At 46.0% G+C, this 243,793-nt stretch overlaps 6 protein-coding genes and 1 long non-coding RNA gene across 13 annotated transcripts; 3 read left to right on the forward strand and 4 right to left on the reverse strand.

The window, feature by feature from the left end:
- Positions 1-73,851: 73,851 nt before the first annotated feature.
- LOC310764708 (immunoglobulin kappa light chain-like) lies at positions 73,852-184,546 on the forward strand. 2 transcript variants are annotated; one of them, XM_083619132.1, is made up of 5 exons: positions 73,852-74,851; positions 171,006-171,184; positions 173,256-173,612; positions 174,531-174,854; positions 181,344-184,546. In XM_083619132.1, the coding sequence occupies exons 2-5, from the start codon at positions 171,112-171,114 to the stop codon at positions 181,463-181,465; spliced, it is 876 nt and encodes a 291-aa protein (XP_083475258.1). In that variant the 5' UTR covers positions 73,852-74,851; positions 171,006-171,111; the 3' UTR covers positions 181,466-184,546. The 2 variants fall into 2 exon arrangements, with proteins under 2 accessions (XP_083475258.1, XP_083475259.1); XM_083619133.1 differs by lacking the exon at positions 73,852-74,851 and having other exon boundaries at positions 170,844-171,184; positions 173,310-173,612.
- LOC310765722 lies at positions 101,820-102,837 on the reverse strand. The gene is made up of 2 exons (XR_014549763.1): positions 102,427-102,837; positions 101,820-102,383 (listed from the first exon to the last, which is right to left on the reverse strand). It is a non-coding gene; the product is annotated as an uncharacterized lncRNA (long non-coding RNA).
- On the reverse strand, positions 108,444-133,516 carry LOC310764737 (signal-regulatory protein beta-1-like). The gene is made up of 6 exons (XM_083619189.1): positions 133,286-133,516; positions 123,905-124,249; positions 123,194-123,298; positions 121,179-121,200; positions 117,758-117,800; positions 108,444-114,369 (listed from the first exon to the last, which is right to left on the reverse strand). Exons 1-6 carry the CDS (start codon positions 133,356-133,358, stop codon positions 114,253-114,255), a joined length of 705 nt encoding a protein of 234 aa, XP_083475315.1. The 5' UTR covers positions 133,359-133,516; the 3' UTR covers positions 108,444-114,252.
- Positions 134,860-143,876, forward strand: LOC310764766 (signal-regulatory protein beta-1-like). The gene is made up of 3 exons (XM_083619245.1): positions 134,860-135,047; positions 139,053-139,394; positions 142,853-143,876. Exons 1-3 carry the CDS (start codon positions 134,933-134,935, stop codon positions 142,951-142,953), a joined length of 558 nt encoding a protein of 185 aa, XP_083475371.1. The 5' UTR covers positions 134,860-134,932; the 3' UTR covers positions 142,954-143,876.
- On the forward strand, positions 149,197-159,903 carry LOC310764634 (signal-regulatory protein beta-1-like). Its single transcript, XM_083618970.1, has 5 exons — positions 149,197-149,505; positions 153,252-153,590; positions 154,978-155,292; positions 157,231-157,575; positions 159,040-159,903. The coding sequence occupies exons 1-5, from the start codon at positions 149,433-149,435 to the stop codon at positions 159,183-159,185; spliced, it is 1,218 nt and encodes a 405-aa protein (XP_083475096.1). The 5' UTR covers positions 149,197-149,432; the 3' UTR covers positions 159,186-159,903.
- On the reverse strand, positions 183,860-192,890 carry LOC310764559 (tigger transposable element-derived protein 1-like). Of its 5 annotated transcripts, none has more exons than XM_083618777.1 (5): positions 192,756-192,890; positions 190,053-190,163; positions 188,447-188,696; positions 188,247-188,345; positions 183,860-187,214 (listed from the first exon to the last, which is right to left on the reverse strand). In XM_083618777.1, exon 5 carries the CDS (start codon positions 186,359-186,361, stop codon positions 184,736-184,738), a length of 1,626 nt encoding a protein of 541 aa, XP_083474903.1. In that variant the 5' UTR covers positions 186,362-187,214; positions 188,247-188,345; positions 188,447-188,696; positions 190,053-190,163; positions 192,756-192,890; the 3' UTR covers positions 183,860-184,735. The 5 variants fall into 5 exon arrangements, with proteins under 5 accessions (XP_083474903.1, XP_083474902.1, XP_083474904.1 ...); XM_083618776.1 differs by having other exon boundaries at positions 188,236-188,345; XM_083618778.1 differs by having other exon boundaries at positions 192,719-192,877.
- Positions 192,891-195,705: 2,815 nt separating this feature from the next.
- On the reverse strand, positions 195,706-243,326 carry CSNK2A1 (casein kinase 2 alpha 1). Of its 2 annotated transcripts, XM_083618994.1 has the most exons (14): positions 243,188-243,300; positions 234,452-234,493; positions 216,664-216,874; positions 215,954-216,065; positions 212,105-212,206; positions 210,359-210,409; positions 209,082-209,141; positions 206,897-206,980; positions 205,496-205,606; positions 203,819-203,920; positions 201,778-201,878; positions 201,142-201,290; positions 199,744-199,830; positions 195,706-198,723 (listed from the first exon to the last, which is right to left on the reverse strand). In XM_083618994.1, exons 3-14 carry the CDS (start codon positions 216,762-216,764, stop codon positions 198,608-198,610), a joined length of 1,176 nt encoding a protein of 391 aa, XP_083475120.1. In that variant the 5' UTR covers positions 216,765-216,874; positions 234,452-234,493; positions 243,188-243,300; the 3' UTR covers positions 195,706-198,607. The 2 variants fall into 2 exon arrangements, with proteins under 2 accessions (XP_083475120.1, XP_083475119.1); XM_083618993.1 differs by lacking the exon at positions 234,452-234,493 and having other exon boundaries at positions 243,188-243,326.
- Positions 243,327-243,793: the final 467 nt, after the last annotated feature.

Below are 243,793 nucleotides of genomic sequence, written 5' to 3' on the forward strand. Positions count from 1 at the left end.
CCTCAGATTAAGAACTTTGCTTCAGGATGAGAACAGAAATTGTGCAGCAATGGCGCGGTGGCAGCAGGAGGCCCCATTAGCTAAAGTGGTACCTCAGGTTAAGAACAGTTTCAGGTTAAGAATGGACCTCCAGAACGAATTAAGTTCTTAACCCGAGGTACCACTGTATTAAGAAAAGCCTGCCTTTCAGGAATCATATTGTGAAGTGAAATGTGAGTAAACTTTTTGTTACTTTGCTCAGAAAGGCTCTTGTGTCCTTATTCTTTTAAGAGGGATCAAAGGAGACACCAGGAAATAATCTTAATTAAGAGATTCAAATGAATCTGCAAACTAGCTTCCAGCTATATTGAGGGGCATTTGCTCTGCTACGTCACTCGCTAGCGTGAGTGAAGGAAGGATAACACTTATTCAATATATCCTTCCCTACTATCCTTAACATTCCCACGCTACCTGGAGAATTTGGGGATTGAACATGAGATTTTCTGCATTTACAGCAGATGCTCCACCACTGAGCGATGGTTTGTCCCCAGATTCCACTGTTTCCTGAGCAAATGGGAGCTGTCTTCCTGTTTTGACCATATGGTAATCATGTATCTTGCCAGAAAATATTCTGCCCCGAGTCGGGGGCGCCTATGTGTCGCTTTTATAGACCTAAAGGCTGCCTTCGACAGTATCCCAAGAAATTGCCTATGGAAGAAATTAGAGAGATGGGGAATAGATAGAAGACTGTTATGGCTTATAACCCAATTACACCATGGGTCGTCGGCTAGAGTGAGACTCACACCGGCGGGAAACCTATCCAACGAGGTCCCAATAAATAGAGGTGTGCGCCAAGGCTGCATTTTGGCCCCACTCCTCTTCAACCTGTTTATTAGTGATATGAAGCTCTTTCTGAACGAGTCTCAAGCCAACATTCATGCCCCCCGCCTAGCTGATTTTCGCTGTCCTTTGCTCCTATATGCCGACGATGCAGCGATCCTTTCCTACTCTAGAGTTGGTTTATGCAGAGCTCTAAAGATTTTTGCGGCTTATTGCAAACTTAACCATCTGACAATTAACCATGGGAAATCTAAAGTCCTGGTCTTTACCAGGTCTCGGAAAACTTACAGCTGGAAGTTAGATGGAGTCCAATTAGAACAGGTTTTCAAATTTAAATACCTGGGAGTCTTTTTTCATTACAATCTAAGCTGGAAGCCACAGATACAGTATTTACTAAACAAAGGGAAAACAATACTTTATACTCTACTCCAATTTCTTGCGGCCGACGGAGCCTCTGACATCCCTTCTGCATTGAAGGTATACCACGCAAAAGTGGTTTCCACCCTCTGTTATGCTGCCCCGCTCTGGGCCCCAGGGTCCAATTTAACATCACTGGGGACATTGCAGAATCAGTTTCTCCGTCGCCTCCTGAAACTCCCCATGTGTGTGAGCAACGCAGCCATACGTCTGGAGTTAAGGATTGCATCATTGGAGACTGTCATCTGGAAGCGAGTCTTTGGCTATTGGCTGTCCAGCTGGCACAGGCTTCCCGACCATTACCTTTTTCAGTGCCTCTGGCGGGACGTCTTTGTCAATCCGTGGGTAGGAAAAATCCATGCCAAACTTCTGAGCATTGGAATTTCCCCAGCGGACTCCTTAAAGATGAACTTACGCTCAGCCAAAAGCCTTATTGAGCAAAGATTAGCGGACATTGAAAATCAACACAACCTCGCCAGGGGTGGTGGTGTCTGCTCCCCCAGGTATCACGGAATAACCCCACCACTTGGCCTTCCATCATACATGTCATCTCTTTCATCAGTACCACACCGACGTGCATTTATTCGTGCAAGGTTCAATGTCTTTCCATCGAACCTGCTGAACCACAGATTTTCCAAGGGTTTGGTGTCTCCGCTATGCGTGTGTGACGGGGAAACTGTTGAATCTCTTTCACATATAATGTTCAACTGTCCCCTACATAGAATAGCCAGGGCTAAATTCCTGGGTCCTGCTTTACTGCGCTTGGTTGGCAGGCCTGTTGAGTCACACGCCGCACTGCTTTTGCAGGATACAGATCCTTCTGTAACTCTGCAGGTGGCGAGATTTCTGAATGCGGTTATCTCACACTCAAAAACCACCAAAAAACAACAACAACATCAAAACTAATCGGACTGTCATGATGAGAGTGCATGTCGGAGTTCGTCTTCAGTTTTCCTTTTCTGTGATCCATCCCTTGGAGCTCTCCTGGCCCCAAGCTGTCACTTGGCTCTGCTCAATGACCCACCCTTGCATCGTGGTGTTCACCTTCTGTTGTCGGATATATCTGTTTTTATGTCCCTGTGTTTTTATGTTTGTACATATTTTATGGGCTAATAGCCGTAAATAAATTGTTGTTGTTGTTGTCTTCCTGTTCCCGGAGTACATGATGCTTCCTGGTGGGCAGGAAGGCAGCAGCTGGGAATTGTCCTTTCCTGGCTTTCCCCTGATTTCATATTAAGAACAGTGCGCAGTTTCAGGTGCTGCAACCAGACCATTCACCTGTCAGGAGGAACTGATACACAAGGTGCAAAATTCCAGGTAGTGGGTCTAATTAAATCAGTACATTTTTTAAAAAAAAGGGTGGAAGGGTCACACTCTGGGCTGTCACCAAAGGCCTTGACTTCATAGGGGATTGGTAAAAATAAAGGAAGGCGATGGGGCTTAAGGAAGGTGAACTGAAGCCATTGTCCTCTGATGGCTCTTTTTAAAATAATTGTATGGAACAGGCAGCCAAAGAGAAAAGGTAAGAGTCATACTGTTCGGCAGGTATTTTTGGACTTGAAAAGCCCATCGCCCACGGAGGATGATATTTCCATCTAAGAAATAATACCGCTCAATACGCGCTTGATCTTTATTTATTTTTTAATCACTACAAGCGTGGCTAATGAAACCGGGATTCCAATCAGATCCTGGAAGAAAGAGGGTCAGCAGGTGAAGAGGGAACAAGATCTGCTTTAATTAGAAAGCGTACCTGCTTGCTATATGGTGCGGAATGGCTTAATAATATGTGGGACAGGTCAGCCCACCTCCTCACGCAGGCCAGCACAAATTGCGACCCGCGAAGCTGAGCGCAGACACGGTGGATATTGCATCCCTCGCCCCAAGTTCTGTCATGGTAACGCGGCAGAGTTAGGGGATGGATGGACCGGTCTGTTTCCGCTCTGCATCAGCTTTGCATATGCTAAACCACAGGAACTTTCCTTTGCGGCTTTGGCAAATTTTATTTTATTTTTTTAAAAAGAAGACCAGGTGCAATCAATCAATCAATGCATTTTGGTTAAAGACACGGAGTGCACATTCGTCCCCTAAAATACACATCTTTGTATGCATTTTCTGTGTGTTTACCAAACGGCATTGCATAACCTGGAGATCATAGAATCGTAGAGCTGTAGAGTTGCAAGGGTCCCCCAGGGTCATCTAGTCCAACCCCCTGTGTGATGGCCTGGGATTCGGACTCAGAGGCTGAACCTGAAGAATCCCAGCCTGCACAGGAGTCCCCGCCTCCAGAACCAGCTGAGCCGGGGCTGGGGCATGAGCCTGAAGGGTCCTCACCTGTGCTGGGTCCTCAGGTGCAGGCACCAGCTGAGTCTGCTCTGGCCCCTGAGGTGATGGAGGACCCATTGCCTGCAGGTGCTCCACTCTCAGCCCTGTCAGGGGAAGCTGAGGTTGCCTATGGGTCTGGTAGCCCTTCAGCCTCTCCTGAGCTGCAGAGGCTCAGGGCAGAGAGGCGGAGGGAACTAAGTTCCCGCAGGAGGAGTGCTCGCCTCCAGGCCCGGAGAGGCGAGTCACCTGTGGACCAGGGCCGCCCTATGCCTCGAGGCAGATAAAAGCCGGCCAGCCCCTTGAAAACAAATGGACTACAAAAAATCTCTCAAGAAAATAAGTTAATGTTGAACTATAAAATAACAGAACAGGAGGTGGAAGGTGCCATCCAGAATATGCAGTTGGGCAAATCTCCAGGGCTGGATGGTTTAACCTCAAAATATTATAGATCTTTGAAAGATTGGATAATTCAACCACTAAAGGAGGTCTGCAATGAAATTTTGGAGGGGAAAAAAGCGCCAGAGTCGTGGAAGGAAGCTTATATTACACTTATACCGAAAAATGAGTCTGAAAAGACACAAATTAAGAACTACCGCCCCATATCCCTGCTTAATGTGGATTATAAAATTTTTGCAGATATTTTGGCTAAAAGGCTAAAAAAAGTATTAGTGGAGGAGATACATAAAGACCAAGCTGGCTTTCTCCCAGGTAGACACTTGTCTGGCAATACGAGGAATATAATTAACATTTTGGAGAAGTTGCAAGTGAACATTAATACTAAAGCAGTTTTAATCTTTGTAGATGCGGAGAAAGCCTTTGATAATATTTCTTGGAGTTTTATGAAGAAAAATCTTCAGGGGATGGGGGTTGGTCAAGGGTTTGAAAATGGTATAAGTGCAATTTATTCAGAACAAAAGGCTAAACTAATAGTTAATAACGTGGTGACAGAGGAATTTAAGATAGAGAAAGGGACACGACAAGGCTGCCCAATTTCCCCATTGCTTTTTATTTCGGTCCTGGAGGTTTTGCTAAATATGATCAGAAGGGACCGTTTGATTAAAGGTATACAGGTCGGAGCTAAACAGTACAAATTGAAAGCTTTTGCAGATGACTTAGTACTGACGTTACAGGAGCCAGAATCTAGTACTAAAAGAGTATTAGAACTGATTCAAGAATTTGGTCATGTGGCAGGATTTAAGTTGAACAAGTTAAAAACTAAAGTTCTTGAGAAAAACTTAACACCGATTGAGAAAGAGAAGTTTCAGAAGGAGACAGGTTTAACATTGGTTAAGAAAGTAAAATACCTGGGGGTTAATATGACCGCTAAGAACTTAAACCTATTTAAAGACAATTATGAGAAATGTTGGTCAGAAGTGAAAAAGGATCTAGAAATATGGTCAAATTTGAAGCTTTCCTTGTTAGGTCGAATTGCTGTTATAAAGATGAATGTATTGCCAAGAATGTTATTTTTGTTTCAATCATTGCAAATTTTGGACAAAATGGACTGTTTCAAGAAGTGGCAGAGAGACATTTCTAGATTTGTTTGGCAGGGCAAGAAGCCCAGAATAAAATTTAAAATACTAACTGATGTAAAGGAAAGAGGTGGATTTGCCCTGCCAGACCTTAAAATGAATCAGCAGCATTCTGCTGGTTGAAAGAATGGCTGCTTCTTGAGAACACAGACATTTTGGATTTAGAAGGTTTTAATAATGTTTTTGGGTGGCATGCATATTTGTGGTATGACAAGGTTAAAGCACACAAAGCATTTAAAAATCATATTGTCAGGAAAGCATTGTTTAATGTCTGGATAAGATATAAGGACTTACTTGAAAATAAAACCCCAAGGTGGTTGTCACCGATGGAAGCAAAGGCTCAGAAAAAGCTCAATATGGAGGCCAAATGGCCGAAATATTGGGAAATTTTGGAACAAGAAGGAGACAAATTGAAATTGCAGTTTTGAGAAATTAAAAGATAAAGTGCGAGACTGGCTTCACTATTATCAAATAAGGGAGGCTTACAATTTGGACAAAAAAATTGGCTTCCAGATGGAAAAATCAAAATTGGAAACAGAACTGTTAGATCCCAAAACAAAGATACTTTCAAGAATGTATAACTTGCTGTTGAAATGGAATACTCAGGATGAAACGGTTAAATCTGCTATGATTAAATGGGCACAAGATGTTGGACATAACATTATGTTTGCTGACTGGGAACAGTTGTGGACCACAGGTATGAAATTTACGGCATGTAATGCCTTAAGAGAGAATATTATGAAAATGATATACAGGTGGTACATGACACCAGTCAAGCTTGCAAAAATCTATCATTTGCCCGATAATAAATGTTGGAAATGCAAAGAAAATGAAGATACATTCTTTCACCTTTGGTGGACGTGCCCAAGGATAAAGGCTTTCTGGGAGATGATATATAATGAGATGAAAAAGGTATTTAAATATACCTTCTTGAAGAAACCAGAGGCCTTTCTCCTGGGCATGGTCGGCCAATTGGTGTCAAAGAAGGATAGAACTTTCTTTATGTATGCTACAACGGCAGCAAGAATACTCATTGCAAGGTACTGGAAGACACAAGATTTACCCACCCTGGAAGACTGGCAGATGAAAGTGATGTACTATATGGAACTGGCGGAAATGACTGGCAGAATCCGAGACCAGGGAGAAGAGTCAGTGGAAGAAGATTGGAAGAAATTTAAAGACTATTTACAGAAACATTGTAAAATTAATGAATGTTAAAATGATGTTGGATTGAAATCAAGCGGCCTTAGCAACAAGGTTAATAAGAATATGTAAAAATGGATTGATAACGGATGAAAATATAAAGTTATAATATGTTGAGATATAGAGTTAAGATAAAAGAAAGAGGGTAAGGATTTGCTGAATTAACCATGTGAACGGGAATACAAAAAAGGGAGGTGTGAGGAGGTCAGGGAAATAAGCAAACGAAATCTAAGATATGAAAAAATTGATTTGTTTTTAATTATTTTTTTATCTACTTTTTCTGTATTTTTTATCTTTTTTTCTATGTATTTTTGTATTTTTAATCTTTTTTTCTATGTATTTTTTTGTATTTTTTTCTTTTTTCTGCTTTCTTTTTATTTTGTAATTTTCTTCTTTTTGTAAAACTTCAATAAATATCTTTTTTTAAAAAAAAAAAAAAAAGCCGCCCAGCCCCAGTCCCAGGTTGTGGGAGCAACATTGTTGGTAGCCTGTTCCTGCCTGCACCCTGTCCTGCTCTTCTGCCAGAGTTCCTGACCAAACCCAACTCCCTGCCTTGGACCCAGCTACAGCTTTGATGGACAGCCTCCATACCGCACCCTCGACCTCGGACTGGACTTGGACCTCGCCTCTCGGTTAGCCCCCAGGACCAGCACACCCTGCAAATGCAGGAATCGAGATGAACAACCCAATCCAATTGATAGCTGCATGTTGACCTGCATACAAATTCTGGGCCAGGGAATTTGTAATCTTGGTAATCTGTAATCCTCTGCACACATTACAGGTTGTCAAAATCCTCCCACAACTGTGGTGCCCAGGAAGATCTTCACAAGCTGGAAGATGTGCAAAGGAGGGCAGCTAAGATGATCAAGGGTCTGGAAGCCAAGCCTTATGAGGAACAGTTGAGGGAGCTGGGTATGTTTAGCCTGAGGAAGAGGAGACTGAGAGGTGAAAGGCTACTCTGAGTAAATATATGAATTATTTGAAAAGCAGTTGTAATGAACAGATTACGTTAGTCGGGTTGCAAGAAGTTCTGTAAGGAGGACTATTTGAAATAAATCAAGAAAGACTATGAGGAGAATGATTAGTTAAGGATAATTAAGAGTAATAGAGAAATTAAGAAATACAGAATAAGTGATAAAGAACGGAAAATCATCAGAGGTTGTTGATGGAGGTCTAAAATATTGTATAAGATAAGAAATTATGTCAAATGATTGTTGGAAATGATATGTTAAAAAAACTATTAATATATATGACAGCAGTCACGAAATTAAAAGACACCTGCTTCTTGGGAGAAAAGCAATGACAAACCTAGACAGCATCTTAAAAAGCAGCGACATCACCTTGCCAACAAAGGTCCGTATGGTTAAAGCTATGGTTTTTCCAGTAGTGATGTATGGAAGTGAGAGCTGGACCATAAAGAAGGCTGATCACCGAAGAATGGATGCTTTTGAATTCTGGTGCTGGAGGAGACTCTTGAGAGTCCCATGGACTGCAAGAAGTTCAAACCTCTCCATTCTGAAGGAAATCAGCCCTGAGTGCTCACTGGAAGGACAGATCTGGAAGCTGAGACTCCAAGACTTTGGCCACCTCATGAGAAGAGAAGACTCCCTGGAAAAGACCCTGATGTTGTGAAAGATGGAGGGCGCAAGGAGAAGGGGACGACAGAGGACGAGATGGTGGGACAGTGTTCTCGAAGCTACCAGCATGAGTTTGACCAAACTGCGGGAGGCAGTGGAAGACAGGAGTGCCTGGCGTGCTCTTAAATTTCTGAAGGAATGTTGCATGAAAGATGAAGCAGGCTTGTTTTCTCCTGCTCTGGAGGGCAGGACCAGAACCAATGGATTCAAATGACAAGAAATGATATTTTGATTAAACATTAGGAAGAACTTTCTAAAGATAAGAGCTGTTCGACGGAGGATTGGACTCCGTAGGAAGATAATGGACTCTCCTTCACTGGAGGTTTTCAAGCAGAGGTTGAATGAACATTTGTCAGGGATGCTTTGGTTGGGATTCTTGCATCACAGCGGGTTGGACTAGATGACCCTCGGAGTTCCCTTCCATTTCTGCAATTCGATGAATTAGGCCAGCACAATTTAAGCTGAGGATGGAACAAATTTCCCCTCTGTCCCTAACCAGAGCCAAAACACTTCATTCGGAAAGAAAGCACACCTGTCACCTTCTGCGCCACAGACTCCTCTTGTTAAGCAGCGGGAGGTTTACTGGGTTGACTGGCAGATTAGACAGATTAAAACTCATTTCAACACGAATCCTCCAGCGGAGGACTCTTGAATCAGGTCTTGCAAAGAATCCTGCCTTCATGCCGCTGGGTACACACGTAACATCACTGACAATTCGCTTTTGTTCTTGCCTGGGAGCTCTGACATTTCAACGCTTCCCTCGTCACTGCGAGAGAGTCACTTCTTGGGCTGCAATCTCAGCAGTGACTAATAAATGGGGTTAACTACTCACGTTCTGCAAGAGTGACTCACTTTAAGCCAGCGATGATTTCTTTTCCTAATCCTCCGGGCTACTCAGAGTTCCCATGTAGCTAACTGGGCAGATATCATCTCTGCGCATGGCTAGCGTCCGCAGCTTAAAGAGGCCACAGAATTGTTGCACCGTTGAGATTCCTGGAGGTGATGCCCATCGCCTTTGGGTCTTCATCTTGCAAGTGTATTATTTTCGCCGGCGGCTCCACCACATTCCTACAGACTCTTTTCAAAAGAAGCCCGTGCATGTACAGTCATACCTCGGGTTACAGACGGTTCAGGTTGCGTTTCTTCGGGTTACAGATGTGCCGAAACCCGGAAGTACCGGAACGGGTTACTTTCCGGTTTCGGCGGTCGCACATGCACAGAAGCGCCGAATCGCAACCTGTGCATGCACAGACGCAGCGCTGCGGGTTGCGAACGTGCCTCCCCCACGGATCACGTTCGCAACCCAAGCGTCCACTGTATCTGTGCAGCAAGCAGGGATGAAGGAGAAGCAGTGTGGTGTAGTGGTTAGAGTGCTGAACTAGGACTTGGGAGACAAGGGCTCAAATCCCCACTTGGCCATGAAGCTCCCTGAGTGACCTTGGGGGCCAGTCACTGCCTCTCTGCCTAGCCTAGCCACAAAGACCATCCATGGGCAATAAATCATGGCATATGCCCCCTATGCTCAGCAGACGGTAAAAAGGTAAAGGGATCCCTAATCATTAGGTCTAGTCATGGCCGACTCTGGGGCTGCGGCGCTCATCTCGCTTTACAGGCTGAGGGAGCTGGCATACAGCTTCTGGGTCATGTGGCCAGCATGACTAAGCTGCTTCCGGCGAACCAGAGCAGCACACAGAAATGCCATTTATCTTCCCGCCGGAGTGGTACCTATTTATCCACTTGCACTTTGACGTGCTTTCGAACTGCTAGGTTGGCAGGAATAGGGACCGAGCAGTGGGAGCTCACCCCGTTGCGGGGATTCGAACTGGCGACCTTCTGATCGGCAAGTCCTAGACTCTGTGGTTTAACCCACTGTGCCACCCGCGCCAACCGCAGACGGTACCACACTTCTAAAAGATAAAGAAGCTATTGCACTGCGCTGGAAAGAACATTACCAACATCTCCTTAACCGCAACTCCCCTGTGGCTGCTGAGATCCCCTCACAAATTCCGCAAAACCAAGTTAGAGATGAGCTTGCAGTATCTCCAAATCTGGGAGAGTTGTGTACAGCTATTAACCAAATGAAAAACAACAAAGCCAGTGGACCTAATGGGATACCTGCCAAAGTCTTCAAAGTGGGTGGAACTGAACTTACACAACAATTTCACAAGCTCATCGAAAAAATCTGGGAGAAAGAAGAGATCCCAGCAGACTTTAGGGATGCCAAAATTATCAATCTCTTTAAAAACCAGAGACATTTCTGTTAAGTATTGTTGGCAGGGACTTCCCAAAGGCCTTTAGAAAGGTATTTTTTATGCAACGGCTGCAGCCCAGACTTTGGTGGCAAAGGGGAGGAAGGAAGAAGAAGCCCCGACAAGAACGGACTGGCATAATAAACTGCAAGAATTTGCTGAAATGGCGCAGTTGACAAATAGCCTGAGAGGCAATTCAAAACAAAAATTTATGGGAAAATGGGATAGATATAAGATATATGTTCAAAAATATAGTAAAGGTTCAGTATCTATGCTCGCATTCGATTGACATTGGAGAGAAATTGAGTTGAGAAACAAGATTAAGGGTACGCATTGATATAGGAATGTATTAGATAAAATGACAGATACTGAAGCTGAGGCTCCAATACTTTGGCCTCCTCATGAGAAGAGAAGACACCCTGGAAAAGACCTTGATGCTGGGAAAGATGGAGGGCACAAGGAGAAGGGGACGACAGAGGACGAGATGGTTGGACAGTGTTCTCGAAGCTACCAGCATGAGTTTGACCAAACTGTGGGAGGCAGTGGAAGACAGGAGTGCCTGGCGTGCTCTGGTCCAGGGGGTCACGAAGAGTCGGACACGACTAAACGACTAAACAACAACAACAACAACAACAACAACAACAACAACAAAGAAATATACAATAATAAGAGTACATTCATTTGTAAAAAAAGAAAAAAAGAATATACAATGAGATTGATAGGAAGTCCATAGCGTTGGTGCAAATATTATTTTGAAATGGCTTTATGTCTTTGTTTTTTCTTTATGTACATAAATTGGGTATAAAAACTTTGTATATATGTTGGAAGTTATATTATAATATGCCCTGTAATGTAATATGATAATGTATACATATGTGACATAAGAACGTTAATAATAATAATAATTTTTTAAAAAGAAGTTCAGATCCAACCAGAAAAATAAATAAAATAAAATAAAAAGGTGCCAGAACTGATTGTGGAAACTATCTACGAGTGATTGCCAAAGAGAGAGAAGAGCCTAGCCTACCTCACAGGGTTCCTGTGAGGATTTAAATTAGGTGCATGAGAAAAATGTATGTCACTTTGATCTCCTTGGGTGGTGGGAAAGGTGAGATAAATGCAATGAAAGAATGAGAATGAGCTCATCAGTCCTCTCCTCGCTTGTGATTCTCACTAATTCAGAGGAACAATGTAGAAGCAGAATGTAGCCATCATGCCTAGAGGCCACTGACAAGGCAGGGAACAATGATTTACCCAATCCCCAAAGCTAGGGACTGTCCCTGATAAATAGCAGCAATTAGAACAATGTCTGGTGCGTATGCAGCCATACAACCTGTGACCCAGAAAGCGAAATGCACATCATCCCTTCAGCCACGTACGGAGACCTGCCAGGTGTTCAATAATCCCTCGCTCCCACTGCTGTTCCGGCTGTTTCAGGCAGGCAGTGGAAAAAGAAGATTAATCAAAGGCCTTGCTGAACCAGCAGACGTGTCAGAGACTGGCAGGACACTGACAAGTGTGTATCGGGGGAAGCAGGGCTGGAGTCAGAATCGGGAGGGGGGGCTGGCGATTTGTGGGGAGATGTATTGGCCGGGAGGCAAGGGTCAGAGGCAGGGGGGTGGAGCACAGGGTAGGTTGGGAGAAGAGGATGAAGAGGCAGGTCAGGCAAGTGAAAGGCTCCGTGCTTCCCCACCCTCTCCTGCACTGTCTCCCAGAACCAGGAGGGGGCTGAAAAGGGATGAGCAGAGGAAGTTTGCACAAAGGCACAGTCTCCGCTTGCATGTGCACAGTTCGTTGGGGGGAAAGTACATAACCTGGTGAAGAGGGAGTGGACCCCTGTTGCTGCAGCAGCTCCAACAGAGCACAGACCTGGGAATAGCTGCATGCATAGAAATATAGAGCTGTAGGAGTGACTACAGTCATACCTCGGGATAAATACACTTCAAGTATTATCGGGTTGCACTCCACAGCGACCTGGAAGTAATGGAGTGGGTTACTTCCAGGTTTCACCGCTCACACATGCGCAGACGGTCCAAATGACATCACGCGCATGCGTGGAAGTGGCGAAACGCGACCCGCGCACACGCAGACGTTTCTTACGTTCCATTTGGGATGCGAACGGGGCTCTGGAACGGATCCCATTCACATCCCGAGATACCACTGTATAAGTGTTAACTTTGACGATAAAAAGTTCACTCTCAGCCATTGTTTTCCGTTGGCTGGGAAGTGTCTTTGACAATACAGTGGAACCTAGGTTTTCGAACGTAATCTGTTCTGGAAGTCTGTTTGACTTCCGAAACGTTCGAAAACCGAGGATCAAAGGTTTTTCAGCAAGTTCAATGGGGGAGACTGAGAAACACAACTCAGAAGCCGTTTGACTTCCGAGGCGCGTTCGAAAATGGAAGCATTCACTTCCATGTTTTTGCTTTCGGCTTCCGAAACACTCGGCAGCTGAGACGTTCGAAAACCGAGGTTCCACTGTATGAGGGTTGCCATATCTCAAGACATAAAAATTTGGACACGAAAGGTTGTTGAGCTTTCCTAGGATCGCCGCCACCGAGCCTGAACTGCCCACACCAGAGCCCAAGACTGAACCACACTTTAAAACAAACAAACAAACCCAAAATCCAGGGCATTTGCTTCAAAATGTAAAATTCCCCTCCAGGTGGGCATGTAAAGGTAAAGGACCCCTGACAGTTAAGTCCAGTCGCGAATGACTCTGGGGTTGTGGCACTCATCTCGCTTTACTGGCTGAGGGAGCCGACGTTTGTCCACAGACAGTTTTTCTGGGTCATGTGGCCAGCATGACTAAGCCGCTTCTGGCAAACCAGAGCAGCGCACAGAAATGTCGTTTACCTTCACGCCAGAGTGGTACCTATTTATCTACTTGTACTGCGTGTTTTCGAACTGCTAGGTTGGCAGGAGCAGGGACCGAGCAACGGGAGCTCACCCCGTCGCAGGGATTCGAACCGCCGACCCCACTAAATCCTCCATGGTTGTCTAGGCAACCCTAGACAATATGGGACGAATGGAAAGGGCTGCAGGTGCAGGATGGAGCACCTATTTTGAATGCAGAATGCCCCAATGTCCAATTGCTGGCATTGCCAGGTGGGGCTGGAGTTGAATGCACCTCCATGTGCAACCTTGGAAGGGGGCAGCCAGTCAATGTGGGCTAGGGATGTTGTTGTTGTTGTTGTTGTTGTTGTTTAGTTGTTTAGTTGGGTCCGACTCTGGACCAGAGCACGCCAGGCACTCCTGTCTTCCACTGCCTCCCCCAGTTTGGTCAAACTCATGTTCGTAGCTTCGAGAACACTGTCCCACCATCTCGTCCTCTGTCGTCCCCTTCTGCTTGTGCCCTCCATCTTTCCCAGCATCAGGGTCTTTTCCAGGGAGTCTTCTCTTCTCACGAGGTGGCCAAAGTACTGGAGTCTCAGCTTCAGGATCTGTCCTTCCAGTGAGCACTCAGGGCTGATTTCCTTCAGAATGGAGAGGTTTGATCTTCTTGCAGTCCATGGGACTCTCAAGAGCCTCCTTCAGCACCAGAATTCAAAAGCATCAATTCTTCGGCAATCAGCCTTCTTTATGCTCCAGCTCTCACTAGGGATAGGGATAGGCTAGAGATAGGGAAGCTCAAGTGAGGCCCTCCAGTAATCCCTATGTGGTCATTGGGATTCTCCCCAGATCACACCCCTCACCCGTCTTGCTTTGTACCCTCCTTGAGAGGTTTGCGGTCTGAATGGATGAGGAGGTGTTTGTGTAAAAACTAACCTGCCATACAAAGGTAACATTCGTTGCTCTGTTCCCTCTTGCCTGCTGCTGCCACGCGGCCCCTGAAAGGGAATGCTGCTCTCCGTCTAGGCAAGACTGACCTGGATGGATGGTCTAGCTATAATAATAATTTATCACTTATACCCCACCCATTTCACTGGGTTTCCCCAGCCACTCTGGGCAGCTCCCAACAGAACACTAAAAACCAGAATAAAACTCCAAACATTAAAAACTTCCCTAATCAGGGCTGCCTTCAGATGTCTTCTAAAAGTCGGAGAGTTGTTTATTTCCTTGACATCTGATGGGAGGGCGTTCCACAGGGCGGGTGCCACTACTGATAAGGCCCTCTGCCCGGTTCCCTGTAACCTTACTTCTCACAGTGAGGGAACTGCCAGAAGGCCCTTGGAGCTGGACCTCAGTGTCTGGGCTGAATTATGGAGGTGGAGACGCTCCTTCAGATATACTAGCTCTAAGGCAACTTCCTTTGTGGGCCACTGATCTCCCCATAGTTCAGCGGAAGGGCGGACGCATTGCATGCAGAAGTTCCCAGGTTGCCAACTCCTGGCGACTCCAGTTCAAATCATCTCAGGGCCAGAATAATTGGCCGTCAGCTGCATGAACGCAATGAAGGTGTTTCTGGTTTTGTAAAAAGCAGCCGTGGGGAAGCTCTGCAGTTAGAAAGGAACAGGAAAGTAAATTATTGGACAAATGAGGAGGCACTGTGATGTGAAGAGTCCGGGAAGGTCTCCTGGGCCGGAGTTGTCTGTGGCTTTTTGAAGGAACACAAGTACTGTGAACATTGCCCAGTAGCAAATCGGCAACATGTGTAGCTCATTCCGCTGGTCACAGAGTTCACTTCGGTCTCTAGTGACAGAGATGGATGAAGGGAAGGGAAGAAGGGAAGTAGGGGACTGTGTGAACAGGAGCATACAAAAAAGCAAAGCGGCTGAGGAAAATGAGTTCTAATGGCACAAAGGGTAACTGTTTTCAAGTGGCTTTGGGGAAACTTTAGAAACCCTCTTTTTTATGCACATCACTTCGAACCCTGAGGAGATTTGGCGCAGCGCTTGCAATGGAGCAAAAGAAAACAATCTCATGTCAGCCACAGAGCAAATGAAAATCTCCCACCAGGGGAGCCCCCTGACTCCCAGCTCAAGAAATAATAAAACACGACCGAAATAATCTCTATGTTGTTGCTGCTTTTTTGCTGTTGTTGTTTTTTTTTTAATTTCTCCAAGGGTAAACAGCCAGATTTTGGCCTCCCCGCTTATGTACAAACTACCTTTTTTGGCAATTCTGCTTGGCTACAACATTCCAAAATAAATTTACACATGCATAAATTGCAGCCAAATGTTACATTAGCCGGGGAGGGAAGGAGGGGAGAATGAAAGGCACACCCGCCCCTACCGCATAAACAACTTGCTCTTTTCAATAATTGCTTCTGACAGATCCATTTCTTCCACAAGGTTCAAACATAATTTTGTAATAGTATTGGTAACTATAGCAACGTATACGGGGAGTGGGGCGGGGGAAGTATCCTGCAGCAAAGTGAATTCGCAGTAAACAGCTCTTATTCTGATGAGCACAAAAAAATAGGGAAAAGAAAGGAAAAAGCAGTGGGTCTGTCTGACACAGCAAGGATGTAGAGCCGGCAGTAAAATACTGTCTGTCCTCAGCTGCGTCTGTGATCAGAGCAGCCCATAATAATAACCCTGGGGAAGACACGCTTGCTGGCGCTGAGCAGGTTAGCAAAAAAAATATTAAAAAATAAATTACACCTTTCCCCAGCTCTGCAATTTGTCTCAGATGTCCCACATTCCTGCAAAGGGACAGAATCAACCGCATTCAGGAAATATGAGCATGTTTCTTTATTAAAATCTGAGGCTCATGCTAAGTCCAGTAGTCCATAGAACTGGTCAACAGTAGAAAGCTCCAGGGATAAATGGACAATGGAAAAATGGAATGACCATGTTTTTGAATATATACAATCCGATATATTTGAACAGGTAATGGCGGAAGATACATGGGGGGGGGGAGTCAAAAGATTTTGAATAAATGGATGAGTTATAGGAACTGGATAGCACAGGGGGAAGCCAACCCAAGCATCCAAATTAGAATGAATAATCTGTGCACATGGTTAAAGATCTGAAGAGAGGGCAAGTTTTAGGGCAAGGGGTTAAAGGGGAGGGAGGAAGGGGGGGAATTAGGATAAATGAGTAGGGACAAAAGTATATACTGTTATGTATAACTAATAGGAAGATAAAAAATTTTTTTTTTCCTTCCAGTAGCACCTTAAAGACCAACTAAGTTAGTTCTTGGTATGAGCTTTCGTGTGCATGCACACTTCTTCAGATACACATCAGATACATTTCGTGCATGCACACGAAAGCTCATACCAAGAACTAACTTAGTTGGTCTTTAAGGAGCTACTGGAAGGAAAAAAAATTTTTTGTTTTGACTATGGCAGACCAACACGGCTACCTATCTGTAACTGGAATAATAGGAAGATGACTTTGATGCATGTTATTGTTAGATTTTTATGGACCATAAAGAAGGCTGATCACCGAAGAATGGATGCTTTTGAATTCTGGTGCTGGAGGAGACTCTTGAGAGTCCCATGGACTGCAAGAAGACCAAACCTATCCATTCTGAAGGAAATCAGCCCTGAGTGCTCACTGGAAGGACAGATCCTGAAGCTGAGGCTCCAAGACTTTGGCCACCGCATGAGAAGAGAAGACTCCCTGGAAAAGACCCTGATGCTGGGAAAGATGGAGGGCCCAAGGAGAAGGGGATGACAGAGGACAAGATGGTTGGACAGTGTTCTTGAAGCTACCAGCATGAGTTTGACCAAACTGCGGGAGGCAGTGGAAGACAGGAGTGCCTGGCGTGCTCTGGTCCAGGGGGTCACGAAGAGTCGGACACGACTCAACGACTAAACAACAACAACAACATTGTTAGATTTTCGACTGAAATTTTTTTTTTGTAGTGATTTGACATCCCTGGATGAAAGTGTGATCATAAAGAATGGGAAAAACAAACAAACAAACAAACAAACAAACAAACAAACAAACAAACAGTAGAAAGTTCTCCCACGGAAGGTGGTGGACTTTTTAAGCAGAAATTGGATGGATCTGCCAGCTGTGATTCCTGGGCTAGATGACCTCAAGAGGTGCCTTCCAAATCCACAAATCTGTGACTGGATGCATGTGACTCAGACTCTCAGCCCATCCCCAAACCCTCCTATGCCTGCTACCTAGTTGTTGTTCTGCAACTTTCTGTGCCTCCAGGCAGCCGAACATTTGAAGCGGCCTGAAGCAGCACTCGGTCACTCCAGCTCTGCAAATCTGCTTTAGAAAAGGAACCGGGGTTTCGTTTGGGTTTGGGGGGTTGTTTTCATGTGGTTTTTTTCCCCCAGCTACGAAAGTGACAAGGAGATGGCCCGGGAAGTGAGCAAATGATGAAAATGGGAAGATGCTTTAAAAGCGCCCCACGAGCAAATCAGGAAGAATGCTGATTGCTGTATAAGTGCCCTATAAAAAGATCAGAACGGATGCTCAGTAAAGACCAGATATAATCAGACCTCGGCATAAACTGTGTGCAAGCAAATCAGGATGGATGCTCAATAAATGGGCTGTCTGGGGGAGCCACTTATTTATTTATTTACAAGTCGGCCTTTCGGTAGTAAGCATTCTTTGTCCCCTGGCTAACGTTTGTGTTTTCCTTTCGTTTCGCAGTGCCGGGGCAATGAATCATCATAATCATCGTATTTGTTAATAATCACTTTTCTTACAGAATAACCCAAAGCAACTTACATGAAAGCTAATTTAAGAGCAGCAATAAAAACCTAAAAAGCACAACTATGCAAACAAAAAGGCAGGACTTACAGATCCTGGCCCTGTCAAAAGAGGCCACAAGGCCACCAAGCAAATTAAAGGCTTAAAGTGTTATGTTCTGAAGTTCTTATCCTGGGCCTGCAGGGGGATACTGTAGATAGTTTTCACTCAGGTCCACATATGCAAATAAGGAATTGCCATGTATATGTTCAGTGATTGGATAGTTACAGAAAGTTGTTACTGTTGCCTTGTAGTTGAGTTCTATATAAGCAGGTTGGCTGAACCCTCCAGCCCAGTTCTGTTCTGGCCTGTGAATAAACAAGAGCTGTTTGAAGAATCGCTGTGGCGTCTGATATGTTCACCCACAACTTAACATAAAGCCCAGGTAAAAAGAGAAGCCTGGTGCCTAAAACTGGGTAAGGATGGGGCCAGGCAAGTCTCCCTGGGGATTCCACAAGTAGGGGGTCACCACTGAAAAGTCCCATTCTCATGTGGGAGTCTGAAGTTTTAACAAAAGCTTTTTAATGATTTTGTTCTTTTAGGTCATACACCATAGATATATATACACACAAATTATAAATATGTAAATAAATAAGAATGGAGATGACAAGCTGCAGAGGGCAACCAAGATCAAACTAAGCTTTAGGAGGAATGTTTGAGGCAGCTGGGCATATTTAGCCTGGGAAAGAGGAGATGTGGTTGTTGGTGTTTAGGTGTTTAGTCCTGTCTGACTCTTTGTGACCCAGTGGACCAGAGCACACCAGGCACTCCTGTCTTCTACTGCCTCCCGCCATAGCTGTCAACTTTTCCCTTTTCTTGCGAGGAATCCTTTTCGGAATAAGTGAATTTCCCTTTAAAAAAGGGAAAAGTTGACAGCTATGCTTCCCGTAGTTTGTTCAAACTCATGCTGGTAGCTTCGAGAACACCGTCCCACCATCTCGTCCTCTGTCGTCCCCTTCTCCTTGTGCTCTCCATCTTTCCCAACATCAGGGTCTTTTCCAGCGAGTCTTCTCTTCTCATGAGGTGGCCAAAGTATTGGAGCCTCAACTTCAGGATCTGTCCTTCCAGTGAGCACTCAGGGCTGATTTCCTTCAGAATGGAGAGGTTTGATCTTCTTGATGTCCATGGAGATGTGGTAGCCATCTTCAAATACCTAAAGGGCTGTCACGTGGAAGTCAGTTTGTTTTCTACTGCTTTGGAGGGTAGGACTCAAACCAATGGCTTCAAGTTTCAAGAAAGGAGATTCCAACTAAACATCAGGAGGAACTTTCTGACAGTAAGACCTGTTGTTGTTGTTGTTGTATTTTTACACTGACCTTCATCCAAGGATCACAGGGCGGTTTACAATATAAAAACAGAAAAATTACATTTAGCTCTATTCCTACAATTATTCCTATTGATCATCCCTATTAAACATCAATTTGATATTTTATTGTATTTTCCATATTTTGTTGGGAGCTGCCCAGAGTGCCTGGGGCAACGCAGTGAGATGGATGGAACAACAACAACAACAACAACGACCATACAATTCAATTAATATAGCACTGTCAGTGTGCCAAACGCTTTGCAAAGAGTAACAAACAAAAGGAAGAGACGCTCACCATCTAAAAATTTTCTCAAGGGAGGTAAGAGAGGAAGATGGAAATAAGCAGGGGGAGAGTCTACATTTAGGCCAGTTGTTTATGTAGAGCCCCTCTGGACTGGGTTTTTAAAAAATAATAATAATAATTGGTGGGTGTATTTTGCAACATGCCACTGACACAATAAAAGCACTTTAGTAACAGATTTATACTGGGCCATCCACACATCATTCCAATTTATTAGTTGCTCTGCAAAGCTTCTCCAGTGTTGATGCATTATTGTAATCTTTGGATGGGTACGCTTGCCCTATAATCAGCTGTGGGTTTGGACTAGATGGGAAGGGGCATAGGAGACCTCAGCCCTGGATTTATTTAAAAATAGATTCCTCAGCAGATTCCATGCTCCTTCAAAGTCCCAGCTTTGGAGGCCAATGCCAGGCCTGCTGATTTCAGGCGAGACTGTTTCCACTTGACATCCTGTGACACATTTTGATGGGCAGGTGGGTGGCCCCATCCGCTTGCCAAATGTGGCCTGCGGAGGGTTGGCCACTCTGGCCGCAAAAGGTTCCCCATCTGTAAAGGGAATTGGGGGTTGCTTGTGCGTAAAGGGGGCTGCTGCTCTAGGCAACGTTGTCTGGCTAAACCTTTCCCTGGCTGGACAGCCCTTTCTCCGTGGCTGTGTCAGTCACTGGCAGAATCCGTCAGTGGGTGTTTCCTGAACTTCTTCCAACATAAAAGCTCTTTGACGCCAAGTCTCCGCCTAGCTTCCCTGCGCGGAAGTCTTCTGCGCAGAGTGGGCGTGGCCAGCGGAGGTCCTGGGCTCTCCCCGCTGGTCTCTGTGGAAGAGTCTTGGAGCCATCTCTCCGAAGTCCTTCCCTCCTCCCCTCTCTTCCTGGTGTCACACCCATTTCCTTCCCCAAAGGAAGTGTTCTCTCTCTCCCTGCTGGTCCCTTCTCCTGCATCGTTGGGGAGCCTTACCTCCACTCTTGGCTCCGATGGCAGTTCCCTGACACCATCCACCATCGCTGCTGAACCCTGCCTTGAAGGTACGTTATAATAAATAATAATAATAATAATAATAATAATAATAATAATAATAATAAATAATTTTTAATTTGTACCCTGCTTTTCCTGGTTCAAAAACCGGGCTCAGGGCGGCTAACAACAAATTTAAAACACTTAATTGTAAAAGCAGCATAAAATACAGTATAAAAACATGAAGAGCAATAAAATTCAAAATTCAGAAATCAGTTTAGGGGGAAACGCTGTGGGTTAAACCACAGAGCCTACGACTTGCAGATCAGAAGGTCGGCAGTTTGAATCCCCATGATGGGGTGAGCTTCTGTTGCTTGGTCCCTGCTCCTGCCAACCTAGCAGTTTGAAAGCACGTCAAAGTGCAAGTAGATAAATAGGTACCGCTCCGGTGGGAAGGTAAACGGCATTTCCGTGCGCTGCTCTGTTTCGCCAGAAGCAGCTTAGTCATGCTGGCCACAAGCTGTACACCGGCTCCCTCGGCCAATAAAGTGAGATGAGCGCCGCAACCCCAGAGTCGGCCACGACTGGACCTAATGGTCAGGGGTCCCTTTACCTTTACCTTTAAGCATTTGATAATCCCCAGGGCTAGCTGGCTGAATTGGTCCTATTTGGGCCAGCGAGGAGGCCAGGGGAGAATTAGCTGTGGGGTCTCAGAGTGGGTAATCTTCATAAAAGGGGAAGGGGAAGGGAAGAGAAGGGAAATAAAAGATCAGGCTGAATTCAAATTAAAGGCCAGGTGGAATAGCTCTGTCTTACAGGCCCGACGGAAGGAGGTTAAATCCTGAAGGGCCCTAGTCTGATGGGACAGAGCATTCCACCAGGTTGGAGCCATCACTGAGAAGGCCCTGGCCCTGGTGGAGGATAGTCTGACTTCCTTAGGACCCAGGGCCTCTAAACTATGGTTATTCATGGACCTTAAGGTCCTCTGCGGGGCATACCAGGAGAGGCAGTCCCGTAAATACGAGGGCCCTAAGCCACAGCACAGATTTCCAGAGAAAATTGGGGCTTCTCAGCGGTACGCACCACATGGAAACCTCAGAGCGGAAACCTCCAATCAGTGAGCCACCAGTGCATACGAAGCCTAATGGCTGGAACAGATGGATGTCTTAACGAGCTACCAAGGGAGGTTGTGGGTTTTCCATTTTTGGAAGCCTGACAAAATGAGGTTGCCTCAACATCTGCCAAGGTTGGCTTAGACTGATTTTGCCTTGTTACAGGAGGATGGAGGGGGTGAGAGTGTCAGATGTAGATGGTATCAAGTGGAAGAGTTGTGCTAACAGGGGTACCACAGAGCCTGCAACATTTTCACCTGTGCTGAAATTCCTCAGGTGTGGCCACAGCTGCTTGTAGAGGGGCATAATGCACAGGCTGAAGGGGCATTGTCTGAGCACAGTGGGCAACAAATAGATAACATGCTCTTTCAAGCTGTGGATGAGAAAATGTCAATCACTTCTCCTGCCTGGGCAGTTATCTTTCCATTGATGGCGAAATCCAGCATCGCCTGAGCTCTGCGAGTGCAGCTTTCTCCCGATTGAAGTGCAGAGTGTTTGAGGACTGGGACATTCACAGGGAAACCAAAATGCTTGTTTACAAATTCAGGTAGGTAGCCGTGTTGGTCTGATGCAGCCAAAATAAATAATAATACTAATAAATTGTCCAGTAGCACCTTAGAGACCAACTAAGTTTGTTCTGTGTATGCATGCACTCAAAAACTTGTTGTTTAGTCGTTCAGTCGTGTCCGACTCTTCGTGACCCCATGGACCAGAGCACGCCAGGCACTTCTGTTTTCACACAAAAACTTAGTTGGTCTCTAAGGTGCTACTGGACATTTATTTTTATTTTTAATTTATTTTGCTTGTTTACAAAGCTATTGTACTACCAACCTTACTGTACGGTTGCGAAACATGGACCACTTATAAATGCCTTCTCCAACTCCTTGAAAAATTCCATCAACAGTGTCTCCGAAATAAATTACACATCACTTGGGAAGACAGGTGAACTAATGCAAGTGTACTGGAAGAAACAAGTATCATCATTGTTGAAGCAATGATTTTTCACCATCAACTTCATTGGACTGGTCATGTTGTGCGAATGCCTGGTTATCATCTTCCAAAGCAACTACTCTATTCTGAACTTGAAAATGGAAAGCGTAATGCTGGTGGTCAACAAAAGAGGTTTAAAGCCTCTCTCAAGGCAAATCTTTAAAAAAAGTAGTATAAACACCAACAACTGGGAAACACTGGCCTGTGAGCACTGCAACTGGAGAACAGCCTTTACCAAAGGTGTCATGGGCTTTGAAGACACTCGAACTCAGAATGCAAGGGAGAAACGTGCTAAGAGGAAGGCACGCTTGGCAAATCCACACCTTCATAGAATCATAGAATCATAGAATCATAGAATCATAGAGTTGGAAGAGACCACAAGGGCCATCGAGTCCAACCCCCTGCCAAGCAGGAAACACCATCAGAGCACTCCTGACATATGGTTGTCAAGCCTCTGCTTAAAGACCTCAAAAGAAGGAGACTCCACCACACTCCTTGGCAGCAAATTCCACTGTCGAACAGCTCTTACTGTCAGGAAGTTCTTCCTAATGTTTAGGTGGAATCTTCTTTCTTGTAGTTTGGATCCATTGCTCCGTGTCCGCTTCTCTGGAGCAGCAGAAAACAACCTTTCTCCCTCCTCTATGTGACATCCTTTTATATATTTGAACATGGCTATCATATCACCCCTTAACCTCCTCTTCTCCAGGCTAAACATGCCCAGCTCCCTTAGCCGTTCCTCATAAGGCATCGTTTCCAGGCCTTTGACCATTTTGGTTGCCCTCCTCTGGACACGTTCCAGTTTGTCAGTGTCCTTCTTGAACTGTGGTGCCCAGAACTGGACACAGTACTCCAGGTGAGGTCTGACCAGAGCAGAATACAGTGGCACTATTACTTCCCTTGATCTAGATGCTATACTCCTATTGATGCAGCCCAGAATTGCATTGGCTTTTTTAGCTGCCGCGTCACACTGTTGGCTCATGTCAAGTTTGTGGTCAACCAAGACTCCTAGATCCTTTTCACATGTACTGCTCTCAAGCCAGGTGTCACCCATCTTGTATTTGTGCCTCTCATTTTTTTGCCCAAGTGCAATACTTTACATTTCTCCGTTAAAATTCATCTTGTTTGTTTTGGCCCAGTTCTCTAATCTGTCAAGGTCGTTTTGAAGTGTGATCCTGTCCTCTGGGGTGTTAGCCACCCCTCCCAGTTTGGTGTCATCTGCAAATTTGATCAGGATGCCCTTGAGTCCATCATCCAAGTCGTTGATAAAGATGTTGAATAAGACCTTGATCAACTCCCACCAGGAAACCAATGTCCCCACTGTGGAAGGACGTGTGGGTCCAGAATTGGCCTCCACAGTCACTTACGGACTCATTGTTAAAACTGTGTTTATGGAAGACAATCTTACTCGGCTACAAGTGAGCGCCAAAGAAAAGAAAGAAGAAGGTATAATATGCTCAAGCAGATGGAGGCAGAAGTTGCCTTCTGCCGAATCCACAGGGTCTGGTCTGGTGTTGAGTCCCAAGATCCTAATATGATCACCAAAGAAGAAGAAGATTTCCTCCAAACATAAAGCATTAAAAAGTACACAACTATTTAAGCACAATTGCGCATTCCTACCCACAAAGTATATCCCCAGCAAAAGAGAGCTTATTGTTTGTTTTTCATTGGAAGTGTGGACTGGAAGTGTTTAATTGGGAGAAAAAACACATTGCTAAAAGGGCGTTGACTATAGAAACATTTTTTAAAAGAATAATTTAAAAAAATAGCGTTATAGCGTTATAGTGCTGTGACACCCTTTCGTTTAAGTAGCGTTTTGCGAGGATTTCAATATTCTTTTTTTAAATAAAAAAATATTGTCGCAGCAAAAGTTTTCGCACTAATTAAAAATTGATTAAAACTGGCATCAGGGTTATCAGACAGTTATGGGGGATGTGTGCCAAGCTGAGATCAGTTCACATGCCTGGTATATCAATGCCCACTTCATACGCACAGCTCCTTTGAAGACAGAAGAGGAGTTCAAAGGGCATCAGTGGAAATGGCTCGACTCTTTGGCCCTTCTTAGAAAAGTGGCACATTCCTCAGTAAGATAAGAGAAGGAAGCCACACCAGAAAATATACAAGAGGCTTACAAGTGGGCGATGATGATATGTAGAGCCCACAACCCCAGAAAATGTGGGTGAATGGCACATGCCCCAACTAAACACTTAGGTCTACGGCCGCAGAAGGCGCTGCAACCTTCCAGCAGTTTTATTTCACCCCCAAAACTGGACTCTTCCATCCCCTCCCAAGACAGACGGATGCCAACAACACACACATTCCAAAAGAAAAGAAAAAAATATTGCAAATAAGGGGCTTTTAGTGTTGCCCCAAATTCCAGTTATTCTCTTGGGGGGGGGGATGTAAAAAGTCTTTGAGAAAGAAACCAATCTCTTTCCACCCAGGTTTAATTCTTTCCCTTTGCTTTCAGAATGCCAGCTTTTGTATCAAAATCACATTTCTAAGAGTTTAGGTAACCAAATATAATCATCTTTTCTATTTCCCGCACCGCATGGAATCACAATGCGATTACATTGACTTCCTTTACGATGAAAACTGCAACAGCCGTGCATTTACCATCTTAGAGAATGGTATTTTCAGACTTCCTACCCTAATGGATAACAGTTGCTTTCACAAAACCTCCCCTCAAACAAACCAGAATGGATGCTCATTAAATCACCAATTTTGGGGTGTGCTTTTAAATGGTTTTAAGAAAGCTCATTCCTGTTTTTAATAAAGGTAAAGGTAAAGGGACCCCTGACCATTAGGTCCAGTTGTGACCGACTCTGGGGTTGTGGCGCTCATCTCACTTTATTAGCCGAGGGAGCCGGTGTACAGCTTCCGGGTCATGTGGCCAGCATGACTAAGCCGCTTGTGGCGAACCAGAGCAGCGCACGGAAACGCAGTTTACCTTCCCGCCGGAGTGGTACCTATTTATCTACTTGCACTTTGGTGTGCTTTCAAACTGCTAGGTTGGCAGGAGCAGGGACCGAGCAACGGGAGCTCACCCTGTCGCGGGGATTCGAACCGCTGACCTTCTGATCAGCAAGCCCTAGGCTCTGTGGTTTAACCCACAGCGCCACCCGCGTCCCCTGTTTTTAATAGGGTTACTAAATTATTTGTTGTTGTTTTAAAAAGAAAATATTTATATTTATTTGTGTTTTTAGGTGTATTTCTTTTAATTTACATCTTGGGTCCTGCGCTGGGAGAAAGGTGGAAATAAACAAAATGAAACAAAATAAATAAACGTAATCAGTAGCCAATGCTATCTAAGCACCTGGAAAACAAATCAGGACAATTGCTCAATTAGCTCAATTTTCTAAGGGTCCTTGTTTTGCAGTCCCTTGTTAATCTCAGAGCAGATGAGTTCTTCTTTTAAATCGGGGTGGGGAACATTTAGCCTGCAGAAATCACCAGTCTCTCTAGTCCTCAAAGCTTGTCCTCTTTTATGTCCATCTTTTCTGGGCCTGATAGAATTTCAGGGTTCAACTAGAAACTTCAAGCCTTTTAAAAAGAAAAAATGAAGCGTGCTCCTGATTCTTCCTTTGCAGGCAAAATAATGCCGCATTTCGAATCTGGCCAGTGCCAGAATTAAAGGCAAAGGTAAAGGGACCCCTGACCATTAAGTCCAGTCGCGGACGACTCTGGGGTTGCGGCACTCAGATTTATGTATAAGCTAAACAAGCTATATCTTAGGGCCACACTCTCTTGGGGGACCCTAAAAAATTTTAAAGGGGGAAAAACTGGATGTACATTTCCAAAATATAAGATAAAAAACAGATAAAATAAAACCTACATACAGCAACAGTGTTTTGTGTTGTGTAGGCTCCTATGATGTAAGTCATGGGCCCCGCCTGCTAGCCTGCTCCCTAAAATATCACTGGTTTGCTCATTTCTATATCAATTACTTTGATAGAATACATATTTTGTTATGTGCAAATGGCTTGAGATACCTATGAGGTCCATAAATTACCGTATAGCAACCCAAAAAACAGCGACAATTTGTTGTTGACAAAGGACAGCTGGACATATAAAGGGCCCCATTACCTTCAGTAGCTGAGGGCCTCATCCAACCTAAATCTGGCCCTGAATCTGGCGCTTTCCCCCATCACTCCTCACAGCAAGAGAAAAATGGTGTCCAGTTGACAGGGCACCAAACCACAAGTGTACTTAGAACCGTAGAATCATAGAAGAGACCCCGATCATCATCTAGTCGAACCCCCTGCAATGCAGGAATATGCAGCTGTCCCGTACGGGGATCGAACCTGCAGCCTTGGTCTTCTCAGCACCACTGACAAGGTGACTTTACATGGTCTGCAGTGATTGGAAATGAAGCTACATCACCTGCCCTGAAACTTTCGCAGGTGGAAACAGTATGGTAAGTGACATTGTGTGTAACCGCCCTGACATCATCATGAATGCAAATCATCGTGAATGCACAATAAAACAAACCCACCACCCTGATATTTTTTGATATGGTGGAACTTTTGTGATCGATGTCCCTACCATATAGGCTATAATAAAAACTAGGTTGTGGGATATTGAACGCCAAGAACTAACAGTAGCAGCAGAGAGAACATGTTCCCCTCTTTATTTTCAACTTTCTTGGGCACATGAAACTAACCACAATTACCTTGAGTTTCTGCTTAATCCTCAAGAAAGAAGGGCATTTTCGCTGGCCAGGTTTAATTCAAATCCATCAAACCTCCTTTGGGGAAGGTTCTCAGGCAGGGTAGAAGAAGAAAGAACTTGCCCATGTGAAGACCACCTGGTAGAAACCCTTACACATATGGTTCTTAATTGTAAACTATATGCTAATCTCCGTCAGCAATTTCTAGATCAACTCTGCATCCCAAAATGGAAACCAGAGTTGGAGGTTGTACATTTTCTGTTACTGGGGAATGATCAGGAGCTCATCAAGTTAGTGGCTAAATATCTCTATTTGGTTTTTTGTCGTCGAAATACACTGCAGACGTCTGATCTCCCTGGAGACCAAGAGATGTGACAATAGACTGCTCTGCTCCTTTCTTTTAGCAAATGTTTTGTGCCCCTGGGGAAGTGGTAATTCTGTATTGATTTGTTTTGGATATATGTATATATATATAAAATAAATATTTGGAGGGCCCCAACTTTTGCTTCGGCAGCAATGACATTTGAAGCCCAGTATTCAAAAGATTGTGGGCTGCCCTGCATCTCCCTTGGTCATCTTCCTGGACGGCTTAATATTTTGGAGGTTTTGCTGAGTTGTAAATATTCCCTTTTATCTCTTGTAAAGACAGGGAAGGATTTATTTTATTTGCTTTTAGCCCGGGTGGGTGAGGAGAGCTTGCTGATAGCGGTACTGAAACGGCCACGTTAGGCGTTGGGTTTTCTATATTAGTTTGTGGGTGTTCTGGCTCTTTTTACCTTTGAATTGCTGTGCCCTTTGGCTCGAAGCAATCATGTTCTCCCACAATTCTTATGACTATTGAGAATGCACAGCACAGGCATTTAAAACTGCAGGCTCTGCAAGACGGATAAACCACAAACACAATTTATTGTGCTGCTAAAAACTTTGACCTGTTGGCGAGTCGCAGGAACGGCCTGCTTTCCTTTTTCCCTTCCTCGCTTACATTTTAATCTTCCAGCCCCTGTAAAGTTTGCATGGATGCTCAGAGCTCCAGAGCAACGCCTGCAAGGTTGGTGCCCAGGAGGCATTAAACTCTCCCCCCCCATTGCCTCCCCCCCCCAGTTTGTGCTAAGTACATTTTGTGGTCATTCACAGCCAAACAAAAGCAGAGTTGCTTCATCCGTCTGCATTCAGGAATTGCTTGCAATACCACGCTTGGCTTCCTTTTCCGACTTCTGGGGTTTCTTTTCTCTCTCTCCCGCTACCCCCTTCACTCTTTGCTTGCACTTCTCTAAATATTTTTTTTCCCCTACAGTCTCATCGGAAGGGTAGCTGTGACTGCCTGGGAGAGGATGCCAACTTCACGAGGCGTTCATCCAAGACAGAGCCAAGTTTTAAGGAGGTTCCATATGGAGCCGCTCTAATAGCTGCTGGAACAATCACGCTGTGATGTTCTTGTGTGCACAAAGGGACTTCACATCGTCTCCTCTCCAGAAGCTGGCATTTATTTATTTATTTGTTCCCGAGGGCTGGGGGGTGGGGGAACAGGCGAGGACCAAAGCGGAGCGTTTGCACACACTCACACACACGCAAACACACACCGGAACACAGAGAGCTCCCCTTTCTGTGCAACACGGCAAACGAGCTCGACTGATGGGTGAAACAATGCAAAGCTCTGCCCTTTGGTTTAATTAATGTATTCAGACTGCTGGCATTCCACCAGGCTTACACGGAAAGGGGCCTTGGATCAAGTTAGGCCATTACTGGGCTGACTCATCCAACTGACTCATTCTGTCTGTGCAAGGATTCAACCCTTGCCCAATGGAAACTCTCCCGTTTTCCCACCCCCTCCAGATCTGTTTTAGGGGTTCCCCCAGTACCAGATTACCAAATAGGCAGAGTAGGCAACGGCCCCTTGGGCCCTGCAACAAGAATAGTATTGATTTGATCTTGGAAGAAAATAGCAATTCACCTTATTTAGTTCAATGTTATTCCAGAAGAAGAAGAAGAAGAAGAAGAAGAAGAAGAAGAAGAAGAGGAGGAGTTTGGATTTGATGTCCCGCTTTATCACTACCTGAAGGAGTCTCAAAGCGGCTAACATTCTCCTTTCCCTTCCTCCCCCACAACAAACACTCTGTGAGGTGAGTGGGGCTGAGAGACTTCAGAGAAGTGTGACTAGCCCAAGGTCACCCAGCAGCTGCATGTGGAGGAGCGGAGACGCGAACCCAGTTCACCAGATTACGCTTCTACCACTCTTAACCACTACACCATACTGGCTTTCGAGCTTTGTTGTTGTTTAGTCAATTAGTTGTGTCCGACTCTTTGTGACCCCATGGACCAGAGCATGCCAGGCACTCCTGTCTTCCACTGCCTCCCGCAGTTTGGTCAAATTCATGTTGGTCGCTTCTGTAACACTGTCCAACCATCTCATCCTCCGTTGTCCCGTTCTCCTTGTGCCGTCAATCCTACCCACTAGAGCAGGCATAGGCAAACTCAGCCCTCCAGATGTTTCGAGACTACAACTCCCATCATCCCTGACCACTGGTCCTGTTAGCTAGGAATGATGGGAGTTGTAGTCCCAAAACATCTGCAGGGCTGAGTTTGCCTATGCCCGCACTAGAGCATGGTCATGTGGGGCCCCCCAAGATTTTGACTGCCTAATGGCCTCCACAGTGTTTAATCCAGCACTGGGTACCCCCAACCCTCTAGAGCAGATTTGGTGAGCTTGCATGGTGCATTGGGGGAGGGGAGAAGGCTTCACTGCACAACAGTAAATCCTTGCACTGACGGGACACGTCATTTGGGTACCACCTACTGACTAGCCATGGCTCTGCAGAATTTAAAATAGGGTGCTCCCAGCTCTACTTGCAGTTGCTGCAAACTGAACCTGGGGCACTTTGTCCCTGTATATTTTGTTGTCGTAACCCGCCTTGCATATAGAAAGGCGATATACAAATTAAAAGTGAAATGAAGATATGATATGACTGTCAGGTCTTATAGGCTGCTTTAAAAATTGCTCCATAAGACCTTGTAGCAGATCCACTGGAGATCAATTTTCAGGGGCCTTCTGAGGACCCAACAATCAGCTGATGGCTCCACAAGTCTTTGCAATCTCTCCTTGCATGTTTGATTTTAAGCCATGCAGGCCCAGAGGTCATCCAATGTCATTGGGACATCAAGTGATTGATGGATGCGTCACCCCACCTGCCAAATATGGTCCACGGAGGTGAGGGAGATAATGATCTGGAGCTCTCACCAGATCCTGTTCTCTGACCCAGCTATAGACGGAGGTGGAGAATGGGCAGGGAAGCCTTTCCCAGCCTGATGTGCATGTTTTGGACAATAACTCCCATCCGCGCCAGTCATCAAGACTGAACACTGGTCTGCCCAGTATGTTTGAGAGCTCAAACCATCATTGGGGATCTAAATTATGGTTAGTGCAACCAAACCAGGTTTTGGCATGATGGCAGATTTTTTCTTTGGTACGTTGGGTCCACCCTACTCAGTGTGAAATGACAACTACAGAACTGGATGAAAATAAATTCATTTCCGCTTTCTTCCCACTGAGCTCTTTATCTCAATGTCAACCAGGAGGCAGGACAACGATGCCAGCTTTGTGTTCTGGGCCTCACATTGCCTCAACAAGCAATTTGTCATTTCCGATGAAGATAAGGCCTTCTATTCTCCCCACAGCTGATACGAGCTATGATCCCTCCTCACTGATCAGCATGGGAATATCCGAGTCACAGGTGCCTCAGAGAAATCTACCATCTGAGCAGGACGGATAGGATCAGGCGTGATGCGGAATTTCTCGAGACTCAAGTCCGGAGGTGGGTGCAGCCATCTCCCAAGATTAGCATTAGGAGGAGAAACCAGTCTTGTCTCGAGTTCTCAATCCCCATTAAAGAGAAGAGAAGGGATCCTTGTTTGAACCCCACAGCTTTGTCTACGCTGGCTGCAGGAAATAAAGGGCGACATTAGATGCAAAGTGTGCTGGGCCTGGGGGCTAACCAGAGCCACATGGTCCAGGTCCGGCCCCGAATCCAAGGATTCTGCGAGGAGTCAGTCCAACCGGGCCAAGGCAGAAAACTGGGCTAGGTCAGACATAAGGTCTCAGGCAGGTTCCAGCAATGTTGCTCCCGCAACCTGGGATGGGGTCCGGCAGCTTTTTATCTCTGACAGGGTAACGGCCGGTCCTGATCCCCTAGCGACTCACCTCCTTGTTTCGCGAGCACTCCTCCTGCGAGTACTCAGGTCTCTCCTTCTCTCAGACCTTAGTCTCTGCAGCTTGGGAGATGTCGGTGGGTTACTAGACCCAGAGGCTGCCTCAGCCTCTCCTGACCCAACCGGTAGTGGAGCAGCTGTAAGTGATGGCCCAGCTGAAGGCAACGAGGGAATCCCTGCATCTGGAGCCAGGGCAGGATCAGGCCGCTGACTCGGCCCAGCAGGTGTTTGTTGCAGGGGAACCTGTGCAGACTGGGACTCTTCAGGATCAGGCCCCAGACCTGGTTCAGATGCCGCCTGAGGCAGAGGATCCGGTGCGGACTGAGAGTCCTCCGGCTCCGAGTCCAAGCCCGAGTTCCAGGCCATCACACAAAGGCTACCAAACGCCTTCAGCACTATGTAGAACACCCGGCTCCTCCCTCCTGCAACAGGCAGAAGAATAGTTTGGATTTGACATCCCACTTTATCACTACCCGAAGGAGTCTCAAAGCGGCTAACATTCTCCTTTCCCTTCCTCCCCCACAGCAAACACTCTGTGAGGTGAGTGGGGCTGAGAGACTTCAGAGAAGTGTGACTAGCCCTAGGTCACCCAGCAGCTACACGTGGAGGAGCGGAGACGCGAACCCGCTTCACCAGATTACGGGTCCACCACATTTAACCACTACACCACAAAAACAAACAGAACAAAGTTAAAAAGATGAAAGGAGGAGGAAAAACAAAGAAGGGGGGGGGAACCAGAGGTGTACTTCCACATCTCTGTTGGCCAATTGTATGTATTACAATTATTCAAAATACTTAGCATATACAGTGCAGAATAATTTCTCACGGTAGTTAGTAATCAGCTTTTCTCCCAAGGTGCTAATGGGATGTTCCTTCGTTTCCTTCACAGCTCATCCTGTTCTCACAGTGGCCAACCAGATGCCCGTTATAGGAAACCCATAAGCAGCACACGAGCTCAAGAGCTCTTTCTCTGTCTGTGCTTTTCAGCAATTGGGATTCAGAAGTACAGTGGAACCTCGTGGTACGGACGGGATCTATTCCGGAGGCCCATCCGTAACACAGAACTGACGCAAGCCGAAGTACCGTGTCTGTGCATGGCCCGATTTAGTGCTTCTGAGCATGTGCAAAGCGTGATTTAGTGTGTCTGCATATGTGCAAGCGGTGAAACCCAGAAGTAACCCGTTCCGGTACTTCCGGGTTGCCACGGGATGCAACACGAAAACACATAACCTGAAGCAGATGCAACATGAGGTATGACTGTATTGCTGCCTTCAACCGTGGATGCAGAGTGCAACCATCATGGATAGTGTGATGACCTGGGACTTGGGCTCGGACTCGGAACCAGAGGAGTCTCAGTCCGCACCGGATCCTTTGCCTCAGGCATCATCTGAACCAAGTCTGGGGCCTGATCCTGAAGAGTCCCAGTCTGCACAGGTCCCTGCAACAAACACCCGCTGGGCCAAGTCCGGGGCCTGAGCCTGCCCTGGCTCCAGATGCAGGGATGACCTCGTTGCCTCCAACTGGGCCATCACTTACAGCTGCTCTGCTACCGGTTGGGTCAGAGGAGGCTGAGGTGGCCTCTGGGTCTAGTAACCCAGCGACGTCTCCCGAGCTGCAGGGGCTAAGGTCTGAGAGAAGGAGAGACCTGAGTATTCGCAGGAGGAGTGCTCGCCTTTGGGTGAGACAGGGAGGTGAGTCGCCGGGGGGTCAGGACCGGCCGCTACGCCAACAAAGATAAAAGGCTGTCGGACCCTACCCTAGTTTGTGGGAGTAACATTGCTGTATGCTAGATCCTGCACCTGTCCTTGCCTGGTTTCCTGCCTCATGTCTTGCCTTGGCCCTGTTGGACTGAGTCCTAGCGGAACCTTCGGATTCTGGACCGGTCCTGGACTGTGTTTCATGAGTTACCCCCAGGCCTAGCACAGCTAGCAACCAACAGGAGCCTTCTCCTGTGTGAATTTGCCAAATCCTCTTTTTAAAGCAATTGCTGCCTCCAGTGGCAGTGAGTTCCATAGTTTAACTTACTGCCCCCACCCGTCTTGCCTTCCCTTATTCTTAGCGTGCCGAAAACGGAGCCCCAAATATTTGATCTCTGCAGCAGCCTGGCAGCTTGGCTGGCAACAGGGCTACCTGTTAGTGTTTCTGAAATGTCAGATGAAGGGGGCATGAAAACGGAGGCCCCCCCCCCGCCTGTCTGCTGCAGCCCACGGATTTTGGCTTGGCTCGCTGCCTGCCATGCGATGGGGGGCTCTGGGGGAGGGGGAGGTCCTCCCCTCTTGCGCTTGGCTTTGGAGCAGGCAGAGGCCGAGACGTGACGCCGGAGCCCAGCGTGAGTGACAGCGAGAGCCACCCCCATGCTTTTCTGCGAGGTGGGGGGAGCCTGATGCCGGGCTGAGCCTCAGAGGAGGAGGAGAAGGCAGCCGCTGCTCGCTGTGGAGCTCAGCATGATGCACAGACCTCTACAACCTGCAGAGAGAGGAATGGCTGTGCATCCTACTCAGTGGAGGGCCAGTGGCGTGGATGTGTCAACACCTCCTCACATAGACAGTGCAGTGCTGGAAAATGCATAAATGCTACTACTGCTGCTGCTGATGATACAACGCCAATAATATCATTATCAGTATTTGTCTTGCCTTGCCTCCCGGAGACGCAGCAATAAAACTTCTAGCATGTTTCCAAAAAGCTATGCAGGGTCCGGTATGGTTCCAAACTGGGTGGGGGACTGCTAGTAGCTATTCGTAGCCTTATCCCACGTTGCATTGAAGAGACAGGGGCACACATAGAAACATGCCTTGTGTAGGGACTGGTGGAGCTATTTGCTCAGCGAATTTTCATTTCCCAAGCCAGTAAGCGAACCAAAACATACCCACCCTTTGAAACTCTCCATTCGCCGAATTTTGCAACGCAGTTCAGGAACCCAAGAAATGAAGACCAAACTGCTCATCTTACTGAAATCAATGTCCGAAAATGCACCAGGCAGTCTTTGCCAATCTGGTGCCCTCCAAGGGGTGTTTTGGTTGGGGGGGGTTTGGGGGGGGCTAACAGATTGAGGTTGAATCCCAACAAGACAGAAGTACTGTTTGGGGGGCACAGGAGGTGGGCAGGTATGGAGGACTCCCTGGTCCTGAATGGGGTAACTGTGCCCCTGAAGGACCAGGTGCGCAGCCTGGGAGTCGTTTTGGACTCACAGCTGTCCATGGAGGTGCAGGTCAATTCTGTGTCCAGGGCAGCTGTCTACCAGCTCCATCTGGTACGCAGGCTAAGACCCTACCTGCCCACAGACTGTCTCGCCAGAGTGGTGCATGCTCTGGTTATCTCCTGCTTGGACTACTGCAATGCACTCTACGTGGGGCTACCTTTGAAGGTGGCCCGGAAACTACAATTAATCCAGAATGCGGCAGCTAGACTGGTGACTGGGAGCGGCCGCCGGGACCATACAACACTGGTCTTGAAAGCTCTACATTGGCTCCCAGTACATTTCCAAGCATCATTCAAAGTACTGGTGCTGACCTTTAAAGCCCTAAATGGCCTCGGCCCTGTAACCTGAAGGAGCGTCTCCTCTCCCATTGTTCTGCCCGGACACTGAAGTCCAGCTCCGAGGGCCTTCTGGTGGTTCCCTCACTGCGAGAAGCCAAGTTACAGGGAACCAGGCAGAGGGCCTTCTCAGTGGTGGCACCTGCCCTGTGGAACGCCCTCCCACCAGATGTCCAATAGAACAACAACTACCAGACTTTTAGAAGACATCTGAAGGTAGCCCTCTTTAGGGAGGCTTTAATAGGTTATTGTATTATTGGTGTTCTGTTGGAAGCCGCCCAGAGTGGCTGGTGAAGCCACTCCAGATTTTCGGGGTATAGGTAAATATAAATATAATAATAATAATAATAATAATAATAATAATAATAATAATATAATTATTATTATTTGGACAATGGGCAAGTCCACGCTATACATTTGAAGCACATTCAGCACATATTTAAAGTGCACGGTTCTCCCCAAATTATCCTGGGAGCTGTGGTTTGTGGACAAAAGTGCCGGATCAACCTGAAATTGCCGTTATGTGATTGAATCCCACCTGAAAGCAGTGACAGTCTGGAAACATCCCCTGTCTCACGTCACACGGCAATTCTGTCTCTAAGCTCTGGGGGGATGGCTCCGTTTCAAATGAGGAGGAGGAAAGACCCCAGCTGGCAAATAGCATTTACAGACATTAGATCCCATTGCTCAAAAAAAAAAAAAGATCGTCTCAGTCAATTAGCAAGCCGTCAGCCTAACGAAGGAGGGTCCCCGCCCTCTGTAATTTACAGTGTTGTGGGCTGAGAAGAGGCAACGATGGCCCTGAAGCCGAATGTTGCAAAATTCAGGACAGATTTTTAAAAAGGACTTCTTCACGTAGCATACAGATAAACCACGGAACTCACTCCTGCAGGAAGGCCAGTGACTTGGAAGGCTTTAAAAGAGGATTAAACCTATTGATGGAGGAGAGGGCTATCGATGGCTGCTAGCCATGATGGCTACGCCTCTGCCTAGTGGCATAACGTGGGTTGCCAGCACCCAGGGCCGTGCAGAGGAGTGGGAGGGAGGGAAACAGATGGAGTTTGCATGCACATTCAAGCATCCGTGTCACCCAGGAGATCTCAGGGACAGAAATAATAATAATAATAGTAATAATAATAATAATAATAAATTATTTACGCAGCCTCATTTTAATAGTAGCCCATAGATAAAAACCATAAGGGGAGGGAAACATAAGGGTCAGACTGAGTCCAAACCAAAGGCCAGGCAGAACAGCTCTGTCTTGCAGGCCCTATGGAAAGTTGTCAAGTCCCACCGGGCCCTAGTCTCTTGTGACAGAGCGTTCCACCAAGTCGGGGCCAGTACTGAAAAGGCCCTGGCCCTAATTGAAACCAATCTAACCACCTTGTGACTTGGGACCTCCAAAATGTTGTCATTTGTGGACCTTAAGGTCCTCTGGGGGCATACCAGGAGAGACGGTCCTGTAGATACGTGGGTCCTAGGCCGCATTGGGCTTTAAAGGTCAAAGGTAAAGGTAAAGGGACTCCTGACCGTTAGGTCCAGTTGTGGCCAACTCTGGGGTTGCGGCGTTCATCTCGCTTTAGTGGCTGAGGGAGCCAGCATACAGGTTCCGGGTCATGTGGCCAGCATGACTAAGCTGCTTCTGGTGAACCAGAGCAGCGCACCGAAACGCCATTTACCTTCCCGCCGGAGCGGTACCTATTTATCTACTTGCATTTGACATGCTTTCGAACTGCACCTTAAACCTGACCCTGTACTCCACCGGGAGCCAGTGCAGTTGGTAAAGCCCTGGATGAATGTGATCTCACGGCAAGGACCCCGTAAGGAGCCTCGCCATGGCATTCTGCACTCGCTGGAGTTTCTGGGTCATCTTCAAGGGCAGCCTTGCGTAGAGTGAGTTACAATAATCAAGCCTGGAGGTGGCCGTCGCATGGATCACTGTGGCCAGATCAGGGCGAGAAAGGTAAGGGACCAACTGCTTGATACGGCGGAGATGGAAAAATGCCACCTTTGCTGTGGCTGCAACCTGCGCCTCCATGGAAAAGAAGAGTTGTATGCAGGCTGAGACCCTACCTGCCCTCAGACTGTCTCACCAGAGTGGTGCATGCTCTGGTTATCTCCCGCTTGGACTACTGCAATGCGCTCTATGTGGGACTACCTTTGAAGGTGACTCAGAAACTGCAATTAATCCAGAATGCAGCAGCTAGACTGGTGACTGGGAGCGGCCGCCGAGACCACATAACATCGGTCCTGAGAGATCTGCATTGGCTCCTAGTACATTTCCAAGCACAATTCAAAGTGTTGGTGCTGACCTTTAAAGCCCTAAATGGCCTCAGTCCTGTATACCTGAAGGAGCATCTAAACCCCCATCGTTTAGCCCGGAAACTGAGATCCAGCTCCAAAGATCTTCTGGCGGTTCCCTCATTGCGAGAAGTGAGGTTACAGGGAACCAGGTACAGGGCCTTCTTGGTAGTGGTGCCTGCCCGTTGGAACACCCTCCCAGCAGACGCCAAGGCAATATACAACTATTTTACTTTTAAAAGACAACTGAAGGTGGCCCTGTTCAGGGAAGTTTTTAATGTCTGATGCTGTATTGTTTTTAATATTCAGTTGGAAGCCGCCCAGAGTGGCTGGGGAAACCCAACCAGATGGGCGGGGTATAAATAATAAATTATTATTATTATTATACATGGAGAAACGAGAGGAAGACTATTGAGAGGCTAGAAGTAATAGTATCACTCTATTCTGCTTTGGTCAGACCACACCTGGAGTCCCATGTCCAGTTCTGGGCACCACGATTTAAGAAGGATGCTGACAAGCTGGAACGTGAAGGAAATAAGCAGCTATCCTATCTTTAGAAGACATCTGAAGGCAGCCCTGTTTAGGGAAGTTTTTAATATTTAATGCTGTATTGTTTTTAACACTCGATTGGGAGCCGCCCAGAGTGGCTGGGGAAACTCAGCCAAATGAGCGGGGTATAAATAATAAATTATTAGAATATTATTATTGTTGTCTGGAGAGGTCACTTCCTGGTTTGCATGGAGAAGCCGTTTTCAGTGGAGCCCAGCGACAGACGTGTGCAGCTGTATTGAGGCAGCCCTGGGTGTTGGAATTTTGCACCCCTAACAATTTTGCACCCAGGGCAACCACCCCTGTGTCCCACTATGCCACACTAGCTCTGCCTCCATGGGAACTGCAGGAGGAGAGAGTTCTCTTGCATATTCAGATTTTGCTTGAAGGTTTCCCACCAGCATGTGGTTGGCCGCTGTGAGAACAGGATGCTAGAGGGGCCAGTGGCCTGATCCAGCAGCCAACTCTTCTTAGGTTCTCATGTTCTTAATCCCTTGTGGAAGAGTATCTGGATGGCATGCGGTAAACAAGCAATCACGCGCATTTACTGCGCATTTTAAGAGTGCACGCCAGAAGAGCCCAAGGGACCACACAAAAACTGTCAAAAATATATTGCGTGCATTTACACAAGTAATTCTCTCTTTAACCTGGGACGGTATTTGTCTCCCCGAAGTGTTCTTCTTTTCCAAAGCTATTATAGAATTTTACACCACTAGCTGTGCGAAGCCTCCTTGGGAGAGTTTGTGGAAAATTGGATTATGAAAATATTCATTTTCCCCCTCTCTCGTTGTTCTGGAAGCTCCCTTTGCGATGAAAGCGGAAACTTAATAGGCTTGGCCTGCTGGTTACGAATGCTGTGTGCTATGGGGAGGGTCGAAGCTCAGTGGTAAATCGTCTGCTTCCCAGGCTGAAGGTTCCCAGTTCAATCCGGGTAGCGCTGGAAGAGGTCCCTGCCTGAAATCAGTGTTGACAGGAGTAACCTGGGTGTTAGAATTCCTGCTTCATGATTGCAGTCATGGGATTTTTGTCTATCACATGACGGTGTATGTTTTGACTCCATAGAGTGGGAAGTGATGGAGACAGGATGTTTGTGTTACAGTGTTCCATGAAGTGGGACTATTGTCCTTCGTTCTTTTTCTCTTTGTTGTCTGTTGCTAGAGAGAGAGAGGGAGCCATGTTGCAGTGCTCCGTGTGGGTTTATATGTAAATAAAGTAGATTAGCCAAAATGCTGAGTTGCTGAGGTCTGTTTTGCAAACTGCAAACACTCTGCGGATCCCTAAGTGTGCCGGTGTCGGTTGGCATCGGTCGCTGTGATGTTCGGGCTGAAGAAAGCTTTTGAAGCTCCTGAACGATTGACCAGGAGGCAGGGAACATGCCAGTCGGGCATATGTCTCTGCCAGGGTCCCACTCAAGTTTAGGCTGCACTCCTGACACTGGCTTGGTATCAAGCCATTTCCTAACTTCCTATCACATCTGTATGCAGGATTTGGTGTGTGGCTTCATCATGAAACCCATTTTTTTTAATGGGAAGGCTCAGTGTTGGAGACATAATGTGACATAACAGCAGGCCGCATCTGAGGGACAAGACCCTGCAGAAAAACCCCACATCCCCATAGGCTGGCCTTTGCAATGGCGCGACGGCACTTTCCTCCTGTCACCTGCCCTCACTTAAATATAGTGCACCCGCATCACAGAACATCAATTCCATGAATTTTCTACAAACTGCCCCAGATTATCTTGTGGGGGACTTGTGTGAGGGAAAACTTCATAATTTGGAGTCCCAGGCAAGATTTGATCAAGTAAACAAGAGAGATTTTATTTAGCAAAGGAAGTTTATGACACAAAGTGGGTAAGACATAGGATACTTCAGATGACAGTGGTACCTCTGGTTGCGAACGGGATCCGTTCCGGAGCTCCGTTCGCAACATGAGCAGAACGCAACCCATGTCTGCGGGTCATGATTCACCGCTTCTGCGCTTGCGCATGATGTCATTTTGAGCATCTGCGCATGCGCGAGCAGCGAAACATGGAAGTAACCCTTTCCGGTACTTCTGGGTTGCCGCGAGACACAACCTGAAAATGCTCAACCTGAAGCAAACGTAACAAGAGGTATGACTGTATAATGTTATTTTCACTTCAGTTCTTTCTCAGTTGTTGCACAGCTGTTGCTGCTTAATACTTTGGTTCTTAAACAAGGTGGTATTTTCAACCCTACTCCTGAGGTACTCCAAGCAACAGACCCAAGGGATCTCCACAGCCATCTTAATTGGTTTGGGAGTCTTCTCTTTTTGTAGGAGAATCTCTCCCCTCCTGACTGGAATGAGACCCAAGTAGACTGTATCTTTCCAGCTTCTACTTCTCCTGGCTCAGCCTCCCAGTTAATTCCTGGCCTGTTACTATTACAGGACACCACACACTGTCCTTCACCCTAAGCTCAGAGACTCCTTTCTCTAGCTTGTGATATATTCCTCAGAGTGGATGTTTCCACCCAGAACCAACTCTCTCTCCTCTCACTCCCAACCTCCCAACCTTTATCCCAGGGGTCAGCAAACTTTTTCAGCAGGGGGCCAGTCCACTGTCCCTCATACCTTGTCCCTCAAACTATATTTTGAAAAAAAGAATGAACAAATTCCTATGCCCCACAAATAACCCAGAGATGCATTTTAAATAAAAGCACACATTCTCCTCATGTAAAAACAAGCTGATTCCTCGACCAGCAGCAGGCTGGATTTAGGAGGTGATTGGGCCGGATCCAGCCCCCAGGTCTTAGTTTGCCTACCCGTATCTTAAGGGGAGGGGGCGGTGTTCTCTCAGTCCCTCCACCATCACAGATATGTTTGGTGGAGATGGAGGACAGGGCCTTCTCGGTGGCTGCTCCCAAACTTTGGGACTTATCCCACCCTGAGAAACCAGACTGGCTCCCTCCTTGTCCTTCCAATGGCAGGTGATGACTTTCTTGTTCTAAGTGGCTTGGGGGGGACCAACTGCTTTTAATAAAATGACTGGTGTTATTGCACTTATATGTATGACATGTGTAGAACCATAGAACTGTTGAGTTGGAAAGGACCCCATTACTTAACGCCTCAGTTGGTGGGAGATCAACAACCTTTTTCAGCAGGGGGCCGGTCCACTGTCCCTCAGACCTTGTGGGGGGCCGGACTATTTTTTTGGGGGGGGAATGAATTAATTCCTATGCCCCACAAATAACCCAGAGATGCATTTTAAATAAAAAGGACACATTCTACTCATATAAAAACATGCTGATTCCTGGACCATCCATGGGCCGGATTGAGAAGGGGATTGGGCTGGATCCGGCCCCCGGTCCTTAGTTTGCCCATCCATGCTCCATCCCAACCCACCAACTGTCTCTCCAAATCCTCTCCTTTTCAACTCCCCCTCTCCTGGCCAATCAGAGGCTGCCATTGGTTAACCGTTTGCTGGTGGGGAAAAGGAAAAAGAAAACACTTGTTGACTCAACCTGCCCAGCAAAACAAAGTTTTCCGTCACAGCCTTTGCTTCCAGAACAAAAGACGAGCCCACCTGATCAGGCCAATGGCCCATCTAGTCCAGAATTCTATTCCCATGGTGGATGACCGGATGCCCATTTTGGGAAACCAGCAAGCAGGATTCAAGCACCAGTGGTTTCTAGCAACTGGTATTCAGAAGCAGCCATCATGAGCCCTCTCCGCCATGGATTTGTCTCATCGTCTTTGAAAACCACCTAAGTGGCTACATATAGAGAGCTGCTAACTGAAGTGGAACATAAGGTGAAACTGAAAGATTGTGAGAAGATGAGAGATTTACTAACGGACTGGTTACAGTTTCGTCAATTAAATGATATTTTTAAGGCAGACAAAAAGAAAGGTTTCAGTTACGAGACCTCAAGATTTGAAAAAGATTTATTAGAAAACAAGATAAAATTACTGTTGAAAATGTATAGGTTGCTCTTGGAATGGTATGCAAAAGATGAACAAGTTAAATCTGTAATGATACACTGGGCAAGGGACCTGGGGCATAATATTCAATTTCAGAATGGGAAAGGTTATGGAAAACTGATTTAAAATTCTCGGTTTGTTGTACACTGAAAGAAAACTACATGAAAATGATGCCTCGGAGGTATTTGACTCCCAGTAAGTTCGCAAAAATGTATAAGACAAGTACAAATACCTGCTGGAAGTGTAAAGAGAAAGAAGGCACCTTCCATCACATGTGGTGGTGATGTAAGGTAATGAAAGCTTTCTGGGAAATGATATATAATGAATTGAAAAAAATGTTTAAAATAACTTGTGTGTGTGTGTGTATAAAAAGTTATTTTAATTATTTTTAATTCATATATATATATATATATATATATTATATTATATATATTATAGATGATACATAGATAGATAGATAAACACCCAGAAGCTTTCCTGTTCGGAATTGTAGGTACTGATATTCCAAAGGAGCAGAAAAGACTTTATGTATGTGACAACAGTCGCATGGATGCTGAGTTTAGAGTTTGTAGAAATGGCAAAATTGACGGCAATTATTAGAGGCCACTCAAATCAGAGCACAATCAAAGAGTGGGATGGAGTGAAGGAATAGATGAAAAAATATGGTTCTGGAATTGAAATATTAATAGATAATGCGTAAAACGTGAAGGGGGAAGCAAAAAAAATAACAATAGAATCAATTGAATAATTATTATATTATAACAACACAACAAGATGGAAGAAGTAAAATGTTGAGCTCACACATGGGTGAAGGGGAGCGGGGGGCATGTGGGAATCTATAATATTATTTATAATATAAATTTCCTAACAGTGTTGTATTTACATACAGCAAAGGGAAGCCTAGAGTAATTATGTATATTTTAATTTAGGTAATCTATGTAATAGGCTTATGTTAGAAAACAAATATGGATTTCGAATTTGATGCTTGTAATTTTTTCCTTTTTGGTTTTGAAATAAAATTTATTGGATCTTTGGCTCTACTTAAACCCCCCTCCCCCCAAAAAAACCGTTGCACAGATGCTACTAGCCCAAAGATGGAAAGAAAACAAAATCCCCACAAGAGAGGAATGGCAAATTAAGCTGTTGTAGTACGCTGAAGTGGCAAAACTGACCGCTAAGCTCGGGAACCAAGAAGTCAACAACTTCAAGAAAGAATGGGGGAAATTTATAATTTATTTAGGAGACCACTGTGAGCAGATGAAAACATTGGCAGGATTTTAATATTGCTTGTAATGCAACAAATACAATGGATAACATGGAAAGATATAAAATATGGATTAGGTAATAATATGCAGGTGGAAATGTTGACAGCAGGACCCACAGAGGGGAAGGTAGGAAGTCGAGGGATTCAGAGAAATCTCCATCAGGGCCTCCCTCCTGTGGCAGAGAGTTCCACAGTTGAACTATGTGCTGTGTGAGGAACGTCTTTCTTCTATCTGCCCTGTATCTTCCAACATGGGAAGGGTTAAGCACCCCTTCCTCCCCTCTACTGCTGGTTTTGAAGGAATGGGGAAGGAAAACCCTTTTATGGTTAAGAGTACCGGAGCAGGAACATCTGTGATGTCAACCTGCGTGTACAAGCTGACGTGACTGGATTCCTGGGGAAGGGGGGAGAGGGTGCCTGGAGGATATATATACTGCATGAAATCTCTCATTTTTTGGACTTGCTGTGGACTGACCACGCAAGTGCCTTTCTGCTGCTCCAGAGAGCAGAAATAAAGAACTCTTTCTCTGAACCAACCCTTGGTGTCATTTGACTTCCTTCCTCCCATCCGGGAGCAACGCAGAGCCCACCAATAGGTAAAGTCTAATAAGGCTACAGTTTGACAACAGCCGTGTTCACCGCCCACAGAGGTGCTAAAAACTGTGGCAAGCTGTCTCCATAGTTGGTTTGGGGGTCGCCCCTAGTTCTGGTGCAGGTCAAATAGATGTGCCCCCACTGTAAAGAAAAGGAAGGGACTGTTTACCATATGTGGTGGGAATGTAGAGAAATTAAAAAATTCTGGGAAATGATATACAATGAGTTGAAGAAAATGTTTAAAATGACATTTGTTTAAAAAACCCAGAAGCATTTTTGTTAGGGATTGTTGGACAAGACCTGCCAAGAAAAATAAAGAATTTGTTTATGTATGCAACGACGGCAGCAAGAGTCTTGATAGCACAAGTATGGAAGAATGAGGAAACCCCGACGAAAGAACAGTGGCAAGAAAAAATGATGAACTATGCAGAACTGGCGAAACTGACACATAAATTGCGAGACAAAGACCACGGTGACTTTAAAGAAGAATGGGAACCTTTTACAGTCTATTTAAACAGACAACAAAATGAACTGGACTGCTTGGCAGGTTTTGAATAAACATACACAAATTTATTGGGTTAATATGGTGGATAGATAATATAAGGATGTATATAATTTTATAATATGCAGAGAACAATATGAGATGAGAAATCAGAGAGAGGAGTTAAGGGAAGTCTTGTGGGGGAGGGAGGGTTTGTTGGGGAGGGGGGAAAATGGGAAGGGGGAACAATGAAGATTATTTGTATTGTTGAATTCAGTTGATTATGCTGAATTTGTTAATAAAAAAACAAGCTGCTCTTTCTTGCAGCTTGTAAAACAGTGATTGAATTGCCCCCCAAACCTCAGGCTTTTCTATACATTATTTACACAATGAGTCCCATCTGATTGGCTGATTCTGCTTCCCTCCTGGAGCCTGATTGGTCTTTCCCTGCAGGCCAATCAGTTGTTGCATTCTAGGATCCTACTTGCCTATTGTTCTAGGCTCCAAGGTTAGTACATAACAAGACCCAAATTCAAACCAGAGAAGAATTTGGGTAGCACAGTCATAGAAGCATAGCTGCTGGAAGGACCACTGATGGTCATCTGGCCCAACCCTCAATTAAATGCAAGATCCTCGGTGCAGGATGCAACTGCCACCTCCTGAACAAATGTCCGCCCAGATGTTTGCTTCTCCAGCAAAGGAGAGCTCACCTGTTGAGAGTCTATTCCACCATCAAACGGCTCTTGCAGTAGGGACCTTTCCCCTAGGGTTTAGCCAAAATCTGCTTCCATGACATTTCCGCCCATTGGTTCTAGCCCTGGTTCCCTGGAGCAACAGAAAACATGACATGACAGCCTTGCACATATCTGAATAATTCATATGTGAAATTAACATCTCGAGTCCCTGAAACTCGCTTTTCTGGGCTAGGAAGTCTTCCATGTGGCCTTAATGTATAGATCAATAGATACATAGATAAATATAGATGTGCATGCACAATAGATGCGTCCACACAGTGAAGACTCAAAGGAAGAAGAGTCAGTGGCAATTCGTGATTTTTTTTAAAGGTACCCCCAAAACACACCCACCCACCCAGTGATCTACCAGAGACAGGTCTCTGGTAAACAAAGACCCCTGGCAGATATGCATGCTTCAGCTGTCTCCAAAATGAACACACAGCCTCAGGGGAGTCGTGACTCAGAAGCTCAGTGCCCCAGCGCATTAGGAATCACTCCCATTTCTTCGTGAGCATTTTAATTAATCAGAAACAAACCAGTGCCCTTAGAGCAGGCAGGAAGTCTGTGCGATCATCCCATTGATCTCTTTTATACATTCCATTTGTTAAAATCTTATTTCCCCACCCCCTACCCCCCGTTTTCTCTCTTTCCCTTTTAACTGGCTTGTTGCAAAATTTGATGAAGAAGGATAACTGGGTTTGGGGATTTGGGGTTGTCATAGGAACAGACTTCTCTGACAGTAACTCTCTGGCTCCCAATAGATGTTTCTTGTTTTTGGTTCTACGCTGGTGATTTGAGGGCAAGCAGTAGGGGGCTGGAGAGGGCACCGTGTCCCTCGCACAAATGAAGTATTTTTTTTTTTTTGTCCCTCTCTGCTACAAACATATAAGCCTGGCCCGTGCAATTAAAAGTGCCCATTTTTGGCAGGAAGCAAATGGCAGCTACTCAAGGTCTCTCTCTCCCCCCCCCCTTCTCTTTTACAAGGATGTCCTGATGTTATAAATGTGTGTTTCTGTGGGAAGGAGCCATGCATGGCTGGGTTTCCATTTCAAGGGCTGGGAACTCGGAGCAAGTGCCGACATCAGCAGAACTGTCGAACTAAATATCCCCTTGTAAAACATAATCAGAGAACGGGGAGTTGGGGAAATACTAAACGGCTCGTTCTGGGCTTTCGTTTCAGCTGCAGCGGAGGGAGCAACAGGTTGGGGGGCAGAGGCACAATCTATTTATTTCACAGAAAGTGCCTTCGGGAGGTTGCAGACTGTCTTTCCCTAGAGGTTTTCAAGCAGACGTTGGATGGCCATCTGTCATGGATGCTTTAGTTTGTATTCCTGCATAACAGGGGGTTGGACTAGATGATCCTTGGGGTTCCCTTCCAACTCTACAATTCTATGATTTGTATGAACATTCAGAATCCAGAAGCAAGCACAAAAACATTCTCCCCTCCTGTGGTTTCCAGCAACTGGTATTTAGGAGCCAGGATAGAGCCATCTTGGCTAAAGCCACTCCCACCTTGAGGAGGAGGTGGGGTTGCGGGCTTCACGGCCCCTCCACTTGTGCAGGGGGTGGGAGGCCGGCCCCTGCACGACTGGGTGGTTCCCAGCTGCGTCACCCCCTAGCTGGCCAATCGGGTTGGTCCGGGGGCATGCCCTGCCCCATAAAGGCAGGATGCAGTTGGGGATCTCCCTCTTTTCCACCTTCCAGCTGCTCCGGTTCTCCCACCCTCCCGCCCTTTAAGGTTTTCTTTTCTTTAACCTTGCTATGGACTTCGGTCAGTCGCTGTTGAGGGGCCTGGTAGGAATTTTTCCACTTGGCAACAGCCACTTGGTTTTCACCCAGTAAAGGTAAAGGGACCCCTGACCATTAGGTCCAGTCATGGCCAACTCTGGGGTTGCGGCACTCATCTCGCTTTATTGGCTGGGGGAGCCGGCGTACAGCTTCCGGGTCATGCGGCCAGCATGACTAAGCCGCTTCTGGCGAACCGGAGCAGCGCACGGAAACGCCGTTTACCTTCCCGCCAGAGCAGTACCTATTTATCTACTTGCACTTTGATGTGCTTTCGAACTGCTAGGTTGGCAGGAGCAGGGACCAAGCAACAGGAGCTCACCCCGCCGCGGGGATTCGAACTGCCGACCTTCTGATCGGCAAGTCCTAGGCTCTGTGGTTTGATCCACAGCACCACCTGCGTCCCATGGAAGATAGAGCAAGCTTGTTTTCTCCTGCTCCAGAGGGCAAGACTCAAACCAGTGGATTCAAGTCACAGATTCCAACTAAACATCAGGAAGAACTTTCTGAGTAAGAGCTGTTTGACAGCGGAAGTGTCTCCCTCAGGAGGTAGCAGACTTTCCTTCCTTGGAGGTTTTTCAGCAGAGGTTGGGTTTATCTGCTTTAGCTGAGATTCCTGCATCGCAGGGGGTCAGACTAGATGACCCTAGGGTCCCTTCCAACTCTACAATTCTATCCTTCTATGTTTGCTTGCATAGCTGCCAGATAACTTTTGTCATTGAGTGATGCAGAAAGACTGAAAATAAATGACATAATGGGGTGAGCCAAGGGACAGATTTCCAGCAGGCTGTGCCTCAGCGCACCAGGCAGATTAATTCCCTGGGAAATGCAGCTCTCCCGAGGTTACCATCACAGGGAGCCTTGGGAAAACTGCATTTCCCTGGGGCTACTGGTGCCTGATGTGCTGCATCAGAGCACAGCAGGCACCGAAGGAGAGGTGGAGAGACTTATTCCCCTCCCTCTCACTGCTGCCCAGGCACCTACAACAGATGAGCGAAGTACGCAGAGAGGGAATCAGGGAGGAGATGTGTAGAACTAGGAGGGGAGGCGTGGCAGAGATGGACTCTGAAAGCGATTCACACTGCCTTGGAGACAGGCCAAGCCATTTCCCCATTTGGGAAATTACACAAAACAAATGAAATACCGTGAAAATCCCTGAAACGAGACGTAATCGAGTAGAAGTATTAGCTTATAAAAATAAACTAAATAAAAAAATCAGTAAGTTTAAGGAAAAAATTAGAAAAACCTAGAATTGTACAAAGTCTTAACAGGAAGCCGGCTACAAACCTCATTTCACTGAACTATTCAGTTTCCTCAGAAGGAAATAGAAAAATCATAAACCTTAAATGACCAAAATTCAAAAAAGGGGTTTAAAACTCCCCAAAATTCTGAGTATTATTATCCTAGTTCAACCTTTTTTGTAAACTTAGTATTAGAAACTGTACCTTTCAACTGTTTATTACTGTGCTTTGCTTCACCTAGGTTGAGCTAGGATTATAATACTTCAGAATTTTTGGGAGTTTTAACCCCCTTTTTTGAATTTTGGTCATTTAAGGTTTATGGTTTTTGACCTTTCTGGGTCCACGGCTCCCTTGACCAACTACATCCTTTCTGCGGCACCCCTGTGGGGCTCAGGAGCCCAGTTATGCCCCCCCTTGCCTGCAGAGCTGGCAGCCCCTCACCCTTTATCAAACACTCTCCCTTGTGGAGTGTTCCCTCAGCCTCCTCTCCTTGGGAGTCCTCCGGGCAGTCGCTGCTGCCGCCCCTGGTCTCTGAGCTGCCCCCACCTGCCCCAAAGAGAGATCCTTCCTCCCACTGCCCCACAGGGGCCTGGGACTTGTCTGTCCATTCCCAACAGCAAGGGCTGGCGGACTGGCCGGCTGGGCTCCCTCACCCACTTGCTTGCTTACTCCAAGACTGCCTCAGCTCCTGGCAACCAGCACCCCCTGGTCAGCCCCAGAGGCACCACTCGCCTGTGGAGCTTGTAGCCAGGGCTGCTGCAACAAACAGCTGTGGAAGCCTTTGTGAGGCAGAGATGCGAGGGCATCAGAGGAGGGAGGGAAGGAAAGAGGGACAGAGGCCAGTGTTGCCCGTGGCACCCCGACCATCATTCATGGCACCCCAGACTGTGTTAGAATTCCTGCTCCATGATGGCAGTCATGGGATTGTTGTCTATCACATGACAGTGTATGTTTTGACTCCACAGAGTGGGAAGTGACGAAGACAGGATGTTTGTGTTACTGTGTTCCGTGAAGTGGCACTACTGTCCTTTGGTCTTTTTCTCTTTGCTGTCTGATGCTAGAGAGAGAGGAAGCCATATTGCAGTGCTCCGTGTGTGTTTATATGCAAATAAAGTAGATTAGCCAAAATGCTGAGTTGCTGAGGTCTGTTAAGCATGATGCGCAAATTCTGCGGATCCCTCCGCAGAATTGGTTGGCATCGGTCGCTGTGATGTTCGGGCAGAAGAAAGCTTTTGAAGCTCCCGAACAAAAGACCAGGAGGAAGGGAACATGCAAGTTGGGCATGTGTCTCTGCCAGGGTCCTACTCGAGTGTAGGCTGAACTCCTGACACACGGCACACTGGTTGGAAACCACTGTAGTATACTATCAGGATGTTAAGAGACTTTCACAGGGCAGCATTTTCACTCAACCAGGCTTTTTCTGATGCCTTTGCAGCTTCTGGATCTTGCCAAGAAAACGCAGGAGAAGGAAGAGAAATTCAATTAAGTTCCAATTTCAAAGCAAACCTTCTTAATTTGCAATTTCCGAAACAATACACAGACTGAAGCATGTCCACGAATTTTGCAATGCAGTTCGCCAGTGACATAATGAGCACACACACAAAAAAATGCTTTACCGGGGTAAAGTAAGGATAAAAATGCATATACTAAAATACATTATGTTACGGGGAAAGGTATAGATGAAGATGATGATGTGGAAATGTGGAGAACTGAATTTAAGATTGGAAAAATGAGAAATGGAGAGAGAGACTCAAAATGAGTCACATTGGCCCTTCCTGTGCATTCCCTGCACTCCGTTCCTTGTTTTCCCCAATTCCAAAGCCAGCTTGTTGTTATTTTTGTTTATTGCATTTCTCTCCCACCTTTTCTTCAAGAAGCTGAGTGTGGCGCACATGGTTCTCCATTTTACCCTCACAACAACCTTGTGAGGCAGGGCAGGCTAAGAGACAGTGACTGGCCCAACACCATCCAATTCAACAGATAGGCTTGCCGCCTTCTGTATGTTGTTGTTGTTTAGTGGTTTAGTCGTGTCCGCCTCTTCGTGACCCCCTGGACCAGAGCACGCCAGGCACTCCTGTCTTCCACTGCCTCCCGCAGTTTGGTCAAACTCATGCTGGTAGTTTCGAGAACACTGTCCAACCATCTCGTCCTCCGTCGTCCCCTTCTCCTTGTGCCCTCCATCTTTCCCAAGGTGGCCAAAGTCTTGGAGCCTCAGCTTCAGGATCTGTCCTTCCAGTGAGCACTCAGGGTTGATTTCCTTCAGAATGGATCGGTTTGATCTTCTTGCAGTCCATGGGACTCTCAAGAGTCTCCTCCAGCACCATAATTCAAAAGCATCCATTCTTCGGCGGTCAGTCTTCTTCATGGTCCAGCTCTCACTTCCATACATCACTACTGGGTAAACCATAGCTTTAACTATACGGACCTTTGTTGGCAAGGTGATGTCTCTGCTTTTTAAGATGCTGTCTAGGTTTGTCTGTCTAGGTTTGCCTTCTGTATGCAGTGTGCTTAAAAACAAAACAAAAAATAGTTTGATTCCTTCGTCGGAAATAAACTCACACGGCAGCAAGAGTTTTTGAAAATCAAATTCCTCTGCACGTCCCTTCGAGCAAAGATTTCAGAAGAGCTCATCATGCTCGATATACAGTAATTAAAATTAATTAACTAAAGTAATACATTATCAACTATATTACTGTTAATTCGCTTAACTGCATTTCGATTTGATTCAGATAAGCCTGTTTTTGTGTTGGAGTTGTTGTTGTTTTATTTTATTTTATTTTTTAAAAAATATCTAATTCAGACAGTTGAGGTTTTGTTGCAGTTGCAGATCTGAATATTCATTATGAGCAAATGAATATTCAGACTGGAGCTGAAACTTCAAAAACGGGGCAGGTGAGCTGGAAGATGGGGAGAGCTGCCACAGCACCAGGATCCAAATATAAAATTCAGAATTGATAGACACTTCCTTTCTGGTCACCAGTGCATTTTCACAGGGGAGCCAGTGTGGTTTAGTGGTTAGAGTATCAGACTAGGACCTGGGAGTAAAAGGTAAAGGGACCCCTGACCATTAGGTACAGTCGCGAACGACTCTGGGGTTGCAGCGCTCATCTCTCTTTACTGGCCGAGGGAGCCGGCATACAGCCTCCGGGTCATGTGGCCAGCATGACTAAGCCACTTCTGGTGAACCAGAACAGTGCACGGAAACGCCGTTTACCTTCCCGCCGGAGCGGTACCTATTTATCTACTTGCACTTTGACGGGCTTTTGAACTGCTAGGTTGGCAGGAGCAGGGACTGAGCAACGGGAGCTCACCCCGTCGCAGGGATTCAAACCGCCAACCTTCTAATCGGCAAGCACTAGGCTCTGTGATTTAACCCACAGCGCCACCTGTGTCCCTTTAGGACCTGGGAGACCAGGGTTCAGATACTCGGCCATGAAGCCCACTTGGTGTGACCTTGTGGCAATCACTGCCTCTCTCAGACTAAAGGGGTTTAACCGAGGAGAGGGAAGAACCATGTATGCCCCTTTGAGCTCCTTCGAGAGAAAAAGCAGAACATAAATACAATAAATTAAAAAAAATATTTCTCTCTCTCTCTCCCCCACCCCATCTAAATTCATCAGCATGGCTAATTCCAGGTTTGTGCCTTCTGGTGGCCTCCCTCCTCCATCACTGGGCTCTAGCAGGCTTATTAGACCATGGTGATAATGCTCCATACAGTCCTCCGCAGTCATGCCTAGCCTCCCTTTCAATTTCCCGCTAGGTTGGCCAGGTAGGGAAGTTCTGCGGCGCAGCGGTCCCAGATTGAGACCCCTCTCATCCGAAAACCTCGAGAGCTGCTGCCATTTCATCCCGTGGGAAATCCCTCCTGTGAAAGTGAGCGCCATGCGTATGCCTTTTGCAAAGCGGTACATCAGCCTTCCCCAACATGGCGCCTTCCAGATGTTTTGGATGTCAGTGGTAAGAGCTGCTCTCCAAAAAAAAAAATCTGCAGAGAACAGGTTGGGAAGCAGCACAGTCTGTCTTTTTAGTTCCACCTGAAATCTGCAGCCAACCGATATCCTTTGGGTGACCTTGAATTACAGCATTGCAGGAAAATCTTCTCGTCTGCCTCCTTTCTCCACACCACGCAGGATTGTATATTTTCCAGTTATCTTCCCTGTGCATCCCCCGTGAGATTAAAAGCCTCAGAGGTATTGCCAACAACAATAAGATAGTGGTTTGCATGGCAAAAGGGTTTTCTGCTGGTGTTTGTGCAGCAATGGAGACCCTGAGTTTGAAGGTTATGCAAGAGAGCGAATCACCTTTCTCCATGGACCAGCCCCACACATTTTCATTTGCATAGGGATTTGCATGGAAGGCCCTTGGCTGAGTGGCGCCTGTCAGTCCACTTCTTCCAAAGGATACCTCCACAGACTATCTTGGTTGCGAGTCTCGGAAGACCTGCTGCCTGCTTTGCAGGCCTTTTTCCACCTGGCCTTGGAGGGCGGGGCCCTGACTGACTCCAGCTACAAAAGTTGAGGCTGCTGAACGAAAACTGTTCACTAGGCTCCACTGAAAACAGCTTCTCTATGCACACCAGGAAATAACCTCTCCAAACAACTACTTTCTCCCCCTTATCTCTTCAGCTACGATCTCCTGGGTGACGTGAGTGATATTGGGCAGTTAAATGCACCTGCGTAATACGTCCGTTTCCCTACTTCATATGCCAGTTTCCCAACTTCCCACCAGTCCCCTCCGTGTGGTCCTGGCCACTGGCAACACATGCTACACCACTGGTGAGAAGGAATAAAGTCAGAGCTAAGAGTAGAGAGTTGGTAGCCGGGATGTCAGCTAGAAGTAAAGCAGTAATTATTGGAGTATTACAATATATCCAAAACAATGGGAGAAATTGGAAGGATCTCAAAAGAGAAGATAGACAAGGACTGGAAGGTGTTTAAAGGATACTTGCAAAATTATATTGAAAAATCAGTCCTATTAGAATAAACAAGTTCCGTTATAAATACTGAAATACTAAATGGGATGGATAACAATGTGTAACAGAAAAAGAAGTAGAAAATTGGTTTAAACGTGTGTGAAAGAAAGTAATAGAAGTGGAAAGAAATCACAATTGAGTAGACAGGAAGTCTAACACAAGGGTGGGGTGAGGGGTGAGGGATGGTGGTGGGAAAAGGAAGTATCTGTGGGATTGAGTGTGGGGATGTATGAATATTTTTAAGGATTGTATGAAATGTATGTTTGTATATTTGTAATATGTATGTATTACTGTTGAATTATTTTAATAATAAAATATTTGATTTTTTTTTAAAAGAGAGAGAACAGAATGCTGGACCAGATGGGCCATGGGCTTCATCCTGCAGGGCTCGTCTTATTTTCCAGTTGTTTTGGGGACTCCAACTGCCTCCACCGCTAACTGGCCATGCTAGCAAGGGCTGATGGGACCAACAACCCCCCAACACAATTTTGGAGGGCTATACCTGATTCTCCTGCCCTATTTTAAGGCTATCCCACACACAAACACGTTGGAGTTTTTTGTACATACCCATAAACTCTTCCACTTCTGAGCTACAAGCTAAACCAGAAGAAAGCTGCAAAGACATTCTTTCCCCAACCTCACAATGCCTCTCAAAAGTGTCTCACACCAATTCCAACTGACCTGCAAAAGCACTTGAAAACAGAGACGTTATATGTACCTCTGTTATCCATGAAAATCTTTCAATAAAACCAAGCTAAAAAAGAAAAAGAAGACTCACACTCTTTCTGCTAGTTTTCAAAGGTGAGGCGCGATGTGTTCACTCTTTAGATTTGTATATTCGTAACATGTATGTATTAATGTTGAATTATTTTAATATATATATTTTTTAAAAAAAGTAAAGCAGCAAGCGGTTGTGCTGCCATGCCCCGGTTGAAGCCTCCCATATCTGGGTCCTGCGGCAGCACCCATGAAGCAGTGGGTTCCAGTGAGGTCTTGGGGAGCAGAGGCGTCTTTAGCATATCCGGTGCCGTGGTGTGAAGATCCCTCTGCCACCCAGAGTTTCCCAGAGTTGCCGACCTTTTTTAGGGAGGACAGCGCTGCCGGCAACGCGCCCAGCTTTGCGGGGCTGGAGGAGGCGGGCAGCGGCTGGAGGGCAGCTCCTCCGGCAGGGAAGAGGCAGAGGCTGGACGCGGCGGCTCCCACCTCAGCTGGCTGTTTCGTGCTGCGGTGGCCACGGCAGGTGGAGGCTCCGGGCGCTGTGCTGCCTCGGCGCGGCATGGCGGAGGCGGGTGAGGGTGGCGAGCTGATGCTGGGAGGCGCCACGTCCAGCCTCCGCCTCTTCCCTGGCGCCCTCCAGAACTTGGCGCCCTGGTGCCCTGCGCCACTAGCCTCTATAGGTAAGACGCCACTGTTGGGGAGCTCTCATGAGACCTTGCAGAGCACACGAGAACTTGTGAGATCTCAGTGAGATCTCATGGGATTTCGGTGAGAGCTCGCGATATCTCACCAGAAGCCACTGCCACCCCTTCTCCGCCAAGAAAAAAGCACACGAAGAAGAAAAAGAAGAGGAGGAGGAGGAGGAGGAGGAGGAGTTTGGCTTTGATATCCCGCTTTATCACTACCCGAAGGAGTCTCAAAGCGGCTCACGTTCTCCTTTTCCTTCCTCCCCCACAACAAACACTCTGTGAGGCGAGTGAGGCTGAGAGACTTCAGAGAAGTGTGACTAGCCCTAGGTCACCCAGCAGCTGCATCTGGAGGAGTGGGGAAGCGAACCCGGTTCACCAGATTACGAGTCCACCGCTCTTAACCACTACACCACGCTGGCTACACCACATTTGGCCAATATAAGTTTCAATAGTGGGAGTGGTCCCTACTTGCAAATCAATAGTCAATTGTAACAAAAACTAATCCATTCAAAAGTATGTATTCTGACAAGGATTACAAACTCAAATGGAGATTACAAACTCAAACTCATAAGGATATGTATAACACAATAATTCGTTACAGAATTAGAGATAAGAGTTTATGAGTAGAGATAAGTTCATGTTAGTCCATAGTCAGGTTCAACGTGAAGGTCTTAGTTTCAATCATTAAGCAGAAGTCAGAAGTCAATTATGGATCAGAAACCAGGACAGGGCCCCGTTTTGATGTATTCACCTTCATCAGCTGGAAGTATCAAGCATTACATGAAAATACATTTAAATTCTAAATTATCATAAGTTATAAAACAGTCATACATTATAAAACAGTATTATACAACATTTGGTTCCTTACCTAATTTTAAAGGGGTTGTGTAAGTTTGAAGAATTCGTATAAATATATCATGCAATTTTCTACGTTTCTCAGAGATAACAACTGTTGCTGGCAAACTAGAAAACACCCTCTCCAAAATCTCTATGCGTTTTTGCAAGCCTTCCTCCTAATATGCACATCATTATTTTTTTTGCAAGTGAATCCCCTACACTTGACACATTTTCTTTCATTATTTCCACTAACTGTGCATTTTTGGAGCATGCTTTGCCCAAAATGCGAACAGAATTATTTTTGTTCCTCATCCCTGGAAAGCGGCTGCAGCTGCTGGCCAGTGCAGACAATAATGAACTAGCCTGAGGGGTGGTAATGAGACAGTTTCCTATGCCTCTTTTGTTGAATGATGTGCGCGGTTGGCACACAGCTTGAAGCTGATGGCTTTTGAATCGTTGCTGGGAGGGCAGGTTTACCTTGTTCCAGCCTCACAGACACAGGCAAGAAAGAGGTTTATTATTGGAAGTGTAGTCTCCGATAGGAAAAATTTCCTAGTTAACTGGTTGGAGATCCAAGGTGCTTGTTCCTTGGCTGTCAGCAGGGATAGATGCAAAGGATGTCTGCTTCCCAGAAGGTCCAAAGGAGAAGTGAAGGGGGAGACCGGAAGTGAAAGCTGCACCCTAAGAATATCCGCCTAAGTTCAAAGGAAAGGCCAGCGCAAAGAGCAGTGAAACAGTGCAAGGATCTGAAGATTCCTCTCTCTTTTAGGTAAAGGTAAAGGGACCCCTGACCATTAGGTCCAGTCGTGGCCGACTCTGGGGTTGCGCCGCTCATCTTGCTTTATTGGCCAAGGGAGCCAGCGTACAGCTTCCGGGTACAGCTCTGGGCAGGAAATTGAAGCAATTAAATGCACAAATTGTCATCTCATCTGTCCTCCCAGTTGAACGACGTGGCCCAGGGAGAGAGGGAAAAATAGTGGAAGTGAACAACTGGCTTCGCAAATGGTGTAAACAGGAACGGTTTGGATTCTTAGATCACGGAATGCAGTTTCTTGAAGATGCACTTCTGGCAAGCGATGGGCTGCACCTCACAACAGTTGGGAGGAATGTTTTTGCAAAAAATCTCAGAAACCTCATCAGGAGGGCTTTAAACTGACTAATGTGGGGGAGGGAGACAGTGCTCCTGAAGGTAGGAGTCTATCAATTGATGAAGCTGATCATCCAAATGTCATAGACCGAATGGAGCAAACAGCACGCAGACCTAGTGGTGGGAGGAAAAAATCCTTAAATAAGAGACACGGGGGAATGATTAATGGACTTCAATGTCTGTACACTAATGCGCAAAGTATGGGAAATAAACAAGATGAGCTTGAGCTCTTGGTACAGCAAACTAAATATGACATAATAGGAATCACTGAAACCTGGTGGGATAAGTCCCACGATTGGAATGTAATAATGGAGGGATACAATCTATTTCAGAGAAACAGACCAGACAAGAAAGGAGGAGGAGTGGCTTTATATGTCAGGGATGTGTATACCTGTGAAGAGATCCAAGATTTAGAACCTCAAAGCCAAAGTGAGAGCATTTGGGTCAAAATTAAGGGAGAGAAGAATAACAGTGACCTCATTGTGGGAGTTTACTATAGATCCCCAAACCAAACGGAGGACATAGATGATGCCTTCCTGGAACAGATGGCCAAGCATGCAAAAGGAAGGGAGATAGTAGTAATGGGGGACTTCAATTACCCGGATATTTGTTGGATGTCAAACTCAGCCAAGAGCATAAGGTCAAACAGATTCCTCACTGGCCTTGCAGACAACTTCATTGTCCAGAAAGTGGGAGAAGCAACAAGAGGAACAGCCATTTTAGATCTGGTCCTAACCAATGTTGATGACCTGGTTAGTGGGGTAGAAGTGGAAGGATCATTAGGCGCGATTGATCATGCTCTTCTGAAGTTTACTATACAGCGGAAAGGAGCAGCCAAGCATACTAGGACTCAATTTCTCGACTTTAAGAAAGCCGACTTCATAAAACTTAGGGAAGTGCTTGGTGAGATCCCATGGACAGTAATACTAAAAGGAAAGGGAGTTCATGATGGCTGGGAGTTTGTTAAGAGGGAGATAGTAAAAGCACAACTTCAGGCAATACCAATGAGACGGAAACATGGAAGGTGCCTAAAGAAGCCAGGGTGGCTATCTAAAGAACTTTTAACTGAGTTAAGATTAAAAAAGGATGTGTACAAAAAATGGAAAAGGGGGGAAACCACCAAAGAGGAATTCAAACAAATAGCCAGCACGTGTAGACACAAAGTCAGAAAAGCTAAAGCACAGAATGAACTCAGGCTTGCTAGAGAGGTTAAAAGCAACAAAAAAGGCTTTTATGGGTATGTTCGTAGCAAAAGGAAGAACAAAGAAACAGTGGGGTCACTCAGAGGAGAAGATGGTGAAATGCAAACAGGGGACACAGAAAGGGCTGAACTCCTCAATGCCTTCTTTGCCTCAGTCTTCTCCGATAAAGAAAACAATGCCCGACCTGAAGAATTTGGAGCAAATGATTCAGCAGAGGAAACACAGCCCAGAATAACTAAGGAGATAGTACAAGAATACTTGGCTAGTCTAGATGTATTCAAGTCTCCAGGGCCAGATGAACTGCATCCAAGAGTATTAAAAGAACTGGCAGATGTGATTTCAGAACCACCGGCAGTCATCTTTGAGAATTCCTGGAGAACAGGCGAAGTCCCGGCAGACTGGAGGAGGGCAAATGTTGTCCCTATTTTCAAAAAGGGGAAAAGAGAGGACCCAAATAATTACCGCCCAGTCAGTCTGACATCAATACCAGGGAAGATTCTGGAGCAGATCATTAAGCAAACAGTCTGTGAGCACCTAGAAAGGAATGCTGTGATCACCAATAGTCAGCATGGATTTCTGAAAAATAAGTCATGTCAGACTAACCTGATCTCGTTTTTTGACAGAATTACAAGCCTGGTAGATGAAGGGAACGCAGTGGATGTAGCCTACCTTGATTTCAGCAAGGCATTTGACAAGGTGCCCCATGATATTCTTGTAAAGAAGCTGGTAAAATGCGGTCTTGACTATGCTACCACTCAGTGGATTTGTAACTGGCTGACTGACCGAACCCAAAGGGTGCTCATCAATGGTTCCTCTTCATCCTGGAGAAGAGTGACTAGTGGGGTGCCACAGGGTTCTGTCTTGGGCCCGGTCTTATTCAACATCTTTATCAACGACTTGGATGATGGACTCAAGGGCATCCTGATCAAATTTGCAGATGACACCAAACTGGGAGGGGTGGCTAACACCCCAGAGGACAGGATCACACTTCAAAACGACCTTGACAGATTAGAGAACTGGGCCAAAACAAACAAGATGAATTTTAACAGGGAGAAATGTAAAGTATTGCACTTGGGCAAAAAAAATGAGAGGCACAAATACAAAATGGGTGACACCTGGCTTGAGAGCAGTACATGTGAAAAGGATCTAGGAGTCTTGGTTGACCACAAACTTGACATGAGCCAACAGTGTGACGCGGCAGCTAAAAAAGCCAATGCAATTCTGGGCTGCATCAATAGGAGTATAGCATCTAGATCAAGGGAAGTAATAGTGCCACTGTATTCTGCTCTGGTCAGACCTCACCTGGAGTACTGTGTCCAGTTCTGGGCACCACAGTTCAAGAAGGACACTGACAAACTGGAACGTGTCCAGAGGAGGGCAACCAAAATGGTCAAAGGCCTGGAAACGATGCCTTATGAGGAACGGCTAAGGGAGCTGGGCATGTTTAGCCTGGAGAAGAGGAGGTTAAGGGGTGATATGATAGCCATGTTCAAATATATAAAAGGATGTCACATAGAGGAGGGAGAAAGGTTGTTTTCTGCTGCTCCAGAGAAGCGGACACGGAGCAATGGATCCAAACTACAAGAAAGAAGATTCCACCTAAACATTAGGAAGAACTTCCTGACAGTAAGAGCTGTTCGACAGTGGAATTTGCTGCCAAGGAGTGTGGTGGAGTCTCCTTCTTTGGAGGTCTTTAAGCAGAGGCTTGACAACCATATGTCAGGAGTGCTCTGATGGTGTTTCCTGCTTGGCAGGGGGTTGGACTCGATGGCCCTTGTGGTCTCTTCCAACTCTATGATTCTATGATTCTATGATTCATGTGGCCAGCAGGACTAAACCGCTTCTGGCGAACCAGAGCAGTGCACGGAAACACCATTTGCCTTCCCGCTGGAGCGGTACCTATTTATCTACTTGCACTTTGGCGTGCTTTTGAACTGCTAGGTTGGCAGAAGCAGGGACCGAGCAACGGGAGCTCACCCCATCGCAGGGATTTGAACCGCCGACCTTCTGATCGGCAAGTCCTAGGCTCTGTGGTTTAACCCATAGCGCCACCCTCTCTTTTAACTTCATGCAAGTTCCTCCCAGCAAGGTGAGTTGCATCCCACACTTCCAAAAAACCTGCCTTAGAATCATAGTGGAGTTGAAAGGGGACCCCTATGGTCATCTAGTCCAACCCTCTGAAATGCAGGAATCACAGCTGAAGAATCCCTGACAGATGGCCACCCAATCTCCAATGAAGGAGAGTCCATCACCTTCCAAGGAAATCTATTCCACTGTCATCAGCTCTCTCTTTTTTAAAAAAATGCTTTTTATTGGTGTTTCATTTAATACAAACAAACAAAATACAGTAAAATTCAGCAATCATTTACCCACATTCTTTCCCCTCACTCTGCTGAGCACTGACTTCCTTCCCTCCCTTCAACAGGTTTTCTTATATCAGTTACTTTTCCACAGTTTCTTATTGTATCCAATCCTATCTATATTGTAAGATTTATTTCAGTCCTGCCAGAGTCTTCAAATTTCTACAGTTATTATTTATGTACTCCATAAATTTACTCCAATCTTTTTGGAATTTTGCTTCCTCCTGATTTCAGATTCTTCAGGTCAGTTTTGCTAGTTCCGCATAATCAACTATCTTCATCTGCCACTCCTTTATTGTTGGTAACTCTGGTACTTTCCATTTTTTGGGCTAACAAAGTTCTGACAGCAGTCATTGTATACATAAATAACCTTTGATCTGCTTTTTCTATTTCCTCTCCCATCAAGCCTAGCAAGAAAGCTTCTGGCTTTTTCGGGAAAGTGTATTTAAAAATCTTTTTCAATTTGTTATAAATCTGTTCCCAAAACTGTTTCATTTTCTCACATGTCCACCATGTGTGATAAAAATCTCCATCTTTATCTTTGCATCAGCTCTTACTGACAGAAAGTTCTTCCTAATGTTTAGTCCGAATGCCCTTTCTTGTAATAATTTGAATCCATAGGTTTTCAATGCTTTTGGGTTTTCTTAATTTCTTGAGAAATCGAGTTTCTCATTTTTTTCCCCAGCCTTGAGTCCAGGTCTCCACATTTCCACATCAGTTTGCAAGGTTTTCTAAAGCTCTTGAGACAATTCATCAGCATTCTTGCACACATGTATGCTACTATGCGCATTTTGAGGTGCAAGGTTGCCTGCTATACGCAATTTTCCAAAGCTATTTCCCCTAATATAATGCATTTTGTCTGCCGTTTTCACTATTACATGCCAGGACTCAGTGCTTGGCCGGAGAACTGCTCTGAGAAACTGAAAGAAGTGCGGATTTCAAAAGAGGGCTGTGTTTTGGTTCGCGTTTCGTTTTGGAAAACTCAAATTGGGGGTGTTTGCCTTTAAATGTGAACAGGCTCCAATTCCTCACCCACTTCTGCCTTTAGCGTGGGGACTTATTGTTGGCTATTTCATCGCCCAGCGGGAGTCAGATATAATAATAATAATAATAATAATAATAATAATAATAATAATAATAATAAATTTACAGTGCTACCTCTGGATGCGAACGGGATAACATGTGACTGCATGTCTGCACGTGTGCTGGTCGCATTTTGCCGCTTTCGTGCATGCGCATGACATCATTTTGAGCGTCTGCACATGCGGGAGCGGCGAAACCCGGAAGTAACGCGTTCCGTTACTTCTGGGTCACCGTGGAGCGTAACCTGAAAACGCTCAACCTGAACCATATGTTGTACTATTTTATTGTTGTTAGCTGCCCTGAGCTCGGCTTTGGCTGGGCAGGATATAAATAAATTTATTATTATTATTATTATTATTATTATTATTATTATTATTATTATTTAACCCAAGGTATGACTGTATTTATTCCCCAGCCACTATGGTTTGCTTCCAACTGCATATTAAAAACAATACAGCACCAGACATTAAAAACTTCCCTAAACAGGGCCACCTTCAGTTGTCTTTTAAAAGTAAAATAGTTGTTTATTGCCTTGACATCTGAAGGGAGGGTGTTCCACAGGGCGGGTGCCACCACCGAGAAGGCCCTCTGCCCATTTCCCTGTAACCTCACTTCTCACAGCGAGGAAACACCAGAAGGCCCTCGGCGCTGGACCTCAGTGTCTGGGCTGAATGATGGGGATGGAGACATCCTTCCACCTGACTTCTCTTCCTGGAATCCCAAATTCGCTGTGGACGGCAGAGCACCCACCAGACCGTATCCGATTCCAGAAAATGTTATTTATGCTCTGCAAATACTGCAGGTCGCTCTGCCATTTTTAGTTCTGGGTCATTCCCCCCTCTTGAAGTCAAAGCCAATGACTCTTTGCAAGGACAGAAGGGGTGGAAATCCTGGTGTCCTCTTTCTGTTTTCAAGGCGCAGCCTCAAAGCCCTGCTTGCAAAGGGTTTCCTGGCCCACGTTTGCGCAAAATAAAAAGGAAGGAGTGGGGGAGGCGCATGCTGAGTCTCTTAAGCCCCTAAGCTAAATATGAATGCATGCACATCTACTGCATCCAAATACCAAAAGTTCAGGGAAGAGGCTGACCCTTGTGGCTGGTGCAGCCTCCAGAGCGCTGCCCTTTGTTATGGTTTCCTTTCACGAGAGCCGGGTTTTGGCCTGCGGTGCGGAATAAGTTAGAGGAAGCGCAGAAGCCTTTGTACCTGTCACCCGCTCAGGGAAAGGCAGGGAGAAATGAGAGAAGCAAGCGAGGAGACGAGATGTTCGGCCCCAGAGGCTGCCTTGGCAGGTGAGGAATATCTTAAGGTAGACCTTAAATAGCATCATGATGCACTCCTCGACTCGAGCCGTGGAAGACGAGGAGAGGAAAAACTCTTTGTGCATTTCGGATGCTCTCCTGTGGTTCTTGCTCTGAACTTGCTCACCCTAAGCCTTCCCCGAATCTCCACACCTTTCTATTTCTGAAAACCCCGGTGGCAGAGGTGGGGATGGTAGTTCAGTGTGGATCATCTGCAGAAGAACCTGAGTTCAATCCTTTGCATCCCCAGGCAGGGCTGGGAAGGCCCCCTCTCTGTGACCCTCGAAAACCTCTGTCAGTCAGTGTAGTCAGTACTGAGCTAGACAGACCAATGGTCTAACTCAGTATAAAACAGCTTCCTATTCAGGCCACTGGTCCCCTCACCTCCTGGCAAATAGAAGGAAAGAAATGGAGGCAGTGAGAGATTTTACTTTCTTGGGCTCCATGATCACTGCAGAGGGTGACAGCAGCCACGAAATTAAAAGACCCCTGCTTCTTGGGAGAAAAGCAATGGCAAACCTAGACAGCATCTTAAAAAGCAGAGACATCACCTTGCCAACAAAGGTCTGTATAGTTAAAGCTATGGTTTTCCTACTAGTGATGTATGGAAGTGAGAGCTGGACCATCAAGAAGGCTGATCGCCGAAGAATAGATGCTTTTCAATTCTGGTGCTGGAGGAGACTCTTGAGAGTCCCATGGACTGCAAGAAGATCAAACCTCTCCATTCTGAAGGAAATCAGCCCTGAGTGCTCACTGGAAGGACAGATTGTGAAGCTGAGGCTCCAATACTTTGGCCACCTCATGAGAAGAGAAGACTCCCTGGAAAAGACCCTGATGTTGGGAAAGATGGAGGGCACAAGGAGAAGGGGACGACAGAGGATGAGATGGTGGGACAGTGTTCTTGAAGCTACCAGCATGAGTTTGACCAAACTGCGGGAGGCAGTGGAAGACAGGAGTGCCTGGCGTGCTCTGGTCCATAGAGTCACAAAGAGTCGGACACGACTAAACGACTAAACAACAAATTCAGGCTGAACCAAAAATGCTGAAATGATTTCTGGGTGTCGTCGTCCCCAAAACTCTTCTGCTTTGTCCGTTGTTATAAGAAAAAACTGCTCCTTTATGGGGTATCCAAGAGCCCATATAGAGTCCCTAAGTGGGTTCCCGATCGGTAGGAGGAAATAATAGAGGCCAGTCAGAGTATATTGAGAAGCCAAGCGGCTAGTAAGCCTGATACAGTGGTACCTCCAGCTACAAACGGGATCCGTTCCGGAGGCCCAGCCGTATCCCGAAAACTTCGTCACCAGAGGACCGCTTGATGTCAATAGGCAGGGAGTTCCAACGTTTAAGTGCTCTAAAAGGTCAATTTCTTACAAAGGTGTAATGGGTAGAAAATGCATTCATAAATGCTTATTTAAATTTGTATTTCAATCTTCATGTGGATTTAAAAATCATACTAATTCACAGATTAATGTAAAAAATAGAACATATGAAGACATGGAAAAGTCACACAGACTGGAAACTGTCCCTTCCAAGATTCAGCTCATTATTGTTTCTCTCAGCCCCGGAAGAGTGTGAAACCAAAAAGATTTTGCCATTAACTATACTTTGCCTCCCTGCTTCGACTAGCCCCAGTTCCACCCTCAGGCTCCGCTTAGATGCCAGAGTTTCTGAAATCAAAAGAAACGCAAAACCCACAGCTACAGGCAATTAGGCGAGGCAAGCATAAAATCAGCTGCAAATCGTAGCGCCAAAAATGTCCCTGTGTCAAAGCACTGTTGACCACTAGGAAGGCTGGGGGTTCAATGATTTTTATTTTATTTTTTTAGCAAAGTCTCCAAAGAGTATGACCCTCTTTGGCTCCTCTGGCCAGCTGATCCCTACTGGGCTAAAAGCTGCAGTACACCACCTGGCCTGAATCAGTGCTGGATTTACGTATAACCTAAACAAGCCATAGCTTAGGGCCCCACTCTCTTGGGCGTCCCCCCAAAAAATGAAAGGGGAAAAAAACTGGATGTACATTTCCAAAATACAAGATAAAAAAGAGATAAAATAAAACCTACATACAGCAACAGTGTTTTGTCTTGTGTAGGCTCCTGCGATGTAAGTCATGGGCCCCGCCTGCTAGCCTGCTCCCTAAAATATCACTGGTTTGCTCATTTCTATATATAGGGTGCCTACATTCTACATGGACTAGTTGCACGGCAACATGTGCAAATGGCTTTAGTTACCCATCAGGTCCACAAATTACCATCTAGCATATATTCAACACAAGAAACAGTGACCATTTGTTGTGGACAAAGGACAGCTGGGCATATAAAGGGCCCCATTGCCTTCAGCAGCTTAGGGCCTCATCAAATCTAAATCTGGCCCTGGGTTGGAGGACTGCACTGCAAAATTCAAGGCTGTGCAAAAGGCTGGTTGTGAGAACAGAATTCTGGGTCTGATCCAGCAGAACTCTTCTTAATATTTGTACATTGCCAAAAAGGAAGGCACATACTTGCATACAATTTGGCAGGAGCTAATTTATAGGCATAAAGACAAATTTGGGCATAATCACTTGAATCTAAAGAGAAATGGAGTGCACTCCCCCATGGTGGACAAGGCTGTGACCAGACGACTGTGTCCCTGCTTCCTCTCCTGTCCAGGGACTCCCTGTGGGGGGGCAACTGAATCCTCTGCCCCCTTCTGCTATTCCATCTAAATCAGTGATGCCCAAAGTGGGCAGTACTGCCCCCTGGTGGCAGTGGGATTGCCCAGGGAGCACTAAGCAGGCAGCAGGGGGTGCTGGAGGTGTAAATGACTTTTAGACTTTGAAAAGCGAATCAAGTGCATCAGTTTTGTTGAATGAATTAAACGTGCAACCAATAGTTGTTGTTGTTGTTTAGTCGTTTAGTCGTGTCCGACTCTTCGTGACCCCCTGGACCAGAGCACGCCAGGCACTCCTGTCTTCCACTGCCTCCCGCAAGTTGGTCAGACTCATGCTGGTAGCTTCAAGAACACTGTCCAACCATCTCGTCCTCTGTCGTCCCCTTCTCCTTGTGCCCTCCATCTTTCCCAACATCAGGGTCTTTTCCAGGGAGTCTTCTCTTCTCATGAGGTGGCCAAAGTATTGGAGCCTCAGCTTCACCATCTGTCCTTCCAGTGAGCACTCAGGGCTGATTTCCTTAAGAATGGATAGGTTTGATCTTCTTGCAGTCCATGGGACTCTCAAGAGTCTCCTCCAGCACCAGAATTCAAAAGCATCAATTCTTCGGCGATCAGCCTTCTTCATGGTCCAGCTCTCACTTCCATACATCACTACTGGGAAAACCATGGCTTTAACTATACGGACCTTTGTTGGCAAGGTGATGTCTCTGCTTTTTAAGGTGCTGTCTAGGTTTGCCATTGCTTTTCTCCCAAGAAGCAGGCGTCTTTTAATTTCATGACTGCTGTCACCATCTGCAGTGCTCATGGAGCCCAAGTAAGTAAAATCTCTCACTGCCTCCATTTCTTCCCCTTCTATTTGCCAGGAGGTGATGGGCCAAGTGGCCATGATCTTCATTTTTTTGACAAAGACAACCGGCAACCAATAGTTACTGTTTTGAATTTTATCATGCTGTTGTCTTCCTTAGTGGGTTGTGTAGACCCCTATTCTGAATTTATAGGGTAGGCGATGAGTTTGTGGAACCAAGCAAGGGTGGTGGCTCCCCCAATGTTTGGGAACTGCTGTTTGAAATGATTATTTATTTTTAAGCATCCTCACTTCAAAGAGAACACCCATTCCGCTGTAAAGTAGGACCCATGGTCATCCTAGCCAGAAGTCCCAAATTCAAGACCTTCCTCTGGCGCCATGCATTGTGCTAATGATTTACTTCCTTGCACACTGGAGCCAGAGACCTGTAATCCGGCCAGAAAAGGCTTCAGGCAAGACCTCTGGGTTACTTCAGGAGTGCTGGATGTTCTCCTGTCTCTCGCAGGGAAAGTTCTTGGGAATGTTTTGCTGGCGGGCTTCTGGTGTCCCTGGAGCAGCCACAGCCAGCCACACTCCCGAATCAATCCATCGGCTTTGACCAGGGTCAGGTTTGCCACTATGAAAGAAGAACTTTCAGAAAAGTGAGCCAATGACTAATTCGCTGCTAACAAGACGGAGAGGTCAGCAACTGCTGCACAGAAGTGGTGTAACAGATCTGAGCGAAACACGCTCAGGCAAAGCCAGCTAATTCAAATGCACTCGCAGAAAGTCAGAATGCTTACATCTCCCCACCTGGCCTGCTAAATTGAATGCTTTCCAATATTCTGATTTCAGAGTAGCAGCTAGCATTGGGCTTTGAATGGCACAGGGCTGGCGCGTCCGAAAAAGGAACTGCCCCTTTGGGGCATAAAGAGGGCTGCATACAAGCTAAGGGATGGTTTTCCCGTATGTACTGGGAATGCCCAGAGGTAAAGGAAATCTGGAATAAAATCCTAAAGGTTATTAATGAGCTGTTTAAAGTGAAGTTTCTATAGACTTTGATTTTATGACAATGGGTATACTTGGAAACACGGCTATAGAGAAAGGGGACCAGCTTACTTTCAAAGCTCTGATATTAGCGGGAAAGGCAACGATAGCTTTAGGTTGGAAAGATAGAGAAAAATGGACAGATAGTGAAAAATGGACAGTAGAGGCGTGGAATAGTTATTTGTTTGAATTTATTCAGTCGGACATTGTCGCAGTCACGTCACAGGAAACAACGTGGAAGGTCAAGTCCACCACGATAAGGAACAGATGGAACCCCTATCTTCAATGGATAAAAACTACTGGAACAAAAGACGTTCGGTGGAAACTAAAGTCGCTATACTCAGGACGCAAGGGAGAAACGTGCTAGGAGGAAGGCACGCTTGGCACACACCGTGATCAACTCCTGCCTGGAAACCTATGTCCCCACTGTGGAAGGACGTGTGGGTCCAGAATTGGCCTCCACAGTCACTTATGCACTCACTGCTAAAACCGTGTTCATGGAAAACAATCTTACTCGGCTACGAGTGAGAACCAAAGAAGAAGAAAGAACTACAACTCCCATAATCCCTTCTCACTGGATATGCAGGTTGGGAGCCAAGGGAGCTGTATTCCCACAGCATCTGAAGGTCACCCTGCATCAAGTTGGGATACAGATTCCACCTGCCCAGGCTGGCGCTTCTGTTTGGCAGCCCTGCAAGAATGTACCGTCCATCTGTGTGCCTTTGCAAGGACATAGTGGCAGCAACAATGGCATTTAGTGGACAACTGACCTCTAAGTGACATTTGATGGACAATGGTGTTCTGTTCCTCTTTCTTGGTAGACCAAAGGTGCCGAGATGCTGAGGGCAGCCCCTCTCCTTTCAGCCTCCTTCTCTCCTTGGAGCCAAGCTGTGTCTCACGGTCATGAGCTACAAGCACAGCTGACCCCCCTCCTTGTTTTGTTCCGAGGATGGTGCTTTTTCACGCACGCCACCGTTGCCGAGAGATGAGGATCGCAATAAAGGGAGGTGGGAATGGATGCTCAGCCAGGCACGAGGCAGGAATATCAAAGAGGTGTCAGCCAGCCTGGCTTTGAGATCAGAAAGAGGAGCGGCGGGTGAAAGCATCTCTTGTTCAGAGAGAAGGCCTAGGGGAAGTTTTGCTTCGCCAAATAAAAAAAAATGTTTGGATCCATTCTTTCTGGAGATCTCCTCCAGGCACCCACAAGTCCCCACTGCTGACCATGCAGGTGAGGAAGGCTTGCTCAGGACACCTGGGTCCCAATGTGGTGTAGTGGTTAGACTGCTGGACTGTGCTGGGCCCGGAGTAACCTGTAAAACGCGGTCCAGGACCGGTCCAGAATCCAAAGGTTCCGCTAGGAGTCAGTCCAACAGGGCCAAGGCAAGACACGAGGCAGGAAACCAGGCAAGGACAGGTACAGGATCTCAGGCAGGATCCGGCATACAGCAATGTTGCTCCCGCAAACTGGGGCGGGGTCCGACAGCCTTGTATCTTTGTTGGGGTAGCGGCCGGTCCTGATCCCCTGGTGACTCACCTCCCTGTCTCACCCGAAGGCGAGCACTCCTCCTGTGAGTACTCAGGTCTCTCCTTCTCTCAGACCTTAGTATCTGCAGCTCGGGAGACGTCGGTGGGTTACTAGACCCAGAGGCCGCCTCAGCCTCCCCTGACCCAACCGGTAGCAGAGCAGCTGTAAGTGATGGCCCAGCTGAAGGCAGTGAGGTCATCCCCGCATCTGGAGCCAGGGCAGGCTCAGGCCCCTGACTCGGCCCAGCTGGTGTTTGTTGCAGGGGAACCTGTGCAGACTGGGACTCTTCAGGATCTGGCCCCAGACTTGGTTCAGATGATGCCTGAGGCACAGGATCCGGTGCAGACTGAGACTCCTCTGGTTCCGAGTCCAAGCCCAAGTCCCAGGCCATCACATGGACAAGGAGCTGGGAGACCAGGGTTCAAATCTCCACTTCAGCTGGGTGACCTTGGGTCAGTCACTCCTTCTCAGCCTGAGCTACCTCACAGGGTTGTTGTGAGGATGCAATACCAGAGGGAGATATCTGTAGGCCACGTTGAAAAACCCGGAGGAAAGGTGGGATATATATGTAATGAATGCACTAGAGATTTAAGGAACCATTGTACTCCTTTAAATCGTCATGGCTTCCACCCCCCTTCAGAATTCTGGGAACTGTGGTTTGTTAAGGGACTGAGGGCTCCCAGTACGTTTCTGAGCACAATTCAGAGTGCTGGTGCTGACCTTGAAAGCCCTAAACGGCCTCAGTCCTGTATATCTGAAGGAGCGTCTCCACCCCCATCGTTCTGCCTGGACACTGAGGTCCAGCACTGAGGGCCTTCTGGCAGTTCCCTCACTGCAAGAAGCCAAGTTACAGGGAACCAGGCAGAGGGCCTTCTTGGCAGTGGCGCCCGCCCTGTGGAACGCCCTCCCATCAGATGTCAAAGAGAAAAGCAACTACCAGACTTTTAGAAGACATCTGAAGGCAGCCCTGTTTAGGGACACTTTTAATGTTTAACAGTATTTTAATATTTTGTTGGAAGCCACCCAGGGTGGCTGGGGAGACCCAGCAAGATGGGCAGAGTATAAATAATATATTATTATTATTATTATTATTATTATTATTATTATTATTATTGGAACCCCTTTTCCCCCACGCTGCATTTCAATCCTCAGAGTGGTTTCACAATAGAATCATCGAATTGTAGAGTTGGTCCTCTAGCGCAACCTGTTGTAAGGCAGGAGACACAGATAATAAATCGCTGACAGATGACCATCCAACCTCTGCTTCAAAACCAACAGAGGAGAGTCCACCACCTTCTGAAGGAATCAGGTTCCTCTGTTGAACAGCTCTTCCCATCAGAAAGTTCTTCTCAAATACCTCTTCCCAGGGAACTTCGGAGATGTCTTAGCTCAAGGGAGTATGCTGAATCAGGCCAATGAGATCGTAAAACTAGCTGGCTGTACAAAGGTAAATCTTGCATCCATTGCCCCTCCCACTTTTGCCTTTGGCCACGCCCACTTGTGGCATATGCTCCCCCCCAGATTTTTCCCTTTTGGCTCTACAGTTGACAAGCATCCCTTACCTTGTGGCAAACTGGCATTAAACTTACCTGATTCAAAGGGCACAGTGTGCCAGCTAGTATTTTGACTCTGGAATGTCTACCGTTTGTCATAGTTGGGTTGTCTCCAACCCCAGAATATAACCCACACAGTTTCCTACAAGTGCTGCCTTTCCCTGTTGCAATTAAGGACGGCAGAGAATTTAGTCTGATCCACATTTTCACACCAGCTGACCTATTTTGCAGACCCTGGACTTGCACATGTGTTGGAAGGTAATTATCCTTCGGATTTTGTACTTTCCCGAATTTTGCAGCACAGTCCTCAGCTCGACAAAATGTATAAATGCATCGTATTTCAGCATTCATTGAGAAATGTATTTGTGGAGAAAAATTACCGTATTTTTCGCCCTATAGGACGCACTTTTTCCCCTCCAAAAATGAAGGGGAAATGTGTGTGCGTCCTATGGGGCGAATGCAGGCTTTCGCTGAAGCCTGGAGAGCGAGAGGGGTCAGTGCGCACCGACCCCTCTCGCTCTCCAGGCTTCAGGAAGCTATCCCCCCCAGCCCCACAAGCTCCCAGAGCGATGCCGAAGCTGCACGCAGCTTCGGCATCGCTCTGGCTCCCGTTCTGGGGTCTGGGGTCGGGGGAAGCTCGGGCTTCCCCCGCCCCACCCCGCGCCTGGGGGAGGGGAAATAATTTTTTCCCCTTTATTCCCCCCCCCCCAAATCTAGGTGCGTCCTATGGGCCGGTGCGTCCTATAGGGCGAAAAATACGGTATGTATTTACCTGTGCCTTTTCTGATAAAGGACATATTTAAATACTGTTGCACACCACCCTAATCTCCCCATCTTCCATGTGACAGCCCTTGAGATATGAAAAGATGGCTATCATATCTCCCCCCAGTCTCCTTTTTTCCTAGCCTTCAACCATTCCTCATCAGGCTTTGTTTCCGAACCCTTGATCTTCTTGGTTTTCCTGCTCTGCACATGGTCCAGCTTGTCAACATCCTTCTTCAATTGTGGTGCCCAGAACTGGATGCAGTAGTTCAGGTGTGGTCTGACCAAGACAGAACAGAGTGGTACCCAAGTGGGAAGAGCAGCTCTTGTTCTTGTTGTGGGCTTCTGGATGTGAGAACTAGATGGGCCTTTGGTCTCACCCAGCAGGTCTCTCCTTATGTTCTTACACTAAGTCAATTACAGCAAGCCACAAACGCCTATCTATCCAAGAGGGAAGAGAGCGGAGAATCAATCCCGGCAGCTGAGCTTCTCTCCCCTTGGCATCCTCTCAAATAGATTTCTCATTGCCTGTTTTCTTCACACACAGCCTGCCCGTTTCATCCTGCTTCTCCAGAGGCAGGATTTTCAGCCAACATCTGGACTCTTCCTAAATCACTACAGCAACAGCGTCGCTCGCAAAGGGGGGAAGGCTTCTTTTTTCGCTCTTCAGAAATTTAATATTTATGCAGGGGTCTGCAATGCCGTTAGGCCAAGATGCTCAGCAAATATATAACTGAAATGAAGAAAACCTGTGCTCCAGAGATTTGTCTGGTTAGCTCAAATCAGTTAAGTGAAACTCAGCTCCTGCTATTTTGCTTGGCCCCTTGCTGCCCCAAGGCTCCTTTGACTGCAACGGCGCTGCATTTTTCTGACTCCAGCCAAGCCCCTTTACTTTCTGGATCCCTGCTTTCTACAGCTCGATTCCTTTCCCACCAGCTGGTCCTTAAGCTTCTGCCTCTTGGCACACTGCCTGCTCTGCCCCATCCTTCTGATCATCATCCCTGGGTCTTTTTTGCACTCAGCCAGCCTAGATGCCCCATATGCCTTCTTCTTTCCCTGTATGCATACCATCCAACATTTCTTCGATGAAAATAGGGATGTTCTGTTCAATAATAATAATAATAATATCCTGCCCATCTGACTGGGTTGCCCTAGCCACTCTGGGTTGCTTCCAACATCTATAAAAACATACCATATTTTTCGCTCCATAAGACACACTTTTTTCTTCCTAAAAAGTAAGGGGAAATGTCTCTGCCTCTTATGGAGCGAATGCGTGGTCCCTGGAGCTGAATTGCCCAGGGGCAAAAAGCAGATCATTTTCTCTTTTTTTTGAAAGAGGGAAGTGGGTGTTGAAACAAAGCCACTGATCATTTGCCAGTCGGGGAGAGAGATAAGGGACGCTAGAGATAAAGGAGGCTGCCTGGGAGGGGGGAGATAAAGACTGTGAACTTGCAAAGGGGGAAAACAGGAAGACTAAAGCAATAAGGAGAGAAATTAGAAGAAAAGGAGGAGCAAAAAACTGCTCCAGCTAAGGAAAAACACTAAGGCAAACAAGAGGGAAGGGAGTCTTGAAAGGAAGCAGGCTGCCTGGGAGGTGGGAGGTAAAAGCCCATGGATCCTCAGGATTTTTGCGTTGGGTCACCCCAAATTCACCATCAGATCTCATGTCTGCGGCCACAGCATGAACCACAAAAATCATACATCCACTATTTCATTCAGAATATTTTTTTCCTTGTTTTCCTCCTCTAAAAACTAGGTGTGTCTTATGGTCAGGTGCGTCTTATGGAGTGAAAAATACGATAATAAAACATTTAGCATTCAAAAACTTCTCTAAAAGGGATTGCCTTCCGATGTCTTCTAAGAGTTGTGTAGTTACTTATCTCCTTGGCTTGCAGGGTCGCATAACTCCATACCCTCCATCATTTCTCTGGTGAAAATAGGGATGTCCTAAGGAAAAGTGGGACATTCCAGGATCAAATCAGAAACTGAGGCAGCTTCTATAAACCCGGGACTATCCCTGGAAAACAGGGTCATGATCCATGGGGGCTAATCCAAAGCACAGCTTGCGAACTGCACACTGTTTGAATTCCTTGCCATCTATTCCTTTTGCAGTTTGCACCTCCCTTAGCCCAGGTTGTTCTATGTCGGCATCTGCCTAATCTAGGCCAAAGCATCTCCAGAAAGTGCCAGTTTCTGCTCTTCCAGCTGTTTCCCATCTCTCCAGGTTCGGCTCCCGGATGCCTGGCTTTGAATTATTAACACCCTGGCAGCCAAGCTCTTAAATCTCAGCTTCTCTGGCTCTCCCCCAAGGCAAGCTTTCAGAGTTGGTGTTTTTTCTCAGAGCCAAGAGGTCCCATCGCAACACAAGCAAGTTTTTGTCCAGCACAGTAGTGACTGTTCTGTGTGCTCCTGGCTACTGGGCTCTCATTAATTGGAGAATAGCTTATTTACAGGGTCCATAAACCCAGTTTATTTACAGGGTCTTGAGGCTACGATGTCTTCCTTCTTTGACCAAGGCGCGTTGATTGGCGCTTAATTTAGCAGCGGTGGGGTTTTGCCAGGAAAATGAATAAGGGAACTCCTGAGAATAGTGAAGTCTCTGCAATAGCTGCAAGCAGTTTTCATTTGATCTGCATTCTGAGTTGAAACACGAGTTTTCAGAGCTAAAGATACTTCAGCTGCAAAGCCTCACTATCTATTTTTGGTAAAAATTTCAGTGTCCTGCTGAAACCAGTTGGGTGCCAGATTTCCGCAATCCCTCTCACCTCCATAGTTGTTAATTTATGTGTCAAGCTGTCACTTATTTTAGTTTAAGACGTTTTTGACCCTGCCTGTCTCTTCAGCAGGACCCTTAAGGTGGTAAACAACTCTGCTCAAACAGCGGCAAAATCAGAAGTTTAAAGATCAGCTGACAAACAGTAGCGGCAGCTGGGGTTGAGTATAGCCGAAAAGGCGGGAACAAATGAAAGTGGGAGAATCTCTCAAAGTGGAAGTGGTGCCCTGTGAAAATAATAACTGGACATTGAAAAATAAGCACTGAGGCAGCCAAAGACAGAGAAGACCAAAAGCCTTCTTGGGAATAATTTATCTCAGCTCAACTTCTCCCCCATGATATTTGGATGGTTGGCTCAGTGAGAGACAAAAAAATTTTTGTGTACAAAAAATGGAAAAGGGGGGAAACCACCAAAGAGGAATTCAAACAAATAGCCAGCACGTGTAGACACAAAATGGCTCAAACAAATAGCCAGCACGTGTAGACACAAAGTCAGAAAAGCTAAAGCACAGAATGAACTCAGGCTTGCTAGAGAGGTTAAAAGCAACAAAAAAGGCTTTTACGGGTATGTTCGTAGCAAAAGGAAGAACAAAGAAACAGTGGGGTCACTCAGAGGAGAAGATGGTGAAATGCAAACAGGGGACACAGAAAGGGCTGAACTCCTCAATGCCTTCTGAAGGATTTCTGAAAAATAAGTCATGTCAGACTAACCTGATCTCGTTTTTTGACAGAATTACAAGCCTGGTAGATGAAGGGAACGCAGTGGATGTAGCCTACTTTGATTTCAGCAAGGCATTTGACAAGGTGCCCCATGATATTCTTGTAAAGAAGCTGGTAAAATGCGGTCTTGACTATGCTACCACTCAGTGGATTTGTAACTGGCTGACTGACCGAACCCAAAGGGTGCTCATCAATGGTTCCTCTTCATCCTGGAGAAGAGTGACTAGTGGGGTGCCACAGGGTTCTGTCTTGGGCCCGGTCTTATTCAACATCTTTATCAACGACTTGGATGATGGACTCAAGGGCATCCTGATCAAATTTGCAGATGACACCAAACTGGGAGGGGTGGCTAACACCCCAGAGGACAGGATCACACTTCAAAACGACCTTGACAGATTAGAGAACTGGGCCAAAACAAACAAGATGAATTTTAACAGGGAGAAATGTAAAGTATTGCACTTGGGCAAAAAAAATGAGAGGCACAAATACAAGATGGGTGACACCTGGCTTGAGAGCAGTACATGTGAAAAGGATCTAGGAGTCTTGGTTGACCACAAACTTGACATGAGCCAACAGTGTGACGCGGCAGCTAAAAAAGCCAATGCAATTCTGGGCTGCATCAATAGGAGTATAGCATCTAGATCAAGGGAAGTAATAGTGCCACTGTATTCTGCTCTGGTCAGACCTCACCTGGAGTACTGTGTCCAGTTCTGGGCACCACAGTTCAAGAAGGACACTGACAAACTGGAACGTGTCCAGAGGAGGGCAACCAAAATGGTCAAAGGCCTGGAAACGATGCCTTATGAGGAACGGCTAAGGGAGCTGGGCATGTTTAGCCTGGAGAAGAGGAGGTTAAGGGGTGATATGATAGCCATGTTCAAATATATAAAAGGATGTCACATAGAGGAGGGAGAAAGGTTGTTTTCTGCTGCTCCAGAGAAGCGGACACGGAGCAATGGATCCAAACTACAAGAAAGAAGATTCCACCTAAACATTAGGAAGAACTTCCTGACAGTAAGAGCTGTTCAACAGTGGAATTTGCTGCCAAGGAGTGTGTTGGAGTCTCCTTCTTTGGAGGTCTTTAAGCAGAGGCTTGACAACCATATGTCAGGAGTGCTCTGATGGTGTTTCCTGCTTGGCAGGGGGTTGGACTCGATGGCCCTTGTGGTCTCTTCCAACTCTATGATTCTATGATTCTATGATTCTATGAGACCATAGCTCAGTGAGAGACCATGCGCTTTGCATGGAGTTTGTTCCGTCTCTGGTATTTCCAGATAGGACTAGAAGAGGCACCCAAGCTCAAGGGTGAAAAATGAACAGGATTGTTTTAAAAATTACATGAGTAAACATGCCTCCCCAAATCCAAACCTGGGTGCGCCTAGAGTAAATTTCACAAAAGAAAAGTTAATTGGAGGAGATATCCCATACAAAGAAAAGGTTGAAGGCATACTGGAACACAGCACAAAGAAAAAGAAATACAGTGGTACCTCGAGTTACATACGCTTCAGGTTACAGACTCCGCTAACCCAGAAATAGTGCTTCAGGTTAAGAACTTTGCTTCAGGATGAGAACAGAAATTGTGCAGCGGCAGCAGGAGGCCCCATTAGCTAAAGTGGTGCTTCAGGTTAAGAACAGTTTCAGGTTAAGAACAGACCTTCAGAAAGAATTAAGCTCTTAACCCGAGGTACCACTGTAAAGAGAGAAGATGAAGCTGTTAAGAGGTAGAGGGAAGTTAAGCATTTAGAGAAACAGATGAATATGTATAGAAAGAAAAATAGATTATGTAAAGGAAAAAGACGCCGTAAGATCTGTAAATTTTAAAATTGCAATAAAATTAAAAATAATAATAGAAGAGGCATCTGCTTGAAACTATGGAGAGTAGGAGTTGGTCAGTATAGACCAGGAATGGGGAACTTCTGGCGAGCAGGTCAAATTTGGCCAGGAACGGCTCTCAGTCTGGTCCATGGGGGCATTTCCCTCCAACCAAGCCAACCTGTATGGAGCAGGTGGAGATGCAACTGGACAGGTGGGTGGGCCTGTGACCTAGGGAGCTCACAGCGTCAGCCCTGCCATCATGTAGACGTATGGTTAAAAAAACAACTGTGAAAAGTTTTCAGAAAAGGGCACCCAAAATCATCAAGGGGGCGGAGCAACTCCCATATGAAGAAAGGATGCACCATTTGGGACTTTTTGGTTTAGAGAAAATGCGAGCAAGAGCTGACATATACAAGTGTATAAAATAATGCATGGCATGAAGAAAGCGGATAGAGGAAATTTGCCCCCCACCCTTTCATGACACAAGAACTCGTGGACGTTCAAATAAGTTGAATGTTGGAAGATTCAGGACAGATAAAAGAAAGGATTTCTTCACAGAAGTTAAGCTATGGAATAATAATAATAATAATAATAATAATAATAATAATAATAATAATAATAATTTGTTGTTGTTGTTAACCCTCCCATCTGACTGGGTTTCCCCAGCCACTCAGGGTGGCTTCCAGCAGAATATTAAAATACAATCATTCATCAAGTATTAAAAGCTTCCCTAAACAAGGCTGCCTTCAGATGTCTTCTAAAAGTCAGAGAGTTGTTTATTTCCTTGACATCTGATGGGAGGGCGTTCCACAGGGCGGGTGCTACTACCGAGAAGGCCCTCTGCCTGGTTTCCTGTAACCTCACTTCTCGCAATGAGGGAACCGCCAGAAGACTCTCGGTGCTGGACCTCAGTGTCCGGGCAGAACGATGGGGGTGGAGACGCTCCTTCAGGTGTACTGGACCAAGGCCGTTTAGGGCTTTAAAGGTCAGGACCAACACTTTGAATTGTCCTCGGAAACATACTGGGAGCCGATGTAGGTCTTTCAAGACCAGTGTTATGTGGTCTCAGCAGCTGCTTCCAGTCACCAGCCTAGCCGTTGTATTCTGGATTAATTGTAGTCACCTTCAAAGGTAACCCCACATAGAGCACATTGCAGTAGTCCAAGCAGGAGATAACTGGAGCATGCACCACTCTGGCGAGACAGTCTGCAGGCAGGTAGGGTCTCATCCTGCATACCAGATGGAGCTGGTAGACAGCCGCCCTGGACACAGAATTAACCTGCGCCTCCATGGACAGCTGTGAGTCCAAAATGACTCCCAGGCTGCGCACCTGGTCCTTCAGGGGCACAGTTAACCCATTCAGGACCAGGGAGTCCCCCACACCAGCCCACCCCCTGTCCCCCAAGAACATTACTTCTGTCTTGTCAGGATTCAACCTCAATCCATTAGCTGCCACTGGAATTTTCTCTCCTAGGAGGCCGTGATGGCCACCAACCCAGGCAGCTTTAAAAGAAGATTAGACAAATTTGTGCAGGAGATATTGATGGCTATCAAGTGAGCATTTTCATGATTCATCTCTTTCTGTCTCAGATTTGGGGTCAGGGAGAGAGCAGGCCACAACCTCTCCCTCAAAAACCCAAATGCACCCAGAGGCCTGAAAAGGTTGGTGGCCCCTGCTATAACACCATTAGTCTAGGCACCACATTCCCACAGAAAACAGAAAGTCTTATTTGTCAATGTTGCGGCACAACAGAGCATTATTAGGGGTACCACTGAAATTAAAAATCATCTCACTGCAAATAGTGGGATAATTTTACACATGGCTCCAGACAATTTCTTAAGAGAAGCCAGTGGGCCTTTTTATTTTATTTTATTTTATTTGGAAGAACAGCCCTTCATGAAAGCCTTCCAGATGTGTTGCACTACAATTCTCACAGCAGTCCAAAAAATCCAGACGGCACCAGGTCAGGGGTGGCTGCTCTAGAACACAGCTGTTCCACAGAAAAGCCAGTGTTGCTCCTTTGTTCTAGAACCTCCTTGTTCTAGAGACACAATGGAGACTCCATTTATTCCAGACTCCACCTATGGTCCCACAAGAAAGGTTTCTCCGTGATCAACACCACAGTGACATGTCGAACATAACAGAAAGGCTGGATTCTAGAACATGTGACTTTCTAGAAAATGATCCCAGTTTTTTACAATTATAATCCCATACTGGGGGAAAAAGAAAGCTACCACCCTCTAGTCATTCACTCCAGACTTGTCCCATCAAGTTGTCTATTTATATGGATTTATAACTTTGCCGTTCTCCTGCCTTTGTAGCCACCTGCTCCTTTCTTCGGCGCCGCATCAATAGACTGAATAATTTTTAAACGAAACTCAGGAAATCAACATGCAAATGAGCAATGGCAAGGTTTCCCCTCATCTCTGCAAGAGGAGGCAAGTCCCAGTAACTTGAAGCAGACTCCTCAAGAGCTCAGCTGGTGGGCCCAGAACAAGGTTTCTGGTTCCTTAAGCAACAGCCCCTGTCATTTCACACCTCTTCACATTGGCTGATCCCCCCCCCCATTTATTTGTTAGATTTACATCCTGCCCTTCATCATAAGATGTCAGGGCGGTTCACAGAATGAAATACAGGATAATAACAAGTAAATAAGTAAAACCTTGCCAACAAAGATCCGTATAGTTAAAGCTATGGTTTTCCCAGTAGTAATGTATGGAAGTGAGAGCTGGACCATAAGGAAGGCTGATCGCCGAAGAATTGATGCTTTTGAATTATGGTGTTGGAGGAGACTCTTGAGAGTCCCACGGACTGCAAGAAGATCAAACCTCTCCATTCTGAAGGAAACCAGCCCTGAGTGCTCACTGGAAGGACAGATCCTGAAGCTGAGGCTCCAATCCTTTGGCCACCTCATGAGAAGAGAAGACTCCCTGGAAAAGACCCTGATGTTGGGAAAGATGAAGGGCACAAGGAGAAGGGGACGACAGAGGACGAGATGGTTGGACAGTGTTCTTGAAGCTACCAGCATGAGTTTGACCAAACTGCGGGAGGCAGTGGAAGACAGGAGTGCTTGGCGTGGTTTGGTCCATGGGGTCAAGAAGAGTCGGACACGACTAAACGACTAAACAACAACAAGTAAAACAAAACAGCAAAACAATACCCCCACCTTCCCACAGAGGGAAAGGGTCCTCTTGCCAGGCTAGACGACACAACCTGGCTCCCATACCCTTACTCCAGAGGAGACTGACAGCAGCAAAACGCATATGTTGGGGAGAGCAATGGTGAAAAGTCTTTTCCACAGCCTCCTGGAAGCAGCAATAGCTGGTGCAGGTCTTACTCCGTTTTCTTGCAGGTCAGAAAGTGCAGAGGGCCTCACGGGACTCAAGAGGGTGGTGGCGATGGACGCAAGGTTTTCCCAGAGCAACAGCGTTCCCTGATTTCCCCATGTGGTCTGTGCAACCCACAGGGGCACATGACGACATGGGGGGCATTGCACCCACACCATACCCTCCAACATTTCTCTGATAAAAATAGGGACGTCCCATTCCACGCTGATAATTTTACTATTTATACCCTGCACATCTTACTGGGTTCTCCCCAGCCCCTCTGGGCAGCTTCCAACATATATAAAAACATGATAAATCAATAAACTTTTTATTTTAACCTTCTTTATACAGGATTAGGGGCGCAGGTGGCGCTGTGGGTTAAACCACAGAGCCTAGGACTTGCTGATAAGAAGGTCGGCGGTTCGAATCCCCGCGACGGGGTGAGCTCCCGTTGCTCAGTCCCTGCTCCTGCCAACCTAGCAGTTCGAAAGCATGTCAAAGTGCAAGTAGATAAATAGGTACTGCTCCGGCGAGAAGGTAAACGGCGTTTCCGTGCGCTGCTCTGGTTCGCCAGAAGTGGCTTACTCATGCTGGCCACATGACCCAGAAGCTGTACGCCGGCTCCCTCGGCCAGTAAAGCGAGATGAGCACCGCAACCCCAGAGTCGGCCACAACTGGACCTGATGGTCAGGGGTCCCTTTACCTTTACCTTTACCTTTATACAGGATTGCCTCCGGGTGGCTCGGGGGTCGGATAGCTCCTCCAACATTTCTCCCATGAAAATAGGGACGTCCTAAGGGAAAGCAGGTGGAAGACAGGAGTGCCTGGCGTGCTCTGGTCCATGGGCTCACGAAGAGTTGGACACGACTAAACGACTAAACAACAACAACAACAAAGGGAAAGAGGGACATTCTGGGATCAAATTAGAAACCTTCATGGCTTTTGTATATCAGGAATGCCCCTGGAAAATAGGGACCTTTGGAGGGTCTGCCACACCTTTCCACACTTGTGCAGCCACCTGCAGTGACATTCTGCCCTGCTGCTTCCTGAGACTCTCTCTGATGCCACGGCACTGCCAGGCTCACCACGCCGAAGCCACAAGAAACACACGCCAAGAGAGAAACAGCTCTCCTTGGCCACATGAGCCACATCAAAGCCATCGCCAGGAAAGAAACATCATTCCCACCAGCACCCCCTCTCCCCTCTCTGTGCTCTTACCTTGCAGGGTTACATCCTGGGCGCCTGTTTGTGTTTTCCCCTGTCAGGGCAGACTCCGCTGGTGGCTTAAAGGATTTCCCCACAATAACCTGCAAATCCCTTTCCCAGAGTGACTAATAAGCTACAGAAACAATCGCTGCCTCCGACAGGAACCTGGCATGCCAGTGGCTACACGTGCCTTGCTGGCTCTAACATCAGGCTACATCTATTGTTTTCCTTTGCCCTCTGGGTTTTCACTTTATTTTTATTTTAACCTGGGCCATCTTCCGTCCAGGTTCAACCTCATCAAGAACCTCTGCTGCTGAAAAAACCCCTTCCTCTTTCGGTTATTTGCATAAAAGGACTTCCACCGCCTTCATAAAATCTGCTTTCTCGGTTCTGCTAGCCTTTTGAAAGAAACAATCATCATAATGGCTTTTTGCTGAAAGTGTTGAGAATCAGGAGGACATGAGATCTAATGGTGGTGGGGCAGGGAGAGTTAAGATCTTGATTTCTTTCACAGCTCCCACCACAGATTGAATAGATAGTTCTGGGCAAGTCAGTGAGGCAACTATACACATATATCTTAGCCCCATCTGAAGGAAACTCAAACACCATGTGATCTGGTAGATGAAATGATTGGGAGTGAGCTGTGGTTTCTCACTTCTTCAAATGTTTGTGTGGTAATGTCTGAAGCAGAGGTGGGGGCCGGGGTTTGGCTAGCAACTGTGATTTATTTGCTATCTATTTATTTTTAAATATATATATTCTACCCAGTGAAGTCAGTTCACACATTTGGCAAACAGGTGTGGGGACACTCAGAAGTGCACATGTATGTGTGAACCAGGTCTCAGGTGTGCAGCTTCTGATTGGAAGTACAGTTGTTAACAAAGCTGAATTTGACGGATGAAAGTACATGATGTTTGACATAATTGAGAATCGTGGACTCAGGGACGGAGAATTATAAAGCGTCAAAATTGAGATGTGGAAAATATGGAAGAAGAAGAAGAGTTTGGATTTGATACCCCGCTTTATCACTACCCGAAGGAGTCTCAAAGCGGCTAACATTCTCCTTTTCCCTTCCTCCCTCACAACAAACACTCTGTGAGGTGAGTGGGGCTGAGAGACTTCAGAGAAGTGTGACTGGCCCAAGCAGCTGCATGTGGAGGAGCGGGGAAGCGAACCCGGTTCACCAGATTACGAGTCCACCGCTCTTAACCACTACACCAAGCTGGAAACAACGAGGAGAGGCAGGGCTGAGATGTGGAGATATGCTTCAGAGATCCAGACCGTGGGGAGCTCCGAAAAGTTAATAATTATAATTTGGACTATAATTTGGTCTTTTTTCATTTTAGTTTTTTATTTTAATTGGAGTATTATGATTGGATATATTAATTGGATGCTTTTTATTGGAAAATCAATAAAAATGATTTTTTTAAAAAAAAGGATGTACAGTTGTACCTTGGTTCTCGAACGCCTTGGCACTTGGACATTTTGGCTCCCGAACACCGCAAACCCGGAAGTAAGTGTTCCGGTTTGCAAACTTTTTTTGGAAGCCAAACATCCAACACATCTTCTGCTTGAGTACAGGAAGCCCCTGCAGCCAATAGGAAGCCGTGCCTCGGTTTCTGAACGGTTTCGGGAGTCGAACGTAGAGCCTGAGAATTAATTTCCACCTGATGTTGAAGTGTTCAGTACAGTCATACCTCGGGTTAAATATGCTTCAGGTTGAGCGTTTTCAGGTTACGCTCCGCGGCGACCTGGAAGCAACAGAACGCATTACTTCCGGGTTTCGCCACTCGCACATGCGCAGATGCTCAAAATGATGTCACGCGCATGCGCAGAAGCGGCAAATCATGAGCCGCACACGCGCAGATGCGCATACGCGGGTTGCATTCTACTCAGGATGCAAACGGGGCTCTGAAATGGATCCCGTTCACATCCAGAGGTACCACTGTACAGTGGTACCTCGGGTTAAGTACTTAATTTGTTCCAGAGGTCCGTTCTTAACCTGAAACTGTTCTTAACCTGAAGCACCACTTTAGCTAATGGGGCCTCCTGCTGCCGCTGCACCGCCAGAGCACAATTTCTGTTCTCCTCCTGAAGCAAAGTTCTTAACCTGAGGTACTATTTCTGGGTTAGCGGAGTCTGTAACCTGAAGCGTACGTAACCCGAGGTACCACTGCATTGCACAGAGGCTTGCCAATTCTTTCGCTGACCCTGCAAAAAAAAAGATCACGTTTCTGTTCCGTGTTATCTCTTCGGAAAGTTGCACAGGTTAGGCCGGGTGCGATTCTCCACGTTGCAACAGGCTACGCTGGGTCTTCCTCAGAGCTTGCATCTGCCAGGGTGACATAAAAATGGCAGCGTTAAATCCCCCCGCCCCATTATTCCTTCTTTCTCTCTCCCCCGCCCTCTCCTCAACCCCTCCCATCTCGCTTCCAAGATGCCAGTCTTCCCCCCTTTCTGTTTCCCAAAGAGACTCCCGGGCTCCCCCTGCAGCCTGACTTCCTTGATCTTAAGACCCCTCCGAAGCACCGAGGTGATGTTTTGCTGCTGCTGTTGAATATGGAACATGTCAGCACCGCTCAGCATAAATAAATGCCATCTGCCTCCATTGAGCTGTGCTCCGTAGGCGGCCGAGAAGGAAGATGACCTTCTCCACCCATTGCAGTGCCAAATCTTGGAAAACATCTCTCTCTCTCTCTCTCTCTCTCTCCTTTCTGCGGCTTCCCGGCTGCTCTCCCCCCTGTTTTCTCCCTCTGTTGCCACCCTGCAATCCTTGGTCACGACTGTGCCTCCATTTCAGCGTTTAAGCCCACAGAATTTGATGGGCCAAGCAGCGCCACCGGGTTCATGGCTTTATCGATCACGTGTTGCTTCGGATGACGCTTTTCATCTTGCAGGGAGGCCGGCGAAAGGTCAAGCTCCCTTCCCGCAATGCATTTTTTAAACGCTGTTTGTTCACACATTGAGTTTCTTGAATCACGGCGCTGGAACAACTTGAGGCCTCGGAGCAGAGGAAGAGGGCGAACGGGCAGCTGGGGTTTCACGGGTGCTGAACCCTGTCGCGCATTCATGTCTGCGTTGGAAGAGGCAGGAGGAGACCTGGAGCCCGGGGCAAAGACCTGGGGTGCCTCCTCCCCTTCACAATGCATCTGCGTGGAGACAAAAGCAGGTCATGCCTCTCTAAGAAACTCAAGAAAAATGATGGAGAAGCACAGCGATCAGGTCTCCTTCCTGGCACTTTAAAAAAAAACCCAAAACTTTAAAGCAGGGGTAGGCAACCTAGGGCCCAGGGGCCAGATCTGGCCCTACAGCCTTCTAAATCTAGCCCGCAGACGGTCCAGGAATCAGCCTGTTTTTACATGAGTAGAATATGTCCTTTTATTTAAAATGCATCTCTGGGTTATTTGTGGGGCCCGCCTGGTGTTTTGACACGAGTAGAATGTGTGTTTTTATTTAGAAAGCATCTCTGGGTTATTTGTGGGGCATAGGAATTTGTTCATTCCCCCCCCCCAAAAAAAAATATAGTCCGGCCCATCACATGGTCTGAGGAATGGTGAACCAGCCCACAGCTGGAAAAGGTTGCTGACCCCTACTTTAAGGGATCTCCAAGGGGACTTTTATCAGAGCAGTGATAAATCTCTCCATTTTGGGGTTGTCTCAGTTACTCCAGTTTGGACATAAGAACTTAAGAGCTCTGATGCTGGATCAGACCACTGGATCATCTAGACCAGGGGTCAGCAAACTTTTTCAGCAGGGGGCTGGTCCACTGTCCCTCAGACCTTGTGGGGGGCCAGACTACCGTATTTTTTGCCCTATAGGGCGCACCTAGGTTTTTTTGGAGGAAATAAAGAAAAAAAATTATTTTCCCCCCCCAGGCATGGGGCTGGGGCGGGGGAAGCCCGAGCTTCCCCTGACCCCAGCCCCCAGCCCCCAGAACAGGCTGCTATCCACAAGCCTGGGGAGCCCGGCGGGAACTCCCACCGGTCTCCCCAGGCTTGCGGATATCTGCCCGAAGCCCAGGGCATGCAGCGGAGCGCCCCGGGTTTCAGGCTGCAGGCCGCTGTCCGCAAGCCTTGGGAGCCCGGCAGGAAGTCGCGCCGGGCTCCCAAGGCTTGCGGATAGCTTCCTGAAGCCTGGAGAGCGAGAGGAGTCGGTGCGCACCGACCCCTCTCACTCTCCAGGCTTCAGCGAAAGCCTGCATTCGCCCCATAGGACGCACACACATTTCCCCTTCATTTTTGGAGGGGAAAAAGTGCGTCCTATAGGGCGAAAAATACAGTGTATTTTTTTGGGGGGGGAATGAACGAATTCCTATGCCCCACAAATAACCCCGAGATGCATTTTAAATAAAAGGACACATTCTACTCATGTAAAAACACACTGATTCCTGGACCGTCCGCAGGCCGGATTAAGAAGGCGATTGGGCCGGATCCGGGCCCCGTGCCTTAGCTTGCCTACCCATGATCTAGACCAGCATCTTGGGAAATGCACAAGCAGGATTCCAGCACAAGATCACCCTCGCCTCCTGTAGAGTTTCCAGCAAATGGCATTCAGAAGCAGGGCAGGGCACAGCTATCCTGGCTCCTAACCGTTGACAGTCCTCTCCTCCATTGTGAATCTGTCTCATGCTCTTCTGAAGCCACCCCCCCTTTGAAGGCCATCACTGCCTCTGGTGGGAGCGAATCCCATAATCTGCACATTGCACAAAGAAGCACTTCCTGCTGCTTTTATTTCACAGGGTCCGAGTCAGATGGGGATTCTGGCCTTGATGCAAATTGCGTGTGGTTCCTGGCATACCATTCATTCCCCATTCATTTCATTTTCTGGAAAACCCCTTTTTCAGCTAAAAATGTGGCCACCTGATGTTTTCACCTCATGCAGATTCAGAGCTGTCTCTGTGGTGTCTGCGGCCTTCCACACACAGCAAACACCACCTCCCTTATGCAGATAATCACAAGGGAGGCGGACTTTCCTTTTCCCCCCTTCCAAATAAATTTTATTATTTTCCTTATACATACTTTTATAATGCATTACAATAAATCACATAAATACTTTAGCTCTGCCAAGCTTGCAACTTCCCTCCATCCCTTCAGCAAGTATCCCTTATTTTCTTATATCACATATTCTGTTTATTTAACCTTATATCTGCCATACATTGTAAGAGCTATTTCAATCCTGTCAGTGTTTTTAAAGTTTTACAATTGTCTTTTATATACACCATAAATTTACTCCAGCTTTCTTGAAACCTGTGATCGCCCTGGTCCCGAATTCTTCCCATCAGTTTGGCTACTCTGCATAACTCATCATTTTCATCTGCTACTCCGCAATGGTGGGAACTTCTTGCAATTTCCAATTTTGGGCAAGCATATTTCTTGCTGCGGCTGTGGCCTACATAAAAAAAATCTTTGGTCCGTTTTCTTAATTTCCTTCCCCATCAACCCCAACAAAAAGGCTTCTGGTTTTTTGGCGAAAGTGTATTTAAATATTTTCTTAAGTTCATTGTAAATTAATTCCCACAACAACCCTGTGAGGTAGGTTAGGCTGAGAGGCAGTGACTGGCCCAGGGACACCCAGTGAGCTGTTAGAATTCCTGCTCCATGATTGCAGTCATGGGATTGTTGTCTTTCACATGACAGTGTATATTTTGACTCCACAGAGTGGGAAGTGACAGAGACAGGATGTTTGTGTTACTGTGTTCCGTGAAGTGGGACTATTGTCCTTTGTTCTTTTTCTCTTTGCTGTCTGATGCTAGAGAGAGATGGGAGCCATGTTGCAGTGCTCCATGTGTGTTTATATGTAAATAAAAGTAGATTAGCCAAAATGCTGAGTTGTTGAGGTCTGTTACGCAAACTGCGAACACTCTGCTGATCCCTAAGTATGCCGATGTCTGTTGGCATTGGTCGCTGTGATGTTCGGGCAGAAGAAAGCTTGGTCCAGTATACCTGAAGGAGCGTCTCCACCCCCATCATTGTGCCCTGACTCTGAGGTCTAGCGCTGAGGGCCTTCTGGCGGTTCCCTCACTGTGAGAAGCCAAGTTACAGGGAACCAGGCAGAGGGCCTTCTCGGTAGTGGCACCCGCCCTGTAGAACGCCCTCCCACCAGATGTCAAAGAAAAGAACAACTACCAGACTTTTAGAAGACATCTGAAGGCAGCCCTGTTTAGGGAAGCTTTTAATGTTTAAGAGACTACTGTATTTTAATACTTTGTTGGAAGCCGCCTAGAGTAGCTGGGGAAACCCAGCCAGATGGGCGGGGTATAAATAAGAAATTATTATTATTATTATTATTATTATTATTATTATTAGCTCCTGAATGAAAGACCAGGAGGGAGAGAACATGCCAGTCGGGCATGTTTCTCTGCCAGGGTCCTACTCGAGTGTAGGACGAGCTCCTGACATGAGCTCCATGGCCAAGCAGGGATTCGAACCCTCTCAAGTCCTAGTCTGACACTGTAACCACTATACCATACTGTCTCTCACCACGCAACTCAGCTTTGAAGCCTAGTTCTGTTGCCTGTGCAACGACGCTTCTGCTAGAGGCTGCCGCTTTATGCACTTGCTGTGGGCAAAGTGGACAGAGAGCAGTTTTCTCCCATAACACAAAAACTTGGGGTCCTTCAATGAAAGTGATTCATGGTAGAGCCGAGACCGAGAGCACTTCTTCATGCAGCGCTCAGTTCATTTGCTGCTCCACAATGTGCTAAATACTTGCTGCTTAAGGTGGGTTAAACAAATTAACGGAGGAGAGGTCCAGCAATGGTTTTTAGCCATGATAGCTAAATGGAACCTCCAGCTGCAGGAGCACTCTATCTCTGAATCCCGAGTGCTAGGGAGCAGGTATACAGTAGTTGGCCACTGTGGAAAGCAGGTTGCCGTTGGACTAGGTAGATCCTTCTTCTGGCCCAGAAGAGTTCATTTTAACAACAAAAACAAAAACAGCAATAATAGTAGTAATAATAATAATAATATATTATTTATACCCCACCCATCTGGCTGGCTTTCCCCAGCCACTCTGGGCAGCTTCCAGCAAAATATTAAAATACAATAATTCATCAAATATTAAAAGCTTCTCTAAACAGGGCTGCCTTCAGATGTCTTCTAAAAGTCAGATAATTGTTTATTTCTTTGACATCCGGTGGGAGGGCATTCCACAGGGCGGGCGCCACTACCGAGAAGGCCCTCTGCCATTTTACATTGCTGCGGCAACCAAAGGTATGAATATTGTCAGGTAGGAATTTGTCCTTGAATCCATGGCCTACGTTAGTAGCTGCTCTATGATCTCAACTCCACTTTGAACACTGTCGTTTGATCATGGGTAGTTAGGCCTTGAGGCAATATAGTCCCTCAGGCCCAGCAAACTGGGGCCGTTGCCAGACATCAAGATATGTGGTATTCCATGTCTGGAAAAGAATCCCTGGATTTCAAAGGCATCACATTATTTTCTGATGTTTTCCCTACACAGCTGGCTCAGGCTAACGTTAATTACAGGTTTGTGAGGAATGAATAGATTTTGCCAAAATATGTGTGCGTGCCAACACCAACTTTGCACGATGCCTGCAGCTCGCAACTGTTTAACAACAAAGGACCTTTCCCCTTGTTTAGGCTGGCGTATTTGTCAGGTTTGACGTTCTTAACCTGTAGGTTGATTAATCTGCATCTTAAATTATTACAAGGAGAGAAAAAAAGTTGAATGCAAGAGGGTGATTTGGATATTGCGGTGAGCGAACGTATTAGGAGAGCCGTTACTTTATGTTTACTATCCAAATGTCCTTCATGTATTCAATGTCTTTTTGTAATAATTTAGGCACAGTCCACAATCTTGGAACAGAATCCATCAGGTATAGAGAGTTACGCTTTGAAATGAGATATGGAGCTGGTAGGACAGTGGTGATTGTAACTTGCTGTTGAAATGGAATACGCAGGATGAAACGGTGAAGTCAGCCATGATTAAGTGGGCACAAGATATCGGTCATAACATTATGTTTGCTGACTGGGAAAAGTTGTGGACCACCGGTTTGAAATTTACGGCATGTAATACCTTAAGAGAGAATATTATGAAAATGATCTATAGGTGGTACATGACCCCAGTCAAGCTTGCAAAAATTTACCATTTGCCTGATAATAAATGTTGGAAATGTAAAGAAAATGAAGGTACATTCTTTCACCTTTGGTGGACGTGCCCAAAGATTAAGGCTTTTTGGGAGATGATCTATAATGAACTGAAAAAGGTACTTAAGTACACCTTCCCTAAGAAACCAGAGGCCTTTCTCCTGGGCATGTCAGGCCAATTGGTGCCAAAGAAGGATAGAACTTTCTTTATGTACGCTACAACAGCAGCAAGAATACTCATCGCAAAGTATTGGAAGACACAAGACCTACCCACTCTGGAAGAATGGCAGATCAAGGTGATAGACTATATGGGACTGGCAGAAATGACTGGCAGAATCCGGGACCAGGGGAGAGAGACAGCGGAAGAAGACTGGAAGAAATTTAAGGACTATCTTAAGAAATATTGTAAAATTATTGAATGTTAGAAGGACGCTGGTTTAGAATTTATGTGGTTTTCAGCTGTAATGGATAAGTAAAAGAAAAAGAAAGGTCAAAATTTGAATGAGAATGAAGGGAAAGGATTTGTTGAATCAAATAAATTAGAAATTGGAATACAGAAAGGGGAGGTATGAGGAAGTCGGGGAAGTAAGTTATAAGAAAACAAGGGATTGAAAGTATACTTGTTTTTATTTTTGTTTGTGTGTATTTTTTTCTATTTTTTTTCTTGTATTGTTCTGTTTTTATATAATTTTTGAAACTTTAATAAAAATCTTTTTTTTTAAAAAAGGACAGTGGTGATTGGTGCTGAGTAACTTGTGGCACTCCAAATATCGTTGGACTCCAACTCCCAACTCCCATTAGCGCGAGTCTGCATGACTCATGGTTAGCCGTGATGGGAGTTGTAGACAGACGAACTAATACCAGTGTATTGAAAGGTCACCAGTGTTGAAGCAATGATTCTTCAACATCAACTTCGTTGGACTAGTCATGTTGTGCAGATGCCTGATGATCATCTTCCAAAGCAACTACTCTATTCTGAACTTAAAAATGGAAAGCGTAATGCTGGTGGTCAACAAAAGAGGTTCAAAGACACTCTCAAGGCAAATCTAAAAAAAAGTAGTGTAAACACCCGACAACTGGGAAACACTGGCCTGTGAGCGCTCTAGTTGGAGAACAGCCTTTACCAAAGGTGTTGTGGGCTTTGAAGACACTCGAACTCAGGACGCAAGGGAGAAACGTGCTAAGAGGAAGGCATGCTTGGCAAATCCACACCGTGATCAACTCCCACCCAGAAACCAATGTCCCCACTGTGGAAAGACGTGTGGATCCAGAATTGGTCTCCACAGTAGGGCGGTTCCTAAAAAACTTTTTTTTTTTAAATGCCTGCTCCAAAGGTCTTATCTTACTACACTAGGGATTATATAGCTATATCTGAAATTTCATCCATATCAGTTAATATCTTGACCCTCCTCCACGAAAATAGCTGTTTACTTGGCCGTTTTCCTATGTCATGAAGGCTGAAATTTCAATTCAGTGGAGCAGGGTCAAGATATTAACTGATATGCATGAAATTTCATATATATCTATATAATCCCTAGTGTAGCAAGATAAGAGCTTTGGAGCAGGTATTTAAAAAAGTAATAATTTATGAACCGCCCTACTCCACAGTCACTTAAGGACTCACTTTTAAGATTGTGTTCATGGAAGACAATCTTACACACCTACGAGTGATCACCAAAGAAGAGTCCAGAAGTATCTGAAGGGCTGCAGATTCCTTACTCCTGTGTTATGTTGTGAACAGCATTTTGGAAGTCCCTGTCTATTGCGATCAAGCAACCGTCTTCACTTTTTGGTCCCTACCTAAAACATTCTCGCTTAGACTAGCCTACCCAGATGCTTAGAAGGTTGGTGTAATTCTAATCTGGTTTACCATTTTAACTTTTGTATATTTTAAGGTACAGTTGTGATTTTTTTCTCGATTTTATTGTTTCATCTCTTTGCAAAGTTCTCTGAGGTTCACAACAATCAAGCGTGTGTAAATTTTATAAAATAAATCAATAAATGTGCAAAGGTTGGACTAGATGATCCTTGGGTCCATTCCAACTCAATCATATGGGTGGCCTATTAATAATAATAATAATAATAATAATAATAATAATAATAATATGATTCTATGACCAGGCCACCCTGTTGAGATACTTTTGATTAAATGGCTTAAACCTCATTGGTTTACAAATAAATCCAGTTGATGATGATCCCTTTGATTACTCCCCGCATCTATCATGCCTTTTGCAAATTCTTTCCATTCATTTTATGATTGTGGCCCATTTCATCCTTTTTTAAAAATCAATAACATGTTATTGATATCATGAAAGCCTGTTCCCTCATTTCCTGTAATGGTGTCATTAAGTGCTTGCTGCCAAGTTTATTTCCTTGCTTATAATCAATTGTGTCTGGATTATGTAACCGAAGCAGAAACAAACACTCTCTGACACTTCGCAGTTGGAAACAGAGATGAGCTTGCAACACCTCAATTTATATACCCAGGATCACTCCCCAAATGCAGGATCAGTCCCCATTGCTACACATGCCTGAAGGCCAAAGGACCTTCTACTTCAGCATCCTACTAAGTTCAATATATCTACTCTGAGCAGGACTAGTACAGTGGTACCTTGGTTCTCAAAAGCCTTGGTTCCCAAACACCAAAACCCCGGAAGTAAGTGTTCTGGTTTTCAAACAATTTTCGGAAGCCGAACCTCAGACGCGGCTGTCAACTACTGTTTCCAGGACACTTGCACCAATCGGAAGCTGCGCCTTGGTTTTCGAACATTTCAGAAGTCAATCGGACTTCCGGAATGGATTAAGTTTGGCGCTTTTGTTTTTGCTATTTATTTTGCGTTTTTGTTTTTGAGGCTTTTTTGCGACTGTGTGGAACCCAGTTCAGCTACCGAATGATTGATTGTGTGAATGTGGAAATGGATAAAAGCCCCCCATCCAAACAATGACTATCATCAGTACAGGTAAGAAAAAAGAATAATTTTAATTTTTATCATCTACAATACAGTGGTACCTCGGGTTAAGTACCTAATTCGTTCCAGAGGTCCGTACTTAACCTGAAACTGTTCTTAACCTGAAGCACCACTTTAGCTAATGGGGCCTCCTGCTGCTGCCGTGCTGCCAACGCACGATTTCTGTTCTCATCCTGAAGCAAAGTTCTTAACCTGAGGTACTATTTCTGGGTTAGCGGAGTCTGTAACCTGAAGCGTATGTAACCCGAGGTACCACTGTACTGTCTTATTTATTTTATAGTACAGTACATCGATTATTGCTTTCATTTTATGGATCAGTGATCTCATTCAATAGTAAAATTCATGTCAAATTGCTGTTTCAGGGGTTATTTTTAAAAGTCTGGAACAGATTAATCCATTTGCATTACTTTCTATGGGAAAGCGTGCCCTGGTTTTGGAACGCTTTGGTTTTGGAATGGATTTCCGGAACGGATTAAGCTTGAGAACCAAGGTCCCACTGTATTATTATTATTTGCAGATATTGGATTGGTTTCATTGTTTTTCAAGGTTGGGTAAGGGAGATTATTAAGAACACAAGAAGAGCCTGTCAAACAGATACCTTTGGGAAATCCAGAAGCAGGATTCGAAAACAAGACCCCTCTCCCCTCCTGTGGTTTCCAACAATGGGAGTTCAAAAGCATTGCTGTCTTCAACCATGGAGGCAGAGCGTGGTCATCGCGGCTAGTAGGAATCGGCAAATCTGCCAGTTCTGGATTCTTTTTCTCACTTTTCCAATACTAACACCAGCTTTTCCACATTTCCACATCAGTTTACACTCTCTCTTTTTTAAAACACCTCTTGAAAATTCTTCAGCACTTTGCTGCAAATTTCTCCTATCAGACACGTGTTTATATGCAATTTTGCTTGATGCACACATTTTTCAAAAACATATTTTGCCTGAAAATTGGGAAAGTATTGCTTAGCAGAAGGTAGAACAGCTGGATGTCACCGTAGAGTGAATATTTAGAATAATGTTTTTGTATGTAACTGACAGATGGGAAATTGGAAGTCATTTTATCTCTTTTTTTCCTTTCTCTCTCTCTCATATTCCTCTCTTTCTTTTATCTTCCTTATTCTTTGTTTGTTTTTTTTATTTCCTTGGAGTCCTCTGTTCCTGGTCTTTATTGGGATTATATACACATGAAGGTGATGGCTGTTTGATGAAGGACCCTACGTGAGAGACAGGGAAATGAAGATCTCCCATTGGGAGGGTCCACCTCTTTCTCTGTGAGACAAGGGTTAAGAACTACCTTTGAGAGAAGACTGCATTTTCCTTTCTTTTTTCTGATTGCATTTAGATTAGCTTATTTTCAAGTGCATTACGAAGCAACCTTAACAAAATATTATGGACAAAACACGTATTTTGCCTAATATATAATGGATGTCTGTACGTTCTTTTCACTACCACATGCATTCTTATTCACACCTCCCCATAGTGTGTGCATTTTTGCACTCCTTGGGTGGGGAACTACGTTGCAAAATGCACACTGCGGATTTCAAAGGAGGACTATGTTTCAGTACAGATATCGTTTCGGAAGGAGCAGATTGGCTTGATTTGCCTCTAACTGTGAGCTGAATTCAATTCCCCCCATACCCAGGCAGAAGAAAATATCTCTGTGTGTTTTAAGGGTATATATTTGTGCAATAGATCTAAAAACAAACATACAGCCCCATTCTTTTTTATTAATTCAGATAGCTGATCCTTTTTGTAAATTCTGCCCCTTATTCCTGAAGAGGCCAGCCAGACCAGTTCTTAGTTTTAAGTATTTTAATCCAAGAAATTGGATTTAATCCAAGAAATTGGATTAAAATCTGCAAATCGTTATCTTGCACTTAGGGGCTGGTTTACCTGCAGAAGAAGGAGATGACTCTCTTCTGGAAAATAGGACATGTGTCCACTCTATGTCTCTGCATAGTACTAATCACAATCTGAGCTCTCACAATGGCACCCATTACCTGCCTGGAGCTGCAAATGCGGCTCATTACACCAGATCCAGGCCTCGTAAAAGTTCTCCAGACGTCTTGCTTTCTCTCTAAGTCCTCCTCTGAAGTGCATACATTTCCAGTGTTTTCTTGCCTCTATAAAACTCATCAAACTTTTGCAACATGTCAAAGTTGGCCTTCTCAGTCTGGCAGTTGCATGCTATTAAAAAAAATAAATGTCAGCTGCTTCAGGTCTTGCAAAATTCAGGAGTAAACTGTTTTCTACTTTTCCACCCCTCCACAGCGCTGAATCCCTTCCAAGGTTCTTCAGTGTGACTTGAGAACTACGGTTCCTGTGGGATCTTCAGATGCTTCATCCATGCAGCATTCTCCCTTCATCGCGTCAGTTTTCTTTCTGATCAAAGTTGGCTTAGAGATCCCACTTCTGGCGGAAGGCTGTCTTAATGTAATTTGTGTTAGTGTAGCAAATAGATTCTCACCCGAACTCTCTTTGGCATATTTTTCTCCCTGTTGCTCTAATGTGTCTTCAGCTTGACTGAAGATGGTGTGTACGCCCATTCAAGGAGCGACGGGGGTCTGTTCAACTGGGAAGTCTTCATGCGCAGACAAACATATGGCAGACAGATGCACCTCTTGTTTGTTCTCCTTTCTTTTTCTTTGAAATCGTTTTTATTTGATTTTACAAATGCAAAATTATAACAATCCAAATGCATATCCATATATAGAGATTGAGGCATGCAGGTGGCACTGTGGGTTAAACCACAGAGCCTAGGACTTGCCGATCAGAAGGTCGGCGGTTCGAATCCCTGCAACGGGGTGAGCTCCCATTGCTCGGTCCCAGCTCCTGCCAATCTAGCAGTTCAAAAGCACACCAATGCAAGTAGATAAATAGGCACCACTCCGGTGGGAAGGTAAATGGCGTTTCCGTGCGCTGCTCTGGTACGCCAGAAGCAGCTTAGTCATGCTGGCCACATGACCCGAAAGCTGTACGCCGGCTCCCTCGGCCAGTAAAGCGAGATGAGCGCTGCAACCCCAGAGTCGGTCATGACTGAACCTAATGGTCAGGGGTCCCTTTACCTTTATATAGAGATTATTTCAAATCTCGCGACTTCCCCCCCCCCCATCCTCCGTGGGTCTAATTATCAACATTTACAACTGCATATTATTCCATAATCTATATTTTATATCAATCCATATTATCCATTACAAGTGAGATTAAAATCCTTCTAATGTTCCCATCTGCTTGCAGTGGTCTCCTAAATAACTGATAAATTATCCCCATTCTTTTTTAAAGTTTTTGTCGTCTTGGTTCCTGAATTTTCTAGTCAGCTTTGACATTTCGGCGTAGTCCATCAATTTAGCTTGCCATTCCTCTCTGGTAAGGGACTTCTTTTCCATCCCTGGGCTAGTAGCATTTGAGTGGCTGCTGTCGTTTCATAAAAAGTCTTTTCTGATCTTTTGGGATGTCGGAACACAAGGAGAGCCTGATGAATCAGGCCAATGGCCCATCTAGTCCAGCATTCTGTTCTCGTAGTCACTGCCAGATTTATGTATAAGCTAAACAAGCTATAGCTTATGGCCACACTCTCTTGAGGCCCCCCAAAAAAATTAAAGGAAAAAAACCTGGATGTACATTTCCAAAGGGATGCAGGTGGTGCTGTGGGTTAAACCACAGAGCCTAGGACTTGCCGATCAGAAGGTCGGCGGTTCGAATCCCCGCAACGGGGTGAGCTCCCATTGCTTGGTCCCTGCTTCTGCCAACCTAGCAGCTCGAAAGCATGTCAAAGTGCAAGTAGATAAATAGGTACCGCTCCGGCGGGAAGGTAAACGGCGTTTCCGTGAGCTGCTCTGGTTCGCCAGAAGCGGCTTAGTCATGCTGGCCACATGACCCGGAAGCTGTACGCCAGCTCCCTCGGCCAATAAAGCGAGATGAGCGCCGCAACCCCAGAGTCGGCCACGGCTGGACCTAATGGTCAGGGGTTCCTTTACCTTTACCTTTTACATTTCCAAAATATAAGATAAAAAAACAAATAAAATAAAACCTACATACAGCAACAGTGTTTGTGTGTTGTGTAGGCTCCTATGATGTAAGTAATGGGCCCCACCTGCTAGCCTGCTCCCTAAAATATCACTGGTTTGCTCATTTCTATATCAATTACTTTGATAAAATACATATTTTGTTATATGCAAATGGCTTGAGATACCTGTTAGGTCCATAAATTACTATATAGCAACACAAAAAACAGTGACAATTTGTTGTGGACAAAGGACAGCTGATCATATAAAGGGCCCCATTACCTTCAGTAGCTTAGGGCCTCATCCAGCAGCCCTGCTCATAGTGGTCAAACAGATGCATCTCTAAGGGCAGATCATTTCAGAGAGAGGGTCCTACCATGAATAGAGCCCTCCTGCTTATTCCCTAACCCCAAATCCTGGCAAGGGACAGAAGCAGAGTTCCCCAATGCCCCCAGTCTGAACGATTGAATTCGTTGGTTTTGGAGAAGCCCTCCTGCAGTTATGTCCATCGTTCAGCCTTTCGGATTGTGAGTATAAATCATGCACATTGCATTAATTTTGTTCCCAGGGTGGGTGGGTGCCCAGGCGTTGCGTTGTGTGTCATTCCACTATTTCCCTCCCACGCACAGAAACGTCTTCTCTCCTTATCAGTTGCGATTTTCATCACGATCCCCTCTGATCCTCCGCATGACTCTCCCCTGGGTTACACATCGCTCCTGATGCCGCACCCGTCTGGCAAATGCCAGCGAATGGAAATGGCATTCCGGGTGGCAGGAAGCAGAAAGCACCAAAAGTTGCAAAGGTCCTGGTCCTGAGGGTTAACCGTGCGGCGAGGTCTGAGTCCAGTCCGAGGTCGAGGGTGTAGTATGGAGGCTGTCCATCAAAGCTATAGCTGGGTCCAAGGCAGGGAGTCGGGTGAGGTCAGGAACTCTGGCAGAAGAGCAGGACAGGGTGCAGGCAGAAACAGGCTACCAACAATGTTGCTCCCACAACCTGGGACTGGGGCTGACTGGCTTTTATCTGCCCCAGGCATAGGGCGGCCCTGGTCCACAGGTGACTCACCTCTCCTGGCCTGGAGGCAAGCACTCCTCCTGCGGGAACTTAGTTCCCTCCGCCTCTCTGCCCTGAGCCTCTGCAGCTCAGAAGAGGCTGGAGGGCTACTGGACCCAGAGGCCACCTCAGCTTCCCCTGACAGGGCTGAGAGTGGAGCACCTGCAGGCAATGGGTCCTCCATCACCTCAGGAGCCAGAGCAGACTCAGCTGGTGCCCGCACCTGAGGATCCAGCACAGGTGAGGACCCTTCAGGCTCAGGCCCCAGCCTCGGCTCAGCTGGTTCTGGAGACGGGGAATCCCGTGCAGGGCGGGATTCCTCAGGTTTAGCATCCAAGTCTGAATCCCAGGCCATCAGAAAAGGGAGGGAGGGAAGGCATTCTCAGCATCAACTGAGCCCGCCCCACGTAATATCACACATGGAGAAACGAGAGGAAGACTATTGAGCAGCTAGAAGTAATTTGTTGTTGTTTAGTCGTTTAGTCATGTCCGACTCTTCGTGACCCCCTGGACCAGAGCACGCCAGGCACTCCTGTCTTCCACTGCCTCCCACAGTTTGATCAAACTCATGCTGGTAGCTTCGAGAACACTGTCCCACCATCTTGTCCTCTGTCATCCCCTTCTCCTTGTGCCCTCCATCTTTCCCAACATCAGGGTCTTTTCCAGGGAGTCTTCTCTTCTCCTGAGGTGGCCAAAGTCTTGCAGCCTCAGCTTCAGGATCTGTCCTTCCAGTGAGCACTCAGGGCTGATTTCCTTCAGAATGGAGAGATTTGATCTTCTTGCAGTCCATGGGACTCTCAAGAGTCTCCTCCAGCACCATAATTCAAAAGCATCAATTTTTCGGCGATCAGCCTTCTTTATGGTCCAGCTCTCACTTCCATACATCACTACTGGGAAAACCATAGCTTTAACTATACGCTAGAAGTAATAGTATGACTCTATTCTGCTTTGGTCAGACCACACCTGGAGTCCTGTGTCCAGTTCTGGGCACCACAATTTATTTATTTTTTGTCAATGCTTTTTATTGATTTTTCATTTAAATCAATCAAACAAAATACAATACGGTTCAACTGTCATTTACCCACATTCTTTCCCAGCCCTGACTTCCCTCCCTCCCTTCAACAGGTTTTCTTACTTCAGTTACCTTTCCACAGTTTCTTATTATATCCAGTGATGTCTACATCGTAAGATTTATTGCAGTCCTGCCACAGTCTTCAAGTTTCTACAGTTATTATTTATATAATCCATAAATTTACTCCATTCTCTTTGGAATTTTGTTTCCTCCTGATTTTGGATCCTGTAGGTCAGTTTTGCTAGTTCCGCATAGTCAACCATCTTCGTCTTGTTAGATTTCTGTTATGCCACTGTGCAGATTTTTGGAGTCACAAGACTCTGTTGACATTCCAGGTTGTTGGAAGTCTCACCGGAGACGGGAGACGGATGTTGATGTTACTGGTTTCCTGTTTTGTGTTCCTGTTGTTCACTGTCTCTCACAGAGAGCAGACGCATATTCTTTCTGTCCTGAGTAGATAGAAATAAACGTAGTGATGTAGCACATATTTCTGTCTCTTCTGCTGCTATCTGGATACTCTGCGTAATGGGGAGCGTGCCTGAAGCCTCATTAAAGGCTTAGGTCGTTAATCACCATCGGAGCAGAGGTCGATGGATTCCGAAGATATGTCGGAGGAGAGCCATTACAGCTCGGTCGTACGGAAGCTCCAACACATCTGCCACTCCTCTAATGTTGGTAACTCTGGTACTTTCCATTTTTGGGCTAACAAAGTTCTGGCAGCAGTCGTAGCATACATAAATAACCTTTGATCTGCTTTTTCTATTTCCTCTCCTGTCAAGCCTACCAAGAAAGCTTCTGGCTTTTTCGGGAAGGTATATTTAAATATCTTTTTCAATTCGTTATAAATCAGTTCCCAAAACTTTTTCGTTTTCTCACATGTCCACCACATTTTAAGAAGGCACCACAATTTAGGAAGGATGCTCACAAGCTGCAACAGGTGCAGAGGAGGACGACCAAGATGATCAAGGGTCTGGAAACCAAGCCCTATGAGGAACGGTTGAAGGAGTAAGAAGAGACTGAAAGGAGTGGAAGATGGAGCAAGCTGGTTTATTGCTGACCCAGCGGGTAGGACCCAAATCAATGGATTCAAATTAAAAGAAAGGAGATTCTAACTAAACATCTGGAAAAACTCTCTGACAGTAAAGAGCTGTTCAACAGTGGAACGGTCTCCCTTGGGAGATAGTGAGCTCTTTTTCATATGAGGTTTTCAAACAGAGGTTGGATGTTAGGATTCTTTAGCTGTGATTCCTGCAGGTGGTTGGACTAGATTTGGGGATCCCTCCAAATTCTACAATTCTATGAATCCGTGATGCTTCTGCAGAACGCTCAAGTGAAGCCAAGGCTTCCCTCGAGGGGGACAATTTCCCACCTCTGTAAGCTGTGGGGCACAGGTCTCCAGAAGCACTCACAACCACAGTTCAGTGATGTTCATTAGTGGCTCTGCATGGATGGAGACTGGTCCATTAGAGTTGCTGTCGCAAAACTCAGCAGGAAGACAAGACCAGAATTAGCGCCACATCCACACCATACATTTAAAGCACTTTGAACTGAGATATACTCGGAGTCCTGTAGTGATTTCATGCTCTTTCTTGCAGCTTGTAAAACAGTGATTTAATTGCCCTCCCCCCAAACCTCAGGCTTTTATATACATTATTTACACAATGAGTCCCGTCTGATTGGCTGATTCTGCTTCCCTCCTGGAGCCTGATTGGTCTTTTCCTGCAGGCCAATCAGTTGTTGCATTCTAGGATCCTACTTGCCTATTGTTCTAGGATCCAAGGTTAGTACAGAACAGAACAGTCCCCCCAAAATCCTGGGAGCTATAGTTTGTTATGGGCACTGAGAGTTGCTAGGAGACCCCTGTTCCCTTCACAAAGCTGCAATTCTCAGAGTTCCCCGGAAAGAGGGGTTGGTTGTTAAACCGCTCAAGGAACTATTGGCTGGAACACGGATAACCAGCTCTCCGGGATATTGCAGTTGCATCTTGCACTACAGATTCCAAACAAAGGTCCCTTCCAACTCCTGTTCTGTGATAGGCCTGCACAGATGGCCTCTTCTCTTTCCTGGCCTTATGCTTAGGTGCCTGTGATTATCACAATTCCTCACTTTCATAGCATTTGCATCACACTTATTAATTGCACCTATATCCAGGGCTTCTTTTCTTTTTATATATATAATTTTTATTTATTTTCCATTTGATAATATACGTTTACATCATTACAATCCACTTTACATCCCTGGTTCTTTAGAGCCTATCGACTTCCTTCCCTCCTGCCTTATTGAGGCATCTGATCATAGCCTGCATTTTTAATCAAGGCTTATATTTTGATCAGATTCCTGTATTCCAAAAATGAGCTTAAATTCACATGTTTCTTTCGAGATGGGAAACCAGCAGGCAAGGTCTTTGTCGCAGGCAAGGTCTTTGTCAGAGGCCCCTTTGGTTTATTGCGGTCATAAAACAGGCTGGGAGCAAAAGGTCACACTGACCATACAAATGATAGAATACAATCAATCAAGGTTGCAAAAACACTGTGCCTCCCATTAAACTTGAGCCACATCTTCCTAAGGTTAAAAAAGCAAGAGCTAATACAAACAGAGCTGGCTAGGGAAGAGGCCTCTCTCTCTCTCTCTCTTTGAAGCTGCTTTGAAGCTTCAGGGAATTTAGAAAACTTAGAGAACCTAGCTTTTATAAAGTTCCTTTTTACTTAAGAAAAGGTCTTTGCTTCTAAAAATCTATATATGTTATGTATGAAATATTGGCTTAAATGTAATTATGCAAAGGATTTAGAAAGTAAGAAATTATAGAATCATAGAAGAGTTGGAATAGACCACGAGGGCCATTGGGTCCGGACCCCTGCCAGACAGAGAGACGCCATCGGAGCACTCCTGACATATGGTTGTCAAGTCTCTGCTTAATGACCTCCAAAGAAGGAGATCTTTCATTGATAATGTGTGGGAAGATGAACAAAAGATCTGTTTTGGAGTGAATAGGGCAATAGGGCAAAAGATGAAATGTTAGTTAAGGCGCCTAGTCTAGGGCAAAAGGTTATCTGGTAATTAAGGTGCCTTGTAGAGGTTAATGGCTGTTTGCCAATTATAAATAGAAGGAAATATAGCTCTTTGTCTCCCATAAAAGGTAATAGGAAATGGGTGTATCTTTTATGATTGGTTCTAGCGAACAGCCAATAGGAATTTTAACCAGGCTGATTGGACAGAGGCAGCCAAAGGAGGAGCAAGGGGGCTGAGCTGAGGGAATATAAGTGCTGGCCATAATGACAGGAGGCCAGGCCAGAGCTTGGTAACCATATACCACTGTGCCTCACATTTATTTGTCTGACAAATAAATTATTATTTTAATTTCTCTATTGCTGCGTTGAATATTTCATTCCAGCTAAGCGTTAACCACAAGCAGGGTGCTACATTTTATGGTGCCGTGACTCGGATAAGTGGTCTGCTGGAACGCAGCCCCTTCGCCTTACTGGGCAGGGTACAAGAGGGAGGACCACTAACTGCTTACCCAGCGCGCACTGGAACATTTTTCCAGGGGAACGCAGAAGTCTCGTCTGTCTGATACCCTGCTCACCGATGGCGACGGACCGGGGGGAACCAGAGAAATAAAGAGGGATCCGCTAAGGGTAAGTGCACAAAGGGGTTTTGGCCCTCCAATTAATTGGGAGGAAGAGAAGTCTTGATCAAACTTCTGCGTCTCAGTAAGGGGGAAACTGAGTACGCTAGGTGGTTGGGTACATCAGACGGTGGTCTGGTGGAGGAAAAGGGAAAGGTTGGGAAGTAGAGTGTGGTGAAGTATCCAGCGCATTGTATGTGTGAGAAAGTACAATCGTAGCTGACCTGAGTGTGGAGTGGGTAGTACTTCGTTTCCCAGTAAGGCGACTTCACTGGGCAAGGAACCCCACGAAGCGAGTGTGTGAGTGACTGAGTGGATACTTCACAGGGCCATACAATGGGAGTTGGGGGTTCAAAGGGGGAAAATACACCTCTTGAATGTATGTTAAATAATTTTAAGAAAGCCTTCTCAGGGGCATATGGAGTCAAAATGACGCCAGAGCGCTTGAGAACGTTATGTGAATTAGAGTGGCCGAAACAAAATACTGAATGGCCATCTCAGGGAACTTTTGATATAAATTTAGTAAGCAAACTTTGGACTAATATCGCCAAAGAAACGGGAGGGTGCCCAGAACAATTTTCATATATAGATTCTTGGCTGAGCACATTAAATAAAAATCCTCCATGGATAAGGGAATGCAAAGTCCAACGATGCAAATTATTGGCTGTAAAAGCCGAAGCTAGGAAAGGAATCTTGCCAAATAAACTCAAACCCATTTTTGAGGGACCAGAGGAAGAGGTGCTTCCACCTCCACCCTATGCTCCACATCGAAGGGAGCCTAATCCAAATACTCCACCAGTTGTAACCCCAAGGCAAGAAAGTGGAACGAATAATGGGGGTGGAGTCACAGAACTTGATTCCTTGATAGATTATGATAAATATCTTCAGGAGGCATTGGAGTCCTATAATAAAGCCCAAGCAGAAGTGGTTATTCCACCTGTGAGTCCCAGTAGAACTCCATCTACAGTCTCCTTTAGTGGAACAACCAATTGCCCACCCCAAACCCCTGTACATCCAAATCCTAGAGAACTATTACAGAAGTTACAGGAAGACCTTGATCGGTCAGCAAGCAATACAGCCAGGCGTATAAAGCTGCTAAAAGAACGCCTTGGGACAGATACCATCCCCTATGATTTGAGGCCCCTAGAGCAAAGCGAAGAGAAAGGTCACGTAGTAGCCCCTCTTAGAAGAGTATTTGATGCACTTGAGGAGCCTGTGCTGGTTAACGGGCAACCCGGACCACGGCCACCTCGAACTTCGACCCTCCAGTACATTCCATTCACAACTACGGATCTGATGAATTGGAAAACACACACCCCATCTTTCGCAGAAAAACCTCAGGCTATGATGGACTTGGTGACTTCAATAGTAAATACTCATAGTCCTACTTGGACAGATTGCCGCCAACTCCTGAATACTCTGTTCACCACTGAGGAAAGAAGAGACATAATTGAAAAGGCACAGATATATTTGCGTGAGCAGGCCAGAGTGGGAAATATTTTTAATATTGACCGTCATCTCCAGGATAACTTTCCTTTGGAAGATCCTAATTGGGATCCAAACAATGCAATTCACCTGGCCAGGCTTACCACCTACCGCCAGACGCTTGTGCAAGGTATCCGCAGGGCATGCCAGAAGCCCACTAATATGTCTAAAGTCTCAGAAGTAGAACAGAAACCAAATGAGAGTCCGGGAGACTTTTTAGAGAGGCTGCAGGAAGCCTATCGTATATGGACTCCTTTTGACCCTGAAGCCCCTGAAAACAGCAGAATGATTACTGCTACATTTGTGGCCCAGTGTGCTTCTGACATTCGTAAGAAAATTCAGAAATCAGAAGGATGGGAAGGGATGCTGATGAGCCAAATTATGGCCATTGCACGTCGAGTTTATCGGAATAGGGATGAGGCTGAGAAACAAGAGAAGAAGAAGTGTCATAAGGAAAATATGGTGATGCTGGCCACAGCAGTGATGTGTTACCCATAACACTGTTTCGTGTTCGGTGCGCACCCACAAAAAGACTTAAGTTGTCACCTTTTGAGCTCCTGTATGGGAGGCCGCCCTCCTTTGTTCAGGATATTCCAGCTGACCTCAAACAAATAGGAGACTATGTGACACAGGGACAAGTGCAATCTCTCTCCCGTGTTTTTGTTTCTCTTAACAGGTGGGCCCTCAGCGCACGCCGTGCAGCATTGCCGAGCCGATTCATCAGTTCCAGGCTGGCGATAGCTATGGGTGAAAGAGTGGAAACGCGATCCACTTGCACCTAAGTGGCGTGGACCTTACACCGTCTTGCTCTCTACTCCAACAGCGGTGAAGGTAGCTGAGGTGACCCCCTGGATTCATCACTCCCGTTTGAAGAAGTCCGAAGGCAGTTGGACGTGCAAAGGTGACCCCTCTAATCCTTTAAAACTGACTCTCTCCAAAAACCCCTGTATCTAGCCCTACGGGGAACGGGCTAGGTCACGGGCAACATTAGACGACCGGCCTGCTGCAGCCACAACCTGGAAGCTGGCTGACCTGCGCACGCCTGAAGCTTGAGGAGCATCTGAACCAGCAATTGTGAACGGGAAGATTCTCTTATACAATTGATTGACTGCCCCCCCCCTGTGGAACAAATTATCAGAGATATTACTCATTGGGGATCCTTGGGATATATGTTTTGGTCTTGGTGGTTCCCCATTTCTGTCACTGGAGGAATTATATTGGGACTAATATTTTTTTGTTATCACAATAAGGTAATCTTTTGTGGAAGGAATGCATATACTAGACATCAACATGATTTTATTATTAATCCTGATCCCTTGGGAAGGGGAAGGGTCCTTGAATTTGAGCAAATTTGCTAAATATGGATTCAGTCAAAACCACAATATGTGGGTAGGCTTAGCTGAGATGGTAGCCAATGTTACAAATAGGACCAATTGCCTTGTTTGCTCTCTTGGGCCAGATGATTCAGAGGGAGGTATGCCCTTATTACCAATACCATTAAATGCCATTGGTATGGTAAGCGAAATGCCACACCAAACAGAAGTACAGAATTTCCCCGGATGGAACTCAACTAAACCAATACGAGTTATACCTGTGCAAGGGGAATTCTGTGTACATAAATCATCAGAGGCAGCTGATTCTACCATGATAGGCTCTTCTCATTGCCACTATACTTGGGATTATATTAAGAATAGTCAAACCTGGGCAAACGGTACTACCTATCGAACTCGGAATACCTTGCCCTGTGCACCTCCTTTTATTCATGCATGGAAAATGGTGTGGAACATAACTATGACAGAAAAAGGCAATCTAACATACTGCACTGTGAGCTCTATGCCCCTTTTGATATTTCGCCTTATGCACTCCACGTACCAAAGACCTCAGACCCGATGGTTGTGGTGGATATGTGGAGAATGGGCATACAAGAAACTCCCTTCCAAATGGAGTGGGACTTGTTTCCTGGGATGGGTATTACCACCAATGTGGATTATGCCCACTAGTTCGGCCAAGCGTACACGAAGAAACGCTGATATTTCTCATATAGCAGGAGGAAGTACCCAAAGTTGGAGCGATACTGATGATTGGCCACCAGAGCGCATTATAGCCTATTATGAACCTGCCTCCTGGAATCCTGATGAGCTCATACAAGGGGCTCGAGATCCTATTTATAATCTAAACAGAATAATTCGATTGCAAGCAGTAGTGGAACTTGTAACCAATGCAACGGCCCAGAGTTTGAGACTTATTGCACAACAGTTGGATGAAAGTAGAGCCGCCATTTTGCAGCTGAAAATGGGAATGGATTATGTACTTGCCAGGCAGGGAGGCCTATGTGGAGTCTTGAACTTGACAGGGAATGCCTGTTGCTTTAACATTTCTGATAATGGTGAGGCGATCCGTGTGTTGGCCACAAAGATGGAGAATATAGCACATGTCCCAGTACAAACATGGGAAGGATGGGATATGGGATGGCTCACCAACTGGTTACCAAATGTCGCAGGACTCAAAGGGATACTATTGTCTTGCTTGTTTTTCTTGACGGTAGTAGTAATGGTTTTGTGTATGGTGCCATGTATCATTTCATGTTTTAGAAGTACAATTAGCAAGATGATTTCAAATGAAACTCTACCTCATATCATGGCCCTATACAGAGCTTTACCTCAGGAATATGATGAAGGTCAAGCTATCAAGGACACTTGGGATGAAGGTCCTTGAGCTTGAAAGGGGGGAATGAGGCATCTGATCATAGTCTGCATTTTTAATCAAGGCTTATATTTTGATCAGATTCCTGTATTCCAAAAATGAGCTTAAATTCACATGTTTCTTTCGAGATGGGAAACCAGCAGGCAAGGTCTTTGTCAGAGGCCCCTTTGGTTTATTGCGGTCATAAAACAGGCTGGGAGCAAAAGGTCACACTGACCATACAAATGATAGAATACAATCAATCAAGGTTGCAAAAACACTGTGCCTCCCATTAAACTTGAGCCACATCTTCCTAAGGTTAAAAAAGCAAGAGCTAATACAAACAGAGCTGGCTAGGGAAGAGGCCTCTCTCTCTCTCTTTGAAGCTGCTTTGAAGCTTCAGGGAATTTAGAAAACTTAGAGAACCTAGCTTTTATAAAGTTCCTTTTTACTTAAGAAAAGGTCTTTGCTTCTAAAAATCTATATATGTTATGTATGAAATATTGGCTTAAATGTAATTATGCAAAGGATTTAGAAAGTAAGAAATTATAGAATCATAGAAGAGTTGGAATAGACCACGAGGGCCATTGGGTCCGGACCCCTGCCAGACAGAGAGACGCCATCGGAGCACTCCTGACATATGGTTGTCAAGTCTCTGCTTAATGACCTCCAAAGAAGGAGATCTTTCATTGATAATGTGTGGGAAGATGAACAAAAGATCTGTTTTGGAGTGAATAGGGCAATAGGGCAAAAGATGAAATGTTAGTTAAGGCGCCTAGTCTAGGGCAAAAGGTTATCTGGTAATTAAGGTGCCTTGTAGAGGTTAATGGCTGTTTGCCAATTATAAATAGAAGGAAATATAGCTCTTTGTCTCCCATAAAAGGTAATAGGAAATGGGTGTATCTTTTATGATTGGTTCTAGCGAACAGCCAATAGGAATTTTAACCAGGCTGATTGGACAGAGGCAGCCAAAGGAGGAGCAAGGGGGCTGAGCTGAGGGAATATAAGTGCTGGCCATAATGACAGGAGGCCAGGCCAGAGCTTGGTAACCATATACCACTGTGCCTCACATTTATTTGTCTGACAAATAAATTATTATTTTAATTTCTCTATTGCTGCGTTGAATATTTCATTCCAGCTAAGCGTTAACCACAAGCAGGGTGCTACATTATGGCTTTCAAAATTGTCCTTTATATCATGTATGCTGATGACACCCAACTCTATCTGTTGATGGATGGCCATCCTGACTCGGCCCCAGACACACTGACCAGATGCTTGGAAGCTGTGGCTGGATGGTTACGTGGGAGCCGGTTGAAGTTAAATCCTTCGAAGACAGAGGTCCTCTGGCTGGGACGGGACGATATGGGATTGAGGGGGCAACTCCCATCTCTTGCGGGGGTGCAATTAGTGCCAGCACCGTCCGTTAAGAGTTTGGGTGTAATCTTCGACACCTCCCTTTCCATGGAGGCGCAGATTGCAGCTATAACACAGGCGGCATTTTTCCATCTCCGCCAAGCTAAGCAGTTGGCTCCTTACCTCTCTCGTCCTGACCTAGCCACTGTGATCCACGCGACGGTCACCTCCAGACTGGATTATTGTAACTCACTCTACATGGGGCTGCCCTTGAGACTGACCCAGAAACTCCAACGGGTGCAGAAAGACTCCTTACGGGGTCTTGGCCGTGGGATCACATTCACCCGGTGCTTTACCAGCTGCACTAGCTTCCAGTGGAGTACAGGTTCAGGTTTAAGGTGCTGGTTTTAACCTTTAAAGCCCTATATGGCCTAGGACCCTTGTACCTACGGGACCGCCTCTCCTGGTATGTCCCACGGAGGACCTTATGGTCTGCAAATAAAAACATCTTGGAAACCCCAGGCCACAGGGAGGTTAGGCTGGCCTCAACCCTGTGAGGTAGATGAAGCTGAGAAGCAAAGCTACAGGGAACCAGGCAGAGGGCCTTCTCAGTGGTGGCGCCCTCCCTGTGGAATGCCCTCCCATCAGATGTCCAAGAGATAAACAACTACATGACATTTAGAAGACATCTGAAGGCAGCCCTGTTCAGGGAAGTTTTTAATGGGTGACATTTTAATGTATTTTTAATCTTTGTTGGAAGCTGCCCAGAGTGGCTAGGGAAGCCCAGCCAGATGGGTAGGGTACAAATAAATTATTATTATTATTATTATTATTATTATTATTATTATTATTATGTCACTCAGTGAACTGCGTGGCTTGATTGGGAGCTGTGAGGTTCTCCCAGCCCAGCTACACCCACTATACCACGCTGTGCCTATAGCAGACAACAATGATGGTGATTTTTTTAAAAAGTCTGCAGAAATGTGGAAAATGAACCGTTTTTCCCCAAGGAGGAAGAAAACTAATGTTATCCTGCCCTCCCCAAAAATCAACAATACAAAGCTCTCTGGGTGTCTTTTGTGGGCCTCAATGCACAACAGCTTTTCCCATTCAGTGTTTCCGGCAGTGCTGGAACTACACAAAGCAACAGACAAATGGAGGAGAATAGTGTGTTTCTCATTTGTAGCGGAGGAGGAGATGGTATTTTCTCTAGCGCAGGTTTCCCAACAGAAACCTGCTGGCCAGAGCAAGAGTGTCAGGATGTACAGTAGCAATTGCAATTCTTTTGCCCGAACTGTTTTGCGGGAACCCACGTGGGAAATAACAACCGAGCGAGGTAAAATTGCTTTCGGGGGTCGCAATCGACGTGGAGAAAGTTTTGGTGCTGAAAACTTGCATTGAAAGCGCAGCGGCCTCCTGGGGATGCGCAGGGTGTGTCCGTGCGCCAAGGGTGGCGCCGACGGAGGTCTTTGGCCAGATGACCAGAAGCAAGCAGAAAAAAGCCGAGAGACGAGCAAATTGGGCCACGAATAGCTTGCACGTTTCGCAGCTTGACATATCGCATCCCACCCACCCTTTACTGTCAATGCTCCCTGGGGCAGCACAGGAAAATGCGGAAAACAATCAAAATAAGCTAGCCGTTGAGGGGGAAAGGGGGGACATATTAAAAGTGCCTTGCAATAAAAACATGGCAGCAGCAGAGTGAAAAAGCATAAAAGAAAGGAAGAATCAATGTAGTATTTTAAAAGGTCAAGGAGTTTGTCTGGAGCTGGGAGGATAGAGACTGAGCCATCATAGTAGTTAAGTTGTCAGGCCGGGGCTGGAGAGGAACATGGGTTCAAATCCCCGCTCACCTACAGAATAACTGAATTGGGGAATTGGAAGGGGCTCTCAAGAGTCAAGCAGTCAAATATTATTTAACTGTTATTATTTATTTACGTAGTCAAAGCCATTACAAAAAAAAATCCCCAAGAGACATGGAACAAAATAAAATGCATTACATAGTTGAAATTATTAATAACAGACATTTAAGAGTTTGTTCCCCTGAAGAATTTATCTTATCATGCCCACAAAGTTTCCTTCCTAAAATTTGTCGCTCTAAAAGCAACACAGGCCACATTTTTGGAAGTATTATTATTATTATTGTTATTATTTATTTATACCCCGCCCATCTGTCAGGGGTATATTAGAATATTAAAATACAAGAATCTATTAAACATTAAAAGCTACCCTAAACAGGGTTGCCTTCAGATGTCTTCTGAAAGTCTGGAAGAGTAAGGGAACTTGCTCCCTAATAAAATGTTACCCAGCCGATCTCTCAGTGGAAAGATTTAAAGTCCTCGTAGACCGGGCAAACCAGTAAGGGTCATCTGGTCCAACCCTAATTTATTTATGCATTGCATTTAAATCCCACCGTGTTCTCCAAGGACCACGAAGTGCTGTACATAATTCTCCCCCTCCTCATTTAGTCCCCACAACAACCCTGTGAGGTAGGTTAGGCTGAGAGGAAGTGGACTGACCCCTAGGACAGACATAGCGAGCTTCATGGCCAAACGGAGCTCTGAGCCCTTGTTTCCCAGGTCCTAGTCCAATGCTCTAACCACTACACCACACTGTCTCTCTGAAGCTCTCATGAAGCTCACTAGACGAGAACAGGGATGGGGAGCCTGTAACCCTTCTGAATGTTCTTGGGAGTCCAACTCCCATCAGATCCAGCCAGTGGAGGAAACGATCAAGAATGATGAGCTTTGGAAGCCTATAGGGCTAGAAGATCAGGTCAAGGAGGCCCCATATCAGACGGGGTTCACTCGGGAGAGATCTGGGGCAGTTGAGCAGCAAGGAGGCTGGAGGAGATGCATGCAGGTTCTGGAGAAGAATCCTAGCAAGAAGGGAGGCTCTGTGGGTGAGTGATTCCCAGGTCTGGGAAATCAATCTATTTCTGGATCTATGGGGCCACACTCTCCCCAAAGGAACAGCTCTGTGGTCTAGAGCAGTTTTCCTCGACCCATCTCTGTCACTGGAGGTGCAAGTGTCTTCAGTGGTTACCAGTCCTCTTATGAGAATTAACTGGTAAGAGAACAGCAGCCATTCCTTGACCACAATTGCCCATGCATTGGGAACCTCAGGACTGGATTACTGCAATGCGCTGTTTGTGGGGCGACCCTTGAAGCTGAGCCACAGGATTCAGCTACAGCAGGATTTCCACGAGCTTCCAATTTGCTACCAGTACATGCTCAAGGTGTCGGTGCAAACATGTAAGGCCCTGTACAGCCGAGGACCAGGGTACTTGAGAGACAGCTGTATCCTTATCCTTGGGTTACAGACGCTTCGGGTTGCGCGATTTCAGGTTGCGCACCGTGCCGAACCTGGAAGTACCAGAACGGGGTACTTCCGGGTTTTTGCGCATGCGCAGAAGTGCTAAAATCACACTTTGCACATGCGCAGAAGCACCGAATTGCAACTCGCGCATGTGCAGACGTGGCGCTGCAGGTTGAGAACGCTGCGGGTTGCGAACGTGCTTCCCGCATGTATCACGTTCACAACCTGAGCGTCCACTGTACTGTGGTCTGTTCTCTGGTGACCTTGAGATTTGATTACTGCAAGGGCTGCCTTGGAAGATACTGTATTTTTCCTTGTATAAGACTAGGTTTCCTCCTGTCCAAAATTGTGTCCAAAATTTAGGGGCATCTTATACATGGGGGCCATCTCCCCCAATTTTCTTAAATCAGAGTCCCCCAAAATAGGAGGCGTCTTATACATTGGGGTGTCTTATAGACAGAAAAATATGATAGTTCGGAAACTTCAGCTAGTGCTCACTGGAGCAAGACGGTTTGATCCTGGTCCCACTGCACTGGCTACCAGTTAGTTTCTGGGGCCAATTCAAAGTGCTGGTTTTGACCTATAAAGCCTTAAATGGCTCAACACCGCAATCCCTCAAGGACCAACTCTACCCATATGAACCAACACGGAACCTGAGATCATCTTCTGAGGCCCTCCTTCGTGTGCCTCCTCCGTGAGAGGTCTGGAGGGTGGCAACACGAGAACAGGGCCTTTTCTGCAGTGGCTCCCCTTTTGTGCAATGCTCTCTCCCCAGGGAGGCTCAGCTGGCGCCTTCATTATACACCTTTAGGCACCAGGCAAAAATGTTCCCCTTTAACCAGGTCTTTGGGTGATTGACATCCAATGCCCTTTTAAAATGTGTCTAGGAGATGGGGGTTTATTGGGTATTACAAATTTTGTGATTTTACATTGTGATTTTATGTTGTGAACTGCCCTGAGACCTGCGGGTATAAGGCGGTAGACAAATTTAATTAATTATAATAACGATAATAATTATCCTGTATACACACAGTAGGTCACTGCCTTCCTCAGGAGCATCAAATTCTCAAAAATACCAGAAGCTTGCTGCACGAGGTTTTTAGTATCTGCCTTAGGCTTTTTAAAACAAGAACAACAAAAAACCAAGGCAGAATAAACACTGATCTGTGGCTGTCATATTCTGTAGTGCTTTTAAAGCTGTTTTTATCTCTTTTGCTGTTGGTCACCTTGGAGACTCATCTGGAAAGCAATCCATAGATTAATAAAATCAAAAAATAATATTGTCTCTTGTGTGATATATGCATTTAAAATCTGATTTTCATATTTTACTGTAACCTGCTTAGGGATTCCGACTACTAAGTGTATAGAACTATTATTTTTATATAATCAACACAGATTTAGAGGCTAGCAGGTGTGTCCACACACTCACTCACACACACACACACAAGTTATCTTGATATTCCTGTATTGACTTTTTAAAATCTGGAGCAAGGCAACGTAGGGACCATTTGATTGAAAGGCAGGGTTTAAATCTTTAAAATTAACAACCTAATGGTTCTGCTTGCGCTGTTCTGACTCCTTTCTTGTTGCATATCATGTTGTTTTTCGGAGTACATAGGCGGTGGAGCTCAGCGGGACTTCCCCCCTGTGTTCCCGGATCTGCTGTTGCAAAAATGTACCGCCATGCATGTTGCATGGGCTGGGGCTCAGCAGAGCAGCATCTTATTTGCATGAGAAAAGTCTCTGCTTCAGACCTCGGCATCTCATGATGCTGAAGTTGCTTGCTAGCTCCCAGTTCCTTCTTTGCTCAAGATTTCGAAGCACTAAAAAACGCAAGTTTGTGTATCCCCGGACTCCAATTTAGTTTAGTAGGCCCTGAAGCCCCAAATAATCACTGGAACGCTCGTCTATATACACGGAGAAAGGATGCAGCTTTTTGGACTTTTTGGTTTACAGAAAAGGCGAGTAGGAGACGGCAGAGATGGAAGTTTTTAAAACTATTCATGGCATGGAGAAAGTTGACAATGTTGGGATCTGAAGGCAAAGGAAAGGACTGGACCCTGATTAATAAAATAGATACGAGCTTGACCAGCAAGACTCTGAGAGGAAGTGCGAAATAGTAATATGCCACACCCTGGCCCAGCTCCCTTTTATTAACAAAAGAACTTTAAACATAGCGTTTCTAAGAACCAATCAGATTTCCTCTGAACATTTCAAAATATCCCCAGGTGGGGCAAGGTCAGATCAGAGGAATCCTTTTAACTACAAAGAACTACTTGAGCAAGCATACATGTTTTAGGCTAAATAAACAGGAACCAAAGAGGAATGCAAGGGACACGGGTGGTGCTGTGGGTTAAACCACAGAGCCTAGGACTTGCCAATCAGAAGGTCGGCGGTTCGAATCCCCATGACGGGGTGAGCTCCCATTGCTTGGTCCCTGCTCCTGCCAACCTAGCAGTTTGAAAGCACGTCAAAGTGCAAGTAGATAAATAGGTACCGCTCCAGCGGGAAGGTAAACGGCGTTTCCGTGCGCTGCTCTGGTTCTCCAGAAACGGCTTAGTCATGCTGGCCACATGACCCGGAAGCTGTCTGCGAACAAACGCTGGCTCCCTTGGCCAATAAAGCGAGATGAGCGCCGCAACCCCAGAGTGGGCCACGACTGGACCTAACGGTCAGGGGTCCCTTTACCTTTTAAGGTGCTACTGGAAGGAACTGTATAGGACATAGAAGAAAATCCTTATTCACACAATGCACAGTTGAACTGGGGAACTCACTTCCACATGAGGCAGTGATGGCCACCAACCCAGATAGCCGAGTCTAGCACGCTGGGCATCTCTGGGTAGGGCTGGGCGAGACCCGTGCCTCTAGCCCTGGACAGCAGCTGCCAGTCAGTGCAGACAATAATGGTTTGTTATGGACCAAAGGTCTGACTTGGTAGAAGGCAGCTCCCTGCGTGGCTCTGCCTTTTCGGCAGGGGTCGTTGGGTGGCGCAGATGGCCCTTCGTGATCCTCACCAACTCCCTTTTGCGAACTAAAAAGCGCGCAGCCCTCCTTCGCCACCTGCTGCCCTGAACGCCAAGCAAAACGCGAACGGAGGGGGGTCCGGGCCGCTTGGGGTGCGAGGAGAAGCTCCCGGGGGCGGTGGGGGGGAGAGAAAAGCAGCTTGCAAGGAAGGGCGTGTTATCTGGAGAGAGTTTTAAGACGCTTAAGATGCGAGGAAGCCACCGCCCCCGAACGCAGTCAGGAGGATGGCGGCGGAGCTGGAGATTGCGCGCGCTGAACTGCAGGGGTCGCTCGAAGGCTAAGGAAGCCGCAGCTGCCCTGGGATCGCAAGTGTCACGTACAGTAACAAAAAGATTTATTATTGTTGTTATTATTTTATTTAAATATCTCTTGCAACAGCGCCGCAAATTCAATCCGACCAGTGCGCCCGGCTCCCTCTTTTGCTGCCGTCCTGCCACTCAGCTGGTTAGCAAAAACGGGCTTGGAGGCGGCGTTGTCGGTACATTTGAAATGGAATCTGTTCTGCAGGAAACATTTGCCAGTGTATTAAAGGGAAGCGGAGCGAGGAGTTGCCGCTGACAGGTTCCCTGCGCGGGGGGAAGGTTGCGCTTGGCTGCAAAAGAGAAAAGAATTCGAAATCGCCTTTGCTCCGCCTCCCCTCGGTCTCTGCAGTGGTGCGTCTTCCTGCGCGCATCAGAAAACACGTGTCTCTCCATCAGCCTCCTAGGGAAACAACCCCCAGCACACCCGTGTCTTTGCTTGCCTGGTAATCAAATTAGTTAACTATTAATGGATGGGCCAAGCCTAGTGGGTTTAGTTGCAGTGCTCTGTTTTTCTGTTAAGAATAATCCAAGGAGCTGCTTTCCTTCAGCAAGGATGGAAGGATTTTAGCTTCGCGGTAGAGAAGGACCCTGGTTCAATTCATAGCTGTCAACGTTTTCCTTTCTTTAAGGGAAATTCCCTTATTCCGAATAGGAATCCTCACAAGAAAAGGGAAAAGTTGACAGCTCTGGTTCAGTTCCCCATCACATCTCAAGTTGGCACTGTCTGAATCCTGGAGAGCTGATTCTACCAGTCAGTGTGGACACTACTGGGCTAAATGGACCAGTGGACTGACTCGGTATAAATCCATTTCCAGTGTGCATGAGCTGTGCAATGTCCGGAGAGTGATGCCGGTCACTAGTCTCCCTGCAGAAATGAAAAAAGAAACAGCCTTTCCTTTCAAACTTCTTGCAAAAACAGCCAGATCAAATAGGAAGGTGAGCCACTCTTCTCTGAGCCAGAATCCATGCAGCACACCCAGATTTCTTTAATTTGCATGGTAGGGTCTGTTTGATGAAGTTTCATCTCTGTTCGGTGGTTTTTGAGTCCAGGCAGGAAAGTGTTCCTCTCGCAGCCACAGACTAAGCTACCCGGACACTGGCGTATTCTGAATGCTCCTCTGTCTTCCTTTTCTTAGGTCTTCGCAGGCCACTGAGATCCTTCAGGTCTGCATAGACAATCTCTTTATTGACAACACCCTGGATGAAAAGAAAGGAGAAAAAGAAGGAACATTTTATCATATGTGGTGGGAATGTAAGAAAGTAAAAAACTTCTGGGAAATGATATATAATGAGATGAAAAAGATGTTGAAATATACATTTTTTAAAAAAACCAGAAGCATTTTTACTTGGTATTATAGGTGAGGATATTAAGAGGCAAGATGTCAAATTGTTTTTATATGCAACAACAGCGGCAAGAGTATTGTTAGCCCAGAAATGGAAGCAAGAAGAAATTCCGACGAAAGAAGAATGGCAGGCAAAATTAACAGACTACGCAGAATTGGATAAAATGACAGGAAGGATTCGAAACCTGCGGGACCAGAGATTCACAGAATATTGGAAGAAATATATGAACTATTTGAAGAGCAACTGTAATCAACAAATTACACTAGTAGGACTACAAGAAGTTTTGTAAGGAGAAATGTATGAAACATTGCAAAGCAGAGAAAGAATAGATATATTAGTTATGAGATTTAAATGTAATAGTGGAAGTAAGAAATGTATATTAAGTGAGTAGATTGGAAAATTTTCAGATGTGATTGATGGAAGTAAAAAAATGGATTAGATATGAAAGTATGTTTAATTATTGTTGAAAATGATATGTTGAAAAACTAATAAAATTTATATTAAAAAATAAAATAAAATAAAAGTCTGATTTCTTTTCTTCAGAACATTCGAGGCAGGACAACATATGCTGCAGTGCTCTCCAAGAGCAAGATATAATCCTGGATGAGGCTTCCTAAAAGTTCTGGCTTCTTCTTTTTAAAAAAGGATGGTTTTTTAGCCCTTAAGATTGTAGATTGTTTAGGAATTGCTAAATGTGGATGTTCTGCAACAGGCCTGTCATTCATGGTATGCTCAGGTGTGGTCTGTTGTTCTGGCCGAGAACGTGACCTGCCAAATCAGCGAGGTTGGAGGCCAAGACAAGTTCTTTATCCTTTTGCAACACCTGACATCCATTCATCTCCTGTGCAAGACAAGATGGTCAGTCCAAACAACATCCCCAGACCCATGGAAACATCTGGAGAGATTTATTGCATTAAAGACTTTACGTGCATCATAAAATAAAGGCTCTGATTTTAAGATGTTGTTACGCTTCGCCCCCTGAGGCTAGCTGTTGCCATAGCTGTCAACGTTTCCCTTTTTTTAAGGGAAATTCCCTTATTCCGAATAGGATTCCTCGCAAGAAAAGGGAAAAGTTGACAGCTATGGCTTTTGTTGTTGTTGTTTATTGTAGTTTTAATTATGTTCATTATGGGGGGGAGGAATAGAACATATTCTCAAGCCAACAAAAAATAGATGCTTCAAAGTAATAGGACCTGAAAGCCAGACTGGGAGCTGAATAAACTCTCCAGGAATTTTGTTTAGGTTAAGGTTACCAGAAGTCCCTGTTTCCCAGGGACAGTCCCCAGATTTACAAATCAGTCCCCATACAAAATCCATTGAAGTTGAAAAGCGTCCCCGGATTCATTGAAAAAAAATCTGGTAACCTTAGTTTAGGTGTCTCGCCCCTCCTGAAAACTAGCAGAACCAGCATTGTACCCCACAGGAACATGATAGAATAAGTTATTTAAAATCAGAGGGAATAAGAATATGCATATGCTCAGGCTTTTCTTGCAGCAGGATTTCAGAATTCCTGAGCACGCAGCCCCAGTTCAGCTAAGGTCACATCCACAGCATGCCATTGAAGCACCCTTTCACCACTTAAACACTTCCTCTAAAGAATTCTGGGAGCTGTAATTTTTATAAGGAGCCAAGGGTTGTTAGACTACTATTCCCAGCAGCCATATGTAACAAACAGCAGTTCCAAGGATTCTTTGGGGGAAGCCAAGACTGTTAGAATAGTGAAGGTGTGCTTTAAAGAAGACCTATGGCTGCATTCATATGAAGCTGTTGCTACTGGGAGCTGGAACCCTGTGTTGTGACCCCTGAGCTGCTCCAGGGACTTGTGAATGAAATTTGCAGAGGGCAGCCAGCTGGGAGAGAATAATAATAATAATAATAATAATAATAATAATAATAATAATAATATATTTTATTTATACACCGCCCTCCCCAGCCAAGACCAGGCTCAGGGCAGCTAACACAAGGTATAAAAACAATTGATTGAAACACAACTTAAAAACGAGATTAAAATACAACATTAAAATGCAGACTCATTTCAGTAGAAACTCAAATCAAAAACTTTTGGGGGGTGAAAACATCAAATCTTCACCAAGGCCAACTATCCAGACTGGTCCTGCGTGGGCCAGAAAAAAGCCAGGGAAGTCCCCAAATAGGAGTTCCATCACAGAAGGAGAAAGGAAAAAGGAAAGAGAGGAAGGGGATCAAGTTGATTCCAAGCCAAAGGCCAGGCAGAACAACTCTGTCTTACAGGCCCTGCGGAAAGAAATCAGATCCTGCAGGGCCCTGCTCTCATGAGACAGAGCGTTCTACCAGGCTGGAGCCAGTGTTGAGAAGGCCCTGGCTCTGGTTGAGGCTAATCTGACTTCCTTAGGGCCTTGGACAGGGTGCTGCTATTTATGGACCTTAAGGTCCTCTGCGGGGCATACCGGGAGAGGCGGTCCCGTAGGTACGAGGGTCCTAGGCTGTAGAGAATTACTACTGTAATTACAGTAGAGAAGAGACATCTAAACAAATGAGACATTCATAAAGTTGCACCAGTTCACCCCACCCCCAAGCAAGCAATGTAGAATCATAGAATTGTAAAGTTGGAAGGGACCCTGCGGGTCATCCAGTCCAACCCCCCTGTGGTGCAGGAATATGCAGCTGTCCCGTACGGGGATTGAACTTGCAACCTTGGCATTATCAGCACCCTGCTCAAACCAACTGAGCTATCCAACATGTCTGTGGAGCCTCCATTGCTTCTTCAAAACATGCAATGGGCTTTGTGTATAATTCAGTAACTCAGGGGGCTTGCTTATGGGTCTGTGAGAGTGGGAGGATGCTCAGAGGCCCTGGGGTGGGTGCCATAGGAACCCCCCCCCCCACACACACACACCTGCTCAACGACACAGCCTGTCAGTTTGAACTTAGCCATGCATGAGAGAGAGAGAGGGGGGGGGGAGAGAGAGAGAGAGAGAGAGAGATATGCTTGGAGTTTTTGCAGCCCACAGGCAAAAAACCCTGGGGAGAAGAAAAGACCTTCTGTTTGCTTTTGGGTACTCTGATGCATATTCAAATAAACACGGTCTTTCCCCTCCTTCTCATCTTGCAGTTTGCAAATAAACCGACATTACACAAACACGCCAATGTTTTCAGCTCTTTTCCCTCCGGAGGGAACTCATCCTGAAAAAAGCTGTCCCAGTGACTTCCTGGTTCTTTAGGGAAGGGAGAGGAGAGTGCATACCAATATTATTCTTCATACCTGTTTAGGAAGTCTTGTGTTCTCTTGCGTGGGAGCTTCAGGCCTGGGGAGAGAAAAAACACACTGAGGAAAAATCAGCAAGGGGAATTCTTGATTATATATGGAGACAGACACAAAAGTCGAGCCTATTCCTCAGCTGGTCCATTCTAGCCACGAGGGCTATGTTGCCCCTTCACTATCAGACGCAGCATGTCTCTGAAAAGCCATCGCTGGAAACCACAGGAGAGGCAAGGCCTCAGGTCCTGCTGGCTGGTTTCCTGTTGGTTGGCCACTGTGAGAACAGGATTCTGGACCAGATGGGCCACGGACCTGACGTAGCAGCGAGGCTCTTCTTATATTCAGGTGTGGCATAGCAGCAGATGTTTTCCTCCCCATCCTTTGTGTTATGTACTGAAGTTCTCACCCTGGGCCAGCAGGGGGATACTGTAGATAGTTTTCACTCAGGTCCACATATGCAAATAAGGGATCGAAAGTGACGTTCAGTGATTGGATAGTTACAGAAAGTTGTTACAGTTACGTTGTACTGGAGCCTCTATATAAGCAGGCTGGCTGAACCCTTCAGTTCAGTTCTGTTCTGGCCTATGAATAAACAAGAGCTGTTTGAAGAATCACTGTGTCGTCTGATATGTTCACCCACAACTTAACACTTTGAACTTCTGCACTTAGCCCAGGTGGGCATATCTGCATAGCAGGAATTCTAACAGTGCCATCTCTGCTCTGTCTTTCACATGACAGTGTATGTTTTGACTCCACCCAGTGGGAAGTGACGGAGACAGGATGTTTGTGTTCCTGTGTTCCATGAAGTGGGACTATTGTCCTTTGTTCTTTTTCTCTTTGCTGTCTGATGCTAGAGAGAGAGGGAGCCACGTTGCAGTGCTCCATGTGTGTTTATATGTAAATAAAGTAGATTAGCCAAAACGCTGAGTTGCTGAGGTCTGTTACGCATGATGCGCAAACTCTGCGGATCCCTAAGTGTGCTGGTGTCGGTTGGCATCAGTTGCTGTGATGTTCGGACTGAAGAAAGCTTATGAAGCTCCCGAACGATCGGCCAGGAGGGAGAGAATGTGCCAGTCGGGCATGTGTCTCTGCCAGGGTCCTACTCGAGTGTAGGCTGAACTCCTGACAGGCGCAACTGCCCTCTGCCATCCCCTCCCCTCCACCCAGCCCACAGCTGCAATGTTGTCTGCCACAGATCTTGCTGCTGCCACCAGGGGGAGGGAAATGCCATGTGGAGGAAAAATGGGCACTGGTGGTTTGCCACGCCTGTCCGAAATGTCAGTGTCCTTTGAGGACGCTTGTTGCAATATATCTCCACCCCTAGGAGGACAGGGAGACCTTGCTTCCTAAATTCTGGAACTCACCTTCTATATCTGCGCACAAGATCCACGTGGGATTCTGTGAAATGAGCATAGCAAAACAAAAAACCCCCAAAAAACCCCCAGCTGGGTGGGAGCTGCTGTCTTTCACTTAGTGAAGCCCGTGTAAGAGTTGATCTTTAAATAAACCTCAAACACACTAAACAGCCCGCTAGAATTATAGCCTGGAGTTTTACGCAATGAAAATAATGGAGGCAAATGAGCTGCATTTTATCCATTATTAACGTAGTGGACATGACTCTATTTGATTTCTCCATTGCTGCCTCTTAATAGGCACTTGGGCTAAGATTTATTAAGCCTCAAGGCATTTGCATTTTTCAAAGCACTTTCGAACCTTTTAAAGTGTCTAGTTTGGGGCTAATTGGAAAAATGTGTGTGTGAGGGAGAGAGAGAGAGATGGAGAGAGAGTGCTCTTAAAATTTGGATTTGTTGCCTGCCATTCCAATCTCTCAGTGGTGCATGATTCCAGGAGTTCCTCAGAATGAGGCACAGCGGAGACTGTGGAGTCTTTATGATATATCGTTAATTTACATATACAGTGGAACCTCGGTTTTCGAGCGTGATCCGTCCCAGAAGACTGTTAGACTTCCGAAACATCCGAAAACCGAGGCACAAAGGGCTGTTGGCGATTTCCATTGAGAAAATGGAAAAACACACAGCTGCAGCCCAGTATACCTGAAGGAGCATCCCCACCCCCATCGTTCTGCCCGGACACTGAGGTCCAGCTCTGAGGGCCTTCTGGAGGTTCCCTCACTGCGAGAAGCCAAGCTACAGGGAACCAGGCAGAGGGCCTTCTCAGTGGTGGCACCTGCCCTGTGGAACGCCCTCCCATCAGATGTCAAAGAGAACAACAACTACCAGACTTTTAGAAGACATCTGAAGGCAGCCCTGTTTAGGGAAGCTTTTAATGTGTGACATTTTAATGTATTTTTAATCTTTGTTGGAAGCCGCCCAGAGTGTCTGGGGAAGCCCAGCCAGATGGGCGGGGTACAAATAAATTATGATTATGATTATGATTTGACTTCCAAGGCGCATTTGAAAACAGAAGCATTTACTTCCGGGTTTTCAGCATTCAGGTTCCGAAATTTTCAGCTTCCAAGACGCTCGAAAACCAATATTCCACTGTATATACAGGTGAAACTCGAAAAATTAGAATATCGTGGAAAAGTTTGTTTATTTCAGTAATTCAACTTAAAAGCTGAAACTAATATATGAGATTGACTCATGACATGAATATTCTAATTTTCTGAGATTGTTAATTTGGGGTTTTCATCAACTGTACGCCATGATCATTAAGGCTCGACATATCTCGCTTTGCATGTCATGAGTCTATCTCATATATTAGTTTCACATTTGAAGTTGAATTAGTGAAATAAAGGAACTTTTCCACGATGTTCTAATTTTTCGAGTTTCACCTGTATAACCTGGGCTTGCAGTGGAGCGTTTCACAGCATCAACACCCCAAAAGGGCATTGCTTTCCCAATAACTGCGGACTTGGCTTCAAACAGAAATCAACCATTGGTCTCTGACACATAACAGCAAACTGTGTTCTCAAACTCCTGCTTTGTCCTACTAAGAACTGGCGGAGGGGCTTTTGTCTTCTGGCACAGAGCCCCCTTTCCTTTGTTCTCTTATTGGCCCATTGCTTTTCCTTTGGTTCTCTTAATGGCTCATCACTCAGCTGGCCTGGCTATTCCAGCAATTGAATCCATGCAGGATCCAGGAATTAGAACGGACTTGCATATAGCCTACTCCCCCTCTCCCTAAAAAAAAAACTCCTGACACCAACAAACTCATAACAACATGTTTACCCATCCAATTTGCAATTTTAGAAACTGCTTATTGCGGAACCTTGCCACCAATGGATCTTGGCATGTATATATGGGGAGCCACATCTGTGAATCTCTCTCAATCAGTCCACACTTCTGTACTTACAGACAGACGGACACACTTCTGCCACCGTTGACCAAATTTATGTGACTTAAATCTCCCCAGACACTAGGAAAAGTTAATGAAATTGCATTTTAAAAATATATATACAGACCTTGACGTCTCTTGGTTTCTGCCTAGATACATACAAGGGAGAAGAGAAGAGACAGTAAATTGGCTTTCAAACATTAAATGCTAACCACAGGTACTAAGCACTACATGAAAACGGGGAGGATGTTAGGATATTGATGTTCCTTTCCGCCTTAAGAGGAACAGATATGTGGAGTTGTTGTATGTCACATGTCTGTTTACTTCCGGCACAGTCTGCTGGGAACTTCCGTTGTATATTGCTTTTGCTATAATGCTGTTTTGCTTGGACACGAAGGGAAGCAGACATGTTTTTCCTTTGTCCTGCTGCTGAATAAATGCTGTAAATATGCTTACACATGTCTCTGTCCACCTCTTCCATTGCAAAGAGTTCTTATCTCTGCTGGGTTGCGTGCTTAAGTCTCATTTTGAGTCACAGTTTTGATGCTGTTCTGAGAACCAGAGATCGCCCGGCTGCCGGCCGGTGGGCTGGAGCCAGCTGGGGGCCTGCCAATTGCCCCCCGCCTCCCCGACAGCATCCCAACACAAACTGCACGTGGTGCCAGTTGTGTGTTTAAAATAAGCGCTCTCTTTTGGGCTGCTTCTTATTCTTGAGAAAAAGCAGTTGTGGCCTCTGGTCTCTGAACCAGTTTCCTGCTGAAAACGATCCCTTCCTTTCTCCTCCACAATCCCCAAAGGGGTTCTGAGCACTTTCGAAGGCAAAAAGCAGCCATGGAGCAGTTTTCAGAGTTTGGCCACAACCCGGATCTGAGGCAAGTTCTGGATCAGGGCCACACCGTGACGCTTTCCCTTCTCTTCAGAATAAAAGCAACCTGGCTAGGCTGGTGTTTCATTTTTAATTCAGAGCAAACACCGGAAACTAAACACCAGCATAAAACCACTCTGTATGCATCAGTCAAGCACATTTAAACACATGATGAGCACATCACATGCCAACAGCATCTGCAATATACATTGAAAGCAGTGTCATAGCCCTTCAAATGGACATGGTTTCTCCCAAGGAATCCTGGGAATTGTAGTTTGTTAAAACAATCTGAGAATCAGGGCCAGCCTGCCCATGAGGCAAACTGAAACTGATTCTTTGGATTGGCTAGTTCAACTGGAGGTGGGAGGTTTCCCATTGCTGTCACTCTTGTCTCTATAGCTTCTTTAATATTGTTTTTAATATCCTGAATTTTCATTTTTTTTCTCCGCTGCACTAAATCCATTCACATGCAAGATCCGCATTTGTTTTGACAATTGTGCTTTTACCAGATTCACCAGCGGATCTTGGATGTGAACGGATTTAATGCAGAGGAGAGAAAAAATCCAGAAAATCAGTTTCAAATTGACTATACATGAGGCAAACTGAAGCAGATGCATTGGGCTGCAAAATCCCATGGGGTGCCACCCCAAAAGGTCGCACAACGGCTTCTGTCAAGATCTCATGGAACTCTCGCAACCTTGCCAGTTTCAGTAGAGAGGAGCCGTGGCACCTTCCCACTTTGCTTCAGGCAGTGAAACCAGTGGTGTAGCAAGGTCAGATGGCACCCGGTGCAGAAAATTTCTTGTCACCCCCCCCCCCCCGTTGAAATTATTAAAAGAAGGGAAAAAGAGATACTTACAGTCAGTGGCATAGCTAAGGCTTTTGCTGCCCGGGGCAGTCGCTGAGTTTGCCATAAAACAGGCTGAGCCACCCCTGCTTTACAGCTCTGCGAGGGGACTAGGAGCCGCCAAACAACTCTCAGCACCCATAAGAAACCACATCTCCCAGAATTCTTTTGCAGGGGGACCCTGGTTGTTTAAAGTGGTATGACGCTGCTTCAGATGTATCGTGCAGATGGGGCCCTAGCCTGATCCCGCAAGGTAGGCTAGTCTGAGCAGAAGTGACCAGTCCAACATTTGGGCACCACATTTTTCAGAAATTCGGGGTGGGGTGGAAATATAGGGCCCTCAGAGACTATATGGAAATGATTTATTCTGCTCCGCTGACTCGAGGGAGAGGAGGGGCCAGTTGCTTCCAAACATAGGTGCCAAACTCACCTTTCCTCTTCTTTACGTAGATGTAAACTGCCACGAGGAGCAAGGCAGTGAGGAGGAGGACACTCACCCCGGCAACCACTGGGGCGGTATTGGGAGGTGGTGAATCTAGATGAACGTGGTGGTGTAAGACAGAAAGTTAGGACCAGAAAATAATTGACACTGAAAACCGAACTTCCTTGTGTGGGATGTGAAACACAAGAGCAGTCAAGTACAACATTCCTAGAGTGAACATGTTTACACATGGGGAGGAATGTTTGTCCAGCCAGCAGGTAAACTTCCTGTTTCCTTCTGGGCTGGGACAGACTTCCTCTGCATGTGACTAGAGGTGGGCATGGCCTCACCTGTGCAGGTAACAACAAAAGAACAGGGCAGGGCAGCCATCTCTCTCTCTCTTGACTACATGCATCGAAGAAGCAACATCTGCTTAGCCAAAGATGCTCTTTGAGGACAAAGGGACTGTCTTCTTATGAGATAGTTTCTAGGTATATGTTACTTTTCTAAGCTAAGTCTGCCTTCTGGGATCCTATTGTGAACAGAATGATATGTGAGTAAACCTTTTTATACTTTTATAGAAGACTGTGTCGTGTCGTGTCTTTTATGAGGGAATAAGGGGGAAATACCAGAACAGTTATTATAGAGGCTTTAGCCAATGAAACCAACTAGGACTTGAAATTTTTGAAAAAGAAATTCCATTAGTTTTCCACCACTCACCTGTCACAACCACCTCAGTTCCACCCCCACGTAGTATGACGTCTTCTTTTCGATAGGGTGACTTTATCTTTCCACAGTAATAAGTACCAGCATCCTCCCAGGTAACATTATGGATGACAATAGTGAAATCTTCGTTGGATTTTTCATTATTTCTTGTTATTCTCTCAAAACTTCCAGCACCTGCATAGATAACCTTCTTTGTAGGACCTTCACCCAGGAACCACCTCACAGGTCCTGGTGGACCTTCCCCAGTCACCCAGCATTCCAGTGTGAGATTATCTCCTATTTGTACTGAGATAGCATTCTTTGGCTGGTACACCTGTAACTGCGGCTCCTTCGCAACACCTGAAAAGAAAGACACACAGCAGTCTGTTGTGACAGCTCGTTCCCCAGACAACCTTTTTGACACTTTTGATTTTGTGAGAGCAATTGTTCTTCAGCTGTGGTCAACAACCACTGGTGCTCTGTGGTGGACATTCCCTGGAATGAGACCACGTTGAAAATAACCAAGGAAGGAAAAGGCTGGCCAACGTTAAATTCAGGCACTGCTTTCTTCCCCTTGGTGCTGGTGTTCTGAAGACCCGGAATAAGAAGTGCCTTGACCCACAAATGTCTCAGTGACACAGAGAATCCCAAAAGCTACTAATTCCTCCCACTCCATTTGCTGCAGCAGAAGTGAAAATTTCTGGCGTTTTCCCATGTCTGGAATAGAAATCAATCCAGCAAGTATCCTGCTTTTTTCAGGCTGCAAATTATTACATAACTGATGACTTCCTCTTGACATGTAAATAAGTGTTTCCTTTATGCTGAAATGAATGGTGTGGAAATTATTATTACAGTGGTACCTTGGTTCTCAATCCGTTCCGGAAGTCCATTCCAAAACCAAAGCGTTCCAAAACCAAGGCGCGCTTTCCCATAGAAAGTAATGCAAAATGGATAAACCCGTTCCAGACTTTTAAAAACAACCCCTAAAACAGCAATTTAACATGAATTTTACTATCTAAAGAGACCATTGCTCTACTAAATGAAATCAATGTACTGTACTATAAAATAAATAAGACAGTATTGTAAAGATGAAAATTAAAATTATTATTTTTTCTTACCTGCACTCATGATAGTAATTGTTTGGGTGGGGGGCTTTTATCCATTTCCACAGTCACACAATCAATCAATCAGTCAGTCAGTCAGTCAGTCAATCAATCAATCAATCAATCAATCAATCGGTAGCTGAACTGGATTTCACACAGTCACAAATACAAATTAACTGAAAAAAGCCTCAAAAACAAAACCGCCAAACTTAATTTGTTCCAGAAGTCCGTTTGAGTTTCAAAATGTTCGAAAACCAAGGTGCAGCTTCTGATTGGTGCAGGTGCCCCAGAAACAATAGCGCATCAGACATTTGAAATTCAGAACACTTACTTTTGGGGTTTCGAAGTTTGAGAACCAAGGCATTTGAGAACCAAGTCACCACTGTAATTGTGTTAACTTCATAACTTGCATAGACAGTGGTACCTTGGATTAAGAACTTAATTTGTTCTAGAGGTCCGCTCTTAACCTGAAACTGTTCTTAACCTGAAGCACCACTTTACCTAATGGGGCCTCCTGCTGCTGCCACACAATTTCTGTTCTCATCCTGAAGCAAAGTTCTTAACCCGAAGGAAGGACAGAGCCTGAAGCTGAGGCTCCAATACTTTGGCCACCTCATGAGAAGAGAAGACTCCCTGGAAAAGACCCTGATGTTGGGAAAGATGGAGGGCACAAGGAGAAGGGGAGGACAGAGGATGAGATGGTTGGACAGTGTTCTCGAAGCTACCAGCATGAGTTTGACCAAACTGCGGGAGGCAGTGGAAGACAGGAGTGCCTGGCGTGCTCTGGTCCAGGGGGTCACAAAGAGTCAGACACGACTAAATGACTAAACAACAACCACAGGTCATCACTGCCTCCTGCGGGAGAGAATTCCATCCTATGTGGGGGCTGCGACAAAATGTTACAGCACAAAGTTCTGCTTTCCACCCAGTTTTCCAGTCCCTTGCTCCATTCCACAGTCCCAGAGCCCTCCCCATTGTGCTTGGGTGTTAGCATTTTCGCTACACGGGCACCGACATAGCTTGAACATCAGAAATGGAGGGAATGGTTTTTCCCATGGTGTATTATTATTATTATTTATTGAATTTATATACCGCCCTATACCCAGAGGTCTCAGAACAAAATCAAAATATAAAACCACAAAATATATAATCAAAATAAAAACAACGAACTAATAACACACGCACCCCAAGAGAGCCATATTTTAAAAGGGTATATATACAATCAGATCAACCAAAGGCCTGGTTAAAAAGGAATTTTTTTGCCTGGCACCTAAAGGTGTATAATGAAGGCGCCAGGCGAACTTCTCTGGGGAGAGCATTCCACAGAGGGGGAGCCACTGCAGAGAAGGCCCTGTTCTCGTGTTGCCACCCTCGGCACCTCTCGAGGAAGAGACACACGAAGGGGGGCCTCAGAAGGGGCTTTCCCTGCTGGCTACTAGAATTACCATATTTTTCGCTCTATAAGACACACTTTTTCCCTCCTAAAAAGTAAGGGGGAATGTGTGTGCGTCTTATGGAGCAAATGCAAGCTGCATAGCTATCGCTGAAGCCAGAACAGCAAGAGGGATTGCTGCGCGGCAATCCCTCTTGCTGTTCTGGCTTCAGGGATAGCCGCGCAAAGCCTCTTCAACAACATTTGATTCCGAATATTTTTTTTCTTGTTTTCCTCCTCTAAAAACTAGGTGCGGCTTATGGTCGGGTGCGTCTTATAGAGCGAAAAATACGGTAGATTTAGCACCATCACTAGCAATCCGGCCACCTGCTTAATGCAAACCAAAGTCTGCAGACCTGCGGATGTGGTAAAAAAACCCGCTATAAAAACTAGGAAACTATAATACGATTTACTGTATTTTTTGCTCTATAACTCACTTTTTCCCTCCTAAAAAGTAAGGGGAAATTTGTGTGCCTCTTATGGAGCGAATGCAGGCTGCGCAGCTATCCCAGAAGCCAGAACAGCGAGAGGGATCGCTGTTTTTTTCTTGTTTTCCTCCTCCAAAAATTAGGTGCGTCTTATGGTCTGGTGCGTCTTATAGAGCGAAAAATGCGGTAATTGTTTTCTTTTAAAAATAGAGTATAGATTCCCCATCCTTTAAGACCCGTTCTCCAGGCTACCAGGCTTACATCTGTTCTTTCCTTCTTGCATCTAACCTTTCTGCTTGGGCAAAGCGGCTTCCAATGAAAACGACAGCAGCTGATGTGTTGATGCTTCCTCTTTTGAAGGTGCGCATGTCTGAGTTTGTGGGTGAAATAAGGAACTAGGCCTTTGTCAGACTCATGCTGCATCAGGCATGCAAATTTCTTTGCCTGTAACACAAGAGTGAGGAATCTTTGGCCCTCCAGTTGATGAACTATATCCAGTGCTTTTTTTCTAGAAAAAGAGCCGCTGGAACTCACTGTGAGTGCGCCGACCTGACAGGAGCTGGAAATGAGTTCTGGCAAGTTCCTGCTGAAAAAAAAAGCCCTGACTATAGCTTCCAGTAGCCTTAGCCAGCAATGCTGTTGCAGGAATTTATGTATAGGTTGTGGGTGTTGGGATACTGCCAGGGAGATAAAGTCCATCATGGCCCCACGTCGTCTCCGGACGTCCATCGATCTCCCGTAGACATGCAGTATCAGCAATTAGCGACATGAGCTCCAGAAAATAGCTTCCCACATTCCTAGGCTGATGTACGCTCTATAAGCAGAATTCACACAGCAAAAGATGCACAGCAGGAGAGCATTTTTCCAAGTTTATTCAGCGTTGATCAGAACAAAGAAAAACATGACTGCCTGCTTCGGTATGCTCAGGCACAGAGAGAAACGAAAGCAATAGAAAACATAAACATCCTGTGAACAGGAAATACGCAGACTCTGTGACTCACATAGCCTGCTCTCTTTTAAGGTGGAACGGAAATATCCTAACAGTGGGGGCGGTGCCCCTCCAGCAGATATCATGCACATGCAGCCCACTACCAAAACCAGCACAATCACCTTTGTGACTTTTGTGGTTTATCCCCACAAAACACTTGGTCACAGTTTCTTCCTATCTATTCAAAGGGCCTTTGCTGCTCAATAGCAAATGTATGATTTCACTGATAAATGTATCTATGTACTGGCTCACTGGGAAACTTCAGAAATTCATATAGAGATGTGAGCTCAGCTACTCAGCAGCCCCTCTGCCTGAGTGATAATCCCTGGCATCCTGATACCTGAGTGCCAGACAGGTAGCCATTCCAGAAAGAACAAACCCAGAAGAAGACAAAAGGGTATGATTAACTTGGCTGGGAAACAGGGAAATGTAAATATCTCGTTTGTTACACTTGATGGGTCGTTTGGTGGAGGGCAAGGGGAAGAATGGGGCAGGGTCCAGGATGCTCAGATTACTGTCACCAGACCTCCCCTTTCATGATGTAACCATGATGTATGAGTGATGTAGTTTGGGGAGGTGAACATGGGGATTAGTAAAGGTAAAGGGACCCCTGACCATTAGGTCCAGTCGTGGCCGACTCTGGGGTTGCGGCACTCATCTCGCTTTATTGGCCTAGGGAGCCGGCGTACAGCTTCCGGGTCATGTGGCCAGCATGACTAAGCCGCTTCTGGCAAACCAGAGCAGAGCACAGAAACGCTGTTTACCTTCCCGCCAGAGCAGTACCTATTTATCTACTTGCACTTTGACGTGCTTTCGAAATGCTAGGTTGGCAGGAGCAGGGACCGAGCAACGGCAGCTAACCCTGTTGCAGGGATTCGAACCGCCGATCTTCTGATCAGCAAGTCCTAGGCTCTGTGGCTTAACCCACAGTGCCACCCACGCAAACATGGGGATTAGCAGCTAAGAAAAGTTTGGGTTCTCTTTTGTTCGGGGCTTCCATCTTGTTCCACCTTGTGGCAGGTGGGAGTCCTGTCGCGACAGTCTTCAATAAAAACCAAGCCTACTGGCTGCTGTTTTGCTCCGGTATTCCTGGCTGGTGTCCTCGTTTTTTGTCCAAGGGAGCCCTCAGATTTCTCCGTTAACAATGCCAATGGCCAGAGTTAAGGGGAGCTGGGGTTCAGCAACGTCTGGAGGGCCACAGGTTGTCCATTCCAGCTGTATCAAGTGGTTAGTGAGGATATAGAACATCTTAGGGAAACGTATGTAGGAGCGAAAAGCCCAGCACAAACCGTGTGGGCGTCTATTTCAGACACTCAATCTCGGAGGCCTGTTTCTGCACATAGAACGGTCATCTCTGATGACTGTCCCGTGTCAAGTGGTCACTTTCATCTGTGGATGAGCCATCAGAGGTCAAGCCCACGCAGACACAACTGAGGCACCGCCACAAATCATCTGAATGGTGTTTTTCAATGGAGCCAGGAGGTCACACATTCAGCAGGCAGCCATAGACCCGTAGAGTTCATCAGATAGCAAGTTCTCGACAAACATGGACCCCCAATCCACAGTCTTCCTTTTAAAAACTTTTTCCAGTGCTGGAGCAACCCAGTCAGATGGGTGGCATATACTGTATTTTTCCATCTATAAGACGCCCTCATGTATAAAGGTAAAGGTAAAGGTACGCCTGACCATTAGGTCCAGTCGTGGCCGACTCTGGGGTTGCGGCGCTCATCTCGCTTTACTGGCCAAGGGAGGCGGCGTACAGCTTCCAGGTCATGTGGCCAGCATGACTAAGCCGCTTCTGGCGAACCAGAGCAGAAACGCCGTTTACCTTCCCGCCAGAGCGGTACCTATTTATCTACTTGCACTTTGACTAGGTTGGCAGGAGCAGGGACCGAGCAACGGGAGCTCACCCCATCGTGGGGATTCGAACCGACAACCTTCTGATCGGCAAGTCCTAGGCTCTGTGGTTTAACCCACAGCGCCACCCGCGTCCCCCTCATGTATAAGACCCGCCCTATTTTGTGGGACTTGATTTTTAAAAAATGAGAGGAGATGGGCCAAAGTTGTTGAGCTTCTCCCCCCCACGCAGCTGCGGGCAGGAAAAACTCCGTAGATCGTTTCCCGCACACATCGGAGGAAGTTGCACTCCTGCCAACCAGCTGGCTGGTGGGCGCGCCGCTTCTCTCCCCGCCCCCTGCCCCCCGCATGCCACTATCCATGTATTGGACGACCCCCGTTTTTTGACACAATTTTTGAGTAAAAAAACCTTGTCTAATACACGGAAAAATACGGTAGATTATATCAACATCATCATCAACAACAACAATCAGGTGATAAGTGTTTTCCATCACTTATCTCCATGGCTTGAAAGAGCTTCACCTGTTAAATTTCTGTCTGTCAGGTTGTAGGAGCCAATAAGAATTTGACAACCCAAGTCCCAGGGAAGACATGGCTTATGGGTCTCCTCTAACTTCCCCATGAGTATCTGGTTGGTCATTGTCAGAACAGGATAAGAAGAGACTGCTGGAGCATCAGGGTAATAATAGTAATAATAATAATAATAATAATAATAATAATAATAATAATAATTTATTATTTATACCCCGCCCATCTGGCTGGGTTTCCAACTGGGCGGCTTCCAACAGAACACTAAAATACAATAACCTATTAAGCATTAAAAGCTTCCCTAAACAGGGCTGCCTTCAGATGTCTTCTAAAAGTCTGGTAGTTGTTTTTCTCTTTGACATCTGGTGGGAGGGTGTTCCACAGGGCGGGTGCCACTACCGAGAAGGCCCTCTGCCTGGTTCCCTGTAACTTGGCTTCTTGCAGTGAGGGAACCACCAGAAGGCCCTCGGCGCTGGACTTCAGTGTCCAGGCAGAACGTTGGAGGTGGAGACGCTCCTTCAGATATACTGGACCGAGGCTGTTTAGGGCTTTAAAGGTAATAAGCCATCAATAGCTCTCTCATCACTGAATACTGGATCAGATGGACCACAAACCTGGTCCAGCAGACTCTTCACATGTTCTTCCTCTGGAGAGCAGCTGACAGTCAGTGTAGACATTACTGAGTTAGATAGACTAGAAGACCTAAGACCAGATGATCCAAGGCAGCTTTCTGGAGTCCTCTTATCTCGAGCTGCTAATCGAGAGGCAAAAGACAAATGGAGAGGCCTTTGCGTCTTCGTAATTTGGAGTTTAGGACTTCAGTTCTTAATCCTGCCAGAACCACCACCGAAATTAGTTCCTCTCTGAGAGAAAATAATTGCTTCTTTTATCTATCCATTATCCTGCTGCACACTTATCTTCCGCAAGCACTCCAGCATTCTTTCAGGTACTTAAGCAATAAACAATAACAACAATGAATAGATTTAAAGCATAATATAGGAGGATTTGCAGTGATTGAGACTCTTAAGGAATCATTCACAGAAGTGTAAGAGAGAAATTCAACTAAGACATGGAGCAGACCCACTGAAATCAGTATAGGCTCAAGTTATTAAAGTCAGGTGACATCAGTGCATCTACTCAGAGTGTGACTTATGTTTGATATCACCTGTATTATTATTATTATTATTATTATTATTATTATTATTATTAGTTGATGCCACTAAAATGATCTGCAAAATGTAATAGACGGTTGAGAAGTTATGGTTATTTAAATAATGGTAATTGCTCAGTCCATTGATGTTAATATATTCAACTAAACAAGCAGGAAGGACTAAAGGAGATTGGACTGAATGGGAGAATAATAATAATAATAATAATAATAATAATAATAATAATAATAACAATAATAATATATTTATACCCTGCCCATCTGGCTGGCTTTCCCCAGCCACTCTGGGCAGCTTCCAACAGAACACTAAAATACAATAACCTAGAATCATAGAATCATAGAATCATAGAGTTGGAAGAGACCACAAGGGCCATCGAGTCCAACCCCCTGCCAAGCAGCAAACATCATCAGAGCACTCCTGACATATGGTTGTCAAGCCTCTGCTTAAAGACCTCCAAAGAAGGAGACTCCACCACACTCCTTGGCAGCAAATTCCACTGTCGAACAGCTCTTACTGTCAGGAAGTTCTTCCTAATGTTTAGGTGGAATCTTCTTTCTTGTAGTTTGGATCCATTGCTCCGTGTCCGCTTCTCTGGAGCAGCAGAAAACAACCTTTCTCCCTCCTCTATGTGACATCCTTTTATATATTTGAACCTATTAAACATTAAAAGCTTCCCTAAATAGGGTTGTCTTCAGATGTCTTCTAAAAGTGTGGTAGTTGTTTTTCTCTTTGACATCTGATGGGAGGGTGCTCCACCTCTGCCTGGTTCTCTGCAACCTCACTTCTCGCACTGAGGGAACCACCAGAAGGCCCTCAGAGCTGGACCTCAGTGTCCGGGTAGAATGATGGGGGTGGAGACGCTCCTTCAGGTATACTGGACCGAGGCCGTTTAGGGCTTTAAAGGTCAGTACCAACACTTTGAATTGTGCTCAGAAACATACTGGGAGCCAGTGTAAGTCTTTCAAGACTGGTGTTATGTGGTCTTGGTGGCCGCTCCATGTCACCAGTGTAGCTGCCGCATTCTGGGTTAGTTGTAGTTTCCGGGTCACCTTCAAAGGCAGTTCCACACAGAGCACATTACAATAGTCGAAGCAGGAGATAACTAGAGAATGCACCACTCTGGTGAGACAGTCCACGGGCAGGTAGGGTCTCAGCCTGCGTACCAGATGGAGCTGGTAGACAGCCGCCCTGGACACAGAATTAACCTGCGCCTCCATGGACAGCTGTGAGTCCAAAATGACTCCCAGGCTGCGCACCTGGTCCTTCAGGGGCACAGTTGCCCCATTTAGGACTAAGGAGTCCTCCACACCTGCCCCCCTCCTGTCCCCCAAGAACAGTACTTCTGTCTTGTCAGGATTCAACCTCAATCTGTTAGCCGCCATCCATCCTCCAGCCGCCTCCAGACACTCACACAGGACCTTCACCGCCTTCACTGGTTCTGATTTGAAAGAGAGGTAGAATGGTTTTTGATCATGGAATCAGAATTCGAGAGTTGGAAGGGACCTTCAAGGGTCATCTAGTCCAACCCCCCTTCAATGCAGAAATCTCAGCTAAAGCATCCCTGACCAATGGCCACCCAGCCTCTGCTTAAAAACCTCCAAGGAAAAAAGGATTCAACACCTGGTCTCCCAGGTCCTAGTCTGACACTCTAACCACTACACCACACTAAGAAGGTAACACACACACACACACCCGAAAAAATAACAGCCCCATTAGGATGGAGCAGCCTCAGTGGTCACAGCATGCTGTCTGCAAACCAGGGGGAAAGGAATGGAGTTTCTCACTAAAGGGCATGTCTGGCTGGCTGTAACCCTGACGAGGAGCAACGTTGCTGGTCTCACTTCTTCAGTATAACTTTCCTATGAATTTCACACTGTGGCTGTGTACTCACCTTCCATTCCTTTTGGAAACTGGCTCATCAGCGCACTGAGAAACAGGCACCCAAGGGAGCCCTTGAAAGCCATCTGAGACGCTGGTTGCTTTGAAAGGAGAAAGGGCACCTTCAGCGCCGGGCACTCGAATGTGGCATGGAAGAGGCTGCTGCTGACAGATCACCAGGCTCCACTTTGGGCAGTTCCACTGTCTTGCGGCCTCCGGCTTCAGCCCACAAAGCACAAACAGGAAGTGGCAGCAGGAAACCGAGTCTCGCTGGATTTAGAATGTGGTTCAATCACTGTTTGCTGCGCTATAGTCACATGGCAGTGGTGGGGAGCAGCCAGCTCACGGACAGCGCACTGCGATTAATGTAGATAAAACATGCAGCAGGGTTGGTTTTCCATGGTATACAAAGGACATAGGAGGCACTGGGACAATATTCATAAAGTGTTTTGATTTGGGGATCATTCAATTGAGCTTCCCCACTGAAATCTGCTGGAAGATTGAAACTAATGAAGCCCCTAATTTTTTTTGGGGGGGGGGGCGGTTAATATATTTCAACAATCCCAAAGTTTGAGAGTCACTAGCACATATGTTATAAATGAGGTGAGTCATGTTAAGTTGGCTGTTCTGCTGTGACCAATGTAATCCCCCCCCTTTTAACAGAGGTACCTATTTATCTATTGCACTTTTTGGGTGTGCTTTCAAACTGCTAGGTTGGCAGGAGCTGGGGCCAAGCAATGGGAGCTCACCCCATTGCGGGGATTCGAACCGCCGACCTTCTGATCAGCTGTGGTCTAAACCACTGAGCCTCTTGGGCTGCCAATCAGAAGGTCAGCGGTTCGAATCCCCACGACGGGGTGAGCTCCCGTTGCTCGGTCCCTGCTCCTGCCAACCTAGCAGTTCAAAAGCACACCAGTGCAAGTAGATAAATAGGTACTGCTCCGGCGGGAAGGTAAACGGTGTTTCCGTGTGCTGCTCTGGTTTCGGTATTCCATTGCGCCAGAAGCGGCTTAGTCATGCTGGCTACATGACCCGGAAAACTGTCTGGAGACAAACGCCGGCTCCCTCGGCCTGTAAAGTGAGATGAGCGCCGCAACTCCAGAGCCGTCTGCTACTGGACTTACGGTAAATGTTAGGGGTCCTTTACCTTTACCTTTACTTTACCCAGATCTTGTTTCTGGTTGTCAAGGGGCCCCCATGAAGGTCCAAGCTTCAGGCCATCTTGATTCTGTCTTCTGCAGCATTAGCTACCCCTCCCTGTTTGCTGTCACCTGCAAATTTGATAAGCATCCCCCCAATTCCTTCATCCATGTTATTTATAACACCCCACTTGTTGCTTTTTCCCAGGATGATGAGGAACCATTACTGAGCCCTCTTTGGGTTTGGTCAGTCAACGTCCTGAAACCCAGTGTACACCGTCAACCTAAAGCACGCTGAGTCGCAACTTCCATTCCCTGTCCAACTTTCAGTGCTATTTGAATATCTATACTGGGTTCTGTCAATAAGCATCACATGAGCATATATCAGCAATATCTGGACCACAAGTTCCCCATGCCTGGAGGATAGGAGTCCAAAGGAAAGTTCATTTGCTAAGATTTAGGAGGAGGAACTAACAGCTTTGCCCTTACTTCTACAGAGGCAACATCTGACGGGAAAGGAGATGATGCCAGACACAGCACTGAAGGGGTTCTTTTCTGCCCTCCTGATGACTGCCTCAAGATCGTTCTCTGGGCCTCCTCGTTCATTTCTGCTGCTCCTTCTCCTGCAAATGCTGGGTGAGTGTTTAAAGGTAGATATTGAACTTGCAGGCTTGCTCAGATTTTTAGCTGCAGTAAAGTCCAGTATAACCCATAGCTTTCCAGAATCTGCCACTCTGGTACCCCCAAGATATATGACAGCACCAGGTTGGTGAGCCTCAGTGTAGCAAGAAAATATAGGGAACCTGTGGCAGTCATCCAAGGTCCTTCTCTGTGTGCCTCTATTATGGGAGTGCCTGTGTTATAAGGGGCCTTTTCAGTCGTGGCTCCCCATTTGTGGAATGCTCTCCTTTGTGACCTGGGCTTTCGGCCTTGAAGTTGTAAGGTTTCAAGTACTTGCAGACTTTTTTTTAGTGGAACAGGATCTATAAGACCCACCTTGTATTTGTAGATATTTTTGATGGTTGTTGTGATGGGATGTTGAGCTGCTTGTGCGTAAAGTTCCTAGTCCCTCAGTGTTTGGCTAAGTCCACAAACCGCTGTCTGTAACGGAGCTCCATAAGCATGGCTCCGTCAGTCGCTGGCAGAATCCGACAGTGGGCGTTTACGGAATTTCTTCCAGCATAACAGCTCCTTAACGGAAACACGTCTTCTGGACTCTCTACGTGACAGTTTCCGGCGAGGAGTGGGTGTCCCTATAGGAGGTCCTGAAACCTCCCCGCTGTTCTCGCTGGAATTGTCTCTGAGCAATTCTTCTGACTCGCTTTCCCTTGGAGCTCTTTCTCTCCCCCTGCTGGTTCCCTCCTCCGCTGATAAGTCTCTCTCAACCTCTGGGAGCCCTTGCACCACCGGTTCTTCCGATGACAGTTCCCTGACAGTTGTGTTTCTCGTAATTGATCTGAGTGATTAGAGAGTGTTTCTATGTAGCTTTGGGTCACATTTGTGACTTAATAATAATAAAGAGTAGTGTGAGGCAAAGTAAGGGATGCTCTGTAGAAGGAAGGGCAAAGCTGTTAGTTCCTCCTCCTAAATCTTAGCAAATGAACTTTCCTTTGGACTCCTGTCCTCCGGGGATGGGGAACTTGTGGTCCTCCAGATATTGCTGATATATGCTCATGTGATGCTTATTGACAGAACCCAGTATAGATATTCAAAAAGCACTGAAAGTTGGACAGGGAATGACTCTTGCCCCTCCTTTCTTGGTCCAAGAGGGCAAGTGGCCAAGCAAGGACATAGCGCACAAGGGCAAGGCTGCCCCGGGGTCCGACAGCAGACACCCCTGCAGGTTCCTAACACTGCTGAGCCTGATGTGAGAGCCGGCATAAATAGACCTTGCCTTGGTCCTTTATTATATGCTTGATTTAAATTCTCTTAGAGACATTAGAAACTGGCTTGTCCCAGATGAACAGCACCATCTCAGGCAGAGTGACTTTCCCGTGACCACCTACTTGGTCTTCTGACATGGGTTCTGTCTTGCTTTGCACCAATGTGTTCCTCATATCCACGGTGCTATTTGTTTCTTCCTTGTTAAAGGGCCCTCCAGGCTACTGTTTTATTGTGTGTGGGAGGGTGTTTCTGCAACATGTTCTCGAAACATACTCCATCTATGTGCTGGAGAGAGGGGGCAGCTAAAGGCACTTGTGGTGGACACGCCCAAAGGTGGCAAATTTGGGGAAACCAGTGTTTAATGATGTAAGGGACGCAGGTGGCGCTGTGGGTTAAACCACAGAGCCTAGGACTTGCCGATCAGAAGGTCGGCGATTCGAATCCCGCAACGGGGTGAGCTCCCGTTGCTCTGTCCCTGCTCCTGCCAACCTAGCAGTTCGAAAGCACGTCAAAGTGCAAGTAGATAAATAGGTACCGCTCCGGCGGGAAGGTAAACGGCGTTTCTGTGCGCTGCTCTGGTTCACCAGAAGTGACTTAGTCATGCTGGCCACATGACCCAGAAGCTGTACACCGGCTCCCTCGGCCAGTAAAGCGAGATGAGCGCCGCAACCCCAGAGTCGGCCACGACTGGACCTAATGGTCAGGGGTCCCTTTACCTTTACCTAAAGTTACTTTGCATATCACAAAGTCTCCAGAGTTTGCATAATTGAATTTGCATTTCCATGAAAATCAGAAGTTGGGGGCTCACAGGACATTGATTCTTTTCAAAGAAGAATTGCAACACTTCCTGCATTTTGCAAGTCAGAATTTTTTATCTCCTACTGTGCCTGAAAAGCTCATTTGGTTGGTTTGAATGCCCCATTTCCAAATGTTCCCCCCAGGTTCCCCATTACTGCTTTAAATGTAACAAATAATAAAACACAAGGCAGTACTGGGGAGAATTTATATCTTTGTCTTTGTTCTGTTGTTTTTTTATCACTGACTTCCAGCTTTTCAAACAAAATATCCACGCTAGAGGACTGTGATTAGAGTTGAAACCATTCCCTACCCCCCCATTCTCCCAAAAAATCAATTATCCTCTATGAACAGGTTTCATGCTGATTTATTATCTGAATATTCAATTATTTCCTGAACATTTCACATCAATATATTTGCAGTATTTATCACCTCCCTCAATATAAGGAACACTATTTGGGAGAAAGAAGGGATGCAGTAGCAAGCAGTATTTGGCAGTACTTGGTAACAGCTGCTAAAATGAGAGAGATTTTAAAAAACAGAAAAAGGGGAGTAAAAAATTATTGTTACCAGCTAATCTGAAACAGGAGTGCCATGTGTATTGGAGATGAAATAATTGCATAAATCATGCACCTCTAGTGAAATGCTTTTGAGAAGAACTGAGGTGAGCAGGGCTGTGTTGTCCTTCATCTTGCCTCTGTTTCCCCATTTCCATTCCCTGGATTAAATGCATCATTGTGGGCTTCCGGTCCTGCCTGCCTTAATGGAGGCAGCCCCCACGACAGTGGGGGATCGTCAGCAAGCTAAAAACAAGGATGGCTGAGGATAAATCATCCTTGCAAATTCTCCCCCAAGGAATTTGCTTCACTCACAGTTCTTCTTGGTACCTGGCTCCCGCTCCAGCATGGTATGCGAGAGGCAGGGAGGCACTGAGTGCAAAAGCACTTCGCCTGGCGAAAACCCTCTGACGCTGCCATTAAGAAGCAGAGGTTCTCTATTTAATTTGCCTTTTAATTGGCTTTAAAGTACCAACGCATGATGGGAAAGGGTTGCAACAACATACTGCGGAATATACCAGCTACATGGATCAAAGGTTTGAACTGAGATAAGATTTTCTTCGGTGTGAGAGTCTTTTGGAGAGAGGGAAGCCCATGATTTACTTATTTTATATATTTATGATTAAGCAACCCTCTCCAGAATATAAGATATAAGATAAAAATATATTTGCAAGTGAGGAAGGGACGTTGGAGTAATATTGATATTGACAGACAAAAATGGAAACTGTGCGTGATCTGAAATGAAGAAAGAAGGGGGAGGGGAAGGTCAAGACTGTGTTGGAAAGACAGAGTAATTCCTGCCTCACCTCCGTTCAAAAACAACAAACACTGTAAATGGACAGAAGGTATATCCATGGACCTAACAGTTTCACATGCAGGGCAGAATAAAGATAATAGTTTGACTTCTGTGTATATTGCAACATCACGAATAGAAATCATTAATTATGTAGCTGTTGACTAAGGGATTATTATTATAACTGAAATGTAACTGACATTAATTAAGATGATGGAACGCAGTGATATAAGATTGGAAATGCACCCAAACCAACGTGCAGGGGGCCACTTTAACTAAAATGTATAATAGAAAGTTGATTGGCATTTTGATAATTGTATAGTTTGGGAATTAATTGTTATTGTTTTGATTTGTCTGTTATTGGGGGTATATTGGAAAACAAACAAACAAACAAATGTGAGAGGACGTCTGCTCATGCAGTGGGATTTTGCTTTCCTCTTCTTCCACTGCAGCCCCTCGTGGACCCTTAAATCCTCTCTAACCCCCCAGAACAGATTTTGAGGGCACTCAGGGGCGGCAAGGAGAAGAGGAGAATATTAAGTACCGCCGCATGGGTGGAAGTCAGTTTCACTCGCACACAGTGTTGGATACAAGCCATTCATTTTGTTGCAGGTGCCAAAGGCCAAGATTTGGAAATTCTTCAGGCCCCAGAACCCTTGTGTGTGTCAGTAGGAGAGACCCTCACTCTGACGTGTACAGTAAGTGGAACTGGTCCACCAGGAGGCGTGAAATGGCACAAGGGCTTGGGCAGAAACCAGCCCACCATTTACAGTGAAAGAGCACCATATTCCTCCCGCGTGACCAGGGTTGTTCCTGGATCAGAAACAGACTTCAGCATCCGCATCAGCAACATCCGACCTGAGGATGCCGGGACCTATTACTGTGTCAAGTACAGGGCAGCAGCCCAAGAAACAGAATTTAAATCGGGAGTGGGCACTGAGGTTTCCGTGACTGGTAAGTCCCCCGCTCACATTCTCTTTGTCTCCAAGGAGGAAAAAACGCCCCCTCAGTACAAAAGTTCCATATTGTGAGCAAAGATCTCTAATGAAGGTCAGACTTAAAAAAGAAAGAACAGTGAATGGAGCCACAAAACGTTTCTCTGATTAATATTCTAACCCTTTTAAAAAAAAAATTGGGGGGGGGTTATTATTTTGTTGCTTCCGGTTTAACTATTTATTTGTCCTTTTATCTTGTATTTTAAACTTGGGATCCAACCTGAGATCTTTTGATGACGGGCGGTATATAAATCTAATAACTTTTAAAATGCAAATAAATAAAGTAATAATGAAAATAATAAAAATGTGAAATATACCAGGCCAGTAAGAGGCACAATTGCAGCTCAAGGCCACATTTCAGCCAGGGAGAAAAATGCAAGCAGTGGGCAAAGTGGGACCGATAAAGGTGTGGCCTGGAGGAGTCCCAGGGGCCAGGTGGTCCTGTTTCCCCTCTAGCAAGTTCTCTTATGGCTATCCTTTCTAAGAAACTGCTCTCAGGATGCCTGCAACATAAAGGTAAAGGTAGAGGGACCCCTGACCATTAGGTCCAGTCGTGCCCGATTCTGGGGTTGTGGCGTTCATCTTGCTTTACTGGCCGAGGGAGCCGGCGTACAGCTTCTGGGTCATGTGGCCAGCATGACTAAGCCGCTTCTGGCGAACCAGAGCAGCGCACAGAAACGCCGTTTACCTTCCCGCCAGAGCGGTACTGTTATGTACTGAAGTTCTCACCCTGGGCCAGCAGGGGAATACTGTAGATAGTTTTCACTCAGGTCCACGTCAGTTATTTTAGGCGGGAAACCCTGGGTTGTTGTTGCTACAATGTTGACAGCCGGCTGCCTATAAAAGCAGGCTGGCTGAGCTGTTTGCTGTTCAGTTATGTCCAGCTTACAAATAAAGAGCTGCTCTGGAGAAATCGCTGTGTCTGCTATGTTCGCCCACAACTTAACAGGTACCTATTTATCTACTTGCACTTTGACTTGCTTTCTTTTTTTTTTTAAATATATTTTATTAATTTTCCATACATTCGTACCACATTAACAATTTACAATAAATTTTCAATTTTTTGACTTCCTTCAGCTTCTCTGCCAATCATTCGAATTCTAATTTTTTGATACACATTTCCAAATTTTAGTATTACCTTTATGCTTACCCCCCTCTTATATTTTGCTTTTTTGCAATATTTCTTGTTCTGTTACAGAGCTTCTTTAAATGCCACTAACGTTATTTCGTTATCACTTATACATTCCCAATAATCTGCTAATTTTTTCCAGTCCTCGATGAAACTTTGATCTCGTTGGTATCTGATCTTCCCAGTCAGTTTGTCAAGTTCTGCATAGTCCATCAGCTTCGTTCTCCATTCCTCCAACGTTGGTATTTGTTCTTGTTTCCAATTCTGGGCCAATAATATTCTTGCCGCTGTCACTGCATATTGGAAAATTTTATAATCCTTTCTATTTATTTCCTTACCAATTATTCCTAAAAGAAAGGCCTCTGGTTTCTTAACAAATGTATATTTCAACATTTTTTTCAACTCATTATATATCAACTCCCAGAAGCTTTTCACTTTCTTACATTCCCACCACATATGAAAAAATGTACCGTCCTTTTCTTTACATTTCCAACACTTCTTACATGTTTTGTACATTTTTGCTAGTTTTACTGGCGTGATATACCATCTATATATCATTTTCATGACATTTTCCTTTAATGCAGTGCATGCATGCACTTTGACTTGCTTTCAAACTGCTAGGTTGGCAGGAGCTGGGACCGAGCAAGTGGAGCTCACTCCATTGCGGGGATTCGAACAGCCGACCTTCTGATCAGCAAGCCCTAGGCTCTGTGGTTTAACCCACAGCGCAACATACCTGGGTCTTTATTCCATGGGAATAGGTGGGCTTCACTCCACCCCCAGCCTGGTGTGATTTCCTAATTGATCAGTTAATTATTTGGGCATTTGAGGGAAGAGGGAGAGGGGCAAAGAAGAACAGTGGGGGCTGATGAAGGAGTCTTTTTTACTATTGATTGTCACCCTGGATCAAGCTGGTTAGAGCAGGGATAGGCAAACTAAGGCCTGGGGGCCGGATCCAGCCCAATCGCCTTCTAAATTCGGCCTGCAGATGATCCATAATCAGCGTGTTTTTACATGAGGAGAATGTGTGCTTTTATTTCAAATGCATCTCTTCACACACAGCCCAACAAGACAATGACAAAAATCCACCAACAGCATACGAATCAATATGGCTAACCTGATCCAAAACACCCACCCACCCCACTCACACACGAAAACAAAGACCACCACAGCCAGCCACAAATGAACAGTCACACCCTAGGCCAACCCCAACCTCTCTCACCACCAAAGGAACACAAGTGAACAGCAAAGAACCTGCACAAGCGACGCTGACACCAAACCCTACATATATTAAGTAAAATAGAAACATCACCACCCAACCCCAACCCCACCCATCATCCCCCCCTCCACCTCTTTCCCCCTTTTCTTCCTAATGTCTCAACAAATGAAACTGATTTGTAAAAATGTTACATGGGGGGGGATATGAGAGAGAGACATTGCACATACTTTTGTAAATCAAGAAAACCTTTAATTTAAAAAAATGCATCTCTGGGTTATTTGTGGGCATAGAAATTCGTTCATTCCCCCCCAATATAGTTGGGGCCCCCGCAAGGTCTGAGGGACAGTGGCCCCCTGCTGAAAATGTTTGCTGACCCCTGGTTAGAACATGGTGCTGATAATGCCAAGGTTGCAGGTTCAAGGTAGTTTTGGATTGGTCTGAAGCAGCGGAATCAATTCAAAGAAGTTCAGGCTAACCTCGGGCTCACAAAAAGCCAGCCTCCAAAGTGTTGCAGAAAAACACCATATAAGGAGGACACCAGGAAGTGAGGAGCTTCCAGTCACCCAACACTCTCCAATCACAGTGCACAATTTGTTGAGCTTTTTTTAAACGCTAAGATTTTCAGCTATTTTTAAGGAAATTCCCCAAAGAAATCTTCCCTTTTGACATGGGTTGCCCCCTTCCCAGTTTTCCCAGACATTTTCCAGAAATTCCTACCCCACTCAGCGCTATTTTAAAAGAATGAATCCCAGATATGACCAGGAAAACTCAGACGTATAGCAGCCCTATGAACGAGCAGCTTGCTCTTACTGCCTTTAACATTTTGTAAGTTCTCTGAATATTACATTTTTAAAAAAAAAAAATGCACTGTTAATAGGAATAATGACACGCGGAGTATTTTTGAACTTTGAAATGAGCAAGACAGCTATGAATTTCTATGTGTAAACTCTTACAAGTTGATCTGTATATTCTCTGAATATCACCTTGCCCGAGTCTTCGGACAGTGGCTCCCCTTACTGTTGGGCCAAAGCTTTTCTTGGTGGTTAATCTCCTGTCTTTTCCCTTGCAGATCATTCTCTGCTGTCCTTCAGTCTTTTTATCGGACTTATTCTGGCCAACAAGCTTATTGTTCTCGCCCCTTTCCTCTTATACCGTTTCCTCAAAAAATAACGTGGCAAAAGAAACCTGAGAAACAGAGGGACAGGAGCTGGTGGAGACCTTCCTAGAACTTGTCTACATCTCAAGGTGAACAAAGACCTATGCAGCCGGGGCCAGGATACCTTGGAATCCACTCTGCACAATGTGGGAATGGTGCCAGCTACCTTTTGAAACTTCCTTCCATCATGGATCATAAAGATACCCTCTCTGGTGCCATTTCTGCGCCTGCTGAAGTCCTCCTTTTCTCAACAAGTCTTATCCCTGAGATGTTTATCCTGTTGTGTATCTGCATTGGATTAGAAACTGTTTTCAGGGATATTTTTCATTCCCCACCCCCACTTGTACGGTACTTTATTGTGATTTCCCACCATTTCAGAAGTTGATGCCCCTTATACTGGAGCAACAGAAATTATTAACACCTAATCAACTCTTTCAGGGGTTTTTTCCTGGAGACACCACCATGCAAACCTAGTTATTCACTTGCAGTAGAAGCAAGCTGTATTATAGCAGGAAGCAAATAAATAAAAGGGAACACGGGTGGCGCTGTGGGTTAAACCACAGAGCCTAGGACTTGCTGATCAGAAGGTCGGCGGTTCGAATCCCCGCAACGGGGTGAGCTCCCATTCCTCGGTCCCTGCTCCTGCCAACCTAGCAGTTCGAAAGCACGTCAAAGGGCAAGTAGATAAATAGGTACCACTCCGGCGGGAAGGTAAACGGCGTTTCCGTGCGCTGCTCTGGTTCACCAGAAGCGGCTTAGTCATGCTGGCCACATGACCCGGAAGCTGTACGCCGGCTCCCTCGGCCAATAAAGCGAGATGAGCGCTGCAACCCCAGAGTCGGTCACGACTGGACCTAATGGTCAGGGGTCCCTTTACCTTAATCAACTCTTTCAGTGTTTTTTTCCTGGAGACAGCACCATGCAAACCTAGTTATTCACTTGCAGTAGAAGCAAGTTGTATTATAGCAAGAAGCAAATAAATCTAGTTGTTTGTTACACTATCCCACAAACGGGCGTACGCCTTTCATCTTCCGGTGTATTTGTGAATACAATGAAGTTCCACCATTCTCTGCAGAATGCCCCCTTGTGTTTTATTCCTCTGGTTAGTTTTAGGTTTTGTGTTTATTTCTCCACGAGGGTTATTTGCCACGCTCTCTGGGAGGAGGGTGCTACGGGAGCTCCCTTGAGGTCTTTCTAGAACTTGTCCTTAGCCACACATGCTCCCATCAACACAATTCCAGTTAAATGTTTGTTCACCAGCTCTTGGCTTTCATTTGTATGAAAATTCAATAAGGCTACCTCTGGAGTTTGCGTCAGAAATGTTATCTATTTGACTCATCGCCTGGTTCCAAAATGTCACGACGCAGAAATTCGACAAATCTCATGATCATTAAGGCTATGCTTGTGTATGTTAAGATTGCAGCCTGACCACTAAACCGGGGGGGTGGGGAGGGGGCCAGTTTAGAGGGAGCCTAACTGACTGCTTGGGTTGAATAAGTGTTTGAAAGGACTATGTTTGGGTGAAGTGATGCTGAGGTGCTGGGGTGGCAGAAAGGGCAGGAGATAGCTGGCTAGAGGATGAAACGGCCAAGATGATGGAGTGCTCTCACAGACTCTTTTGAACTCTGTCCTGTAATGCATTACTCAATAAAAGTCTGATAATCTGGTTTGAGCCTCTGTATTGATCCCTCAGAAATGAATTTTCTCCCACACTTGCCACCTTTGGGCGGGTCGACCACATGTGCCTGTAGCTATCCCTGTTGCCTCTGTCGCGCCAGCACAACTGTATTATTATTACAGTGGTACCTCAGGTTACATACGCTTCAGGTTACATACGCTTCAGGTTACAGACTCCACTAACCCAGAAATATTACCTCGGGTTAAGAACTTTGCTTCAGGATGAGAACAGAAATCACATGGCGGCGGTGTGGCGGCAGCAGGAGCCCCATTAGCTAAAGTGGTGCTTCAGGTTAAGAACAGTTTCAGGTTAAGAACAGACCTCCAGAACGAACTAAGTTTTTAACCCAAGGTATCACTGTATTTTCCATTTCCCTTATCAGTGCTTCAAACCCCCTATTGTTTATTCATTTATTTTAATTGTTAATTCTTTAAAATGTTTCATGCTAACAGTTCATAATGCATGGTTAGTGCTGACCTGGGACAAGGCCTTTTCGGACTTGGGATCCATGTGCAGAAAGCACTCCTGGTGAGGTAAATCTCTCTTATTCAGGAGAAATGTGATAACGTTCCATTTTACCTGAGCATTTGATGGCCAATAGATATGAGTCATGGCAAAAGCGATATTAATAATGTGAAGGTGTGTGGTTGCTTTTAGATGTTCTCAATTTCCCTCCCATGTTTTAAAGTTGGTTTTACTTTTTTTTTTTTATTGTACTGTTTTAACATTTTGCTGTTTGCCACTCTGGGCTTAGTTGGGAAGAAGTGCAGGGTAGAAATTTTAAATATAAGCAAACAATAAATGCCCTGCTGTCTTTGTGACTATGACTTGATTATGCCATCATAGATTTGTACAACGGCATGACAATACTGGCAGTTTTATTTTCCATCCCTAGCATGGTATTTGCATGTCACCATAGATTTCCTGCAACAGCATTAAGATATTGGTACAGTTGTTTTCCATCCCTTTCCTAATGACCCCTAGCATGGCATTCACCTCTTTCGTTGAAGCTCGCCATCTTCATTGAACGCTCAGATAGAGATGCTCAGTGGCTCTTAAATTCAAAGGTGCACGACAAGATGATCAAGGGTCTGGAAACCAAGCCTTATGAGGAACGGTTGAAGGAGCTGGGTATGTTTAGCCTGGAAAAGAGGAGACTGAGAGGAGATATGATTGAAGATAGCTATCATCTAAAGGGCTGTCACATGGAAGATGGCGCAAGCTGGTTTTTGTCATTGAAATTCTACTCAATATTGATCAAGTGTAGATTCCAATGTATAGTTAGCAGAGTAACAACTTAAACACGTTGCAGGATTCCCCCCAAAATTGACCAGAGGCAATTAATATTTTATCCTTTGCTGCTACTGAAGGCAAATGAGCATAATGGTCACAAATCCAATACATTCAGAATTGGCACTGTCCATAAGAAATCCAGTTGCAGCAGACCTAACTTAAACTTATACAGTGGTACCTCAGGTTACAGACGCTTCAGGTTACAGACTCCACTAACCCAGAAACAGTACCTCGGGTTAAGAACTTTGCTTCAGGATGAGAACAGAAATTGTGCTCCAGCAGCGCAGCGGCAGTGGGAGGCCCCATTAGCTAAAGTGGTGCTTAAGGTTAAGAATAGTTTCAGGTTAAGAACGGACCTCCAGAACGAATTAAGTTCTTTATCTGAGGTACCACTGTAATAAATTATAATAAGACTAAAACTTAACACTATACAGTCATAACTCGGGTTGAAGTTGCTTCAGGTTGAGCGCTTTCAGGTTGCGCTCCACGGCGACCCGGAAGTAACGGAACGCGTTACTTCCAGGATTCACCGCTCGCGCATGCGCAGACGGACAAAATGATGTCATGCGCATACACGGAAGCGGTGAAACGCGACCCGCACACACGCAGATGCGGGTTGCGTTCACTTCAGGATGCGAATGAGGCTCCGGAATGGATCCCATTTGTATCCAGAGGTACCACTGTATACAGAATACCACACCAGGAGTAAGAGAGATAGAAAGAGAAAGTGAAACCCAGGCTCCTTCTGGCCTCTTATTATAGTCAGCATGACCTTGACAGAAGAGAGAACAGAATCAGTTTACGCCAGCTGTACTCAGCTTCTCTGAAGGAATAACCCAAACATCAGAAACCTTCTGCTTGTTCCTTTCACACAGAGAAGCTTCCAGAAACTTCCAGAACCCTCTTGAATTAATTAGAATAGGAAAGCTCTCTACACATCAGATCAATACTTTCTGCACTAAGAAATGCAAACTGACAGTTTATCTGGAAGGTAGGACTCGAACCAGTGGCTTCAATTTACAAAAGGAGATTCTGACTAAACACCAAGAAGACCTTACTGACAGCAAGAGCTGTTTGACATTGGATCAGTCTCCCTCAGGAAGTTGTGGACTCTCATTCTTTGGAGGTTTTTAAGCAGAGTTTGGATGGCCATCTGTCATGGATGCTTTAGCTGAGATTCCTGCATTGCTGGCAGTTGGACTAGATCGGGGTAGGCAACCTAAGGTCCGGGGGCCGGATGCGGCCCAATCTGGCCCGCGGACAGTCCAGGAATCAGCATGTTTTTGTTGGGATACTTCCGGGGAGACGGGGGCATCAGGCAGGCCTCCAGCTGGCTCCAGCCACTGGCCGGCAGCCAGATGATCACCGGTCTCCCTTGGAACAGCATCAATCAGCGACACGAGCCTCAGATACGTTTAGAGACCCATGCACGCTCTATCAGCAGAGTGAATACCGTATTGTTTGCTCCATAAGATGCACTTTTTTCTTCTTAAAAAGTAAGGGGAAATGTCTGTGCGTCTTATGGAGCAAATGCGTGGTCCCTGGAGCCGAATTGCCCAGGGGCAAAAAACAGATCATGTTCTCTTTTTTTTTGAAAGAGGGAAGAGGGTGTTGAAACAAAGCCACTGATCGTTTGCCGATCAGGAAGAGAGATAAGGAACGCTAGAGATAAAGGAGGCTGCCTGGGAGGGGGGAGATAAAGACTGTGAACTTGCAAAGGGGGGAAACAGGAAGACTAGAGCAATAAGGAGATAAATTAGAAGAAAAGGAGGAGCAAAAAACTGATACAGCTAAGGAAAAGACACTAAGGCAAATAAGAGGGAAGGGAGTGTTGAAAGGAAGCAGCTGATCAGTAAGCGATCAGGAGGGAGATAAGGGACGCTAGCAGAGGCTGCCTGGGGGGGGAGGTAAAAGCCCATGGATCCTCAGGATTTTTACATTGAGTCATCCCAAATTCACCATCAGATCACATAGCATGTCCATGGCTACAGCCTGCACCAAAAGAATAACGCACCCACTGTTGCGTGGGGCCGCAATGGTGCAAAAACGTGGTTACAAAGCACAGATCCACATGGGTCCTCAGGATTTTTGCATTGGGTCACCCCAAATTCACCATCAGATCACATGACTGTGGCCACAGCATGAGCCACAAAAATCATACATCCATTGTTTAGTTCAGAATATTTTTTTTCTTGTTCTCCTCCTCTAAAAACTAGGTGCATCTTATGGTCAGCTGCATCTTATGGAGCGAAAAATACAGTAAATCTTTGCACAGCAGAAGTGGCGGACAGAGAAATATGTAAGCATATTTGCAGCATTTCTTTAGCATAGTTCAGGAACAAAGGAAAAAACCTGTCTGCTTCCCTTCGTGTCCAGCAAAACAGCAGCTAAAAGCAAAAGCAATATAGAAACGGAAGTTCCCAGCAAGTGCTGGAAGTAAACAAGCATGTGACACACAACAGTCATGCCTGTACCCTTTTAAGGTGGAATGGAACTATATCCTAACAGTTTTTACATGAGTAGAATGTGTCCTTTCATTTAAAATGCATCTCTGGGTTATTTGTGGGGCCTGCCTGGTGTTTTTACATGAGTAGAATGGGTGCTTTTATTTAAAATGCATCCCTGAGTTATTTGTGGGGCATAGGAATTCGTTCACCCCCCCCCCCAAATAGTCTGGCCCATAGCTGTCAACCGTTCCTCATTTGGCAGGAAACTCTCTTATCCCAGCGCCGGTTCCCGCTACTGTCCCTTACTGATGATGTCCCTTAAATTTCCCGGTTTTCATGTTCGCCCGGCTCGGGAGGGAAGCAGCAGCTCGGGGTCCTCCACCGCGAGAGAGAGCGTGTGCATGAGCTGCCGTGTCTCTGTCTCTCCCTTTCCCCCCCCCCTCAGGGGCGCGTTCTCTTTACAATAGCTTTTCAACTAAATTATAAACGTTCCCCATTCTTTATTAAAGAGGTCCTCTTCCTGGTTTCTAATTCTGCCTGTAAGCTTTGCCATCTGGACGTCGTTCATCAGTTTTGCCTGCCACTCTTCTTTGGTCGGAGTTGTAGACCCTTAGGATCATCTAGTCCAACCCCCTGCAAAACACAGTCAGTGGCAGCAAAAGCAGCATGGCTCCATCAGTGCCGGATTTCTGTATAAGCTAAGCAAAATCCCTTATTTTGGCTTCTGGTCCCTTATTTTCGAGGCTCCTGGTCCATTATTTTCAAATCTGTAAGTTGACAGCTGTGGTCTGGCCCACCACATGGTCTGAGGGACAGTGGACCAGCCCCCTGCAGAAAAAGGTTGCTGACCCCTGGACTAGATGAACCGCGGGGTCCCTTTCAACTGCACTTCTGTGATTCTGTGACCTGCAACCTCCATCTCTTGTGCAATTTTGGGGGCTTTTAAATAATCTAAACAGGATTTCTGGGAACTAGATGAAGCAACCGTTTCCTCTTCCTTTTTGCGGAGGCAACATCTGATGTAAAAAGGTTGAGCTCAGACACAGCACAGAAGGGTTTCCTTTCTGTCACCCCGATGGCTGCTTTGCGCTCCTTCTCTGCAGCTCCTCACTCATTTCTGCTCCTCCTCCTTCTCCTGCAAATGCTGGGTGAGTGTTGAAAGGTAGACATTGAACTTGCAGGCTTGCACAGATTTCTAGGTATGGTGAAGTCCAGTATGAGCTACAACTTTCCAGAAATTGCCACTCTGGTGCCCCCAATATATTTGGGAATTGGAGGTTGGTGAGCCTCGGTGTAGCAAGAAAATATAGGGAACCTGCAGCAGTCATCCAAGGTCCTTCTCTGCGTGCCTCTATTACGGGAGTGCCTGTGTTATAAGGGGCCTTTTCAGTGGTGGCTCCCCATTTGTGGAATGCTCTCCCTTTTTACCTGAGCTTTTTAGCCCTGAAGTAGAAGGTCTCAAGTACTTGTGGTCTTTTTTTTTTGGTGCTGCAGGATCTGTTAGACCCAACTTGCATTTGTAGAGATGTATTTTCTAGATTTTTAATGCTTGTGTTTCTTGCAATTGGCTGTAGTGTTTAGATAGTGCTTGTAAGTAGCTTTGGGTAACTTTTGTGAAATAATAATAATAATAATAATAATAATAATAATAATAATAATAGAATAATGCTATAGGCACTTGTGGTGGACATGACCAAAGGTGGCAAATTTGGAGGGACCAGTCCTTTCAGTATTCATAAGCATATCTCAAAGTCTCCAGAGTCTGCATTATATTGAACTTGTATATTTCGATGAAAAGTCAGGCCTTGGCAATAAGTTCTCTCATAGGACATTGATTCCGTTGTTTCTGAAGATGAATTGCAATGCTTCCCCAATTTTGCAACAGTGAACGCCCCATTTTCAGATCTTCCCCACAGGTTCCCCATTCCTGCTTTCAGTGTAATAAAGTAATAAAACACGAGGCAAGATTTGTCTTTGTTCTTCTTTTTTAAATCACGGCTTTGTAGCTTTTCAATCAAAATATTCAGGTTAGAGGACTATGGTTAGAGTGGAAACCATTCCCCACCCTGATTATCCATCAATTATTCTCTGTGAACAGATTTCATGTTGACATAAGAAAAAACTGCTCCTTTTCCCTTATGGGGTATCCAAGAGCCTGTATAGAGTCCTTAAGTGGGTCCCCTATCAGTAGGAGAAAATAACAGAGGCCAACTGAAGTATATTGAGAAGCAAGGCAGCTAGTAAGCCTGATCTTTATTAACTGTTGCAACAGGGTGCTCACTCACCACACCCTGGAGGGACCCAGAACAATGGTGCGCAAGCCCTTATATAGACTTTTGAAATTGCCCTCTCTGTAGCTCAAGACCACCCCTCAAAACATCTTGCATACATCACTGAAGGAGGCGGTCTGCAACAGAAATCCTGTTTGTCAGGATACCTGATAATGGTCACTGGTTGCTTCACCTGGGCAGCCTGGCCATTCCTTCTGAGATGCTAAATACTTAGTTCCTGAATCCAGGTCACAGGCTCACCCTATTCATACACAAATACGCCCTTAAGACAAGATTTGTAGGCAAAGAGGCTACAAAAAGGTTTTCCCCATTTCCTTCTTCCTTGCAGAGAAATATTTGAGGTCAGTGGGAGAGTCAAAATGGCTTCAGGATTGCTCTCCTGTACTATTTCAGACACATGGTTTATATACTTATGTATGTGTTTGCCTTGTACATTTATGAACATTTAATTTATATATTTGAGACCGTAAATTCTTATAACATATACAACACTATTTCATAACAGAAATACAGTGAGAGATAGGAGGCATGTGGTAGCAGTTAGTATTTGGCAGTACTTGGTAACAGCTTTTGCGGTCCATTAATTTTTGCCTGCTAAAATGAGAGAGAATTAAGAAAAACAGAAAAAGCGAACAAAAAATAAACATTGCCAGCTAGTCTGAAGTAGGAGTGCCATGACTATTGGAACTGGAATACTTGCATAAATTATGCACCTCTGGAGAAATGCTTTGGAGAAGAATTGAGGTGAGCAGGGCTTTGTTGTCCTTCATCTTATCTCTGTTTCCCCATTTTCATTCCCTGGATTAAATGCATCCTTATATGTCTGAATGTCTGCACATGCAGTGAGATTTCACCTTCCTTTCCTTCTGCTGCCGCCCCTTTGTTGTTGTTGTTGTTTAGTCGTTTAGTCGTGTTCGCCTCTTCGTGACCCCCTGGACCAGAGCACGCCAGGCACTCCTGTCTTCCACTGCCTCCTGCAGTTTGGTCAGACTCATGCTGGTAGCTTCAAGAACACAGTCCAACCATCTCATCCTCTGTCGTCCCCTTCTCCTTTTGCCCTCCATCTTTCCCAACATCAGGGTCTTTTCCAGGGAGTCTTCTCTTCTCATGAGGTGGCCAAAGTCTTGGAACCTCAGCTTCAAGATCTGTCCTTCCAGTGAGCACTCAGGGCTGATTTCCTTCAGAATGGATCGGTTTGATCTTCTTGCAGTCCATGGGACTCTCAAGAGTCTCCTCCAGCACCATAATTCAAAAGCATCAATTCTTCAGCAATCAGCCTTGTTTATGGTCCAGCTCTCACTTCCATACATCACTACTGGGAAAACCATAGCTTTAACTATACGGACCTTTGTTGGCAAGGTGATGTCTCTGCTTTTTAAGATGCTGTCTGGGTTTGTCATTGCTTTTCTCCCAAGAAGCAGGCATCTTTTAATTTTGTGACTGCTGTCACCATCTGCAGTGATCATGGAGCCCAAGAAAGTAAAATCTCTCACTCCCTCCATTTCTGCCGCGCCTTATGGACTCTCAAATTCTGCTCTAACCCTCTTAAGCAGATTTCAAGGTGCACTCGGGGGCTGCTAGGGGGAGAAGCAGAAAACGAAGCTCTGCCCCATGGGTGAAAGACAGTTCACTCCAAATAGCCAGGAACTGACCTAGGGACCCCACACCTTTTAGGGGCCCCATGACAAGGGATCAAACAATATTGGTTTGATCTTGAAAGAAAATTACAATCAAGTATTAGGAGATAATTTGCGAGGACCCCCCCCCCCATTATTATTTTTTTGACTGCCTAGGGGCCTCCACAGGGTTCAATCCGGTACTGTTTCACTCACACACAAACAATGTTTGATACAACTCAAAGTCTGGAGAAAAAGAAGAAGAAGGTGTTATCAGATCCTCCAAGTGTCCCTATTTCCCAAGGACAGTCCTGCATTTACAGAAGCCATCTTGGTTTCTAATTTCATTGCAGAATGTCCTGCTTTTCCTTAAAGGTAAAGGTAAAAGGACTCCTGACCATTAGGTCCAGCACTCATCTTGCTTTATTGGCCGAGGGAGCCAGTGTACAGCTTCCGGGTCATGTGGCCAGCATGACTAAGCCGCTTCTGGCAAACCAGAGCAGCGCACGGAAACGCCGTTTACCTTCCCGCCGGAGCAGCACCTATTTATCGACTTGCACTTTGACGTGCTTTCGAACTGCTAGGTTGGCAGGAGCAGGGACTGAGCAACGGGAGCTCACCCCATCGTGGGGATTCGAACCACCGACCTTCTGATCGACAAGTCCTAGGCTCTGAGGTTTAACCCACAGCGCCAACCGCGTCCCATCCGCTTTTCCTTAGGACGTCCCTATTTCCATTGGATAAATGTTGGAGGGGATGGAGTTCTCCAACCCCCGAGCTGTCTGAAGGCAAGCCTGTATGGGGAAGGTATTTTTTTATGTTTAATGTTTTATTATGTTTTTATATATGTTGGAAGCTGCCCAGAGTATCTGGGGCAACCCAGTCAGTTGGGCGGGGTATAAATAGTAAAATCATTATTAAGGAATAGGAAGTCCGTCTTTTCATCAGAGAAATGTTGGAGGTTACGTGCTACTCATTTTGCTGCAGGTGCCAAAGGCCAAGATTTGGAAATTCTGCAGCCCCCAGGACCCTTGTCTGTGTCAGCAGGAGAGACCCTCACTCTGACGTGTACAGTGCGTGGAACTGGCCCACCAGGACAAGTAAAATGGCACAAGGGGTCGGACAGAAAGCGGCCCATTTACAGTGGAAGAGCACCATATTCCTCCCGTGTGACCAGGGTTGTTCCTGGATCAGAAACAGACTTCAGCATCCGCATCAGCAACATCCGACCTGAGGATGCCGGGACATATTACTGTGTCAAGTACAGGGCAGGATCCCAAGAAACAGAATTGAAATCGGGAGTGGGCACTCAAGTTTCTGTGATTGGTAAGTATCCTTCAATTTCTCCTTGTTTCCAAGGAGGACTATCTGCCCCCCTCGCCGCAGAAGCTCCACATTATATAGAAAAGCAAAGGCATCTAATGAGGCTGGGACCTTTTTTAAAAAGTGAAAAATAGCCTTGGTGGGCGGCATGTTTGAGTGAAGCAGTGATGAGAGGAGAAAGGGCACATCACTCCTTCCCTGCTGGGGGGTTTTCTGCACAAAAATCTGTTTCCTTCCCCTTCCCCAAGGGTCCCAAAGCTGCTTTTCATTCTTTGAAAATCTACACTTATAAGCATTTGCATGCAACGTAAATTTAACTGGTACAGAACCACAGCCCAATGGAGAGCCTGTTGTAGGGCGGGTGGGGGGTGGAGATGACAAGCTTTTTCATCCTAAGGACTCTATTCCCTACTGGTCAATTTCAAAGGGGCACATAATAATAATAATAATAATAATAATAATAATAATAATAATAATAATAATAAATTTATACCCCGCCCTTCCCGGTTCAAAAACCGGGCTCGGGGCAGCTAACAACAAATTTAAAACAGTTTAAAACACTTAATTATAAAAGCAGCCTAAAATACAGTATAAAAACATGAATAACAATAAAGTTCAAAAATCAATTAGATAATCCCCAGGGCTAGCTGGCTGAATTGATCATGCCAGTGGATGGGATAGAGTCAAAAAGTGGGAGAGTGACCAATGTGAAATTTTACCAGGCCAGCAAATCAGGACCAATGAGGGCATGGCCTGGGAAGAAGGGGTGTGGCCTGAGGGAGTCCCAGGGGCCAGGTGGTCATGTTTCCCCTCTAGCAAGTCCTGCTCTCAGGACTCCTGCTCTCTGTGGGAATAAAGACTCCACCCCCCAGCCTGGTCTGATTTCCTAATTGATCTGTTAATAATTTGGGCATTTGAGGGAAGAGGGAGAGGGGCAAAGAGGGGCAAAGAGCATCTCTCGCTGATGAAGCACAGTGGTGGCCGATGAAAGGACCTTTTTTACTATTGATAGAACCATTGTCACCCTGGACAGCTCAGTTGGTTGGAGCATGGTGCTGCTAATGTCAAGGTTGCAGGTTCACTTCCTATAGGGGACAGCTCATATTCCTGCATTGCAGGGGGTTGGACTAGATGACCCTCGGGGTCCCTTCCAACTCTATGCCCACATCATTTTGTGGTCTTCCCTCTTTTTCTGCTGTTAGATGTGACATTCTGTGTTGTGCCTCCTTCCCTCCCCGCACCCAGGCAGCCATTTTGTGACTGGCACCCGCAGCACACTCTCAAAATTCCCAATGTGCCCACTGGCCCAGAAAAGGATTTCCCTTGGGATTGGTGATGGGTCCTATCCTGCAAGGGTCACCAGGTGATGTGTCGATGCTTCCTCCCACAGCCACGCCATCCCAGCCATCTATCGAGGGTTCCACGAGCAGAGTGTTATCTGGGACCTCGGCGATTTTCATCTGCACGTCAGATGGATTCTCCCCCCGAGCCATCAAAGTCACCTGGCTGAAGGACAACACCAGGATTGTGTCCCCAGAGCCCACCGTTCTGCCAGAAGGAGACAGCACCTCCTACCAAGTGCTGAGCACCGCACGGGTGCCACTCACAAGAGACGATGTGAAGTCCCAGCTCATCTGCCAGATTGAACACGAGACCTTGCGGAGTCCCCTGCGGGAGTCTTTCAAACTTGGAGACATCCTACGAGGTACAGATACTGGTGGGGGTCTGGCTGTGGGGTGGCGGATCATTGCAAGGAAGGGCAAGAAGCTGTGGGTCTTGGGTGCCAGGGAGAAAGAGAGATGAGCAGGTTGGTGCTCCAGGGTCCATTGGGAGGACAGTATGCAATTCCATCTGGCTTGTCCAGATTGAAATGTGTTCTAATATTTTCCTGGTAAGACCCCTTGAATCTCTCCTAAAAGAATAAAGACACCACAGTCTTATTGATAAGCAATAAAAAGAAAGTTTACTCACAATCAGGCAGAGCACAGTGTGATCCCTGAAGGCAGGCTTAAGGCTTAAAGCTCCAAACTTATACTAACAGGTTTACCCCATAAGGGAGATTTACCTAGTGACTGCAGACTAGCAGTCCAGCAGTTCATTCCAGGAATTTCGCAGGACGAAAGGAAGATGGAAAAGAAGGAGAGTGGCAGCACGCCTTGTCCTTTTACCTGGTCTGGAAAGGTCACGTCCACCCACTAGTCACATGCAAGAGGAAGGATGTTCCAGCCCAGGAGGAACAGGAAGTTTCGACTGGCTGGACCAAACATTCCCTTGCATGTCCACTCTAGCAAAACAAGGAATGTTGTATTTGACTGCTCCCAGTGGATTACATCCCACAAAGTCAAGTGGCAGGGCAAGGGGTCAGGTGTTCCTTCTGCCCCCCATGCTGCTGCTTCACCCAATTGCTCCTCACAAAGGACTAAGAAAAAAGAGCCACTGGTATGCATGTAGCATTCACTTTGGTCCGTAGATATTTTCATTGAAGGGAAATGCGATTCCTGCTACTAAGACAGAGGCCAAGGTTCAGGCAAACACCAATTCTGAAGGAGATTAGATGTTTGACTGATGCCTGCCCAGACTCCACTGTAGACATGGACAGTAGCATCCAAACAAGACCACCTGATATTGATATCTTAATGGGCCTCCATAGATCACCCATTTGCCAACCTGGTATCTTCCAGACATTTTGAACTATAATTCCCATCTGCCCCAGCCAGCACAGCTCTTGATGTCTGTTAGGTACTGAGTTGAATAGGATCCAAAATGCAGCAGTCTGATTGGTCCTAGAACAATAGGATCCAGAATGCAGCAGTCTGACTGGTCCAGAGGAGCCACCCAATCCAGCTCCAGGTGGAAGTGAATCTGCAACCTGATTGGCCTACAGGAGAATCCCAGAATTAGCCAATCACGTGGGACCCATTGTGTAAATAATGTCTATAAAGCAGACATTCTGGGGGAACTTCCATTCCTCCTCACCACTATGAGCTGAGTAAAGAGCATGAAATCCACTCTCGACTCCACGTATATTTCAATGTCCAGGACCTCTAGAGGCATGGGCATAGCCAAGGGGGGCAGGGAAGGGCAGCTGCCCCCTAAATAAAAATCAATAAAAATATATAGCTAACTGAGGTTCTGCCCCCCTAACAAAAATCCTGGCTACGCCCATGTCTAAGGGTCTTGATCTCAAGGAGGGGGTGAGGCCACATTTGCTTAAGCTGTGTAGCAGGCATGAGAAACCCAATCCTACATTTTTTCCACCCTGTGCATAATCTTATATACCTCTGTCAGGAGGAATGCAATTCCAGCACACTTGAGAGCCAGCGTGGTGTAGTGGTTAAGAGCGGTAGTCTCGTAATCTGGGGAACCGGGTTCGCGTCTCCGCTCCTCCACATGCAGCTGCTGGGTGACCTTGGGCCAGTCACACTTCTCTGAAGTCTCTCAGCCCCACTCGCCTCACAGAGTGTTTGTTGTGGGGGAGGAAGGGAAAGGAGAATGTTAGCCACTTTGAGACTCCTTAAAGGGAGTGAAAGGCAGGATATCAAATCCAAACTCTTCTCTTCTTCTTCTTCTTGAGATTCCAGGAGCTATTCCCTCTCAGGAACAGCATGGTCTGATGCAGATTTCTTTGCCTTTGTCCACACAGTTCCACCCAGAGTGAAGCTGGAAGCCAACCCAGCCAACCCCGTCCTGCTGAACGAATCGGTGACCTTCAGCTGCAGCGCGGAAGGGTTTTACCCAGAAGACACAACCTTGGCCTTGACTCTGAATGGCAGCCTGAGTGAAACAGGAATGGCTGAACCCATGGCCCAGAACAGGGATGGGACATTCACCCTCAGGAGCTCCCTGAAGCTGAATGCCACGGAAGAAAGGAACCAGTCTGCATTTACTTGCCTGGTTATGCAAAACTCTCAGCCTGTAGCGAATGAAACGTCAGTGCTGAACATCAGGGTGCCGACTGAAGGAAGTGAAAGCGTCAGTATGGAGCCAGGTAAATGTGGGTCCTGACACCATATTTTCGTGGTTTTTGGCCCCCATCCCTCAATCCATGTTTGCTTTTTTGTCAACACATATGTCTGTCTGTGTGCTGGTCTTCTTATCTTCAGACCACTAAAGGTGAGGATCTATAGCTCATCGGAAGAGCAGCTATGTTCCATGCAGTAAGGTAAAGGGACCCCTGACCATTAGGTCCACTTGTGACCGACTCTGGGGTTGCGGCGCTCATCTCGCTTTATTGGCCGAGGGAGCCAGTGTACAGCTTCCGGGTCACGTGGCCAGCATGACTAAGCCGCTTCTGGCAAACCAGAGCAGCACACAGAAACGCCGTTTACCTTCCCGCCGGAGCGGTACCTGTTTATCTACTTGCACTTTGACGTGCTTTCGCACTGCTAGGTTGGCAGGAGCAGGGACCGAGCAACGGGAGCTCACCCCGTCGCCGGTATTCGAACCACCAACCTTCTGATCGACAAGTCCTAGGCTCTGTGGTTTAAACCACAGCGCCACCCGTGTCCCTTTGTTCCATACAGTAGTTCCCAGGAAAAAGGCTTCTGCCCGAGACCCTGGAGAGGCCCTGCTAGTTAGTGTAGACCAGATATGGGAGCTGGTTGGTCCTCCAGAACTTGCTGAACTACAGCAAGGGGTGATGGGAGTTGAAATTCAGCCATGTTTGGAGGCCAAAGCTGCTTCCTGCTTGGTATAGATCAAAGGATCCCTACATAGTGCTTTGTGGTATGCCCACCTTGATGCCCAATAAGACTCACTTGCCTCTTCTCATTTTGGAGGAGGATCCTGACCACCACCAGTTTTTCTTTTGTGAAATGCATTGGGGTTCTTTTGTTGCCTGCAGCGCACATTCTTAGCTTTCCAAATCTGGCCTTAGAACCAAAAATGTTTGGGGTGCCCCTGGTGGAATTGGTTTCCAGGAAACTTTATGAGGGCCACATGCCATTGGCAGGAGGGGCCTGAGGCAAATGTTTGTGGAGCAACAAATTAGCCTTTGTAAAATATAATACTTTCTCTACACATTCACATACCCAACTCTAACCCCCATCCAGGAAAGCAGGAGCCATTATCAGAGTTCAAGGCGACATTTTGATGCTGGCCCCAGTTCAGTGCATTTCTGGATTGATCTGAAGCAGATGGGTCAATCCAGGGCAGTTCAGACCAATCTGGGGCTCAAAACACTCTCTAAGAAAGCCAGACAGCCTGCCACCAAAGTCTTGCAGAATAACACCATATAAGGAGTACACCAGGAAGCGGGGAGCTGGATTGATAGCTCGGGCGTCCAATTCAAGGCTAGCATCCCACCCAACACTCTCCAATCACAGTGAAGCGTTAAGATCAGCAGCTTGCTCTTTACTGCCTTTCTATTGTAAGTTATCTGAAGATTACTTTGCCAGAGTCTTCGGACAGACTCTTGTGCTTGGTGTTAAATCTCCTGTCTTCTCCCTTGCAGGTCATTTTCAGCTGTCCCCCTTCGGGCTCTGTATTGGACTTATTCTGGCCAGCAAACTCCTTGTTGTTGCTCCTTTCCTATTATACCTCTTCCTCAAAAAAGGACACGGCAAGGGGAACCTGAGAAACACAACTGTGAGCACCTAGGGTCAGGAGCCAGTGGACAGACCAACCTAGAAATTGTCTACCTTTCAAATTGGTGGCCCTAAGCCAGGCTTCTTCAAACTTGGCCCTCCAGATGTTTTGAGACTCTGCAGTTACCATCATCCCTGACCACTGGTCCTGCTAGCTAGGGATCATGGGAGTTGTAGGCCAAAAACATCTGGAGGACCAACTTTGAGGAAGCCTGCCCTAAGCCCTAAGCAGCTGGGATACCTGGGAGATTGTCTCACCACTTATATCTCTTATATCCCAGCCTGTCATTTTCCTCTGCCAGAGAGGAATTCCTGCAGATACCATCTCATGAGGTCCATTTTGTACAACATGGGAACAGTGCCATCTTCCTTTTGAAACTCCCTCCCTAGTGCCTTTCCCAGTCCTGTTGAATACATTCTTTTTTCAACAAGCCTTTTCCCTGGAGAGTTTTACCTTGCTCTGTATGTCCATTGGGTTAGAAATTGTTTTCAAGTATATTTTTCATTATTATTATTTTTTAAACATTCTTAACTGTTCTTTCCCAGCATTTCAGAACCAGGTGTTAGAGCAACAGAATTTCAGAACCTGTTGGTAGAGCAACAGAAATTATTCATGCCTAATCAACTGCATTAACTTTGTTCCTGGCGAAACCACCATGTGAACCTAGTTATTCTCTTACAGCATTATATAATAGCAAGAAGCAAATAAAAAGAATTGTTTGTTATACAAATTGGCATGAACGTTTGGGACTGATCTTTCATTTACTGGTGTGTTTGCAAACATCATGAAGTTCCACCATGTGAGTTATTTGTCACACTCTCTTTGATCAGGATACTAGGTGAGCAACCAAGACGATCAAGGGTCTGGAAACCAAGCCTGATGAGGAGCAGTTGAAGGAGTGGAGTATGTTCAGCCAGGAAAAGAAAAGACTGAGAGGAGATGGGATAGCCATCTTCAAATATCTGACTCCCAGCAGCTGGCTGGGGCTGATGGATGTCATACTTGGAGGGCACCAGGTTAGTGAGCCATGGCCTGGTGAGAGACTATAGGGACCCTGCGACTGCCCTCTAAAGCCCTTCTCTGTGTGTCCCCCTCTGTGGGAGTGCCAGGAGGGGGTAACAGGAGAACAGTCCTTTTCAGTGGTGCCTCAGAGATGCAAGGAGGCTCAGCTGGCGCCCTCTTTATCTTTAGGCATCAGGAAGAGGAGGAAATGTCTGCATGTCTGCAGTGTTGCAGCTATTAGGACAATAAGATCAGAAAAGCAGGATGTGGGCAGACAAGGGCATCTTCTGCGTGGAGGCGAGCTGCTGATCCCAGCAGGCAAAAGAGACCACAGTTGTGTTGCTCTTCACAGTTTCAAAAGTTGGCATGAAGTGTTAGGAACTGGGGGGCTTTCTTTTTTCTTTTCTTTTAATTTTAATTTTATTTTATTAACATATAAAACACATACATATACATTTGCACAATACACGTACACAACACACTACCTAATTTTCATAGCATAAAACATACCTACATTACTTTATATAATACCTACCTGTACTATACATATCAACATACCGACACACCTACCCCACACGGACACCCACCAAGTGACTTGACTTCCAGCCGTTCTTGTTACGCTACTTTATTTTTCCAACTAGCTTAAACGCATTTCATTATTTCTTTAATCTCTTCCTTTAGCTTAACTTTACTCTCCTTTCACTCTAATCATTTTCTGGATTCACGCAGTATCTGTCAGAAATTCTACTTTTTCCACATAAATTTTGATGCATTCCTTAAAAATAGCCCACTCCTTATTCATTTTTTGAATAAGGAGATACGGTACAAAATGGTACAGGAACTGGCAGGCTTTCTTATCTGATTTCTCCCTTGGTGATCTCTATGCACAGATTCTACTTATGTGTGTTATTCTTAATTGCCATGCTAGCGCAGGGGTCGCCAGCGCGATATCTGTGGGTGCCAATGTGCCTGCTAGTAAAATCATAGAATTGTACAGTTGGAAGGGACCCCAAAGGTCATGTAGCGCAACTCCCTGCAATACAGGAATCTTAGCTAAAGCATCCATGACAGATGGGCACCCAGCCTCTGCTTACAAACCTCCAAGGAAAGAGAGTCCAACCACCTCCTGAGGGAGACCGCTCCACTGTCAATCAGCTCTTACGATCAGAAAGAATATTCCTATTGTTTAGTCGGAATCGCCTTTCTTATAACTTAAATCCATTGGCTTGGTTTCCACGCTCTGGAGCAGATGGAAAGAAGCTATGTGACAGCTCTTCAGATATCTGAAGATGGCTCACAGTCTCCTCTTCTTCAATTTGTTCCTTCCAATCACGACCCATATTTGGCCCAGATATCGAGGCTGTGACAATGTCAGTCACAGATATGAGTGTCTATATGCAGCGTGGAGAAACAAGCTTCATCAGCCCCAACCCTGCAAGGCTCCATGGCCAAGGGAGCTCATTTCTCCCTCGGCGTGCTGGGTGCACAGGGCTGCAGCGCTCATGCAATGCCCCTGAGCATAATAATAATATAATCATAATTTATTATTTATACCCCGCCCATCTGGCTGGGCTTCCCCAGCCACTCTGGGCGGCTTCCAACAAAATATTAAAATACAGTAATGCATCAAACATTAAAAGCTTCCCTAAACAGGGCTGCCTTCAGATGTCTTCTAAAAGTCTGGTAGTTGTTGTTCTCTTTGACATCTGGTGGGAGGGCGTTCCACAGGGAGGGCGCCACCACCAAGAAGGCCCCCTGCCTGATTCCCTGTAACCTCACTTCTCGCAGTGAGGGAACCGCCAGAAGGCCCTTGGCGCTGGACCTCCGTGTCCGGGCTGAACGATGGAGGTGGAGATGCTCCTTCAGATATACTGGACCGAGGCCGTATATACAGTGTGTGTGTGTGTGTGTGTGTGTGTGTGTGTGTGTGAATGAAATAAACTTGTGGATTATGGGTTGAATCTAATGCACTGCTGTGTAAATTGCGTTAGCGCAAGGATTCATGACTTGTAAAATAATAATAATAGTATTTTATTTATATTCCACCCTCCCCAGCCAAAGCCGGGCTCAGAGTGGCCAACAAGTAAAAATAGCACAGTATACATAAAATCACACAGTCAATTAATTAAAATACATTCTAAAATCAATTCAGAATCAAATTAATGGCAACCATTGGGCTAGAATTCTATGAGGATTACCGAAGGAGAGAGGGGGTCAGACTGTGCCTTGGCCAAAGGCCGGGTGGAACAGATGGCAAGTCCTGCAGGGCCCTAGTCTCTTGTGACAGAGCGTTCCACCAGATCGGGGCCACGGCCTAAAAGGCCCTGGCTCTGGTTGAGGCCAGCCTAACCTCCTTGTGGCCCGGGATCTCCAAGATGTTTTTATTTGCAGACCGTAAGGTCCTCCATGGGACATACCAGGTGGTCCCGTAGGTACAAGGGTCCTAGGCCATATAGGGCTTTAAAGGTTAAAACCAGCACCTTAAACCTGATCCTGGAGACAGGAGACAGTGCAGCTGGTATAGCACCGGGTGAACGTGATCCTGCAGCGAGGATCCTGCAGCGAGGAGTCTCGCCAGGGCATTCTGCAACCGCTGGATGAAACACCCTTTTTGCTGCTGTGCACCATCTAGAGAAGATTTGGAGAGGGTGTGGGACACACATGGGGGGGGAGAGGGGAGAAATCTGCTGCACAAGCATTAACCCTACTGTTAATGGAACGGATGCATTTCATGAAATTCCTAAGCAGCCTACATCTCAACATTTATTACATAAAGACACCACACTGAATACAACCACAGCTGCTAATAATAAGAGTCCATATTTTAAGTTGGATAATTAAGCAATACATCTCTCTGCACAAATGCACCCAAGTACTTAAGTAAAATAAACAAGAGAGAATGATATTAGAAAAATAAATACATCAAGTTAAGCGTTGGAGTACGTTTTATATATATACCTCATAAATATTGCAAAACACCCTCACATGTAAAGATACAGTTCAGGAGCCCTGCTGTCTTCCCCAAACACACTTTGCACCAACCATATTGCTTTATCAACTTCAATAAAACACTTGAACACTCAGCAACTAATCTTTCTTCTTTGGTCTTCCATAAACACGATTTTAAAAGTGAGTCTGTAAGTGACTGTGGAGGCCAATTCTGGACCCACACATCCTTCCACAGTGGGGACATTGGTTTCTGGGCAGGAGCTGATCACGGTGTGGATTTGCCAAGTCTTAGCTCATTTCTCCCTTGCGTCCTGAGTTCGAGTGTCTTCAAAGCCCACGACACCTTTGGTAAAGGCTGTTCTCCAACTGGAGCGCTCACAGGCCTCCCAGTTGTCGATGTTTATACTACTTTTTTTTTTATTTGCCTTGTGAGTGACAGCTCCCCACATTGAATGGGGGGGCGCCCTTTGTGTGGTCGTGCGCAGCCCTTGGACCCTATGCGGCAACATTAGCACAGGCTTGGCTTCGCCTTCCCCCAGGTGGTATACCTGGAGGTCTCCGCCTACCTCAGTCAGTTGCCCAATCCTGCCTGGGGAAGCTTTGCCAAGGTGACCAGGCCAGGTAGGGGGAGGGACCACCTGCCCACACAATAGAGGATCTTACCTGCGAATCATCAGTTGGCTCCAGAACTTCTCCCACCCTTCCCACCCTCAGTTCAGACTTCTTTTGCAGGTTAACCTTTTCTCCACAGGTACGTGGGCGCTGCTACGTCAAGGTCGCCGTTGAAGGGCCGGAAAGGAATTTCCCTGCACTGGCAGGTTTGCCTTTCCCATAGCAAAACGCCACAACTTTGGCGGTATCAGGCCTTGGGCGGAATCCTTTAGTCTATCTTTCCTGAATGGGAGGGGGGCATGCAGCGGTGACCCACGCCCCCTCCTCTTTGCAGCGGCGATACCAGGGTTCCCCGTTAAAGGGGTTGTTTGAGGGGAGGCTTTGGCCATACGCCTAGAGGTCGTCATTGCTCTCCCCTGCGACGGCGGCGTAACAGGGGCGGGCTCTCTCTGCTTGAACATATGTTCTCCAGAGCCAGCCCATCTCTCCCCCGCCCCACTGGATAATCCTGATGTCCCCCAGATCCCTGGCTGGGGATTGGGAGGGATAAACGCCCCATGCCTGAGTCTAGGTCTACCCACATCTGAAATATAATAAAGTTGTGGCCAATTTTAATCCCATAGCACATGGTCTTGAGTTGTTATTCCACACGGGGGGCCGCCCAGGGTTCGGGGGACTCCGCCTGTCCACGCAAAGTCTTTGAATGTCTTTTGTTGACCACCAGCATTACGCTTTCCATTTTTAAGTTCAGAGTTGGCATCCATCTGCCCCAGGAGACAAGTGTGGAGGAGTGTGTCTTTGGGGGTGAAGTCAAACCACTGGAGAGGTACAGCGCCTGCTGTGGCTGTAGAGACTGATAGGGGAGAGATATGTTTTGTTGCAGCTGGGGCAGATGAAGGCGTCTGGTGGTGCTGCTGCAGATGAACCCTGGTATTTCTTCTCTCTGCGCTGCTCCCAGCTGTCATTCCTCCTCTGGTCACTGCTGTGGAAACACAACCTGACCGTCTGTCCCCAGGCATTGTGTTTGTCTGCCACATCAGGTGAAAAGTTCCATCTTCCTTTTTTTATATATATAAAATATTTATTGAGGTTTTACAAAGACATAGGTTTACAAAATAAAAAAGGTCATATCAAGAAAAAAAGATACAAAAAAGAGAACATAAAAAAAATACATACAAAAGAAAAAAGAGGAATAAAAATACAAAAGACAAATACAAAAGACAAATAACTAAAAAAGAATTAAAAACAAGTCAGTTCTTTGTGACTTTAAACTCATTAACTTATTTCCTTGGCCTCCTCACACCTCCCCTTTTTGTATTCCCATTTAAATAATCAAATCAGCAAATCCTTACCCTCTTTCATTTATCTTAACTCTGTTTCTTAACATATTATAATCTATATTTTCATCCATTATCAATTCATTTTTGCATATTCTTATTAACTTTGTTGCTAATGCCACTTATTTTCAATCCAAACATCATTTTAACATTCATTAATTTTACAATATTTCTGAAGATAGTCTTTAAATTTCTTCCAGTCTTCCTCCACCAACTCTTCTCCCAGGTCTCGGATTCTGCCAGTCATTTCCGCCAATTCCATATAGTCCATCACCTTCATCTGCCACTCTTCCAGGGTGGGTAAATCTTGTGTCTTCCAATACTTTGCAATGAGTATTCTTGCTGCTGTTGTAGCATACGAAAAGTTCCATCTTCCTGCTGCATCATCACTGCAATCCAGACACACTCTCCACTTCTCACCAATGGAGTTTAAGTCCTTCTCCACCAACAGACTTTCACCCTGAGTACACATTCAGGGAAATGCAGAACTCTTTGCTTGCCTTGACAGTGGCATAGCTTCCAACATTTCTCCAATGAAAATAGGACGTCCCATTCCATAATGATAATTTTACTATTTTTACACCACACATCTTACTGGGTTGCCAGGGGTCAGCAAACTTTTTCAGCAGGGGGCCGGTCCACTGTCCCTCAGACCTTGTGGGGGGCCGGACTATATTTTGAAAAAAGAAACGAATGAATTCCTGTGCCCCACAAATAACACAGAGATGCATTTTAAATAAAAGCACACATTCCACTCATGTAATCCTACAAGGAGCCCAGAAAGGCATTTAAAGTCACAGGCAAAGTCAGTGAGATCTGTGGAACATTTAAAACAGTCAATCCACAAGTGGGTGGCATTGCCCCTGCAGGTGGGGTGGAATTGCCTAAGGGGTGCTAAGAGGCAGGGGGCAGCAGGGGGGCGCTGGAGATGAGCCCTTCTGGATGCATTCATCTCTTATTGATGATTGACCAGGCTAGAGCGAAACAACTTCCTCGCTTTGTATTTACAGTGGTACCTCAGGTTACAGACGCTTCAGGTGACAGACTCCGCTAACCCAGAACTCAGAACTTGCGGTCCTCCAGATATTGCTGATATATGCTCATGTGATGCTTATTGACAGAACCCAGTACAGATATTCAAAATGCACTGAAAGTTGGACAGGGAATGGAAGTTGCGACTCAGCGTGCTTTAGGTTGACAGAGTACGCTGGGTTTCAGGACATTGACCAAACCCAAAGAGTGCTTGTTAAGTTGTGGGCAAACATATCAGACGACACAGCGATTCTTCAAACAGCTCTTGTTTATTCAGAGGCAGAACAGAACTGAACTGAAGGGCTCAGTCAGCCTGCTTATATAGAACTCCAGTACAACAGTTACTGTAGCAACTTTCTAAAACTATCCAATCACTGAACGTCACTTTCGATCCTTCATTTGCATACAAACTATCCAATCACTAAACGTCACTTTCGATCCTTCATTTGCATACAAACTATCCAATCACTGAACGTCACTTTCGATCCTTCATTTGCATACAAACTATCCAATCACTGAACGTCACTTTTGATCCTTCATTTGCATACAAACTATCCAATCACTGAACGTCACTTTCGATCCTTCATTTGCATAACTATCTACAGTATCCCCCTGCTGGCCCAGGGTGAGAACTTCAATACATAACAGTGCTCACTAATGGTTCCTCAACGTCCTGGAAGAAAGTGACAAGTGGGGTGTTGCAGGGTTCTGTCCTGGGCCCATTGTTGTCCAGTGTCTTTATAAATACAGTGGTACCTCAGGTTACAGACACTTGAGGCTACAGACTCCACTAACCCAGAAATAGTACCTCGGGTTAAGAACTTTGCTTCAGGATGAGAACAAAATTATGCCCTGGCGGCGCGGCGGCAGCAGGAGGCCCCATTAGCTAAAGTAGGGCTTCTGGTTAAGAACAGTTTCAGGTTAAGAACGGAACTCTGGAACGAATTAATTTCTTAACCTGAGGTACCACTGTAAAGTTTTATTGCTCTTATTGCTTTCAAAGTTACTTCCTTTGCTCACTTTTGTTTGTACAGTGAACCCTCGGTTTTTGAGTGTCTCCAAAGCCAAACAAATTGGTTTTCAAACGCCAAAAACCCGGAAATATTGCTTCCATTTTTGAACATGCTTTGGAAGGAGAATGACTTCCGAGGCCAATTTCTCCATTTTCTCAATGGGCTTTGCCAACCGTCCATTGAGCCTTGGTTGTCGAACATTACGGAAGTCGAACAGTCTTCCAGAACGGATTACATTTGACAACCGAGATTCCACTGTACTTGTGGAAATCACAAGATCTCCAGTTACTGGTAATAGCTGGAAGCCCTGGATCAAGTTCATCCACGTTGTTGAATTAATGCAACTAAATAGTTTTAATTGGATTTTGAACAAAAAGTTGCTGTTTTGAATTTTATTGTGTTAATATCTTCTTTTGTTGTTGTTTAGTTATTTAGTCGTGTCCGACTCTTCATGACCCCATGGACCAGAGCATGCCAGGCCCTCCTGTCTTCCACTGCCTCCCGCAATTTGGTCAAACTCATGCTGGTAGCTTCGAGAACACTGTCCAACCATCTCGTCCTCCGTCGTCCCTTTTTCCTTGTGTCCTCCATCTTTCCCAACATCAGGGTCTTTTCCAGGGAGTCTTCTCTTCTCATGAGGTGGCCAAAGTATTGGAGCCTCAGCTTCACGATCTGTTCTTCCAGTGAGCACTCAGGGCTGATTTCCTTCAGAATGGAGAGGTTTGATCTTCTTGCATGGGACTCTCAAGAGTCTCCTCCAGCACCAGAATTCAAAAGCATCCATTCTTCGGCGATCATCCTTCTTTGTGGTCCAGCTCTCACTTCCATACATCACTGCTGGGAAAACCATAGCTTTAACTATACAGGCCTTTGTCAGCAAGGTGATATCTCTGCTTTTTAAGATGCTGTCTATCTTTGTCATTGCTTTTCTCCCAAGAAGCAGGCGTCTTTCAATTTCGTAATTTCCAGTATCCCTGCCAAGAAAACTCCATTATCTTCTTTAGTGGGTCATAAAATAATAGACTCATAGAGTTGGAAGAGACCCTGAGGATCATCTAGTCCAACCCCCTGCAATGCAGGAATATGCAGCTGCCCCATACAGGGATCGAACTTGCAACCTTGACATTATCAGCACCATGCTCTGACCAACTGAGCTATCCAGGTTGTGCAAGCCACTCTTCTGAATAATGTTTTCTATAGGGTAGAGGGCATTGGGCATGAGCTTATGGAACCAAAGGGGTGTTGGCCTGAAAAGGTTTTGGGAAACTGTATAAAAGGCCATCAATGCAACCTATTGATATAACAGATCAATATATTACAGCAATAGTGCATGAGAACACACCCCAAAGGAAATCATCACATAACCTGTGTGAAACAGCCTCACGCTGTAGCAAAACAACACCCAGTGTTCAGCGGGCCTGTGCAACTTTCTAAATCTGGGCAATTGCTTTCTGCGTTGCAGCTTCCATTGAACAATAAACCCCACTTGGGGAAGTTCCGCGGGTTAAATAACTGCTTCTTAAGCAACTGTGCATGATTCACATCAGATAATACCCTTCTGGAAAAGGGCACAGCAGAGACCGCTGGTCATGTTATTTTTAGCAGCCGGACACAACAAATTGCTCATTTTAAAACTCAGCTTTGACGAAGCAGCAACGCAAAATGTACCGTATTTTTTGCTCTATAAGACTCACTTTTTCCCTCCTAAAAAGTATGGGGAAATGTGTGTGCGTCTTATGGAGCGAATGCAGGCTGCGCAGCTATCCCAGAAGCCAGAACAGCAAGAGGGATTGCTGCTTTCACTGCGCAGCGATCCCTCTTGCTGTTCTGGCTTCTGAGATTCAGAATATTTATTTTCTTGTTTTCCTCCTCCAAAAACTAGGTGTGTCTTATAGAGCAAAAAATACGGTAATCTGGAGATCTTGGGGTCTTTCTAAAGAAAGCTCAACAACATTTGGGGTGTCCTAGTTTGTACTTTTAAAAATATGACAACTCTAGCTGGTGGTTCCTTTACTACTCTGTTATGAGCCCATTTCAGGTGTGTCGTTAAGAGCTTTTGCCATAATTATTTTTTGATCTAACCAACTTGCACCCTGCTTTACATTCCAGCAGAACTCTCAAAGTGGTTTGCACATCTCAACAAAAACACACATTCCACATTCAATGCGACTGCTAATAACACTAATATTTAAAAGGCCACATTTTAAGCGACATAACGAAACAAGGATATGTCAGAACAACATACATTAGCATATAAGACAAATAAATATCTGTAAGCAAAATAAATGCAAAATGCAAATCATATAGAAAATGTCAAAACAGCAAGATACAACATCAGGAAACAACACAACTAAAATATATAGCTTTAAAAATTTCATAAATATTATCCTGCCAAAAAGGGAGGGGAGGATAATTATTTGTACAATAACATTGTATTTAAAAATGTATATGTTAGGGGACAATAGGCTTAAAAATGCATTATTATTATTAGTAGTGGTGGTAGAGGTAGTATTTAATTTAACTACTGCTTGCTTTCCAGAATGGCTTCTAAGCACTTTACAAGTAAAAAAAAAAGTTATGAAAATATAATTATAAAAATATAATGTTGGTGGAAAATGACAGAATAAAATGGATTATATTAAGGAAATTAGCAAAAATGTGCCTATTAGGCAAAACATGCCTACAAGGGAGTAACTGTTGGGGAAAATGTGCCCTAAGCAGCTGATTAATTGTCATCAATACAGTGGTACCTCAGGTTAAGTACTTAATTCATTCTGGAGGTCCGTTCTTAACCTGAAACTGTTCTTAACCTGAAGCACCACTTTAGCTAATGGGGCCTGGAGTGAGAGAGGGGAGGGGCTTTAGTTAAGAGGGAAGGGGCATGGGGCAAACTTTGGGGAGATAGGCGAGGGGGTGGGTGAAGTGCAAAGGGAGAGGGGTTGGTCAAGTGTGAGGACGGGCAAGGGGGTTGTGATAGGAATATTATGGTCTTAGATATATGGTAATGTTCATAACCGCACATACATAGATCAGCACAGGAAGACCGACCTGAAGCCATTTTGATTCCTAAACTGAGCAAATGTTTTCTCTGCAAGGTCAAAATGGAAAAGCCTCCCCATTGTCTTTTCCTTCACAAATCCTGTCTTAAGGGTATGTCTGTGTTTGAATAGGGTGTGAGCCTGTGACCTGGCCCAGGAACTAAGTATTTATCACTACAAAAGAATGGCCAGGCTCCCCAGGCAATCCAATCAAGTAACCTGCCAGACAGGAGATAAACAAGGACAAGAGAAAAACAACATGCAAATTTCTGTTTTAGACCGCCTTTTTCTGTGATGTAGGTGTGATGTATCTGAGGGGTGGTCTTAGGTTACACCCCTTCTGTGATGTATGTATGATGTTTCTGGGGGTGGTCTTGATCTACAGGGTGGCAATTTCAAAAGTCTTTATAAGGCCTTGCACGCCATTGTTCTGGGTTCCTCCTCCTCTCCTGCGCGTGGTGAGGGGATCACCCTGTTGCAACAGATCAATAAAGATCAAGCTTACTAGCTGCTTTGCTTCTCAATATTCTCTGGTTGGCCTCTGTTATTTTCTCCTACCAATAGGGAACCTATGTAAGGACTCTATATGGGCTCTTGGATACCCCATAAGGGGAAAAGGGCAATTTTTTATTTACAACAGGGTAAATTAATTATTATTGAGACTTTTTTTTTTGTAAAATGACTTCATGTTTGTTGTTTACAGTCAAACAGTGGAGTTGGCAAGTGAGGCAAGCAGGCGTTGCAGCCCCTAGTATGTGGGTGTGTGGATATCATTCTGTGCAGGGGAGCCTGAAAGCAAAATCAGCTTTCCAAATTCGGGGAAGTGAAACTGGCCTCTATTAATTGCAGAAGGAAGTGTCACAGCCAAAAGAAAAGAAAAGCCTTTCTCCTGCAACTGAAACAAGAGTTGCCAAGACACAACGCAGACGGGAATGTGGGTTTTCCTGCCACTTTGATGGCTGCTTTCAACTCTTCGCTGTGGCTGATCCGTCTCTTCCTACAGCTCCACCTCTTCCTGCAAACCCCTGGTGAGTCTGGAACAAACAAACTCGTAAATGCCGTTGAATCGACTAGGACTTGCTTTCTGAGCTTAGTGAATCCCGCGCTCTCTAGGGAGGGAAGTGATTTGTGGCTTCACGCTGCTTGCGTGCAGTAGAAACCCAGATGAAGAGGACCTTTCAAGTATCTTCATTGCGGTCCATTTCAGATCCTTCCAGAGTTGGGTTCAACAGTTTATTGATAGGGTTGCCACCGGAAGATTAGGACCTGAGACTTAGAGGGTGGAAATTAGGTCCTCCATCAGGGTAGATGCCAGGAGGAGCAATTTCTCACGGGCTACTGGACATGTTGACTACATTAACACATAAGTGCATTGAGGTTAAATCCTGACAAGACAGAAGTACTGTTTTTGGGGGACAGGGAGCGGACAGGTTTGGGGGACTCCCTGGTCCTGGATGGGGCAACTGTGCGCAGCCTGGGAGTCATTTTGGATGCACAGCTGTCCATGGAGGTGAAGGTCAATTCTGTGTCCAGGGCAGCTGTTTATCAGCTCCATCTGGTACACAGGATGAGACCCTACCTGCCTGCAGACTGTCTTGCCAGAGTGGTGCATGCTCTGGTTATCTCCCGCTTGGACTACTGCAATGCGCTCTATGTGGGGCTACCTTTGAAGGTGACCCGTAAACTACAACTAATCCAGAATGCGGCAGTTAGACTGGTGACTGGGAGTGGCCACTGGGACCACATAACACTGGTCCTGAGAGATCTGCATTGGCTCCCAGTACGTTTCCGAGCACAATTCAAAGTGTAGGTGCTGACCTTTAAAGCCCTAAATGGCCTTGGTCCAGTATATGTGAAGGAGCGTCTCCACCCCCATTGTTCAGCCCAGACACTGAGGTCCAGCTCTGAGGGCCGTCTGGCAGTTCCCTCACTGTGAGAAGCGAAGATACAGGGAACCAGGCAGAGGGCCTTCTCGGTAGTGGCGCCCGCCCTGTGGAACGCCCTCCCTTCAGATGTCAAGGCAATAACTATTTTACTTTTAAAAGACAACTGAAGGCGGCCCTGTTTAGGGAAGTTTTTAATGTCTGATGCTGTATTGTTTTTAGCACTCGATTGGGAGCCGCCCAAAGTGGCTGGGGAAACTCAGACAGATGGGTGGGGTATAAATAATAAATTATTATTATTATAAAACAGCCTGCTGGATCAGACCAGTGACCCATCTAGTCCAGCATCCTGTTCTCACAGCAGCCAGCCAGGTACTTAGGGGGAAAGAGCCTGCAATCAGGATTCGAACACAAGACCCTCTCCCCTCCTGCAGTTTCCAGCAACTGGTATTCAGGCACATGCCTCCAAGAATGGAGGAAAGGACATCAGGGCTAGTAGCCACTGGTCGTCTTATCCTGCAAGAAATTATCTAACCCTCTTTAAAAGCCTGCAAAGTTGGCGGCTGTCAACAAATAATTCTTTCAATACATTAGTTGCTGGTGACCAGTGAGGGAGCATGCCCCTGAATATCATTGGCATCTGTCTGTCTCGGGAGACAGTGGAGGAGTGTGCCTTTAAGGGCGAAGCCAAACTGTTGGAAGTTTGCAGCACCTGCTGTGGCCATAGAGACCGATAGGGGAGGGAGATGTTTTGTTGCAGCTGGGGCAGATGAAGGCGTCTGGTTGTACTGACGCAGATGCACCAGGGCATTTCTTCTCTGCGCTCCTCCCAGCGGTCATTTGTCCTCTGGTGATTGCTATGGATGTATCCCCACAGTTATTTCTGCTGCATTAGCAGCACCCAAGTGACCTCCCCGGGGTGGAAGCCTGGGCAATGTGTATAGAGGTCCTAGGCTGCCCAGACGACAAGACCCTCCCTCTTGGCCTCACTGATGTGGCCCAAAGGAAAGCAGAGCAAGGCGTTTGGCACCAGCTTGGCTGCAGGAGTTGCTGGAAGGAGGCGGACAACCAACCACCTTAAAGACTCGACTCTGGATTTTTGTAGGGTTTACTCCTCAGCCTTTTCAAGAGTGGGGTTGGGGGTTGTTCTTCCATGGTTTTGAACTGGAGGTCAAAGGCTGCCTCCAGAGTGATTAAAATGTTTTCAATCAAACAGGGGTGGTAGAAGCAGAATCTGGAGAGGAACCAGAACTCTATGATGTTCTTTCAGATGCCACCCTTGTGAAGGTCAAGCAGGAGCCCAAATTTCTATCTGCATCCCTTGGAGAGAGCGTCACCCTGCACTGCCAACTGACCCGGGCAATTGTCCGCGCTACCGTGAAATGGTACAAGGAGTCCCAAGCTCTTGACACAGGAACCGATTCCCGGGTGAGAAGACTCCATCCTGATTCGCAAACAGACTTCTCCATCCTCATCCCCAACATAGAACTCCAGGATGCTGGGACCTATTATTGTACGAAGGAAATCTTTGGAATGAAGCGGAAGGGGAAAGGCAGTGTGGTTTCTGTGGTTGGTAAGTGACTGACAAATTGTTCTTAACATGGGTGGGGAAGAGCATTATCTCCAAGCAGTGAGAGCCTCCAGGGCTGCCTTCCTGTGTTTTTCCAGAATTTTATTTCCTTCGAATGAAGATCAGCAGGGACTGTTCGGTCTTTATTTACACATATAAAGGTAAAGGAACCCCTGACCATTAGGTCCAGTCGTGACCGACTCTGGGGTTGCGGTGCTCATCTCGCTTTATTGCCCGAGGGAGCCGGCGTACAGCTTCCGGGTCATGTGGCCAGCATGACTAAGCCGCTTCTGGCGAACCAGAGCAACGCACGGAAATGCCGTTTACCTTCCCGCCGGAGCGGTACCTATTTATCTACTTGCACTTTGACGTGCTTTCGAACTGCTAGGTGGGCAGGAGCAGGACCGAGCAACGGCAGCTCACCTCGTCACGGAGATTCGAACCGCCGACCTTCTGATCGGCAAGTCCTAGGCTCTCTGGTTTAACCCACAGTGAATACATAAAATCATAGAATTGTAGTTTGGAAGGGACCGATTCTGTAATTCTCCCCCAGGAGGATACCTTAGGAAAGGTAGGGTCACCAGGCTATTTCTCAAGGGACCAGCAAGGCTTATTTTTAGGAGTATAAGCTGTCTGTTTCCATCCCCGTCAGCACCCTGTCAGTCAAAAGGAGACCCTGGTGACGCAACTTTGGTTGATTTCTTCTTCCCTTCCCTTTTTTCTTTTGTGTTGTAACATTTTAGATTGAAGTCATTGCTAGTTACTGCATTTTAAAAAAAATTATAGGAACATCGCTTTGGGAGTCTTTCTGGCTGAAGAGTAGGATATAAGTCCTATGAATTAATTAATTAAAATTGTTTTTTCCTTAAAAGCGCAGAGCACAAAAAGTCCACATTTTAACAATTGGCTTTGTCTGCTCAGTTCCGCCGAAAGTGTGGCTGAAAATGGACCCTCCCTCACCTGTCCAGGTGAATGACACTGTGACAGTCACCTGCTACGTGGAAGGCTTTTATCCCAGAAACATCATTTTTAACTGGCTGAAGGACCGGAAGGAAACCCCCCTGGAGGCGCCAGTTTTCGAAATCCTGAATCAGGATGGGACCTTCTCCCTTCGGAGTTCCCTGGAAGTGACAGCAACTAAGCAGAACAGCTCTTCTGTGTTCACTTGCCGGGTTGTGCACATCTCCCAGCCCCCCATTAGCAAATCTGCGGTGCTAAAAGTCTTAAGCAGCACATCTGAACCAGGTAAGCCTGAACCCCATTTCCCCCAGAAGTATCTGGATATATGTGAAGGCTGCTTTCTACCGAATCAAACCAATGGCTTGCTCAGCATTGCCTAGTGGCGCTGAAGATCTCCATGGCTTCCCAGTCCTGCTACTGGACCTCCCACTAGCCAGAAATAAGGACATTAGTAAGAGGAGCCCTGCTGTATCGTATCAAAGGTTCATCTCCTCCATCCTTCACCTTCTAGGAAGGTGCTCTGGAGTGCAACTCCCACCAGCCACAGGCAGCCAAACTGTGCTGTCCAGGGCTGATGGGAGTTGTAGTCCAAAACATCTGGAGGGCACCACGTTGGCAAAGGCCGATTTAGTCCCATTCCCTTTTCCCCACAATGCAGAACAGATTCTATTGAGACACATACTGGCAGAGCAAGGTGGCCAATAGTCCTCTCCTGTTGGTGCTTCCTAGCTGCTGGTATTCTGTGGTGTGCTTCCTCTTGATATCATCATCATCATCATCATCATTTATTATTTATACCCCACCCATCTGGCTGGGCTTCCCCAGCCACTTTCAACAAAATATTACAATACCGTAATACATCAAACATTAAAAGCTTCCCTAAACATGGAGGACCCACGTAGCTATCTCCACTTCCATCAATTTGTCTTCTCCCCTTTTAAAATCATCTAAGCCAGTGGTCCTCACCACATCTTGGGGCTAATAATAATAATAATGTTTACAGTTATACCCAAATTAAAATAACCACCAACCCCAACTAACATTTAACTAACCCCAACCCAACAAAAACAAAACCGGGGAACCAAAATTAAAACCATTAAAAACCCCATATATACAACCTGGCACCATCTTAATGCAACACATGTACTCTTCCAGTGTGGCTTGGGGCCTTCCCCCAAATTGCAGATTGCTTTGGAATGAAGCTACTTTGTCCATCCAGGCCAGTATTGTCTCTCTGATGTCATGGACTGGTTGGGCACAGAGGAATGGTGGGAGAAACCAGCTGGGGAACCAGCAAGGGAAGAAGACTCAGAGTCCAAGGATTTGTGGTGGGACAATGTTGAGTGGTCAAAGGGAGAAGACAGAGAAGAGGAAGTGTCAGAAGCTGAAGAGGTAACAGGGCTTAGTGAACTGGGAGAGTCTGTGGCGGAAAGGAGGCCAGAATCAGAGGCAGAAGCTGAAGCAGGAGGAAATTGAAGCCAAGAGACAGAGATGAGTCCGGCTGTTGAAGAAGCAAGAGTGTCTCTTCCTTCTGATGTGACAAGCTCCCCTCCTCACTTGTTCCCCAGAACCAGAAGAGGCATGAAAAGGGTGGAGGTGAGGTTGCCTGCATGCTGGCGCAGTCTCTGATTGCTTTGGGAAAGCCCTGGAGACAACTTAGACAATTGTAGGGAAGCAGAGACCTTCAGTCTCAGCAACTAATTTTAAAGGAGAAAGGCCACTTGGAATACACTGCTCTGACACTCAGCCAGGTCTATGGAGGTCCTGTTTTAGCTGGTAAAAAGTCAACTCTAACTTTGAACTGGGTGATTACTGACCGGCCTGTGACATCTGACTTATGGGGACTTTCCAGGTTTTGGCTTTAAGCTGGCTACTAGAGATGCTCTTATGCTTGAACTGAGCCAGTGGAGACTGGTCTGTTAGGAAGAATGGGGCACTTTCAGACCACCCCTGAATCTGAGCTCAGCCAGCCACCATCTGTCTACCTTCTTCCTTACAACCAATGCAGGGTTTGGCCTTGTCTCTCAGCTTTCTCCTTCTTACGCTCAGCATTGCCCGTTTGTTGAACTCAGCGGGGAATAGAATTAGGACAAAACTAGAATGAGTTGGCTCTGTCCATCATTGGCCCTGGTGCCCCTGCCTTCCGCGCCCCAATCCGAAAGGGCACCAGTCACCACTGCCGAACTTGTGACCTTCTGAAAGCAAAGCGTGTGGTGGCTCCTTCTCTGTGGAAACTCCCTGAAGGTTGCCCAATGCAAGTGACTCATGACGAACGCACGGGTTCATGGAAAGTGTCTTCTGTTGCCAACACCAACACTTTCCAGCAAAGTAACATGTCACCAAGGCAACCGTCTCCATAGGCAACTTTTTTGGCACAATCCCAATTTCCACGGAGTGTTGACAGAGAGCTCTGCGCAGTTCCATTGGCGAACGGCAACCACCTGCAGCAGCACACCAAGTCTCTCCAAGCACATGGCCAGCGCTTCAGCCCTTCTCCCGTCTTATAACTGAAGGAGAGGGAGATGGAAATGTTTCAGCAAACCATCTTTCGTGCACTGTGAATATTTACTGAAGACTTTTGCAGGCGCCATGAGAGTTGCTGCTGTTCTGGGCTGCATCAATAGAAGTATAGTGTCCAGACCAAGGAAAATTGTTGTTGTTGTTATTTAGTCGTTTAGTCGTGTACGCCTCTTCGTGACCCCCTGGACCAGAGCACGCCAGGCACTCCTGTCTTCCACTGCCTCCTGCAGTTTGGTCAAACTCATGCTGGTAGCTTCGAGAACACTGTCCAACCATCTCGTCCTCTGTCGTCCCCTTCTCCCTGTGCCCTCCATCTTTCCCAGGGTCTTTTCCAGGTAGTCTTCTCTTCTCATGAGTTGGCCAAAGTCTTGGAGCCTCAGCTTCAGGATCTGTCCTTCCAGTGAGCCCTCAGGGCTGATTTCCTTCAGAATGGAGAGGTTTGATCTTCTTGCAGTCCATGGGACTCTCAAGAGTCTCCTCCAGCACCAGAATTCAAAAGCATCAATTCTTCGGCGATCAGCCTTCTTCATGGTCCAGCTCTCACTGCCATACATCACACTGGGAAAAGCATAGCTTTAACTATACGGACCTTTGTTGGCAAGGTGATGTCTCTGCTTTTTAAGATGCTGTCTAGGTTTGTCATTGCTTTTCTCCCAAGAAGCAGGCATCTTTTAATTTCATGACTGCTGTCACCATCTGCAGTGATCATGGAGCCCAAGAAAGTAAAATCTCTCACTGCCTCCATTTCTTCCCCTTCTATTTGCCAGGAGGTGATGGGACCAGTGGCCATGATCTTCGTTTTTTTGATGTTGAGCTTCAGACCATATTTTGCACTCTCCTCTTTAACCCTCATTAAAAGGTTCTTTAATTCCTCCTCACTTTCTGCCATCAAGGTTGTGTCACCTGCATATCAGGAAGTTGTAGTACCTCTCTATTCAGCCTTGATCAGACCACACCTGGAATACAGTGGTACATCCGGTTATGAACTTAATTCATTCTGGAGGTCCGTTCTTAACCCCAAACCGTTCTTAACCTGAGGCGTGGTTTCGCTAATAGGGCCTCCCGCTGCTGTGACGCCGCCGGTGCGCGACTTCTGCTCGCATCCCAGGGCAAAGTTTGCTACCAGGAGCACCTGCTTCCGGGTTAGCGGAGCTCGTTACCCGAAGAGTTTGTAAGGAGGACGGTACGTAACCCGAGGTTCAACTGTACTGTGTCCAATTCCGGGAACCACAATTTAAAGATGTTGACAAGCTGGAAGGTATGCAGAAGAGGGCAACCAAGATGACCAAGGGTCCGGAAAACAAGCCTTATGAGGAATGTTTGAGGGAGCTGGGAATGTTTAGCCTGGGAAAGAGGAGACTGAGAGGAGATGCGATAGCCATCTTCAAAGATCTCAAAGGCTGTCACATGAAAGATGGAGCGAGCTTGTTCTCTCTTGTTCCGAAGGGTAGGACTCAAACCAATGGCTTCAAGAAAGGAGATTGTGTTCACGGGCGATTGAAGTCCCGGCAGGGGACGTCAGGACCGGGGGCAAGATGCCGGGGTGGAAGCAGGAACGGGGGTCCAGAAGCCAAGAATCAGGAAGCCAAGAGTCCGAGGGTCAGAGAGCCAGGAGTCAAGAAGCCGAGGGTCCGAGGATCAAGAAGAAGGGAGTCAAGAAGCTGAGGTTCAAGGATCAGGAAGCAATAAGCCAAACACAGCAAGGCAGGAAACGTACACGTTTCCTTTTTTTTTTTGCTGTGGCAAAAAGTTAAAGGGAAATGCTGACCTTATATCCCTTCCTGGCTCTTGCCACCAGGTGCTGTGAGTTACCAATCGCCCTCACCTGTGCGGCCGCGCCTTGCCTCTTCAGAACAAACTTAGGAAGGCCCCAGTCCTGCAGAGTCCTATTGGTCAGAGGGCCTGGCTCCTGCACACAAGGGCTGTCACATGGAAGAGGGAGCAAGCTTGTTCTCTCTTGCTCCGGAGGGTAGGACTCAAACCAATGGCTTCAAATTACAAGAAAGATGATTCTGACTGAAATCAGGAAGAACTTTCCGACAGTAAGAGCTGTTTGAAAGTGGAAAAGTCTCCCTCGGGAGGTGGTGGACTCTCCTTCCTTGGAGGTTTCTAAGCAGAGTTTGGGTGGTCATCTGTCAGGGATGCTTTAGCTGAGATTCCTGCATTGCAGGGGGCTGGACTAGATTGACCTTGGGGCTCCCTTCCAACTCTGCAATTCTATGATTCTACTGGTGAGCACACTGGCGACCCCTGCGCTAACATGGCAATTAAGAATAACACATGCAAGTAGAATCTTTCCATAGAGGACCATCAGGGGAAAAATCAGATAAGAAAGCCTGCCAGTTCCTAACACTTCATGCCAACTTTCCAAACTGAATATCAACACAGCCGCGGCCTCTTTTGCCTGCTAGAACCAGCAGTTTGCCTCCACGCAGAAGATGCCCTTGTCTGCCCACATACTGCTTTTCTTAGCTTATTGTCCTGTAGCTGCAACACTGCAGACTTTTCCTCCTCTTTCCCCCTTTGGCTTTGCTTGGATTTGGGGTTCAAATAAATGTATCAGCTCTCCCTGCCACCAGCCAGCCGTATCAGGGTGGACCTGATTGGGCGCCTCTAGACTGTCATGATTTTGCAGGAAGGATATGAGCACAGGCCATATCTTTAGGTGTGCACATTTAAAGTGCATTAACGACTGCCACGCTTCCCCAATAGGTTAGGACCCTCCCCTGGAGGGTAGTGCAATTATCCAGGGGAGGGATGGCAAACCTTTTAGAGACCGAGTGCCGAAACTGCAACCCAAAGCCCACTTATTTATCGCAAAGTGCCAACATCGCTCCATAAGACGCACCTAGTTTTTAAGAGCAGGAAAACAAGAAAAAAAAAATCTGACTCAAATGTTGTACTAAACTATTTAAAACAACAAAGCGGGCGGCTCCTGTCCGCTTTGCTGCTTTAAAGGGAGCCACAGTATATAATGAAGAATGGTAATAGTCAGGGAGAGAAACCAGGGCTGTGGAAATGAAAAGTGCTTGGAACATGGAGGAACAGCAAAGAGATCAAATGATTGCGCTCCAGTTCCTAAATCTGTGAAGTTTTCTCAAAACAGGCACGGTTGTTTTGAAAGGAAGATTCAAAGAGTGGGAAATGGAGTGACTGAGCAAAGAACAGAGGAGGAAAAAAGGGCAGATAAATAGCTTCCATTCAGTACCAAGAGAAAACAATGTTTTTGGTTTGGTATAGGTGGACTGTGCTTGTAAGAATTTGTATAATGAATTATAGATTTGGAGTGGAATATCTGTGCCTCTTTTCAGCAATAAAGATTAGCTCTGGCAGTCCCACCCTGAGTGGGGGAAGGCTGGGCCGGCAAGTAGGAGTGGAACCGTGCTGCTCCGCTTGGCAGCGTTGCTGCTTGCACGGGAACAGGAGCTGGATCAAGGCTGCTCAGCTGGGGAGGTGCAGGCTCCATCACACTTTGAGGGGTTCGCGGCTGCACTGCCCTCAAGGGAGAAGCTTAAAGGAGCCCCTACCTCCGCATCAGATCTCCTGCAACCCCACGAAGGCAGCCAGGCTGAATAGTTGCTGGAGTTAGGACAGGGGGAGGCAGTCTGGAAGCTGCATCGGAGAGCCCCTGCACCAACTGAAGGCAGCCAGGCGCTCCTCAGCTGAGCTACCCGCACCCGCTACTTGCGTGCAAGCAGGAATGGAGGCAGGGATCTCTCAGCACAAAGCCTCCACTCCACTCCTGAGAGATCCCTGCCTCTACTCCTGCTTGCACGCGAGCCCCCCTCTCCTCCCCACACCCACCATGGAAGCTACAGCCCTGCTTGGGCGACAGTGTGCGTACCCACAGAGAGGGCTCCGAGTGCCCTCTCTGCCACATGTGCCATAGGTTCACCACCACTGATCTAGGAGGCAAGGGGGGTGGCAGAGGGTACTAGAAATGACTCTTGGGCTGCTATTGCTGGATCAAGTTCACTTTTGTGAATTAAACTAGTTTTCACTGGATTTTGAATAAACGTGCAATTAATCATTACTCTTTTGAGAGCGGATTCTCAGCCCCACAATCCCATAAAAAAGGGGCTCCTTTCTCCAAAGTACTTTTTGCAGGGTTCCAATGAATAATGTTTTATTTCAGTTTTTGCATCCCAAGTGGTGTTGGTGCTGGGAGGGAGGGGGGTTTAAAATATTTCCTGGAAAAGAAACCTATAATTGTGAATAACAAACAGGAGCTGATCTGCTGTTCTTTCTTAACAGGCGAAGGACATCTATTCTCCAGTTCTGCTTTCTGGGTTGGATTTATCCTAAATAAGGTCATAGCGGCTTTCTTGCTCCTATGTCTTTTCCTGAGAAAACAGCATCGCAAGATGAATCCCTAACAACATTATGGGAGTGAATGAAAACACCAGTCCTTTATTTGCTGCAACGGATGAGAAGGTTGTAACCAACACACAAGAAGCAGCTGAAATCAGTTTGCAAACTTTAAAAGAGATATGTTAGTGGGAAGCTATTGAATGCATTTCTGCTTGTGAAAATTTGTAAGCGTGATGTTATAGGGAGCTCAACAGCACATTATACATAAATGAAACTTGGGGAAGAGGGATTTGCAAGACAAGGCAAAAAAAAAATGGTTACAGGAAAGACAAAATAGGATGTGAATATGCAGCTTTTCAACTTAACTTGACAGAATATTGTTGCATGCCACTCCTCTTTCAGAGCACTGCAAGATTCCAGTGGTTCTAGGCACTTACTTTATTTTGGAAATGAGGCACAGTAGAGACTACGGTGCCTTTATTATAGGTTTACTTACACATATATATGACTTGAGCCTATGTTGGAGGAGCTCACAGCATTAACATGCCAAGCTAATTCAGACAGGCACCAGCCAGATCTCTGAGCCTTTCTCCAGCTAGCCGCCTCTACCAGAGTGCAACTTTTTCCCTCCAGGTCACATTCCAGCCAACTCTAAACCCTGGCTTTGGTTCTTCTAACTCACTATGAGCTGAGGGCCCTGTGGCAGTATTAATGGCTCATCACATTCCTTTTGTCCTCCTGATGGTCCATCACCTCAGGTGATTTCCTGGTCAGGAGAGTGGCCTGGCTTATATTTTAAGGTGTGGCTTGATTAAATTCTAACACTTACTAGACCCAGGAATTTAGGATGTCTAGCAGCCACAAACACATAACAATGTTGACTATTGCTCAAATAACGATGGAGAGTGCTGTTGAAAAGAATCAGATAGCCACAGGCTGAGAACCAACAGACTCCTTGGAGGATGAATCAAACACTCCATAGGTCTAGGGGCTTAAGTTGTTGGCAGGATCTTCTGGAGCCAAGGCTGAGGATCTTCTTAAGAGGCTCAAAGAGGCTGGCCTAGAGAGACCCGCTGAAGAAACCCACCAGCTGTGGAGCAACCCATCTTCAGAAACACTGGTGCCAAATGGTCTGGGTCCAGGCTGAAGCAAAACACGACATGCATCTATGGACCCATAGTCAATGTGTGACTTTTGTGAAAGGGGTCTCTGCTTAAGGAAGCCCCGAAACTCATCTACTTCTTGAGCCTTCCAGATGTTGGAAACAAAGATTTTTGGCTCCAGAGTCTAGCACCCTTCCCTGAACTCCCTGCAACATTGACCGTTGGACTTTTGCACAGTTTGCCTCTGGATCACATTTTGAACCTGGACCGGTTCACTGTGTTTAGCCTTAGTTTGCTTGGACTGCACTGCACCTTCAACGCTGATGCACTTGGCAAGTATTTTGCAAAGAAGTTCATGCCTTGCCCTGCTCATAAAATCTTGGAGCAAATTTGAACGTCACCGAGACAGAGAGAGGGGTTTTTTCCTGCCCAGGCATACCAGGAGCGCCATACACACTGCCCAGCTTTGTGCCCTGACGCCACTTCAGTGCTGCAGTCAATTCACCACACTGCAGAGGTGGGCAAAGTCTAGCCACTGTCTGCAGAAACACTTAGATCTCATTATGGGGCAGCTGCTGTTCCAAAGACACAATTTGCCTTTTGAGTCAGGTTCCTGTTTTGCTGTTAGGAACATTTTTTATTCTTATGCATACCTCAATAAGTTATTCTATAAGGTGTGCTATATACAGCAGTTATCTGTTAGGAGTCATTCTGCAAAGAAACAGAAAAGATGATTGTAAGTTTAAGAACCTTTTCTGTGAGTTCTGGGTGTGGTTTTCTAAGCTGATTAGACACAGCTGATGATGTGTATAAAAGAAAAGAAGTCACAGTTTGAATTTTGCCTGCAGAGAGAGAAAACTCACATGCTTTGTGTTTGTTGTTTTTGTGTAGCTGTAATAAAACCTTTGTTTGAATTTTTACACTGGTCTCGTGGTCCTGTCGTCTGCCACCAGAAGAAAAACTGCCTCTAACATTATCAGGCAATGAACTTCACAAGTGATCCAAATGTTTCTACTACTTCTGTCCCAACGTAGCTTCCATTGATTGAAGGGGCGCTCCTTTTGTTGCTGAAGGCACCATGATTTAGCAGACGCTTCCACTTACAGAATGTGATGCTTCCCCCTCTTGAACTGCCCTCTGTGCTGCTCCAACCTCCCAAAGCAGATTTTCATAAGACTGCAGGGAGAAGGGAGCAGTGGCAAAAACACCTGTGACACAAAGCCCCCTCTGCGGACGGAACTCTTCTTTCAGGTGTTCGGAAACGTCTGCAACCGCAGCCGAACGGTGGATCAAGCAGCTCACTGCCTACTCTGACGAACCCCTCGCTAATAAACAATAAAATACGAAAACCCAGCGAAACGTCTGAAATAATTTTTATTTTTAAATTATCAACTTTAATGCATTAACAAATGTAAGCCTCAAATGTGTGTGTGCTTATTGATCTGCCTCTCTCCGTGTTATATCTATATCCGTTTGAAATACAGTGGTACCTCGGGTTACGAACTTAATTCATTCTGGAAGTCCGTTCCTAACCAGAAGCGTTTTTAACCCGAGGCGTGCTTTCCTACAGGAAGTAACGGAAAATGGATAGATCCGTTCCAGACAGTGAAAAACAACCCGTAAAATAGAAAGTTAACGTGAGTTTTACTATCTAGTGCAGGGGTCGGCAACCTGCGGGGGTCATTGAACCGGCCCATGGACCCCCGCCGCCCACTTGGTCGACTCCTGTGCACTGTGCTAAACCAGCACAGAGCAGAGCGGGGACCACCTTTCGCAATGCTGGCCGGCTTCCCATTGGCTGCAGGAAGCTCCTGCAGCCAATGGGAAGCTGCGCACGCCTCCTCCGTGCCAGAAGGAACACTGGAAATAGCGTTTGTGCATGCGTGCGTGAACTCCAGCCCACTGTGGCGTCTGCGGGACCGTGAACTGGCCCAAGCCACAAAAACTTTGCTGACCCCTGATCTAATGAGACCATTGATCCATCAAATGAAAGCAATAAAAACGTACTGTACTGTAAAATCAATAAAACAGTACTGATGGTTTTTTTAAAATGAAAACGTGGTTTTTTTCTTACCTAAACTCATGATAGTCATTGCTTGGATAGGGGGGTTGGGGTCTTCTTCTAGATTCACAATCGGCGATTCCTCTCCTGACATTCCTCTTTTCTTTTTTTTTAAACACCACTGCCACCTACACCACTGCTACCTGGTTCAGACTCACTGGATCTCTTCCTTACCAAAACAGTTTCACTTGAGACTTTTGCCGAAGTTTTAAGATTTGTCTAAAGTGAGACATAGCGAAATCATTGAAAGTGTTTGTGGCATGACTCACAGCAGCTTTGTCAGGGTGGTATTTTTCAACAAAAGCTTGCATTTCAGCCCATTTTGCAAACATCTCCTTGATTTTTGCTGTAGGTACACTTTCTCTGCTCTCCTCCTCCTCCGAAGACATCTCCTCAGCTGCCGCCTTTTGCTGCTCCAGCAGAATGTTTTGAAGTTCTTCGGCGGTGAGCTCAGCGCCGTGCTCCTCCACTAACTCCTCCACATCAGCACCGCTCATTTCCAAGCCCATGGAATTTCCCAGAAACACAATATCCTCAACAAGAGGCACATCTTCTTCAACAGCCTCCGTTGCATGTTCTGGGACAACATCTGGCCACAATTTCTTCCATGCTGCCTGCAGAGTTTTCTGAGACACATCTTTCCATGCTTTGTCTATCATATGTAAGCAATGGAGGATATTAAAATGATTCTTCCAGAACTCTTTTAGGGTTAGCTCTGTGTCCGAGGTCACCTCAAAGCACCTTTGGAAGACTGCTTTGGTGTAAAGCTTCTTAAAATTAGATATGACCTGCTGGTCCATGGGCTGGATGAGAGAAGCTGTGTTGGGGGGCAAAAACTTTACACTGATGAATGCAAACTCTTCCATCAACTCGTCCTGCAAGCCTGGAGGGTCACTTAGAGCATCATCCATAAGAAGCAGGCACTTCATTGGAAGATTTTTGTCCTGGAGGTATTTTTTCACACTCGGCCCGAACACTTCATGAACCCACTCAATAAAAAATTGCCTGGTTACCCGAGCTTTGCTGTTTGCCCTCCACATCACGTGCAATTTGCTTTTTATGACATTGTTCTTCTTAAATATCCTGGGGTTCTCAGAATGGTAGACTAGCAAAGGCTTCGACTTAAAATCTCCACTTGCATTCGCACATAATAGAAGGGTCAGCCTGTCTTTCATGGGCTTGTGTCCTGGCAACGCTTTCTCGTCCTTTGTGATGTATGTATTCCTTGGCATTCTCTTCCAAAAGAGGCCTGTCTCATGACAGTTGAAAACTTGTTGGGGAACGAAGCCCAGGGACACAACGTAATCTTTAAATTCCAAAACAAATTGGTCAGCACCTAGTTTGTTGGCGCTGGCAGCTTCAGCATGTTTACCGTGGATCCCACTTCTCTTCTTAAATTTTTCGAACCACCCTCTGCTCGCTTTGAAGCTCTCAATCTCAGCGCTTGCGCCAGGAGTGTTTGCGACGAGTTGGGCGTGCAAATGCAAAGCTTTTTCGCAAATTATGCTCTCAGTAATGCGGTCGCCCGCCAACTGCTTTTCGGTTATCCATATCAAAAGCAATTTTTCCATTTCTTCCATCGTCTGTGTTCGCTGCTTGAGTGTTTTAACACCCTTTGCTACGCTGGCCCCCTTGATTGCATCCTTGTTTTTCAACATGCTACAAATTGTCGATTTGGCCATGCCAAACTGCATTGCCAGATCACTTACGCGGACCCCACTTTCATGCTTGGAAATGATTTGCTTCTTGACCTCAACCGTTATCACGGTTCTCTTGCCTTTGCTGCTTTTCTCCATGTCTGCAGTCCCCCAGTCAATCAGTAAGAAGCTGAACTGGGTTCCACACAATCCACAAAACAATGGAAGAAGGCAGAGTTCCCCAAAGGAAGGCGCAAGGCAGAGACAAAGGCACAAAGCAGACTCACATAAACAAATCCCAAAATCCCTTGCAGAATCCCAAAATTTTCGACTCCCCCCTCCTACAGGGTAAGTGGGCTTACCTGGCCAGGTGCCACCCACCTTGCTACCAGCTTGGGGGGCAGGGCAAGGGCCAGTAAAGGGCTGATGTTTTCTGGCCCAGGCTCACTAGGTTCACCGCTGGACTTTGCTCTTAGGTAGTGTTCCTTACCTAATGTTTGGGGCTGGGGTGCAACCTGCTGGGCCTCCTGCAGCCGGAACCTGGTAGCGGAGGCCTAGCTCTGGGCCACAGCAAGGCCTCATGAGACCTCCCGTGGGCAGAACCTGGTAATGGAGGCCTCGGTAGGTGCCAGGGCCTAGCTCCAGGCCACAGCTGGGCCTACCGAGGCCTCGTTCACACGCCAAAATAAATTCACAAGCAGGAACACTCAGTTCCGGGTTAAAAGTGTTCGTAACCTGAAAATTCGTAACCAGAGGTACCACTGTAATGAGATGGTGTTGAGGAAATATGAACAAGCCACACTCCCCAGTCTGACTGCCAAAATCCAATCAAAGCTGCCAGATGTGTTCTGACTTTGTTCTTCCTTGCAGGTAGTCTGACAAGAAAACGATTATTTGCCAGCAGGGTATATTCATAAGAGGCCGTGCATCGCTCACTCACTCAACAGTTCTGTGCTTTCATGAAGCTTTGAAATACTGGGAATTCCAAATCTAAACATGAAATCTTCTGAACCTATTACAAAAAGAAAGAAATGTTAATGCTGTACATTCCGCATCCGTTTCAAAAGACTGGGATAGGCAAAGTAAAATAGTCCCTTGGGGAATTCCTAATCGAAATCTGCAGTGTTTAAAGGAAGGCCAAACGCTCAATGACATTTCAAAGTGTGGAATCAGTAAACATGTTTTCATTTGTTGGAATTTGCCCAGAGTGGCTGTGGCAACCCAATCAGATGGGCGACATATAAATACATAAATACATTGTTATTTATAGCTGGGGGTGGGTGGGTGGGTGCATGCCCTCAGATTCGGAGAGGCAGAAAAGTCTGGTACCAGTGTCTGCAGAAAAACTGTCCTCGGAGCCCACAAAGGGTTCTGAAGCCCATGGACGGCAGATTGTTGCTGTGGCAGCTGCTTGGACCACTCCCTGCCACAGGAAAGGCGGGCAATGAATTTGACACAGCTGCAAAGAGCTTCATGGGTTGAGCCAGGAAGAAGAGAATTTGCATAGGTCGAAAAAGCTCTGGTTACCTCAATGAGCAGAGCAAAAACAGGACAAACTGGAAGGGCACGTTAAAACAAGCATGATCTGCAACAGCAATCCCCCATGTAGATCAGTTTCTAAAACGTAAAGGTAAAGGGACCCCTGACCATTAGGTCCAGTCGTGGCCGACTCTGGGGTTGCAGTGCTCATCTCGCTTTATTGGACGAGGGAGCCGGCGCACAGCTTCTGGGTCATGTGGCCAGCATGACTAAGCCGCTTCTGGCGAACCAGAGCAGCACACGGAAATGCTGATTACCTTCCCGCTGGAGCAGTACCTATTTATCTACTTGCACTTTGATGTGCTTTCGAACTGCTAGGTTGGCAGGAGCAGGGACCGAGCAACGGGAGCTCACCCCATCGCGGGGATTCGAACCGCCGACCTTTTGATCGGCAAGTCCTAGGCTCTGTGGTTTAACTCACAGCGCTACCCGCACCCCACAGTTTGAGCCTCCTATAAAATCCAGTTTAACTGCTGGACTGTGCCAGTTCTCACGTGGTTCTCACCTCAACTGCTGGAAAGAGACTCCTCTTTAGGCAGAAGCATCACCATGCATTTGGTATATATCCATGGTGCTGGCAGCTGTGTGTTTAGCCAGGGAAGGCCTAGTGGGAAGAAGCAAAATTGGGATGATGACATTACCTTCTTTTTTTTCACGGCCTGCACAACTCCAGGAAGCCCTTTGGAAGTCAAGTGCTCTACTCACCAGTACACTTCCTGCTCTGTTCTATTTGCCATCAAATTGTCAGCCTGGATAGCTCAGTTGGTTAGAGCGTAGTGCTGATAATACCAAGGCTGCAGGTTCGATCCCTGTTATAGGACAGCTGCATATTCCTGTACTGCAGGGGGTTGGACTGGATGATCATGAAGGTCCCTTCCAACTCTAGAATTCTATGTATCTAAATGAAGGTCCTTCAGGAAGTTAACCAAAGGGCAGCATTCCAAACACGAGAAATCTGGGCACAAGAAGACAGGGAAATTTTAAAGAGACAGATAAAGAGATCTCAGTGCTCAGGCAGATAAGGTTACTAATCACGAAGTTAAAAGAAAGGTTTATGCCAAAGAGGTAGGCCCTCTGATGAGATGGTACCTGTAGGATACCAACTCATCAACTCCCTTTGGGAAACCTTGTAAACCAGTTTGATCCTCCTTTAAATCCAGTTTGAATCAGTTTACATCTCGCAATGAAAACTGTCCAACCTGAACTAAAGAACAATGGCAAGAGAAGTTGATGAACTATGCAGAACTGGGAAAAAATGACAGAAAGCCTAAGAGTAAAAGACAACAGAGACTTTGAAAAAGATTGGGAACCATTCATATTATATTTGCAGAAACAAAGAAAGGCAATAGACTTGATGGCAGGATTTAAATAAACATCCACATTATTAGCATCAGAAAATGTTTGAACGATAGTGAAACAAGATGGTGTATTTAATGTTATTTTTATGTTTTTAAGGCTAGATGTTATGTTATTAATAACTTTTTCTGTTGAGAGATAGCAAAGCGGGTGAAAATAGAAACAAACCAGAAACGCAAGTTGGGGGAAGTCTTGGAGGGGAGGGAGGGAGGAATATATAGTAAACGTTAAGAATGTGAGATGTATGTAATGAACAAAAATGAAAAATGAATTAATTTTTTTAAAAAATAGAAACTGTCCAACCCGGAGGTAACAAACAAATGGGTTACAGTGGTCAGGCTCTCCTGGCCCAAAAACTGACCTAGCTATCTTACCAACGAAAACAGATACCAGACAGTCTTAGCCAATGAGATAACCCAACTCCAGAGATGGACCCAGCAGCATCCCTAGAGTATGAGCCTGCTCCAAATCAACTGCACCAGAATCATTTGTGTGAATGAGCTAATCAGAGATCCAGACCGTCCCAAATCTCTCCAGTAACACGGCTACACTCAGGGGCTTTTTGGGGGAGGGGGGGGTCAGGGGAGGCAAACACTAAAGGGTTGGAGGAGCAGGAGAGTCTGGCACCAGTGTCTGCAGAAAAACTGTCCCCAGAGCCCACAACGGGTTCTGAAGCCCATGGACGGCAGATGGTTGCTGTGGCAGCTGTTTGGACCACTCCCCACCACAGAAAAGGCGGGCAATGAATTTGACACAGCTGCAGAGGGCAGAGTCAAGACTCACTAAGAGGAGCAGCTGTGTACTATTAGGCTTTGGTTACCACAACAAGCAAAAGAAAAATGGGACAGACTGGAAGCAGATCCTAAAACAATCATGTTCTGAACTTTGGAACACTTTGTAGGCTTGTTTGATCCTCATTCAAATCCAGCTTGTGTTGGGTTGTATCAATTCTCACCTCGCTCTTCCAGATCATCCCACTTTAAGCGTAAGGATCAAAACACATCTTTCTTATTTGCTATGTCACCCAGGAGCTTGATCTGGTCTCCCTTCATTGTGCACTCCAAGCCTGAGAAAGATGAAGACAGTTTAGTTTTTAAACATCTATACAGAGGATTACCACGGTGCTTAGAAAGATAGCTGAGGTTAATAACAGGAAACCCTTTAAAGAAGTTTATTTCTTTAAAAAAGTTTATGCCAAAGAAATATACCTTATTATAAGAGTGTAACTATAATATAATATAATATAATATAATATAATATAATATAATATAATAACATAACATACAGTGGTGCCTCGCAAGACGAAATTAATTCGTTCCGCAAGTTTTTTCTTCTTGCGAAGCACGGTTTCCCATAGGAATGCACTGAAAATCAATTAATGCGTTCCTATGGAGACCGCTTGCCAGGCTGGCGGTGCGGAGAAGGGCTTTTCTCTCCACCGCAAGCCTTCAGGAGAGGTACGGGAACAGAGGGGAAGGCGTGCAGCGCTTCTCCTCTGTTCCCGGGGCTTGCGGTGGGAGGAGGGTTTTTCCTCCCCACCGCCAACATTCAGAACAGCATTCTGAATGTTGGCGGGGAGAAGGTCTCTCCGCCCCACCGCCAGCCTTCGGAGCAGCCTTCCAAAGGCTGGCGGCGGGAGGAGGTCTCTCCGCCCCACCGCCAGCCTTCGGAGGAGGTCCGAGGACAGTGGGGAAGACGCGCTGCGCTTCCCCGCTGTCCTGGAGATTTCCCTATGGGCTTTCGTCTTGCGAAGGAAGCCCATAGGGAAATTCGTTTTGCGAAGTGCCTCCAAAACGGAAAACCCTTTCGTCTAGCGGGTTTTTCGTCTTGCGAGGCATTCGTCTTGCGGGGCACCACTGTAATATAATAGCAGAAGCATACTAACCTTATTGCACAACAGAACTGTGTTTGTAAGGTAATTAATGCCTTTCTGTTTGTTTTTAAGTCACTGGTTTGCCCTGGGCAAGATAAGAGCAACTAGTCAAATGTAATAAAAAAATATGAAATAAATAGCTTTTATCCTGCACCACCCCAACTTTAGGGCTGGAGGCTGCACCAAGGTCCCTGGTGGAGAGGAGAGGAGAGGCAGGAGCCATATCGATTGCTGTAACCGATTGCTTCAAGTTACAAGAAAGGAGATTTTGACAAAACAAATGGAATAACTTTCTGACGTGAAGAGCTGTTCGACAGTGGAACAGTCTCCCACAAGAGGTGGTGGGCTCTCCTTCCTTGGAGATTTTTAAGCAGAGCTTGGATGGCCTTCTCTCATGGATGCTTTAGTGGAGTTTCCTGCATGGCAGGCGGTTGGACTAGATGACCCTCAAAGTCCCTTCCAACTCTACGATTCCATTGATTCACAAGCTGCCCTCCTCTGCAGGGGCCACGGGGCGCCAGGCAGTTGCTCTCCCACTCACCCACACCCAGCTCCACATCTGATCCCTTACACCAGGGGTGCCCAAACTTTTTTAAAAGAGGGCCAGATTTGATGAAGTGAGCATGCATGAGGGCCGACCAAAGTTGTTGATCTTTTTTTATTATTATTTTACCCCAAATTTGTTGAACTTTTTTTAGGATTGAAGTTGTTGAGCAGGCATAGGCACACTTGGCCCTCCAGGTGTTTTTGGGGAGACTACAACTCCCATCATCCCTGATGGTTCTGATAGCTAGGGATGATGGGAGTTGTAGTCCCAAAACATCAGGAGGGCCGAGTTTGCCTATGCCTGTTGTTGATCTTTTGTTAAGATTGAGGTCATTCATTTATTATTATTATTATTTCACCCCAAAGTTGTTGAACTTTTTTTAGGATTGAAGTTGTTGAGCAGGCATAGGCACACTTGGCCCTCCAGGTGTTTTTTTTGGGAGACTACAACTCCCATCATCCCTGACCACTGGTTCTGATAGCTAGGGATGATGGGAGTTGTAGTCCCCAAAACACAAGGAGGGCCAAGTTTGCCTATGCCTGTCGTTGAACTTTTTTTAGGATTGAGCTGTTGACCTTTTTTAAGGATTTTACGGCAGGAGTGCCAAAGGGGCCGGATTAAACCGACCGGCAGGCCGGATGAGGCCCCGGAAACGGGCTTTGGGCATGCTTTACACAGAAATCCGAAGAGAGGTTTCTGGATCCTCCTCCCGGGGGCCCCTTTGCAGCAAGGCAAAAGAAAGGGTCGGGGGGGCTGGTGGGTCTGGCGAGGCGGCCCCGCGCCAAGAACAAAGCGGAGCGGCCCCAATCCCGCCCAGCTGGTTTTCCCTTCGCCCTTTCCCGGCCCCTCAGCTTCTACGAAATAAATTAAAAGTCAATAAATTGAAATCAACCTCCCCAAGATCCGGGGACCCGGACTAACCTCTTTCCGCCTTTCCCGGCGGCCCCTCACTCCTTTCCCCGCTTCGCACACGTGCGCCTAAGGGCAAAAGGCGGAACCGGAAAGGGCCGTCGCGCGGGCTGGCGCGTCACCTCCCCTGCGACGGGAGCGCGCTTCCGCTTGCCTTCGACCGCCATTGGCTCGCGGGGGGAAGCCGCTGGCGCCATCTTTGTGGAGGGCATTTTTTCCCTTTCTGCTCACCCCGCTGCCCCTCCCCAAGATAGAAATTCAGAATAAGGGCCGAACTACCCGTCTTCCCTACCTCCAGGTCTCTCCCCCGTTTTCCTGGCCTCGGTTACCTCAGAAATCGTCTCTCCGTGGGATTACAGAGCGACGGTGCGCGCGCAGCTCTCCCCTTTTTCTATCTCTAGGGTTCCAGCCTTTGTTGTCTTCGACCTGCGGCCCCACCAACCGGAAGCGGACGTTAGAGGGAGGGGGCGGAGCTTGGCGCTAGGCAACACAGCCAAGGGGCGGGGGCTCCGGGGACCTTTCGCCACGCGCGTCGATGCTGGACTTCAATTCCCATCAGCCCCAGCAAGGAAGACTAATGGCAGGGGGTGATGGGAAGTGTAGTTCAGCAACATCTATGGGGCTTAAGGTTCTCCACACTTGGCCCACGTGGCTGCTAAAGTCTCATTTCAGTCCAAGTATATACAATTTATTAAAATTGTTTAATAAATTAATGTATCAGCTTATTACATTTATTATATATATCTATATCCCTATAGATATACATAATTTATACTTCATCACAGTGCAGTTTGAAACATAAAATGGCGAAGGTCTGGCCAATTCTGCACATCTTTTAAGTCCAGGGACCTTATTCAGGCCAAGAGCCAAACTGCCTCCTGGGCAAGCTTTCAGGGGCCACATTGTCATTGGTGGGCGTGACCAGGGAGAAGAGTCGGCAGAAGAAGATTGGAAGAAATTTAAGGACTATTTACAGAAACATTGCAAAATTAATGAACTTTGAAAGATGCTGGATTGAATTTATGTGGTCTCTAGCTGTTATGATAAAAAGAACTGGGATAAATATTGTTATGATAAAAAGAATTGGGATAAATATTGTTTAAGTTATAAAATTTAAAAAGTTGATTGGAAAATAAGGTGTTAGTTAAATGGAATGTTAAGAGATTAGGATTTGCTGGATAAACAATTTGAACTAGAAAACAAGAAGGGGAGGTATGAGGAAGTCAAGGAAACATGTCATTGAAAATTGATATTGAAATTGATTTGTTTTTAATATTTTTTTTTCTTTTTCTTTTTTGTTTGTATAAAATTGAAAACTTGAATAAATATTTATTAAAAAAAAATAAAAAAATGGGCAGGGCAACAAAAGCCACATTTCCCTTTTGGTGCTGTAGCCTCGATCCTCCAAAGGCTTGTGCAACCCTCTATCCTCCACCCATTGCCCAGGTAGACAAAAACACTCAAGGAGGGAGTGCAAAACCCCCTTTTTCTGTCTGCTGCTCCTCCTGGGGCTACTGAGCAGAGAGGAAGGTGGGGTGGGCAGTCCCAGGTGGGGCCACCACACAGCAGCCCCCCAACCAAGAACATCAGGCGATATCATGGCAGTTTCCAGCAACTGGCATTCAGGAGACAGAGCAAAGCCCATGATGGCTAGTAGCCATCAATAGCCCTTTTCTTCTCTGTGAATTTGTCCAATTCTCTCTTAAAGCCGTCCAAGTCTGCGGCCAATGCTACCTCCTGCGAGAGCAAATGCCAACTAGATGAAGACTTGGGCAAGGTCCCGGTTTTCAAGCTGATGTCTTACTTGAATTTTACCGTAAATAGCCTCGAGAAGTTGCTTATAAGCGGAGGCCCTGTTACCCAAACGCTCGTTATATGAAAATTTACTTATCCAAACACAAGGAATCAGTACCAAAACCTCACTACACACGCAGCAGATTCAGATGTCCAATCTGTTGGACCTTTGAGTTGTGTTGTAAAAAAATAAGCAGTCTTAAGTGAGCCTTATTTTTTGTTTTGCTGGTCTGCGGCAGTCATTTTGCCTGAAATTATGGTGGGGAGGAAGGGGGAGAGGTCGGACATGTAAGAGAGCATTTTTTTTCCTTCCATGCTTGCAAGGTTTCCCTGGTTTCTTCCCCATCATTTGGAGGTCAAAATTCTGTGGTCAAGAACAGATTTGAGATTTCCCCACGGGAATTAATGGAAATCGTCAACTCATCATGCAAATGCTCCAAACAATTCATTGAGAGCATATTATGTTTGGAAAGCGATCACTGGTTGTATCTTTGAAATAGCAGAAGGGTTCCAATCAAAATTAAAATGAAGAGAAGGCAGGAGTGACTGAACAATTAAAAAATAATTTCTATCCCATCCTCTTTTTGAAGATGGACAGGATGGAAAAGTGAAGCTGATAAACCACTCAGATTGGGTCACATTATTCATACAGGACCACCCAGAAAGGACTCTTTATAGCTCCAGACAAACAGCTGGGAGACACCAAATAAATTTTACCTAAGTTACAGTAAAAGAAAAAAGAGCAGATGGAGCTTCATCACCCTCTGCTGGCCAGCCTGGTCCAAAGAAAGCAGCCGCAGGCACAACATCGCCATTCCATTCTTTGATTAGGATGACACAGAAAGAACAGAACCAGTTGGCTGGTGACTTGGCCTGGTCAATACTGCTGCAAATCTTGGATGCGAGAGCTTTTTTTGTGTGGCGTCCTTCTGTCTCGAGAGACAATGGAGGGCACCTCCAGAGGTTAAGTCAAACCACTGGAGAATCAGAGCCTGCTGTGGCTGCAGAGACCGGTAACTCATAACTTCCTCCTGCATTGTTTTGGCTATGTTTGCAGCACCGAAGGGACCTCCCCAGGGTGCAAGCCTGGGCAGTATGTATGGAGGTCCTGGGATGCCCAGATGACAAGACCTCTCTCTCGGCCTCACTGATGGGATCCACAGGAAAGCAGGACAATGAGTTTGGCACCAGCTTGGCTGCAGGAGTTGCTGGAAGGAGGTGGACAAGGTGCAATCCAACTACCTTAGGGACTCCACTCCAGATCTGTGTGAGTTAACTCCTGAGCCTTTTCTTCTCCTGAGGATATCTTGCAGGGCTGCAGAGGTTTAGGGTCAGAGAGTTCCTTCTCCTAGATGGGCTTCGATCCCAGGTGGACGAGCTCCACCTGCCCCTCACTTCCCTCTACCACTCGTGCAGAAACCACAAAATCCCTGAGGATTCCCCACTACCGCCTGCTTTTAAAATGGAGCGACTACTGGGCTGGGGTGTAGTTTAGTTTCAATTATTTTATTTTAAAAAAATTAAAGACCTCCATGGCACAACTTCTTCCCAGCACAGTTAAGGGTTAGTTCTGAACAAGTACAATACAATTACAACCAATAAATTCAAAAGGAAAACAACAAAATAATAATAATAATAATCTAAATTTCAACAGATAAAAATAAAAAGGATCACTTCAAACAAGATTAAAAAAAACTTTTTCTTTTCTTCTTTTTAAAAAAACCTTTTTTAAAGTTAAGTTGCCAACAAGACTATCTGTATTGGCAATTGATTTTCCTGCCATCTAACACAATGCAGGGGGGGGGCGCGCGGTGAAACCAGGAAGTGCTGAGAAATCCTTTTAAAAAATGTGTTCTGATACAAGGTATACAGATGAGGTAATTTACAACACAGATGCTGTTAACAATCTGCAGTTTCCTCGCGCTCCTTTCAAGACTGCTGCTTGGGTGGGCAGCAAAACTGGCATTAAGCACGGAGAAGGAAATTTGCTTGCATCGCTCCCTGAATCAGAAACCTCCTGCTCTCCCCTCACCTTCTCATGATTTAAGGTTGGATGCTTACTGAAATTTGCACCCTGGGTGGGCTCTCCCCTCAACTGGTCTGCGACGTTAGGATACCCTTTAGCCCCATTTGCCAAGGAGGTGACAGGAGGGAAAATTATCGCCTGCTTGAAGAGGCTTTTTGTAGGTCTCTCCATGCCGTGCAAAGATGGACACAACATTTCTGAATGCTGAATATTTCACAGCCACCGACTGTTGCCAAGAAGAGGTTGTCTAGCGTGGGCCTAGCTTCCACATCTGCAGGAGGCCATCAACCACCACAATTCCCCACCAGAGTTTCCAATAAGCTACTGCCGCGTGAATTTTTAAGTCCGAACTAACTTTCCAAGGTGGTGGTGGGGAGGCAACGGAGAACGCAGCTCAGGGTCTCATGTTCTTCGCTATGCAATTCACTCATGCTTCGACCACACCCTCAAAAGTGTCACAACCCAGAAGAACAAAAACGGAGGGGAAAGCAAAGTTAATAAAAACAGGAAGAAATACGTGGTTACCTAACTCCGACCCCCAAAAGTTGCATATATTATTGAAAAATCAAGTGATCGGTGCTCCCCCGGAGGCAAACCACCTCTTGAAGTGGTTGTCGAACGAGGAGGCAACTCTGGAGGAAACGGGGAGGGGCTGCTGTGCCTCCAAGTCTCCCCCATCAGTGGTTTGAATCAGGCGCTGAGCAGCAGCACGCAGAGAGCCACCCCTCTCTCCATCCTAAACTCCGGCGCTGCCGAGGTGCAAAAGGAAAAACGTATGCCGAGGGTCCGGGCGATGCTTTGGCTTGTGAGATGCTTCTGGTAAGGCTTCTTAGCGCTGTTTGCTACTAGAACCAAATCTGTGCACGGTGCAAAATAGACAGTGAAGGAGAAGCGGCCTGACTCTGCCCACCCACCTACCCCCAAGCCCCCCGCTTCGTGGATTGGAGGGCCGCAAGCTGAGTTTTAAGAAGCATGGCGCTGGCTCAGGGAGAACCTCTGCACAGGAAACGTAAAACCTAACCTTTTGATAAATTAAAAAAAAAAAAAACAACCCCAACAGTTTTATTTACATCAAGGAATTCCAACACTGGATCTTTCAGCATAGGAAGGACAAGAGTTATATACACACACGCTCACAGGGGGAAGCAGATGCTCTCCACGGCTAGGGTTTCTGACAGGTCTACCATCTTGTTCTTTGCTCTCTTTTCCTTTCTCCATCAAAGTCTCGAGGCTGTTCGTTCCTCCCCCACCCCTCCGCTTTCTATTTACAAGACCACAAGTTAGGTTGAAAATAAAACGAAAAGCAAAAAACTAAACCCCAGCATTCAGCGGCACCTCTCGCCACATGGCACGCGAGAGGAAGGTGAGCAGGTGAATTGTCCCGCTGTCAGTTTGCATGGTCCAGTTTGGGCGGAACCAACCAGCCAACCAGAAGCTTGAGTTGCTTTTAGAGAGAGATACCCATTGAACAAACGCATTTCCAAAATAACAAACCGAGAAGACATTGATGGATCTTGCCAGGGGGCAGCGGGGAAGAGAGAGCGACTTATGGGAAGATGCTAAGACTCCTTTCAAGGGGGGAAAAGACAGCTTTCTTCTGACTTGGATCAGAAGCCTGAAAACTTCCAAACGAGGACACGTGCAAGGGGGGAGGTGCTGCCGGTGAGCCACGGGGGCTCCCAGGAGATGACCCCCTTCCTACACGGAAGCTGCCGTCCCACAAACCTTTAAAATATGTATTTTTGGTAGCGGAAACTCCTCCCACTCTAGCTGTCAATCGCAAAGAGGCAAAAACGACGCAACCACTGCTTAAAGACCTTCGTCCGTCCCGGCTGCCTTTTGAGGAGCACAACTCAGGAATTCCCAAAAGGGGGAGAAAGCGAAAGGTCCTTGCAAGTCTCACCCCTCACCCCATCCCTGACGCGGCATCAGCCAGCAGAAAGGAACGGGGGAAGAGGGAGAGCTTTCCGGTAAGAACCAAGACCCTTGAGATACACAGTCGTATCGCCTTGGATCTTACAAATAATAAAATGAACAGGGAAAGTGTTGGGGGTGGGGAGAATTGTCCACGAAATACTCCATCTGCAGATTTTGTCAGGGAACCCCCTGAGATACGAAAAGTTCAAGTAAAAAAAGGGGGGAAATCGGCCTATATATTTTTCTTTTTTTTATGACTGAACTACTATAAATCCACAAGCAACTGTTCAGACATAACTCCTCCAAAGCATTCCGTCCCCTCCCTTCTCCCTCCCCACAACGTCGGCCACAAGCGGCTGCTGTTGTCCTGGGGAAGGGGGTGGAGGAACGACCTCGGCCCCAACCCGGCTCTGGTCAGGCATCTGGGAGACGGGGTGTCCTCCTCTACTGCTGGGCTCCCGCGGCAGCTGGAACTGGCATACCTAGGGTGTTGGCAGTAGCTATCACAGGCGAGCCCGCTAGAGGCCCCAGGGGTGAAGACGTTGGCACTGAAGAAAGCCCTAGATGGGAAGGAGAAGAGTGTTAGGGCAGCGGAGGGGGCAGTTTCGCGTCAGAGCATGGGGTCAGTGGCCCTGTCAGAACCCAGCACCTTCGGGCCACCGCAGAAACGCTGGCTAACTCACTGCTGAACACATAAGCCAGCCACACAGAGAAAGCATGAAGGTAAAGGTAAAGGGACTCCTGACCATTAGGTCCAGTCGCAGACGACTCTGGGGTTGCGGCGCTCATCTCGCTTTACTGGCCGAGGGAGCCGGCGTACAGCTTCTGGGTCAGGTGGCCAGCATGACTAAGCCACTTCTGGCGAACCAGAGCAGCGCATGGAAACACCGTTTACCTTCCCGCCGGAGCGGTACCTATTGATCTACTTGCATTTTGACGTGCTTTCGAACTGCTAGGTTGGCAGGAGCAGGGACCGAGCAACGGGAGCTCACCCCGTCACAGGGATTCGAACCGCTGACCTTCTGATCAGAGAGCCCAAGGCTCAGTGGTTTAACCCACAGCGCCACCCACGTCCCTTTTGGGAGTCCTGGCACTTTGAAAGCATGTGGGGGAAATGGCACTGGCACTTGGGCTCTGTCTTTCGTGTATCTGTGTTCCGAATGCTTTCCGGAAGCTGATTTGGCCACAGTTCATTGTGGGAAAGCGGCATACAGTGGACGTTCGGGCTGCGAACACGATCTGTGTGGGATGCATGTTTGCAACCCGCGTCTGCGCACGTGCGTGTTGCGATTCAGCGCTTCTGCGCATGTGTGACCGCTGAAACCCAGAAGTAACCCGTTCCGGTACTTCCAGGTTTCAGCAGTCCGCAACCTGAAAAAAACACAACCTGAAGCGTCTGTAACCCGAGGTATGACTGTATAATTAACACTCAAATCAATCAACCAAATTAATGCAAACAGCTGGAACAGTGCGGTTTAAAGCATTTCCCAGACCGTACCACCTCTGGCTGTGGGGTGAGGCTCGCCCAGCAGAGGCCCAGTGGCCCATGCAGACACGAGTGTGGCCGATTGTGGACCCACCTGACAACATACTGGCGCTGCTGACGGGGGTGCTGCTGCCCGGCATGTTGGTTGAGCTCATCCGAGCCTGGTCCTTCACTATGGGGTCTGCAAAACACAAACAAACCAGGCATCTCGATTAGAAGAGGGGGTGGATGCACTCCCGTTATTTCTGCATCACACATATTGCATGCCATTCAGCTGATTAGATCTGGGTGATATATTGGTAAATTGTCTGAAACCAGTATGGCAATACTGGTTTCAGACATTATGAGCTGGAAATGCATTGCGGTGGCTGGGAAGCCACGATGTAATCCCTGCCCAAATTGCCTGCAGACGGTGGGGATGAAGAAGCAGCAGAGATACATTCCATACTGCACAATACATCAGCACACTGTGGTATTTAGCTGCTGGTATATCACAATGTTGAAAACCAGGTATCGCCCAGCCCTACAGCTGGTGATCACAGGTTTCATTTATTTAAGCAGGGAAGTCTCCAGCCACGGAGGCTGTGAAGAGAAGCTGGAATATGGATGGGAAGGCCTGGCAAGAGTCCCACGTCACACATGCAGCCTTGCATATTGGGATGGCAAGTATGGCTGGAGATGCAGCTTGGTGGTCAGGGTTTGGGCATGACAACTGCTGAATTACTCTCTGTTTCCTAACAGGTATAGTTCACACAAGTTGCAGAACCCAGGTTTTGTTGGTAGGTGTGGAAAGCCAGGGCTGCTGCAGCGCAGAGAAATCTCATCCCTGAGCTGGAGGTTATCCGGATGGAGGGAAAGAAGGCAAGGCAAACTGTTTGCCTCCTCTTAAAAACATCCCTCATCAGGATGGCAACTCACTGGTAGATCAATTGCGGAGTGTGATTTGGGACTGGTGGGATCTAAGCAGGTTTCACTATACCCAAGAGAGCTTCCCACTGGCGGGGAAGGGAAAGGGGGAAGCAAAATCTCCAAACACTTTTATTCCCACAAGCCCTTGTGACAACAGGACATATACAGGACGAGTCCTTTAAAAGAGTAAACATGTTCCATGGGGGCCTCTTTTAAAAGACTCACCCTGTAATATTGAGACACAAAGCAGCATCTTGCCTGACAGTCAAGAGGCAGATTCTTCATGAATGTGGAATATTTTCACAAGAACTGCAGGATTCAGCTGGGCTGTTTGGGAAACTCAGGGATGGGAGGGAACGGTCAGCTTATATTCTCCCACCTCCTTTTACTGCCCCAAATCAAGCTCTGCTCCGATGAGATTTTGCCATATGCAGCTCACAGATTTTGAAGTTATTTTGTGTGCCACCGCCAACATGGCTTTTCAAGGAAGGAGAAACGGGCTCAGGGTGCCCTTTCTGGTGCACCTCTCCCTCCTCCCTGACCTTTGCCCCTTTGAAAGTCTGAAAAGCTGAGCCAGACTCACAGAAGTAAGGGTGCTCCATGGCTTCTCTCGCTGTCAGACGGGATTGGTGGTCGTATCGCAGCAACTTGTCCAAGAAATCCAGGGCCTCAGGGCTGACCAAATGCTGATTCTCGCTGTGGACGAAGCGCTCCCATCGCTTGCGGGAATGCCTATGAGCCAGGCGGGGGGGAGAACACAGAGTGAATGGATGAGTCCCCCTTGGACAGCCTCTGTTAACCTTACCAGCATACAAGTATTTCTGCATGTTGTCAGCGACTCTTAAGAATGGAAAGAGGAACGCACACAAGTAACTCGAAGTCAAGTTGCCTGCCATTTCTATAGCGCCTTACAAAGCAGTTTCAGCACTGCATCGTTTTGGAGATGCAAGTGGAAGGAAGCGAAAAGGAAATGTCCCTTCCAAACCACTAAATAGACAAAAAGAGAAGACATCTCAAGGCAGCCCTGTCTAGGGAAGTTTTTAATGTTTGATGCTTTATTGTGTTATTTTATGTGTTGGAAGCCGCCCAGAACGGCCGGAGCAACCTAGTCAGGTGGGCAGTGAACTATTATTATTATTATATTATTGGTTTATGGAACTGGGGAGGGGATGGCCTCAAAAAGTTTGGGAACCACTGTGTTAAACCAATCTCATCTTACCTGCCCAAGATGTCGTTGAAACGGGGGTCAAGCTCAATGTTGTATTTGTCAATGTAGTCGTACAGGTCTTCTGTCCCGAGCACCTTAGCTATTCTCACCAACTGTGAACAGAAGGCGTAAGCCAGCATGTGGAAGAGTAGCGGCTGGGAGACGGAGCAACGAATCGGGGAGGCCTGCTGTTCAAGTCTTGCCTCTGGCATCATCTCGCTTTGGGCAAAGCACTCTTCCCTCTTGGCCTCAGTCCACCCACCAGCCCGCCAATATCGTGAACAACATTACTGAGTCCCCTTACAGGGTCACTGTAAGGATCACAGCTAGGTAATAAAGGCCAAGCACTCTAAACCCTTCAAAGCACTATATGAGTGTTAATTATAATGACAACTTGTCTTTATATTTTCAGATATTTATGTACTGCCCTGTGTACAAGCCACAGGATGGTTGACAACAAGCAAATGGGATTTTTAAAAAAATCCATAAAGCAACTAATGCTTTTAAAAAAACAAGTAGCAAATCAATAAGGAACAGCTGCTAATAGCAGCAGCCATCAGGTTTCTCCTTCTCCAAATGACTGCTGAAAAAGATGTGCCTGAACTCTAGAGAGACGGGGCAAAATGTACTTCATTAAAGAGCGAGTTCTCTAAATTCACACAAAGAGCCTCCCTGTGTCAGCCACAGAATAGGCCCATGTGACACCAAGTGCCATTAAAAAACCTTACACGGGAACACCAATCTTGACTTTGGTGAAATGTGATTTCCCCAAATAAGCAGCTTCAGCTGGAAGACAGTGATCACAGCCACTTCAGGCACCAGGAGGTTAACTTCCCCCATGGCAGAAACACGAGCTTCTCGGGGCAGTTGTGAGATATGAGAAAACAGGATATGATCACTGTCATCCGCCCGACAATCCCTGGCAGCTGCTCTTCATTTCCCCACTGAGAGTATTTGCAGGGCAAGTCAAGAGCAGTGGCGTCGCAAGGTAGGGGCGGTATACCCTGGGTTCCACGTCTGGGAGGGTGACAAGAAGGCACCCAGTGGGGTGCTTGCCCAGGCGCAGAGGCGCGAGCAGCCATCGCGCCGCCACAGCCGCATGTGGAGGATCCTCCGTTTGCAGCTGCAGCCGCGAGCAGAGGATCCCACCACCGTCTGTACAGCTCTCGGGCAGCGCCGGTGGCAAACCGCTACGCACAATGCATGCGCGGTGTTGCATGCATGCGCTGTGTGTAGCGACGCTGCACGTGTGCTGTATGTAGCGGTTTGCCACCAGCGCCGTACGGACGGTGGTGGGATCCCTCCTCCCTGGCTCGCTGTAAGCGGCTCCTGCTTTGCCACTTTGCAGCGAGCCAGGGAGGAGTGGATGGGAGCCATGGCTCCCGAGAAGACGAGCTGCGCAGCTTTGCCAGCGCCCCAGCAAAGCGGCATGGCTCTTCCCTCTTCCTCCGACGGCTCGGGGTCCTTGGGAGTTGCGGGCGTGGGGGAGCAGACACATAGGAAGGGGCGGCGGACCTTCAGTGCCTGCCCACAACTCCCAAGCCTACCCCGAGCTGTCGATGTGGGGGGAGGGTGTGACAAGAAATATTCCACACTGGGTACCACCTGGGCTTGCTACGCCTCTGGTCAAGAGATCTGTTAGGCAAGCAAGCCTTGGATGAACATGGGCTAGCATTAGACTGACATACTCAGAGCACACCCAGTGACGTCTAAATCTTGAGTCTGGCTTAGCCGAATACCACCCATGTACATTGCTTCATGTCAGCTTGCAGCCAATACGTGCTAGCTAAAATCTACTGGAAACCACAGAAACCAGATTGAAAGAGAAACTGAATTTTATATCTGTGACCCATGGTAGTACCATTCATACGTGCAGGTCCTAACTGGAGTTGGCGGCGATCAAATGAGAAACGTACATGTGAGCCAATCCAGTGAATTCTTGATTTTTCCATCCCCTGGGAAGCTGAGAACATGCAGAGCGCAAAAGTCACAGAGGAAGAGAAAGCCCTGTGCCTGAACATCACCATCCTATCTCTTTCACTCTCTCTCTCACCTGATCATAGTTATCATGACCATGGAAGAAGGGCTCCTTTCGGAAGATCATGCTGGCGAGCATGCAACCCAAGCTCCACATGTCCAAACTGTAGTCGTACATCTGCAAAGGAAGCAAAAGCAGGCCCATCGGTCTGGTGCACTTAGCAGGCGTGAAAGGGGCAAAAAGAACACTGCAAACCAAGCCCTGTTGCGTGTGAAAAATACATCCCCGTGACAAGTTGACAGCAACCAGCTTGGCACAAAGAAAATACACACTACAGGGTAAGGAGTCCCTGTAGTTCTTCAGGGGTTACTCAAATCTGAATGTTCACCGGAAGGATTGGACTCTCCTTCACTGGAGGTTTTTATGGCTGGTTGGCCACCTGTCGTGGATGCTTTAGTTGAGATTCCTGCATTGCAGAGGGTTGAACCCGTCCAATTCTACGATTCCGTGTTAGTGGAACCAGGCAGAGGGCCTTCTCGGTAGTGGTGCCCGCCCTGTGGAACGCCCTCCCATCAGATATCAAGGCAGTACAGTGGTACCTCAGGTTACAGATGCTTCAGGTTAGAGGCGCTTCAGGTTACAGACTCCGCTAACCCAGAAATAGTACCTCGAGTTAAGAACTTTGCTTCAGGATGAGAACAGAAATCGCGTGGCAGCAGCGCGAGGCCCCACTAGATAAAGTGGTACCCCAGGTTAAGAACAGTTTCAGGTTAAGAACAGACCTCCAGAACGAATTAAGTTCTTAACCCAAGGTACCACTGTAAACAACTATCCGACTTTTAGAAGACATTATTGTATTTTAATATTTTGCTGGAAGCAGCTCAGAGTGGCTGGGGAAACCCAGCCAGATTGTGGGGTATACATTATTATTATTATTATTATTATTATTATTATTATTATTATTATCTGAAAGGAGCCCTGTTTAGGGAAGTTTTTAATGTTTGATGCTTTAGCGTATTTTTAATATTCTGCTGGGAGCCATCCAGAGTGGCTGGGGAAACCCAGCCAGATGGGTGGGGTATAAATCATAAAGTGTTGCTGTTGCTGTTCTTTCAAGGAACAACACCCAAGAGAGAGAAGCAGATTCATCTTCTGAGACAGAGCTGCTGTGACCACTGCCATGTTACAAACAGGGACGATCCATTCAGGCCCAGAGACTGGTCCATTGGGAAGAATGGGGCACTTCCCCACCAACCTCAATCTGCATCCAAGCCAGCCCCAACTTGCCTGCCTGCTTTCTGGCAACCAGAGGGAGGCAATGGGCGTCACCTTCTTCCTCTTTAGTGTCAGTGCTGACCTTGCAGAACTCAGCGAGGAGGAGCGCGGTGCAGGCAAAACCAGAATTAGATGACTCTGGCTCCACCTGCTGGCAGCCTCCTGCCTTACACCCCTGCAAGCCCCAGATGGGCAGCAGCCAGCACTCTTTGGAGCAGAGTAAACGAAATGAACCCTCCATCAATTCCACACCCAAACTGAAAGCTAAATAGGTAAGGATGCAGTTAGCACCAGGGGTGTCTAAAATGAGAATGGAAGGAAATGCAGTTCTACCAGGAGGGGAAGGGGGAAAGAGAAACGTTCAACTGATTTTTCTAACCGTAGGGCTGGACGCGCAAGTACTTGAGCCCGCTTGTGTTAATTGTTTGTGCTGCTTTTCCACAAACCTGATTATTTCTGTAGCTGGGACACAGTTACCTGATAATCTACGAGGAGCTCTGGGCCTTTGAAGTATCTAGAAGCCACTCGGACATTGTACTCTTGGCCAGGATGATAGAATTCAGCCAAACCCCAATCTATTAGCCGGAGCTAAAAAGGGAAAAGGGAAAGGAGATTGAGGAGGAGGAGAAACCTCTTTGCCTTGGCCTGCATCTTCCAGTGACTGTGCAGATTGCTTGCTGCAGGAAATAACAGCATCAGAAATAAATGGAATGTTATAAAATGATGCGAAGATTTAATTGAGCGGAAGCGCAAAACGTAACTGACACCATCTGGCGTGGTCAGGGACAAAAATAGTGCAATCGAACTATTGAACTGTGAGTGAGAGGGAGGAGTAGGAGGGCAAAGGATAATTCTGCTCTGATGAGTAGCCAAGGCCTGGAAAATAGGAGTCAAACCACCAAAAAGCAGTGTTTCTCAGATGAAAGATCAATAATTACAGCAATGAATAGCTTCGGCTCAAAGTTCACACAAGGGTAAATTAGACGAGCAGGCTGGGGGGAAGAGAAAAATACAAAACGGAAGAAACGGGAAAAAATCAATTTGACCCTTGAAGAGTTGAAATGGGAGCTGCAGAAAACATCCCTCTTCCTTCTCGGCTCACCACGCACCAGTCTTTGCCCAACCTGGTGTCCTCCCCAATGTTATGGACTACAACTCCCATCAGTCTCAGCCAGGACAGCCAATTCTCAGGGGCTATGGGAGCTGTAGTCCAAAATGTCCAGGAGGAACCACGTTGGGGAATCCTGCTGTACAATATCTCTGCTCCTTGCCGATATATTGTGAACTGAGATCTACAGATGAATAGTGTGCCAATTTAATAAATAGTGATAATAATAAAAATAACAGTATCTTTAACATTTTACATTGTACCTTGAAATGAGTGGTCATGTTTTTCCCCGAACGACAACCCAACCACCATCACCAGCCTCCCCTTGTGAGGTGTAGCCACAAGGAACATACCTTATAACTTACTCTTAGTTCACAAAGAATGGTGGTGAAGTCCAATAGGCTTGACCAGTATCCTGTATGAACCAACTCTGTTCTGGGACATGCTCCAGAACGCGTGCAAAACGACAGGGTTCTGCAGCACATACCCAGAGCAGCTTTGGTAGGTAAAGTACTCAATGAAGGTAAAACGTCTGAATGCCAACAGGAGTTTTGCAGAAGCTAAATGTGCAAGATTTCACTCCTACCTTCCATACTAATCTCTTTTTGGAAATCTCTTTTCCACTCCTGCTACTAACAGGCCACAAACACACACAACAGCAGCAGCAGCAACAGCAGCAGCAGCAGCAGCAGCAGTGCACCAGAGGAATTTTGCTTCCGCCACAATTAAATCCCGACTAGAAACAGAGGACAAAGACCCCCAAGCCTTACCTTTCTGTGTTCATGGTCAATCATGACGTTGTGGGGTTTGACGTCTCTGTGCATTATCCCCATACTGTGGCAATAGTCCAGGGCCTGGGGAAAAGAGGCATGTTGATCACGAACAAGAGCCTAAGAACATCAGAACAGGCCAGCGGCCCACCTAGTCCAGAATCCAGCTCTCACAGTGGCCAACCAGATGCCCGCGGGCATCAGAGATCAGATCCCCACCTCGCTCGTTTTAACTTTCTCTGTATGAAAATCTGCATGGTGCTTTGCAGCCCTAAACAGAGCCTTCCCAAAGGTCGCAGGAACGGAATCAAACGGCAAGAGTGCCAGTTGAGTGGGGAGACAAAGACTTTTCACAAGGGAATGTCAGATGAAGAGTTCCCAATAGCTGGTTGAAAAGGAAGGGAGCTAATTAAACCTCCCTCAAGAGGGAGTTGCACAACTTACAACACCACAAAACAGAAAAGGTCTCAAGTTCCAACCAGAAATGCTTGTGACGCAGGTGGGATGCTAAATAAGGCTGCAGAGGCTGACTGGAGTGGGCAGGTAGGATTGTATGAAAGTTAGCCCTCCTTCCTATTGAAAGCCTCTCAGATTGCCACGTTACTGGAAGCTACAGTAGGTAGCTGTGCTGTGAAGCAGGAGTGGGGAAGATGTGGTCCTCCAGGCACTGTTAAATTACAACCGCCGGAAGCCCCAGTCACCATGCATGGGCAATGGTCAGGGATTATGGGAGTTGGAGTCCAACAACATGTCAATGAGCACAGGTTCCCCACACCTGAGTAACTGGGAATGTTGGGAGAGGCCAAAAGCTTCAGCAGCATCTATTGCCAAGCCTGCCCCATTGCCCTATATGTAAGGCATCAACTTCCTAGCTCCAAGGCACTGGTCTTCAACTGCTGGGGATTGGGACCTGCTAGTGGGTCATGGCCTGATCCAAGGCAGGTTTTGCCTACAGGAGCACCACCACCCTGCAAATATATGGTAGAAGGTTAAGAACTGGGTTCCCAAATGCATGCTTGAGTTAAAAGTGAGTCCTGGGCCTGGAAAAAGTGGAAGGGGTTTCAATCAGCGTTAGAACCTCAGATATTTAAGTTCATCGCCAAATGGCACCTTAAACCTAGGTTATGTTCGCCACAACGGAATGTCTAGGCAGCATTATTTTACTGCAGTGGGGTTTATTATTATCATCATCATCATCAATTTCATTTCTATACCGCTTTATATCTTGAAGAAAAATCTCAAAGTGGTTTACCACACATTAAAACATTGAGACAGTCCAGAATAAAACAAATTCAACCTTCAAGGATTATATTTCAGAACCTTCTCTAAGTGGCATTTTGCTTTCCCCATATTGATCTGCCTACTTAATTTATATCGCTGCACCATGGCAGAAGTACTCTAGGAAGGCAGGTGTGGTGTAGAGGTTAAGAGTGTCAGACTAGGACCTGGGAGATCAGGGTTCAAATCCCCACTCAATCATGAAGCTCGCTGGATGACCTTGGAGTCAGTCGCAGCCTCTTCGCCTACCTCACAGGATCGTTGTAGGGATTAACTGAGGAGCAGGGGTAAATCTTGCACTCCTTGGAGGAAAAGGTGGGATGTCAATGCAATGAATAAGCTCTTTTGCTTACCTGCATAAGAAATCTGGAGGGGCCAGAGGCAGACGGAGATGTCTGCTGAACAAAATGGCATCTAGAGATCTCCATGTCATCACAAATGGACCTACACCAGTCGCAAAACGCGCCTAGCTAATTTTGAACACTGATTTCAACCATGTGCATGTTAAGAGGATGCCATAGGCTGCACCAAAGACCTCAAAGGGCTCTTGGGCTTACGCTCTGCAACCCTGCTCTAATAAATCACATGCACAGTCCACATGGCACTTGGAGCGAAGTACTGACAGCCATCGAGAACAGGCGCCAATATCCATGCTAAATATTACCAGTGCTAAATATTAATAGCACTTCTGGTAATGATGGTAATGGATCGATGGAACAAGTGACAGCTCCGAGGCAAGCAGGATCTGCCTGGGCAATGTTAGGTTACGTTTGGAGCACAAAGATTCTTCAGAATAACCAACGGAAGAGAGAAATCCTTCAGCTCCTCAGGGCGGTTGGTTGCCATTTCTCAGCCAACCTCATGCTTCACCTCCCATCTCAAACAGGAAGGGAAAAGGCAAACTCACCTTCAAGATTTCATACATGTAGAACCGGATGTCGTAGTCTGTTAACGTTTGGTATAATTGCTGTAAGACATCAACGTTAAAAAATTAACTTTTCAAGCAACAAATTATGGGGGTTAGGGGTTTGCTTGTTTTTTGTCACCCATTACGGGGCGTGTGATGAGGAGGGTAATTCAGTATTTGGGAACATTATTGAGGCTCTGTCACACATTATGCAGAGACCAGTGCTTTTTCCCAAGGGGTATTCAAGGGTGTGCAGTACCAGCACTTCTTTTCGTTGTTGTTAAAAGGTACTTTTAACTTACTGTAACAACTTCATGATGAGTACCGACACCTATTGTTCTAGAAAAAAGGCACTGGTGGAGACCAACCTGGATAGCTACCAAGTGTACACTCAGGACAAAGCTGCAGCCAATCATTACTCCCTAATGAGGGGACCTGTAAGTAACACATGTGCACCTGCGTGCATGCACACTAACTACCTGCTTGCTGTGTTCATCTCTTAGTTCTAGATCAGGGACGGCCAACTCCTCAGAGACTGCGATCTACTCACAGAACAAGAAACTTGCAGTGATCTACCCCTTTGCGGGAGGGTCAGGGCAAAACTGTTGAGCTTTTTTTAGGGAGGAAAATCCCATTTTTGGGTTTGTTTGTTTTTGTTTTCTAAGAGGTTCAGGTCAAAGTTGTTGAGCTTTTTAACTTGAGATTGAGGGGACAGGGGGCCAGATTCTATTTTACCAACACTGAGGAAAGAGAGCCAGCGATCGACTGCGATCTACCAAAACCTTGCAGGGATCTACCAGTAGATTGTGATTGACCTGTTAAGACATCCCTGCTCTAGAGGAACAACAGAGTTCCTAACCTAGCTCACAGGGTTGCTGGGAATATAAAAATGGAGGAAGGGAGGGGGATAACTACCTGTGCTGCCCTGAGCTTCCTGGCAGGAAGGCAGAGACAGACACACAGTAAAATAAATGAATGAAATGCCAAGTGCCTTTTGTAGACTGAACATGGGGGTGTTACTGTTATCTGCTGGAATAAACAAACTTTTTATCCGGTGGAAGTAATTGGCCTTGGGTAACTTGATCGCACTTTACCAAAAATGACTTACATTTTTAATTTCCTTTTCATTAAAATCAGAATTGGGCGGGACCTCAAAAGGTCATTTGGGTTGAACCCTCTGCCGATCTAGGACGTTCACTATTGCAGCATCCCCAAAACCAGGCATGCATCCATCCTTAAATGCTCTAAAACCCCAAAGGCTGAGTGACAAACCGTACCTTAAAGTCTGTGTTGTTTACATGTTCGAAAACCAAGGCTGGGGTCCGAGACTAGGAGAAGGAAACCAAAACAGTCAATCATGTTGGGACCTTCCTTGCTTTATAGGCCTAATACTTATCAACACATACATGTCCCCACTTCTCCGCCATCCTTAGCAGGAGGTTTTCAGCATCTGACTAGTTGCAGTTACACCAAATGCAATAGCCCACATTTCCACAAAATCTAGAAGGAACTGCAGGGAGGGGGAGCTTCCTCTGAGAGAAGCTAATCTGATTAGAAGGCCTGATCTGATTAAGCAATTCGAAAATAGGATTAGAGGAAAACCAGAGAGCAAACAGGGAGCGGGGCTGTGCGGAGGTAATGCTGCATCTTATGATCAATAGATGCCTGAAATGCCAACATGTTTTATATTTAATAAAGTGCTAGGAGTTCTCCTGCTGTGTCATTACTTGGGACGACAAAAGCAGCTCATACGTGTACACAATTCTGTGCTCTTTTTAACCTGCCGCCCCATTCCAGTGAAGCATTTGCTACCTCTTTCTCACAGTCAGGTGGATAAACTGGGAGAGGGGGGTTTGTAATTCACAAGCTGGCCCACTCGGCAGGCTTTTTACCCACTAAAAGCACAGCCCCCCCAGAGCTCTTTCACAGCCCACATTTCCTGTGAATGCAGACACGATTATTCAAGCAGGGGCGCATTACCTCTCCTCCCTTCCACAAAAGGACCGCGTAACCAGAAACGCCGAGATATACAGCTTGACTGCACACTTGCATCCCCAATGCTGAGCACCAGACACACACGCACAGAAAGTCATCGGTGTCAGAGACCCAAGCAAAGAAGCTGTTCTTCGACAATCTATCTGCCTTGTCCTACTGGCATCTGAAGCCGAACACCTTTCTCGGCATCCCACCGGAAAGGAGGCGAGGAAGTGGTGCTTCCGATTGCTGCTGGCCCTCAAGTTCCATCATCCCTGTCTATTAGCCCAAGTGGTTAGGACTCAACTGTTGAGGTCCAATGGACCTCTGGAGGGCCAAAGGGTCATAACGAAGGGTCTCAGGGCAGTTCACAACATAAAAATACAAGGTAAAATAAATAAATAAATAAATAAATAGCAAAAACAACCCAATAACCCCCTTTCCTGCCATTTATTTTTTTTAAAGGGCATAGGATGTAAGTTGGAACACCCAAATCCTTGGTTAAAGAGGAATGTTTTTGCCTGGTGCCTAAAGGTGTATAATGAAGGCGCCAGGCAAACTTGCCTAGGGAGAGAATTCCACAGATGGGGAGCCACTGCAGAGAAGGCCTGTTCTCGTGTTGCCACCCTCCGCACCTCTCGAGGAGAGGGCACACAAAGGAGGGACTCAGATGATCATTGCAGGGTCTGGGCAGGTTCACATGATAAGAGGCGGTCCTTGAGGCACTGGGGTCCTGAGCCGCTTAAGGCTTTATAGCTCAAAAGCAGCACTTTGAATTTAATACTCGTCCAAAGGCCCAGTCCAGTCTAGCATTCAGTTTCCAGCAAATGGCAGCTACCTCTTGTTTGTCTCCAGCACCTGACACTCAAAGGCAGGCTCTCTCTGAAGAAGCAGGTCCCACTGGGCTGCTATGATGACTCCTAAACACTGACGGATGTCTCTCCCCGGAGTTTGTCCAGTCCTTTTACGAACCAACTGTCACAGCTTCCTCTCTCCCCTCCGCTTACCGCGCAGTCCTGGAGCTGCTCCAGAACCTCAGAGCTACTCACCACAGGGTCTTTCACTATATCTGCAAGGGTGATGATGTTGGGGCCGCCTCGCAAATTCTCCAAGATTTTGATTTCACGCTTGATTTTCTTCTTTTTCACAGGCTGGTGAGAGAAAAGCCCGTTTACCCAAGGCGACATTTCAAGCCCAAGTGAAGCCAGTGGGAGTGCAGGGAAAGAATCCCACTGCAACTTTGAAAGTACTGCTGCACCTGGTTTTTATTATTGGATCTTTTTAATTTTACAAATAACAATCTAGCTGTGAGTTCCTACCCAATTTTCATTTTAAACTGCTGACTGCAACTTGGAAGCCTGTGTCGCACCTGAAAATGTGGGTTAAAGTGTGTAAGTGTGTGTGTGTGTGTGTGTGTGTGTGTGTTTATCTTATGCACACACACCATGGATTACTATACCAGGCCAGATGAATACTTCAATCAGCTCCTAGCATCTGATCTGAATGGAATGAATGAGGCAAGCCAGGAAGTTCACAAGCAGCATAAGATGACCATCTCATTCAACACCAGGAAGTTCAGTATTGAGATTACCGTCATTTCCACCTCCCACAGCTAGTAGCCCTAAATAAGGGCTTTCACGTATTTGCCCAATGCTTTCTGAATGGCCCAGCAGCCATTGCAACATCGCATGAACCCATATACTAAGCTGGGCAGCATGTGAAGAAGAAATGCCACCTTTAATTTCAATGGCTGGGCCACAAAGAACCACATCTTAGGGGATCTGGGCTTGTTTCTCTCAAAACTGCAGAACACGCACACACACCTGTTGCATGACAAAACAGTTCATAAATAAAGGGGAAACTGAAAAACAGTTTGGAATATTGCGTGGAAGGCTGAGGTTATGAAGAAAAACATGCTAAGCCCCAAGCCCTTGAGAACATCTAAAGAGACTCTTTGGATCCTGGTGAATAAGACTTAATTGCTATCCTCCAACTCGTAATTAACGAACCATGTAATAAATACTCAGGAGCCCAAATAGTTCAAGGCTTCCCCAGCCTGGTGCCCTCCAGATGTTTTGGACAGGAACTCCCATTAGCCCCAGCCAGCGCAGCCGTTGGGTTTGGAGTCCCAAACATCTGGAAAGTTCGGAGTTCACTGAAAGCTTGCATGAAGCTTTCTGCATAAGAACATGGGATACTCACCTGCCTGCCTTGTTTGCTCATTTCTAGCTCTTCTCTGTCCTTCTCACTAAAACAGGCCATCTCAGCCACTTACAAGATATTGCATGTAAACCATGAGTGCTTGTAGCGGCTTGGTCGACCAAGTGGTGAACGTCGAACCTCTTGCCGAGGCAGCTGTCGTGTCTGGGGGAAGCTAAGCCGAGCCACCTGTTTCACCATCTGCCTTAACCTTGGTCAAAACCTAAGCTTCATCAGAGAGACGCAAGGCGACTTTATTCCATTCTTGTGCTAACCCATCATTGTAGTTACTGGCGGCATGAAATCAGGGCTGCCCAGGCTCAAGCACACACACCCCAAATTTGCTGCTTGAAATGTTTTGCGATTTTAGGCCTGTGTGCCTATTTTGAGTCAGCTTGCGCTACCTACTCCAATTTTATTGATCAAGCTCACACAAATAGGGATATACCGTATTTTTCGCCCCATAGGATGCACCAGCCCATAGGACGCACCAAGTTTTTTGGGGGGGAAATAAAGGGGAAAAAAATTATTTCCCCCACCAGGTGCTTGTGGGGCCAGCTGTCCCCGGAGCTTGCGGGGAGAAGCGCTCTTCTCCCCGCCGCCCGCCTGCAGACCAGGTCCGCGGACAGCGGGAAGACGCGCTGCGCCTCCCCACTGTCCCCGGAGCTTGCGGGGCTGGCGGCGGGGAGAAGCACGCGTCTCCCCGCCGTCAGCCTCCAAACCACATCGGGAGACAGCGGGATGGCGGCGTTCCGCCTCCCCGCTGTCCCCCGACCTTGTGGGGCTGGCGCTGCGGCTCTCCTGAAGCCTGGAGAGGCTTCAGCGAAAGCCTGCATTCGCCCCATAGAACGCACACACATTTCCCCTTCATTTTTGGAGGGGAAAAAGTGCGTCCTATAGGGCGAAAAATACAGTAAATTGTCAGCAGTCTAAAAGGAGATTTCCTGCTCTGCTTTATCCTAAAGTTTAACGTGCATCTCCTCAAGGTTTAAATCTGTTGCTTTTTATCCCATTCTCAGCACACACAGTGAGTAGCATCTCCCCCTCCCCACTCCTTCGCAGTCATTTAGCACACACACAAACACGCCACCTTCCAGGTGGAACCCTAGAAAGCACTTGAAACCTGCAAGAAGGGAGAGGAATTTTAGGATTCAGCAGCACCGCAGGCGATGATGTGCCGTTTGCCAGATTATGTTTCAAGCAGCTTCCAGATCATGTCTAAAACTTCTCTGAGAGGCTGGGAACCACCAACCGGAGGGAAATTCCAGTGTGAAGTTGCAAGCGAAGTTCTACTAGCCAAAGAGAACAATGGCTACAGAAAGCCAACATCTGCCGCTAAGAAAGCCACTCAAAACCAGATGGTGAGCATTTGCAGAGGACGAGTAAGGCCAGGGCATCATTAACATTCAGAAAGCTCATTACTGCCTCTACTTTAGAGAAAGCTGGGCTTTATGCAAGCAGCTCTAAACGGCCATTTGGTGTCAACCTAAGGAGCGGAGACTTTAACAACTTGTTATTCTCCAGAGGGAGATAGAGGGGTTTTCAACTACTGTTGAAAATACTAGAGTGTTGTTGTATTTTCAGTCCAGTTGAAACATTTGCTTTGCCAGAAGCCCATCTGCTGCTTATGTTCTCTTAACTATTCTGAGCATTTTCGGAACATTTTCCAAATTAATTCCAACTTCCCCCTATTTCCCTTAAATCTCTCAAAACCACCCACTTGAAAGCTTGCACCCCTAAGCACGAGACTATTTAATTCCTTTCTCCCATGCCTTCTTAAATTAGGCTATTCTAATTCTTGTTGGCTTCTATGTTGTAGTGTTTTATGCTCTATATTATGTGTATATTCTTAATTCTGTACACCTTTCATATATCCTATAAATGTAGAGCAGCTTTAAAATCTTATCAACTGGGCAAGGGGTTTTTCACTTCACTTCACTTCAATTTATTTATTAAATTTATATACTGCCCTTCATCTGAGGATCACAGGCTGGTTTACAGTATAAAATCACATCAGTCATTCCACCATACACCCAGGGTACATCCATATGACAGTTGCAGAAAATGTTGGGGAATATGGGGCTGCTAATGGCGACCCACACTAATGTGTCAGGGCAGAGGCCAGTCATTAAAGTGCCACCCCACCCATCACAATACAACATTTAGAAACCTGCCCTCAACAGTCAAATGACTCAAGGTCTTGCAAACTGGCTGTAACACGTCCCTCAAAAATATGAACTCTACGTCCTTTACAAGTGGCTACCCATTATCAAGTGGGACACGGGTGGCGCTGTGGGTTAAACCACAGAGTCTAGGGCTTGCCGATCAGAAGGTCAGTGGTTCAAATCCTTGCAACGGGGTGAGCTCCCGTTGTTCGCTCCCTGCTCCTGCCAACCTAGCAGTTCGAAAGCACAAAGTGCAAGTAGATAAATAGGTACCACTCCAGCGGGAAGGTAAATGGCGTTTCCGTGCGCTGCTCTGGTTCGCCAGAAGCGGCTTAGTCATGCTGGCCACATGACCCGGGGGCTGTACGCCGGCTCCCTTGGCCAATAAAGCGAGATGAGCGCTGCAACCCCAGAGTCATCCGTGACTGGACCTGGTCAGGGGTCCCCTTTACCCCTTATCAAGAACCAACTCGGATGTACTGCACAAAAATATTTCTGCTTGCAGCAGCAGCCACCAAAACATTAGAGGCTCACCTTCAGGATTTTAACAACTACTTTTTCATTATTTGTGATGTTGATGGCTTCGAAGACTTCACTGTATTTGCCCCGGCCCAATTTCCGGACTAGTTGGTAGTCATCTTGATTACTGTAAAGACAAAGCCAACAAAATCCATTATGCACTACTCCAAAATCACTATTTCAAAACGTGTCATCAGATTATTCACAAAGGTGGACACATTAGAGAATGTTTCTAGAGGTCCGCCCCCCTCACTCCCCTGTAAGGACAAATATGAAGATATTACTCTGCAGTGCTCCATACAGATTGATGGTGCAAGAATAATAAAATGCTATTTTAACAACAAAGCAACTTGGAACAGAGTCACAGCACTGGCCAGCCTAGACCAGTACCAGCTGCTCAACAATTCTCCAAAGTCTCAGGCAGATGTTCATCTCCAATTATCCTTTTAACAGAAATGCCAGGAACTTAATGTGATAAGTTTGTACTCCACCACTGAGCAACAGACTCTCCTTTGAAGAGCTAAGTAGCCCCTCTCTCTACAGATTTCCTTTTTCCCCTAACAAGAGAATTCCCGAGTTCTCCTCCCCACAACAAAATGTGGGGAATAGCACTAGGTTACATCTACTGAAACAAACAGCACTTTGCAAATACGGAAGGAACCAGTGCCAATCCCCCAAACCCAACACGGGCCGCACATGACCAGTAAACTAATGTGGGCACTTACCCCCATTCAACAACGTGCGACTCATAATCCCAGTATTCTCGTGGTCTGTGTGTATTTACATCTGTGTAGACTCTGGCCCTGCTTGGCACAGGTCCTGACATTGTGGACAGATTGGCAGGCCGAGCTAGCTTAAGGATCTGGTGTTCACGCCGCTTCCAATTTCAGTGCAAATCGTGGTGGTGGGCCTCAGGCAGAACTCAGAATTTTCCAACTGTGGACACAAAGCGAACTATTGTTAAAATGAGGCAACACATTGAGACTGTTAACAAGGTAGTTTGCACGGATCCCTGGGGTGGGGTGGGGTGGAGAATGGCACGGCTGCTTCTCCCAGGCGTGAATTCAGTCCAAATGCCAAGTAACATTTTAACTGCTTGGCGGCAAGCCTCTCAACCGCTTCTCTTTTTCAGGGTGAGATCAATGCTATCACTAGTGATTTGAGGTGAGAATATTCTCCGGAGAACATTCTCGAGAATGAGAATATTCTCTGCTAGAAAATTCTCGAGAATGAGAATATTCTCTGCTAGAAAATTCTCCGGAGAATATTCTCCGCAAACTATAAATTCTAATGTAAGAACCAGTTTTACAACCCACATTAAAAAATGTAGTAAACAATAAGTCAAGCTGTGATATTGCCACTGTAAGTAATAAATAATGTTGTTGGGTTTTTTTTTTTTATTCAGTTACATTACTGCGTATTGTGTCATTCACCATTGGCAGTTCTGAAATGTCAGCTACAGAAAACATTTTTTTTAAAAGTTTTTAAAATGCTATTCATTTAATTTGATGAATACTTGAATTCGTATGTATTTCAACTATATGTAATAGCCTTTCCCCCCTATTTTTGTGTGATCTTATTCTAAGCAATTCTGTACCCTTGACCATACAGTGTTGTTGTTTTTTACAGAAATTGCTTTAATGCTTTACACACTTAAAGTACCTAGGCCTATACAATTATGTGTAACAGCACATGAGGTGCCCTTGATTTAAACAGTTGATGTTTCTATATTTTTATTTAGTGCCGGTAACTGGCTGCAGGGCCATTCAATGGTACAAGATGCCATTTACCAGAGGTTGACATACCGGAATATAATATCATATAATGATAATATATTTAATGTTAATGGCTTTTCTTTTATATGTATGCATATAGTTTTGTTTATCAAGCAGTGTTTTAGTCACCAAAACAGTTATTAAGTGTTAGAGCTATTAGAAGCACAAGATAGCCTATTACTGAATTTACTTGTATCAAACCTTAACATGCCAATTGTATTTTTTTACTTGTCCTATAACATGTACATATTCTAATGGAAGAATAAAATATGATTTAACTACTGAGTTTCCTTATACCAAACCTTAACATGACAATTACTGGTGCCATCACCTTAGAATGGTTTAATTTTAACTATAAAACATGTTTTACTTTTTAACATGTTACTTGCAAGTGACAAGTAGGCTTGTGCTTATATATTTTCACTGTGGTTCCTTTACTAAACAATAAGTTTCCCTATATGTCAACAGTGCTGACCTGCTAACCAATAAGAAAGAGTTTTCTAGACTCCTCCCACTCCCATGATCCCATCCACACTGTCAATCAACTTCAGCATTGCCCCATTTTTTGGCTGCCATCTGAACAACTTTACCCATAAATAAACACATATATTAACAAATTATATCATTTTCAACGCATTGAAATGAATACTCTCCTATTTTAAATGCAATTTTTCTTTTTTTTTCTTTTTTAGTTTCTTTTTATTGAGTTTCACTTAAATAACCAAAAGACAAACCAAATCAACAATTACAAAAAAAAGACAAAAAATAAATAAATGGGTGTCCAATCATAACATAAGAATAACATCAGATTCCAATACAGTTCTTTATCTTCACACTTAAATCTTCATATCTTCAAATGCTTAAACCAGTCCCCTACACACCTATTGACCTCCATCCCTCCCGATTTCAGGCTTCTTAGTATAAATAATTTCTTTCTCCTGCAGCTAATAATTATTACTGATTTACACATCATAAGATCTATATCGAACCTGCTTTAGTTTTTAGGTTTCTATAATTCCCTTCAATATATATCATAAATTTATTCCAGTCGTTAATGAACTTTGTATTTTTTTGGTTTCTAATTTTTTGTGTCATTTTTGCTAGTTCAACAAATTCAAATAATTTTGTTTGCCAATCTCTAATTGCTGGGGTGTTTGGATTTTTCCAATTTTGGGCAATTAATATTCTAGCGGCAGCTGTGGCATACTGGAATAATGTCTTATCTTCTTTTTTGATTTCGTCCCCAATTATACCTAGTAGGAAGGCCTCTGGTCTTTTGGGAAATGTATATTTAAATATTTTTTTTAACTCATTATAGATAAGTTCCCAATATTTCTTCATTTCGTCGCATGTCCACCACATATGGAAAAAATTACCTTCTTTGATTTTACACTTCCAGCAGTTCTTATTTCCTGTTTTATACATTTTCCCAATTTTTCTTTTTTTTTAATGAAATATTTATTAGGATTTTCAAATTCAATACAAAAGAAATAAAAAAAAAACAAAAAATAAAAAAAATAAAAAAGGAAAAATTTAAAAACACATAAAATTTACAGTTCCATATTTTCATTACCATATTTTCCAGACTTCCCCACACTTCCCCTTCTTGCATTCCAATTCAAGTTGTTTGTTCAACAAGTTCTTATCCCCAATTTTTAACCTTTTTATATTTAATTCATTTTTTTAAACTTATTTTAACTTATAAACATCAATATTTGTACCTCAATACACAAATCTTTTTCCTAAAGTCGACCCTGATTCCATTCCACGAATTTCCCAATTTTCATATTAGTAACCAGACAAAAAAAAAAAAGACAGATCATAATTATACACCCTTTGGATTCTCAAACCCCACCACCCCCTTTCCCGGTTTCAATCCCCAACAAATGTCCAGTCTTAATCTTCTATCAGCCTGGAGATCTCACGTCCGAGGCTCTTAATTCTCTCTCAGTTCCTCTCTGCCGGTTTTTTTGATAGTCCTTAATATTAAACTCCAAATTTCGGAGGAGCTCTGTCTCAATAAAGTCCAAATTTCTTCCAGCCAGACCTCCATACTTAAAAGCAAGGTCCAAAAGTCCAATTGTTACCAAGACTCCAGCTTCCACTTTAATCAGGTTTGTAATCCATAGATCTTCAGGTCTCCACACAAAGGAATCTCTCCATTCTTCCTTCACCAATTTAAACCAGAATTTCATCATCCAGTACTTATTTTCCTTTGTAATCATCCTGTCAGGCCTTTGGTTTGATTTCTTGTTTCCCTTTTTGGGCATGATGTCAGGCCTCTGGCTCTCCTTTGTCATTTGCAAGGTTACAGCTCCTCCTTCCTTCTCCTCAGGAACAACATATATCTCTTTCTCCACACTTTCAGAATTCTCAAAGTCCTCTTTTTGTCCAGCTGCATGGGCTTCCTGAGTCAAGTCCTTATCAAGTTCCGTAATGTTATTTACTTTTAAACTCAAGGTTGTTACATTTGTAGACAAAACCTCAATTTGGCCTTGTAACTTTCCCAGGAGAACAAATATTCTGTCCAGCCCAGCCTGAATTTTCCCTTTTCCAGCCATTCTTGTAGTGTCCCAAATCCTCCTCTAGAGGGATTTAGTAACTTAGTATTCTTTCCAGTTAAAATCCAAAAGTCAGGTTAATTTGTATCAGTTCTTACTTATTTTCAACAAAATATAACCAAGTTGCAGCAACTGTATCCAGCAGAGACAGCAGAAACAAAGTTCTCTTTTTCCTTTTTGACAGCTAAATTTGACAGCTGTCAAACTTCTCTATGTCTCCTCAGCAGGCTCTCTCGCAGATCACTCCCGGGTCCGGGGGGGTTGGAACTTCAACTCTCAAAATTAACTCTTATCCTCCAGCACAATTTCTTATACTTATATCGCCAAATCGTGAAATTGATATCTTTTATCGAAAAGACAATTCTCTCGACCTTAGTTAACTAGTCCTTGCTTTAGATCTTTTACAAGGCGGACAGGCGGACTTCCTGTTTGCACCTTCCCCGATCGTGCCAAATTCCAAAGAAATTTCCTTAAAAAGTCCAATTTCCGTACTACTCACAGGTTGTTACTTTTAGGGTCCGATTGTTCACAGGTAGAAGTCAGCGCCCTCCGACCATGGCTCGCGGCTTCACTCCCCAGGAGAAGCAGTCGACTCTCAGCACCGCGCCACTCACCGCCTCCCCCGTTCCAAAGCCTTTAAAAAGGCTTCTTCACGGGTCGGGGGGGCGCAAATGGTGCCCGCCGAGTCACCAAGTTCACAGGCTTCCGCGCCTGTGATTTCTAAGGGTCCCCGCGTCGCCGCAGCGGCAAGACCCCGCTCCTGAAGAGCCGATTCCCTCCGGAGCTCGGAGGGAATCCGCCATTAGCCGTTCGCGCTAACCCGGAAGTCCCTTAAATGCAATTTTTCTAATATTCTCATTAATTGAGAATATTCTCCAGAATATTCTCCAGAATTTAACATCACTAGCTATCACACTGCCTATGGGGACCCATAACTGCAATAGACACCCTAGGTGAGCCTAATGCTAACCCTTCAAATTGTATCTGGATAGAAGCATGGTCTAGAGCAGGGGTCGGCAAGGTTTACCCGCCATGGGCCGGATCACTCCCACAGAGATCGTCTGTGGGCCGGACTGGCACAGCGCGATGCCGAAAATTGCTTCTTTGCATGCCCAGACACCGAAAATCGCGTCTGTGCAGAAGCGACTTCCGGCGCCTGGACATGCGCAGATGTAATTTTCGGCGCCACTCGTGGGCTGGTAAAACGGTCTTTGTGGGCTGCATCCAGCCCACGGTCTGCGCATTGCTGACCCCTGGTCTAGAGAGTCATACCTAAAAACAACACCCTAAAACAATGGGATTATAATACATACGTTGCTCACAGACATGACACACTTCCATGGAAGCCTTGCAATAAGCATTTGCTGAATGTCCAAGTTTTCCTTCCACAACAACTATTTCTGGCCTTCAAATCGCTTTTCTAGAGGTAGCGGATCATTCTACAGGGACATCGGTCTGCTGGCGATTTCCGTGTTCACTATGTCTGGGGCATTTCATACAAACACTGCTTTTCATGTTTCCCCAGACACACAAAGGTATCCCTCCCAAGAGAGGCAAAGGAGTTTCCGCATGTTCAGCATGGTGCAGCAGCCCTGAATCTCTTACCATTCAGATTCACTGGATGGCCCTGGGATCCAGAAATATGTGTGAGAGAAAAGCTTCTCCCTTGTTCACATTCTGCACATCAAGCATTAAATGTATACAACTCTAGCACATCCCCCTTATCTGCTTCCTCCCCCCAAATAAATAGCTCCAAACAGAGGAGTCGTTTCAGCCACGTGATCATTGGGCTGCCATTTTCTTAGTTCTACAATACCCTTCTAGTAGCAACCAGAACTGTACAGAGTATTCAAAATGTGGTGCCCCACAGATTTGCATAACCTGCTTCAATGCTGGCAATTTTATTTTCGATTCCTTTCCTGATGATTCTTAGCATGGAATTGCCTTTTTCAAAATTGGGTCAGCCTCTTAAACTAAATAATGTGCCATGACCTTAGCATCCCTCTTCTGGTGTGCCATCACCAATCCCTCCCCCCAAATATTAGCATATTGGGATGGGTACTCTACTAATGATCCACATCCTACTAGAGGGGATTAGAAGCAGCAGCATGTGGTCTTCTCTTTCCCTGGTACAGGTGAAATTACTTTGCTCGATTCTTCCCAAAGAGATGGGAGGCCACTTTGCACTGGGATCTGTAGACACTTAAAAGCAGCAAGAATTCGTATTGTGTCCTTCGCTTTTCAGCATCTCCAAAGCACAGCATGTGCTCGAAAGTGAAAGGACGACTGCTGCTGCAACAGTGGTCGCGAATCCTGGTGCACAGAGGGAAGATGACCCCAATCCTGCCCAAAGACCTCTGGAACTCAGGAAAGCAGAAGGGCTGTTCACTCTCCCATCTAGACAAAAGCAAGTTTCCCCTCTGAGATTGCTACAACACACAACAAACTCAGGAGAGGGGATCTTGCACATCATGCTTTCATCAGGCAGCAGGTTGTGAGCACATAACTCATAGTCACCCTTGGTGGCTAGCTTTTCAAACCTACGCATTTGTTCCACTGGATTCAAAGGGCAGCCCTTGCCATTAAAAAAAAAATCTCCCCCCTTAGTTTCTTAGGGTAAAGATCCACTTCTGAAACAAACACACATGAGATTGCAGTGCGCATCTTGTGAAAGTTTCAGGCAATTCCTAGACTCAAGGTCTTAACTCCAGAAATTGTCACATGAAATTAATGCAGTTTTTTATTATTATTTAACTTTATATACCATCCTTCATCCAGAAATCCCAGGGCAGTTTACAATATAAAAACTTAAAAAACCATACCATAATATCCAACAAAAACAATACCCAGATACACCTGACAGACTTGCTGGAAGGGGTGGGGAGAGGAGAAAGACATATTGATTTCTTTTTCACCCAAAAGATTTCACTGTCAGAGATGAATTCTAAAGCTCCATCCATATTGGCTCTATCTACAAAGAGGAAAGAATGTTGGTCTGTGGAAGAAAGTGGGTGAATCACGCTACTGAAAGAAACGAAAGCTCTAGCGTGGAATCTTTTTCGTCATGTCATGTGGCTGAAAGCAGACAGATGGTACACAAGCAAAGATGTTTGCTGAGCATTCCTTCCTTTGTATCTCCCAGCGATGGCAACCACCCAAGTATAACACTACCCCATGCGAGGATAAAGACACACATTTAACCACTAGCACAGGCATATGGAGACAGTGTGTAATTCTGCAAAGGTTTGACCCCACATGATCCCAGGGAACGTTCCCCTTTTAAGCTGAGGGGTGGTATCTTCTTGCATGGTCCTTATGAGAGTTAATGTAGCATAATGGCAATGGGACTGAGAGCCAAACTACACATTATGTGAAATGAGCATTTACATGGTGTGGTTTTTTCTTCTTCAAAAAACTGCAATTGCAGCTTCCCTCCAGGGGAAAATAGCCACTTTAGAGAACAGGTGGTTTTAATTCCCCCCCACACACACCTGTGGTCCTTATTTGGGTTAGAGACCACCATGGCAATTTTTCAAAAGGCACATACATACAAATACACATTTAATGTATCATTTTGCTCTGAACTACAAATCTGAAGTATGGAACCCCTAACTGCCCTTCAAAGTTGTAAATATAGCATCACACTAGGTTTGCTACACGTGATCTGAACCTCCCACTTCTCCATTTGCTACACGTTTGCTACACGTGATCTGAACCTCCCACTTCTACAATATTAAGAGCCACACTCCACACAAACAGCAACAACTTCTCTATTTGCTGATGCAATCTAAATCAAGAAATGCGTAATAGCAGCATTTATACGCTTTTCAGCATTCAGTCTGCCTCATGTGCATTATATTGTCATTCTGATAGCAACACAGCAAGTTGGGTCAGTTTTAGGGTGGTTGCGGATGGGATATTGCTGCCTGGAAGGATCTGAGCACCGCTCATCTCCAAAGTTCTCCCCTGGTTCAGATTGTAATTCATTCCGGCACTTTGAACTTGGCAAAAGCAGGAACATACAGTAATGCTGAGAAATGCATTCCCTGCCCCCCAAGGGTGCCCTGTTTGTTAGTTTGGATAACAGACTCCCTGGACAGTAGACGTCTCAGGGTTCCTTTGCAATGTTCAAGATGCCAAAGAGGGAGAGCAACCTCAGTAAGACGACTCCAGCGACTCCAGCGAGACTCCCTGCCAGTGTCAGGTTAACTGGTGTTCCCCTGGAGGTAATGTGTTTGTTTTGATTTTCTGCCCTTTATCTCCTATTCTTTCTTTCTCTCTCTCTCAAAGGCTGAGGGGAATTTGATCCCAAACCAACCCTGCAGACAAACATCTGCTATTTACTCTAGCAAAACAAACACGATTAAAAGTTTAACAAATTCCCAGTTCCAGAAGCAACATGGCCTGGGCGCCCAATTAAGGCCAATAAATTGGAAAATGTTTCTCCTTGCCAAAAGCGAGAGAGTCGCAGTCATCGTTTAAATCTGCAATGATGATAACAGAAAATAGCACCCTAAACTCATTCCTCGATATAATTTTGTAAGTTTTAAGCTGCATATGGATTTACAAACCAACACAAGTACCTTGAAGGATGCTTTTGATGGCTTGTTGGCAATGTTTTTCTTTCAGGACTGGTGTTACATACTTGTATGAGGCCACTCTTGACTACAGCCTAGCTACAGAGTTTTGCGCTAGCTGAGGTTTCCAAGCCAGTTTCACGGGCAGCCCCACATAAAGCGCATTACAGCAATCCAATTCAAGGCAGTGTTAGAAACTCAGATATATACTATAAGCTAGGCACCAAATGGCTCCTTAAACCAAGGTTACAGTCGCAAAAACAAAATACCTACTTGCCATTTTGGTGCCAGACGGCTCGAAGATCGTATTCCTCAACACAACTTTTTGCTTCCTGAAATTCATTCTGACGGTGCAGATAAAAGACAACGGCTAGAATTCTACAGGATGTGTTGCTAATGTGTGAAAACAGTCAAGATCCAGGATCCCCAGGCACACACCTCCAAATGGTGGAGACGTTAGGTACCATCCTGGCACCTGGGCATCTTCGCTTGGTCGCAAGTGGCCGATAAGTCAGGTGCAAAATGTGCCTGGCAAATTTTGAACGCTGATTCCAGGTTACCAGTGCTTGCACCACAGCGGCAAAGCTCTTATTACTCAGAAATATTCGTAGCCGATAAAAGAAATTTTTAGTAGCAGAAGCCTCTTAAGCCTCCAAGGTGAGTGCTGGTTTTAGGAGCACCACCAACTATACGCCTGTTCTTTAATAGTGAGTGCAATCACCCCCACCCCAGAATAAGCAATTTACTTAGTTCTCAGCTGGGAACTACTCATGTATTTATTTGTTCCATAATAATTATCCACCGCTCTATTGCAAAACAAGCAAACAAACAAACCACCTCAAAGTGATTTACAAAAAAACACACACACAAGAAAACAGGACAGCCATACTTTAAAACATACAAAAATTAAAATACTGAAACAGATAAATATTGCCTCAACTTTTTAAGCATCTGGGTAGGCTTTTCTAAACCAGAATGTTTCCAACAGGCACTGAAAAATGTACAGTGAAGGCCCCTGTCTGATATCAATAGGCAGGGAGTTCCAAAGTGCAGGCGCTGCCACACTGAACTGTCGAGTTCTTGCAAATGCAGAATGGTAGATCGGCCAATTCCGCCAATCAGTGCGGTCATCCAGAGGACCTGTCTCTTATCAGAATTAATTCAACTTATTGGCCCTCATCCAGCCCACCACTATATCTGGGGAACAATGGCCTGTGAGCGCTCCAGTTGGAGAACAGCCTTTACCAAAGGTGTCATGCGCTTTGAAGAGACTCGAACTCAGGGCGCAAGGGAGAAACGTGCTAAGAGGAAGGCACACTTGACAAATCCACACCGTGATCAACTCCCGCCCAGAAACCAATGTCCGCACTGTGGAAGGATGCGTGGATCCAGAATTGGCCTCCACAGTCACTTACGGACTCATTGTTAAAGCTGTGTTTATGGAAGACAATCTTACTCAGCTACGAGTGATCGCCGAAGAAGAAGAAGAAGATCCAGGCATCTGTCTAGGACTTGCAAAGTTTCAGCAAACACAGCTGGGTAAGGGCCCTACCTCTATTTTTTGACTGGATATAGTCTAGAGTTGTAATTATTGTCCTCTACACTCAATACAAGGGTAACCTAGATTGTTATGGAGCTGCATTTAGACCATCCTTTGAAGACAGCACAAGAGCTAAGAAACACCTGCAGAGCATCTCTTGCCAGCAAGGAAAACATCTGGATGACTCAGCAACTCCACAGAACATGGAACCTTTGCTATCTCTCTGAATTAATTGCTCTACCAGCACAACTGTACTCATATATGTTAATTTCTGCTCTCCATCCCAATCCTTGCTAGCAAGAGTGGAAAGGGAAGGGGGTGGTTGTATCATCAGAACTCCAACAGGGCCTGGATCGTAGAACTGAGTTGGGAGGGGGGGAGAAACCACTATGTAATTTCCCATCTAATATTTTGCCAAGCCCAATTCCAAGTCAGGCCAAATGGAGTTTGCAATCACTAATTATCACCGGCCTTGGGAGAGGCCACCACCTATTTCTCCAGAATCACTGAGCTCATCTGCAGTCATGTACTCTCTTTGTATTACCAGCAGACTCTACCAAAAGCTTGGAAATTTGTTCAGCACTCAGATAATAAATATTTATGACCAAACATGAACATTTATTTCCCGTTTAATGGGAGAAACGCTGCTCTGCTTACTAACTACTTGTTTCTACAAGAACCTGGGCATTTCGGCCGGCCGGCAAATTGCCTTGCTCTGCTTCTGCAAATAGACAGAGAGGGATGAACAGAAATCCATGTTTTGAAATAAAGGTACAATATACGTGTGTGCGCGCAGCCTGTTTGGAATGCCACATTAAACTGTAGTTTATTAACCCTGCTTTAATGTGAATGAGTAGCAGGTTGCTGCAACTAAAGGCTCTTCGTTCTTCCCCGTTCCTGCTTCAGGGAAACCAGGCACTGTCTGGCTTAACCTGGGCTTATGGTTTGTTCATCACTGTTTAAAGCATGAGCAGAAGCAAAGTGTGTTCTTGGCTTATTGCTTGTTTGGAGGAAACAAGCCATAAGCTCAGGTTCGGATCAGACTTGTTCCCCACAAGTGTGAGGCAGTGAGGAATGAAGAACCCGCTGTATCTGCACAAGCACACTGCTCATGCACACTAAACCAGTTTGTTCTCGCTGGGGGGTACCCCAACTAACACGTTTCATCAGAGTAAGTATTTCCACTTGTGCAACAGAACTTCCTCCCCCTGTAAGCCCCCAAAATCTGTTTTGGGGGAAGGAGCAGGTTTTCCAAACCCTCCGGAGCAAAGTGGGGGGCATTCCATAGTGCAAATAGAAATATTTGGGCTGGTGGAACTAGTTAGCTGGATAGTGCCCACTGTGTTTGAATGTGATGTGTGAACCAGGTCCCTCTCTCTTTTTGTGCAATTAACCTCTCTAGTTGGATTAGCGATGGGGAACCTCTTTCAACTTGAAGGACAACATTCAGAGGCTGGGGCCAGAGGCAAAACTGGGAGGAGCAAAGAAGGCAAATTTTGCCTTTGTACACTGGACCAATTTCGACACATGTAACCTCTCTGCCCTCCATCCAAGGAAGCAAGAGGCAATGCCGCAGCTCAAGCACACATTGCAGGTAGATGAAAACACACCAAGAGGATGCAAAACAAGGCCCAGAAGTGGGTGCGGCTGGGGAAGAGTCCAAAGGGCTTAGAGGGATTTCCCAAACTTAGGTCTTCAGCTGTTGTTGGACTACAACTCCCATCATCCCTGACCACTCTTGCTAGCTAGGGATGGTGGGAGTTGTAGTCCAAAAACAGCTGGAGAGTCAAAGTTTGGGAAACGTTGGCTTAGGTCATTGCCTGAAGTTAGGCCCCCGCGAATGAGATATAATACAGCTTGACATAAATCATGGGCAAGTGAATGTTATGTTTTGCAATAGTAAGCGTGCTGTGCACCATTTATTAAATTAGTAAAAATATGGTGTGTTACTGAATGATATAGTTAATGCCCTTCTAGGTACGATAAGAATGTTTTAAGGATATCATGCTATAAATATGTCCTTTTCTTACTGAGCATCTGCAAGTACAAGCTTGACTTAAAACTGTCCTTTATTTAAATCAATCCATTAGGTGTGTCAAAGGTTGGCTTTGAATAGATGAAGCACAGAAACCTTTTCTGTAAATAATATAATAATAATAATAATAATAATAATAATAATAATAATAATAATAATAATTTTATTATTTATACCCTGCCCATCTGGCTGGGTTTCCCCAGCCACTCTGGGTGGCTTCCAGCATTTATCAAAACATATTGTAAGATCAATTCAAAGCAAACCTTGAAAGGCTAATAATATTTCAGTTTGGGGCCAATAAAAGTCACTACACAAAAAACGAAAGACACAACCCAATCCATGTATTTTCAGATGCTAAAATTTAAATTGTAATACAACCTGGAAAGAAACTGTTCCGCACACCTTCTCTTAAAAGTTCCCGGGCTGCGTCAAGTTACAGTTGCAATCAAAACATTTCTAGATCATGACACTCTCCAATCCAGTCCAACTCCATCTGAACTTTGGACCCAATAGCTTCCACTTAAGCAGCTGAAATGAAATATTCATGCTCCGTAAATATCAAAATGGCTGAGAGACTGAAAAGGTTGTCAAAACCTTCCAGTGCTTGGGAACCCCAATTTTCTGACACCAACACCATTTGGATATAATTTACTCCAATTCCACTCGGCACTGCTTCTACATCTCTCTAAAATAATAATAATGACTTCTGAACCAAGATAAACCAAATTCTATGACCAGTATAAGTTCAGCAATTTTGCAATTGTTTGATTATTTTGCAAAATTTATCCTTATTGCATTATATCCCTCCCCCCGCCCCCGCTTTCCTCCAACCTGCTCATGTCAGGGCACATCTATTACATCTTCTTCAAATCCCCCATTTCCTTCCATAGGGGATCAAAGGGCAGCTGACAACATAAAGCAATACAATTTTCATAAAAGCATTTAAAATGCCGACTCAGTATTAAAAAAGCAGTAGCTAATAATCCCACTCTGGAGCCTAAGCCCAATTAAGCCCCAAAGGCCCAGACATATAAATGAGTCAAGATTTCGCCTAAAATGGGGGTCAAAGCTGGTTCTTCCTCCCTTTTATCTTCCCAATAACCCTGCGAGGTAGGCTGGGTGGGAACAACAAGGCAAGCAACTGAAGTGCTGAGCCCTTTGGGTCCCTTCTAACTCTACAATTCCCCAATTCTATGGAAATCCTAATCAGAGGCTTTGCCCACACGCTGTCAAGGCCAGTTCCGAAACTATTAGACCTAGAACATTTGGGATGTGCAGAACAGAGGACTAAAACGAGAGCTCAGAATGCCAAAGTTCCCCTGCCGCCAAGGGTAAGTGTGCATCAGTTACACTGAAACACAAACAATTGCCTCTTCCTTTGCTGTCATCGCCCTCAACCTGCCACTTGCTGGGCTTCCCCCTTTGTGAAAAGAAAACCCCTTCCCCATGTTTCTTCACATTCTTTGCTAAGATAGTTGACCTTGGGGGCTTAGCCATTTCCAAACCTCACGCAGCTTTCAGTATGGAGCACTCGTACTGGTCTTGCAAACTCAGAACAGTCATCACACAGAGAAGCATCCCTGAAGGAGCGTCTCCACGCCCATCGTTCAAGACGGACACTGAGGTCCAGCGCCGAGGGCTTTCTGGCGGTTCCCTCACTGTGAGAAGTGAAGCTACAGGGAACCAGGCAGAGGGCCTTCTTAGTGGTGGTACCCAACCTGTGGAACGCCCTCCCATCAGATGTCAAGGAAATAAACAACTATCTGACATTTAGAAGACAACCGAAGGCAGCCCTGTTTAGGGAAGTTTTTAATGACTGATGTTTTAATGCATTTTTAATCTTTTGTTGGAAGCCGCCCAGAGTGGCTGGGGAAACCCAGCCAGATGGGCAGGGTATAAGTAATAAATTATTATTTTATTATTATTATTACTATCCCATTGCCTCCTTTTTACTCTGGCCACAAATTTAGAAATTAAGTGTTTATTCCCTTTCTAGTCCATTGCTCCACCACCTTACTTTTTTTAATTTCAAGGGAGCAAAATCATAAAACTGAAGAGAAGGGAGGCATTCACAGCTCCCACTCCATATCTGAAGCACTCATGACAGAACAGCTACTGGCAAATCTTGAAATCCTCTGGACCAGAAGATATCACTGTGTTCCCCACCCTAACCACACCTTCTCCATTTGTTTGCAGATAACGCTAGCTAGGGCACATCATGCATCACAGCTTGCCTTAGATTTGAGGGGTATCTACATGGTGACAACAGTTAAGTGCTATGCCCCCCCCACCTGACCTTGGGACAGATCCATACTGAATATTTACACCCATGGAAACAGCAGGGGTCGGGGAGGGAGACTGTGGTCCTTCTCACACAGGGCAAACTCTGCAGAAGGGAGATAGCTGGAGATAAGACTGTATAAATTGCACAGTAAAGCATTCCCAGTGAAGAAACTGTTCTGGCCCCCTTACTGATGCCATCACAGCGCTTGAAGAGCTGTGCCTCGGAGCCAGTCTTTTACTCACTGACTGCTGGCAATGAGGCTTCTCTAGCTGAGCCAGGGAAGGAGGGAACATTAAAGCCTGCTGGATCAGGCCAATGGCCCACCCAGTCCAGGATCCTGTTCTCACAGTGGCCGAACCAGATGCCTGCAGGATGCCTACAAGAAGAATTCTAGCACAAGAGCTCTCGGCCCTCCTGCAGGTTCCAGCAACTGGTATTCAGAAGTATTGCTGCGTCCAACTGTGGAGGCACAGCAGAGCCATAATGCCTAGCCGCCTTCAAGAGCCCTCTCCTCCATGAATCTGTCCGCTCCTGTTGAAGCCAGAAAAGAATCTTCGCCTTTCAGCTTCTCCTCTTAGAACATACAGCTGTTAGGCTTGTTCTCTCCAGCCTAATATTTGTGGAGTCGGAGTTTTATGGGAGAGGTGCAGCACGATATCCAAGCACCCCCAAATCAAAACAAGGATTCTCCTAAGACAGAGCTCGGCAACCTAAGGCCCATGGGCTGGAAGTAGCCCATGAGGGTCGCTTAACTGGCCCATGAGCCACCGCTGAACCGAGCTGCCCGCCCGGCGAGTCCCTGTGCGCTGTGCTAAACCGGCGCAGTGCAGGGACTCTCTTCTGCAGTTCCAGAAATCGCTTCAGTGCATGCCCAAATGCCGAAAATCGCGTCTGTGCATGTCCGCAGTGCCGGAAATCACGTCTGCACATGCCCAGACGCCTAAAATCACTTCTGCGCAGGCATGATTTCCGGTGTCTTGGCATGTGCAGAAGCGATTTCCAGTGCCGCAGACATGCGCAGGCGCGATTTCCAGCGTCGCGCTGTGCTGGCCCAGCCCACGGAGGATCTCCGCGGGAGTGATCCAGCCCATGCCCGGTAAGCCTTGCCGACCCCTGTCCTAAGAGATCACAGTGAATGACTCTCCTGCTTTCCAGCTCTCTACTGACCAATCCTTCCCTTCCTTGATACACAATCACCAGTTCTCAAAAGTTCTTTTGTGTAGATTTGCCTTTCAAGCCGAGCTCTTACTGAGACGGCTCCCAGCCCTGAGCAAGGCAGCCAACACTGCTACCCAAGGCGTCACAGCTTCTCTTTCCTCAAATGCCGGCCTGAGCCGCTGCTGTGCTGCTCCTCATCCCCATATCTTCCTCCTTCCAGTCAGACACCTGGTCTTTTCCTCCCCTCAGCCTTAACATGCAACTGCCAAAGCAGATTGGAAGGGCGGAAGAAGAGCAATTTCCTTGTCCCTCTGGCTCAGAATGCACTCCAGGGGGTTCCTTTTAATGCTGTGTTTGACCCTCTTGTCCCAACCCCAAGTTGGCTCGGAGAAAGGAAAAAAACAAGTCTCCTGGTAAATACTTTGCCAGCTTTGGTGGCCAGCGCCAGGGGCTTGGCTCTAACGCTACTAAGCTGGAAAATTCAGCTGATGAAATAACTCTCCCGTGATTTCCCAGCAATATAGCAATTTCTTCATTGAACCTTTTATTCTAAATCTTGTAGCATTACCCTGAGTGAGCCAATATCCTGAGCAGGAAACCAAGGCTGAAGAACTATTCAGAATTCCTAGGTAACAGCACCAAAGTTTTAGTCACCCAAACAAACAGGATTTTTCCAGTCCTTAAAAGCGAAACTGGTGCTCAATCAGCTCGTTTTCAAAATTAAGCACAACCGCTTTAGCAGCCTGGCACTAGAAACAGAGTGAAATGTACAATCTGGAAGCCTCCTCTCTCTGCCGTGCTAGTGCAAACAAGCCCAGGGCCATGAAACAAAGTCAGAGTATTAGCATATTGGCAAGTAGGATCCCTGGGAGGCCGCAATTGCCAGGAAGCCTGGGAGCTGGGTGGTGCTGATGAAACTGGATAACCTCTGGAGGGTGGGACATTGCCACATTTGAAAGCACCTGCTGACCCTGGAACATCCCAGAAAGGCTGTGCTCCCAAACAGAGAAGAGAGAAAAGTTGTTCCTTGGGAAGATATCCTAATATCACTCCCTCACAGCTCCATCTAAATTACAGATAGGTAGCCGTGTTGGTCTGCCATAGTCAAAACAAAAAAAATATAGTCTGCCATAGTCAAAACAAAACAAAATTTTTTCTTTTCTTCTTCCAGTGCTACTGGAAGAAAAAAAGCTCCATCTAAAAGCATCCTTGTATTTTTTTAAAAAGTCCACAAAACTTACTAACCTGCCAGCATCTGTGCTAGCCTGCTGGGGGCTGGCAGAAGCAAAAACAGAGAGCTCTGATTCTCCTGCAACAACCTTCAGCGTTCCTACACGGTTGCAAACAAGGGAGTTTCTCTCCTCTAATAGTTCACGTGCTTCTAAGGGGAGGGACAGAGTACTTGATCCCTCCTTTTCCTTCACTCAACATGCATGCAATTCCTTGTTGCCCATGGCTGTGAGACTAACGCTTAAACACAAGGCTTTGCCCTGACTTGAGGAAAGCTGCCTGCAGCACAGTTAAGCAGGGTTTTCTCTCCAAAATGGCCCGATGAATTGATTCTTATGTCTGGTCTGGAGAGTCAAGCCCCAAGGTACACTGGCAGGAACTAGAAATGAGTGGACTGCATCGTGTAAGTTTTATGGAAAGGAAAAGGCACGAGCCAGCTAAGGGGAGGATATCAGCAGGCGCATTTTGCACCTGGCTATTGGCCACTTGTGATCAAGTGAAGATGCCTGGGTTACAGGATGGCACCTAACATCTCTACCATCTAGAGGTGCATGCTTGGGGATCCTTGGATCTTGACTGTTTTCACACCCTATCCACACATCCTGTAGAATTCTGTTATACCATATTTACTCAAATCTAATGTGCACCTTTTTTGGCCAAATTACGTTGCGAAAATTAAGGTGTGCATTAGAATCAATGGCATATTGACATTCACCATCAAATACTTTTTTTGGTTTCAAGGTTCTGAAGATTGAGGTGTGCATTCAATTTGATGGTGCATTAGACTCGAGTAAATGCAGTATTTTATCTGCAGCATCAGAATGAATTTCAGGAACCAAATAGTCATATTGAAAAATACGACTCCAAAGCTTTCTGGCCCCCAAATGGCAACTAGGCATTCCTTTTTGGCGACTGTAACCCCTGGTTAAAGGAGCCATTTGGTGCCCAGTTTATATATCAGTTTCTAACACTGGTTGGTGGCCACTGCTACTTTTTGTGGATGCTAATTCCAGAGTTTATGCGCTACTTTATCTGTCTTTTATTTTGTCTGTCCAACATTCAGCTTCACTGGACGGCCCAGAGATCAAAGTATTATACGAGAAGGGGAAACAACTTCTCCCTTTCCATCAGTTGAGAAGCAGCCTGATCCATTGCCTTGGCTGGCACTGGAATCCTGCTGTCCATTCCTCTGAAAAATATATCTGCTTCTAACTAGCCCACCCACAACTTAAGCTGGATCAACTGGTCTGTCAAACTCTTCAATGGCTCATTGTAAAGGTGATTCACAGAAGTTCTAGTTCCTAAATACTACCGTACTCTAAAGTTCGTTTTTTAAAGAACAATTTCCCCTACCTTATAATTTAAGGCATTTTCAGGATGGCTCACAAACAAAACCTAGGTGAACAAGAGAGAGCATTGTGAAAAACAGCAGCAAAATCGTTAATAAGATCTTAAAGCAGCAGAACTGACTATGGAACATTAAAAGCCTTGGAGAATGGAGGGATGAACAGCCCTGGCCTTTAAACAGCAAGGCGCCAGGAGAAGGACCTGAAAAGACCATCTCAAACCAACAAGCAAATTTATGTTGGGCTGGGTGATCCTTCAAGACAACCAGGTCTCAAACCATGTATAAAGCAGTGATGTAGAAGGGAGTCGCGCAAACCCTGAGGATCACAGCTCAACAGGTTTTGGCATCAGAACCTCCTTTTCCCAAGGGGCAGGGTGCTATGTCTCAAGCACAGCATGGGATGGGATATGGCGGGGGGAGAGAGATATATGCTCGTCTTTCTGTTTCCAAGCTTCGAGTTATGAAGAGGGGGAAGACAATACGCCCTCACTCCTCCCCCAGTAGCTTAGAGCTGGAGAGGGAAGGCAGAGAGTTGCTCTGCCCCTGCCAGGTGCAGTGCGCACTCATTTGACACACAACTAAACCACAACAGTTCAGACCTGAAGGGAATGCAAAGGCATGTCTGGGTCCCACAGGTGTTCCAAGCTCGAAAGCACTTTGGGTGCAGGGAGAAGGCGACACCTCCCATGCACAACTGCATGCTGAAAGGGGGGGGGGGAGAACACACACACACACACACACACACGTTGTTAACTTATAAAATGCAGAACAATGTGGAAAAGTCAAATATGATATGCAACACAAATACATACCGTATTTTTCATCCCATAGGATGCTCCGTCCCATAGGACGCACCTAGTTTTTTGGGGGGGAAATAAAGGAAAAAATGTTTTCCTTTACTTCTCCCCCAAAACCAGGTCGGGGAACAGCGGGATGGCGGTGCTGCGCCTCCCCGCTGTCCCCTGAGCTTGTGGGGCTGGCCAATGTCTGCCCGGCGCGAGGGGCGCTCTGCTTCAGGGCGCCCTGCGCGCCGGGCGGCAGGCTGCTATCCGCAGCGTGGGGAGCCCTGTGGGAACTCCCGCAGGGCTGCCTAGGCTGCAGATGTGTTCCCGAAGCGCCGGGTGCTCTGCTTTCAGCGCGCCCGGCGCTCTGGGAACCAGGCTGCTATCCGCAGCCTAGACAGCCCTGCGGGAACTCCCGCAGGGCTGCCTAGGCTGCGGATGTCTTCCTGAAGCCTGGAGAGCGAGAGGGGTTGGTGCACACCGACCCCTCTCGCTCTCCAAGCTTCAGCGAAAGCCTGCATTCACCCCACAGGACGCACCCAGATTTCCACTTCAGTTTTGGAGGGGAAAAAGTGCATCCTATGGGGCGAAAAATACGGTAAGTAGATCACAACCTCCTAACAAAATATTCCAATTATTGAAAATTCAAATACCAACACAAACATCTCACACTCTGAGGCTATTTTTACAAACCCATGTTCATGCTTACAATGTTTCCTGAAGACAAAACTGTGCAACCACTGCAATGCATTTGTCCAAATGCAATCTTCTGTCTCATTATCTGATTAATGCTTAATTTCTCGATTGCTCCAAGGTCTCATACTTTCTTTTTTTCTTCAACCACAGAATAATATCTGGGACAGCTGCCAATTTCCCTACTTTCAATGTACAAATCTTAGCTACTACTAAGAGAAATGTGCTCTGTACTTTCTTGACAAGACTCCAAATGCCAAAAATGCTTCTGCTTTTGACTATAACTAAATAGTCATTCTTGGATATTACTTACTATTTCATATTTTTAGGAATGTCAACCACATTTCCAGATACGTGCCCCATGTACCATATGGTTGTGAGCCACCCCAATCTCCAAGTGAGATTCCAGAGGGTTGCATGTGCTTACCCAGGAATCGATTTCCTCAGAATGAGGGACAGCAGAGACTGTGGTATCTTTATGATAGATCATGGGTAGGCAAACTAAGGCCTAGGGCCCGGATCCAGGCCAATTGCCTTCTAAATCCGGCCCGCAGACGGTCTGGGAATCAGCGTGTTTTCACATGAGTAGAATGTGTCCTTTTATTTAAAATGCATCTCTGGGTTATTTGTGGGGCGTAGGAATTCATTCATCCCGCCCCCTCACAAGGTCTGGCCCGCTTCACAAGGTCTGAGGGACAGTGGACCAGCCCCCTCCTGAAAAAGTTTGCTGATCCCTGTGATAGATGGTTTATTTACACACACACACACACACACACACACACACACACACACAGTGGTACCTCAGGTTAAGTACTTAATTCGTTCCGGAGGACCGTACTTAACCTGAAACTGTTCTTAACCTGAAGCACCACTTTAGCTAATGGGGCCTCCTGCTGCTGCCGCGCCGCCAGAGCCCGATTTCTGTTCTCATCCCGAAGCAAAGTTCTTAACCTGAAGCACTATTTCTGGTTTAGCGGAGTCTGTAACCTGAAGCGTACGTAACCTGAGGTACCACTGTATATACACACACACACACAACTTGAGCCTACGATGGAGGGGCGCGCAGCACTAACATCCAAGAAAGTATTGCTTCTCCCATAGCCATAGCCTTGGATCCCAGCAGAAATCAAGCATGGTTCTGTCTCCCAGTTGCCCAGCCGGCAGCCTTGCTTCTAGCTCACATAACTCAACTCCCAACTCTGGCGTCCGTCTTTCTTACTACCAGCCATTGAGGGAGCGAGCCCACCCATTTGGTATCCGGCACAGAGACATTTCCTTTGTTACTTTAATGGCCCATACATAGAGGGCCATTACCTCACCAGGAAGCTACTTCCGCTATTCCAGGATCCGTGTTGGATCCATGCAGGAAGTAGAAGGGAGCTCAGGCATACAGCCTACCCCCACCCAGCTGATAAGGCTATCTTTCCCAGCTGCCACTATGGTTGAGAACCACTGTATTTCCTATGCATCACAGGGGCAAGATACCAACTCGATCCAGTGCTTTCAGAATCAGAACACAGTCTTAACCCCCACATACTACAAAATAGGACTTACTTTCTAACTTACCACATATAACCTCGTTCTTAAGACCTAATATGACCAGATGAAAAGCAAGGAAGTGGTCCCTGCATCTTAACAGGCAAAGCTGAGAAGTCATAACGGATGAGTTTCTCTCTTTTTTGTAACTATTAACAGTGTTCATAGCTGAAGCAAGTCAGAGTAAAAAGTGCAAAGGTGCATTCTGCTGCATCTTTTGATGTCTCCCCCCTTTCTCTTACAAAAGTTCTTTTATTAATGGTGGTAAGCATTGCTCATGTGGTCCACTCATTAGTCCTGACCCACTAGCGGAAGCTCAGAAAATAAGGATTACCTTAAAAGAAACCTCTCTTAAGATCACCCTCCTTCCTTACCAAGTTCCAACAACAGTATTCAAATATTAAAATATCCGATTTGGCATTTGTCTGTAAAGCTATCTGCCTTTGGGATGGAAGAGGCGAGAACCCCAACTAAAAATAAAAACCTCAACCCACAATTTTTATTTAGAAAGTGCATCGCTTACCATAATAGCTTCAAGAATGGACTTCTGAATTTGTACCATAAGCAGATGCAAAGACGATGTGGTGTCATGTACCCACCTCCCCAGAGAGTGTGAACTGTATCTCTAAGAGGAATGCAAACTGTCCTGACAATGGGGCATTTTCTCACTCGCCCTATTTTTCACACTTTATGATCCACAGTGGCAAATAATTTAAGCACACTTGCTGAGAGCCCAGCATGCCACTTCTGCAATTAAATGCAAGAACTAACATCACACGAACAGAGCAAAACAGAAATGAGACACAAACAGCCGCCAGTCTCAAAGGCTAATGTGTGCTTTTCGCAAGGAGTCTTCGGTTTTGCAGCAGATTTGAGTTTGCAAATCTCAGCATATGAAGAAAATACAGAGCTCAGAAAGGACGGGCAATGGTTCCAGTCAGGGTTTGACTAACCTGGGCTTTAGCAAGCTGCAGAACCTCCATGAACCTTTCCAGCATCCTTCCGTCTCCACCCCATCCACAACACACACCCCAGTCCTAACCTCCTCTCTCTAGAGCCTTCCAACATTCAACCACCTCAATCCTCTATTGCCATACCACCACTGCCTCAATGCTGAAATGCTAAATATTGACAGAAAGCACAGCTAAGTGAGCACAAAGATAATCTGCATGATTTATTGAGCAACATAATTCAGACTCATAAATTGCAAGATTGGAGTTTGAGAGCAGAGATCACATGGACCCAAGTAACCTTGCAGTTAGCTACTCGCCAGTAATGGATGACTAGCCATTCTTTCCAGGCGACTAACTCAAAAAGGTTAACTTTCGCAATAGGCCTTTTAACGCTTGCCTGGAGTTTTTATTCTTGCATTTAGTTACCATTTTTATTTATTTTTTTGTATGTTTTTGTATGCTGCCCTGGAAAAATTTATTCTGAAGGGCAGCATAATAAAAAAGAAAAGAAAAATACCTGGGTTCTCTCTGTGGGGAAGAATGAATTTGTGTTTCTGCAAGGAAACCTGAAGAAAAGGGTGTAATTATGTAAAAGATGGGGAGCAAAGGCAGACCCTTATGCAAGGTCACTCTTCCATTGGGTAGGTAGGCAAGCATATTGAATTTCAAAGCATCAGCCGGGCTATATCTGCGCCACATCTCATCAAAAGGAGCAATTCTCATTTGGAATAATTTAAGAAAGGCACACCCACATTTTGATAACAAGCTCTAGCCAGTGTGCATGCCATGGTACCACACATTGATCCAAGCACTGAATGACAAAAAAATCTCCCAAGTCTGGAGGGTGGGGTTTTTGAGAAAAGTGGGTGGAGCAAAATATGGAGCTGGCAACATTTCCAAGCCCTGCTGGCTATATTCTGTGTACTTCTGCGACAGCCCAATGGCCACAGAAATGTTCACCCAAACACTGCTTTAGAGCGGGGTCAACATGAAAGCTTTCCATGTTTATTAGCAGGTCATCCATTACATTACACATACAGGGTGTAACGCACTGCAAGCTTTATGTGGAGCTCAAGCTTGATTTGGTCTGCACAGGAGGATTTTAAAAGCTGAGATTGTTTTGTGAAACTCCATTCTGGCGGCGACTAATGATTCTAATCAAGAATTTGAAAGCTAGCTTCCATCAGCAGCAAGAAAGAAAGTGTTCCTCGGGGCATAAACCTCTACTGTACAAACAGCTTAGGATACTTTCCCCAGGGCAATCAGCTTTTCCTTGCATGGTTGCACAGGCCAAAAGGTACATTCTTATCAAAATGGAAAAAAAGAGAGATGAGGAACCCCTGACTGTACCACCTGCAGATCTCACTACTTTGTGATTTGCAGTTCCGTTGTCCAAATTCTGTGAAGCAAGTGCATTTGAATCAGCTTATTTTGCATAATTTATTCCGCTTCTCCTAACCATAGGGCACTGAAGACTTACATGGAGATGTTTTCAAAGGATCTACACCTCAGGGTTATGTGTTCAAGCCCCCACACAGTGGGCAAAAAATCCCTGCATTGCAGGGGGTTGGACTAGATGACCCTCATGGTACCTTCCAACTCTACGATTCTATGAAAGGTATTCTCTGTGATGGTTCCCTGTTTGTGGGACAGTCTCTCCAGGGAGGCTCACCTGGCACCATTATCATAGATCTTTAGGCATCAGGCAAAAATGTTTCTCTACAACCAGGCCTTTGCCTGATTAACATTCTATGGCCTTTTAAATGTGTTTGTGGGAGGGGAGTTATTGGTTTGTTTTTTATGATGTATTTTGTGTTCTCTTTGTACTTTAATGTTGTGAACTGCCCTGCGATCTTCGGATAAAAGGCAGTATAATTTTTTTAAAATTATGAATTTATTGATACCCTGCCTTTCCCACCACGGCAGTACACAATTTTAATAATAGCCACCAGCTTCAGGATGGAGATCCAGGCGAAGTATTGGGGATGAGCCTGTCATTGTATTGCTTATAATTTCAAATAAGTCTGTATGTCACTAAATCCTTAATATAGGAAGCCTCATGAAATACCATTCATTGATAACAAGGCCATCTGTATTTTTCTTGACATACAGCAACACAAACTCGAACTAGCCTAAAGACTTACACTAACAGGGATGCCCCTCAACCTCAAATTAAAATTTGCCTTTATCAGTTCAAAGTTTGTCTCCGCAATCAACCAGCGAAATTGTCAGTTGGTTAACAATTAGCAGTGCAATCCTATACACGTCTACTGATCAGTAAGTTTCATTGAGTTCAATGCTACTCAACTACCAGGTAAGCATGTGCAGAGAATCCTGTAGCTCTGATAAGCCAACAACAGAGATCAACTTCTCACAAGGGGAAACACAGTAGAAGATAAGAGATCAGTCTTCAGCTAGCACAGCTTATTGGAACCAGGAGGTTCCTGGCCACCACCACCAAATTACAGGCAGACATTTGCATATGCTGCTGGTTGGGGAAGCATCCCTCATGCCCACTTAGCCAGGGCAGATGTACACTTGGTAGTGGGATCATACTCCTGCAAGGGCTGACAATAAAATCTGGGAAGGAATCTCTCTCTATTCTAGTGGTAAAGAAAGGAGAAGTCCTCCCTAAAGACCTAAGATTGAAAAGCTCCAGTAGGCAGCATGCAACATTCTCAGGTTATCCCTCACTTCCCAACCCGCTATTCTTACAAGAATAAATGAAAGTGTTCCAATATATAGCCAAACTGAGATGATGCAACTTGTCAGGTAATGGGGAAAGAGTGTTTCTTACCTAGTAATATTACGTTCTCATCGGGATAAGGAGGAAACCAATTCAGCTGAAGATGAGCAGAACTAAAATGGGCACTTGCTAAATATATTCATACCCAACAATGGGGAAAATATGAGAAAGACTGAACATTTTATGCCTGCATCTAATATTTTTTATTCATCCCCCCCCCCCAACTGCTATGAGGACTGGAATCTAGAACACTGTAAGAAGCTCTGAAACTTTCACTGGAAATGTTTCTTTGGCTCCTCACATTCTGTTATTTCTAACCCCATTAACTTGCGTATAGCTTCTTGACTTCCTAGTGTGGAGTTAATACCTTTTGTCTATCACTGTGGGAAAAGACATCCCTTTACACCAACTGCACATACCAAGGAAGGAACAGCTTTCTTGGGCATGATCCATGAAAAGAAGAAACAACAAATCATTAAAACGAAAAGCAAGGGCAGAAAGCACTTCAGAAGCCCAGACAGCAGGAAATCAAGTTTGTAGGATCAAGAGTCAATTTTAAAATATCACACTTTACTGTTTTCAAGTACACATATCTGTCCTATCCTATCTAGTCTGATCTTTGTATACAGATGGTTGCAGGATGGGGAGAAATCCCCACAGTATCAGCACCACAGTAACTGGGGAGAGCACTCTTCAACTGTGCAGAAAATGTTCCTACATTTAGCTGGAACAAGGCAATCAGAACCTCCCATCCCACCATAGTCCTAAGAAGACAGAGAGGCTTGTCTTGGGAATTAGCTGGGAGAAGAGCACCTCAGTCAGGACTCTACAAGTTCCCTGGGGACGACTCTACTCAGTAGTGCCTAGAGGCTTCCAGCTGTCCACTGTTGGAAACAGGATGCTAAATTAGACAGACCTTGGTCTGATCCAACCAGGTAATTCTTATATCCCCCATAATGACAGGGCAAAGGAACCAGCAATTTTCACATATTTACCCTAGATTTTTAAACTCTCCTAACCACAATTACTCAAAGAGAAAACAATCCTGGGAAATGATAATACCTTTGTTTCTGTTTTTTGAAATGCAGATTAGCATGTATTAATGACCCCACCCTAGGCTATCCTCAACCGTCCAACAATCTCCCAGAACCACAAGTCCAGCAGCCCTTGCTGAAAGATGCTCAGGCTCAAGCACTTGCGGACCTCACATATAAAGAGATTTACAGGTACCCTTCAGCCTCTGGCACAGAAAGAGATCCCCTATGCAGCCTGGAAAAGGGGCAAAAGATCCTTGGTAAAAGCAACCTTTCACACACACACACACACAACCATGATCTGCCCTTCCTGCCCCCCTTGAGGGAGACACCCTCTCCGTTCTGCCCCCACCCCAAAAGAATCACTGCAGACCCACAGCAGGACCCCTCCTTCCTCCCCACCCAACATCATATGCAAAAGAATATGCCAGAACACACATGGGGGGGGGCGAGGGAAGATAACCTTTTTTTTTTTTGCTAGAGTGCAAGAAGGGCCACATTGGGGGGGAGCACCTTTCAAAGGACTGTCCTGCTTCGTTCCCAGACTCACATAATTGAGGATGGGGGGGGATCTTTCTTTCCCCTCCCCCCCCAACAAAAGGAAACGTCCCAGTGGTCAACTGGTCACGGGGGGGGGTCGGTGGGCGGGGTCTGCTCCCTTCACGCCCAGGGGCGGCTCCATTGGCAGCCTCACCCAGGATGGGGAGCCTCCCCTCCCCCCCCATAGGCTGCCATACTATGCAGCTGCCTCATGAGGGGGGGGGGCGAAGAAGCAAAACCCGCACTTCCAGAACCAGAGACCCCTCATTTTCTCATTTTATATATATGCCCCCCCCCAATTCGCCGCCCCCTCCCCTCCCTCGAGGCTCCAAATGGAGGGGAGGGGGAGTCGAGGAAGCCCCGCCCTCCCCCTTCTCCCGCCTCTGGGCCCTTTCCCCTCCCCCCACCGGGTCCATTCGGGCCGGGGAAGGCGCCCCGCGCCGCTACGGCCACCCACCTGAGGAGGAGGCGGCAGCAGCCACCACCGCGCCTCCCTCGCCGGCCTCACACAGACAATATGGCGGAGGCACAAGGCTCGGCCGCCAGCCGCAGGGCCCAGAGCGAGGCTGGCCGGAAGCGGAAGTCCCTGCCGCGCCGCGCGCTCGGGCCTCTCTAGAACTCGGGAGGCTTCTCTGTGTGCTACCTGCCGGGGACGCATGCGCAGGATGCTTTCCAGGCGTTGCCTTCTGGGAGGTGTAGTTCTCTGAAAGGCAGGATTGGGGAAAGGCAGCTGGGGGACTCTGACTAGCAACTGTTCAGAGGTGGGAGAGTATTATTATTATTATTATTATTATCATTATCATTATCATTATCATCATCATTATTATGATTATTACTATTATTTTACCTATTTAGCTGGAAACTTGCAATGAGTTGTGGTCCCTCTCACATTCCAAAGGCAGGAGAATTTGCTCAGGCCATTAAGGAAAACTCTCTGATTCCTTAATGACCTAAGGAATGTTAATCCTCTTTTGTCTGTTCCCTAACTACCCATTAGTCTGAGTGTTCCTGCTAATTAGTCACCAAAAAACTCAAAAGTGTTTTTCCTAGGTGCTCCAAGAGC

This window comes from Podarcis filfolensis (genome assembly GCF_964270895.1).
Source record: "Podarcis filfolensis genome assembly, chromosome: 6".
Lineage (NCBI taxonomy): Eukaryota > Metazoa > Chordata > Lepidosauria > Squamata > Lacertidae > Podarcis > Podarcis filfolensis.

Excerpts from the sequence above, each read along its gene's own strand:
- LOC310764737 (XM_083619189.1), bottom strand. The coding sequence starts at position 133,358 with ATGGCTTTCAAGGGCTCCCTTGGGTGCCTGTTTCTCAGTGCGCTGATG. Across the intron at positions 124,250-133,285 it reads GTTTCCAAAAGGAATGGAAG|GTGTTGCGAAGGAGCCGCAG; the intron begins GTGAGTACACAG and ends CTTTCTTTTCAG. Across the intron at positions 121,201-123,193 it reads CTACGTAAAGAAGAGGAAAG|GCAGAAACCAAGAGACGTCA; the intron begins GTGAGTTTGGCA and ends GTATGTATCTAG.
- LOC310764708 (XM_083619132.1), top strand. The coding sequence starts at position 171,112 with ATGGCTGCTTTCAACTCTTCGCTGTGGCTGATCCGTCTCTTCCTACAG. Across the intron at positions 171,185-173,255 it reads CCTCTTCCTGCAAACCCCTG|GGGTGGTAGAAGCAGAATCT; the intron begins GTGAGTCTGGAA and ends TCAATCAAACAG. Across the intron at positions 173,613-174,530 it reads CAGTGTGGTTTCTGTGGTTG|TTCCGCCGAAAGTGTGGCTG; the intron begins GTAAGTGACTGA and ends TTGTCTGCTCAG.
- LOC310764766 (XM_083619245.1), top strand. The coding sequence starts at position 134,933 with ATGATGCCAGACACAGCACTGAAGGGGTTCTTTTCTGCCCTCCTGATG. Across the intron at positions 135,048-139,052 it reads CCTTCTCCTGCAAATGCTGG|GTGCCAAAGGCCAAGATTTG; the intron begins GTGAGTGTTTAA and ends ATTTTGTTGCAG. Across the intron at positions 139,395-142,852 it reads CACTGAGGTTTCCGTGACTG|ATCATTCTCTGCTGTCCTTC; the intron begins GTAAGTCCCCCG and ends TTTCCCTTGCAG.
- LOC310764634 (XM_083618970.1), top strand. The coding sequence starts at position 149,433 with ATGGCTGCTTTGCGCTCCTTCTCTGCAGCTCCTCACTCATTTCTGCTC. Across the intron at positions 153,591-154,977 it reads CACTCAAGTTTCTGTGATTG|CCACGCCATCCCAGCCATCT; the intron begins GTAAGTATCCTT and ends TTCCTCCCACAG. Across the intron at positions 155,293-157,230 it reads ACTTGGAGACATCCTACGAG|TTCCACCCAGAGTGAAGCTG; the intron begins GTACAGATACTG and ends TTGTCCACACAG.
- LOC310764559 (XM_083618777.1), bottom strand. The coding sequence starts at position 186,361 with ATGGAGAAAAGCAGCAAAGGCAAGAGAACCGTGATAACGGTTGAGGTC.
- CSNK2A1 (XM_083618993.1), bottom strand. The coding sequence starts at position 216,764 with ATGTCAGGACCTGTGCCAAGCAGGGCCAGAGTCTACACAGATGTAAAT. Across the intron at positions 209,142-210,358 it reads TAAACAACACAGACTTTAAG|CAATTATACCAAACGTTAAC; the intron begins GTACGGTTTGTC and ends GATGTCTTACAG. Across the intron at positions 199,831-201,141 it reads CATGGAGCACCCTTACTTCT|ACCCCATAGTGAAGGACCAG; the intron begins GTGAGTCTGGCT and ends TGTGTTTTGCAG.